The sequence below is a fragment of the Cyprinus carpio genome, chromosome A21 (genome assembly GCF_018340385.1).
Source record: "Cyprinus carpio isolate SPL01 chromosome A21, ASM1834038v1, whole genome shotgun sequence".
NCBI classification, from domain to species: Eukaryota; Metazoa; Chordata; class Actinopteri; order Cypriniformes; family Cyprinidae; genus Cyprinus; species Cyprinus carpio.
In genome coordinates this window covers 5,549,743-5,814,617 of record NC_056592.1, presented here as the reverse complement: position 1 = coordinate 5,814,617, position 264,875 = coordinate 5,549,743, and the positions used below count along the sequence as shown (strand labels likewise).

The window sequence follows — 264,875 nt, the reverse complement described above, 5'->3', positions numbered from 1 at the left end:
GAAATATTTTGTAAGCATGCCAGTGCAGTATGCTTTATTTTGTCAATGCTTGAATGAATGTTTCATTTTCAGATTAGATACTCTTGTAAATGCATTTCAGAGATTGATGTGGAAGTAAAGAAAATCTTTATGAATTAATTCATTTATTTGTTAATTTATTTATTATATTTAAAACATTACTGTGACCTAAGAAAATTAAGGTTGAACCAATGGAGTCACATGGACCTCTGTACTTCAATGATGTCTTTACTTTTCTGGGACTTGACAGTGGTAGTTGTGTAGGCTGTCAATGGAGGAACAGAAACCGCTCAGATTTCATTATAAATATCTTCATTTGTGTTCCAAAGATGAACAAAAGTCGTACAGGTTTGGAACAACATGAGAGTGAGTAATTTTTGGGTGAACTACCCCTTTAAATTTATTACTCTCTGCAATGTAAAGAAAACATATTTGCTTATCATTTCACTTTCAAATATATATGAACATGTTTGAATTTATGACTGTATTTTTCTCTCTGTATCTCTGTGTTTCTCTCTCTTTTGTGTTGCCTTAATTGTTCCTTAAATGTCACATCTCAAAATAACAGAGGCTCTGATTGGCCCCGGAGCAAACGTCCTGCCCAGCCTCTCAGCCTGAAGCTGACATCTTCATCTCAGGGATGAGTACATTCACTGAGAAAGATGTCTTGAAGTACATTGACTGCCTGCATTCTTACATCTGTTTAATTAAGTGCAGTAACAGTGTACACCACACGCCTGCAGCTTAATGAATCAGTGACACTGAACTGAGATTGATTCCTTCAGGACAGCTGCAACACCACAGTGTCAGCTCATGTCAGTGGCTTCAGTACATCACATAATTTGGCTGTGGTCATATCATAGATTTTTTTTTATATTATTATCATTTTATTAATTGATATTCAAGGTTGTAACTGAGTTTCACATAAGCATTTTCCATATTTGCTTTCACACTTTGAATTAAGCAGGCTTTGAATGTAAAATGAGTAATACTGTAGCTCTAACTTGCAGGTTGTAAGTTTTCTGCCAGCTCTAAAATGGGTGTTATGTTGTATACATTACCATTTGCAAATGTAACATGAATTAAATTAAATTACGTATCATAAATTAATTATTTGTTATTCATCTTGGTTAATTTATAAATATTTTTCCAATTATTAGATCATGTTAGTTTCTTGCAATTGCACGTTCATATGTCAGAATTTATTGTAAGTTTATATCTCACAATTGCGAGTTCAAATTTTACAATTGAGAGTTAACATCTTGCAATTCAGACACTTTCTATATTACAATTGGGATTTTTTCCTTGCAATTCTGCATTTGCATCTCACGATTGTGACTTTTTTTTCCCCTTAGGGGAAAATAAAGGGGTTAAGTGTTGCTGCTACCCTGTGACAGCTGTCTGTCTCCCTGACTGAACATTTCTACCTTACGCAACACAAAATTGAAAGCCAGTTCTTCTGTTTTGTCCTCCGGAAATTTAACAGCTCCCGGAGAGAAAATGAAACACCTTGAAGTTACATCCTAACCAGACTAGAGCGACAGAAAAACAGAAGCTTTTGTACCCACATCTTCCACGTTCTTATCACAAAGGCTTCCTGCAGGACAGCTACGCTTCTGCTAGCTGTAAGAATGGGCATATGACAGCTCACCTATCAGACAAAGGACATATACACTTGAGATATCCCATAATCCCCTTCAGACAAGGCTGTACTGTTGCAACAGGAACTCAGCGCATCAATGGCCTGAGCTTTCAGTCTTTCCAGCCCTTGGAGATCTTAGTTAGCCATGCATTTCTGCACACACAGATCAGCCTTGGAGGTCACCGCATTAGCCACACACAATAGTGGCACTTCAACGTGACATATGTTCGCAAGATTGTGTTGTGGACATTTTATAAAACATATATTTTGCTGTGCAGAAAAATTATGAACTTATGAAAAAATATGAATTAAACTTTTTATTGTGTGCAGTACAAGTCATCTGAAAAGAATAAACCAATAAATCATTGCAGCAATGCATTTTTTCCATCAGCTTTATGTAAAACTGCTCTTCAGAGACATTCAGCTAGCGACATCAGTGCTGTGAAAACCTCTTGTTTTCTGAAGTACAGTACATGCAGTTTTTGATTCTGTAACAAAAAGGACAGAACTATGTTATAATATTGCCTTATGCAATAACAACAAATCAATTAACTTCCAAACAACACAGATCAACATAAATGACAAACGTCATCATTGATTTTATGGGTCTATAACATATGAGGTGTGAGTACTTGTATTATTTGCATGTTTTTTTTCTGTCACAACAAATAGTCATAATAAGCTATAAATGAATGAATCAATAAATAACAGAATGATAATACTATTAATTATACAATATTATCAAATAAAATATTATTATTCAAATAAATAAATAAATAGGGTTAGTACTTGCATTATTTGTATTTTTTGTTTGTAAAAATAAATAATAATAACAATAAAGTTATAAACAACAAATAAACAAACACATTTAGAACAACATGTCTCAATGCAATGCTGGTTGATTCATTTGATCATTTACCACAAAACAAGCAATTATTAAAAGTTATTCGCTCAATAAATACCAAAAATGTATTGAGAATACATTGGATAATACAAATAATAACAATAATTATAAAAAAATATTTAGAACAACATGCTTAACATGCTTTTCTGTACACTGATGGAAATAAGTTTAGCCTTTAAAAAATCTTTAGAATAATTACATAATTCATTACAAAATCAGCAATTATTAAAAAAAGTTTTTTTTCTCAATAAATGCTAAAGATTTACTGAGAATAAATTGGGTCAATACTTGTCTTATTAGTTTGTTTTGTCTCTAATAACAACAAATAATTAGAAAATCAATCAATCAATCAATCAATCAATCAATCAATCAATCAAATTTTTTATATAAATTTTGAATTAATACTTTTAAAAAAATTTTTATGAATCTTTTTATTAATTTATTTAATAATTTTTTAAAAATATTTTTTAGATTAGGTTATAGCAAGGGTATAATTTTCTCCTAATAAATGCTAAAAATGTCCTTTCTCTCCGTTTCTCTCTGTGTGTTTTTACATCGCTGCTTGGACACAACCGTTTGGAAAATGTCAGAGGTGTTGGTTTCGTAAGATGGAAGAGCATGTCCTCTGCGTATTTTCTCTGATGTGTCCTCTCTCAGGCCCCATTGCACTGGAATAAGTGACTGCTCACACCATTCTGAATTTTTCATTGGCCCCTGCAGTCCAAGACTCACGTAGTCTCACAGGTGTCTGCTACTAGAATGTGTGTGTAAGAGAGAGACAGGTCACCTGATCTCAACCCAAATCAGTTAGACAGTCATTCTAGACTTTAATCGGATCAGGTCAAGAAGTTTTGACCGACAAGAGCAAGTGTGGGAACCAGAGACAGAGTATTTGTGTGAGTGACTCTTGTGTCTTTATATCCATCCATCCATCCATCCATCCATCCATCTATCTATCTATCTATCTATCTATCTATCTATCTATCTATCTATCTATCTATCTATCTATCTATCTATCTATCTATCTATCTATCTATTCCTTTTCTACTAAATGAGTGGTTAAGTGTATGTCTCTTTTCTGTATTTCATGTTATGAGTTTATGTGTTTGAGAAAGTAATTTGTTTGAACAGCGTGATGTCTTCTAGTGTTTCAGAGCCGGATGTTGTGGCTGTAGGTGACTGTCAATCATGTGTCTCTTTCACATCAATGTGACTTCTGTTTCTTTTTGTGACTGTCAATCATGTGTCTCTTTCACATCAATGTGACTTCCTCGACTGGAAGACCAGACAACATATCGTTGTCAATGTTTATATCGTTGTCATTGGTAAATGTTGTTTTTTTGTGTATGGTTGTTTGTCGGTATGTGACTTCCTCGACTGGAAGACCAGACAACATATCGTTGTCAATGTTTGTGTATTTGTGTCGGTTTTGTTATATTGTAGGTCTGTAAAGGCTATGAGCAGTCAGTCTAATCACATAAGGGCTGATCCATGAATTGGTAAGTATGGTTTCTCTTGAGCCCTACAGCTGGTTTTTGCACTGATGCCAGATGTATCACTAATTTCTTATCAATTATTATTTTGGTTTGCATCCATCAAGTTACAAATAGAAATAAAAAATAATTAAATAAAAAGTAATTCCTTTTATTTGTAAAGTATTTAAAATCAACTACATAATAACTTCTGTTCAAAGGTTATGTGGTGTCTCTTAAGCTCACAGAGGCTGCATTTATTTGACCAAAAATACAGAAAAACAGTAATATTGTGAAATATTACTACAATTCAAAATAACTGGTTTCTATTTGAATAGATTTTAAAATGCAATTTATTCCTGTGATGCAAAGCTGAATTCTCAGCATCATACCCCAGTCTTCAGTGTCACATGATCTTTCAGAAATAATTCTAATATGCTGATTTTCTGCTAAAAAAAAAACAAACAACAAAAAAAAACAATCCTATTATTATCAATGTTGAAAATATTAGGTGGAAACTGTGATACTTCTATTTTTTCAGGATTCTTTGATTAGTAGAAAATGTAAAAAATGTGAAATGTAAAATGTTATTAGAATAGAAATCTTTATTTTTTTTGTTTCTTTTGTTTGTTGGAAATTTTAAAAATTTTGAATTTTAAATTTTTTTTGGATTGAATAACACACAGGATGCTTTGTCTCATCCTTTGTCTTCCTGATCGATTTGCGTCATTAAAATGGAACTGTACCTCAGTGAATTTCAACGAAGAGTGAAAGAATATATGAAAGCCTGACATGGTTTTTACTAAACAAATGCCGAAAACAAAGATTCTGGTTGATAAAAGTATGAAAAAAAGCGATGTCGTTTTTTCACGTCGGTTCACTTCATTATCCTTCTAAAAGACGCCCCCGCTCCGATCGCGCTTTTGAATTCAAATGTTTGTGTGTGTGGGCTGTAAATGAACATGCCACCACAATAGAAACACGTGTTTGTGTCTTCAAGGTGATGAGTTTACTGTTTGCTTGTGTGTGGTGTGTGTGATGTGTGTGTGTGTGTGTGGTATCCAGAATTTTTATTTCACATGATCAAAAGTAACTTTTAATGATTTATGTACAGTTTTCTTCACATAAGATCTAGTTTAACTTTTGTAAACGGGTAGAAGTGGTTTGGTAGGTGTTAAAGGATAGTTTACCCAAACATTTTGTGTTGTTAGGTCCAATTGAACCCTGTACCAAATGTACAAATCCATGCATGTTCAGAGAGCAAACCATCAACCTCAAAGCATATTCTGGAACTAATAAAAAATACATAATATAATAAGTAAGCAAATAAACTGGATGCAAAAAAGACCACGTGTTAGCAGCAAAAGACACTTTTCTATATGAAATCATCTGCTACATGACTAATCTCTGTCATAAAGAATTTCCAAATCAACATAAAAAGAGACTTTTCTATATGAAAGCATTTGCTACATGACTAATCTCTGTTATTTATAATTTCCGAATCAACATAAATCATTTCATTTATTAAACATGATAGTTTGGCCTCCTGTTGAAACAACAACAACTTAGACAACAAACAATATATATGCTGGATAAACACTATGATTTGAAGCAGGTACTTCAAGCAATGCCAAAGCCAAGTCCTCAAAATATCTGTGGAACCAAGTTTCATGTGTTTTTTTGGGTTCCACAAAGATTTAACCATTCAGTCAAGGTTCTTTAAACAAAACCATGTTACATACCTGCTGCTCACTTTCTTACCTAGTTTTTGCTAATTCAGTGAAGAATTTTAGATATTTTTCTGCAAGCACAAAGAACATGACAAAACTTGTGAAACAGACTCCAAGGTTCATGTTAGATGTTGAAACAACAAAACAACACAACAGCATAATGGTTCTTGAAAGGTACTTTATGGAACCATTTTGGACAACTTTAAAGGTTACCTTCAATGGCATCGTGAAGCAACCTTTATTTAACGAAAGTTTAGGTATGTTGATGGAAGCATGGCAGCTGTTTTCGTAGCACCTTTATAATAATTCTGGTTTAGGTATGTTTTGGAAGCAACTTTTTTCCTAGTTGGTCATGAGCTGGTTTAAGATGGACCTGAGCTGGTCCTGAGCAGGACCAGCACATGACCAGCTTAAACCAGCTCAAACCAGCTGCCATATTTCCAAACATACCTAACCAGCATATGCCGTTTTTTTTTTGTTTTTATTTATTTATTTTTATTTTTAACAGGGCTATCCTATAATAATAATAAAAAAAATGTTTCAAAAGAAAAACTGTATTCAAAGCATGCTTCACAGTGAAAAAACTTTGGCATTAAGGGTTCAAGAGCAGTTTTAAGCTCTAAAGATGAAGGTCTTATTCTAACCACTTAAATCTGAGGGGTTTTACACAGCCAAAGCACTAGTAATTTTACACAGAGAGCTCCTGTAGCCATATACAGTATGACTGCAAAGGAGTCTTTCATCTACTGCCCTCAGGTTAGTTATGGAAAAGTTTTTAGACTAGCAAATAGATTTCTTTTACATATCTTGATAGATTTTTGACCTCAGTCTGAAGGTGCATTATTCAGACAAACACATACATATTTTATGGTCTGTCCATCTGCCACTCTCTCTGACTCTCTTGTTTCTGGCTTTCAACCCGTTTCTTCCAGGTATTGACCAATCATAGATAAAATTGCCCACTTCTTTAGTCTAGCCACAGGAAACCGCATCACTCTGTCCCTCTGTCCAGTCCAGCTTTATGCAACATCTGCTGAACAGTGGTTTGATTTCTCTATATAATCATCTGTGATTAAACGACAACCAAACATGAAGGGCATCCGTGTCTGTTTTATAGTGCCCACTCTCTTTTTATCCGGAATCATTTTCCATTCTTGGTAACCGTGAACATCTGGTGATTCCCATCTGCTGCAATGATGTGTGGATGGGACACAGGGATTATAAGACTAAAAAAAATTAATTAATGTCGAGGTTCAGGCTGGCAGGGTTATTTAGAGACAGCAGAAGGTCAGAGTTTTTGTATAAATACAAACATTTACAAATATGCATATTCTGTATAAGCAAAACAACAATCCACATAAGCCTATTCAAGCTTACGCACTTTTACTGAATACTTTTATTCAGCAAGGATGCATTAAATTGATTAAAAGTGACTTTAAAGACATTTGTAATTTTTTTTGTTTAAATCTGTTTCAAATAAATGCAGTAACTTTATATTCATTACAAAAAACGGTCATGGTTTCCACAGAATTATTAATCAGCATTGTTTTCAATATTGAAAATAATAATGATAAATGTTTCTTGAGCAGCAAATCAGCACATTAGAATGATTTCTGAAGGATCATATAGAGTAATGATGCTGAAAATTCAGCTTTGCATCACGGGAATAAGTTATATTTGAAAATATATTACAATAGAAAACAGTTATTTTAAATTGTATTAATATTTCACAATATATTACTGTTTTACAATAATTGGTGAGCATAAAACACTTCTTTCAAATATATAAAATCTTACAGACCCCATCTTTTCATGATCAAATTTTATTGATCTGACTGATAAAAAGGAATAGTGACCATGAATATATTCTCCCATAGAAAGACAGAGAGAGCTGCAAGTACCAGGATGAAAGGATGCTTCTGCTGACTGAGAATTATGATCATAAAATCATAAGAGGCATTTCATAGAGCGCTGAGAAACACACAGGAAAATTAAAACTCCTCTCTGACTGACTGCAATGCAGAGAGACAAATAAAGAGAGAAATATCACTTCAAGCACTATTGATAAACGGTTCAATTAGTTTAAAGGTGAAGCAGGTCTTTTTGTTCCAAAACCACCTTTTGGAATCTGTTTAACAAAAAGCTTTGTTAATTTGTTCTGTTTGTATTCTATAGGTTACAATATCACACATGGGGATTTACAAGTGCATGGAATTGAATCAGAAAGATTCAGGGGAGGAAAAAAATCTAATGAATAAAAAAGTTCAGTATAAAAACAATTGAACTTTATAGAAAGCCCTGATAGAAAAAACACATGTGTGTCTGTGTTTGCTCTGGTCTCTGTAAGAAACTTAAGAGGATGACACTGTATTCTGTAAAAATATCTGATAATGACACATAATCTCTAGCGGGATAGTGGACATTGACTCCCTGTTGCTTAGGGCAAGAAAAAGCAGACAGAACAGTCAATGAAAGAGAAACAAACAAATAGCTACAGTTTCTTCAAATGTCCAGGAGTCTATGGCCATAATATCTGCGACCACAAATCTTCTGGAACATATTACTCATTCACAGAAACTTCAGATTTGTGTATTGTCATTAAAAGTATTATTTGTGAAGTTTAGGGTGGGAGGGGTTGAAAGTGATATCTCAGAATTGATTCTATGACTCTTTTTTACCAAAGACTATGATGTAAGATTCACAAAGCTGGAATTTATAGCTGGGCTGCTGTTTATCTTGTCCAAGGCCAAAAGCATGTCAAATATGGAGCCCTGAGCATTGGAAGGAAATAATGAGTCATCTTTCATATTTTCCAACATCCCGATGTCTTTATAATTGGAAAAAGTCAAAGTAAGCTTTCAAACATGGTGTTAAAGGTGCAGTGTAGCAGTATGTAATATTGAGAGCTAGCAGTTGAAATGAGTACTGAAGTCCAAATTCAAAATATTGTTTCTCACTTTCCCTCCTCCTTAGACTCGATGCTCACACTGGAGAGGATTCATGGACTGGAGTGGGCTCTGGAGCGGACTCGTGGACAGGAGCACATTCTGGAACAGATCTATGGACTGGAAAGAGCTCAGGAGTGGATTCACAGACTGAAACAAGCTCTGGAGGAGTAGCTGAACAGTGTGTAGCCCAAACACACAAGATGACTACCGCCATTACAGGAAGGGCAGTGGAAGGTGGGAGAACCTCGGAGAATGCAGAGCACTGAGGCCGTGGAGGTGGGGATGCTGGCCGCCCACAAAGAAATATCATCAAGCATATCTTATTTCAACAAGTCACGTGTGTCAGATCAAGCAAATCCATAACAGTGGAACAATAAAAAACATTCCACGGTGGAACGTTCACCTTGGCGGAGTAGCATCATATTTACTGCTGGAGCCATTATTGGCGAAGTCTTCTGTCTTCTGTTTTCCTGTTGTTTGATTACTGCCCATGTCCTGCATTTCTCTTTCTTGTCTTGCCCCCTGGATTACTGTTGTTTGATTTATTGGCGAAGTCTTCTGTCTTCTGTTTTATTACCTGCGCTCTGACCTACTGCCTGTTTCATGGACTGAGACTTTGGATTGTGCTATCAGTGAACTGCATTTGGATCCTCAATCTCCATGTCCTTGGTTTTTCTGAGAAAATATTTTTTGATGTTTTATTGTTTATTTTTATACTTTGTTACAGTCAAAAAATGATATACAGCTCTTTTGTTCATAACTGACTTGGGGCCTGTTTTTATATTTTGTTATTTTGTTAAAATGATATACAGCTCTTTTGTTCATAACTGACTTGGGGCCTGTTTAGGGCCTGGTATTAAGCTTATCCCATTTTCAACCACTTCATAGGTAGTCGAAAAGCCCCCCCCCAAACTTTCTCCCAGAGTGTGTGGTCAAGTGTATTTGAACAGCCAGTTAAAGACCGCCTCCTCATAGTTTGGACAAATTCCTTAAACAATAATGTGAAAAAATTACCTTCTTTTTTCCTCTTACCAGCCATTTTAACACAAAAACCCACAGCATTTGCGTAGTTTTGCAGCTGTCAAAGACAAAACAAAAGCTGCTGCTCTCCGGATAACTTTACGTGCTCCTTTCGAATTCGATGTAAGCAGCTGAGCTTATTATGCAATACTGATTGAATGATGTGCTATACATACATAGGTACACCCACCTGCAAACCCTCCCCCTCAAAAATTTGTATCAGTTCAAGTGGTAGCAAGTGGACAAAAGGAGATGGATTCATAGCGTACATTAATGTGTCTCCCTCGTCTTCTTGTGATCCGATTGATCAAAAACACATCTGTAAACAGGACCTTAATCATAGTGTTTACACAGTTTTGTTGAACAAAATCAAAGAAAATCTGCACTATCAGACTACAACCAATGCCAAAACCAGCTTTGAAGGTTGGTTGTCTTATGAGAATAGAGTGCTTGCAGCTATGACGTATTGTTGTTGGCCAAAACCTGAAACAAGTTAGCATCTTTTGAACAAAGCCAATTGGACTTCTTTTTTTCTTCAGGTATTTTATACAGAATAATCTAACTTGTTTTAAAAAATACAGGGCCTGGTAACTACAGAGGTGGTCCGGTGCATTAAACATCATGCAAATAGGTAAACTCTCTGTTCGTCAATATCTTTGAATATGTCATAACTGACTTGGGGCCTGTTTAGGGCCTGGTATTAAGATGCATTTTCGTCAAATCTAGTTGTGTAGTTATTAAGTTGTGAACAAAATGTGTAAAAATCATAAACTATGGTAGCCACAGAGCTTATTTTCTGCAATAATCAAAAAGCTAATGGGAAAAACAGGACAGAATGCTTGAGAGAGCAACAAATTCTTTGCATGTTGTCTTATAGCTTATACAGTGTTGTATTAAGTCTTTTCATAGTCGGCTCATTTGTTTTCCCTGGCCCATATATGTTGTCTTGCCCGATTTTTGTCGTCATAAGCTGTAAGGCCATAATTCAGCGAATGATGTATCCACCAGAGCCTAGATAACTACATCATCAATCATATAGAGGCTTCATGCCGTTTGTGCGTAGTTTGGAAATCTGCACATTCAACAAAACCAACTTTACCAGCTAATCTGCTGTACCCCCGATGCCCCAATTTCTGTCTCTCCACAGGAAGTCATAATTGTGTAAGGATTTATTCTCATCTCCATGGCAACAGTTTTTTTTTTGATGGTGTATGTTTGATTTAGTGGAGAGCGTATTTATTAGTTAATGTGATTGCCTCTTGTAGTTCAGACAGAAGTCATTATGCTTATTCAGATCCACCCTGGTGGTAGATTCAGCCTTGCTGATTGACGCTGTTGTTTCCCCCAACAAGCTCATCTCCACAGTTGTTTGACTGCTCAGAGAATGAATGTGAAAATGAAATAATGGACCATCTCAAGAAAATCTTAATCACACTTAAACACAGGAAGCAGAACGCTGTTGTTTGCAGAGACGGGACCCTGGTAAGTCAAACCCTGTGGTTGTATGTGAGAGGCAGGTGAGGTGGCTTGTGTTTCAGTTGCGTGTAAACACATCCCAGGTTGGTAACAATGAAACCGGGCACATGGTAATCCAAGCAGGCCAGCCCATGCCAGGGTCTGCCCTCACACTCACCTTAGTAAACATGATCAAATAATACGCCTGAATTACTGTATGATAATATCACAATTGCAGCATGTAGATCTGATGAAGCAGCATAAACAAATAGAAAAGGCATATACAAATTCGCTAATGTGTCCTAACCAGTTTCTAACGGCTGTCCATATCAAGTTTAAATGCTATGGTACAAAGTGAATTTACGTATATTTGAAGATTATTTTGGAATTTGGACTCCTGGTCACCATATAATATAAAATCAATTTAATTTCAAGGATGCAGCATCTAAAATGAGCCAAATTCTTCAATAACTCTGTCCAAATCCAGAATAAACTAAAAAAATAAGATTTGGTGAATATGTCAGTCAATGCAATTAGGATTCCTGCTCAAAAAGTTCTATCATACCTGACGAAAGTTTACTGTAAAAGTTAGCATTCAAATTCACCTCAATATTCAACTGAAAATGCCATATGGATTACTGCTAAAAAATTGTGGGACTGGTAAGAAAACTAGGCTTGATTTGTTTGATCAAAAGTACAGTAAAAACAGTAATAATGTGAAATATTTCTAAAATTTTAAATAACTGTTTTCTATTTTAATACATTATGCCTGTGATGCAAAGCTACATTTTCAGCATCTTTACTCCAGTCTTCAGTGTCACATGATCCTTCAGAAATCATTCTAATATGCTGATCAAGAAAAAAATAATCTTATTATCAGTACTGAAAACAGCTGTACTGCTGGTTGGTAACAATGATTTTTTTTTTTTTTTTTTTTTTTTTTTTTTTCTTCATAATTTATAGTTAATCAGGCTTGGATATATATATTACATACATTATACCATAAATGTATTCAATATGCCAATTAGTGTGTATTTTTGTGGAAACATTCATACATTTTTTTCATGATTCTTTGATGAATAGAAAGTGCAAAGGAATTACTATTTGAAATAGAAAGCTTTCTAAAAGATTCTTTTTTTCAATGCATTCTTCCTGATTTTTTTTTTTTCAAAATTAAAAAAAAAAAAAAAAATCTCCTCACCCCATATTTTTGAACTGCACTGTATATAAATCTTTGTATATCTATCTGTATATCTATTCTTTGCATTGGGCTGTTTAGTTTTAACATTTCCCTGTATCTAAAATGAGAATTGAGGATGTTATTCTTAAAAAAAGAAACAAAAAAAGACAATGATTTACTCTCAAAAATGCTTTACAAAAATGTATTTATTTATTTCAAAGTTGTAAATAAGACAAAGATTATCGTTTTACAAGAAAATACTATTTCAGTCTTTCTACTTTAAAATTGTATGCTTATTTTAATTTGCTACTTGCCATTTATTTGTAATTATTTGTGAAAAGTACTGTAAAACTGTAAGTAAAACCTACACCATTTTTCCCCAGTACAGGTTAAAGTAATTAATATTAGTTAAGGCATTAAGTATCATATTGAACAACAAATTTTAAAGCATTTATTATTTATGATTAATGTCAGTTTATAAATATTATTATTAATTGTAATTCATATTCTGTCAAAATACATTTAATAATGTTAATTTAAACATAACTTGATTTTCGTACTATAAGTATATGTAGAAATGAACATTGCTATTTTAAAACATAGACAAACATACTTATTTTGTTAGTATTCCAAACTAATGTTAGTGTATTCAACCTTGTTATAGTATTATTCAACCTCTATGGAAATGCATAGGTCCGCGTGACATAAGCCACGCCTCTTTTGTTCCACCCTAATGAAACTGGCACTGCCAAGCAAACATATTATTAGAAAACATTACAGATCAAAAGAGAATCATTATGTAATGAATGAGGCAAAAATAATTTAGCTGACCTTGAGAAACATGGTGAGAAACATTTCAGCGGATCATCGCAACCAGCTGTTCCCTTAAGTGCAGATGAGTCTTAAATGCATTATTAGCGTGATGTGATTTTTATTGTTGCATAAGAGAATTTTGAAAAAATAAGCTCCGGAAAGCTAATAGACAGACAGAGAGAGAGATACTCACACATCTGGGAGTCATTCCTGACATGGGTGACTGCTTCTTTCACTTCACTAATGGCGATGTGAAGAATTATCAATCATGATACACCTCATTCCTTTTATGGCTGAGTGTCACATTTCTGGGACAGCTGCTGCTGTGTCTCACGTACCTATTCTTGTGAGTTATGGCAAGTTGCACTTGGAAACAGGGAACTGCATGCCTGCAAACGCACACACAAGCATAAATCTATACACTCAACCGTAATGAAGAAAGCACACTAGAAGTTCACACTCAGAGGTCCATTTCTCGTATTACTATTCAGAATAGTTCACCCAAAACTGACAATGTACACATCCTCACATGTACACATCCTCAAACAATCCAAGATGTAGATGATTGATTTTATTTCTTCATTGGAACAGATTTGAGAAATGCAGCATTACATCACTTATACACCAGTGGATCCTCTGTAGTGAATGGGTGCTCTCAGAATGAGAGTTCAAACAGCTGATAAAAACATCACAATAATCCACAAGTAATCCACACCACTCCAGTCCATCAGTTAGCACCTTATGAAGTGAAAACCTAAGTGAATATTTTCAGCAAATTTTCATTTATGGGTGTACTATTCCCATTAAATTTCCATAATGGTTGTTGTTGTTGTTGTTGTAATTATTATTCCATTAAAAAAGTGTGATATGCCTCCTTTAATTTTTATCTTACTAAACTTTACCATATTTAAAAATGTATCACACTACATGAAAAAGTCACACAGGTTTAATAAAAGATAACAATGCAAATACAATTTAAAAATTGCCATCTTCTTGTTTAGCTATTTTCTCCGAAGTCGCTCTCAAATGGCACTTTAAATTTTGAACGTGTTTTGGAGTATTGAAATTTGGGATCTGAGTAGCAGACAGTCATGATGGATTTGTTCTGGGGTTGAAGGTCATGTAAACGGCTTGGGTTACTTGTGTGCAAGACGTCGAGTTTAATTTCAGGCGATGCCAGAGAATGCAACAAATGATTTGAACATGATTTCTTGAGGACCGTAGTCTCTTGCTAAGAGGTCCACTGGTGACAGGTGTGCATGTGTCTGGAGAGGTTTCTTTAACCTGTAAAGCAGCCACAGGGATAAATCACTCCACAAACCATCAAGAATCAAAGGAATGATTGTTTTTAATGTAATGTGTAAAATTAAAAGTTATAATTCAGTAAAAATCTCAAAATTAGATTGAAAGTAATTTCTATTTAGATGGATGTTCACCCAAAAATTTAAATTCTGCCATCTTTTTCTCACCATCATGTCGTTACAAACACGTAAGAATCCATAACCCAATATACTAAAATCTTATTGATATGGGATGATAGGATAGATTACATAATATAATATAATATTATTTTTTTGGGATGACATGAGGGTTTAGTTTTTTCTATTTATAGATTCCTTTTATATAATATTTTATTTATTATAATATTATTGATATGGGATGACATGAGGGTGACTAAAAGATGGCAGAATTTAATAGTTTTTTTATGCAAGAATCCAAGAATGAACCAACGTTCTCATTCACCTCTGCAAATGTGATCACAGCAATTATCCGGTAATTAGCATTGGCGCACCACAACAAACTGCTAATTGCAGAAAGCTTTTAAGAAGGAACCACAAACACTGGACTGATCTAAATTAGAGGCGGCGAGGCGATTCACACCCTTAATTTATTTGTAATTTGATGTTCACATACTAAACTGAAGGATCATTACATGGTAACCATTAAACACGTAGCTTTTGGGAAGGGCAATATCATATTCACAGCACTTGGGGTGACAATTTTCAGAAAAGAGACTGGGAATATAATGTAGTGGATATTTAAGTCAAGTTCAGTTTTTTATACTCGACTGTCAACTTTTTAAATGAACTGAAATTACTTCTGCAGATTAGGAAAGGTTGTTGTATTTCTCTACTAGGCCATTCCATTCACATTTGCATTTAGCCTATTCAAATTCAATTTGGTACGGGGATGATTCAGAGTGAAATATCCTCTGATAGTCTAACGCAGCTGCTGTTTTCAGCAAACGTGACGAGAGACCACATAATCACCGATTTTTAAGACTGAGATGAAATAGGGGGCCTGAAGCCCTCCTAATTAGCGTCTAGCAACACCTATGTATTTTTATGTGTCTATAAATGCATCTAATGAGTACAAATTTGCCAACTTAGTATCAAAACCAGCAAGTTACCATCTGAGCATTTGATTGGCAGTTATTGAAATAAACTGTCCTTAAATGCTGGGCTCAGACTCATGTAAAGGTCACTGTGTGTTATGCATCTGTCAAAACTGCCGCTATTCCTAAAAAAAAACAAGAACATCAGAGATTAATTATCAAATAGCCAGAGCTTTAGGGAGGGGAACAAAAGGTTACTGAAGCTCCATAACAGATGCAAACTGGGACATTGACCACCAGCTAAGTTAGGCTCCCTGAATATGACATTCCAATTACAGGGACATGTCACGAGGAAAGCTATGGATGTAACGGTAGAGGACCTGCCCTCCTGTAGAGGCATTTATACAGGGCCGAGAAGTGTGAAGTGTTCACAGATGTGTGGGTTTACCTCTGAAGAGCCTCTGCGATGTTGAGTGCTGATTCATATGATTTGAGATGAGTCATATCTGTGACTAATAGGGGAACTGAAATAACAGGCCTCAGGATAGAGAAACACATAGAGATTTACATAAAATCAGCATCAAATGTAAAGTGACCAATCACAGTTCACGTATGATCAAGAAAATATTATTTATTAAAGTATGACTGTACAGTCAACTGGAATTTCACTGTGAAACATTATCATTTAAAAAATAAATTGAAATTATGCGAACTGAGGGCTTCAACAAAAGCAAAGGTTTATAAGTTCTTGTTAAATATCAATTTCTATATGGTGAAAATGAATGAGGGTTTTTTACTTCCAGAGCCTGACTGTTGCACTCTATTATAATTCCAGCACACAAACATTTACAGATACAGATACAGATACAATAAGGCTATTTTACTATATTAAAATTGGTTGATTTTCACTCCTCTGTGTGTTTGTGGTGTGTTCACACGAGGCAGAGATGATCATTAAGGCTCTCATTAAGGTTGTATGTGACAGTGGTTAAATCTCTTGCTATGACACAACTGCTTACAGTTTGTTTCTCAGATCTCTGTAAGTGCTGTCAGACCGTGAGAAGTGTGAGAGGAGCAGGACTCATTGGTCCAGTTATCTGTAACAAGCCTCTGGAAAAATGCCAGACACCAAACATGTGCTCTGATAGATGATTACATGCGTGGATGAATATAAAATGTATAAAGTGTAAATGTATGCTAATGTAAGCAGCCTACTATAGCTTATTTATTTGTGTTTTTTTTTTATTTATTATGTTAGTTAATGTATATTTTCAGTGGTCCTATTAGGGTGAATCTGTCAAAAACATGTCAAAAACATAAGTTATGTTTCACCTCACAATGTATAGAAAGAAATAAGAAATTATATTTTAATGAAGAAAATCATTGGACTATTAAGATTTTTAAACATTGATATAAATTTCATAAAAATAAGGTACTTTGGAATAGTTTCAAGTATAAATTAATTCAAAAGTAACATGGTACTGAGAATTTTTGGGGGAAATGTGTGATGAAAATAACATCACATTGCAAATAATGAAAATAATCTTAATCATTTTAAATTATGACTCATTTCCTTCATGCAAATATTTTACAGTTTTGAAATATATATTATAAGGAAGATTTTAGGACTATTAAGATTTGCATATAATTTTCTTAATAATTCCCTGCCCCCCCCCCCTCCCCATATTTTGGTACACCATAATATTTATCATAATAATATTTATTTTTTCAATTTGGGCGGATTCAGTTTTGGTCTGAATAAATTCAAAAAGTAACAGGTTAATGAGAATTTTGCGGGAAATGTGTCATGAAAATAAATTCACGATGCAAATAATCTTCATATTCTAAATGCAAATATTATTTCATATTTTTCTTTTGATTTCAGTGTGAAATGTAACCTATAAATGTTTTCGTGAGATTCTCCAAGGCATCTTTTTAAAAAAAGAAAATTGTAGTTAATAACTAATTTCAGTCCTAAACAAAACTGTTTCAAATAGCGAGTGTGGAGAGTTAACATGAAGTCTCAGATGACTCGTGGGAGCAACTCAACATCTCTGATTAGTTTTGGATCTTAGCCAGACAAACAGGCATCTCTGAGGATTCACCACAACTTGACAAACATCTCTCCCTCACTTTCTCTTACCCCTCTCTTACACACACACACACACACACACACACACACACACACACACTGTATGAGCCCACAATTCTGCACATGTACAACCCTGCATTATTATGTAAATCTTTCTTTACATTTGGATGTGCCTGTCTGTCTGAGTTGTTCAGCGTGGGACCACATGATCTGGGTATCTGACCTGGTGAGGCATGACACCAGCTGGTTTTACAAACGTGTTAGCATCCCTGGCTTACAATACTAGCTCATTAGCTAGAATCAGATGTTGTTCTGCAGGGCAAGAACAAATGTCATCAGGGTATTCAGCTCTGAAGGACTGAGCAAGCACCTTGGCTCTGTCTCAATTTACATACAATTATACATGATACTAGACTGTTGTAGTACTTAGGGCTGGGGAATGGACTAAAAGGTCTCCAGATTTAGCCAAAAAAATAGCTTATATTATTGAAATTAAATGGATGAATCTAATGAGAAATGTCTGTGTCAGATTTCACTGTAAAATATAAATGAATGAATGAATGAATACATACATAGAGAGACAGGGGTGAAATGTGACCTAAATTTGAATATGGGGTTTAAGATTTCCATAAATAAGCAAATGAATTAATAAAATGCAATAAATAAATAAACAAATTAATGAAGGACATCAACAGTTAGTTAGACAGATGTCCATTGTGGCAGACCCACCGCTGATGTTGGCGCGAGCGGCAGGCATCCTGGTGGTCTCAGCGCTGTCAAGCTCGGCAAGGTTCTCCCACCTTCCACTGCCCTTCCAGTACTGATGCTCACCATTTTGTTTGTCTGGGCTATACACACTTCTGAGGCGGCGGTGTCCACTCTAGGGGTTAAACGACTTCTGATTTTTTAAAGTCGACTTTTATGTGATGAAAGTCAAGTCGAAGTCGACTAGTCGCTGATGACGTCATTAATGAGCAAATAATTCTGGAGCTGAGACTCAAATATTTTGTGCAGAATGTGCACAGCTATGGCATATGACACAGTGGCTATTGCTCCTATAACAGGTCATTTTTATCTTTTCTTTTGTCTTTGGGTCGTTATATTTCTAACAGATTTCTGCTTGTTCTAAATCAGATATAGATAAAGTAGCACAGTAAAGATCACATTCATATGAATGCATTAGTGAGAGCGATTGCGTGTGTGAATTAATTCCACGCTCCAGTCAATGAGTCCGCTCCCGAGCCCACTCCAACCCATGAGTCTGCTCCAGAACCCACTACAGTCTATAAGCCTGCTCCAGACAATGAGTCCGCTCCCGATCCCAATTCAACCCACGAGTCCGCTCCAGAACCTGCAGCCTGTCCTGGCACAGCCACAGAAGCCATCTTTGAACTCACAGTCTGCTGTGTCATGGCCAAGGAGGCCGTCTCTGAGTTCTGCCCCTTACCTGTCATGGCCAAGGAGGCCATTCCTGAACTCTCTGCTTGACCTTTCGTGGCCTAAGATGCCGCCTCTGAACTGTCTTCCTGTCCTGAAACGGCTGCAGAGCCGACCTCTCTGTGCTCTCAGTTGCAGTCCCACCAGATCCACCTTAGTGTTTCCTGTCTGCTCCACTTTGGTGGACATCTGCTCAGCCCTGAGACATCTTGGTGGTCCCCTGTGCCATCAGTTCCTCTGAAGTGGTCCTCAGCTCCCTTAGCCCACCCTGGTGGTCATCTGCTCCACCATGGGGATCTTTGGTCCCATCTGCTCCACAGTGGGGTTCTTTGGTCCAAACTGCTCTGCTGTGGTGGTCTTCTGCTCCAGCTCTGCCAGCTCCAGGTCTTCCACTCCATGGACCTGGCCCCCCATCACTCCCCCTGGTCCTTCTCTGCTCCTCCTCCCTCCTGAACTTCTCTGACCCTTTGAGGAGCATCTGGAAGTCGCTCCTTAGGAGGGGGGCTATGTCACAATCACTGGCCGTGCCCCAGTTGTCCACTAGAGGGAAAGTAAATAAATAAGTAATAAATAAATACATATTTTAAATTCATAGTTAAAGTCATTATTTTTGCAATTAGCAGTCTTTCCTGTCTTGTTACACAAAAATATAAGGTTAACTCGGTTGTTGTTTTACCTTTCAGTCGCATCAAGATTCACAGTCTCTCAATTTACAAGACAGGTAGAGAGGCCTTGACTTCCTGGAATAATCCTGTTTTTTCCCCAGACTCTTGTTGTCCAATAGCTTGATTTATACCAGGTAATGAGGCGTCGGCTAAAAAAAATGTTGTGTAGCATTGTGGGTCAAGAGGGTGGCCTGCAGCTTTCTTGAGGGGCTGAAAAGATGACTTCTTGAACTTAAAGAAGAGCTTCAAAACTTTAGTGTGTCACAAAAGTTATATGTAAAAAGCTCTTAATGTTTAAGGTGAAGTGTGTCATACTTATGTACCGCTAGCAGCACTAGCATTAGGCTACTTATGTCTCTGCATATTGAGCTGGGATAGAAAAATCTCTTTATCATTCAAAATGCAGCTTTAATGACCTGGTTCTGATTCTAAAAAAAGGTACCGAGGTTAATATATGTGTGCTAACAGTAAGTGCATTGATCTTGGACAGTGTTTGTGAATTAAAGGTGGTCTCCTTCCCAAGAAGGACTTTGTAAGCAGTTTGATTGAGGGCCACCTGGTGGTAAGACCACTGGAGGTCACCTTACTCAGCCCTACACCACAGGACACCAAACAGCTTCTGACAGGCATTTTGCAGTGGATGGGATTTGTCCATCGACCCCTCTGGAGACAGAGCTGTGTATCCATCAACCGGCTCAGGAAGGAGCGGTGAAAGAGCAAAAGAAAAGACAACTGATGAACCTCTCTTCAGAATTCAATAATTAAGTTGTTGTCAGGTGTAAATACCCTGAGGGATATAAAAACGGGCTGGTGCATGGGAGGAAAAAAGAAGATAAAAGCACATTGTGTACAGAGAAGCGCTGATGGAGTGAACTGGACCGAAACAGGTTGAGGAGAGACGGCATGTGTGAATGGATTGTTTTAGGGAGGAAGTCATGCATGGCCTGCAAGATGATGAGAAGATCAGATAATTAAACCTGATGACAGAGAGCCTAACTATCCTGTATGTGCCAATGGATGGAAGCATTGCAAATATAAATGTACACAATACTGGTTGAAACTTTGGAATAATTTGCTTTTTTTCATGCATGTTAACCAAGGAATATTGTGAAACACCTGTTTTCTATTTAATATATTTTAGTTTTTGCTGCTTAATGTTTTGTGGAAATTGTGATATTTTTTTTCAGGATTTATATATATATATTAACATAACATTATAAATGTCTTTACTGTCTTTTCTGATCAATTGAATGTGTCCTTGCTGAATCATTTAAATAATTTTCAACAGTGTTATTTAATAAACTAAATGATGTGGATCATGTGACACTGAAGACTGGAGTATGGCTGCTGAAAATTCAGCTTTGCATCACAGGAAAAAATAACCAATTTTAAAATAATATAAGGTGCATATGGTTTGTGGTTTGAGTTTGGCAAGGGAACACTAAGGAAATTATTTTTCCAGGCCTGCTTCATCAAAATATCAAGATTACCTAAAGAAAGTTGACAATTATGTTGAGATTAGTTGGTGAGTTGGAACTAGGTGCAAGTATAAACAAATGTCTGTGACAGTCAAAGTTGGCCTATGGCTAGAGTGCATTAAATTCACAGCCTGCAGTAATGAAACATGACATCTGATCATTAAATTTGTCCTACAAAGTTAGCTAGAGCTGAAGTACAATAATGAGAGGGGAAGTTTTATAGAAATATGTTTTATTGCCTCGAACAAGTTCAGAGTTCAAGAGTAAGAGATCGTTATAGTCGGCTTGTGCTTGCAAAACTTGCTAACATATGCCATTTAAAGGGATAGATCACCAAAAAAATAAAAAAATAAAATTCTAACTCACTCTCAGGTTAACGCAGTACACATTGCAAGGGCTTTTAAATAATATAATAAATAAAAAGAAAACAGATAGAATAGAAAAAGAATAGAGCAAGTTAGTGTTAGAGGTCTTTTTTTGCTTTTGTTAATTGTATAATAAATGAAAAACAAAACAGATAGAATACAAAAAGATTAGAAAGCTAGTTAGATTTTTTTTTTTTTTTTTAATAATAGAATTAGAATAGTGAGTGCTAAAGTTAGAGGGTCAAATAAAGATGCAAGAGATGTGTTTTAAGACGATTCTTGAAGATGGTTGAGGACTCAGCTGCTTGGATTGAGTTGGGCAGGTCATTCCACCATGAGGGAACATTTAATTTAAAAGTGTGTAAAAGTGACTTTGTGCTTCTTTGGGATGGCACAATCAAGCGACGTTCACTTGCAGAACACAAGCTTCTAGAGGGCATATAAGTCTGAAGTAATGAATTTATGTAAAGGGTGGTTTTGTAGGCAAACATCAATGCCTTGAATTTTATGTGAGCAGCTATTGGTAGCCAGTGCAAATTGATAAACAGAGGTGTGATGTGCATTCTTTTTGGCTCATTAAAAATTAATCTTGCTGCTGCGTTCTGAATTAATTGTAAAGGTTTGATAGAACTGGCTGGAAAACCTGCCAAGACAGCATTGCAATATTCCAGCCTGGACAGAACAAGAGCTTGAACAAGGATTTATTCAGCATGTTCCGAAAGAAAGGGCCTGATTTTCTTGATGTTGAATAAAGCAAATCTGCAGGAACGGACAGTTTTAGAAATGTTGTCTGAGAAAGTCAGCTGATCATCAATCATAACGCCAAGGTTTCTGGCTGTTTTTGAAGGAGTTATGGTTGATGTGCCTAACTGGATGTTGAAATTGTGGTGAAACGATGGGTTTGCTGGAACCACAAGCAGTTCTGTCTTGGCAAGGTTGAGTTGAAGGTGATGGTCCTTCATCCAGCAAGAAATGTCTGTTAGACAAGCGTAGATGTGAGCAGCTACCGTCGGATCATCAGGTTGGAATGAGAGGTAGAGTTGAGTGTCATCAGCATAGCAGTGGTATGAAAAGCCATGTTTCTGAATGACAGAACCTAATGATGCCATGTAGACAGAGAAGAGAAGTGGTCCAAGAACTGAGCCCTGAGGCACCCCAGTAGTTAGATGTTGCGACTTGGACACCTCACCTCTCCATTGAAGGACCTGATCAAAAGTATATAGATACAGGTATACAGGATACAGATCAGGTCATTGGAAAGGGTTTGGATTTTACATTTTTAACTTCAGATAATTCCTCTATCCACAATATTGCTTTTTTTCAATACGGGATTTACTTTATCACTTGAGGATGCATTATTATGGTTTACTCGTATTTTGGAAAGAAATTCTGATTTAAAGTTAAGATGCCTTAATGATGGATTTGTTTCATACAAAAACTCAGCTTTTCACTTCACAACATTTTTACTTTATCAGCAGTTTGGACTCTCATTCTGACGGCATCCATTCACTGCAGAGGATCCGTTGGTTATTAATGTAGTTTCTTCCACATCACTTCTGATGAAAAACAATATGACTGAGTTCTCAACTGGATTATGATAACTGCAACAGAAAAAGTATAAAGGGATTGATTTGCACCTTTTACACATCAATTTCAAGCACAGCTCAAACAAGCAAGCCCCTGGAGAGACTTCTATAATTATCAACCTCCAAAGCTGAGAAAACTGCAGGTTTTGAGATTCTGTGTATGTCTTGAGCATGAATCCTTGAGGTTTTTATCCAAACAAGGTTTCATCTTTTTCCACAAACAAAGGGCAGGATATAATCATAGATAATTGCAGTCAGGTGTAATAAATACATTACAACCTCCTTTGCTGCCCTCCAAGGTCCACATCACGTGATCTCCCCTTGCCCACACAGAAAATGATTTGTTTCCGTGCAGATAATTGCATGGTGCTAATAAATTAAATACTGATGAACTAGCATTTAAATTGGTGCTTTTGTCTATGCTTTTATAGGAAGAGGAAACTACCTGCTGTTTATCCTCATGGAAGTTTTATTTTTTAAGAGCAGGGTGTAAGAAATGTCTGTAGCCGTGACCGTGCTATCTCTAGGGTCTGCCGTAATGATGGCAACTGACATAGATTCATGCTTATCATTACTCTGTGCTGTTTGCAACAACACCTTGGCCAGCTTGAAAGTGTCAGCGGGGAAGCGGTATTAAGAAAAATACCCAGCATTACATTTTCGTCTGCAGTGTAAAAATGCCTATCCATCTCTCATTCTGGTTGACTAACTGATGGATATCAGAATATTGCAATAACTTGGGCAACATGGCAAATTGTCTGTATGCTCCGCACTTTGTTGGACAGTGTCAGCCTGTCAGAAGACTGCCTAATCTTGAGTCACATGCATTAAGACTGCAATCTTATCTTTTACACTGGTGGTTCTGGTGGAAAGAAATCATGTCAGTGATTGTGGGTCCAAAGGCATCAAACTCTTTCATATTTTGCTGCAAATTCAACCATCAGTTGGTAGAAAGTAAATAGTCAGATGACAAAATGGACAGTTTGCTTGACATCCCTGAAAAACATCATGTCATGTCAAATCTATAAAGTAAAAGAAAATCCAACTCGGGCTACATTAAATATAGGTTTCTTGTGCTGTCTGGTGAGAACAAAATTTTCTAAATGTACTACAATTACTGTTATTGTGGATAAGTGAAACGTTTTTTTTTTTTTTTGCATTTTAATCAAGGACTCATTCAAGATGAAATATGTTCATGTCTGTCAGTGATGGAGCACTTCAAAATCAATGTTTGACACTTGAGAATGAGACTACAGCTTCATCATCATAAGCACTAAATTCACTTTGAACATGAGGTCAGTTTTATTGCTAGCCAAATCAAGGGGCAGTGTGCTGATAGACTGATGTCAACAGATGGCTGTTGACCAGAGAAATGGTGAGTGTGAATCATTTTGATTTCTTGCAAGAATTTAAAGTAGAGATCATGAGATAACATGTGTGAAGGTCAAAATCTCAAATCAAGTCATGAACACACACACAAAAAAGAACGGTTCTTAAGTTTCCATAATGTTCAACATTACCTACTTCATAATATATATATATATATATATATATATATATATATATATATATATATATATATATATATATATATATATATATATATATTATATATATATAAATATTATTGCAATTTTAAAATGACGGTTTTCTATTTTAATATACTTTAAAATATGATATTAGATAGATATTCAATATACATGAATGAGTTTAAATTTTATAAAATAAATAACATACCACTGTTTTACATACTAATATAAGAATATTGCAGATCATAAACATACAGTACTTATCAAGGATATGTTCAAAGCTAAAACATCAAGGAATACCAAATCCGACAACTGTCTAGAGATCCACTAAAAGCTTCTGCTTCCGCTTTACAAATTTATCTGGACACACATAAAGAATCTCTATTTACTACCCCTCACTTGCCTTTATGGACCTTAATGGGTCTTTGCGCCACATTAATCCACCACTGATGCCTTCACAAAATAATAAAAAAAAAAAAAAAAAATCCACTAGCTACAGTATTTCTGTCTCTTAAAAACAGACATTTCATTTTTCCTACATCAAAAAACCTTAAAGTCCATAAACTCGCTTACATCTGGGCTGCAGTTAAATTGTTAACAAGACTAATGTGGAGGTGGTTTCAAATTTGAGAGTGTCTTTCCAACTGAAGAGTCATTATTGACACAGATGCCATGGTCTAATATACACAGTGATGCTATTTCTGTGATGATTTCATTAGCTCATGACAGCCCCATCAACACCTCTGATACCACATTCAACACGTGTGGGGATTCTGCCAGGCCCCTCACACATGTAGAAATGATGAGCATATGTTAAAACAGTAAAATTAGGCATCTGTTAGGAAATTACTGAAGTGCAGCACCAGTAATGAATATATCTGATATGCGGAGGCGAATCCACAACACAAACTTGGGGCTTGACAAATGGATGTGGTGATTAAATTCACAGACTTGATTGGGTAAAAATGGGACATCTGTGATGGTAGAAAACATTAGCAGCTGAGAGTCGGCTCTCTGCAATCAGTTTAGAGAGGGAGCACATATATCTTTTCAATCAAAAGCAATCAGTACTTAACCTGTTAAGGTACCTGCTTCCTGGCCACACAGAGCTCACGCATATCTACACTTGACGTGAACAGCGGGACTGTCCAAATTTCAGAATTGTAGAACTGCCTCCCTTTCAATTCATGAGTGTGAATTGCAGTTGAATTGGAATTTAATCGAAATGACAGGAAGATGAATTTACTGAACTGAAATCCATCCATCCATCTGTAGTTCTGTTTCCTTTCAAATTGAAATTGCAGTTCTGCAAAAAATCTGTTTGCTTCCGCAATTCAAATTCAGAAACTGAAATGGAATTTAAAAGTCCTTCTACGTGTATATCTGATCTTTTTTTTTTTTTTTTTTTTTCACTGGTTTATATTAAAACTATTTTAGCTAATAATAATGTTATTTTACTCGCTCATTTGAAATCTGTATTACTTTCTTTTATCTATGGAATACAAAAAGAGAAATGTTAAATAATTGTAATTTGTCATGATTTTCTGTACAGAAATGGGGCTTCAAAAAAGACATCAGACCTTGGCCTACAAGACTAAAGTTGAAATCCTTCCAGCAATGACCAGGAGGAACTTCCTTGTTTTTAGTGTTGGCTTACTTCATCCCAGCCTTTACAGTACATTAACAGACTCTCATCAGCATCACCTCTGAGTAAATGGACCTGAATAAACTGGGGCCTGAGTGATTGATTCATTAGTCTGATCTTGAGCACCTTGGTTCAGGGACAGTTAATGTTTAATGAGGTGGTTTGGCCCAATGGCCTTAACCTGGATTTGGAGTTCAGACTCGGCTGATTCCATCAATCATGATTACCTGTGAAGAGAACATCCATGGAGGTCAATAATACATGGAGAAATTTCTCTGTTAGCATTCCCATTCATGTCAGTGGTACTTAATATAGTGCAGGACTCATTTATTAACAAAAAATGGTTAGTCTGCTAATCTCATAATACATACAACATGCAACATTAATGATACAATATGCAAAATATATACCTCTTACTTTAATCTTAAAATACAATATATAACATCAAGTAACATTTTTTTCTGTTTTCTGTTTTTCAATCAATCATCAATCAATTAAATAAAATATCTGAGTAACTGACAGAGATAAAATTATATGTTCAGCCAGAAGATGTAGCTAGTATGTCTATCAGCAGAAGCTGTATGGTGCTAAACAGCAAAACCTTGACCTCTTAAGACCATCAAGATCAAAACGACATTATTTTTCAAGACGTCATAGATTTCTATTGGCTTTATGAATGAGGTGAACTGAACTGTGTATGATCCAAAGACAATGTGAACTCCTCTGAGAGCTGATTGTTTGTTCTGTGCCGTAACAAGCTAAAAGGAAGGCAGAGCCTTGTTGTTTTATTCAGGGGTATATTTGGGTCAGTGGAACATGAGTCCAGACATTGCTGAGATCTATGATGTCATTTCATGATTTCAGGTTGTGAGAAGAAGATATATTGCAAAATTTGCTTGAATTTACAGGTAAAAAATAATTAAAAGATGTCATCACACTGACAAAGTGGGTCAAAGAGAGTGACTGTCTTGTACTGTCACATAAATCAAACATGCATGCTTCTCACCTCTGATGTGTGAGTGTACAGTTCCGATATCAGATGCATGCGCATGTCCTTTAATAACGGATGTGATAGCATCTCACCACCACATGGTGACATCATCGATGACATCATTGAGAGACATGAGGGCACAGGTTAATGATCTCTGGCACCGTGCCATATGGCCTGTCTGTTTCACATGCAGCCGAGTGCAGAGAGGACATGGCACGCCCAATTCGTCGCTATTAGGCCCCAGTTAAGAGGCGTAACTTTACACAGACTATTAATGAATAATAGGCTGGAGATTTCATTACTTTGCCACACAACCTCATGTTTCGCCGAAGCCTGTTACAGGTATGTTTAAACATTCCATTCAGGTGTACAGTAACGCTCAGTTGGATGACCAAACCAACTGCTGTTGTATCTTGGCACAGATCGGATAAAAAAGTAAACAGTGCTATTTAATAAATAAACGATGCCAGGACAAGACAAAAGTTATATGCTAGCTTTAAAATTATTATTCTAGTGTGGCTGATTAGATTATTAACTGACATTGTAAAGTAGTGTAAAATACTTAGGATTAAGAGTTTTCTTAGATTCCTTTTCCTTCTCCCCCTTAAGTAGCCTCAAAGCCCATTATTCACCAGACTTGAATTATGTTTACTTTCATACTTTTTGTTAAATTGGATCTACATTTTTTTTGTAGATCCAATTTTTTTTGTAGATCCAAATATGCATTATGTAAATGCATATTTAAATAAATAAGAAAAAAAAGAGAATAAATTAATAAACAAACTGAGAATAAACAAACCTGAAATGTGCTCCTTTTCATACTTTTTATTAAATTGGATATAGCTTACTTAAAAAGGGAAAAGTGTTAATGCATGTGTAAATAAATAAATAACTAAATAAGGAATTAACAAACAAAGAAACCTTAAATGTGTTCCTTTTCATACTTTTCAGTAATTTGGATAAAGTCTACTTAATAAGGGAAAAGTATCAATACATGTGTAAGTAAGTAAATAAGTAAATAAATAAATAAATAAGGAGAATTAATGACTTTTTAAAATAATCTTTAATAATCTTTTAGAAACAATGGATATATATATATATATATATATATATATATATATATATATATATTATATATATATATATATATATATATATATACACTATAACTATATATTCCATTGTTTTTAATAGATTATTAAAGATTATTTTAAAAAGTCATTAATAAGTTGTTATTTCTGTTTTATAGGTTTAACATTGCAAGACCGAATTTCTGAATTGGATTAGCAATTAACAACCTAGCAAGGCCATAGCAACCACTCAGAACACACAGAATCCACTTAGCAATGACATAGCAACCACCTACTGTATATCATCCTAACATTATTGCAGCAAGGTTTAAATGGGAAAGAAATACTTTTTCTTTAGAAAATGTTAATTTACTATAAAATTATAATTTATACTGTACACACATGTAGTTATCCTAAAATTAAACTGAATTGTAGGGCTAAAACAGCAATAATACTCTTTAAAATTATTATAATAAACTAATTAGGTTTTGTAGTGTGCTTTTTATAATGTAATACAGTTTAAGTTCTTAGGTTCTTATCAGATTCCAGCTTAAACCCATTTAGTGCGACTCTACAGTAATGTGGAATGATCTGATTAGACTAACGTGGAATGAGTTAATCCATCACAATCAGACAGAATCCCGAACCCGGACCGCTGGGCTCTTCACCCCCTTCAGTCATCACACGGATCATTTTCTGCGATACATTTCAACCCAAAACTTGATTCCCATTGGCCACTGAAATATTCAGTCCGGCCGGTATGTCTGTGACCCAAAGATTCTTATCTTTTCGTCTTTATACTGACAAGACGAGGCTTTCAATGAATATTTCATTTGGCACAGAGTGAATGGACAACCAAGGAATGACATAAAGGTAACAGTGAGTGGTTGTTGAGCGTTACACCTTCTGTCGTGTCATCTCCATGTTTCTCAGCTTTCCATTGAAAGCTCATGTGCTGAGATACCAAAACATATCCAAGACATCTGAGAGCACTGAAAACCACGCAGAATTACACATTTATTTAAGATTTAGATGGACTGTTTTGCCTGAAAGCCCTGCAGTCATGATTACATTCACAAATGACTGATTCAGTTGCTATTATAAAACAGTCTGGGGACATAGCAATCAATATAATGGGGGCATATATTTCTCCACAGAGAGACTTTTTATCCAATAATCATTATGTTTTAAGAGTTTTGTTTTCTTTTTTTTTTCCTGAAATTTCTGTTAAACCTAAAACACGACGCAAAAAAGTATAATATTCAAAATACAGGTAAAACGCCTGTAAAAAAGAAACAATACAGAAAGTTCCTTCATATTAATACAGTACATTGTGCCCTATTTATACAGATTTGTTTTTACAGTGTAGTAGACATGCAAACTATAGCCTCAATTTATTTTAAAAATATTCTGTTGTAAATAACATTTTTTTATATATAATAAAAACACAGATTTTTAAATATTTTATTTACACATTCAGATGTCAAAATATATCACAAAATATACTTTAAGGGACAAGAAAATAAATTTCCAAATTGAATGCTTGGGTGAATGCAAAATGTATTTTAATTAATGTTTTGATAATATAAAAAATTTTACATATAATACAAATAGCCAAAATTATGAGGCAATATAAGTAACTAAAACATATCTCAAACACACACACAATATTGCAAACACACACACACACACACACACACACACACACACACACACACACACACACACACACACACACACACACACACACACACATATATATATATAAATATATGTGTGTGTGTGATTTATTCTATTTATTCTATTTATATAAATAGAAAAAAATACATGTATCATTTTTTCCCCCAGTTCAGTTCATGCATTCTTGTGAAATTTTGCATCACAGCTGTTACTATGTTGTATATTTTAACAGAGCTGGAACGCTGAATCAGCATCCAGGAATGAAATTCTACATTTGTTTTTCAAACAGGGCACTTTGTACAAACTTGACACAGTAGTAGGCTTTACTCATAGTGAAAAATCCACACAAATACTCGTTATTCAGCACCAAACGTACACGTGGGTTAACTGTTCTCCTCATTACGCTTGGTAAATGCTCCTCCACAGTACACATGCTTCCTTTTGCCTTGAGATGACAGCCTGGCAAAGGAACAAAGGAGAGGAGAGGACAGGGGAAAGAAGAAAGAAAACTAGGTCAAGAAAAGCCCTGGTTTTGCAACACGTTTATGTACGTGTGCATGTGCATATGTATTCGTGGCATACATGACTATTAATATTGCCTGTACTTAGAATTAGGGGTTGGTTTAACTCTTTAACCTTAAGTAGCCTATAAAAACTTCTGCGCATAACCTCACCCATTACATTCAAATAGACTGACTTGTGTACAGTTATTAACATTATAAATCTAGCAGTTCTTAAGATGTCCCAATTTTCACCTGGTGGAAAATAAAACTGGGAAAAATTCTAGTTAAATGTTTGTGGCGCAGATATCCACATACAAACGGCTTTATCTAAAGAGTTATGGACTGCATTTTAACCACAAAAGACATCTGCATCTTGTTTTCATCCTATATAATAAAAATACATATTCTAATTATAGTTACAAAACATTTAGATTGTGTGTGAATTATGTATTTTGGTGCAACACATTGAGTCCATATAGTATTGCATGAAAACTCACATGATAGTACACCGAAAAAAACATTTTCACTGTCCTTTTCCGGTCCAGTTGGTACCGCTATCTTTCCATCCTCGCTCCTAATGTTGTGTGAAGATGATGGATCAGCCTCCACACCTGGATAACCCTGCTCTCCTCTCCTCTCCTCCCTTCAGCCCAGCTGTGTCTTCCTTCCCATCAGCCATTCCCTTTCATCTGCCTTTTCAGAAATCCTCATGACTCACACTCACAGGACATTGTTTGAAAATAGATTGTTTTATTTTTTTTCTGAAAAGTTGTCTCAGTGGTCAGCCCCATAACCCCACTGGAAGTTCTGAGAGCTGATCAAAGCAGGGAGAGGCTGGGAAAATGCACAGTGTGTACCAGAAAAACGATTACTATTGTCTGCTTAAGAATAATGACTAATTATTGAGCGTCAGCAATCAAAATTTTTTAAAAATCAAAGTTTTATTTTCTTTCTCCCTCCTGCAAACAGAAACACTTAAATGTTGCTTCAACTATAGGAACTTTTATGCCCTCTAGGATGATTTAAAAAAAAAAAAAGAAAAAAAAAAGATTTCAAAGTTTTTTCTTTTTGTCATATGAAGTTCAAATTAAAACAAACTGTGAAACATTTTATTATGATTTCATTGTTTAGCTAAATTTTTTTCATTGTTTAGCTAAATTGTTAAAAATATTTTAAAGGTCTCAGGGTTTTTTTATTTAAAATATAATATTTAAGGTAAAAAAACATTCATCATATATGTCCCCACAGATTTCTGCAATAAATAATAATTCTCCGTCACAATACACTAATTTACAACCCAGCCTGTCTGAATAGGTGCACAGATTGAAGTGGATGAGACTTTTATATTTGAAGAGTTGTTAACATTATAAGCAACATTATATTGACATTGTATTTGATTCTGGAGATTTAAACAATCGTTTAAATTGCAACATAAGCAACATAGAAAATAAACCTTATGAAATTGCAGTCTGACACGAATGTGAAGTAAAACAAATCTGTTATGAACAATTACTCAAAAGGTAATAAAGGTCCTCATTTCTCATCATCGATATTTTAAGATAATTGGTGTGCATATTCTACAGTATTCTTCAGTTTTGTGTTATTCTATCCTCAGCATTTGTTCTTCATATTTTCACTGCTGTCTCTGAACAAAACTGGTCTAATTCATTGCTTTTCAAGGTCCACTGAGATCTATTAAAATTTAAATTAGCGCCTCCAGCTCTGACAATGGTAAAATATTAAAATCAGTTGAGTAGAAATTGTTTTTTTTAGACCCTTATTTCACAGTTAGAGTAGATGGAAAACAACAAATAATAACCACAGCAAATAAAATAAGATCTTAATGAGGTTTGCATTCTTTTGAGGTGAATTCCTGTTGTGTTTGTCATCAATACACATGTACAACAATGTTAAACAGAACAAAAACAGAGCATCTCCGATTTATGTAATGAGACTGTTGGTTACTATAAATATTTCCACATTTAGTCTGCTCTACAAGGACATCCAGGTTGTTCTGCCCCTCAGCGTTTTTTTTCTTTCCTTCTATTTTTACATTTAATGTATAATCAAGCCTGATTCTCTCGCTTGTGTTTGTGTGCTCTGGCTTGTATGCAGAAGATTTTATATCTAAGCGGCCACTGTATGTGCTAATGAGAGACGCGACATGGAACAACCTGAATTTCTCACATATTCATCCTCCTATATCTGCTGAGACAGCAAGGCCTGGCCCCGGGGGTCCGGAGAGAGAAAGAGAGAGAGAGAGCATAAGAAAGGTGAAAGGAAATGAGGACAAAAGGAAAGGAAGTAGAGAAAAACAAAGAGGTGAGAAGATGTAAAGGAAATGTTGTGGCAACAAGTGCAAGTCCTCATTAAAAACTCTTATGAAATAAACATGTCTCTTTATATACAAAGGTTTGTGTTTTTCCCATGTGAGATTTAGAAGAGTGTCTGGATTTGCCTTTAAATCATCATAATTAAGATAAATGTGATTAACCTGCATACCAAAAGTAACTTGCATGCGTTACTTCACTGGTCACTTACTGAAAAAATAATAGCTAATCTGTGACATATTACAGTTTATTTGATATATTTACTGAATGTTTATTCTAGTTTTAAAGGTGCACTCAATTTTTTTTTATAAGTATGACACAAATAAATAAATACATAATACTTTTGGAATTATTAAATTAATAATAATAATAATAACAATAAGTAGTAGTAGTTGTAGTAGTTGTAGTAGTATTAAGAATTGTATTTAAACTTTTTTTTAGAAACTTTTATTAAATTATAGTTATTAATACAATTTAATAAAATGAATTCGATAATTATTAAATTATTCAGCAGCAGCATAAAAATACTAACAAATTCTATAATAATCATAATTACATGAAATATATCATTGCATAATTTAATAAAATTGTAAGAAACTAAAATAATTATTATTATAAACACATCACAAATATTAAACATTCTATACAATAAAGATCAAATTTAACATGATGTACAGTACATTGACATGAGATGAAAGGTCATATCAATGACCTAATAAAAGCTGTTCAGACCATTGGTTCAGCCACTTTCTACAAGAGGGTGGTTCATGGTCAAAATAAAGTGCACCAGGAAGCAAAAAAAAAAAATTCCTGATTTCCAGTAACAGAATGCTTTCCAGAATTCAGGAAGAACACGGGAGGCACAAAGGAACATTTAGCAGACTTTAATCAAGGAAACACTGGGACTCATCACAACAGGCACTTGAGAAACACACATCATACACAAGTAGATCCAACAAACACAACTGAACAGACTGGGGCTTATAAAGACAGGATAACGAGGGACAGACAGGTGCGGGGAATCAACTAATAATCAAACTAAACAAGGACAGGAACAAGACCAAATAAGGCAAAACAGGAACTGAAACACATGACAAAACATGTCCAATAGGAACAAGACCAAATAAGGCAAAGAAGGAAATGAAAAAAATGAATTATAATTGTAATAAACAAGAGCAATACAGTGAGTTTTCAGCATTGAATAGTTTTCAGCATTGAATATCTGTCAGTCAGGTTCAGAAGGAATTGCAGGAGCTTATTTTGAAAGGAGTTGTAAAGCAGAGCTGCAGACAGGACTAGATTTCTGATCTTTGTCTCAACGGATGGATGGCAGTGAGTCTTTTTAACACTGATAGTGCAGGTGAAGAGAGACAACACAATGGCCAAGGCATTTAATTAGTGTTTACTAACTCTAAATGAAGCTGAGCTGAGTCACAGATCCCTTCAAAGACAGACGAGCCCTTACTCTCAGAGTTAAAGTGACCATGAAGAATTGACCAAGGTTGTGTCTTAATCTGACTTTCTCCTATTTTACCTCTCCTTATCTTTCTTTTTTCTTTTTCAATTTTTGATGTCTGCATTTCTCTCTTCCTTTACTTTATCCAAGCAGTCTTCTAGTAACAACCTAGAAACACAACCATCTTAGTAACACCCAGGCAACCACCTACTGTGAGTCTCCACCTTATTTTCCACTTGCTTCTCTCTCTCTAATGTCCTCCCATTAGAGGTAATGCCTCATGGCCGCTGGAAGGACAATTTTATTTTCGATGCCCTGATGCTTCTTCTTCTTCTGTCAAGGTGGATAAATCCACACTGCAATGAACCCACTTGATTGCTTTTGTCCACAGCATTTACAGTATTTTCGTGGAACATATATGACTTGCAGAAAAGAGTTTGAGTTCACAAGGAGAGACCTGGCCCTGAAATGACCTTCAGTTTCATCTGAAGTAAAGTCATCAATCATCAGAAAACCAGAACTAGCAGAAGACAAGGGGGAATAAACAAGATCACAAACCAGGCTTATTCAGATAAATCTTTGTGTGTTATTTATCTATTTCCTTGCTTATGTAAAATCCAAGCAAGCACAAAATATTTCATAACAATGTATTACAATATATTACATTTAATGTATTTTACATGCAGTTACATAGGCCTTTTTGGTTGAAACGAAAATGACCAAGACCAGACAAGAATTTAAGAAAAGCTACAATTTAGTCAGAAATACATATAAAACATTTTGAAAATACCTAATAAGTATAGGTTTCGTTAAGTAGACTAGGAACATATTTTAGCTACAAAAACTGTGATTGATGTCTATATCTAGAATACTATATAATATTTATATAACAACACAGTATGGTATTAAGTTATACTTTAAAAATGTCCGTGGCTAAATCATTTTGGCAAAGCAAAATTTATATAGAAATTAAATTAAATGTTTTCTGCTATGTTTTGAAAATATGTTTTTTTTACATACAAACAACAACATCTGCCACATTAAAAGAATAATTCACACACACACACACACACACACACACACACACACACACACACACACACACACACACACACACACACAAAATGAATCTTTTTTCAATATTTCCTCATCCAAAAGTCAATGGAATATAGTTGGAATATTGGCAAGTACTTTGACGTTCTTTTTGTCTTTCTTTTTTCCCCTGTCATTTAGGATTTATTTTCATTATGAAAAGAGTGGCCAGGATATTCAAATAAAATCAGTTCAAATGAAATATACAGCTACGGTATATGTGGAGACATACAATGGAACGATAATGGCCGCAGGACCATAGTTACATATGTACATATAAATATATAAACTCATAATATTAGATGTATTATCATATAAATCAAAATTGTGTCTTTCCTCAAGCAGCTTTTCAGTCCTGTAACTAATCAGAGGACAACAGTGAGGGAGAGATGTTATAAACTTCATGAGAGCTCAACTGTAATTCTCTTAATACATATAACAGATTCATATTCAGCTCAGTTAAGGTGAAACCACCCTGACGAGCCCCCAAAACATTGAACGTGAACTAGCACAAGGTCGAATGGAAACTAAAACAGGATCGACCTCCGTTTGCTGTTCATTTTCTGCTGCTCTGAAATGGCAAGACAGAATCAGAGTAATAGTACTTTATTTCCCCAGAGGCCATAATGCAGACACAACGGCCCATGATACAAGGCAGACCTGAGACAGGATTACAGTTAAAGAATGTGAGCGAGAAAATGTTGTTGCTATTTAGAACAACACAAAGAGCTCTATCTGTGTGCAGAGTAATCACAACCTCACTTGCTCATGAAAATACATACTGAACACCTTAGTAATCTGCAATGGTCTATTAACAACCCAGAACACAGCCAAAACCCTAGCAACCACACAGCATATCAGCATCGTAGCAACTGCATAGCAACATGCTAAAAAACAACTGCATTTTGCAGTTTGTTAATGGCCTATTAACAAACCGAAACAATTTAACAACTACATAGGAACACCCTAACAACTACTCAGCAATATTCTAAAAATGATTCAGAACACCTTAAGTGAATAGCAATGGCCCATCAATAACCCAAAACACCATCGCAACCACATAGCAACATGCATAGCAATTGTCTATCAACACACCAGAACAGTCTAGTAACTGCCTTAAACAAAAAAAAACAACAACAACAACTGAAAACCATTCTGAATATGTTGTATTTAATGCATTTTAATGTAAAGCAAAATTTTGAATAACATAATCTAATTACAGTACATATACTTATTTTTTTTTAAACCTGATTATGTAATCCAGATTACATGTAATCAGTTACTATCCAGCACTGTATATGAGCAAGCGGAAAGAGTCAGTCATTTTGAAACACAATGCTTCATTTTTTTTTCGCTCTATATTTGTTGCGTGAGGAATAGCTGGCGTGAATAGCATGTAATATTTCACATCTGTGCCAAATTCAGATTTTTGAATTAGCTCAAGAGCATCAAATCACATTTTCGGATATAAAAACATACAGCAGTGATTTGAAATGCCCTTCATTTGTCTTATCTGTTGCAGTTGCGTCCAGCGAGACCTTTGCATATGGCAGAGTTTCTTTTGGCCCCCACACACACGTGATCCAGCAGTGCTTAAAGTAATCAGTCTGTAATCAGTCTCTGTGAGTTATTACCTTGTGTTCATAAATTGCGCAACGCTTTGCCCAAAAACTAAAGTTACACAAGCAATCTGGACTGCCCTGTAATGGAACAGTTGGTATGCCAACTAATCCAGGCAAAACTCTGGCTTAAAGCAAAACGGAGGAAATAAAAGGAATGTCAGCTTTAATTTGGTTAACTTATATAATGACCTCACTGCGAAATGTGCTACGCTGTATAGTCTTCATATGAATGCTGCCCATTAGCAGGAAGTTCCCTGTGCACAGATTTTCCAGTTGTGAATCATCAGTTTTGTTGTAAAATAGTCCACAACCATCTGATTCTGAATTTTCCCTTGAATTTGGTGAGACCAGATTTAAAATCATCATGTGCAACATGGGAAATTTTGGGGATTTAAGCCTCACACACACACATACACACACCATCACAGTAGGATGGCAGGGTAGCAGGTGGATGTGGTCTGGATTTCATTAATTCACAGTTTTCATTGATTGTGCATATCGTCTTATGTCCACGATGAACACACAACTGTCCGGCATGCACAAATCTTCATCGCCATCATCATTAACTTTATTTTCCTCTCTAAATCAGTTCTCTGCAGCTGAGAAAAACCTGAAAGGACTGTAAAGAGAATGAAATCTGATTTGACATGCCCATATTGAAAGAAAAATATTGCTTAATTATTGTGTTTTATCACTTTAAGTGACGTCACTTAAACCATAAAGTTTAGACAGGGTCTATAAAGTTGACTTTTTTACATTTCTCGCAGATGATATCAGAGCACTCACAAGAAAAGCTTTATTTTGAGAAAACGATCAGTTCAGGGCCAGTGCTTCCAGTGTTAATAGGGAGCGGTTCTCTCATGGTTGAAAGAACCAGATGAAAGCAGGTTTTTAAAGACCTGAAAAGATTAGTTAGCCATATCTCAAGCTGTTTTATCAACATTTCTTACTTCAGATTCAAAATGCCCCTGTTTTGGCAGTGGATTTAGAGCCTGCAACCAGATTTACAGGTTGACAGTCTTGAATTTAAAATAGCTATTTGAGTCTTGCTATAGGGCTGACAGTATAATGTAGGCCACCATGTGACTGCAGAAATTTGTCAGCTGGCAGAGATTTGGCTATACTGTTTATACTGTGGTCACTTACCTTCAATCTGTTGTCATCTCCTACACCACAGTTAAAATTACAGCACTTTCTCTTAAGACACATTTTAAAAATCTCTCCCCAATATACTGCTTGCTTGATTATATCCTGTCTATACCTTAAGTGTTGGTACTGGTATGATAAAATTAAATAATAATAAAAAATAAATAATATTATAAATAAATAAATAAATAAATAAATATCCAAATAAATAAATAAATAAATAAAGAGGCATTACCACAGTCAATAAAATGTAGCTTATTTTTACTAAATTTGCAGGAAAATAACTATAATAGGGCTTTTGGTTACCATAATACAAAATATATATATACAGTTTTGTCATAAAACTCCCATTTATCATGAGATTTTAACCACAGAGAAGTTAGTCTTTCGTAATATAATTATGATTGTCAGTCCAGTCAGAACTGTTTTATAATATTAGTTATATTGTTTAGAGACTTTTCTTTTTAATCTGTTACATAATGAGAACTTTTGTTCAAATAATCATCTTTTGGTTTGCAGACATCAAGTAAAAAGAGAAAAGAGTCAAATGAGATTAAACACCCTTGAAAAAAAAAATAATAATAATAAAAAAAAAAAAAAAAATAAGAAATGCGTAACCCACTTGGCTATTAAAATATAAAAAAATTTTTTTGTTAAATTTCCAGGAAAATATCTAATATAATACAAAATGTGTGTGTGTGTGTGTGTGTGTGTGTGTGTGTGTGTAATGATGCACGATTTTGTCATACCACAAACCCCTATTATACATGATATTTTATAGACAGTCTTAATAACCACAGGGATGTTAGTCTTCCATAATATAATTGCCATTTCAGTTCACCTCATAATAAAACATGCCCTTCCCAAATGCTTTACATAACCCTGATTTGCATCTACAACATCATGTTCAATGGTATTCCTTTGGCACGCTTTCAGTCTGGAGGCATATCGGAGCAGCGCATTATGGCAGTGCGTCCGCGTCCGCGACACGCTTGGAGAGCCACGGGGACGCGGGCCGCGCTCAATCCCGACAGTAGATGGCAGCAGCCCAAGAAAGCTGATCCTGTCCGGTTCACCACTGCTCTGCCTCTCAGTTGTGCAGCAGCACTCGGACTGGAGGCAGCGGTGGTTTGAGGGACGTCCAATGAAACAGAAGAGCCGCAAGCTGCTCCTTTCGACTTTTACGCGTAGCCTGTCCTCCGCACCCGGAGACAGCACGTTCTGAAACCGCCATGGAAGACAAATCCAATTCGTTCTCGAGCAACAAAGAGGAGAAAGCGGATGGGAATAATGTGATCCAGAGGCAAGACTCGATCTTGAAGAACAGCATGGGGAGCCAGAACATGAAAGACCACGGCAACTCAGTGGGTGCAAAGGGGGACCGGGAAGAAACCATGGTCGGGTTTGACGATATAGACGCCGCGTCCAGGCAATACGGGTTTATGCAGCGGCAATTTGGAGCCATGATGCAGCCCGGGGTGAATAAGTTCTCCTTGCGGATGTTCGGGAGTCAGAAAGCTGTGGAGAAAGAGCAGGAGAGAGTGCAGACGGCTGGATATTGGATCATTCACCCCTATAGTGATTTTAGGTAAGGAGTGTGGAAAGTCACCTTCCCACGCACACTCACAGTAAATTTGGCTTCGTGCGCTGCGCGCCGCGTTTGCAGTCATTTAGCGTGGCGTTTCGGAGAACCTGAACGCACGCAATGCCCTTGGCACGAGTAGGGGTGAATGTCATCTCGGTGAATAAACGGCACAGCAGTCATCATGGGACGTCTCCGATCTGCCATCATTGGGCATTTCTTTCTGCTGTTGTGTAAGACGTGTGTGCTGGTGCGCGCAGGGAATGATGCACCACTCTTGTAAACACATAGCTGTTAGTGTCTGCCGTGAGATGAAAAGGAACGAGGGTGGATGCAAGATCACGTCTTGTTTTGAGGCAGAAACACGCGGATTATTCTATTGTGTTATCTCGTGGCTCTGTATGATCCCGTGTGGCTCTCACCAGGTAACAGCCCATGCCAATTTTAGCGCTGGGACAGTTGATCTAAAGCAGTTTAACGCTAATCGCGTTAGTCAGGTAAATGGAGGGGATTTTCAAACCCAATGCCCCCCACGAGAACGTTTCATGCACAACTTGACTAGCAGATCCTCTTCAAATTAGACTACTACGAACAAAAAAAATTGACAATGTAACACTAGGTTATTGTTAAATAGCTTGTTAGGAAAGGCATTATTACACAAGCAACAGCATAATTTCATACTTTTGTTCATCATTTGGAGTTTGTTTGGCCACTTGGAGGTTAGAAGTCTCAAGTTAGTTTCTTACCCCATTGCACCAATGTAGACAGCAAACAGACAGACAGACAGACAGACAGACAGACAGACAGACAGATAGATAGATAGATAGATAGATAGGTTGACAGATGGATGGATAAATGAATATATACCGCAAAAATGTCAGGTTTATAGCAGTGGGTTATCTCACCATATATGATGAAACATTATATATTAATTTTTTTTACAGTATAAATATTTTCTGTAAAAAAATAAATAATGTTTTTAATTTGTAAAAAATATACACTGCCTTATATATGGTAAACCGGACTTTCACAGAATCCTTTTTGTGCATAAACCACCATGTTTCTTTCTTATTTTTATTTATTATAGTTGTTGGAGAGGCTAATTTTGATGAACTTTGAGTCATCATTTCAATTGAACAACCTGAGTCATTTTCTGTACACTTTACAGTATCAAACTTTTCACTTAGAAAGTAACAAAAGATATTAATAGCTCAAATAGGTTAGAAACATTATCAAGTCTGATCATTAGTTTCAGCCCATAACGCTCTCCATGGTGCTGAAAGCAGCTTCACACTGTTCATGATTGTGGAGAACTCTATCCCATACAGGGTCATTAACTGGACTCCCACGTCTCACAGTTTTATTTATCCCATGTACTTGATTGACTTTGCTTTGATAAAAATCAACTCAGATGTTGTACTCCCAAGGCACCACCTAACTATTATATATATATATATATATTATATATATATATATATATATATAATATATATATATATATATATAATATATATATATATAATAAATATATAGAACCCATACTTTTTTACATGTCAATATACTGCTTAAAAACTGCTTAAAATATTATTATAATTATTACAGTAAACACATAATATTATAATGTTATTATGATTAACTAAAACTAAAACCTTAAAAAAAAAATTCATTGCATGAAATAAAATGTAACTGAAATATAATAAGATTTTAAAAAACTTCTAATTTAATTTAGTTTAACTATATGTACTAAAATAACAAAAAGAAAAAAATTATAAAAACAGTAGAGACATAAAAAAAATGACATGCACACAACAAAATTACTAAAACTTGAAATAAAACAGAAAAGAAAATTTAAAAACAAAAACTATTTAGAAATAATAATACTATAACTATAACCATATCTCGATGATACTAAAATAACACTATTAGAATAACTAAATTTCTTTTCTTGTTTAAACTAAATACTAAATAAAGTCAACACCATGTAAAAACAAACAAACAACAACAACAAAAAAAAAACACTTTTATATTTCTTAATAAATTGCCAGTTTCCCATGCTTGATGGAGAATGCAAAATGGAAACGTCTGTTCAATAGTGAAATTGGGTTCCACCGTGTTACTTTGTGCAATCAGTCAAGTCATAATTAATAAACATTAATTGCCTGAGCAAGTCCAAAGCTAATTTCTCAAGTACACAAACATATCCATTATTTTTGAAGTTACAGAGGTCAGCCAATACTGTACAATATGAATGACCCATTATGTCTGCTGGAAGTCCATTTCTACTGCAACTACTATTTGACATTTAGCTGATGTTTTTATGCGATGCTCACAGTACACAGATTGTGTACGTGAAGTACTCACATAGTTCACGGATTTAATCCTACAACCTTTCAGGTCTTTAACCACTAGGCTGCGCCACTCCTAAAACAGATCAAAACTGTTTGTGTAAAGCCCTCCAACATCAGAGCAGGGATGAGAGAAGGTGAGATCGGATTAGATGTTCAACACACACTGAACGAGATTAACATTGCTCTGAACCCTGTGATGTAACGCGGTTGACCTTTCTGCCATAATGTACAAAGGACGCCGCTGCTTAGCAATCATATGCATATTGTACAATATAAAAACGTATTAAGGGGGTAAACTTAAAAACTTAAGTGAAAATTAGAAATGTTCCCTTGGCAACTAACTGAAATAAAATAAGTTAAAGTATTATAATTACAAAAACAGAAAAAAACTAAAACGAAACATTGATAATTTATATAAAAAGTTATAAAAATTAAAAAGTGCATACCAAAATGACAAACTAAAACTTAAACAAATTAAAAAATGTTCACAAAAATAAGAAATTTCACCTTGGAAACTGAAATAAAATAAGTTAAAGCTTAAGTTAAAGTTTAAACAAAAACGAATAAAAATCACAAAAGCACGTAACAAACGACTAAAATTTAAACTAAAATTTGCATTAAAACTTAAACTTAAAAAGCTTAAATGAAAATTAGAAATGTTGCCTTGGAAACTAACACAAACAAATAAGTTTAAGCACTAAAATTAAAATTAAACAAATCAAAATTAAGCAAAACAGTAATAATTCAAACAAAAACTAATAAAAATGACGAAGCACATCACTACTTAAACTAAAATTTACATAAAAGCTGAAAATATTAAAATAAAAGCTAATTCTTTACATATAACAGCATATAAATAATACTACAATATATAAGCAATGCTAAAATAACATAGTCTCTATTTTATTAAATTAATTTGGTGCTAGCTACTTCATAGCATTCTTAGATGGCCATGCTTCAATTCTGCACACAATATTGAGCCTTTGATCACACTTGCCAAATAGGCTTTACATCAAAGGGAAAACCAGAAAAGGAGAAAACAGGTGAGAAAGAGAAAATAGAAGATACGAAGAGGGGGACGGTGGACGGAAAGTAAAATAGAGTCAATAGGAGGATGACAGTGGTTATTGCTTCTAAAGGACAAAAGCCTGAACCGTGTGATTCCAGCAACACTTGGCAGACTTCGGTATCGTCTGCTCATTTACAATGGCTTTCCTTTCTCACCCACACAGGGAACTGCTCTTTTGTTTCTAAGCTTTTTACCAGTTAATTTTGTGAAATTGGCTAATTTTCTTCCAATAACGTCCCAGCCGTGAACTGAAAATGCTAGAATCAGAAACACCACACGAGTGACAACAGCATTCACATGTGCTGTTTTGGTTCTGAAGCATTAGGAAACTCAATATCTCAATGTGGTCCTTTAAAGATTAATAGGAGGTTAGTAAGATTCATTATTCATTGTTTTTAGAAAGGGCTCATGCTTGACTTGATGTGGCCTGAGATCTTTTGTCATCGGCTTTTATCATGCGTGACTCAGTCGAATGTTTCTTTCATCGGTCCTCCATATTGCATGTCATCTGTCTCTTGCTTTCCCTGTTTGTCCAGCCTATTGCTGTGGTCACAATTCTTCACTGGAGAAAGGAAAATCTATTGAAAATCTTCAGACGTGACTGACGTCACCTTCCCAGAATTCCTTCACCATTTTCCTTCACTTTTTTTTTTTTTTTTTTTTTTTTTTTTTTTTTTTTTTTTTTTTAGTGGCAGGATTTATCAGGTAACGGATAAGCTCGGGTCAAATCTCTGGCTTATAAATTAATCACACAGGTTGTGGAAAAGCAGGATTTGTATGTGAGCAGATTCCTTCTCCCTATCAAACGGCCTCTGATTTCTAAACCCAGATTAACCTCTATTTTTAGGGGCATGCAAGTTTGTCTTGCATTATTGATGCATTTTGCTGTTGCTTTTTGGAGGCTTGTTTCAAAGACATGTCCCAAAGTCTAATGAAGGTCTTTGCAAGTGCATGTCTCACTTCTTCCAAATTGACGCCCCTTGGTACTCTTTAAATAGCCAAAGTCTGTATTTTTTTTTCTCGCATACAATGCTGAAGAACGCCCAATTTATGAATGCAGTGTGACTGCAGAGCTCTGCAAACAGGCCACAGTTAAGAGAAATCTGTCTCTTTATAAATAATTATGTGATCTATCTATCTATCTATCTATCTATCTATCTATCTATCTATCTATCTATCTATCTATCTATCTATCTATCTATCTATCTATCTATCTATCTATCTATCTATCTATCTATCTATCTATCTATCTATCTATCTATCTATCTAAGTTTTCAGACAGGAGTAGCAATATTCCAAATTGTTCATTTGAGTCAGATCTTTTCAGTGACTCAGTTGATTGAGTTCATAAAACCAGTGATTAGTGGAGTGATTAGTTCACAGTCCAGACTGATTCAGTTCTTAATTTCAACTCACTGATTCAGTTGTTAAGTTAACAGCTCACCGTTAGGAAGATGATCAATGAAAAAAAACCTTAATGTTTTTAAATTTCTCATACACAGCTATCAAATGACTTCAGAACAAAAAAAAATTATTTTGGAGCTTGACAGCCTGATGAAATGACATGAGGATAATAAATAAAAGAATTTTAATTTTTGTGCATATTATTCCTTTAAAACCCCCCATTCCACACTGAGGTGAAGTTGCAGCTGCTGTAGAGAGACAGAAAAGTGCTTTTGAGCATATAGAAGCATTGTGTCTGGGTCATGTCCCCTATGCTTGTCTTTAGTATTCACCAGCAGGACAGATGGTCACATGGCAACCATCCCACCTCTGACAATACAGCCTGTCTGTCATTCGGTTGTCAAGGCTACAGTTACAAAAGCAAAACGGCCTGTCAAACCTCTCTCAATATGAGTACTCAATATACCTTCACATGCAATTCATGCACAATCCCAGCTATTCTACAACCAACAGCAGAAGCAAACAAATAATTAATTCTTTCATCTTTTTACAGCTCCCAAAAGTAAAAATAACCAAGGTGGATATTATTAACCAAAGATGCCTGTTTGGACCGAAGCACAGAAAATTATTTAATATTGGATCGGTAGATATTTATAAAGCAAGGCCGTTCTCAGCTTTTCTCATTCGCTCAGATCCATTACAGCCAAGTGCATCGGCCTCATCTGAGGCACCAGTCAGGGGTTTTTAGCATGAGATAGGATTCTTGAAAGCATCTATTTTAGTTCATGGATGTATGCCGTTATCAGCAGCCAGGACATTTTGTATGGTTCTCTAGGCCAGCCCGGCGCCTATCAAAATACGTCTGCCTTTGGTTTTTACAAGACACAGGCGCTACATTAATGCAATTATAGTATGTGTGCATGTGTATATACAATACACTGACCTCTGAACATTTCAGCGTTGCAAAAAAAATCTCTTCTGTTGTCTGCTGGACTCCTATCAGAGAGCTGACTCATGTCTGCTCAAGGCAGATATAAAACCGGTCTATTTTTCACTTTTGTGCTGAGGAAGATTTCTTCACATTAGGTGGCATGAGTAATACCACCAATGTAGCAGTGTTCACTAATTACTTGACTTGTGTTTGGTTTGGCTTGTTGTCAAACATGCTTGTGAACGACAATGGAAGTCTGTAACCTGTGCTAAATAGACATTGAGAAGAAGATTGAATGACTAAAAATAATATAATTAAGGAATACTTACAAAAACAAACAGGGTTATTTTGACAATCGAATAAGTATACAAAAACATTTTTCTGTTTTTTCCCCTTATATTGGGAATTAGTTAAATAAGCAGACAGTCCAAATTCTACTGTTTTGTCCTTCATTTCTTTGCATGTCTATTCAACACTGGGTGTCTTGTTATGTAACACTGAAGGTTCGAAATCATAATGCGATTCTTCTCACTGTACGAGCTGTGCGCTGCATCTTCTGCCAAGCAACTGAAAACCTCTCTCGAGTATAGTGCTCTGGTGAAGAGAGAGAATGAAGGACATACTGAGACTGCAGAGTATCACAAATCACATTTTATAATAATTTTGTGAGCTTTTCAACATGTAAATTGAAAGTTTCACATAATGTTTATATAACATCAGCTAAGCAATAAGAATATGGTCTAGTGTTTTACTGTAGGCTGACAAACAAAACGTTGGTGTAGCAGTCAAGTGATAAATGATCATAATTGATAATGCTGATATTTTTTATAATATTTTAGATGTCTATATCACTCAAAAGTTTGTGATTGGCAAGATTTTTAAATGTCTCTTATACGCACCAAGTCTGCATTTATTTGCCCAATACAGTACACGAATACAGTAAAAACAGTAAAATATTAACACAATTTAAGAGAACCATTTTAAATGTATTTATATTTATATTACATTTATTTACTCTTGTGATCCAGCTTGTGGATATTGGTTTCAGCTAGCTAGCTGCCAATGCACATTAATAAAGTGCACATTGTGTAATTGCTGGGCCCATCAGTCTGCTAGTTGTACTAAAGCAACAAACACCTCCCAACAGCCGCCGCGATTCCATTCACCCCTATGGTGGCTCCATTCACATATTTTCAAAACACAAGCTAATTCCTGAGGGTTCAAGTGCTGCTGGCTCAGCAATAACAGCCCTGTACCTTTAATTACCTTTCTGCGGATTGAACAAGCAAAGCAGAATGTCGCACACAGACAGTTGTAAACACATACAATTCTCACATAAGAAAGGGAAACCCTCTCATGTTACAATCTCCCTCTTGCCTTTTTGGTCCTGTGGCTCTTTGCCTCCTCATCCAGAGAGCAAAGCGCGAGCTGTGCTGTGCTGTCACAGGGTGGCAATCCTGCAGGAAGTGTTGGTGGTGATATCAAAAGCGACAGGGAAATGAGCTGTAGTGCATCATGTGTGGACTGCAGGCGCGAGCTGTACTGATCGCTGAAGGAAGTCTGTTAGACAGGACCCAGAGAAACATCACATATATCTGAGGGCTGTCGCAATGAGGGCATTCCAGCAGAAAAGAGCAGGAATTTAATCTTGCCAGTACTGCTACATCATCTTCATACTGAACAGGGCTAGCATTTTTTTGCTGTTGGGAACAGAATCAAGATAGGAGAGAACGTGAAAGTGCTTTTGAAGTAGTTGTAAAGTCAATTCATGGGTAAAACTTTGATAGATCAGGTAATGGAAATGAGTCATAAGATTGACCGGAAATACACTCATATCTGCTGAAAAAACTTGTAAATGTTGTGTTTTGGATGCTGGTCTTCAGAATGAGATGCTGATTTAATAAATGACCTTTTGTGGATCAGAATACAGTAACACTTCATTTCCTATAATGCATTTTACTGTGTTAAATTGACGTTCAGTAAACTCCACTTCCTGTCATTCTAATTCATATTTCAACTCAACTTCTTGTGCGGTGTGGCCAAATCAATTTAAATCTGCACTCACGAACTGAAAGGGAACCCTTTTTTCAATTCTAATTTTGCTCAATGCTGTTAAGCTGGGAGAAAAAACGGTTTTGCCTTCAAGTGGTCCCACTTTAACACGTCATTTTCTGTCTCCACTGCAGGTTCTACTGGGACTTGATAATGCTCATCATGATGATGGGGAATCTAATTATCATTCCTGTGGGAATTACCTTCTTTTCTGAGCAAACTACCACCAGCTGGCTCATCTTCAACGTGGCCTCGGACACCATCTTCCTGGTGGACCTGGTCATGAACTTCAGAACTGGAATTGTGAACGAGGAGAGCTCAGAGATCATCCTGGACCCAAAGGTCATTAAGATGAACTACCTGAAGAGTTGGTTCGTGGTAGACTTCCTGTCCTCCATCCCGGTGGATTATATCTTTCTAATAGTAGAGAAAGGCTTTGATTCTGAGGTCTACAAGACGGCCAGAGCACTGCGTATCGTACGCTTCACCAAAATCCTCAGCTTGCTTCGTCTTCTCAGGCTTTCACGGCTCATCAGATACATCCACCAGTGGGAGGAGGTGAGGGGACAGTGTGTGTGTGAGTGTGTGAGTGAACAAACTATGACACAGATGGCCTTTAGTAACAGGTATTGGATTTGTTAGCTTCCAGTATGAACAAGAAGAGATGTTGTGCATGTTTAGGTGTGTGTTCATGACACAATCGACCCAAGGTGCTTTGAGCTCAGGTGTTGTTCTGCTGCACGCACCCCTCTCCAAGACCTCTGACACACACTCTTTAGAGGTGGAGAGACTTATTTGGGGGTTAAGGTTAGCATATCTGCTGCTAGCCCTCGGCGACACCTCAAAAGCCGCATTAGGGAGCGAGAGCAGATAGAGCAACTGACCTCTTCAGTGCTGCGAGAGCAGTTGAGAAAAACTATTAACTGCCTCGGCATTCATGCTAGAGCACTTCACTCCCACCCCCGTCTCAGACACCCTAAGCTAAAATACAAAGCATTAATCTTCTCATGACACATGCGGTTTGCAAGCCCTCCCCAACTGGCCATTTTCACAAGAGCGTTGTTGCACTTTAAGGTCATTTTCGTCAGAAAAACATTGCATGTTTCTGCTTCCCACCTGCTATTATACCCAGCCAATTGTACAGTAAATTACAGCTTATGTTATAAAAGTTAACCCAACTCAGAAAACCCTTTCTCGTTGTTCCATAATAAAACAGATATGGTTAGCATATGTTTCCAAGGTTAAAAATGCAACATCAGGGGTTTTGAGGAGGTTTGGAAGCTATGTACAATGGAGAAGGAAGAGATTGCTCTTTGTTTTGGTGCCCTGCAGTCATTAAACTCTTAAAGCCAGTTTGTCTTCCTCTTCAGCTGGCAGACACCCAAGTCTGGACTGGTAGAGAGCAGAGTCTACATTTTCTGATCTTACCTAATTGAAATACAGATGTAGCTCTCAGGAAGAGTAAAACAAATGAATGTGGCTGACAGTAATCACGGGTGATTCATTACTATTGTTTTCTGTGATCTACCATTGGATTAGTTAAGACAGGAACTCCATTAACATTTTTCTTTACGCTTGTGCAGAGAGAAAACAAATCCATTGCCAAAAACAGCTACTGCTAAAAACATAGTCCAAAACTCACCATCATGATGCTAAGATGTTGTGTGATTGCCAGACTGTTGCTATGTGGCTTATAAGGTGTTCTAAGTGTTTTTTAGTATGTTGCTATGTGGTTTCTAGCATTTCAAGGGTATTTAAAAGAGCCCACTGAAATCAATGTAAACCTAGGGGATTTCCACATTGTAAAAACGCGCAGCTGGCGACATCTCTGCAAAATGATAATATGTTGATTCTTGCATGTTACATTGCCTGCACGTACTACTACTACGAGTGGAAGTTCGGAAAGGAAGTGTCCGGTGAGAGACACTGAAAGGTTAAGTGAAGTAAAGTGACATGACGTGTAGCTGAGTATGGTGTCCCATACTTGGAATTTGTGCTCTGCATTTAACACATGTGAACACTCCTGGAGCAGCGGTGTCCTTGGAGCAGTTGGGGGTTCAGTGCTTTGCTTAGTGCCTCACCTAGTTGGTACCAGCAATCCTTGCCGGTACTCAAACCTGAGACCTTTGGGTTACAAGTCTGACATCAAGTCTTTAACCATTAGGCCACAAATGACCCTTAATGCTCTGTCGCTCTGATAATGTTAAGAAAACCAAACATGAGCTAAAAACATATTTGCTAAAGCAACAATACTGTTTTAGCTTTTTACAAATCTTTGAGCTCTTCTATAAAGTGTCGTCACAGGACTCGTACTCGAGTTTTACATCGCAAGTGCAATGCTGTACCAGGTGGACTAACAAGCAAGTTTCCCACATTAGAAAAGCCTAATATATGGAGCTAGTCATGTGACGCCACTGTCAAAATGTGTTCGTTTACAAATCATGCACAATGGTAACAGTTTTGAGGTGATGACATGGTATCATGCAAGGCACTGCGCAAAAATAAGTCTTTATTAAGAATATGAATAGCACATCTCTCCTCAAAGAGCCATGGGGTATCATTCATATCTAAATGCTAATGGTTTGGGGCGACATGCAAAAGTTTAGGGTTAAGTGTGGATTTGAACATTTAACCTGAAATATGACCTAAGTATGACTAAATAATGCAGTAAAATGTACATTTTAAAGTAGTAATCCAGAACCACAGGCTAAAACAGGCCAGAAGCTTTACTAAGCACTTATTTACGGCATCCCCGGAAGCATCCACATTATACACCCCATTTCCCCTCTCATGCTGCACTGATGCATTCTGGAAAATGACAATCAGCCCTGTCTCTCCCTGTCTTCCTTTCTGACATCTCATGCTGTTTCTTTATTGCAAAGCAATATATAAATAACAAGGTGCTACTTGCATATTTATCTATATATATAACGCATGTTGAATGCATTATTGCATATTATTTCCACACTCAGTTAGCCTTAAGCTTCCCCCCTCTTCTCAGAGAGATATTTTGATTGTCAGGAATAAGCACGTGTTTATTCCCGACCTCGGGTTGCGCTCCTGGCACATGCTGTGATTCCGAGGTTTGCCATCGCTGTCCAAATCCTGCCTTGAGCAGGTCTATGTGCTATATACCGCAGTGTATATGCCTCTGTGGATTTACCGCCATGTTGAATGAAGTCACGGTATCCTGATCCGCTCAAACAGAGCTGTGGCATGAGTTAGCGCATGGATCACGATGCCGCAGTGTGACATGGTGCTTTAATGAAACCTGGAGTGTGAATCAAGAGGTTGACGCAGAGCAGATGTGATGTTCGGTAGAGCTCGAAAGGTTTACAGAAAATGTAGATTATTTTGGGTTGCTCATGCACATGCAATCTCACATCTGTTTCTTACTGTATGCACATGCATATCTCTGATTTCCGGTTTGCTTCCCTTTCTCCATTTCTCTGTCTCATTTCCTTACCTACTGTACTCCATTTTCTTTACATTATCTAGCATTGCTTCTATTTGTTTTCACTTAACCCTGCTTTATCACTCTTTTACTTCTTCTTTCTCTCATGCTTGCACTGAACTGAATGTGGCAATTTACATAACAATGGTTTTATGTACAATTCATTCTCCTTGTGTTTCCTGACTAAGGTCTATTGAACAGAATTCCTTATATCCCTTGGTATAATTTTTCAGGGTTTCAACACTGTAGAAACGATAGGCTACTACTTTCTGGTTTGATTCAGAATAGTGATAGACCAATGTATGGGCCAGGCTAATTATTTTGAGAATATCACATAAAACCCCCTAAAAACATAAAACAGTAATTTTAATGCAACTTAAATAAACAAGAAGTTAACCAATAGCACTTAATTCACAAACTTTAGGAATCTCCTTAAAGACTATCATAGCTGACATGGATAACACAACCACTGAGACAAAATGACATGTTATAGAAGCTTCTCTTTTCTCTTCATGGGGATCATCATCCTTGTTTTATATTCTGTCCCTGAAATGCTCTTAAAAGCTATTCTAATGCTATTTGGATTGGGACAGAGAGGAACAAGCATGTATGGGTGGTATATTAAAAAGAAAGAATAGAAAGAAAAGAGGAAATGAAAAAAAAAAAAAAGGAGGTATTGGATATTCGGTGTGATTTTGGAAAAACAGAGGCAAAATAAACAGACAAGGAAGGGGGAGACAATCGAGCGCTCGAATCCCCAAGTCAATGAGGGTCACATCTGTCCATTTTCTCTCAAACCAGCATTTTGTCTGCTCTGGAGCCCTGATGGTGTGTGTGTGTGTGTGTATCAGTGTAGAACCCACAACAAAACACAGCTGTTCCCTCTCATTGCCCAGCACAGATAACTCCACCAGCTAAACCAGCCATCCACCTATTTTGCAAAGCAGAAATAGTTTTCTTTGTCACAATCTGACTTTATATCTATATTTTATAAACTTTCTCACGATTACCTTTTTATTTTATTTTATTTTTTTATTTTATTTTTTTTGGAACATTAACATACTTCTAATAATGGAACATTAAAATACTGCTAACTGTGTCGTATATAATTTATTCTGCTTAGTATTTTATAAACATACACACACACACACACACGCACACACACACGCACACACACACGCACACGCACATATAATTACGCACACACAGATATATATATAGATAGATAGATAGATAGATAGATAGATAGATAGATAGATGATAGATAGATAGATAGATAGATAGATAGATAGATAGATAGATAGATAGATAGATAGATAGATAGATAGATAGATAGATAGTTAGATAGATAGATATACTGCATATACTTGTCATAATCGTATAAAAATTCCATTATTTTTTTTTTTTTTTTGGATTTGCATTTGTAATCCAAAATTAATATAAAACATCTTAACTATTGGCAGCAGGAACAAAAATTAATATTGTTAATACATAATTATGAACATCCATACTTCATCCATATTTACAGTTCACAACACAAATCTCCCTCCCCAAACTAAGATGCAAAAACAGCTTTCTCAGAAGTTATGATTTCACAACCATAAGCATGTTAATATTCGACTTGCAATATTTGCATATCAATGCATATTCAGTATTTACATGCTTGGCCTGATAAATGACAGTGTTAAGTATGCCAGTATACAGAGGTTTGCCAAGCATTACAGAGCAATTTACATATAGAAGTCTTAAAGGTAAAGTAGGAAAAACAGCCCGTGGAAAGAGGGTGAAAAATTTACATGTAAAGAAAAATTGCAACAGTTTTGGTGTCAGATTTCTTAAACAACATTGTGAGAGGACTTTATAATAAATACTTTAAAAGTGCAGAATATGTCAGAAATAGCTGAAGTGATTAAACCAAAATTTAAATTTTGCTACTAAATGTTGTTATTCAAATGCTAATGACATCATCTGGGTAAGGACAACATGCTTGTTGCTAAAACTTTGGGAATTGACCATATGCTTGTTGTTTAATCTTTTCAGGTACTGCAATAAATGGGCACGCAGCTCTTCTCAGTCGCTTATTAATGAAGAGCACCCCTTTGTTGCAACTCTCGTCCTGTAAGAGGCATGCTGCCACAGCCTCTATTTCAGAAGGACATGCTTCTCCTTTAAGATTAGCTTTCTAATATTCCTTGCTGAATCTGACTTCTTTTATCTTTAATAATGTTGCTAAAATTAAGAACATTAATGATATCTGCATTCGGTTCTGTCCTGTTTACCCTAGTGGGTTATTGCTTCTCTCCCTGCTCATTCATGACAGGCTGCATGGATGAGCAGAGAGTTTTTACCCAGAACAGAATCATATCGCCAATCCAAACTATATGCAAACTGCAAAGTGTCAATCATTTTGATGATAGTGGTCCTGACAGAATTTATTTATTGGGGGTTGCACATAAACCACATCATCCATCCAAACCAAACAGGTCACAGAAGATGGTGAACATCAGTCAGATGATGCTGTCTCTTTAAGCATGCCTCAACCTGGGAGAAATTCAAGCAGAATGATTCATCAGTGAGCTGGTAAATTGATCTAAAAGGGGAAAATCAATCCCACATGCTGAGCTCACGTAAGAGCATAAAGTAAACTGGCAATGTGGCGAAAGACAAGACAGAGTAGGTAACTTTTGGAATGAAACAAAGTCTCAGCTTTCAATTTTGGTCTTTTTTTAAAGAAATTCAAACAATAAACACTGTATTGTGGCTCTTTAATGTGTCGTGACAGATCATTGTAGCACCTCAGTTCAAGCAGCACTTGAACCAATCATCTCTCCCTCTTTACTAGTTATGGCGCAAAATAAACATGAATGAACATCAGGAGGTATCTTGTTTCAACCACAGAAAGACATCAATACACACCATTTTTCAAGTCTACAGACGTTAATCTACTCTTTTGAGCAAAATGGCAAATTCGGGGCTATGATTGGTTGCTTGTCAATTGAACTCCTCAACGAAGGGTCAATTATCAGTCTATTGATTAAAAAAGAAAAATTTTAATAAATATTTTCTAATAGAAATTTAAATCTGTTTAATTAATTTTTAAATGCATAGTTAAAAAACAATAAAATATAAGTAAATAAATCACTTTTTCATGTAAAATAAATGCTAAAAATAATTAAAAATATATATATAATTTAATGATTAAGAAATTAAAATAATACATGAACAACTAAGTTAATAAATAAATAAATAAATAAATTGATTCAGTTTAAAAGCATGCTTGTTTGACAACCGTCTTGGTGCTCTGCATCTCAGAAATACACATTGCATTTAAATGTCACATTCGACGGGTCAATAGCGTCCTTTCTTAAACAAAAGGTCACCAAATCCCAGAGTAAATGTTGCTCCTGAGAAGCGACTACATCACGGTTGGAAACAATGGGCTGGTTCCTGTGTTGTTAGTCAGACTGTTTTGTCATCCACCTGTGTGTTTTTCAAAGCACCTGTGTCTGTTTCTGGTAACTCATACCTTCTCCACAAACGTCCCGCCCCTGCGTGGCACACAGGTGTCAGGAGGCTATGTTAATGCTAGGTGAGGGCAGGTGAGGATATTGCGTGTTTGCCTCCTCAGTGAGATCTTGCATCTGTGCCAAGTATTAGAAGCCAAAGAACAAACAGTTCAGTCACACCTTTAAGACGCAAGAACAGGATGGCTTCTATCACCATCCGATCCCTGAAAGCAGAACACAGCTGAGTCAGCTTGAGCTGGTTATCTTGACAGCAGGAATCCAGTGATTTATGCAGAGTTATTTCCTCTGATTTGGAGGAAGTGTATTTACTTATTTGGTGTGTGCTAAAATAAAATAAAATAAAATAAAATAAAATAAAATAAAATAAAATAAAATAAAATATATAAAATAAAATAAAATAAAATAAAATAAAATAAAATAAATAAAATAAAATAAAATAAAATAAAATAAAATAAAATAAAATAAATATAAATAAATAAAAAAAAATTTTAAAAATAAAATATAATATAATATAATATAATATAAAATAAAATAATATAATAAAATAAAATAAAATAAAAAAATAAAATAAACTTTCTCAGTGGGTGTGTTGAGTATTTGTCTACTGTATTTATTTATTTATCAATGAAAGAATTAATGAAAAAATATGTTTAACTGTGAATTGTTTGTTAAAGTCAAAATGAAAAGATATTCCTGACCCATTTTACTTCCATTTACAATCTTTTATATATATAGTATATATATATATATATATCTATATATATATATATATATATATATATATATATACATACATACACTACTGGTACAATATATACATACACTACTGGTAAAAAGTGTGTAGTAATATTTTTTTTTTTTTTTTTTCATGTTTTCAAAAACAACTTTTATGTCTCTTATGCTCACCAAGGCTACATTTATTTGCTATATTATTTTAGCGTCACATGATCCTTCATTCTAATATGCTGATTTGGTATTAAGTTATTTTCAGTGCTCAAACATTAATAATTGTTCTTATTATCAATGCTAAAAACCGTTTTTTGCTGCTTAACATTTTTGTGTAAAATGTTTCAGGATTATTTGATAAATAGAAAGTTCAAAGTAACAGCATTTATTTGAAATATAAAATATTTACCCCAACCTTTTGAATGGTAATCTATCTAGGTTTCTACAAAAACGAAGCTTTTTACATAAAATAATAATAATAATTATAAAACATTAATTAAATCTTTTAAAAGTATTAAATTCTTCTGTGCTATAACATGAACAAATTAATATAGTTAATAAATATATATTACTAAATATATATTACTAAATATAGTTATTTTAAATTATATATATATATATATATATATATTATATATATATATATATATATATATATATATCAGAAATTGTAATAATTTAATATATATATATATATATATATATAACGATATATATATATATATATATATATATATATATATATAATAATTATTACAATTTCTGATTTATTTTTAATCAAAGGCAGCCTTGATTATTATTATTATTATTAATATTATTATTTTCAATCTTTAGACCAGTAGTGAACATCCAAAAAGCCTCAAGAAAGTCTAAGTCTAAAAGTATTGTTTCCGTTGATGCTAACTTACACAAGCCTCTTGAGCCACCGAATATCCTCATCACTCTGCATGCGTATGCGTGTGTGTGTGTGTGTGTGTGTGTGAAAGCTGTCTGCCTTCCTCGGCAGGCTAAATGCTCTCATCACGCCGCGAGTGTATGTGAGTGGCTGTTTTGGACACATCAGTTCTTTTTAGCAGGAAGTCCGCTTTAATGGTTTGTAAGTCCAATGCAGTCCAGAGAATCTAATCAATGTCTGTAGATGAGATTCATTCTCAAACAACAATGAACACTTATGGTATTGGTAACATGGTATTAGGTATTAGGTATGGTATGATAGGATTTTTTACTATTATAAAGCTTTATATTTATTCATGTTGTACAGACCTCTTAATGCCAGTATCCGCTGAATCTGGTGAATCCCGGAAGGATATGTACAGATCATATTTGATCTCTAAATCAAAGATTATTAAGCTGCAATAAGAGAGAATGAGAAGATCTTATCAGGAAAAAAATTAGATTCAAGATTTTGTGTTTGGAACTATTTACATAACAAATTGGCTCATTTTCACAATATATTTTCTATTATTTTTTTCTTCCAATAAATAAATAAAACAATTAGTAATTAATAAAAATGAATAATCAAAATTTTAAACCACATTTTTTAATACTTTTTTTATGATTTTGACAGACATTTCTTCACAGTTTGGTGTTATTGACTTTTTTTTTATAATTTATTATATTTTATGATATTATAAGATTTTATTTACATATTATCTTGTTAAGAAATTTCAGCAGTCCTTTGGACTCATTAATTATGAAACCTGTTGGCTAATAAATATTTCCTGTTCAAATTCTGCTAATCTCCATTACATGTGCCGAACAGCAGTCATACTTGGAGAAGATAAATTCCAAGTCCAGGTTGTTTTTTTGTTTCTTCCTCTTTAAACTCATGTGTCTTTGCATAATTAGATTTCTCAAGGGGCTCCCTTTGCCCAGGCATGCTAATGCAATTTCTCCTCTCTTTCTCTCAATTAACAATTAATCTTTGCCCAAAACTGGCCCGTGCTGCACCATACACAGAACAGAGGATGCTGGGAAAACCATATGCAGAGAGCGATGCTGAATCAATCTTTTACCCCAAGCAAATGATTACACTGCTGCTTCATTCTCCAGTGACTGGCAGATTAAAACAATTAGCACAAACATGGGTTTGCCTTCAGTGCCTTCTCACGCTCTGTCTCTTTCAGTCTCTTTGCCTGTCTGTCCTGCGTTTTCTGTATGTTTGCGCTCGTATGTATATCTAATAGTGCCTGGCACACTCTAATTACTCAGATGCTTATGCATCATGGTCTTACACACTGCGGATCAGCGTAGATGTTAATGCACAGCTTAGATGTACAGTAACATCTGTTCACTGAGTGTTACACATACAGTGAACCTCTAGTAGAAAACCATCATTTTGATATACATCTGTAATGAGTGGACACACTGTTTTATATACAATTTCGAAAAACAGTTTTTAGAAAGATTGCTGAAGTACGTTTACAAGAAAATACTATTTTAGTCTTTTGGCTTCAAATTTCATGTTTAATTCAATGTGCCACTTACCAGTTCTTTTTTAATTATTTCTGAAATTTAACAAAAGTGGTTTCTGAGTGAATATTTTTTCTATACCAAAATTTTATTTCAGTGTATGATCAGACCATCACTGGGAAATTGCATAAACTTAAAAAAGCATACAATCTTCTTATAATTAATTTATTAAGCACATATTAATTACTTATTGATTATTAACAGTATTGCACAACTAGATTGTCAGTAGTTTTTCTTGTGAAAAAAATTCTTACTGCTCCAAATGAGCCTAATGTAAAAACCTACATGTAAATTTAGATTTAAATATAAAAAATAAAAAAACCTAAAAATGTAACTGTGTGTGTGTGTGTATGTACGCACACACACACACACACACACACACACACACATACACACACACACACACACACACACATACATATATATATATATATATATATTATATATATATATATATATATATATATATATATATATATATATCCACACACATACATGCATATATACATATATACACACACACACACACACACAAAAGTTTGGAATCAGTAAGATTTTTGATGTTTTTTTTTTTCTTTTCTTTTGCTCATTAAGGCTGTATTTATTTAATCAAAAATACAGTAATAATAGTAATATTGTAAAATATTACTAAAATTTAAAATAAAAAATGTATATTTTAATATAATTTCAAATATAATTTATTCCAGTAGTGGCAAAGCTGCATTTTCATCAGTTATTGCTATAGTCTTCAGTGTCACAACATCCTTCAGAAATCATTGTAACATGCTAATTTATTATTAATGTTAGAAACAGTTGTGCTGCTTACTATTTTTTTATTATTATTATAATTTTTTTTTGGAACCTGTGATATTTCTTCAGTATTTTTTAATGAATAAAAAAATGGTTATGCAAAATCGAAATACATTTTTGTCTGATTACTAAAAGTAATAGTACACCTCTCCTCCACAAACTTTATTTTATACACAACTAATAATAAAAACAAAGAAAAGACCACAGCAGTCTTTTTTTCTATGGCACTGGTTAAATCACTATCAGCGGCAGATGTGGGATCTGATCCAATAATTCATTATCTGCCTCCTTGGCAAGAAGGTTTTTCGTGAAGATGCTCCTTTTCTAGACCCAATTATTAGAGAATATCCCCTGCAACATGAGATTTGTCTGTTTTCCATGACGTGAAGAACAGCCTGCTTGGCTTTAAGTCTTTAGTTATACTTCACTACCTTAAAGCACTTACCCACTTGGTAAGAAACATATGGTATGGAAATGCTGAATCACCCAATAGCCCATTTTTCCAAGCGCTAAAGCTGAAACTGCAGCAGTAAAAGTTCAATAAGGTTACTGCATTTGTTAATGACGAGTGTAGGACACAGTGTGACTAATGCAGACTTGGATTGACAGTGGGATAAACTTTGTCATCAATAAAGCAGATTAATATTGCTAAATCAGATTAATTAAAATGAAAAATAAAGAGTTGCTGTGCACTGACATTGAGATTCTTTTAAGCTGTTTACACAGAGCAGCTATAAAACATGTTGGCGTTCCATCTGCAAGACCACTATGGATAATGAAGGAGAAACATGGACTATTTAAGACTAACTGTTTTATTTTCTATTGCTGTAGATGTGAACCGGTGGGTAGACATGCATGCAAGTCCGAATTTTAAGTTTAAATATTATTTCACAACATAGCTGTTTTTTCAGTATTTTGATCAAATAAATGCGGCTTGGTAGCTTTGGTGAGCAACAACAAAGCAGAAAAAATAATCAGGAATTGATTGGATGATAAAAATTGGAGAATAAAAAGGTTGTAGTTCATCATAGGAGGCCCCTCCCCTCCTGAAATATGGCAAACACTGATTGGTTGAAACTTATGTGGGCTTGATAATGTCACCTGAAGAAGAAAGTCATTTCAAAAGCAGAGCTGGTTATTTTGATGAAAGATGAAAATTTTTGTAGTAATATGCATCGATCAATCATACACAAAAACACCAAAAATGTTTATGTGTAAATGTGATGTGTATATTGTTAAAAAAGTGTCAATACAAACTCTTCTTATAGCTGTCTATTTACTGCTATAAATGTCAGGTAGTCTGTACTGTACATTTTATGTGTGATATTTCCTCCAAAATTGCTTACAAGCACTAAAAGTAATGGATTCATTGATCAGCGGTCTTGATCTGGCAATACATGTAAAGAAGCAAATTTGATTGGGTCTCAGATTCTTGAGGAGTGACATCACAGCGCGAAGGTCGATTCATTATAATGTTTTGGTGCAATAATGTCGTGTCTTTTGATGCGAAGGAATGAGTTACATTTGTCACAGATTTTTTGCCCATCTGTATTATGTTCCCGTGGTGAACTTCCAATTACAGATATGTACTGTAGCTGAAAGCTATCTTAAAAAAAAGTTGGTCATTTATACATTTATACAACTAATATTAATGTGCTAAATGTGCTAATGTGCTAATAGTTCCTTTTAAAATTAAATGGATCGTCACACTAGTGGTGTGATTAGTTGGAACTGAGCCAAAACAAAATGAGCTTCTGCAATATAACAGCGCTAGTTCTTTCCATGCATGTAAAAAATTACACAATCGTCAGTGAAAATCCATTCAAATGAAGATGTAACAATGAGTGAAGGAGGTTTTATGGAATAGCTTATTTTCATACCTCGCGTGCTGAAGCTGAATCGATCACACTTTCATTTCAATTGGGAGGGTAATGGGTTGGTGATGATGACATGGATGGAAGCATTAGAAAAAGAAGCCCAAGGGGAAATGATTCTTATGCATGGTTATGAAAATGCCCGAGCTTAAATTCTCTGCTGGATTTTTGCACTGAGACCAAGAGCTGTTAAGTAATACAGCAAGACATGTGATAGAGCGAGACAGCGACACTAAAAACAGGACAGATGCTCTTCAGAGAAAGAGGGTAGAAAATTCAAATCCTCCTTTAAGAAGTCTTTCTCTCTCAGGAGAAATTAAGCCTCTTTATTCACCCTCTTTCATGTTTGTGCATTTCTCTTTCATGGCTCAGCTGTGCATCAGTGTCGTCCAGACATGAATTCACAGATCTTGGGAAGTTGTAATAATCATTTGCTTCTCTGTTCCGCTTCCACTCTGAAACAATTAACCAAAACCAGACACCATAAACACAAGTAAACACAAGATAAACAAGTTAAGTCTTAATAACGATTCTTTAAGTCCTTGAGTATATTTTTAATAAGTTAACTTGTAAGTCTTAACTATACTAAACAAAAATGTATATATTCAATTCCACTTTCACTCTGAAATGATTATTTATTTATTTATTTATTTATAAAAAGAAAAGCCAAAATTAATTAAATAAAATTAAATAAAATTAAAATACATTTAAATAAATAAATAAATAGGCTGTTCAGTGAGTATAATTGCTTCTACTGATTTAGTGATTTAAATAACAGTTAAAGACTGAATCATTTGTGACTGATTTGTTATAAAGAATCAGCTCTTAAGAGTCATTCAGTTCTTCATTCAGTTTCACTAACGATTCTTTTAGTATTTGAGTACATCCTCAATAACTGATCTTAACTATATACTAAGCAAAAGTAAAATACTTATAAATAAATAAATAATATATAAATAATAATATATATATATATATATATATATATATATATATATATATATACATATACATATACATATACATAGCATATATATATATATATATATATATATATATATATATTATTTATAAAGATAAAAGTACCAAAATTTAAAAAAGAAAAAAATAGTAAGTGCTCTTAAATAACATGAGTTCAGGCTGAATCATTAATGAATCATTTGTGACTGATAAAGAGCACTAAAGAGTTGTTCATAGTTTGTCCTAGACTGCAATGAAATGGAAAGCAAATAAGACTTTTGCTAAAGTTTTCTGCTTCTCATCTTTCTCTCTGAGAAAAAAAGGCTCCAGGAATCTTACATGAATGTTTGGAGTTTCAGAAGAGATCACAATGTCTCAAACTGTGCTCAAGTTTGCCAAAACACTAAATTCACCAACCAGAAGTCAGATCCCAATAGGAATATATTTCTCATCAAATCAGTTCCGATCTATGTAACCTCACCACTGCAGATCCTCTTCCATGATCTTCCTGCATCTCTCTTTCTTCTTCTCTCTCTCTCTTTCTATTATGCCCTAATCCATCCAGACTGCAGTCTCAGTACACATGAGCGTTGCCAAATTGCTGCCAAGTCTCTCTAACCACCCTCTTTTTTTCTCTATCTGTTCCCATCGCTCTATATTTCATTTTCTCATTTGGCAGATGACCTTCAACAGTGGACAAAAGCATACAGGACTACTTCCTAATGAACTGACATTCTCTTCAGAACACACTATCCCTGTAGTCATTGCTGCAACTCCTTTTTTTCATCAGCGCTCTCTCTCTCTCTCTATCTATTGCTCCACTGACTGCTTGCATTCCTCTCTCAACCCACCAATGGCACATAGACATCATGCTCAGTCAGTAGAGTGAATGAACCAAGATCTGTTTAAGCTCCACTCCATGGTGTATAGATCCACAGTTGAGTTCAGTCGGAAAGTGAGAGAGAGATGGGGATGAATGGACTTCACTCCATCCTCCCACTCCTGTTCCCTTCACACAACAGACTTCCTTCTTCCTTTCCAGTGCTATGCTATTTATGACAACTATGCAGTGACTGATCTTTTTAACCATTTTGAGCAAAGGGTATAACATCTTCCAAAATGTTTGTGCTTTTTTTTTTCATCTGGAACAACATGTTACACCATGACAACTTACAAAAAAAAAAAGAAGAAAAAAAAAGCCAGCTTATAAATCTCTCATTATGCTATATTATCACCAAATATTAGATTCAATCTTTTCGTCAACTTATTTTCTTTCACTTAGGATAGGCTTTGCATTTTTTTTATACTGATTGATTGTAGGAATCATTGATCTAACCTCGGTTTTTAAATGTACAAAAAAAAAGATAGTTGTATCTCGGCCAAATATTGTCCTATCCTAACAAATCATACATCAATGGAAAGCTTATTTAAGACTGATTTTGTGGTCCAGGGTCACATATATTCAAACAGAAAACAGCTATTTTAAATTGTAATAATATATTCAGCAATACTGTTTTTACTATGTGATCAAATAAATTCAGCCTTGATGAGCATAAAACAATCTGACATACCTGTAAGTGAAAAAGAATGTTCAAGGGGGACATCATGTAGGGCAAGGCTTGCTCTGATTATATGAGAACATCTGAGGGTGCAATGTTATTACCCACATGGCTTTTGGATTCTGAAAGAACATATATTTACAAGATGAGCGCATAAAAGATTACCAGTAGAGTATGTAATTTATTTTGCACACATGTCTGCATGTTTGAAATTCTGAAGACACAGACGTCACTTGGGAGCAGAAATCCTTTTAAAAATGGAAGCGGGAACAGTACTGGCCCAGAGACACCAGAGAGAACAAGAGAGATGTCAGCCATTTTTAAATCAATGTGCTTTTAGGCTCTCTGCTGGTATTACACTGCGACCAATCTGTCGTTGGAACAGTACAGCATGTATGTGTGTGAGATATCTGCATGCATTTCTGTGTGTGTGCAGCGCAGCGCTCCCACTGGAATGAATAAGCCAGCATGGCTAAATATGGTCCTTCAGATTAAAGACAGTGTTAGAGGTTAATGAAGTAGCTTCTTCATTTAAACCTCAGAATGGATTAGTTAGTTGTAAAACTACACTGACCACCCAAGACCTAACTAATCGAAATGTCAGTCTTTGAATGTTGCAGCTGTAATTTTATCGTCTTGCATTGAGAGTTGCTGTGATTTGACGTGATTACATCGGAAGCCTTTGAGCCTGGATGCTCTGCGTCTATTGTGCTGCAAGGCCAAGAAAAAAAAAGTTTCTTGATCATAGACTTGATTATACTAAGAGATCAGACAGCTCTGGCAGTCTCAGATGCTTTTTTTAGCTATGAAGACAGTCGAACAACCCCCCCACCCCAGCCCCCCCAAACATCAGAACAGAGCCGAGCAACATTTTTAGTCACTTACAGAAGTCTGTTTGAGATAGAGACATCACGGAAACATTAGACAGTCACTCAGATCTCACAGCAGCTGAAGGATTTATTTGTGAATTCAGCCCATATGTTCTGACTATTGTTACATTATATGTCACTAACATGAAAATGTCACTATATGATGGTTCTGATAAATTTAAATTTGTTTAGGCTTCTAAAAGTTTTTTAAAACCTCCTTTTAACTTACCATCAAGTTTATTGTCTTCATCTAACATTTTATTTTTATGATACCATATAGTCTTACAATGCCAGAATTGTATGGTATCCAAAATTATTATTTAAGTATTTTACAGGCAATCATAAATATTTGCAATGAATAAATACATTTTATATATATATATATATATATATATATATATATATATATATATATATATATATACACACACACACACACACATATGTGTGACTATTTTATTTTAAATAGTGTATAAAATATATATATATATATATATATATTATAATATTATTATTTTTTTATTTTCATATTTTGTCATGTATATATGTGAATATATTACAAAAAAATAAAATATTATATAGAAACAATTTTTAGAATGTAAAATTATATATACATATATGTATATACATGTATAAATATATATGAACATATATACAGAGAGAGAGTACAAATAAAAAAATATATAAAATTGAGTTAATATAATAAATTAGTTAATATATTAAATATAAACAATTAGAGATAGTGTGAGAGAGAGGGTACCAAAAATATTAAATACTTATAAAATACTTAATAAAACTTATAATTATAATAATTATGGTATATTATAGCATAGTATAATTTAAGTACACACATTGTTTAGATTATATATATATATATATATATATATATATATATATATATATATATATATATATATATATATATATATATATATATATATATATAATGAAAATATTAATGGTTTTGATAATGAAAATAGTTTTTAACTTATAAGTTCCTGCTTCTTCCTTTAAGACAACATCCTGTGGTTAACCTGTATTTATCTCATGTTTTCAAATGTCCGATGATATAAATAATTTAATATTTGTACTTACTGAAATGTCAAACCTGTAAGATGATCGTGCCAGGTCAGCATTTTACATCAAACATCGCACACTGTTATATTTGCCTGAAGGCGCTGTTTTACAGGAACTATATAAGGTTCCCTGAGTGCCGAAGGGAATAAAAAAATTTCCCATTCCGACCCACATGAGAATGTTCATTTGTGTGAATGATCACAGACGTGCTGAGTGATGTTGTCTGGGATCAGGAGTTTGGCATTTGAATCATGGGAGATCAACTATCTGACACAACCATTAACTGTGGCCTTGATCAATAATTTAACTCTGGTAATTTAGGCTCTATAATTAGGGATAGTGGATGGTGTCTTGGCCGCTTTATAGGTTGTGGCTATCGTAGTGAAGATGCCAGATGGAAATAACAGGCAATAAGTGTAGTCTCTCCGTCTAATATAGGCCAAGCCAAACATATCCACTTCTCAACTCTCTGAAATCAAGCAATATCTTACACAAAGTTAATTTAACTAGTTTTCAAAGATATTTCACTGGTAAACAAGAAAAAAACAAAAACTGTTTATTAAATACATTGTTCAAACCAATAGTCCAATATGAACAATGAACTTGTTAACATTTGTCTTTTACCATATTTTTTGTTTCCAGCGTGCAACTATTTTTCTTTCAATTCAATTCAAATATTGGCAACTAAATATTTCATGCATTATATTGAGGCCACTACATTGGACTTGCAGTATATGAAAGAATATAATCGATCCAGCTTTCCCGTAGCTGCATTTTTAATGACTCTTATTGTTCATATTGAGGACATACGGAATGCTCCATCAATGAAAACGGGTAACTTGAATAAGATCTATAGTTTAATGTTACCCATATAACAAATGAACTGAGCAGAACCCAGAGAAATCGAATAAATAAATAATATATACAAAAGGAAAGCTATGCACGGAATTTAGGCCCTTTAAGGCTTTTTAAATGAAAGGTTTATCGCTGCTCGCTGTTAATGAATGTACATAGAGAAATGCTGTTTTAACAGAAGCTAGCTCGTTTGTGTTTTTGTTTTGTTCCACGTTCTTGTGTTACATCCAAGGATCGATTGCCTCTACCCTCAGCCCATAAATAAGTTCTCTTTAGCATTGAAATATGAGGCCTTGGGCATGATAGGTTTGAGTGTTTGCTTAAGAATCCTTCCACACAAGGATGATTTTAAAATAACACACAATGCAAGCTGCTAATGTAACATAGGCCTTTTGTCTCATGTTTTTATTATCAGGTTCCTAAAGTATCTGTTCTAATTGTCTCCTTCCAAACTCAAAATCAAAAATTGCCAATATATACTTTCTTAAAACAATAAACGAAACAAAACAAAATAAAAAAATAAGTAAATGAAATAAAATTTAATTAAATGTATATGTACTGTTTACAATAAATTATTTGTTATACATACACAAATTGTTTCTATGGTATAAATTCTGTGAATCTGTATCAGATATAACACACACAATTTGTACTTTTTGTCAGTGTTGTGCACCATTTTGATTGACAGATGAGACGGTAAGGAGCGAGAGAAGTGAGAGCTGAGAGCTGTTCTGTCTTGGAAGCTCTGTGTCTCGTTCAGGCCTCAGTGTGCCACAGCTCAGATTAAAAGAGCAGAGGAGATGAGGTTATCACGCTTCTGAGACTAAAACAGACCCACTGCAGCCCAGACCGAGCTGTGACATGCAGGGAGGATGTGCCACTTAGGGCACATAAGATGGAGAGATCAGGCAGCAAAAAACATAACTCATTTCTTTTCCACATCACCACTCATTCCAGACCACAACACCAGACCCACGGCACGGGAATTTTTACACCTCTCATGAGAGCCCGTGTTCCTCTGCAGTACTGAAACATGGTGTTCTGGTTGCTAAGGCATTGCTACATAGGGTCATAGGTTTTCTAGGTGGTTCTGGCACATTACTAGTTGCTAGGGACGTCATGGTGGATGTTAGAGTAGTGCTATATGGTTGCTAGTTTATTCCGGTTGGTTACATTGATGGTTGCTAGAGCAGAGCTATGCAGGTGCTAGGGTGGTCCAAGTGGTTGCTATGGTGTTCTGGTAGGTTTTTACAGGATTACTCTGCAGTTGCTAGGGAGTTTAGGGTGGCTGTAATGGGACTGCTATGTTGTTGCTAGGGTGGTCCATGTGGTTGCTAAGGCATTGCTACATGTTTTCTTATGTGTTACTGGTGGTTCAAACGCATTAACATGCAGTTGCTAGTAAGTTCAGGATGGTTGTTAAGGCATTGTTATACAGTTGCTAGATTATACCGGTTGGTTACATTGCTAGGTGCATTGCTACATTGCTAGAGCATAGCTATGCAGTTACTTGGGTGTTACTTAAGTTGTTGCTATGGCCCTTAGGGTGGTTGATAAGGCATTGCTACATGGTTTCTTCAGTGGTCCAAGTGCATTACTAAGCAGTTGCTTGGGAGTTCAGGGAGGTTGCTAAGGCATCGCTATGCTGTTGCTAGGGCATTCACTGTGGTTGCTATGCTATTGTGGTAGCTAAGGCATTGCATAGTTTCTTAAGTGTTACGGATGGTTTTAGTGCCTTACTATGCAGTAGCTAAGGTGTTCCAGGTGGTTGCTAGGGCATTGCTTCATGTTTTTTAGGTGTTTTCAGCTGGTTCCAGGGCATTGTTATGCAGTTGCTTGGGTGTTCTAGGTGGTTGCTAAGTATTAACACCACTAATAATGGTTTCCAAGAAATTATATATAATATAAAAGAATAACAGTTACAGAAGATCTTTTCCCAAAGGCCATAAATCACCACCGATGCTGTGGCTTACAGGACAAGCCACTAATGGATAGAAGATTAAAGAATGAAGTTTGCCCATGTGATTTACTCTCATTAGAGTTGAAAAGGATAAAGATATTTGATCCAATTCCAAGTAACAAACATCAGAATGCCACAACAGTGATAAGACAAGCTGAAATGCTCGACAGATGGACAGACACGTGAGGGAACACGTTTGTTGTTTGTTCTTAAATTCGTAACTGAACGCGGAAGCCAGATTATGGTGAAATGCAATGTTTACAAGAAGGCTTTCTAAATATCCCAAATCTTATCAAAGATAATAAATCGCTCTGGCCTCTTCCCCTCACACACAACTGATACATTATAATTCAGCAGGATGTCCCAGATTTCAGTTCACTGAATCGTGATGTGCTGACAACCCCTGAACTTTCGCAGACATTTTCTGTGTTTCTGAAGATAGAAAATGCATTTATTCTGTTGGTGAAAGACGCTGCCGCAAGATGACCTTTGGATCAGCTGCCTTCTCTCTTCACAAAGCTTTTGAACTTCAGTAATCGAAGTGTCAGATGTTTTTGTGCTCTGAGGTAAAACATAGCCGACAGGGTTGAGTTGCCAAATTCACTACACACACATACACAAACACATGCAGCAGGGACCAAAGGAATGTTTTTATTGATCGTTACCTTAGCTTGAATTAATAATGTCTCTAGTCACTAAATAACATCAGGGACTCATCAGAGAGAACTGCCTCTATTAGGTCACACAGTTTGGACAGTTATAAGACATTTCTACTAGGGCTGAGTTTAGTGAACTGCACAGTTTGTTTTTATTCATTCCCTTTGTATGTTCATGCTTAATAAATTGAAGTTGCATTTCCCTGAAAGGAACATTTTAGCCAAATTATGCATCATTTACTTACCGTAATATTATTCCACAGCGTATGATTTTTCTTTTTCTGTGGAGTACACAAAGGATATAAAAATATGCACTATTTTTGACAAAATAAATTTTAAAAAGAGCTAAAAAAACCAGTAAAAACTAAACTCAATAGCTTTAAATACATTGAGTGAATTTAGTGTTATTTTAATGTCATTGGGATACTATTATGGTTTTTGGTTTAAATTTTATTTTAATATTTTCTACTTACATTTTTATTAGTTCTTTTTTTTTTTTACATGTCTAGATTTTTTTTTTTGTCATTTCTGTTTTACTTTCTTAAAGTTTTTAATGTTTAATTTCAGTTAACATATATTTTAATTAACAAAAATGTTTTTCAATAAACTGAAATTTAGTTTTAGTTTACTACAATAAACCTGCATCAAAATATTATAATGTACTGTATGAAAAATAGCTATTCATTTTAAGATTTGCTAAAGATTACATAACAGTGTAAATTAGTTTTTAGCATTTTGAAAGTATAAATTATATGCAATACAAATGTATAAATAGAGGAAATGAGTATGCACAATTAAATATCCTATATCTAACAATGTATATATACAAAATCAGCTGATACATTACATGGTAGCAAAATATTGTCCATCCCTACAGTTTCATTGTATTCATGCTTAACATTTTGTGCTGTCTTACTGTTCTTTTATTCTGTTCATCTCACCTAATTTGAATTTAGACTTTTATCACTATTCTCCCTCCCTCCAATAAATCCCTCATCTTTTTTTTCACATATATTTCTCTAACAGCAGGCCACCCATCGGCCCTCGTCTCTTTTAGACTGTCAGGTCAGTGTGGGTAGGATGTGAAAGTGCGAAATGGATCTGTAATGGGCTGAATCAGAAGGTTTAATGACAGCCGGTGAGGCTGTGCTCAAAGTTCTGGCCCATTCTCTGTCACCCCATGGGGGTCCGGTTTACAGGCCCTCACTGAGTGCAGAGAAGCTGATGTCATTTCCATGTGGCTGTTTGCCAGGCACACTGTAAAATGCCCTCTTCCTCTGGAACAGTGAAAACCCCTCAAAGCAAATGCAGTGAGTCACATTTCCTCTTCTGTGCAAAGCCCTTCCACTTCATTTAGCTTGTTAGGGTGTGTGAAGATTCTTAAACAAGATGCATCTTAGCCTGAAATCGGTAAGGAAAACAAGGCTGCAAAATGTCGAATACATCAACATGATGTTATACCACTAATACAGCTCTGTGTAGTACTATTTCAAGATTCCCATTCCCTAATTAAAGATTAGCATTAATACAAATACATATAATCAGTGTCAGCATATTCCTGAAGGATCATGTGACACTGAAGGGTGAACTGAAGAAATACATTTAATTTTAAAATATGATCAAATAGAAAATAGTTTTTTTTATTATTATTATTGTAATAATATTTCACAGTATTACTGTTTATATATATGCGTGCGTCTGCGTGTGTGTAATTAAAAAAAAAAAAATAATTACCTGGCACTATTCTCTTTCTTTGTCATTGTATTGAGTTCAATTGTGGATTTTAATCCCAGCAAATTAGTCCATGCTAATCCTTGATAACCTTTAATAGAGGTTATGCACATGCACAATATGAAATTAGAGTGACAGAAGCCATGTCAGCATGCAGTCAGCATGTAGTACTGGATTAGATTGTTCAAAATGTTCAAAACTATGCATGTCTCTTCCAGAGCTGTTATAATAATAAAGCTAATTCTGTCAGCACACTGTGAACCCCACACAGGAACTGACTAATAAACTCTTTAATGAGGATTAGAGATTCACATACGCAAATCTGATTGAGACAATCTGAATGTGTCTTTATCTTTAACACCTACAAATCTCTCTCTATCTCTCCTTGTCCCATGATATTTATATTGCAACCCAGGCTCACTGGAAAAAACATGCCTGTGTTGACATTTATGCAAAATGATATTGCCCCAGCACTCCGCATTGCAAGTATAATGCTGTACCAGGTGAGCTACTGAGCAAGTTTACTACGTCGACCCCTTTAACTAGTTTTCTCAGCAAGATTTTCTTCAAAATTTTGCTCCACTATGACAGTAGCTGGCCATAGAAAAAGAATGCTTATACTTATTATGACTATAGTGCCCCTTGTGGCAATACTAATAATGCAATGCATACTTGCCCTATATTATGACACATTTTTAAAAAAGCTGACATTTCCATCGGCCATCTTAAATAAAAATGATCACTCACCTTGTCTCAATGCATTCTGGGAATGCAGCCTCATAGACAGGGTTTATGTATCTCAGTCAAACTGCTCCTATAATAAAAACATTTTAAAAAACATGTTAAATTGTTGTTACAGACCATTTTTACTCACATTTGGTACTTAGAAAGTGTAATTTTTTGTCCTCTATATGTCCATCTGTGTGAGTGTGATTCTTTATGTTAGTACAGATACAGTCTGTGTTTTTGCGGTGTGTGAGTGTACTAAGCATGCATGCATGTGAGATAGTGCTGGAATGATGATGGGTCAGGGTGCTGTGAAACATCAGGCCTCACAGCCGTGGGCTAATTTTAGCCCTGGTGCACTGTACACTGCTACAGTATCTCTCACATAGGCAGATTAATAGAGTTACAGAAGCCTCTACTGTATCACTGCTGTTGCCCGAGCCATTCCAAGAGACAGTGGTGGGAGGAGAGAAAGAAGGAGTGTGGAGATACAGAAGGAGGTCGAGAAGACGAATAGAGAGGAAAACAAGAGAAAGTATTTAGTTTGAGCAGAGTTTGCTGCAGAATTCTTAAGGTTTGCATAGGAATGAATGAGAGATTGCTGCGGTCAGCAAGATTTTCAGTAGAATGTGCAAACCAGGCTCTTTTGGAAAACAGTATATCATGGTGCTTCTTGCATGTTTTGTGACACTTTCAGAGTTCAGTTGAGTTCAGTTCAGTTTTCATGTTAAATTTGATCCCAAACAATTGAACAGTCTGATCGTTTTTTTATCGTCGTTGTACATGTCGCAGCATTTCGGAAATTAAATGTCCAGTTAGTGGTGTTAAAAGGTCAAATCATGCACTGTTGTAAAATTGTTTTGAGAACATAACATAGTATTGTGCAAGGAACCACATGAAAATAAGTCTTTGTTGATTGATAATCTGCCCCATAATTATAATTTGCATGAAAAGGAATACACATTTTTGATCTTTTACTCCCACTAGTGTTCAGCTAGAAACTGCAGTGAATTGTATGTATAGGAACATGGACTTTTTTGTTAGGCACATTTTTCACATTCATAAACTGAATAGATTTTATTCTTATCTGGACTAGAATAAATTGTAACCTTGCAAAGCTTTTTTATGTGCTTTTACTTTATATAAAGTGTTAAATTACACAGTAACCAGATTAAACACTGCACAAATGGCAATTCAAAATCCAACACTTATCACAGTTACTGAATAAGAAAAAAAAAAAAAAAAAAAACCTAATCTGAAAGCAATTACAAATGAAATTATCAGTGTAAGTGAACACAAATGTTCCTAATGCTTCTACAACACATTCGCTATGCACTGTAAGTTAGATGACATTACATTAATATTAATTTATCATGGAGCGAATGCAGATGTTCCTTCTGCTGTTCTAGTTTAATCCACAGCATGAACCTCTCATAATTATGTTGTATTACTATTATAAGTGACACAGCAACAATGTTTTACCATATTTTTGGATAATTTACTGAAGTATGAGTGCATCTGGCCTTAGTTCTATAATTTTTTTTTTCTTTTGCACTACTAATGGTTAGTACATACTGTACATATGTAATCAAAAGAAAGAAAATAAAAGATAAATAATATATGTGGGTGTGTATATTAGGGTTGTGCCGATAGACAATAGTATTGTGTATCGACAATATTGAGAGATATCGTTGATAACAGATGTCTCTGTCTATAAGATGATATTTGGCTCATTCTCCTATTAATGTATTAAATTATAATAATAATAATTATTTTTATTTTTATTAGGCGGCCTATTATAATTCGGCTATCAAACTGCCCAGCTATTTCACTTCAGGACCGCATTTCACACACATGCGCGCAAATGAGGATTAGAGTCTGTTGCCGGTGAAGAAGTCTCCATCCACAAACAGACGTACATCGTCTGCAGATATAAGGTATTTCATTGGACTTTAAAAAGTAATCTGAACGACCTATATATGTGCAATATTTTAAACGAGCCCTTACTAACTGAGTTTAATGCCACAATTATGTTAGAATGCATCTCATTCTTGTTTCTGTGGCTGTCCGGAGCGCTGTATGACTGATGTATCCATTTAATTTAACTTTACTCCAAATATATGAACTTACCTGTTTTGAATACTTTAATATTGGACATAAACGAACACGTCAAATAAAGTGTTAAACTGTTGGACTTTAAATGAAATCTACTATTGATTTTCACCGTTGACAGATTTTGCAGAACATTTAGATAACTTCCGTGTGCAGATGCAGCAAATTTGTCACAGGATGCGTGATATGACAGTTGTGTCCATCTATAGATGAACTAGCTGTTTTAAATACAGTATTTTTATATTTAACGTTAGTTTATCAGTATGTTTGAAAGTATATTTTTTTGATTATTGGTGATTCCATAGGCTCTCTCTCGTGCACCTGCGTGGTTTAAAACACCAAATAGTTATGCTGTGACAAGAACAAAGAGTCTCTCTCTTGCTCCACCCATGCACGATAATATCGTGTATCGATGATCTCACGGGCTGACGATATGACGATTTAAAAAATGACCATATCGCCACTAGTGTATATACATGCATAAGTTTGTATTCCTCTGAGAGACCTTTGCCTTGGGATGCACGGCTCTCATAAGCCTGATCATATTTCCCTTGAGGCACTGGGCACAATGGAACACAACTTACATACCCACTGAGGTTTATAAAAATGGAACAGACAACACCATCGGGGAGGAAGGCAACTGATACAAAATCAAATCACTAACTAGAGGAATCTGCCTCCAAACCCCACTGAGCTGAGATAAGAAAGATAAACAAACTAGCTTGAGATGGAGAATGAGTTGGGAAACAATTGAAAGTGCCTGAGGCTTGCTCTGGCATTCATGATCTTTCCGCTTGACTCTGGTCTTTCTATTGCCTACTTATTAGCATTATAAACCGTTTTCTTATTTTATGTCTATTCCTCCTACTCAGTTTGGTTTGTTCATCTGCTCCTCTACAGTTTATCACCAAGCTCTTTTGAAAGAAACATTGATCACATTTTACGTTTATAATTATATTTGTAAATACAAAGCTATTTTAACTAGAAAATGGTGTCATCAGGAGGCATGTGGCCTAAATAAGGAGTTGTCAAACTGTGTTTTCAACCCCTGGTCAAAACAACTTAATGTGTAATAATTCTGTATTCTTTCTTTTAATATTTGTAAGGAAATAATCACTATTACTATTGCTCATACTTAGGTAGGGATTTAAACACCCCTCAGAATAATACCCCAAATCATGCAATTTGTTGAGGAGACAATACTAACACCTTTATAAGTGATCAGACGTATGATTTTCCCCGGTGGACAGTGATGCAGACTGTCTTGTGCTGTGCCTGGTAGGGGTTATCTGACGCTGGTGGTCTGATCTTTTAAGTGCTGTGTGCCCTTCCACCAGTGACCTTCAGCATCAACTGAGTGTTGTTGGTTAGCATTCCCGTAGTGCTTCACTTCACTGTTTAAATTTCAAAAGACCTGAAGGAAAACATGTAACACATTGTATGAAAACTCCAAAATAATGTCTCAAGCTATTATTTAATTATTCTGTATGGTGAAATCACTAATACAATTTAGCTAACTCTTTTATCCAGTGTGACTTACAGGAAAACAATCACGGAAATGGTCCCTTTGCAGCAACCTTGGGTTAATTACTTTGTTCATGGGTAGAATGGGGATAAAATGGGTTTGGGATCTCAGAAACTCTCCAATGGTGAATCACCTCCAACCACTGTGTGACTCAAACTTGGACATAGACATACAAAATGTTAACTGTTAAGTCTTGAAGAATACATAAGCATATGAACACAGACACTTTTGTCTCCCAAGCTGGAATTTGCTTTCCAAAATGTGTCAGAAAGCAATTCTTAAGTGAACAAGTATGGGTTGTATCGCCAGGGTTGCAACAAAGGGACGCTACTACAGACAGTTGAATAAACAGCCTCCTTCAATAGCCAGTTTTCTATTTCAGGTAAGATAATGGCATGACAGAGCAATAATTTGATAAGCTTGCAGAGAAAGTTGACGTTAGCTACAGTACATCACCAAGATGTTTATGGCTAGGTACCAAAATAACAAAATTTTTGCTTCTCTATTTTGCAACTCTATCCCACCTTTGAGTATTGAGTCTTGTTACCGCTAGAGCAATGCAAGAATTGTTTAACAAGACACTTGCAATGCATTGGCTAAACATCAGTGTCTGTTTTGCATACTTGTTTAAGGCATGTTTAGTTACCCATAAACCTAGCCAGAGAAACCTTAGTGTCTAATCACCTTAGCCATGATTAGGCCATAATTCAATTAGGACATTGAAGTAATTTTTCATTAAAAAATCCCATAGAAAACACATAACTGGTATGCATCTTGAGACAAAACAAAGGCACTGATATATTTTAAGATCAGTCAGTGCAAGTTTCTTTCAGTTAACACAGCTCAGACTTAAATTTTAGTCGGGGACTAGGCTTAAGCTTTTTCTGTGAAACCGGGGGTAGTTCCGTTTGTGGATATTGACTTCAGATTGGATCGATTCATTCAGATTGGTTTGGTCTTTAACCTGTCAGCACTTTCTGATATTGTGTGACAGTCCCATGAGGTGTATTTACAAGACTAGGAAAACCATTATTGATAAAATGCTGCTCATGATACAGCCATTACCTTAGGCCAATTTAAAGGTTTAATGTATTTTGACAATATTTCCAGTGACTGTTACAGCTTAGAATCAAGATGGGTTTTAAGATTTGTTCAGAAGCCAAATTCTGTGTAATTTTTCCCCCTCAAAAACTAAAAGGTAAGAGGTGAAAGGCCATTGTTAAATAAAGAGATAGCCACACCTCAAACTCAAGCCATTGGCTGAGACACTGTTGCTATGCTGAGCTGGTCAGAAATGCTTAAAGCAATGTTTTGAAAGCAACTCCAAGCTACACTCACAACACATTTAACTGCCATAATGTAGTGTATGTCACATAAAACAACAAGAAATTATGTAGAGCAGGATTTTCCCCACCCAAATGACCTTATTTACTAGACAAGAAATGGAGATGGATAAAGTTATATTTTGATTGAACTATTCACAGTAAGGGACATTTGAGAAACTTAATACGGTCCATTTTAATGTTGTATGATTTACATAGATTTAAAACATCTGTTCTCATTACAGCAAATGCATCTGTGACGAAAGAAATTCAACAGCCTCAGTATTTCATAAAGAAATGCTTCTGTATCGCATTACAAGCATCAAAATCTGAGAGAAATTTGCAGAGACAGTTTCGGCAGTCTGTTCTGTTAGCTCACAATGATGCCTCGGCTTCTTTGCAGTAACTCAAAAATAGTGTGAGACTACAAAAGGTCACCTCATCTCACTGTGGGTTTTGTGGAGCATAAAATGAACTTAACCCATCACCACAGCGTTCAGGCCCATACCATAAGCAGCCATTAAAACGGCATCAAATTCACACCTTAGTAATTCCAGCCATATGTGGAGTGCAAGTGCAATCCCATCGACTTAAAAATAGATAACAATTACCTTCAGCTTCAAATCCTGCTTTAATTTGGCAGGGGAAATATCCACCGCAATTCTAGGTTTATCATGCAAATTCAGTGACCACTGGAGCTGGGAAAAACATTAGTAGAAATCTTTTTTTGGGATGGGGGTAAGTATGGTAAGTATTGAGTTTCTCCGGCCAGGGCTGTATAATGAAATAACTGTCCCGGATAGAAAAGAAACTGAGTGATGTGTGGAGTTAATGGGCTTTTCATGCAAATGAGGGATGGCTAAATTAGTGAGGGTGCCCATGGAGGCATTCAGGAGAGAACATCGGCTTTGTTCGGAGCCAGTGCCGTTGAAACCTTTTATCCCGTGCCGTTCGCTAACAGTGGACGAGTGCGCTGTGCTATAACATTAACCAAAGGGATCTGTCTCTTTATTCATGTTGAATGAAACTGACCAATTCAAATTATCAAGCTGTAGGAGGTGATGTTAGAAGTGTTTGGAGTTTCAGCCTGAATTGTAATGTTGGAATATTTCATAGTAATGATATAGCATGCTCTTAAAAAGTCAATATAAGAGTCAAATTCAATTTAGGCTTATTGGGAAAACATGCCTCTGTCTACATTTTTGCAAAACTCAAAAAAATTACATTTTCATACAACTCACTGTACTTTCCAGCTGAAATTAACACTACTGGCAGTAAAACACCAAAAATATTTCACACAAATTATGTTTTCAGGGCAGATTATCGATTTATAAAGACTTATTTTCATGCAGTTCCTTGCTCAATTCTATGTTATGTTGTAACTATGCTATGTTATGTTAAGCAAATGTATTTTATCTCACATTTGCTTTCTTTAACACCATGAGTTAGGTTTAGGGTAGTTGGTGTATTATTTTCAAATGGAATAGAGCATAAACATTTCATTTCTGAGCTGCCGTGATACATACAACAACCAAAGCAATAAAATGTCGCCAGATTCATATTAGTGTTTCAGAAAAAAACTAACCAAAGCATCACTCATTGGACATTACACTTCATTTTGCAAAAATGTCGCCACATGCACGAGCCTGGGTTGATTAAAATCAAGCTAATGAGCCTGGGTTGATTAAAATCGCTCCTTAGTGCTTGTTTAATATACATCTCTGGCTTTTGTGTTCATCAGTTCATGTTATTCCAAAATGAAAAAAAAACAAAAACAAATGTTTATCTTTAACAATGACCAATTCCTCTTATTTTCCAACCCCTAAAATTACCTGTCATATACAGTGGAGACCACTTTTACAATTAATTCAATTCCCAATGGATAAAATCAAGTCTTGCCATACATTTTTATCCATTGAAAATCCTGTTTCACCAAGCAGTGTGTAACATTATAGGAGTAAAATGCAATTATGTTGTTGTAAATAGTCTGAGAAGTTGTGTATAAGTCTAAATGTAAAAAATAGACAATGTGAATTATATAACAACAATAGTCTCTTTCAGCTGACTACACTGACTAAACAGCAAAACAAAAAGAAGAAATATGTATCTCTTTCGCGCACACACACCCTTATCTAGCTATTTCTCTGCATTATTACACTCCATTTAAAATTGCCACCGGTTCCGTCTTACCAAGCCTGAAATGATTTTTTAGGAATTCAAAGTCTTTCACCCCGTCTCTGTCGTGCCAGCACATAATGTAGTTTGCATATGACTAATCATCTGCTGTGTTTATATGTAATCTCATATCATTTCAGGCCATGTCCCCTGTTTTGTATCTCCCTCTCTCCTTTCCTCTCTCATTTCTTTGCTCCTGACAGTATTGCTCTTGTGAAACATAAACCAAATCTACCTTTGCTCAAAATACATGCAAATATCCCAGGCATTCGCTAAGACAGATGAGGACTCTTGCAATCGTGTGTAAGAGTACCTAATGTTTCACGTAAGAGCCTGTGGGTGGCATTCTCAATGAAACCTCTAACAAAGTGCTTCTCAACGGGTGGGTCGTGACCAAAACAAGTAACAGGTCTGCTCTGACAAAGCCAAATGCAAATGATGAAAAACAACTTACCATAAAATTGTGCATATTTAGGATAGCACAATAAGTATGCTTTTAAAAGGGAGAAGAATATCTTTTTTGATGTCAAAGGTACACGCTTAAAAATAAAAGTTCCAAAAGGGATTTATTTCAGTGATGCCACTGAAGAACCATTTTTGGTTCCCAAAAACCTTTTAGTTCCAAAAGGGATTTATTTCAGTGATGCCACTGAAGAAAAGTTCTTAAAAGAACCATTATTTTCTTAGTGTAAAGAATATTTAAATAATCTAAAGAACCATTTCCCACTATTAAGAACCTTTTGTGTAATGTAAGGTTACGTGAATGTTTATAGTTCTTCATGGAACCATCAATACTAATAAAGAACCTTTATTTTCAAGAGTGAATTCCATAGAAGAACCATTTTTGGGTTCCCCAAAGAAACTTTCAGTGAACACTTCTTAAAAAAACATTAAATAATTTAATAATCTAAAGATAGTTTAAGTGTTTTCTTGTTTGAAAAAGATAAATTAATTTAATAATGTTATGTATTGTTTAGTTTTGTGTTTAACCTTTTGCACAAATGCTGGTTTTAGTTGACTTAAGATGGTCTCCCAGCCTGGTCAAGCTCAAAACCCCTCTAGCCAACAGACGAACTAAGGCCAGCTTAGCTAGTTTAAAAGATTTGCTTTTCAGCAGGACAAACAGCTCAGGATTTGACTTTTATATGATGTGGCAATGTGGCATCACGGTTCCCACTCAATGTCTAATGTAAATTCTGGAAACTAAAGCAAAACCAGTTTAGAACTGCTGCGGACTCTAGAACAGCCCTTTATTGCAGTTTTATTGATGCATAGCTATTAAGTATCACACCTTTTAGCAGGCGAAGATAAGATGGATAACACACCTTCTCTTCTCATGTTGACTGTTGTCTTTGGGATCGAGCGTAATTGTTTTGAATCCTCCGGGGCAGTGGCTCATCATTCTGTGAAATGCAGAGCTCCCCTGATGTTAGCTTTATTCTCAATGCATTATTATCTACAAAGAGGTGAAAAGGCATAACATTCTATAACATTTCATAACATTTTATTTTCTCACAATTTTTTTTTTTTTTTTGAAAAAAAATATGAGATTGAAGAGAATGTGTCATTTTATTAGGCTATTGCTGAATGTTTCTTTGTGAAATTGAAATATAACAAAACTAAATTGAAATTTTAAAACAAACCCCAAATCAAACAAGTTAGTTATACAAATAAAATAAATTTCTGAATATGAACAACCTAAGGCTTTCTCTGTGCTTTTTCCATTTAAATTAGAGGCAACCATTGGATTTTAATCTTGATCCAAACAAAGATGCAGCATACATGCAGCATGGGTAGTTTTAATCTAAATTAGACTGTTTAATTTTGAAACTTGAAGCAAAAACAGAATGGTCTGACTTGAGTTTTGTGAAACTATAATTTATAAAACATCTGAATGAAAGAGCAGACGAGCTGAATGAGACACAGATTCACTCTCTGACAGCAGGTGGTGGTTATAAACAGCAATGATACAGTGTTTCCTGGGTTACTAGCATATCTTGTAGGGGAGCCGGTAACACCCAGTGCCACCCCTTTAAGCTCCTGTCCTGTGAAATATTCATTAATGAAACCACTGACCTTTTTCTCCTTGTCTTCCTCCTTCAGATTTTTCATATGACATATGACCTGGCGAGTGCAGTGGTAAGAATCTTTAACCTGATTGGCATGATGTTGTTGCTGTGTCACTGGGACGGATGCCTGCAGTTTCTGGTGCCTCTCCTGCAAGACTTCCCTCCTGATTGCTGGGTGTCACTAAATGGTATGGTTGTAAGTATACAAAACTTTTTATTACTCCTTCAGAACTATTTTCAGATTTTATTTTGAACTACACATTGGTTCAGGTCAAAATGACCATAAAATGATTTCGTGAAAAAGTTCTCTCAATGTTTAACTGTTCTTCATTAAGAAACTTAATTATATGACAGTAAATATATGCCGTGTCAGAATTACCGTAATTACGAGATGACAACTCAGATCCTACTCTGAATCGTTTACATCGCAGAACTCAGAAATGACTCGTTTATATGGCAACTCTTATGGATCCAAGAGTGACTTTGTTGGTTATAACAGCAAAATACTTAGTCACTACATAAATTCACCTCTTGCAAAATACAGAAGAACAAAGAAAGCACCTGCTAACACTTGTAATAATAAAATGGCATATCAAACTGAAGTATGTGTAGAGGTCGTTAGCTAACTAGTCTTCGCTGTTCATCTGACTATCTGATGCATACTGCATACAAAACTGGGAAACACTTGTGAAAACTGTAAGCTCCAATCTCTGCAACGCAGCTTCTAAGGGTCAGGGATGTTTTATATCATTCTGCTAGGAACCAAAATTATGTCTAAACATGTTGAAATTATGAGTGCTTGTGAGGAAAATCTAATCGTTAAATTTGTTTGCCAGTTCATTTATTTATTATTATTATTATTATTATTATTATTTTGTTGATGTTGTTGAGGCAATTAGTAACAATTATTATTGTTATTATTATTATTAAATAATAAACAATAATATTTCACTGACTAAATTATACACACTACGTTAATTCTTTTTTTTTTTCAAGAAATTCATATTTTATTCTGTAAAAATGCATTCAATTCATTAAATTATTACAAAAAAGTCTCAAATAAATTCTATTAATTTAGAATAGATTTTAGATTTTAGAATAAATTTTCTATTTATCAAACAATCCTATAAATAATAATAATAATAATAATAATAAGTTTCTAGAATGATTTCTGAAGGATCATGTGACACTGAAGACTGGAGTAATTAATTACATTTTAAAAATATTAAAATAGAAAAATGTTCTTTTAAATTGTAATGATATTTTATAATATTACTATTTTTTTGTATTTTGATCAAATAAAGGCAGCCTTCCATTTTCTTTTCCATGTGTGAAACATGTCTGCCTAATTTTAAATTAAAACACAAGGTCCATTTGCGATTACATTTCCAATGTATTACAAGTTATGATTCTGTCATTTTGGAATAGCTATAGAAAAATCACCAATTGCTATTTCAGTTTCTCCGCATCCTGCTCCAACCCTCACAAAATTCAAGTGGAATCTCAATCCCCTCTGCACTTGCATATCCATTGCCTAAAACAGTGTATATACATTCAGAGTGGGGTTTATTGATATAGTCCAGGTTTCCTCAAATCTTACCCTGGAGGTCCAATGTGCTGCAGGGTTTAGCTCCAACCCTGATCAAAGTCACCTGCCCGTGATTTTCTAATGATCCCAAAAACATTGATTGACATTGATTGGCATGCTCAGGTGTGTTTGATTAGGGTTAGAGCTAAACTCTGCAGGAAAGTGGATCTCAAGGTCCAGATTTGAGTATCCCTGATATAGTCGGAAAGTACGCCACACCCACTACTGGTGGAAAACCAAGAACAGTCCACAAATTGAAAAACGCAAATGCAAATAAAATTTTCATATCCTTTTTAATATTGTCCGGAACATCATTCCATACAGACAGTCTGTTCCTGTCTAAGTGGGCAATTTTTGGCCAGAATAAGCTGCAGTGTGTAATCCAAAAACTGTTAATTGTCAATAGCAATTTTTGTAAAATTCACTGCAGGTTTGGTGGTTTTACATGACGTCATAACAGACAAGTGGGAAAATTAAGAGAATTTCAGAGGTCAGAGTTTCAAACTTCAGGATGTTTGACAAAATCATGAACGGACATCTAAAACTACTTACACAACCTGATTGCAGCAATAATCCAAACAGTTAGTCAGAATAATATAAAATCAAAAAGAAAACAAAAGTAAACTAGCATATGAATATTTGGACTTGCACGTCCCATTACTGCTCAAATCCGAGAGTCACTGGGCAGAACATTTTACACTTGACCTTTATCAAACGAGAGCTGTTCAGCTAATCAGGACAGATGGCTCGCTGTAGTTTTTCACCGCACATCATGTTGGTGCTAAATGGATGTTTAAATGCCAAGATACTTTTTTTTTCTTCTCCCGGCATTTTCGAATGAGTTCAACTCAAATTCCAGGTCAAATTGCAGTGCTGGTAAAAGCATTGGGCTTTTTTAGTTCAAGGCCAACTGTGTCACACTGTTTTAGGAAGTCATATTTCTCTGATTTTCCGCTAACAAAAATTATTCATTCACTTTGAAAGCATCCACAGAGATCAGCAGACAGCCTGTAATGGGCATGTGCAAATCTCTTTGCATATTCGTCTGAGTCTGTGAGCTTGACATAACGTTAGATAACAGTCTTGGGTGGTGGTGGTGGTGGTGGGGTGATAAGGCTGTTTGCAGTTACACAACCATATCCCCTCAAGTGCTGTGGGGTTCAATCTACCTTGAGGAGCTCTATGTTATACTGCAGACCCCTCGGCTCTGGAGGGACTTACCAGGAATCAATGATACATAATTTTAAACGTTGCGAAACCTCTGGCTATGTTGAACGTGACATTTCTGACAAATTAAAGTCGCTCTGTGATGGGCGTTTAGAAGCCTTAGCTGTGTCTGTTTTATCTCAGAATCATTTTACATCATGCACACTATTTGCCTCTTCATCTCAGATGAAATAAATGGAAAGTATACATACAACATACAACAACATTCAAGAAAACAAAGCTAAGCTAAGTCCTTTGTTATTGCTGTAATGCTTACAGGAAGTAACATAACTGCTCTCCAAATATGTATTTTTCAAATTCTAAGCATTTAAATGCACTTAAAAAAAAATCATCTCTATCATGTCTTTCTAAAGCGAAAGAAGAGGTCAAACGCTTGTGGTGTTTCACTGCAGTTTGATGCAATAGGAAGTTGATATTGCCCCTTGTGGCTCTGATTTAAAATTCTAGCCTCAGGTTCCTTATTATTTTTTATTATTTCAACAGAGAATGAGAACTTATTGCAGTACATAAACACTTGAGATCAGTTACAAAACCTAGTTCGCATTTTAAAAGATCATATTAAGGCTATTTAAAAATCAGAATGTTCCAAATCAGTAAACAGTTTTAAAACGATAGATGTTTTATCACTAATGCAACTAAAAGAAAAGCAAATGATGCACACTGAGTGTGTAATTGATGCTTATCTTCATGTTTTATAGCCACAGACGATGTTGGGAAATGTAATGTAAATTGGGGTCTGTATAACATTTTTTTATTTTTTTTTACATTTTAAAAAGGAAGCTTCATTTGCACAGAAATGCTGCATTTATTTAATCAAAAATACTGTTTAGAAATTTGAAATAGTTATTTTCTTATGTAATATATTTTAAAATATAATTTATTCCTGTGATGCAAAGCTGAATTTACAACATCATTACTCCAGTCTTCAGTGTCACATGATCCTACAGAAATTATTCTAATATGCTGCTCAAAAAGCTTTTCTTATTATGATCAATTTTCAATATTTTTTTCAGGATTCTTTGATGAATAGTAAGTTTCATTTATTTAAAATATATATTTTTGCAACAATGTAAATGTTTTTGGTGTCTTTTTTGATCAGTTTATTGCATCCTTGATTAATAAAAGTATTTAACAAAAAGAAAATCTTACTGATCCCAAACTTGGTTGTGTACAGTATAATGACAATTCTGTAATCAATATTTACAATGAAAACATTCCAATTTCTATGCCACTAGTGTCAACAAATGTAAAATAACAACAGTGAAACTTGTTTTCAAACTTTCTGCGTTCATCTTGTAAATATGATCATTCTGACATAACTTTAAATTGTCTCTTGAAATGCCAGTCACCTACAAATATGCACATCAACCATGACTACAGAATGCAGATCGCTTATTGTCAACCAGTCAATTGTGCCGGGGTTTATTCTCTTAAAATGAGCTTGTGTTATTGAGTCATCAATTCTACAGGTGTTTTGATGCAATATTTCCTCAGCAAGGGGTTTCTAAACTGAATAAGATGCACCACCTCCTCCTTTCTGTAAATTATATCAAGACTGCATCCTTATTTTCCATCTGTCTCATTCCCCTGGGCTTGGTTCAGATAAATGCCACAAACAGAAAATCATAAAAGAAACAAACAGAAAATCAAAAGCCACGGAAAATGTTTTGTTTCACTTTTCTGTACCGTACATATTTTTTTATGTACCTTCTTAGTCTAGGTACATTTTTCTGCCACTGTCATTCCTTCAGCGTCTTTGTGTGACTTTGAATCAATGACCTCCCTGTTTACCTCTGCACCACTTTCTCCTCCCCAAAAAAATCAATGCAGATGAAAAATGATTCCTGGTCTTTTCCCCGTGCAAAGATGGTGGTCCCAGAGGGAGGTGGTAGCCCTGCTGCTCAGTAATTCAGGGTTTAGGCAGGCGAAGTGAAGACGGCGATATAATACCCTGGCGGGGGAGTGCTAATTGGGACATTGAGTCTGAGCTGACAGGAGGCGACACCGACTGTGTTACTGGACAGGCTGTCGGGTTAATTTAGCCATCAGAGAGGTTAGCGTTTGGAGGAATGTCTGGGGATATCGACATGCCTCCCTCAGCAGGATCCAAACCAAGTGACTGTAACTTTAAAGCACCATGTAACTCATTATTTGAAAGAGATAGCACATGTGTCACATTCCACACTTGTAGCTTCATTTTTTCCTAAAGTGCATTTTTAATGTTATTTATCCTTACTGAAGCATTCTGAAATGGTATAGTATTTTCATATTCTAGGTCTGTTTGGACCCGAAGAATCCTTTTTTTTTTTTTTTTTTTGTAAAAATATTTTTTTTATTTTTATATTTACAAATATATTTAATATTTTTCAGTAAAAACCAAAATCATATTGTATTTGATCAGTATTTATTTTTTTCAATATTGATGAGAAATTTTATTAGAATATATAATTAAATGAAATTTATAGGAACATATACAGTAATCTGAGAATTGACAGTATTAACCCTGTTGGAATGAATAGAATTAATTTATAACTCATGATTGCTCAATAAGAGTTCAAATTTATGAAACATACATATTTATTTCAAAAACGACAAAACAGCACCAAAACAACAAATATTACTCTGAAAAATTTTCAAAGTAAATTAATTTAATTTTACTTGCATAAACTTTCACTTTCAGATGAAAAAGTGATACAATTTTCATACTGCATTGGTTCAGCAAAACATGTTTGTTTGTTTGTTTTTTAAACAACATTCATTTCAAAAGTGTGTGAGACACTAATATAACTTAATAGATCATTTTATGTACTATTAGGTATATTTGAAACCTAGTAGTACTCCATGCATAGTCAGTTTTTTTTTTTTTTTTTTTATAAAAATGCGTTATGAGGGTTGAGGTTTCCTTTGCTAAACACAGACATAATTCATGTCAGAAATTACCAAATTAAGATTGGTAAAAATTTTCAAATCTTGATAGAGATTGCATACAAAATTAACCCCTCTATTGTTACTGTGTATATCTATAATGTTAAGCATCATTAAATGTGGATAAAAGAATATCATGCATTATAGAATAATATTAAATTAATTTGAATCCTTTTATAGTTGATTAAGTATACTGTATTAGACAAACTTGTGACCTACTTTTTAGTAAAATAGAGCTTTAGTGGATAAACAACAGCAAGCATTGTCCCTCTGAGAAGTTGTGGAGTGCTTGACGCACAATGATAGTTGTAGAACCTACAGGCTAGACATGGACCACAGAGAGATGATTCGAGATTACTTTTACTAGTGGTTATTTCTTCAAAACTTTTTTGTAGATGGTAAAAGACACTAGGAAACTTTACCAGCACAAGAACACACAGACCATAAAAAAGAAATGACTGATGTAGCCAATTCAGACAGGATCAAAATAATTAAAAACAGTAAAATAAATTTAAATCACACAGAATTTTATCATCTGAATAGGACTTTTGTTAAACATAATTTTAGAATTAGGAAAGCTTATTTAAAGTAAGAAAATAGTAAAATATTAATATAAATAAATACATAAAATATTAAAAACATTTTTGAATGTAAATATGAGATTTTTATTTATATTTAATATTTATTTATTTATTTAATCAAGGATGCATTAAAAAACAAAAATATCAAGCAGCACAATTTTTGATATATATATATATATATATATATATATATATATATATATATATATATATATATATGGATTATTTCACATTATGTCTATCCAAATATATATGGCAAATATAAAATGGCAGTGGCTTTAACAGTTTAAAGTTGTTAACACTAACATTAACACATTTTACTGCTTTATGTATCATTTTAAAACCTTAAGACTCTGTTTCTGGCCACCTAATAATGTTTTCAATGTTAAAATGTGTCTAAAAAGGACATGATTTTTTTTTTTTTTTCAAGAGCAAAACACAATTTTTTTTTTTTTTTGAGGAGCAATGTACATTGTTCACGTTTCTAACACGAGCCCTCTGTGAAAACACACTGTGAAGAGGAAACATCAATAACTATAATTGTTCTCCACATAATAAACAATAAATGACTTTTTAATTGAATGATGGGTTGCACGCAAAGTTCCTCTGTACATGTGATTTGATTATGAATTTTGCATTATTGTCCGCACTATTGCCGCCAAACATTAACAAGATGCTTTATTTGATCTTCTGTACATAAAATGATCCACATCTTCCCTATGGATACCTGTAGTAAATAATTTGAATATAGCTCATGCATGCAAAGGAGGTGGTTGGAGTGTTTGGAAAATCCAGTTGAAATTGCAATTTAATTTGATGACACAAGTCATGCAGAAATGATACTTTTCACATTTAAAGATTTTGTCCAAATAATAAGAGTCCTATCTAGTTATATCTACATCGGGACAGTAAAGCACCTCAAAAAAGGTCCTAAACGCTTCTTGGTCCCAAGGAACATTAATACTGACATTAATCTCTCTACTCATTTGCATAAAACTGCTGAATAGTTGCCTCAAAACACCAAATCTCATTGTAAATTTAAATCCTGTTGCTGTAAAAGTCAACACTTTCATATTTAAACTCTCTATTCAAAATATAAAATCAAATCAAATCACAAAGAACTTCACTTTTAAATATAATGCTTTTATATTTAAACTTTCTAATCTAAATGCATAAGGGATCATATTTAAAAACACATATTATATAATGATGTTATATTATCATGTATTATATTTAATTTTAATGTATTACTTTATATATTATTAAATTACATTATTTACAATTACATGTGTGCACGTGTGTGTGTGTGTGTGTGTGTGTGTGTGTGTGTGTGTGTGTGTGAGAGAGAGTGAGAGAGAGAGAGAGTGTGTGTGTGTGTGTGTGTGTGAGAGATTTGTTTGTTTGTTTGTTTTTTTCCTGGATGTATTTAGTAATTTATGTGTGTGTAGTTTTACATGCAGAGATGGTCTGCATGTGATCTTATACCACTCTCCCAGCATACACTGTCTGCTGTCACCCGATTGGTTCACTCTTGAATAGCTGGATAGTAACCAGGCTTGTGGGGGTGAGAGAGAGAGAGAGAGAAAGAGAGAGAGAGAGAGGAAAAACATTTTCTACACACCTTTAGACAACACTCACCTCATGTTAAGACAAAAGATTGGTGTACTAGTGACAATAGAAGCCCGCTGACCTCTCCAAGCACAATTTCAATCAGTTCTTATTTTGTATTTTTAATCTTCAGTTTCATTGGCCACGATCATATTTCTCTCGTTTAAACCATTACTTCAAATGCCTGTCTAAACTGTAAGGACATCTTGTGTGTTACCGTGACTATTGCATCTGCTGTAAATAACCTATAACAACACACACATGAGTGTTCTCTGTGTGTCTGTGGATTGGATGGTTTGTTTTGGTATTAAAGGTGATGTGTTGGCATGCTGACATATAGCGCCTTTGCGCTTCGGGTGTCCCGAGTTCGAGTCCCGGCTCATGGACCTTTCCCGATCCCATCCCCCTCTCTCTCGCTCTCCCTCTCTCCCACTTCGCTTCCTGTCTAAATACTGTATAGAGAAATTGATTTTTAGCAATAATGCATATACCTTTCAAGACAGACCTACCATGAGCTCCAAGCAATTACAATAATTCCTCCTCCTTCTTTTTTTTCAAATTCCCAATGCAGAATTAAACCACCCACAATCCTTATAAGAGACCAATCCACCAATCAAATAAGTTCTTGTTACCATGGAAACGATAATAGCAGCTCAGTAACAGCTGCCCACGCCCAAGGTTACCCTCCCAACATTGAATAAATCAATCTGCATTTTTTTTTTAAATAGTCTGAATAACAGTAATTTTCAAACCAAACCGTTTTCTATTGGTCAAAGCAACAAATCAGTATTACTGACTTGAAGCCGTTGCGAAATCTGCATGGGGAAATCTTTCTCCCTCACATGAAATTCCCAGTCACACGGATTCCTATTAAAATTATAAGACTTTGCAAGGGAAAATTCACCAAACAATTAAAAATGTGATCGCAGTTTAAGTCACTCGTTTGGGTCATTTAGTCATTTAAAAGATTCTAAGTAAATGACTCATTGAATCACTCATTATAAAGACAATTACTTGTTATGGTCGTGAATGAATTAGTGTTTTTGAATGAAAAAGTTGAGTAACTGATTCAATGAATCATTCATTAAGTTGGTCCCTTGTGTTGGTCATGAATGAATCAGTGTACTGAACGAGTTAGGAGAACAAATGATTCAGTGACTCATTAAAATAAGACAACAGTCACTTACTGGTGTAACAAAGTAACATCAAAGTCAACAAAAATCATATCGTCCACACAATGTCCTGTTATTTCAGATTTGAGTTTTTCCTTCACATTGCTTCATGCAATGACTAGTTCAGTCCTTCATAATGAATTTAAGCACATAATCTCATACCTTCTGTCTTTTTATTCGTTTTTTCATGTCAATGAAATGCGGTTATGATCTGATTCCTCTTGAAGCCTACAGAGAAAATAAATGGAAAAAAATGTTACTGGAACAAAGGCTAAAAAGTGGACAGTCATGCTTACAGCCATGAAATATAAAAAAATTTAAAAATACATATATATGTACGCATTGATATACAGTATATTATTCTGTATGCACAAGCACACAGAAAGAAACTCATCTGACCCATCCGAAGAGAGCAAACCCTATAATATGCATTAAATCCAGTAATGTCATGCAGCTCACAACTTCATTAAGCCCTCTTTATCTACCGCATATGGCTTTTGATCGTCTGTAATGCTGAATTAGGAAGAATATCATTACTGGACTCTCTAAATGACCTGTTTTCTGGAAACGTTTTGAAACTTGTGGCTAGTTAGAGCGATAAGACGGAGAGAAGCAGAAATATGGATGTGTGTGGCCTTTTTGTAAGTGTGTGTGTGTGTGGGTGTTGGGAAAAGACTGAGCCTCATTTGAATTTTTATTGCATAGTAGCTCATCAGAGGAGAAAAGCCCAGTAGAACAAAGGTGATTTCCAGCTTATTTATAATAAGAAGCGCTACTACCTGACTCATTATCTTCCTGCTTAAACTTCTCACCCACAATGCATGGCATAATGTACACTGTAAGCTCCGATGGTATCCTCCCTTATTCTCAGTCACATTTTTGTCCTAAATGCAAGTAAAAGACCCCTCGTCCATCTGGAATAAAGAGATTACTTTTCTCTGCAGGTGGGCTTGCGCTGTTTTTCCACTTGCATTTTTATGGTTGAGATAACCACAAAGCTATGTTTGAATAACATACTACTTACTCTTTTAACAAAATGCATACTGTGCTCAGTATGCCAGCGCTAATTTAGTATCATTGAGGTACTATTATACTTTTTATTAGTAGCCTGTATTTTTTAGCAAATTTTATTATTTTTATTTCATTTTTAGTTTTTTAGTTATTTTAGTACATCAAGTTATTTATTTCAATATACAAAAATGTTTTTACTTAAAAAATAATAATAGGCTGTAATCAGTGTGTACTGCACAGTATCTGCATACTGTAAGCAATGTGCTAGTATTCCATTATGAACAAAAGACGACATTTCCCAAGGCAATTATAAAGAGACTATCATAATGAGAAGTCATTTTGTGAGAGATTATGAGAGTAGATAGCATTGCAGAAAGACAAATTAGAAGGAGTAAGATATCATTAATCCTCTCAGGTTTATGAAAAATAAATAATCCTAAATAAAAGGAAAAACGTAGCTTTGTCTTTTTGGCAAATACTCAAGGCACAAAGGCGGACCAAAATATGAAGTGCCAGATCTTTCTTTTCTTTTTCATGATAATTAAACCTTTTTTGAGAGTTTAGCGACTACCTGACTGGATTACAGCAATAGAAACTGCAATTTGGTTTGTAAAAGTTGATTTCAAATTGATTTACATTAAGTTGAAATTAAGGTAGTTTAGTCAACTTGTAAAAACCAGCAAAAAAAATGCTTTGACAGAAATACAGAATTTCAAACTGCAAACCTGTTTATGATTTACAGGTTTGTGTTTTGAAATGCTGTACGTTTCCATGAGATAAACTATTTTCTGTGGTAATCGACTGCCTGCCTGCCTCAGATGCTGTTGATAAAGCTTCACTTGTGTGTAATGTGCAATGCTCCTTTAACTTTGATTTCCATCAGATTTGCTGTGTCTCCTCCTGAGATGTTGGCAAATCTATAGCTCACACTTTTATTTAATAAAGTCTCCTTGTTGTAGTAATTAATTACCAGATGTAAGGGATAAAACAAGGATCTGTTTGGGAGACGAGAAAAGATTGCTTTTAATTCTCAAGAGGCCTGTTGAGACGATTGCTTGGCCTTTCGTTTTATCTCACACGTCACTTTAGATAGCTCAGCTGACATCCATCAGGAGAATACAGAGGAGAGAGAAGAGAAAAGGTAAGAGATGAAGAAAAACACATTCACAAAGGTAGAAGGAGATAGATAGAAAAAGAGAATTGAGAAACCAGAAGATAAAAAGAGAGCAAGAGCTGCTAGCTGACAGTGAGCCCAGAAAAACAATCCAGTGTTCACTCTCAGAAAAGAAATGTACAAAAGCTGTCACTGGGGCGGTACCTTTTCAAAAGGTATACTTTTGTACCTTTTTATGCAGGGCCGCATTAAGACTATAAGGGGCCCCTGGGCTTTACCTCTTGAGGGGCCCTTCCAGGGCTCAACAATAAGTACTGCCCGATTGCCTGAGGCTAGTGTGAATGACGCTCGGGACAGTAGACGGAACTGTCACTTGCCCGATCGGGCCAGTGCTGTAGGGTGTGCGTTATATGTAGTCTATGATATCGTAATTGTTAATTTAACGATCTGATATTATCGAGTAGCCTATGCATCTCACTTTACAAAAAAACAAACAAACACAACCCATTCTCTGTGCATGCATGCACTACATGATGTAGTCTAGTAGGTTAGACTTGTGCACGTGATTTAGTCTTAATGCCTTCAAATATGCCCCTGTATATATTTCATCTGGGCCGCATTAATGCACGGATAATTTAATATCTATGTTAACCAATATTACACAAAGAGTGCCGTTTTTTCTCCAAATATAAGCATGATTACAAATGTGATGATTTTATTCGGCGTAAAGTTTAATAAACAAGAACTTAATATGAAGTGACTTACATTTTAGACACCAAATCGTCTGTTTCGCTGTATTTCGCCAACGAAAATGGTTTCAAAGTCCACAGAATTGTTTTGCGTCTCTGAGCAACACTTCCTGATTGAATCAGCCGCTTGAATGAATGGTTGAATCTCAATGATTTGCTCATTGACAGTGATTCGCTGCCCACCTACTGGCGGGTTTAATTTCAGGTTTAAAGTGTCTTGATTTTTTTAATAATTCCACAGTATTTAACGTTTTATATTTTCAACATTAAAAACTTTTTTATGCATCTGTAACTGCTCTTGACTGATAAATTTTTAATAAAGTTTAATCTATTCTATAGTTATACATTAGATTACAATGTCTGTACCTCAAAATCTCCTGTTTAAAACCTACATGAAAAACTTGAAAAGCACTATTATTTCATTTATATGTTTGTTCTGTTGTATTTATTTATGCTTTTACTCGTAATTTTGATTATTTTTAACTATTTTATTACTTACTGTTTATGTTGTCTAACAATATTTAAAATATAAGTTAATCTAGTAGCTTACTGTCATTAACCTATTATTGAGGTGAAATGTAACAAAGACAATGAAAACAATATCTATGCTTATTTTATAGGGCCATTTTCTTGTCTTTTACTTTTATAAAATTTTTTTGTTGTGGGCAAGTAAAAATTTGAATCACTGGCCCCGACCGGGGTTGAGCCCTGCCCTTCCTTCATCCATTGGAACTGCATAATATCGTTTAAAAGTGTGTCCACCCCTTTTACTATTAGGCCGTTTGTATCTATTACACGTTACCCCACCAGGTGGCAACAAGTGACTGTTAAAAATGCATTTGTCATGGAATCATTCTCAATTTAATTCAGTATTGCATGATGTCTGTGAGGGTTTTCTGCACACGAGCTTAGGGTGTGTCAGTCAACACGAGTACAGAGATCTTTTTTATGACTTATTATTGCGATTAAAAGGTAGTTTTAACATCAAGCACGTCCTACACGATTTTCTCATTCATGCATTTTCTTTTAGTAAAAAAACGAAATGTGCCCAAATATCTTGCTTTAAAGAAGTGATACGAACATCAAGCGCAATTAAGCGTTTGCTTCTGAAGGCATACGCAACTTTAATAGTAACAAGAGTGCTTTATTTAAATCATTATGTTAGTATGATAAGGCCTATTTAATTACATGTATGCAGAATCTTCATCTTTCCCTAGGCCTGCGTTAAAATATGATGTTAGTTTGTTAGTTTTTTTAGGAATCTGTTCTGACGTTCTACTTTATCTTGGTCTGTTTTTCTTTTTTGCGAACCACTTTCATATTTACGAGACATTGCTGTCACATTAGATTAGCTATTAGATTAGTTATTGTCATCAATTAGAATAGGCGGCAATTATCTTATAAAGAATTCAACGTAAGTATGCACGTGAGTTCGATACAGGCCAATAACTGAATGCTTTAAGACAATGATGAATTTTATTGGATTTCAGAAATTAAAATAATGCCCACTGTGACTGATTATTGCAGGGTTCATTGAGTGAGAGGGTTTGACTGACCCTTCTCGCACAGGACGTGCAACGCCTGCACTTGCATTCAAAGCAATGTGATAAAGCATAATTTTAAAGGGACACAGCCAACGAATATAAATCCGATTACAATATTTTCCGGCATCATCGGGGCCCTCCCCCAGCCCGGGGCCCTGGGCCTTGGCTTAAGCCCAGGTAAGCCCGTGCATTAATGCGGCCCAGAAGGTATACTTTTGTACGGTACTAATATGTACCTTTAAGGTACCAGTATTGACTCTTTAGGTACAAAGGTGTGCCTTTTGAAAAGATACTGCCCTAGTGACAAGTTTTGTACCTTTTTTTCTGAGAGTGTTGAAAAGACATACAAGCGTCATATTTCTCATAAATTGTGGTCCTCTACGAAAGAAAAATCTTTTCTAAATAAAATAAAATGAAGTAAAAGAAAAGAAAAGAGAAAGGAAAAACAGAAATTCTAATTCTGTCTTATTTAAAAACCTAAGCGTGCACTGCTGGACTGGATATACTTTTTATTTAAAAAACAATAATAACAATAATAATAATAAATATACTAAAAATAATATAATAAAGTAACAATTTCAAACAAATATATAAAAAAATATTATAAATATTATTATAATAATAAATATACTAAAAATAATATAATAATTTTATACATTTTTAAATTTTAAATCATTATCATTGCATGTTTTCTCAACCATAAAAAAACAATAATAACAATAATGTTATTTATTAATATTTTATTATTAATTTAATTTTTTATATGTTTATGAAATATTTAATTAAAAGGAAATGTGCTCTGAAGGTTTTTTTTTTTACTTTCTCCACTTAATTATTGTGTCTTTTCCAACATCATTATTTTAGAAGCACATACGTTAAAATGTTATAATAGGGTTCAGCGACCAATCAAACCTCTCAGTTCTGTCACTGATCTACACTTTCCTTGTATAAATGAACATTATGAAGATTAAGAAAATGACACTGCATGTTCAGACCCAAACGCCTCTTCAGGGGGAGGTGGTTTATTCAAGCCCCTTATTACCCTTTTCTGACATACTGGGCTTGGTAACGTAGTGTGTGATTAGCAGGAATGGCTGAATTGGATTGAATTTCAATTACTGCATGTCTGATCACGTCTGAGAGAGTAAGACCTGGATGAGGAGAGTGGCTGCACATTCACGGTCACACGAGGGCCATGGCTCTGATACGCTGGAGAAAGAACTTCACTGGTTTGGGACAGCACTTTGATTGCCATTGTTGAACAGGCAAATGAATTTTCCACACAAAGAAGTGTACAAAGAAGTGTTTATGTTGGATTATTCACATGTGCGCACAAGAGTGTCTCGTGTGGCTATTATGCAGATGAGCCGAGCATTACATGGACACACGTAAACACCTGGTATGCACTTTGCATTCGCTCTCTTTCTGGGAAGCTCTACGTGGTGCTGTCTTTCTATGACACCTAATGTAACACACACACACATATAACATACACACATACACACAGATTATCAGCCAATCAACACATTTCCCAAGTGGGCTTCTCTAATCAGCAGCAGACCACTTAAGGACCCACAGCTATCAAATACGCCGGTACTTTGAAGTGTTAGTTAAAACAGTGTCTGAGTGCAGAGGATGAGAGATTAGGTGTTTATGGAGTGAGACTGATTGGGACGGATCCCTTCTCTTGACATCTGGTCATCAGAAACTACAGAGGAAGATCCTTTGGCTTTTACACACACAAACCCACATTTACAAAGCAGATTCTCTTTAGGAAAGATTTAAAGGGATACTTCACCCCAAAATGAAAATTTCAAACAACCACATAGTAACACAACAGAAAATACGTTAGTTACAGTCTCACCCTGGGAACCACTGACATTAATTTTTTTCAGCAAATGTAGTATGATGTGAAATGACAACATTGTTCCTGATGTCATTCCAGCACAGAATGGAATGGAATATCTAATATGATGCAGTCGTAATATGATGCCCCCCAAACTCTGTGTGCAATTATCCCTTAATTTTTCCATCAGTCTTTGAAGGAAATCACCATTAGCATGGAGATTAAATTTGGCAGTAATAGGTAACTCAGTACTGGAGTTAATACAGTCATAGAGAGAGAAAGCGAGCACATCAGGAGCATTTTCCTGAAGTTATTCTGACAGGCGCACACACTCAGCAGAACTTGTGTGATGCTAGTGTCCCAACTAGCGTTTGAGAGCCATGTGGGTTGGCAGGCAGCACTACCCAGGTTTAAGAGCAGCTTCAATGAGCATTTGTTGGCTTCCTCAGCACTTTTTCTTCTTCAAAAAGAGCAGGAAGAGATTCAAATAGTCAGCAATTCCATTCCAGACTCCATCCATGAACACAGAACTGTCACATCCCTCCAGTGAGCTTCACATAAACACGAGGAGCTGAGGCCATCGAGAAGTCATATGGGTCTTGTTTTAATTCATGTTCTCGGTTAACTAATATCTGTGAGTAATGCTGACATTGAGGAGTGACAGAGCAAACTGAAAATAGCTTCTGGGTATAAAATAAGTCAGAGAAGGAAATTCATCTGACCTAAACAGAGCACTGCTACATTTGGTACGGCCTTCCAAAAATATCCAATGCTGATTCAACAGGGATTTTACAAACAAATGGAATAGGAAATAGCTTTTTTTTTTATAAAAATAAAATAGTATTAAAGCACATTATATTTCAAGCCTTACAAGATGCTTTTAATGAAGTATTAACTAATTCTCTAATACTATAGTATTATTTATTATAGTATTATACACTAATATTTAAAGACAACATTAACTTATGATATGATATGATATGAGATATGATTTATGATATGATACATGATATGATACATGATACATAATATGATACATGATATGATACGATATGATACGATACGATACGATACAATATGATATGATATGATATGATATGATATATGTATTGATTGTGAGCAGGGTCAGACATGCTGCTGTACATCTGCAGTACAGTTTGTCTCTTTCTATTCGCACAGTTCTCCATTAAAATCAGCTGCGCTAATAGCCTGTGAGAGGACTGAAAGTGTCCTTCCTTTTCTTCTCCCATCCAGCATGAGGGATCCAGAGAGCCGTACATCAACTGACAGCAGTTAATGGAATAATCCAAGTTGATTAGCAGACACCAAAGCCATCACTTGTTTTAATACCCAGCTGCAAATGACACGGAGACTAAAAAAAATGGTGTAGAGATGGGATACTTTCTCTACATAGTGTCTGTGGGTGCATATGTGTGTTAGTGTGTGTATAAAAAAGCTTCTTTTTTTTTTAGTAGTAGTAATATATACTATTTACTAATAGGCCTATATATTTCCCCCCATAAATAAAACATTCACATTTAAGAATCATTATAACAAATGTACAAATAAATAATAATTTATAAACATTAATTAGGGTGAGAGAGAGAGAAATGTAATAATCATAATAAAGTTATATTTATAAAAATATATTTATAAAATATATTTGTTTACATAATATTATTTGTTTGTTGCTTACTCCCAGTTGTAAGGCAAATAGTGTTCCATAAAACTTCAACCATGTAAAATCAATTGGAACATTACACTGGACAAAAGAATAAATAAATAATAAAAATTACAATAGAAAAACAGAGAGAGAAGGAAGGAAGGAAAGATACATGGAGAGAGATAGTTTGCCATGCATGAAGGTTAAGTTGGCAGGACGCTCTATGGAGACTCACTGATACACTGATAGTTTTTGCCTGCAAGCGTACATGTGTTAAATTCACTCCACCTGCTTTTCTATTGCTGACTGTCTTTTTTTTATGTCATCATCTCATCTCTGTCTCTTTCGCTCTCTTAGAACGACTCCTGGGGAAAGCAGTACTCTTACGCCCTATTTAAGGCCATGAGTCACATGTTGTGTATTGGGTATGGAGCCAGAGCGCCCGTCAGCATGTCGGACCTTTGGATCACCATGCTAAGTATGATTGTGGGTGCCACCTGTTATGCAATGTTCGTGGGTCACGCCACAGCCCTCATCCAGTCTCTGGACTCGTCTCGACGACAGTATCAAGAGAAGGTAAGCGCAGCCTCATTGGTTTCATCCACCTAGCTGTTTGTTTGCATATATTCACACGGTATTTTGATATGTACACCACCATGCCTTCGCTGGACCTGCATTTGATGTTACAACATCTCAATAGCGTAGTAATCTGTGTCATCATCATGTATCACATTATGAGCTCATTGCTCATCAATCATTCAAGAATGACATCAATATTGATCTCACGTCAAAGAAATTCTAGCTACATGGGTTGCACGCTTCAGACAACATGTACAGGTTCAGGGCTGGAATCTACATCTACAGGGTTATTGGATGAGTGGTATGACTAAAATGAGCAATTTTGTATCATTGAAACTTTATATATATTACAAAAAGATAATAATCATTGATGTAATAGTAATTGAAAATGATCATTAAAAATTTTTGATAATATTTTTGAATAACCAACCATATTAATCTGTTAATATTTAATTTTCTTGTTTATAGAAAATTATTAATATCGTTATTTTGATAATTATGAAAATTCCTTCTTTTGTTATATTATTGTTATTGCTGTAATTATTATTATTATTATTCACTAATCAAGGAAATTCATTCTTATTAGTAATTAATATTCTTTATTATTCAAAAATATAACGATTAAGTCGTATTATTGTTATAATAATAATAATAATAATAATAATAATAATAATTATTATTATTATTATTATTATTAATTAATCAAAAGAACAATTACTATTATTATTAACTAATATTCTTTATCAAAAATATTGTACTTAAGTACTATTATTATTATTATTATTATTATTATTATTATTATTATTATTATTATTATTATTATTATTATTAAAATTAAGGAATTTTCTCAATTATTAAAAAAAAAAGACAAAACAACAACAACAACAATAATAATAATATAAACAAGGAAATTCAATATTAATTAGCAATTCATGTTCTTGGTTACTATAATTATTATATAATTATATAATTATTATATTATTATGTTTCAATTATAGTAATAAATTATTAAAAATACTTTAAAAATAATTGCTTTTACTATAAAATTATTATTATTATTAATATTATTATTAAATCAATTTTAATGAAGTAAAATTGTTTTACAAATAAAGTCTTGCATAATTTCAATAGCAACCAACTAAACTTGCCTCCTAGTTTCTCCCACACATTCTGCTCTTTATTTTCTAATAGTACGTTTCTTTGTCACTTTCACTTGTAAACAGCATATAGCATTAGCAGCACAGACACGTGTAATTCTCACCTGCACCTGTTTCTGAACCAGTGCAATCGCTGCTTGACACATTCCTGCAGTTCTCTGACCTCAACTGTATAGTTCATTACTAAGCTTAATTGAGGACTGTGATGCTTAAGTCATCAACTCAGAGATGCCACAGCATATCGATTTCACTTCCTCTAAACAGCATGCAACTTCCTCCCAGAGAAACAAATGAGAGAGGGATTGGCAGATTATCCCTCATTCAAGCGTCTTGTCTTTGAGGGCTTGTTGTACCGTTAGTGGATCATTATATCCCTGTGCTTTCAAAGAGGATTTATCCCAAGTGAACGATATAAACACTCTCTCCGGGCCAAAGCATGTGCAAGAGCTGCTTTGTCCCATGAGAGAAGGGGGCTTATGTCATCTGGGCTTTGTTTGGGTGGCAAACCCGACCTCAATGAGCCGGGTTAACATCACAACACACACACAACGTCATGCCAACATGAGCCATCAGGTTCTCTGTTTAATGCCATTACAGTGGATGAGTGGAAAGACGAGATTGAAATGGAGAGAATGGGATTGTGGTCCAGGGAGTTGGCACAGACTAAATGAAAAAGAAAACATATACAACACTGTCAGAAAAATATTGTACCATTTAGTAAGCTTGTCACAGAAAAATACATATATCTACCATTAAAAGGTGCATATTAGTACTGACCCAGTGAGATGATGTTGCTCTAAAAGTAAAAATAATTTCTGACAGTGTACCAGTGAAAAGTATGAATATACACTTAAAAGAAACTTAAAGAAATATCCCAAATGAGACCTTTTTAAAGCTTTTGCTCTCTTAGAGAGCAAATTTAGACTTTTTTTCTCAGATGTTCCTGTAGAAAAAGAGCCTAGTAACTATGAGTCTTTCTTCTAGAGGTTTTGAAGAGATCTCAACAATGTCTCAAACTGTGCTCAGACTTGACAAGGTAAATTCTGAAATCACAAGTTAGAGAGCAAATGAAGGCTTTTGCTGATATTTCATGAAAAAAAAAAAAAAAAAATCAGTAACTTCACTTAAAGTATGTCTTTTCAAGAGATCTGAAGCTAAGCTCAGATTTGATAAGTCTGCAATCAAAATAAACTCAAACATTCCTTATCACATTCTTCCAAGACCAAGATCTGGGCTACCTATACTATCCATATACATACCATTCAAAAGTCAGTATATATTGGGTCAGTATATTTTTATGTTTATTTTTTAAATAAACACCTTTATTTAGGATGGATGTATTACATTTATAAAAAATAAAAGACTTTTACATTGTTACAAAAATATATATTTCAAATAAATGAAAACACATTAACACACCTTTAAAAAGAATAAATGTTTTTTTTTGTTTGTTTGCAGCAAAACACTGAAAACTGGAGTAATGATGGTGCAGAAAATTCAGCATTAAAATCACAGAAATAAATGTCATTCAAAAATATTTAAAAATAGAAGACAGTTCTTTTAAATTGTAATAATATTGCAGAATATTTCTGTTTTTATTTTTGATCAGATAATGGTAGTGGAGTTTTGATCATTTGAATGGTAGTGTAGCTTTCAATTTTAAACTCCTACTGTATATCAAATAATGTCTCTTTTGTTTCCATTTCTATTTCTCCTAAGAAACACCAGAGACAAAGTTGATACTTAAAAGAGACACTGACTGAGTTATAAAATTCCTAAGAAACACCAGAGACAAAGTTGATACTTAAACTTTTAATTTTTTTTTTTTTTTTGCATTTCTTTATCAAGTGTACTGTAAGTTGTAGCTTATACAAATTCCAACATACGATCCAATCAATATCCAGAGACGAACACAGGCTAATTTTCACTGTAACTCATTCATCACCCTGTTATGGGTTTTAAAATACCATCTAGGAGTTTACTCAAGAGACACTGACTGAGTTATAAAATAAAAGCCCGCCCTTACATCATCTTGATTGGCAAAGCCATTTAGCTGAAACCCTTTAGCGGAAAAAAGTGTGGGATTTCAAAGCTAATGAGATTCCTTTACTCTGAAAAACAGGGTGCTGCACACATCCATAGCTCATGCGTACCATCAGTTTCCCTGTCATGGCCGGTGTGCACAGGCTTATCGGAGTTGCACACGTAGCTGGTGTCACCTTCACCGCCACAATGACACAGCGGTCTAAAACGGACAATAGGCTTCTATTAGTTTACATCTCTCCACCTGTCCCAGCACAGACTCTTATCTTCCATTTAAATATGATTTTTGACCTTGCAGTGGCAGTCAAGCGTTCGACACAAATGAGCTGTGTGACACAAGTTCCACTTCCATTTAGGATTGCAATATCACCGCTGTGGTTTCATCCCAACATAATGCCAATTAAAATCCATTGCAAATGGATATTAGATACGGCTCCCCTGCCCAGAGATCTGCAAATGGCATTCATATTGAACAGGCCTCTTAGTGGTCACTATATGTAAACAGCAGAGGTCAGATGACAAAGCCAATGTCACAGGCCCATACTGCCGAGAAGAACAGCATCACTGGACACCAGCATACGGTATGTCTTATTTTGGATACCAGTGTTCTGGTGTCCCAACCAGCCTGTTTAACTAGCTTAACTACCATGTTACAGGCACTCTAATTATAGTTCTACAGCTAAAAATATCATAAAAAAAAATAAAATCTAGATACTAGTTAAACACCTTGAATTATTCTTCACCAAAACAGTACTAACAACCACCGGGCTAACTAGCATACTAAATTTTCCAAAACCTAGTGAATTGCCATGCTATGTATTGCCTGCCCTATAAGATACAACTTAAATAATATTTTAAATTATATTAAGTTTTTTAATCAATACTGTTTACAGTTTAAAGAAATATAAAATTTTAATCACAGCTCTCACAATATTAATTAATTAATGAATTTATTTATTTATTTTGGTCAAACTGTAACTCAGTATTGCATGACTTTCTACAGATAGTAATTTTAATAATAACATTATTATTATTATTATTATTATTATAAAAATAATTGATACATTAATAAAAAAGAATAATTATTGCAATTGATGTTTTGTTGTTGTTAATGTAATAATAATAATAGAATGTATTATTTTTGTTGTCAATGTAATTACCATTTTTTATAATACTAATAATGATAATAGAATGTATTATTATTATTATTATTATTATTATTATTATTATTATTATTATTATTATTTCCAGAAAGGAATGCAATACTGCCTTAGAGTTTGGCCAGTATGATATAACAAGATCAACAACAACAATAATAATAATCACAACAACAACAACAATAAATGCTGTGATAAGTGGTTTTATAAGAGATCTGATGAAGAATTTCCTGAATCAGCTCTTGCACTGTCTGACTCATTGCTGATCCTATTTGCTGTTCCATTTACAAAGACATGCATAAGAAAGCCGATCAGTCCACTTATCTGTAGCTTTGCAGTTGGAGATCTCTTATGATCAGCAGATCAAGCCAGCACATGGATGAGATCAGACCCAGAGAGGAGCCACAACACGTGGTTGTGTGCTGAGCAGGGAGCTGCATAGGAGTGGAAGAGTTCTTTTAAAGTGCAAGATAAAAGAAGATCGGCAGGAGAGCGTTTCGAGGAGAAGTTTCTCTAATGTGAGGTCAACGTTCACCTTATTCACCTGATGTCATTTCTGATATCAGTTTAGGAATAAACCCAGCCTTTTTTCCTGGCATTTACAGAGCATTTCACAGCAGGAGCGCAAGGCGAGGATCTTCTTCAAAATGGCATAAAGAGCTAGAATCCTTTGTCAGATCAGCAGTCCTGTTTTGTAATGCTTTACGGATGTTGTTGTGTGAATGAATACAAAGGTTAAACAGGTGGATTGTTTGTTGGAAGCTACAAGACATCTAAAGCCAGGTGCACAGCTGTTTTTCTGTCCTTCCTTATGATTGTTGCTTGTTAGATTCTTTGGTGTCCCCGTTAAGAGCTTGAAATTCAAACCAGACTGTGACATCAACAGCCTTTTATGTCAGTTTGTGTGATATATATCTTAGGACTTTGGTAATGACTGACAGATGTTGACTAGAAGATAATTCACAGCATTAATGTTGTCAAAAAAAAGAAAAAAAAGAATTGCAAGGCGGGAAAGGAAATGTCATTTTGTATGATCATGACGTGAGGGGAATGGAAGCTGTGGCAAAATCATAAAGTATGCAACAGATGGTTTATTTTGTGATTTTTGTTACTTCAGCAGGATCCAAAAATATAGGGACAGAACAATAAAAAGCATTATGACCTCAAATCATTTAGCCTATTCTCATCTTCCCTTGTAGCAAATTAGGAGATATGTATTATCGCCTGCATCACAGTCTATCCTCCCCAACCAGGTGACTTTGCAATTTGGTGGAACAAAGCACCTTTTGGGTAGCTGTATTGTCCCTTCCCTTTGAGGGGCAGCCTCAAACACCTGAGACGCAGGAGAGATGCAGACAGATTAAGCGGATTGTTTCTGACATCTAATATAACCCTGCCAGAGCCCTGCACATATTTAATGTGATGACTGCTTCTGCAAGAAGAAAGGGGGTGGGGGGGGGATCGTGATAAACAAACCTAATCTTGACAAAGCATTTCTGTTCCCACGCTGATAATAAACCCCAACATGGATTAGCTTTCTGTGCTTTTGCACAAGATATAGTAGAGAGGAAAAATCTGAACATGCCTAGTATTAACACAAAGGGAAGGAAATTGAATGAAGGAAGGAAGGAAGGAAGACTGGAAGAGGAAATGTTAAAATGAAAAGGACAAGAAATGGTAAGAAAAGGGGCAAAACAGGGAGGAAACAAGGAAAGGAAAGGAAAGGAAAGGAAAGGAAAGGAAAGGAAAGGAAAGGAAAGGAAAGGAAAGGAAAGGAAAGGAAAGGAAAGGAAAATATGCATATAAAAGGCAGGAAAAGGAAAAGATCAGAAGAGGAAAGGGAAGTAAGGAAGGAGGACAAGAAAGAAAGAAATGGAAAGAGTAATGAAAAAGAAAGGAAGGAACGAAGAAAGGAAATAGAAAAATGACTGGTATTGGAAGAGTCAGGTAACAGAAAACTGGTCAGGAAACTGAAAGAAAAGTATGGGAAAAAGAAAAAGATGGAACAGGAAGAGAAGAAGGAAGGAAGATGAAAAGAAATTGGAAATGAAAAGGGCAGAAAAAGGAGGTGACAAAAATGGAAAGAAAAGAAAAGAAGGGGATAATATAGGAATTAAGGAAGGAAATGGAAAAGAAAAGCAAATGTAATGAAAAAAGCAGGAAAGAAGAAGAGGGAGGCAAGGAAAATGGGCAAGAAAATAAAGGGCGACAGGGAAGAAAGGAATGCAGGAAGAAAGAAAAAGAAAAAGGACTGTGCAACAAATTTCAAATTCATAAACAATGGCACATATCTGCAGGAATAGGCTGGTAAATCATGTCAGTGGTCCTTTTGAAGCAGATACTGTATATAAACATGCTGCAGACACAGAGGACGCCAGCTGTCATTCACACAGACGCCTGAAACATTTTAGCATTACCTCAGTGGGAATCATGAAGTCCATGTAAGCAAGCTTTATGAAATCCCCTCAAGATGAAGTGAATTTATCTGCTCAGGCAGTACCAATGATATTTGTGCTTTAAGCCACATGCCCAAAACAGCTTGACTCCTCTGTGGCATCTCACCACCTCAAGACTACTCTTTTAAAAGCCTCTGCACTAACCAAAAAGTTTCCCTCTTTGTGAGTTCAGCATAAATCAATGCACTCCAAACACAGGCCTTATCATGCTCTGACAGACGCGCCGTAATCAATGTAGAACAAGAAGTGACATTGTTTTCTGTTTTTGCCCTCATTTTCGTCGTCACCCTCCATTTTACCGCAGCTTCACTGGCCTGCAGTGTGCAAGACGATGTTTATTCACAGGTGCTGTCGTCACCAGGCTGTGACAATCCGTTAAACCAAACCGGCTGATCCCCTGATTCTGCTTCCTGAATATGTGTGTGTGTCTGTGTAAGCAGACTCTGATTAAAATGGATTGAGTTTCTGGGGTTTCTGGAGTTTTTGATCTCCAGATCGTGTTTTTCCATATGCGTTTGTGTAAGAGTAGGGTGGCCATCTGTCCGGTTTTAGGTTGGACAGTTTTTTAAATACGCTCTCCATCTACAGGCGTAACCTTGAGCCAGATGCTCATTTGTCCTCCTTTTTACATTCATTACTATTTCATACTTTATCCTTACATACGGTTTACATACATCCTGTTTTTCACGTACCTATATGTAGGGAAGTAGGCGTTTTTGGATGCAGCAAATTACTTGCTTTTTTAGTAAAAGAATTTTGAATGAATTGTTTGAATTAATGAATGAACTAATGAATCAATGGCTCACTCATTATAGCAGTGACTTGTTGTCACCTACTGGCAGTTTTGGTTTTATATTTAAAGTATAACTGCATTTTTTTTTATCACCCCATAAATGGAAAAGTTTCTGTCACTGCATATAGGTTTTGGAGTATTTTTCAGTTGTTATCCTACAAAGAGTCCTCTTTTTTGGTGTTAAAGAAATGGCCACCCTATGTAAGAGTCTTCCTCCCGGTCCGTCTAAGCTGCTGAAGTTTCTTAAAGTACACTATGAAGGATTTCTTATGCACACTAGTCTACAGTACATGTATATGTGTGTGAGAATAAACACAGTGACAGTGTCTCAGTAAGGAAGCCCATATCAGTGCTTTGCTTTTGCCCTGATGCCCAGTGACTCATTGTATCTCTACAAGAAGCTGATGGCACTTGCACTGACCACAGGCCACTCTTACTCATATTATGAATATTCAGCACTGGCTTTGACTCATCCAGATTAGAAACATAATGTGGGGAATTCATTAGGAATGAATTGTGTCCGCACCATTTTTTATTTTTTATTTTTTTGCATTGTTTTAGCATTCAATTCCATTGCCAGAATTATGCAAAAAATGGCACAGCGTTAACTAGTCCAGCCAAACAGCCTGGAGGTGTGATGAATAAGGCATAATCTATAGTAGGCCTAATTAGCATGCTCAAGCTATAGCTGCTGGTACCATCTTAGCATCCCACAGCCTGAAGACATCAGCTCTTAAATTTTCAAGGCCTCTGTCTAAGAGACAAGGATAAAGACTTCCTGTCTGGACTCTAAGTAGCTGTGGGTGTAGCCGTCTCCCTGTCGCAGATGCAGCAGAGAGAGACAGGGAGGTTTTGGAACATTAGTCTAATTGCTTGGTGCTTGAATTGTCATTTTAAACCATTTCACCCGCACTGATAAAAGACCATGCGGTCCACCATCAGAATGATGTTTCTGTGCTGTTGCATTTCCTACACACTGCCATCACATAAAACACATACTGTATAGCTTTTGTAAAACAATCTGTTTACGGAAATAAACATTTAAAAGTGCTGTATCCTACACGTTTACAGTACTTACGGTCACAAACTTAGGAACAAGCGTGTTGTTTTTGTCACTGTACTGTTCAGATTTCTAAGGAAATTAATTGTTATGATTGGCTAAAATGAATAGTACTGCTTAACTTGCATTTGCCAAATCATGCACTGTTAATTGGTCCCACAATGCAATGCATTCAATCTGTTCTTCCATTTCCAATGTGATAAATGAATTGAAAGTGATATCAGTGATTTTTAATGTCAACTTTTGGCAGTTTGACCCTAACCTAACCTAACCCTAACCCAAATTGAGATTAAAAATAACCTTTTTAATTTCTGAGGAAAAAAAAACTACCATCATTAAAAGATTTATTTATTTTTTATTTTTTATTTTTATTATTTATTTATTTTTGAAATAATTTAACACTTCAGCATGGATGCATTAAATTGATTAAAAATATATAGTATTGAAGACATTAAAGAATTAATGTAAAAAGTAACAGTATAGAACTTTATAAAGTGCGTGTGTGTGTGTGTGTGTGTGTGTGTGTGTGTGTATGTATGTATATGTACAGTACGTACTGGTATATATGGTTTATGAGGACACTTCCTGTGTCCCCATAAAACAAAAGGCTTAAAAAAAACATATAAAACAGTGTTTTATGAAATTTAAAAATTGCCAGTAGTTTTCTGTAAGGGGTAGATTTATGGTTGGTGTAGGGAGATAGAAAATACAGTTTGTACAGAATAAAAACCATTATGCCTGGAGAGTCCCCGTAAACCACAAATACAAGTATGTGTGTGTGTGTGTGTGTGTGTGTGTGTGTGTGTGTGTGTGTGTGTGTGTGTGTGTGTGTGTGTGTGTGTGTGTGTGTGTGTGTGTTTTAAATTAATAATATTTCAGAATGTTACAGTTTTACTGTCGTTGCATAAAAACCACAACATGCATATTTTTACAACTAGAGAATATAGCATGTGCTTTTCTGCACTGTATGTCAAAATGTGATCTTATTAAAGCAAGGAAAATCATAATACAGTCAGTTTGAATCTGTGGAACAGTTTCTTTAATGGCTCTAAAAGGTACACTAATAGAGAATAAACAACCCACACAGAGTTCATGTTCCTAACATCATCTATTGATTAATCATGAACAGAAGAACTGATATAGATATGCAAGTCAATCCATGCAAAAGAATAAAATAGACTGTTCTGGGACAGATATAGACTGTCTTGGTATAATTTCCTGTGACGGTATAGAGTGGGCAGCCTGCATAGAAAGCATACGTAATTGAATTGAATCGTAACCAGAGATAGGTAACAGGGAGCAGGTGTTGCATTAGAAATTCCTGCTCTGATGTCATCAGCTGAGTTGGCAGACAGGAAGTGTTCATCCGCGTGCACCACCTGCCCACAGACAATGACCCAGCACATTTCTCTGTGTGTGTGTGTAGATGTGTTTACGCAGGATTCATCTGAATGGTTTATCACTAAAATATGTGTGAATTAAAAAAGATAATTTCATCAAACACCTACACAGAAGGGTGTTTCATTGCTCTTTCATAGATCAGGTAAATGTTCTGAGTTTTGTTTCATTTAAGGAACAATTCCTTGGGGGACATAAAAATAGAAGCAACTGAGACAATAATAGCCAAGGTAATTTATTCTCGAATGAATATGATGAAATATCACTTTTGAAATCTCTGACTTTTGATTGCAGACTTCGATTGCAAATCTGAAGACATGAAATCATGAAATACAAATGTAAACCTCTTACATTTCTACTTCACAAACTAAAAACATTTTTTTTATGTTTTTTTTATGGTTTTGAAAAAAGTCTTATGCGTAATTTTTTTTTTTTGTTCCTGTGATACTTTTTCAGGATTATTTGATGAATAAAGATAAAAAGTGCTCTGACCTCTTTGACACTCAAATTTGCAAATTCATAGCCAAAATTATTGCACACTACACTTTAGTCTCCTGCTTCTTAATAAAATAAGATAATAATAAAAAATAATGGTTTTTATTTTAATTATTTTTTGATTTATTCCTGTGATGCAAAGCAAAGCTGAATTTTCAGCATCATTACTCCAGTCTTTGTCACATGATCCTTCAGAAATCATTCTAATATGCTGATGTATTATCAATATGGGAAAACTTTTTGCGGCTTAATATTTTTTTGGAAACAGGATTCTTTGATGAAAAAAAAAAGTTAAAAAGAACAGCATTTATTTAAAATAGAAATGTTTTCTAACAATATAAGTTTTTGTTATCACTTTTTATTAATTTAACACCTCCTTGCTAAATAAAAGCATTAATTTCTTTGAAGAAAGAAAGAAAGAAAGTAAATTAGTGAACTTTTGAACAGTAGTTTATATTGTTAAAAACCTTTCTATTTTGAATAAATGCTGTTCTTTTTAACTTTTTTTTTTCATCAAAGAATCCTGTTTCCAAAAAAATATTAAGCCGCAAAACTGTTTTCCAATATTGATAATACATCAGCATATTAGAATGATTTCTGAAGGATCATGTGACACTGAGACTGGAGTAATGATGCTGAAAATTCAGCTTTGCTTTGCATCACAGGAATAAATAAAATTTTAAAGTACTGTAGATTAAAATAGAAAACCATTATATTTTATTATTATCTTATTTTATTAAGAAGCAGGAGACTAAAGTGTAGTGTGCAATAATTTTGGCTATGAATTTGCAAATTTGAGTGTCAAAGAGGTCAGAGCACCCAGTCCTGTCAAATGTAACCAAAGTCCTAAGATATCTATTGTACAGTACATGTTGCATATTCTGCCCAAAATCTGACCAGGCTCATCATAATGTACAATCTGACAAGAAACAACAGCTAAGGACAGAAAAAAAGACACGCTTTAAGCATGGTTTCAATTTGCCCTCCATTTAATCATATTACAATCTAGGAGAAACAACTGGGAGTTTACTTCCAAGTCTCGCTTACTTGTTTGGCTCCAGCTTTTTTACTGAAAACTCTTTCTCTCATTCTCTCTCACAGTACAAGCAAGTGGAGCAGTACATGTCCTTTCACAAGCTGCCGGCTGATATGCGGCGGAATGTGTGAGATTACTATGAACATCGCTACCAGGGAAAGATCTTTGATGAGGACAGCATCCTTAATGAGCTCAACGACCCGCTCAAAGAGGTGAGATACAAATATCTCATAGTAGTACTGATCTAGGGTAATATATATAAATATATATATATATATATATATATATATATATATATATATATATATATATATATATATATATATATATATATAATGTGGTATTGTAATTGCAAATAATAATATCCACCTGTAATATTACAGTTTACTTGGCGTATTGAAATATGAAACTAAGGTATTAAAATGACCATTTATTTAAACACCTTTTTTTAATGAAAAATAATCAGAATTGTGATAAAAATGATGCCAATTCAGATATAAATATTGAGATACATATTAAATATTGTTAGAAGGCAAACAAGCAAACAAAACAAATAAATAAATAAATACAAACCTTTGTAGGTATGTGATTAAAAAAGACCATTTTAGAAATAAACATTGAGATACATACTGTATTCAATATTGTCAGAAGGCAAAACCTTGAATGATTGGATTGATGTTTTTCTTTTTCTTTTTTTCCTTTGAATTTCTTTACCATTTAAAAATGCTTAGGGAAAAAATGCAACATGATTGAAAAGAAAAAGATCTGCCATAATATTACAATAGAAATGGAAAGGTCAAGCACATTGCATTATGGGATACAGTACCCAGCACAATGTACTCTATTGTAAACTCCACATTTTGTAGGTCATCCAGATATTCTACACATACTAGAGAGAAAATTAGCATAGAGTAGACAGTATACAGTATGTGCAATGGGACTGTATCAAAATGACTCAGAATGCAGCACCCATGTCATCGTGATTGAGCAGACAGAGCGAGTGTCTATTATGACACAGCTAAAGTGAAAGACAACACTGACGACTTCATCCCCAAATCACCTTTAACTCCCGGCAGCTCCTCCCTCCCTCCCTCCCTCCCCCATCTCTCTTTTCTCTCAGTTGGTCTCTGTTGTTAAGCTTTTATATGCACCGCCTTGTGACAAACCAGCTTTAAATAGATAAAGTCTCCAGCTTGTCTCCCTAGTGGAGGTAAAGGGTAGGACGTGGCTATCAAACTCATTATTTCTCCTGTGTGATTGCTGTCAGAACCTTCCTGACACTTTTCTTCATACCCAACCCACACTAAACAAACACATCCTTCATCCCGGCAGCGTGGAGACGAGAAAGACTGAATATTATGTGCATTAGGCTTTCAGTTAATGGCTGAAGTGTGCTTGCCACTGACTGTATGGGTACCATAAAATAAGCTCACTGAAGAAAGTCTTTAGAGGCTTGTGATCATTGCAGAGGAGTGCTAAGCAAAAAGTAATATATATAGGAGTGCTAATATCTATATAGTATATATATATATATATATATATATAGCCTTTAGAGGCTTGTGATCATTGCAGAGGAGTGCTAAGCAAAAAAAAGACATTTTGAATCTTCGTCGGACACATTGTCCAGCCCTACTAAATAACATATTAAATAATCTCAATATATTTCTATGTTTTTGCTGACATTTAAAAAAATATGATGTAATTTCAGACAAATAACAAGATGCATATCAAATGTTGTCAGAAGGCAAAAAACTTTCAAATAAATAAATTAATACATAATAAATGTTTTATTTATATGACACCTTTTTAGGGTTTTTTACTAAAAACACAAAATATCAAAAATGTTGTATTAAATGCATTGCTTGTTTGCATTACAGTTCAACTGTTGATTGAATATTGAAAAACATTCAGATAAATAACCAAGCAAACATATAAATAAAATAAAATGTTTTGTTTATATTACATCTTCACATTACATAAAACGTTCTTTTCTTTTTTTTTTTTTCATTACTGTTCGATGTGTGTTGAGTGTGTTTTCTTCCTTTTTTGTCCCACAGGAAATTGTGAATGCAAAATTAAGCAACATAGTGAAAATAAATAAATAAATAAACTTTTACATGATTTCATTTATAGATATACATGCATATCAAATGTTTTCACAAATCAAAAACACAATAAATGTTGTGCTTATATTACACATTTTAAGGTTGTTCTACAGAAGCACAAAACAAAATCAAAAGTAACAATCAAAATACTATAATACTGTAAATAATAATAATAATAATAATAATAATAATAAATCAAATGCATTTTTTTTTTTTTTACTGTTTCACGTCTGTTGATTGTGTTTTCTTTTTTTTTGTCCCACAGGAAATTGTGAACTTTAACTGTCGTAAGCTGGTGGCCACTATGCCGCTGTTTGCAAACGCAGACCCTAACTTTGTGACGGGAATGCTGAGTAAGCTAAAGTTTGAGGTCTTTCAGCCTAACGATTACATCATTCGTGAGGGGACCGTGGGTAAAAAGATGTACTTCATACAGCATGGAGTGGCCAGCGTCATTACCAAATTCAGCAAAGAGCTGAAACTCACAGACGGATCCTACTTTGGAGGTCAGTTCAAAACTCACAAACAGATTGCACAAAGTTTTAAAAATTTACAGTCTTACTGAACAAACAGCACACATGGACACAAGGACATTGTTTCCTCTGTTTTTGTCAGATTCATTCATGGTTTAATGCAAACAAAACTGTAGCACAATCAAATAAAAATACCTTGTGTTTTATACATGTATTCATAAGCGAAGTTTGATTTAAATCCTACGCGGCGCCTCATAACTGACATGCAATGTACAGTACAAACCACAAGCTTTTAACTCCGAGAACACAGTGTTTTTATAATTCAGAAATTATGTCACGAATGACCTTGACGTCACATGTTCTTCAGTGTTACCTAAGCTGCACGAGTGTGGGAACAAAAATTGAATAATTTTTTCTCAGGATTCATGAAGGTTGTGCCTGCTCTAGCATGTGTGCACTGCGATGCCAGCCACCTGCTCCAGTGGAAAACCATCTGCTACTGGTATTTTGGTCCATAGCGGGAATGCTGCTGGCATGTGTGTGTTTGTACACGGGGCCGAACGTGTGTCGAAGCTGCTGGCAGTGTCAGAAAATCTCTTCCTCCTCACTGCGTTCTGATAGAAGCTCAACACGCATTGACCTTGACCTACTTTTTTGACTGGCATTGGTTTCTCAGTTACCAATACCAAAGTTGACACTGAAAAGTCAGAAAAAAAAAATGGTATTTATTTATTTATTTATTTATTTATTGGTTAATCAATAAACCATTGATAGATTGATTGAACATTGCTGAATAGCAATTTTTATTTAAACATTGACACTCAGATTTTAATTAATGAATAAATGAAAAAAAAAGCATTCTTTGCGAATTATTTACTGAATAATATATTATAAATATATTAGTGGTATTTATTATTGTTATTCTAATAATAATAATAATAATAAATAAGAATATTATACTAAATTTTAATAATACAAATTTATTATTAATAATAATTTCAATAATAAAAACTAGTACAATATTTTTGACTATGATGATTAGGATGATGATGATTAATTAGAAAAGCAAGTAATTAATAAATACAGAGAAATAATAAATAAAAATAATTCATATTAATTTTAACAATAATAAATCAATAATAATAACAAATAACAAAAAAGAAAATTACGCTAATAACCATTATTAGGTTGTTGTTATAATTATTTTATTATTATTAAAATTAATAATAATAATAGTAATAATAATTTAAAAAATATTTTTGTGATAAAATTAATACATTTATTGTTGTTGTTATAGTTTATTAGCAATTATTACAAAAAAAATTACATTATTATATTGATAACAATAATGATGACGACATTGATTGATCACTAAAATTAAAACTGGCCAGGTGAAATTAGAAAAGCAGGTATTTGGGTCAGTAATCCAAAGACCTTTACACTAATTTTTGCATTTTAAAACAATGTTTAATTTTAATAATAAAAATAAATACAATTATTATTATTATTATTATTATTATTATTATTATTATTATTATTATTATTATTATTATTATTATTATTATTATAATAATAATAATAATAATAATAATAATAATAATAATAGTGATAATAATAATAATCATTAGTTGTGGGTGAAATGTGTTGTAAGTAAACTGTAAGCTGTGGCATGTGCCGTGAGGTGAGGGCCAGTTAAGGTGAAGTGTTGATCACGATGTATTAGGCAAACCCCGTCCGTTAGCTCACAGCTGGGATACGTGCTAAACCGATGGGCCTCCAAGGCTATGAGGTCAAGTGTCATTTCCATTTGCAGAGGCCCGAGATGAGGGCAGGTTGATTGGACGCTCTTTTGTCAGGGTGAGAGAGACACACCTTCACACATTTGCTAGCTTAGGTGCTAACCCGTTCAGGCACTCATCCACTCCTGGCATCCGGCCACAGACATGCAAAGTAAGACAATTACTACAGGAATCAGAAATTTCATGACGTTTCATCATGGTGTTGCTTTCTACTCTCTTGACTTTTCTGTTGCCATTATTGGCCTGTACAAATGTACATTACAGTGACATTTCAGCCTAATGAACCAATTAGAAATAGAACAGCAAGCGCAAAGTACTTTTGCCGTCCTCACCTTTATACTGCACCATATGACGCAAGAGAGATGGCACTTTTCCATTAAAATACTCCAACACCTTGTTCCCACTCCCAGCTGGAGAGTGTTGTTGGCATGTCCCGCAGGCTACACAAGACTTTTTCCTGTCCAGGACAAAATGTCAAGGGTATCTCTAGACTGTAAATAATGCTACAAATCTGTAATTTTGAAGTGTAGGATGTACAGTCCTACATTTACAGCAAATATATTCAAAAGTGTAGCTCTAGCTTACAGACATTACACAGAGTAAACCCATGCATGCACATCTCAAGGTGAAAGATCCATGAAAGGACCATCTGCACAAGATGTTCTCTAAGCACTAAGGACTTTAGATTAAACTGTCAGTGACGACTCAACAACAAGGTTCATTACAAATCTATATTATGTCTCTCTGTGATTGATTTTATTCAAACATTTACTTAGTTATGTTCTTTAGATTTATCTGTGTGTGACGATTTATTAAATGGGTTAATTACTTCTCAACCATTAATGGGATGCAGTTTTAGGTTAAAAATATAACATTTTTTCTCGTTATTTAACGAAAGTTTGTTTTCTCGTTATAAAAAAAAAAATGTCAGGCAGTTTTAAAATATTTACATATTTAAAAAAAATGTCTTTGTTTTATTAGAATTAGTATTTTTGTTTTTTTTTTTTTTGTTTCAAAAAAAGTGTAAAAGTTTTTTTTGTTATTTTTTCTTTTTTTTAATATAAATAGTAGTAGTCAAAAATATTTTCTTAATTTTTATAAGAACAACAAATTTAATAATAAATAAATTTATAAATATAAATTATTATTGTTATTGGAAAAAAAAAAAAAAAAAAAAAAAAAAAAAAAAAAAAAAAAAAAAAAAAAAAAAAAAAAAAAAAAAACAGCTATACCCTGATATTAGATTGCTTTTTTACTGTCATGAGCCTAAAAAAGCACCATGATGCAAACAGAATACCATCGTGATGTCGTGAATAACTGATGAAGCAATGAAACTCAAAAAAGAAACTTAATTACTTATCATCATTTAACATTTACAAGTGATATAGATGTCGTTAACTGTCAGCAATAATCTCAATCAAAAAGAAACTTAATTCCTTATCATGAGAGAAAACATTAAATAAGGGTGTTCTTCTTTTCATTTTATTAATGTATTGTGTGTTGTTTATAAGATGCTCCTGCTGCATGGATGGTAAAGATAGATTATTTATGTATGATTGAATTCACTCCCTCGTGCTGCGTTTATATGCTTTTTATCTTTTCTTCTACTCAAGGTTGCTTTTCTGCTAATCCAGCTAGCCTTGAAGATGCTCAGCTGGCCTTCTTGTCCAACGAGTGACCTTATATAAAACGTGTGATATGTTTAATTCATCTGTTTCCCACAGAGATCTGCCTGTTGACGAAAGGTCGTCGTACAGCTAGCGTCCGCGCTGACACCTACTGCCGACTTTTCTCTCTGTCCGTGGACCATTTCAATGAAGTCTTGGAGGAATATCCCATGATGCGCCGTGCTTTCGAAACCGTGGCTATCGACCGCTTGGACCGCATCGGTAAGACCAGAATCCCAACCCTCGCCTTCTCTTCTTGTCTAATGCCTGAACCTTGTGTGTGTTTATTGCGTGTTTGTCCTGTCCTCCATCGCACCTCAATCATCTATCATTGTGTTGCATGATGTGTCTATATGCTACCTTATTTTCTCTCTTTTTTTCTTTCTCCAAATGTCTCGTATGGATTATAGCCATTAAAAATCGTTAGAACAAACTGTAAATGCTAGCCTTAAGTAATTGGTCTGTCGGTAAGCGACAGTGCATGCAGCCGTCCTGCCCGGAGCCGGTCGCCCTGCTGGTTTTGGTTCAATGTCATCCCCAAATGGACGCATGGAGGGTGGACAGAGACAAACCCTCACCTGCATGAGCCTCCGTTCCACTCCCCCACCTCGCACACCTGGGTATGAGCACCACCCCGCCCTCCCTTGACCCCTAGCAGCAGCAGTGCACCCTTTAGAGGGGGTTTGAGCTGGTGCACTAAAGGGCAAGGCAAAAATAATTACCTATCAATCAGAACCAGTTCTTCACATGTTAGTATAGTCCCTGCTCGTTTCAAATGCTTACTTTATTATATTTATTTACTTATTTTTTCTTAAAACAAAGAAATAATTATAACAGGGTTATTAATTCAATTTATTGTAACACTTATGTATAATTTTATAATAAGGATCCATTTTTACACACTAGTTAATAGATTGGGGAGTACTTTTACAGCATTTATTAATCTCTGTTAATGTTAATTTCTACATTTTTAACATTTAGAGTGTAAAAACAGTTTCCACTCAGATACTGTTTGTAAATTTCACAATTAATTCAAAAGAAACACACACTGAAACATACTCAAATAAACAATATTTTATTTATTTTACTTCAAAAACATAATTTTTTTACAGTGTATGAAGTCATATAAATTTAATTTAAACCAACATGTTAGCAATAGAATGTTTATAAATTAACATTAATTAATTGATAAATGCTACAAAAAAGTTCATGATACCCAATGTATTAACTAATGTTAATGAATTGAGCCTTATTCTAAAGTGTTTAGAATTTATTTGCATTATTTTAACAATTCTGCTTAAAAAAAAAACATATTGTTCCAAAGCAGCATTTAATGTTTTTTTTTCAAATGTGTTATTTTTTGTAGTTTATTTGTGCAAAATTTGCATGAATCACCTTAACATTCATTAAATTACAACACTAACATCTGAAATATAACATTTAAATTTAAGAAAATCAGTAACACCTTATACACCCACCTCATTTCTCACATTTACTACTTTACTGAATGTTCTTTTCCATAAAAACATAACCTAAAATTATCATTATTTTTGTACTATGCTTAAAAAGAAGTCTTATTTTTAAATTCTTTAAATATTTTTACATTTAAATTCATTATCACTTCATAGAAAGACTGAAAAGAAGGATTTCTCTTTCAACCAGTTTCAAAGGAAGAATGGAAAATAAAAAAGGGATTTTTGATATTTGAGCTGTCGTAAGACACATCTGGTTCTGTAATGCTGCATATTATAGTCTTTGTCTCATTGTTAAGACACAGGCCACCGTTCATCATGAATTTGAATTGTGTGGAATTCAAATGTGAATTAATGCATTCTGAACATTCGTAGAACATCGGTTTTATGTTCTGCACCATTCAGTGGGTTCGTTCTTTGACCTTGTCATCACTTTTTTGTGCTATTCAATTGAATTCTCTGTCGCGGTTTACAGTAGGATCTAGAGCATGAGCCTTGTTACTTTTCACCCAACATTTCCATTAATCTTTTACAGACCAGATTTGAAGTGAAGCACAAATGCGGCTTAAATTCAGTGGTCACATCCAAGCATACAGTAGCTCCAAAATATGCATTTCTTTTAAAAAGGGGTTGATATGATTATATAATACATCCATATAAAAATGTGTCTTGTTTCTTTCTTTGCACCTTTTGATTTCACAGTTTATGAGATAAAACCAGAAGATAATTTAAGATGTGACCTGAAAACGCAAAGTAAATATTTCTCCTTTAAGGTTATGACATATACTAATATAGCATGAAGCCCTGCATAATTTCACAACTTGAGTGCATGCTAGAAATATAACACAGAATATCCCTTTTTAAATTCCATTATACAGTCATTTGGATCAAAAAAATAGAGCACCTGCTTGCCTGCATCCAAAAAAAAAAAGGATTTAATTTTAGTTAGATTATGTGTTGTTTTTTTTTTTTTTTTTTTTTTTTTTTTTTTTGTTTTTTTTTTTTTACATTTTCTCTTGGTTCTTTTTATTTTTGTGTTTATTTGCTTAATTCTGGCATGTTGCTATTGACTTGCCTTGCACTAAAAGTTGGATTGGATTGGTTTGGATCAATATGCCCACACCATTGTGACATGCACGTCACAACTAATCAATAACAGATAAGAATTGATGTAATAGGGCCAATCAAATCTAATTCAATTCAATTAAATGAAACCCTAAGACGACAGTATGCATTACGCTGTCCGAATTCAAAACTAGGATTCTATCTGCACCCATCTCTGTTTGTGGCATTGACGTTTTCACCCTTTAAATGTCAGTCACAACGGTGTAAACAAAGCCAAGACGTGCATTTGTCCTTTCATGTGGAGAACGGGCTTGTACTAGATTGCCACTGCAAGTTGCCAGCACTTACAAAACACTTTTGATTTGACATTAGTCTAAAACAAGGGGTCTTGTCTCATACAAGGGAAAAATACGGACCGTGACATGATTGGTGCTCCATGTACTGTTTTTTGGACTGCAAATGCTTGTCTCGTCCTAAGCAAAATAATTTGACAAAAAAAAAAGAAAACAAAAGTTACCATGCATTAACCAGAATGACATGTTGTACAATTGATGTATCTATCTTTATTTAAAAATTATTTGACCAGGAGCCCCTCTTGAGATGAGCTCATCTCGTTTTCAAGAGTGTCCTGGCCGACCAGTAGGCAGCAGGTAAATTCCTCATGACGATCCAGATTTTCCCCCCTCACATCTGAAACGATCCACAGGCTTAAGGTGCACCCAGTGGACCTCAAAACGAAGGTTAAATCAAACAAATAAAAGGCCATTGTAAGTAAAAATGAGGTTGCATGCTATTGTTAAAGTCAAGGCAAGTAATTTTTATGTCATGTTTGGGCATTTATCGTATATCTGTCTTTAAAGCAATCAATGCATGCATACTATCTGATTGGTTTTAGAAATTCCAAAAGATGTGCTTCACTTAAGGTTTTTACTGCAAGGAAATAATCATATTGATAACAATGCTGCTGCTTGTTATGATGATGTTGCAAAACAAAAATGTTAATATGTGTCTGTCTCTTTAATAGTGGGGGGAAAGATACTTTAAAATGATCTTCCTAAGCCTATTTAAAGTAGTTAATTTACAATCAAGCTACTTTACATGTTTAGTTATACATAAAGATACTTAAAGGGGTAATATATTAATACATACATTAAATATATAAGATTATATTAGCAATTTTGAAACCGAATAAGACTACATAATCAGAAAAAGACTAAAAACAACAGAAAACAGGTGAATATTAATCTTAAACAGATAACAATCAAACTAGATAAAAATTAGAAACACCCTAATATAACGGATTAAAAGAAGAAGAAAAAAGCAAATAACAGTTTATTGGTTAAAAGTTTACTCAGTAAGTGAATTTTGCTAAAAAATAATTTGGACTTTCAATATTTTAATACACTACATACAGTATGAAAGAGAAAGAAAGGACAGTTTAGAAGAGCAGACCACAAAAAAAGTGACTTTTTAAACTTTTAAAAACTAAATTCAATAAAAAGTTACACAATAAAAAAGGTAACTTGTTAACTTGTATATAAGAAAAAGTCGTTTTAAAGTTAAAAAGTCTTAAAAAGATCTTGTTGCAAATAGCATTGTCAATCATTTTAGGTCATTTTAACACAGGTTTGCCACACCTTTAGACAATGAATTTCAGTCAGTTACTGGATAAGGATTTTTATTACTATTTTGCACTCAAAAAGAGTCAATTAAACATTTAAAGCTATTCTGAAAACTACCATTTTAAAATCTGCAGATATTTCAAGGTTGACAGTGGGAACCTATATTTACACTGCAGCCACCTGGTGAGATGTTTGAACTCAATGGTGTGCCACATTCACGGCTCACTGTGTTCCATTCATTAATTAGAGAATGGGAGGCAGACTCCAGGTTATTAGGCATCTTTAGTGGCACAGGAATACAAAGAAACGAAGTCCAATATCCATTCAGCCCCAGAAGAATGCAGCAGAGGGCTAATGTGTCTCAGCGGAGGCCATCAAGCTTAGAGGTGAAATAGAATGTTCCGTTCTGCTGAATGTCTAAGAACATTCAGTGGAGATGTGTGTTTCTCCGTACAAGCCCCATGTAATAGGTTTTGTTCTGAAAGAGACTGTGGGTTACTGTGAAATCAGTGCTAAAGCAATGTTCAGAATGTCTTTTTTATGAGTCTTCTTGCTCACAATCAAATGTTGTGGCACTCTCAAATTATATGTTTGCCAAAAGTCCCCACAAGAAAGAAAAATTACTCCATTATTTCTTCTAAACAATGAGACGGACAAAAAATTGAGTTTTACCAAAGTCTGCCATCAAATTATTAAATGAATAAAATGTCTCATCAAATTCTTCCAAGACTTTTGCTTACTGTTATTGCTGTATGTCAACCATTGTCTAATTAGACATACAGTACAGACCAAAAGTTTGGAAACATTACTATTTTTAATGTTTTTGAAAGAAGTTTCTTCTGCTCATCAAGCCTGCATTTATTTGATCAAAAATACAGAAAAAAATGTAATATTGTGATATATTATTACAATTTAAAATAATTGTTTTTAAATTTATTATACTTTAAATGATCATTTATTTCTGTGATGCAAAGCTGAATTTTTAGGATCATTATCACATGATCCTTTAGAAATCATTCTAATATGATGATTCATTATCAAAGTTGGAAACAGTTCTGCTGCTTAATATTTTTTCAGAACATTCGATACTTTTTTAGGATACTTTGATGAATAAAAAGTAAAAAAAAAAAAAAAAAAAAAAAAAAAGCAGCTATGTTTTTAAAATATAAATATTTTGTAATAACAATATAGACTACTGGTCAGTAATTTGGGGTCAGTAATTTTTCTTTTTTTTTCTTTTTTTTTTAAATAAAATCAATACTTTTATTCAGCAAGGATGTGTTAAATTGATAAAAAGTGATAGTAAAGAAAATATATTATTAGATATATATTATTAGATTTTTTTTTTTTTTTTGATTTATTGTTGTTTTTTTTAACCTTTTATTCATCAAATATATTAGACAGCAGAACTGTTTCCAACACTCATAATAAATCAGAATATTAGAATGATTTCTAAATGATCATGTGATAGACTGGATGTTACATGTGACACTGAAGGCTGGAGTAATGATGCTGAAAATTCAGCTTTGCATCACAGGAATAATTTTTTTTTTTTAAGTATATTCAAATAGAAAACTATTATTTTAAGTTGTAATAATATTTCACAATATTACTGTTTTTTCTGTATTTATGATCAAATAAATGCAGGCTTGATGAGCAGAAGAAACCTCTTTCAAAAACATTAAAAATAGTAATGTTTCCAAACTTTTGACCTGTACCTGTACTATATGTATATATATATATATATATATATATATATATATATATATATATATATATATATATATATATATATATATACATACATACAGTATACTTGTTATGCAGTGTTGGGCGCTTCTTTCCGAGATACGTCCCAAAAATGAATAAAAATATTTGACACTCAGATGTGTCTACTTTTTTAATGAACCAAATCAAATCGAAAACAAATATTCTCTGATTATGTAATCTGCATGAAACCAACGTGAGGTACAGTCTTGTCTGTCTCAGAGCGCGCAAACACCCTCATCACCTACATATAAAAAAACAGAAAGCAAAAAATATCAAGATTCATCTAGGACTACTTTTTGTCATTTTTGGAAGAAGACCTGCTATGACACTGCAGCATGATGAATGTTACAGTCTAGGAATGATTAGATCAGTGTTTACCGATCTACTATCAGATGTCAAATGTTTAGAATGTGCTAAGCAATAAGAATTTAGTTTATAGTATATCAGAATGTTGTTTATGAACTGTGCTTAGACAGACAAAGCATATGTGCTTGTGCTAATCATGTTGTTGTTTTTGTTAGGAGTGGGCAAAATTAGTATTAGTGACTGCTAATGTGTACATGTGTATGAAATATGGTACTTGTTGCTTTGATAAGTTTAATGCATACCGCTTGATACATGTACCCCTGGTTTCAAGGACAAGGCTTAAGCCTAGTCCCAGACTAAAATGCATGTCTGAGCTGTTTTAACTGAAAGAAACTTGCACATAACCGACATACCTTAAAATATGTCAGTGCCATTGTTTCAAGATGCACGCCAGTAATGTTTTCTTCTTAGGCACATTTATAAAAGTTGCTTAAATGCCCTAATTGAACTATGGCCTAATCCTGGCTTAATCTAAGCCCAGTCTGTGAAACCAGGCCGTAATGTTTAACTTCTCTTAAGCTTTTTTTGTTATTCAGATATTTAGCAAAGTTATTCTCTTTGTTAACCAAAGGAGGTTACATTTTTTATTAAAATAAGTATTACAGTTGTTTTAAAGCTAAAAGGCTAAACTATTCCATGTTTAACTCAAACTGAAAGAGTTAAGTTTCATTTCCATTGTCTATGCATCAAGGTTTATAGGGATTTTAAAAAGTAATTAACGATTCGAGTAATTAAGTTACTAATTGAGTAATTAAATTACTTTTCAGACAGAGTAATTAGAAAAGTAATTCAAATACAACACTGACAATGTAATTAGTAATTAATTACTTTTTTAAAGTAACTTACCCAACACTGAGTATATGTAATGACGCTCACATTTATATTGAGTATTATAAAGAATTTTTATGATAACATTGTTTTCATCTATCTATCTGTCTATCTATCTATCTATCTATCTATCTATCTATCTATCTATCTATCTATCTATCTATCTATCTATCTATCTATCTATCTATCTATCTAATCATATTTCACACTATTATATTTTACATACAGTGCATTAAACTGAACATATATATAGTTAATGCCATTAATTAAATGCTATAAAATGTATATATAAATATAATTAACAAATTATATACGCTTAAAAGGATTCATAAACAGTTCTCTAGTACATCAAATGTATTTTATACTTAAAATGCTTATGTTTTAGATGCTGATTAGACTACTAATTAGATCACTTTAGTTTGAAATTACATTCTTTCCATTTAATGACTGATTGATCTGGAAGGACCTTGTCTAGATCCTCTTCTCCACTGGCACTTTAGAGTCCTGTGAATAACATGTTTCTGATCAACTCCTCATTCACAGAATTCACGATACCTCCAAACCTCTTTTCAGACATCACGTAAGTCTATAGACATACAGTGCGTCTTAATTTAGAAGTAGACTGTAGTCTCTTCAATGTTCATCTGGATTCATTTCACTGTGGCTGCCAGTAGATTACACATCATGGCCTTTGCCTTCCGAGAACAAATGCACAAAGGCCATATCTCTCAGGGTGGGTTGTAAACATAAGGGGCAATCAGTCACTATTTCTATGTAAAGAAATTGTGTATATTTGGATATGCAAGGACATGGCAGGCCTGTAAAACCTCAGAGACGTCTCCAGGGAGACCTTTGTCCTTGCCGCGATTATGTATACGTTATTCCTGTCCCCTGAATAACTGTTCCTGTCGAGACCAGACTTGTTCATCCTCAAGAGCCCCTTTCTTTCTCCAGTGACATGATCTCTCACATTTTCTGCCTCAGCTAATAACAAATGACATAGTGCTGAAACTCTGTATTATTAGTTATTGATCGCTTCCCCCCGTGGGAATGGTCTGAAATAAAATGCACATATTACAGTAAGTTATTAGGAGACAGTGTTGAAATTCCTTCTTCCTGACAGTTACTGTCATGCGCTACCACATTAAGTTCTTAATAGCAGGTCATATTGTTCTTATTTTAATTTAAACCTTCATCCATCTGGCAATGATGGCTAATGTCCACATACTTCTGGCTAGTAGTAGCAGGCTATGTAGTGTATGTTTATACAAAAAAAGTATTATTTTCATATCACATTATATCTTATGTGCCCATCCATTTTTAAGCCATCTTGGTTTATCAAGTCTTTTCCCCATTCTTTTTTCTATAGGGATTTGAACAATTCAGTAAAAACTTAAGGCATTCTCCAAAAAAAAGGGGAAAAAATTATATATATATATATATATATATATATATATATATATATATATATTATATATATATATATATATAAATGATACAACACTTAAGGCATTCTCCAAAAAAAAGGGGAAAAAATTATATATAAATTTCAAAATTTTATTTAAATATTTATTGAGGGGTTATGAAAAGTTCCATGGCTGAAGCATTGCAAATTAAGTACTTAATTAAAAAAAAAAAAATAATAATAATAATAATAATTAAACATTTTCCATCAAAGTTTTTGATTATAAGTAAAAAAAAACAAAAAAAAAAAAAAACAATACAATTTACAATATTTATTGTAAAATATTCTGAATTCAGTAGGCCTGTATTAAAAAACTTTATAAAATACCTGCATTGTCACAAAGACAATGATTTCTGAAATAAACTAATACTTCAGTAATGCCTGACAGGTATTCGTGACAATTTACTTGTGCTTTTCCAAATATAAAAAACATTTTAAAAAAATGCTATGGCATTGTTCATGGAACTTTTCCAAAGTTTAAAGAATATTATTCATGATGCAACAATGATTAAATATTTATCACAAAATGTTTTTAAGAATTGCTATGGCATTGTTATTGGAACTTTTTGAAATAGTCTCACAATAATAAATTGATCTGTCTAAACATGTCTTTGATTCAAACTAAAATTATTTTTTTTCTCTAATCACAAAATGGTGTAATAGTCCTTCCTTAATGATTAAATATATAACAACTCTGCGCTCAACACTGCAGAGAGCTTGATTGTAAAACTTTATATGTCCCATAGAGCAGCTGGGTCATGAAACTGTGCTTTCACCTTGAATTTTAAAAACCTCAGGATTCCTTCTGCCTGATTCTGTCATACTGCTATGGCTGAGAGATTGATAGCCTATTGCTTGATGCCTTCAGCTCATAAGAGCCTTACTCAGTCATCTTATGTAACAATAGAGCTACGCTCAGCTATTGTGTACAAAAGGGCAGTAATAGTAGAGTTTCATGAAAAAATCGATACATCCCTCATTTATGATAGCAGCAAAACTGTGACTTGAGTAAAAGAAACAGATCTAAATCCATTTGGAGTGAAGTTAAATTCATATTTGAAAACCCTTATATCCTTCTAGAATCTTTTACAAACATTAGTCAATCAATCAGTTGATTTTCCTTATTTCAGCTTCCAATTTCTAGAATATGGCATTTATTTCACAGTAACCCACAAACAGAGGACTATTAATTGCACTGATCAATGATTATACCTACATGTAGACTATGAAGACTATAAAAAAAGTAAAAAAAAAAAAAAAAAACAATCTGTATAAATAAAAATGTAAATAACTTTCCAATATGGCAAATAAATAGGTATTTAAATGTAAAAAAAAAAAATAATAATAATGATAAATTGACGTTAAAAATGTTACTAAATTATATTTCATATTTATATTTGATCAAAAAATGCAAATGGATTTTCTTTATTCATTTTCCAGTGCTAAATCAATTTTATTTTACTGTTACATTTAACTAATTTTAAACTTTTTGAATTTATTTTGTCTTTTGGAAAATTATTTTTAAAGTGACACTCCCAGTCCTACATTTTAAAACACCAACACAAAACCTTAGTTTAACCTAGCTATCAGGGTAGATGGACAAAAAAAAAAAACTATTTAAGAGAAGAGATAATAAAAGTCATGAATACAAGAACTCCAACTGAGTTTATACCCAAAAATATCCTAGAAAAGGCTTATAGGATCGTTAGCTGATGAGGAAGAGATAATTTTTTTAATAAAAAAAATTAAAGGCGTACTATTACTCTGTGTAGTGCAATAAAACTTTGTGTTTGTTCTCTTAAAGTAGATAGATACCCCACTGGAAAACAAACAGCTTAGACATACCTGATCTCGTGTCCTAGCCTGGCCGAGCTTGTCCACAGCTAAGATCAGCTGGTTGTGGTCTCAGAGACTTATCAAGTGCTCAAAACCCCTCTAAAACCAGCAAACATACCAGCCTGACCAGACTAGGAGACCAGCTAAGACAAGCAAACCAGTTTAGAAAAAGGCTTGATGCTTGTTTTTCAGCAGGGTAATGAAACTCGTAATTTATCTGTGATGTGCTTGGAGATTGTTATGTTTTAGACTCCAAAATGTGTGTATTTGCTCCAGCAAAAGTGAAAAACAAATGTGAATTGAGATTGAGTGCATAACCATATGAGGTAAGCACCTCCAGATGTTGAATCCAACATCAGTCCTACTACAAAATCTATATTATGAGTGACTAGCCTCCCCTTTCTACATTTGTGATACCTTTGTGCTTCTCCTCTCACTGTTCAACACCCTTTGTTGCCCCATATGGTCTAGACTAGGAGTGTCCAAACTCGGTCCTGGAGGGCCGGTGTCCTGCAGAGTTTAGCTCCAACTTGCCTCAACACACCTGCCTGGAAGTTTCTAGTATGCCTAGAAAGACCTTGATTAGCTGGTTCAAGTGTGTTTAATGTGGGTTGGAGCTAAACTCTGCAGGACACCGGCCCTCCAGGACCGAGTTAGGGCACCCCTAGTCTAAATGTTTCCCACTCAGCCCTAACTAAAAACTGACTCTCTTTCGGTTTCACCTCCAAACAGGGAAGAAGAACTCACTCCTGCTCCAGAAATTCCAGAAGGATCTGAACGCTGGCGTCTTCAACACTCAGGAGAACGAGCTGCTGAAGCAGATCATTCGGCAGGACCGAGAGATGGTGATGATGGTGGACCGGAAGCAATCGGTCACGGGGATGAACTCCACGCCGATGTCTGGAAACTCCATCATTAACTCTCCCGCCCAGCCACCGTTCAGTACAGCAACTGCCATTCTTGGGAACAACCAATTACAGCAGCAGGCCGCCCCACTAAGCTACAGCACCTCCGCTACTATAACCCCATCAGGCCGCGTGCCGCCCTCACAGGGCGTCACGTTTTCGGCACCAAGTGTTTCTCACGGCAACTTGAGCACCTCTTCCGCAAATCCCCCTACGCCCTTGCAGCAGCCAGCAGGGGCGATCATGTCTCCTTGTTCGTTCACCACATCCATTTGCAGTCCCCCAGTGCAAACCCCTATAGCCAGCCGAACATTCCAGTACGGATCGCCGACAGCCTCCCAACTGTCCCTTGTACAGCAACCCTTACCCCAGCAGCCCTCCCCTGCATCCATACCACAACAACCACTGCAACAACAACAGCCGCAGCAATCACAAGGGGCGTCCCCTCAGAGGAGCGATGTCCATAAGAGTGCACAGGCACTCCAGTCAGGCAGCCTGAGCAAGGACATACGCCACCTCTCTGCCTCGCAGCCGTCACTGCCCCACGAGACCTCATTGGCTGCCCGGGCACATCCAACATCGGGCGAATCAATCGCTTCCATTCAGCCAACCATTGGATCCGTGGCAGGCATCCAGGCCCCAGGCTCCGTCGTGCAAAGCGGCATCCGCACCAACGTTCCACAGAGGGTTGCCCTTTTCCGGCAGATGTCATCGGGTGCATTACCGCCGGTGCGCACGGCGCCCTCTAGTGCTCAGCACAGGGATTCCACAGGCTCCAGGAGAGAGTCGGCAGTCTTAAGCAGTACAGAGACGGAACAAGACAAGATGCGGTTCGCATCGAATTTATGATCCCGTTTTATGTTTTTTCATGTTAATTTTTTTAAAAGATATTTTGATTGATTTTTATGGAGAGACTAAAGAATGGGGAAAAGTTTTGTTTTTTTACTAAAATAACCTCATAGCTATCCTGTACAGAATTTCCTTATACTATATTTTAGACACACTTCCCCTTCAACATAAGAATGTATATTATACAAACATATATGAGCAAATCCAACTAGAATATTTGGCATTGACCATATGAAATAAAAAAAAACAAAAAAAAAAAACTCTAGTATAAACACAAGTCTTCCTCTCTAACATATGTGACTATAATGTGTCTGAAGATGTTCTTTTCTGTTGATGTTTTCCTTACAGTTTGGATTTTTTTCGTTATTGTTTTTGTTACTGGAATGCTTTTGAACGTGTTTTATTTACCATTTTTGTTCTCAACGAGATGACAAAACAAGTCCAGCATTCAGCAGCTTTTGGCATCACTGTGGAAAATGTTTGCGCAAATCGAACCTGGGAAATACTGAATTGTTTAAAAAGCACATCTTAAACTTTTAGCGGCTGGAAAAAAATAATAATATCAGAAAATGCTCAGAGCATCAAATCAAGGTGCAGTTTCAATCTCTGCAATACTTTGTGTTGTGCAGTAATTGCGTTGTGTTTCAAGACAGCATTTGTCCATTAAAGGGAATTAATTTTTTATTTTATTTTTTTTCAAAGGATGTGTGGTCAAATTGGCTGGTTTTATTTTCTATATCTGATTTAAGAACAAGGCGAACATTATGAAATGTCACTTAAAGACTGTACATTTACTGTACAATATTTATAAAACTAAAGATTATCACCATTATGCAATAGACTGTGATATAAAGATTACCTATATGTGTGTTGTACATAGTTTTGTAGAACTAGTATTTACAAAAGTAATGTGTGGTGCATTTCTCAAACATGGCAATGTCTTATCTCTGTCAGCCGCCTAGGTGTATATATATATATATATATATATATATATATATATTATATATATATATATATATATATATATATATATATATATATATAATACACACACACACACACACACACACACACACACACACGGCAATATGTGGCAACAAACATCAGAAACATTCATTAGAGATAAGAAAACCTTAATGCAAATAGTAGCATTTCACAGTAGGTATACTAAAGACAATATCTGTATACAAAAATATCATGCTGGTCAAATATAAAGGTATATGAGTGATTACAGTGGCATGAAACCACTGCAGTGGGGGGAAGGAAGTTATGCATCTTCATCATCATCAGTAAAGCTTAATGCATTTAGCCTATGTTACATCATCATTTATGTTTTACAATCCCTAAATGGGAATCAAATGATTTAGTTGATCATTTCCTCTGCTGATCTAACACAAGGAAGCCATAGGCTGCCTGCATACCTCGATAAATGCTTTGTTTTATAATAGTTTCATATTAATAGTGTTTTTCTCATTGATCAGTATTAACAGATGTACACACTACTCCAACTTTATAATATTACATAGACGTAGATGTTCTGGTTATGCTTCTTCCATTATTTTCGCATTTAAAGACTGTGAAAAACATTTAAACTTAACATTTATGTTTTTATTTGCTCTGCTAGTTTTACAAAAACACATCAACCTTTAAGTCTAAGTTATGGAACATAAATATCCATAAACCGGAGGCACATCTGACACAACTATGTTGCAGAACCATTCTGTATGTTTTCAAGAGCAACTATGTGAATCCAACAAAGGATAGATGAACAAATATAGGCCTTCAAAGAAAGAAAAACAGAAGCTGCTTTGCATTAAGGTCTTTATCTCTTCCATATGTTGATTCATCCAGTTTGGGGCTGAAGACTTAGCATGTCAGTCATCTATATTGGAGGTAAAACAGATTTACTTAGGGGTAACTAGCAGCAGTGACCCCATCTACTTTTAATTTATTAATTCAAAATTGCTACTGAAAGTCAGTAGAACAATGCAAAAACTCATCTGACCTGTGCAAAGTCTCCAAGCCCCCTTGCACAATGTTTAAAAGATGACAATACTCCAAAAAAAAACAAAAAAAAAAAAAAACACTTGTGTCAGTACTGTACCAGTGCAAATCCCATACAGCGACCATAAACGCATGCATTGTCATGAATAGGCTACTTAAAAGAGAAACTATTTAAAAAACGTTGACGTTTAAATGTATTGTGAGATTATGTTTTTTTGTTCATTGTCTGCTTAGACGTTCTCTGTGCGTTTCAGAAACAATGAATTTTCATGAAAAGGACATTCTTAAGTATTTGTGCCTAAACTATAGCCATGTTTCATCCTGTTAATTTTATGAGTGTGACTCATGTGTGAGCGTGCGTTTGCGCACACGTTTATGTAAACAAGTGTATATGTCTATGTTCAATGTTTTCCGACAAGAACAAAAAGTAATGGGAATGGCCAAACATATCGGAGCAAAGGGTTGAGATTTGCTCGGCGTGTGCGATTAACATCCTAGTGAAAATACCAAGTATATCTATTTGCAAACAAATCAGTATCGGCTGGAATCACGACCGATCATTGGTTAAAAGTGTGTGGAAGTTAACCTTTTAGCCAATGATTTTGGGTTTGATGTTGTGTGGAATGAAACTGGCCAAAGTGAAACAATTCAAAACAAACTTTCATTGTGAATTGCACTTTCTGTTTAAAGAGAGAGAGAAACTTAGATGCAGAAACTCATATATTAGTTGGTTAACTAAAGGGGTTGCTAATTCATCCAGAATCGCATCCTCTGCCCCTGGCCGACGGGACGATCTTTGTGTTCAAAAACAACAAAAAGCGCTTAACTCCTGCTATGCCATAGTGTATAGAAACTAGTGTACAGATAGGATGGTCAGCGATATTCTGGGTATCTGCTATTTTTTGATACTGTACTTGCCTTCGGAGGGGAATGCTTCCTGTGTTAATGTGCTTTTTCCTCTCAGCTTTAAACACTGTTAGAATTCCGGATTGGGAAGGAGAGGCATTCATTCAACAATACACTAAAAAAGAGAATGCTGTCACTTTCTGAGGAGGCGTTTAAGAAAACCAGCACATATCTTTGTGTTTGTTTGTTTGTTTTTATTTGTTTTTATCATATGTGTTTATGTGATGGGAAATGAACAATGCAAAAGAAAAAGGAGGAGTGATGTTTAAATAAAGGAAAAAACCAAAACGGTTGGTTTGCAGCCTCCACGATTCAGGTCAAATCATTCTGTTTGATATGTTCAATGACGTGATGCAAATGAAGGAAGGTTTTAGAACAGGCCTCAAGCTCTTCTTTATCTCAGCTATATATTTTTTTCATTATGCTTGTTCATGTACACCAATGCTTGGTTTAAAAAATACAAAAAGAATAAAAAAAAGTGGGGGAAAATCATTCAATAAATATACATGAACAGTTAGTTACTTGATCCTGAATAAAGAAAGGTAAATGTATACTTTCTTACACCTATATGCAGACAAACGGTGTTTGTCAAAAAATTCTTTTGATTTTCATTATTTTTTGGTTTTATTTTGTTTCTTTGTAAATAACAAACCTTTAAAATATAGAGAAAAAAAATAAAAGAACTATTGCCATTTACCACCAAGCTTCAGTGTGTTTTTGTGATGAGTTGCCATTTAATCTTCAACTTTTGCTTGTGTTATTTATTATTAGATTTACCAAATACAGACATGAATGAGGTGTGCAATTACATTTTGAAGTTATGAATGAGTTCAGATTTTAATATTGCCCTCATGTAAAATGGTAAACATTCTTTGCTATAATCTCAGGCATGGTTACAAAAGTTTGCGCTGTTATTATGATGGCAGTGTAGACATGCACTCTTAAAAATAAAGTTTTTCAAAAAGGAATTTCCTCAAGAATTGATAGAAGTAACATTTTTGATTCCCCAAAGAACCTTTTCAATGTACAGTTCTTATAAGAACATTTTTTGTAAGTGTAAAGACCAATTTAATAAGCTGAAGAACCTTTTAAATAACCTTTTGTCCAATGGAAAGGTTGCATGTTAAAGGTTCTTCATGGAACCATCAGTGCCAATAAAGGGGAAAAAAAACAAAAACATGGGGATCTTCAACAGCCTTGCAAACACCCAGAACCCCCTAGTAACATACAAAGTCACTCAGAACCACATTGCAGTGCTTTGGAAACACTTATGATAACACATATAAAGACACTGAATTCACTCATCGTTATTAGATGTTCATCAATGAATCAGACAGATATTTGTTGGTTTACACAAACAGCTAACAACAACAACACAGAAGAAATCCATCCACTCCCTGTGAACACAAAATAGCCCAGTCTCTAAAGCAAAGCTCTTCACAGCCAAAAGTAAATGGAAAGATTGATCTTACCAAATCCTTTTGTTCCCTTGTTCTAGAACCCTCCACTGTGTGTCCAAAAGCTGAATCCATACCTGATTACTCCACATATAATGACTGTAAATTTCAGGTCACAGTAGAAAAGTCATAACCATTTTGTCTGTTTGGAGAAAACTGAGTAAATGTATAATGTAGGACCCAAAAAACCTGCAAGGAGGGAATACAGGGGGAAGAAGGTCTAGAAACCAACTTAAAAGTCCCCTTTACTTCCTGGTGTGTCCAGAATATTTATGGAACTGAAATTAAATTAAATGTCGTACTGAAACTGTTTGAATGTGTTGCAGAAATATAGATGAACTCTTTAACAGTTTCTTAGCATTAAGGTCATCTTGCTTCAGCTTTTCTCCTCTTTCTGTGCTGTATAAGTACAGAGATAAAAAGAAAGTTTGAAAGAATGAAATATAAATCTGGAGAAATGAACAGAGAAGGAATGCCAGTGACTCCTGTGGTGAAATTCAAAAAATGATTTCTTTTGGATGGTCAGGATTTCCATTCATGACCCTCGGATGCAGTTATCAGTCATGAAGTATTCATACATTGAGACAGAACCCTCTCACAGTTGATGCTGATTAACAGGACCCCTTACACACATTTTGGATTCATAATTCACAATCCACACAATAGGGATTATTAGACTTCTGCATTCCTAATAAGTCTGAGATAGAATGAAACATTTGCATCTCTTCATATGTAAATCCTCTTCAGGGTTTGATTAATGACCAAACCGTCCAGAATGGCTCTTAATGGAATTCATTCAAAGCAGAATGCACATGGAGATGAGCAGGATAATTCACACACATACTGTACACATATATAAAGCAGGTTAAAGTTCAGAAAATAAACTTGCCTTGCATTAATGTCCAGTTTTTTAAATGTAAAAAAAAAAAAAAAAAAAATCCAACATCCATCTAAAACAACACATTTTTTGTGTGTGTTAATGATTTAAGAATGTAATTAAAGACCAGATGGCTTTGAATGAATGTTCTATTAACATTGTTCTATTACTGGGAGAAAGTTTTTTGTTTATAGCTTTGAGAGAATCTTGCCAGAACATCAGCTAAAGTTCTGAGAATGTTCCCTGTTACAGTAGCTGGAACAAGACAGATGCAAAATTGCATAAAGTTTGAAAGTCTTTTACTCATTAGTGTATTGCATCAATGCATCAATTTTTCTGTCAGTGAAGGAGATAAGAAAGTCATGGGGTGAATTCAGGTTGATTGATTGCTATTAAAATGACTGGAGAAAAATGTCCCAATCATCATGAATTAATCCCTACAGGTTTGGAATAACATGCGGGGGATTAAATGATGACAGAGTTTTCAGTTTTGGGTTAACTGTACTAAATTTTACAGTGCTTGTATTATGATACAACTTCAGTTTAATTTATTCTCATCCGTTCAGGCAACCAAACCTTCTGAATGTCCACAATAACAGCAGGGTCTCACATGACAATAGTTCAGCTAGAATTTCTATCAGTTGTAAATGTCAATTCAGCATATATATATATATATATTCCAAAAGTAATTTAAGAAACCAAGCTGTGGGTTTTGAAAAGGTCAAAAGAACAAGGCAAGTCTTCATAAGTATATACCAGTCAGTGGTTATGAAACAATGTTTTCATATTAGTATAGCCTACACGTATATACAGAACTCTATATAGCATTTTATATTTATATATATATATATATATATATATATATATAAATCCTCTTAGGATTTAACTCCGACCCAAAGCCCAACATTTCTATCGTGTACTTTTTGTTTCACTTACAATATGTTTTACTCAAAAACACGTCACATTAATGAAGTAAAAACGGTTGCGAAAGTTTCACACAGATAGATTTATTATCTTCAGAATATATATTCAGGAATGCTAAAGCATCTCATCAAAATTTGTGTCAATGTAACTGACCGCTGGCAGAAAGTGAATTAGTGTAAAACTTGATTTATTAGTTTCCCGCACAGCTGAAGGTTACCTTTGGGTAATGGAGGATGCCGCTTCTCAGTAATCTTCTGTCTTCTGTAATTGCATTATTTCATAATGGCTGTGTATCTTAGGTGGCATTGATAACGGGAGTTAAAAAAAAAAAAAAAAAAAAGATTCATATCTCTAGGTGGATTTGTGCTGTATGGATTTATTATCTGATTACGTATACATCGGAATTTCATTACGGCACTATCAAGACCTTGAGATCTATTTATGCTGCTTCCTCCAGCCAAATATATTATTGAAGTTTATTGAACTGGCAGAGGTTATTGAGGCAATTGTTTGAGGTTAAAATGTTAAGCATGATACTATATGAAACAACAATTTTTTCTAGATAACACTACCCCACACTTCTAATTTACTTCATTGGAATTTTCTAATAGATTTCCATTTTATATACCTTTACAGTAATCAGAGACAGGTGTCATGGACTTATTGTGGTAAAGATGCACATTTGAGAGAATAATGCTTAGTTGTCCCACAAGCAACTTTATTTGTATAGCACATTTTGCATAAAATAAAGATCATATAAAGAAAAAAGAAAAAAAAAGATTTAGATAATTTCAGTGGTCCTGTGTAAAAGCAAAAATTATTCAATGCACCCTCTTAATGATAATAGTAGAACATTTTTAAAATACTAAAATTTTAAAATGTTTTCCAGAATAGTTTTAGATGGAGCTTAAAACTGCAGCCATGCCACTTTTATTTGGGCAGTTGTTTTATAGCTATAAAGCTAACAATTTGTTTTATTTACAAAAATTCAAAACAGTAAATGTAAACAAATATTTGAATCAATAAAATCACAGTGCATCACAGTGCAATACAGTAAAAATGTAGGGAAGTACATTCAAATGCAGCCATCATCCCTGGACTTTCAGGCTTTGTAGGCATTCTATTCAAGGTGACTTTAGAGACAATTTTACAAATTTACTTCTTTTTTAATGCCTGATGCTTTTGTATTTGATTTCAACAAAATAATTATGATGGGTTATGCAACACTGGAGACATACTAAAGAAAACACAGAATTTCTCTCTCCCTCTTTTTTTTTTGTGATGCATGTTGAATAAAGTACACATCATTCTTTATCACAAAATTCCAGATGTACTTTTATTTTATTTTTTTGTAATTATTTTTTCTCTCTTAATTTTTTTTACATGTATTAGGTTCTAAAATTAATCCAAAAAAGATAAATACAGTAGATCTCAGATATCTGATATCTCCATTTAGGCCGGGATACAAGTACAGTATGAAAGCAGAACTCTTGCAGCCTTCAAGGTGACATTCTGGCTGTGAACACCAGTTTGCTCACTGACTGAGGCTGTTTTTTCCGCTGCCCCTCTGGGAGGCTCTGGTCCGGGCAGTTGTTGAGGTTTTTTTATGTGTAAATGAAATCCTGTATCCAACTCAGTTTGCTGTTACAATGGTACAGCATCCATGCAATGCAAATTACAATGCAGCTGTCTTTCCTCCATGAAAAAGTTAGATACAGTAGACAGTTTAATAAATGTATGAAAGAAACAACCAATTCAATATGCAAATGAACGCAAGAAAGAGGACCAACTGCAAATCACGATGTGAAGGATGCTGAATATTCAATGTAAATCTGAATTTAAAAATATATATATATATATTTAAAAGATAACATGAAAACTTTATTCAAGCTAAATTAATTGCTTGTTTCTGTTTTTTGTTTTTGTTTGCCATATTAAAAACAATCTACTGAAGAAGAAAACAAATTGCGAAATTGCGATCATGAAAAGGCTCATATCTTAACAGCGTTATTTTGTTATCATTGAGATAATATTATCATAGTTTTTAATAATATTTTGAATTAGTTTTTATTTTTATATTTTCTGTTTTTATTTTATTTTAGTTTATATTGTAGCATTTTTGCTATGTTTTTATTTTCATTTTTTAAAGTAAGTGTATATAGTTGTTAATTTTATTTTAGTATATTTTAGTTATGCATCAAGTTTAAATGACAAATGTTGCTTTGGCAACTAACTGAAATAAAATAAGTTTAAGCATTTTTATATTTTATTTACTTTACTTTTTTTTATTTACTTTACAAACTTTTTGGTAACTTTTTAGTTAAACAATAATGAGCAATATGTTTTATACAGCAGTTATTAACCTATTAAATAACCTAATCAACCAATAAAAATGTGTTAATATTAACATTAAGATTAATTAATGTTTTTGCAATATTTTTCATCATTAGTTCATGCTAATGTAGTTAACTAATTTTACAAATGGAACCTAAGTGTGAAGTGTTACCAGTTTTTTTTTTTTTAATAGTTTTAATTATAACCATAACAACCCATGTTCCTCTGGAGCATTCAGACGTCCCATATGAACAGGTCTGGTTTATAACCATAACAACCCATGTTCCTCTGGAGTGATCTCAATCATCCTGACCTGATCTCAGACGTCCTGCTATGAACACAGCATCTGACTGTGATCACCGCAAGATTAGCATCTTTAGTTCGTCATCTGAAAGAGACAAAAAAATCTGGGCTGATCACTAAATGACCTGTAGCAACATGCCAGGGCTGCACGTTTAGTCATCTCCTAGATTGCTATAGTGCTTTATCCTCCTCTCCAACAGCAGTCAAAAATCAGTGCACACTGCATACATGACCTGTGCCCTAGCCAGGGCTGCAGCCATCACGAAGCCTGCATCAAGATAGGCATAGTGCTTGTATCCTATGGGAGCATTTCTAGTTTTGTTGCATTGTGTTTGCAATCTCAGTTTAAACGAGAAACGAGAGCCATCAAAGGAGATCCAGGGCATTCAATGGCAGGTGATTTTTAATGGGAAAAGCTTCAAGCAGTAAGACCTCTGCACCTGGTTTCAATCTCAGCTTCTTCAAAAAGCAAGGCTGTTCTGAGTTAAAAGGATACACTGAGCTTTCTCTCATAAGCGCTGTTCTTACTGCATTGGCTCAGCAGGTAAAGAAGGCGTTCATTTCATACTGGCTCTCTTCAAAAAGCAAGGCTGTTCTGATCTCCCACGATGTGAGCTTCTGTTATCAGCATTGCTTTGATTTTTTAATATGCTCAACTCTTAGCTCTTCACTCTGTACTGGCTCTTTAATTCTGCTTATGAAACCGCATGGTTACACCCTGATCATATCTCTGTGATTGTTTTATATGTCAGACCTGATGAAACAGAGCTTCGGATATGCAATTATGCTTATGGAAACGCCATGTACACTTTTCGTATCTCTGTGTTTTACTGAGAAAAACATTGCCAGAAATGGAAATATGTTACATTAGTTTGAGATGCATGTATACAGCCTCAGTGGCTCACTTAAGATTCGATTATGCAAGGATGCCAGGTGGCTAATTACTGAATCCTAAGTCTGTTTATAAGTTGTGCATTTTTTTACATGACTGAAAATGGAATATTATGGGTCTAATGCCTGTTGGGCAGCAAAAGTTTGTCTTTAGACTGAACCCTAAGTAGGGCATCTAATGCTCTGATTCCTGTAAAATTAATGACAAAGCCTTATGTAGGGACATTCATTTATTTTTCATACAAAACCATGCGATTAGTTTCTTTCACTTTTTGTTGTCTTATGCTACCTGCCTGATCTACCTTTGCTTGAAGTAAAGGGCGTGACGTAAGTGGAGCCTTCATGATGTAGCCAATTCATTTATTGATTTATAAAAGAAAATATTCCATATTTTACTTTCACCGTGATTTTGTGTTTATGCAGCTTTCTACCCTTCAGTTGAAACGGAGGCAGCCTACAGTAGCCAATTGAATGTGAAGAAGATGGATGTTGTTTTCATGTAGCCAATAATATCCATGAATCAAAATGTGTCCGTTAATAGAGCCACTTTAATGCAGCTTGCAACCAACAGTTAGTACGTGGAAAAGCAGTCTCGGGGTGATGATGTGGCTTTAGGTCGAAATGCCATGCGCTGACGGTTGAGTCTCTTGAAAACATCTTGTTTGTTGTACTTTTGTAGCGAATTCGTGACCATTGTTTTGTTTGATCTTTAGCCATGTGCATCACTTCTGAGCAGTCTCCGTGCCACGCCGACCTCATATTATCATCCCGCCATCACTGCTTCCATTGCCAACTTTTGTACTAACTAGATCTTACCAAGTGTTTTGTTTTGATCTCTCAAATAGGCTTTTCCATTGTGCATACACTTCTGAGCAGTGCATGGCAACAGGAGGACCTTTTCAGAAATCATCCGCCCAGAGCTTGCTTCCGGTTAGCAACATGTGAGAGAAGTAGATTACCAGTGAGGGGATTACGTTTTAAATATGGTTATTTTTCTTGTCAAAAAACGCACTGATTCGCTACAGGAATTGACTGTGTTCACCCACCCAGGGTGATGTGAAGCATTCAACAGCGTTGAAAGACATGGACAATTTTAATATTAACTGTCTGACTGCATTCGTGTTAAAGAAGAAAGATCCTATACACCCTATGATGAACTTAGGGGTGAGTAATTAGCATGCGTGCTTTGAATTATTTATTTTTCAAAGATTACATACATTTTATATAAATCAGTTACAATTTTTATTATTATTATTTCCATGTCTTTATGTGAATTTAGGATGACTGAGGGTGAGTAATTATGGCTAAATCTGTTCAAGGTTCTGGGTGAACTTTGAAAACCAATTACAGCCTAGGTATGTTGGTACTAGTTATTATTTTAGACTCATTTTGGAAGCAATCTGCTGACGATAGAGTGTGCAAAAGCTCAACCTCCTGGATGCCCACTCTGAGTAATCTCTGCGAAACATGTCCTCCACATTTTGAAGAGTCATGTGGATTAAAAAGGCCACACCCATTTCCAGATCTCCAAATCATGATTCCGAAACCCTTTTTTCATTATTTATTATTATTATTTCCATGTTTTTGTGTGATTTCTAAAAGCTAAATCTGTTCAAGGTCTTCTTTGAATGCCATTCAGCCATAGGTAGGGTTTAGGACACTTTCTAAAAGCTAAATCTGTTCAAGGTCTTCTTTGAATGCCATTCAGCCATAGGTAGGGTATATATTGAGAATTTCTGCAACAAGGTTAATCCACAAATTGAAGAGGTCCACGTGGATACACTTTCAGATCTCCAAAATGGATCCAAAACATTTTTCAGCCTGTGATTTGTCGTTCTATTGTTGTTGCAAAACGGATTTCGCGTAAAAACAAAGAACATTGTCTGTCCCCAGAGCGTGTGCAGGCTCCTCCATCACATCTCCATTTTTCTTTTTTTAACTTAATTATTTTTGCTGTTTTTTTGTTTTTATTTTTCTGTTGATTTGTTTTGTCATTTTCAGAGTCCTGGAGGCAAACATGTTGTGAACATTTTTTGTTGTTATGAAAAGTTGTGACCATTCAAAGCAGCACAATAAAGCCCAAGGGAAATTCATAGGAATGCTGCAGGGTGTCTATTGTTTTTTGGGTGAACTAACCCTTAATTGAGGTTTAGCTTTTTATTAGAAACGCAACTCAACAAAATCAAACAAATAGTCACTGTTCTGTCCAATTAATTATTTTAAAAAAAAAATAAAACTATATATTTAAATCAGTTAAATTTTTAATACCTATTAGGAATTTAGGACTTCTTAAAAGCTATATTGTCAGCTTTGCCAAACAAAGGGTTCATACTTGTTTTTTTAAACTGCATTGCTACTAACTCCTCTCCAATAGATGTGCAAAAGCTCAACCTCCTCTCCCACTCTGAAATCTCTGAAACAAGGTTACTCCACAATGAATGGGTTACGTGGATATTTTTCAGTGATTTGTAGTTATATTGTTGCAAAGCCGGACTTCTGTAAACAAAAGAACATGTCTGTCCCCAGAGCGTCATGCAGTGCTCCTCATCCATCTCACCCTTTTCTCACTTCACCAAGTTCTGCTTTTTGGTGCATTTCTGTTCATAGATCTTGGTGTTTTGTTACTTATCCATATTATGCTTTTCTTGGTTTTTATCTTGCAATTCTCTGCGGAGTAAGCAGCACAAATAAAAGCCACAAAAATCTGCTATGTCTTGTGATGTTTATATTAGGAAATCTTCTGTTTTTTCTTATGTTTTTTTTATTAGAGAAGCTAATCAAAATAATAAAAATAGTATGTTCTCCAAAAAAAATATAAATAAATACCCCAAAACTTTGTTTTTTAACTGCAGTGCTAACATATACTGTACTGTGCTACATTGCTTATGAGCAAAGATGCCTTTTAGACTGTCAAACTGACAAAAACAGAGAAAACACATTGTTGGAAATACAAAGTGTATAATTATACATCTTATACATAATAATCTACTGTATGTGTGTGTGTACAGAAAAAAAAATACCACTGCATACACTGTACAAAGTGAAAATGAGCATTTTGGGAGCAATTTAGGAGTATTGGTTGCAAAAGGAGATATTTCTACCTCATCTGCCCTATAAAAATGACTTCTGTTGCAGTCAGGTTGGATCATTCAAATAACATTATCGTATATAATAATAAAACCACTTGAATTAGATTAACACATTTTTTAGGTTTTACAGTCACTACAATACACATTCTGCAACCTGGATTCAAGGAAACTGAGTGTTCTTAAATGAACCAAGACTATTATTAAGTCTCCCACCAAGGTAAAAACCAACTCAGCAGATACGTATGTGCTTTACTGACTTCAGCAGTAAAACGTAGCTCTCCAGGCTGCGGAAGCATCAGGTTCAACAGCTTCTGCATAGGTCGTGTAGAGTGTCCTGGCCCCCTGATCTCCATCTGATAATGAATTCTGTGGAGAGAGATAAGTCAATCAAGACCAGCGTCGTGAGACTCTCAGCGCCTCCAGCCAAGAGCAGATCTCAGGCCGAAGAGCACAGGAGGAACCAGAGGTTTGGACGTGATTTTTTATTATTTTCTTGTAATATTTTCAACATTTTAGTACAATTATAAATGTCTTTATTTTTACTGGTACTTATACTTTTCATCAATTAAATGCATTCTTGGTTAATAAAACCATTGATTTATATGTTTTTTTGTTTGTTTGTTTTTTTATTATTATTATAATATTTTTTTTTTATCTTACTTACCCCAAACATTTATATCACAGTTTTCACAAAAACATTAAGCAGTACAAAAAATCTTTTCAACATTGACAATAATAAGAAATGTTTCTTGAGCAGCAAATTTTTGATTAGTAAAAAATATTAAAGTTATATTAATAAAGTTACAATAATAAAGTTGCATCAAAAACAACAACAACATAAAAGTGGCATAACTTGTAACATGACATATATATCCACTGCAATAAATAAAAAATAAAAAAAGTGTAAATGAGAAAAATGTATAAATAAAAATTGTGTTATTGTTATAGTAATGTTATTTTTAAGCATCTAATCAAAAGCCTTTAGATCAAAACTTTTTGGACTGGTAGTTTATGTTAAAAAGCTTTTCAACCTTTTACCTTGTTGGGTACTTAATAAACAAAAAAAAAAAAAAAAAAAAAAACACCTTTAACACTCTAACGAGGTTCCAATTAACTTCAAAGAGCAGGGAGCGTTTTCATCTCTGTAGAGTAAACATTTTTATTCACATGATAAATGGGTAACGTGCTGCAAGGTTAACTAAAGGTGTAATGATTTAGACAGACGAACAGAGATTTCATTTATATTACCACAGTGATAATCAATTTCTCTTCTGTAGTGGTACTGTCACCTTTATTAAAGTGACCAGGTTTACCCCACAAGAAGCTCTAACAGTAACAAAGGAGGCACTTTTAGTGACCAGAGACACATTTACTCCAGTTTGACGCGACAATAACAAGATGGCTAGTTGACAGACAGACAGACAGACAGACAGTCAGACATAGATAGATAGATAGATAGATAGATAGATAGATAGATGGATAGATAGATAGATAGATAGATAGATAGATAGATAGATAGATAGATAGATAGATAGATAGATAGATAGATACCTAAGTGTACATATTAGTACCTAAAAGGTACAAAGGTGTACCTTTTGAAAAGGTACTGCCCCAGTGACAGCTTTTGTACCTTTTTTTCTGAGAGTGTGAAGCTATTTTCTGTAAAAATAGCAATCAGCAAAAACAAAGGAGTCTATCATTAATAAGCTTGTCAGGCTACTGAAATCATCTGGGCTAATGTAAAATAGGTTGGATTAAGATGTTCCAGAGAGGCAGGCAGGACTCAGGAGGGAGAAATTGAAAGAGAGAGTAATCAGCAGGAGAACACAGCGTCTGTAGCTGAGATGTTCCACTAGCTAGTTGCTTAAAATACACACAAATATATTACTAGCATCTTGCATTCAAAACACACCTCGTTTCTCTGATTCACAGGATTAGAGACTTATTTTAATCAGCGGTAGCCATTATCTCCTCTTTGCTGCGTAATTATGTTTGTATCAAAATTGTGTGGCAATCAGCGCATGTTGCCTAAACTGAAGTGCTCATGGCTGAGAAAGAGCACACAATGTTTTAGATTTTAAAATTTTAAGTAAATATCAACTAAATTGCTGTCGGTTTTCTGCACAAAGCTATCATAAAAACCATGTGGGCTTCATTTTTATTATTTGATTTGATTTGACATACAATGGAATGAAATGTTATGCCTCATAGGACCAAGGTGGTACAGTACATATGTAAACATACATGAACAAACATAAAACATGAAGAAATATATAAACACATAACTTATATAAACATACTTACAAACATACATATGCTTATATAACATAAACATCTAACCTACATATACACATAGCTAACATATACTTCATACACATAAATATTTTCCATAATTTTATTTACAATTTATCATATATATTATTAAATTGTTAATTTTATTTTTATACTTTTATTTTAGATATTATTTTATATTGCATTTTAATTTATATATTACATTTTAGATCTTTATTCTATTTTATGTTTCATTGAATATGTTTATTTGTTTTCTTTTGTTTTATATTGCATTTAAAGGCATTCCTCAGACATACAGTAATGACAAAGACTGAATTAGAATTTTTTAGTGAGCTAAACCTTTAAAAAAAAAGTAGAGAAACTTCTAGTTTTGCATAAGATGCATATTTTCTTTTCCCGTACCATCTGCCAAGTCTGTGCACCTTTCAAGTAGTTTTTAGGCATTTTTGACATTTATATGCTTAATTGCTCTGCCATCTGGATATGCAATAGCAATAATTCACAGCATTCTATAGGGCTGTAGCTGTAGATGTACTGTATGCAGCATCATGTGCGGCTGCAGAGCTAGCAGCCGACTGAGCGGAGGAGCATGGAGGTACAGTGCTAACTGTGCTGAATACCTTCTGGGCTAACCGGGCCATTTTGCCTGGTATTGATTTGTTTTTCAGTCCATTCAGAGCAAAACGCAACTAGAAGGGCTGCATAACAGCACAGCTCCTGTTTGTGGCAGTGACAGATGCTCAGGAAAACAATGAGTAACACCAGGATCTGTGGCCCGTCTTTTCCTCTACATGAAATATCAAGCCTATTTTGCTCCTTAAAGTACAACAAATCAAAGAAAAAATTGAATCTTAGCCAGTAAATCACTATAAAGAAAATACAATAAAATAAATACAATGAGAAAGGGTTATAGAGTTACTATAAATCTATCTATCTATCTATCTATCTATCTATCTATCTATCTATCTATCTATCTATCTATCTATCTATCTATCTATCTATTTTAGGAAAATGCAATGAAATAAAAAACAATGAACCAATCATAGAGACAAATCACAATGCCACTATCTAAAAATTAAATGTTATTATTTATTGCTCAATTGCCATTTAATTTAATTTTGTAGATCACTTTCGGCAGGCTATGTGACATCATGAAACCCAGCTGCATAACAGTGAATAATCCAGAGTTTTAAGTGCCCTGAGATTATAGCTTTATGAGCACACGGACTTCATGGGGTTTGTTTTGGTTTCTTTGACCACATTGGTGATCCTATAATTTGGATGCTTCCTAACAGAGCTTCCACACAGCTGGCGATTTTATTTTTTGTGAAATATCATGATGATTATTATTAATTTCCCTCGTGTGTCTGAGCTATACAGAGGATTACACATCTGCTCAAGACCGCAAATCAATCCCTAGGGACCTAATCTCAAAAAACATGAGTCAAATTTAAAGCTTTATACACTCACATAAGGGCCTTTCAGTTAAACAAAGACATTCAAAATATTTTAAATATTTCAAACTCACGAGAATCCAAAACATTGACAAATTAGGCTACCAAATAAAGTGGTGTCTGAGACCTGAAAATCTGTATTTTAATTAATACAGCTACTGTAGGCATTGCATGTAAAAGCATGTGGAGACAAAATAAATAAATATCTTCCACTATTAAAAATAATATAATTAGTATAAATGAGTATAAGTAAAGTAAAATGTATATAATGTAAATGTATATAAGTAAAATGTAAATGTGAAAACTTTTTGTTTTCTATTTTCTAATGTGATCTCCAGAAAACACATTTCTTGCACAATTCTTACTCACAGTACTGACAACTGCATGCTGAACAAAATCAGCAAGTGTCCATTTAGAAACCAGCGTGAAGCAGAACTTTACCAGAACTCAACCGAAAAAACAGGGACGAGCGACTCTGCTTTTGAAAATTAAATGTAATGAAAAAGACAAAGGATGAACACTACAAATTAAATAATAATTAGACACTTGCACATAATGATTAAAGCAATTAAAGAGCTGTAGGTTAGAATTAAACGCTGAGTCAGTAATGAGCTGTGTTGTGTGTTGCGTGTCGAAGACTTCAGCTGCAGCATCTGTCTGGATTTAGCTGGCATCAGTACAAAGCTAAAGGAACTGCTTGTTCAGTGTGACCTAAACTGCACTATTAAATACATGTTCAGGGTTTCCAGGTCTGTGCCAAGCCAACCTCAATGGCATGCCAACATCTGCAATACTGCTTTTTTCTTTTTTTTCAAAAAGAGTTGCACGCCCAAGACAACGTGCAGCTCTGAAAATACAAACTGTGTGTGTGGTGGGGGGGCATGGGCTGCAGAAAAGTATAATGGACAATTCATTAATAACTACTTATTAATTTCTTAAATAGGTAAATATATAAATGTTTATTAATTTAAATAAATAAATATAGGACTTGGAAAGTAAGGATAATTAATTAGTAAGCACTTATTTCCTTATTTTTATTATACTTTTATTTTTAAAAAATTAATACATATTAACTATTTTTTTATTCAAATAAGTAAGTAACAAAGTATATAAATAAATATTTACTTATTCAAATAAATAAATACATAAATAAAGGACTTCGAAAGAAAGTATAATTAATTAAGGACTTATTTACTTTTTTATTACACTTTTATTTTAAATAAATAAATTTTAACCGTTTGTTCAAGTAAATAAATAAATAATCACATGTTTACTTAAAGAAAGGAAGTACTTAAAAAATAAGGATAATTGATTAATATATATTCATTCACTTATTTTTATTACATTTTTAATTGTATTTTATTTTATGTAAATAAATAAACAAATAATTTTTTTTAAATAGAATGAAAATACATAAATACATAAGTAAATGAGTGAATACATAAGTAAATAAATAAATAAATAAGCAAATAAAGTAAATAAACGATTTCTTATGTATTTAAATAAGTGAACAAACTAACAAACAAACAGACATGTGTATAAATGTTTTTACTTCTCCATGTTGAGATCACATGACTAGGTGAATACAGATTCAATTACTGGACACTTGTGCTCAAGGAATAAATTAAATTAATTAGGGCTGACTATGAACAACATATTTTTTTTCAAAGCCAATGGTAAAAACATCAGTAAACTTTTGTGCTCAGTCCAATACAGCTGTCATATTGACCTGCAAGCACCTTTAATGTTGTAGAACAACAGTATGTTCTATAATCTTTGTCATGACTGAATTTGCACTATGTTATTTAACATGAGCTGAAGGTTTAAGAGTTTGTTTTTAGTGACCTAAGAGCATTGCATAATGGGGGCGGTCTCCCGTCCCTCCTGCTTTGATTGTGATGATCTGTAGTGGTTTGATTACAGTTTAGCTCGGTAGAGGATTGAGCTGGAAGCCGCAGAGTCTGGCTCTTGTTTAGACAAGGATTAAAGGCTAACGCTTACATGGGCTAGAATAATATAATATAAAAAACTGAGAGGAGGGGGATGAATAAATGCATTCAATGAAGATTAAAAAGATGACCCGAGCATTAAGCCTGTAAATTAGCCTGTAGGCCTACTACTGTCTTTTGCAGCCGGTGCTGCCCACCGACCTTGCGACTGTGTTGGAACGTGGCAAATTCACATAAAGTGTTTAGTATATTGCTTTCTCTCGCTCGCAGAGAACCATTACATCATGATGAAATCCTTGTTAAGGAATGGCTGAAAATCTGCCATTTTAATCAGCCAATGGCAGACGTCGCTCTGAGGCAATATTAAACCTTGCATAAATGCCAGGATGCTCCGCACTGGCTTGAGCAGCACTAGAGATATTAATCATGTAAGTGAGCAGTAATGTTTATATGCCGTTTTTAAGCTGTTTCATGACTCCTGATTATGATTACATATATTACCCCTGTGATGCATGAATGATTAAATCACAGAGGAAAGAAAATGATCCAGTTATTTAATAAGACCAATTAATCCGAATGTCTTTTTTCTTTTTTTGCAAATTGTATGAATGATTAAATAAATGAATAAATAAAATAAAAAAATAATTAGTTAGAAAAATAAACATTCACATAAATTATTATATCAAAAAGTAAAATGTGTATATTTCCTGACACTTCAGTAATATGGTGAAATTATTAAAGAAATAAAATATTTCCGGTTACTATTACCACTGTTATTTACCATTTTGAACATATGATGCCATAAAAATATAAATTCCGAATTTAAAATTCTACATATTTTTATTACAGTATTATTTAAAAAATATAATTAAATTGTAAGTAAAATCTGGGGTGGTTTTGATGTCACATCACACCCAGCGCTTATAATAAACAACATTAGTGTGCACTGGTGTGGATGCTAGTTATAGTTATACAGTAGTTATCATTATAGTTATTGTGCTTTGTATGAACAAGCTTTCACCAATTTGGAAAAATGAAAAATAGTCAAAAAATTGCCATGAAATTGTGTTGGGTTGAAACAGCCTTTGTTTTACAAACAAATACTGTAGCCCATCTCAGTAACCCTTGACTCAATATGGTTCCTTTATATCCTATTCTAAAACAGATGTTAGGAGTAAAGGTGCGTTCACACTGACATGAAATAAATTGCTGGAGGTCACAGAGTCTCTGTATTACAACTGTATTACTCTCATTTGCATAAAGTTAAACTGTGTATAATTTGTCCCCTTGCTAACAGTTGCTACTCCTCTGGAAACTTGTTGAAAATGGACTTTTGGTTGTTGCAAATCGCTGTCTGCACAAATGCCTCTTAATTCTGATGAACAGTGCTTGCATGCACTAAACAATTCAAACAAAAAAAGCAAGTAAATCACATGAAGTCAGTAACATAATCTGGATTACACATATTAGGTAACTGCTTTCTGATTATGTTTAGATTACTTTGACCTAACGCATTTATCACATAGACTTGAATGGAATTATTGTGTACCGTGATAATAAGTAAACAACAACAAAACAAAGAGAAAGAAAACATTTCATTATTTGTTAACAATATCATGACATCCATTACCTGTTATCATTATCATAAACGCATTAAAATGCATTACCTTAAATTAGAGTTTCACAAAATGGGATTCGTGAAAAAACTGTAGGATGTTGGTGAAAGGCTAATGAATTCAAAAAAATGTCAAGTAAATATTTTAGGTCAAAGGGGCTCGGCTCACAAAAAAAGCTTGTGAACTTCTACATTACATGAACAAACATTAATAAATATGAAAACATGATATTACATGGCCAAAGTTTTCCAGGTTCTAAATATTTTGTCCAGACGTCTTATGAGCATTTTAAAATGTAAGATAATTGAATTACAAGTATTTATTTTTGGAATCTGATTACGTAATTCAGGTTACATGTAATCAGTTACTTTCCAGCACTACTAACACACTTAACAAAGCACCATTATAATGAAGAGTGTCCTGTGCTGGTCAGCAAACCCCTGAGCGTTCATTTCCAGTCCAAGCACGCTCAAAACCCCTCTGATCAAGTTCAAGCTCAGCCCTCCAGAGTAAACCTGCAGGTGCTCGCAGGTTTGTGCGCATGCATGTATTCATGTGATGCTGTGCTGATTTATGCAGCCCTTGCAGGAGGTTCATTGTTCAAACAGTTGTGAGCAGGCAGCTGCCTGGTCAGATAAGCCATTAGAGATGAGAGCTCAGTCCAGGACTACACGGACACTTTTCTAACTAATGCATTAATAACTCATTCTCATTGCACTGATGTATTCAAAGCCAGACCTGAGAAAGAGCTGCAATGCTTTCCTTATTTTCTCCCATCTCGATTGCTTTTCTTTCATGACATTCTTAGGGAACAGAAATTAGTAATGTTCGTAGGAACTGACCCATGTTTTTCAGATGTCTCAAAGCCCTCTGGCGACCACCAACGTCATCATACTCCTGTGTGGTTTGATACAGCAGCTGGTCAAACGGCTGAGTCAGCTGAGCTTCCCCAAATAAACTGCAAGAGAAAGAGCTGGTTGGGACATTTCAGAATTGCAGTAATTGGCTTTGTCTCATTACAAATAAATAAATGGAAAACAGAGATGCAAGAACATTAGCCAAAAAAGCCTAATCTATTTCAGTCAGGTTTAATTTTATTTGCCCTACTGCATTATTTAACGTTATATTAGATATAACGTACAGCCATTAAATAAATTTAAAAAATAACTTAAGTACTAAAATACTTTAAGTAAAACAATAACTTAGTGTAAAAATGCAATTGACTATATATACAAAAATAATAAAAAAGAAAATTAAGAGAAACATAAAACATTAAATTAGAAATGAACAACAAGTTAAACAATACCTTACTGTCTGGACATTATCCATTCATTTAACATACATTTCCATTAACAGTAAAACACTAATAAAAGATGAATAAAACAAATTATACATTTAAATGAATAATTGCAAAGAAAATAATAATAATAATAAAAAAATAAAAATAAAACCTATTATGGTTTAATTATTTTCATGAGAAGCAGTGTGGGACACCCCTATAAACATTTGCAGGATCTGTGGTGAGAAAGGTTATTAATATCCAGTGAGATCTCGTTCAGAATATGAGTCCCCATTTACCAGTTGCCTCTAAACAACTCAGAGACAACCCACCCTGAGACAGGGCTTCTCCAGACAAAACATTACATTTATCAAAGACTCTGCTTCCAAACATCATAAACTCACAGCTGAGAAACATGTTTCAGAACAAAAACAAATCAATGCACTGATAATAACAGCAAGCAAAGAAACAAGAAGAGTGAAAGCGAAAGTGGAGATTGGAGATTCATGCTGGCACTGACTCCGGTAGTTTGTCACTTGGGTGTTCCAGTCTACGTTTTTCCTCTGGGATGGATGGGATGAGTCATTTTCTATTGTATTTATAGCACTGCTGTTCAACTTACTCAGCAAGGTATTCTCTCGGCTTTGCTGAGTTGGTTACAAACCGAAGTCAAATAACAAATGTGATTTTGTGTTTAAGTACGTAAGTCACCAGCCTCCCACTGTTTAGATGCACACACGACCCCCAGCAAAAGGCTGTGAGTCCCTCTTATAAGATAACTTAAGAAAATTCCCCAATAAACCACTCAATGATTTCTATTATATTGAGCTGGCTCACCATACTGAATTCTACTGAGTAACTAAAGCAGCCCAGTTCAGCTGACTGAATTATTTAAACCCAAGCAACCCAGTTTGAATACAAGAGACTCATTGTTCAGCTTTGTCTTTTCAAAATGAAAATGTAACCTTAAAATAACAAACATGAAGATACAGAAACACTGTTTCTAGCCTCCTGTTAGTTGCAAAAATAACTCTACAATCACTGTTTTATAATGGATGGCTGCCTTCAGTGAATATTATAAAAAATAAAACTAAATAATAAGAATTTGTAAGAGACATGAAATCTAAAGAATTTGTATGAAATAGTGAGAGACCTGAAAAATTTGCACGAGATGACCAAAGTTTAAGAATTTCTATAAGATATAAGAATTTGTAAAAATCCCATATCCCAATAGCGAACCACGTCACATCTAAAGACGAGAATATCATAAACACTTTTTGCTTTTTCAGTTATGTTTGCTGCATCTTGTTGTGCAGAAAACACACTGCAGTCTCAACATAAAATCATTTTAATAAGGCAGTCAATGCTCTGGAGTACAAAAGTGAAGGTATTCACAAACAACAACATTAAAAATATTTCTCCCACACTGACACGCTCTCACTTCTAATGGCTGCAGATGTAATATGCATTTCGGACTGTCTGGCCTTTCTGTGGTAAATTTAGAGACATGTCAGAGTGTGGTGTGAAGTTTCAGCAGGGCCGCCTTACGGATTAGCCTCAGAGAGACACATTAAAAAATGATAACACAGGGTTTGGCAAAAACGTCAGCATTATATAATCAGAGGAAGAGAGAGAGAGAGAGAGAGAGAGAGAGAGAGAGCTGAGGATGAGAGGAAAGAGTGAAAGCCCAGCGGCTCGAAACTTCACCTCTCTCTCCAACCACCTCCAAACATCAAAGGATTCACTTTATTACTTTAGCTTTGATTAAATCGGAGTGTTTTTCAAAATTTCACAAGGAAACTTTAAGCATGTGTAAGTATATGTATGAACACATAAGGGAATTTCATGGATTTTTTTTAAAAGACATTAAACATGAAATTAAAATTGAAGTAATAATCCATGTTGCCATGGCAACATAGATGCATAAACCATAAAATTACTGTAATTTTTTTTAAACAACTTTGCAGTTCAAACTGTACAAAAGTGTTAATCAGTGTGTTTTTAATTGCGCTTAACTTGAATCAGGGATATCTCTTTAATACAGTTCTGGCCTTACTGTAAAAAAATAATAAATTATTTCTAAAGAAAGCCTGTTAATCTTTAATATTTATTGTGTATATTTAATTAATTGTTTTTTTAAGTATATCTGTTAATCACGAAACCCCATGGTAGGGAACATATGATCACTCCATAGGGTGCATTAATACAAAGCCATGCACACATAAAAATAAAGCTAAAGAAAGGTGTGACTTCCCGTGTTTTTCTGTTGGCTTTGCAGTCTGTTATTTTCTTGAATCAAATCTGGTTTGCTGTGCTTGTCCTGTTTCTCATTCAGAGGTTATTTATGAAAATATCCTTATAAAGTATGATGATAATGTCATTTCTTTTGAACTGTAAGTATTGGCTAGGTACATAAATAATCCCAGTTCATAGAGGGTAGGTACATGTTTTATTTTTTTTGTGTTGTTTGTTTTGGATTGTTACATAAATAATCCCAGTTATGTTTATCTACACATCTCTCTTGTTCAATCTGGTTTTATTCCTTTGCTTCTTGATTTGAGAGTGCTCTTCCAAAGAGATTTTCGGCTCTATATGAGCCACTTCCTTTGGCAGAGAACTTTATACAATCTCACTGGAGCAGCATGATTCATATAATGGCACTGTTGAAAACACAAACACTTCCACACACACACAAAAGACCAACATTAGTTTTGGTCATGTAATCATAAAGACACAGAGATTATAATATTTTTATAATTATAAATAAAATTATATTTATATTTAATAAATAAAGTACAATGTGACTGTATGCAAATAATATTTTTCATAATAAAAAAAAATGTAAAATATAATAATGCATTTGTGTGTGTGTGTGTGTGTGTGTGGGTGGTGTGTGTGTGTGTGTGTGTGTGTGAGAGAGAGAGAGAGAGATACATCTTTCACTGACTTCTTTTCGCACTTGGGCTTCAGTCTTTCCCCAGTTTGAAACCCAAATAAAATGTTTCTCATCAGACCCAATTAAATTAAACTTGTTCTCATCACTAAAGTAACCTTTGGACCAGTTCTCCTCTGTCCATATTTCCTCATCAAAGATGAGCCTAGCCTTTTGATTATTTCTGCTGATGAGAGGCTTGGTCACTGCAGAGTGCGTTTTCAGATCCTCACCCTGTTCAGCGCTGAACTGGCAAGCAATTCCATCTGCAGTGTTGAACCGATTCCTCATTGAGAATCTCCGCATTGTGCTGTCTTCTCATTCATTTGTCTTACGTGGACGCCCCGCCGTTTGAGGAGACTTGAATGAATAAGTGTCATTGTAAACCTACAATATTGGAGAAATCACAGATTTTGAATGACCAACCTCTCTTGCAATGGTTGAAAGGGTCATCCCTTTGGCCTTCTGTCACAAGGTTTTAGTCTTCTTAAAGTGGCCTGCAATCTTACAATCACAGTGATAATTGGAGGAATGTTTCCAGTTAAATAGGGTTTGTCATATAATTAAGGAAATTAGCACCAGGTGCCAGATTAACACCAATAATTTGGATGTATCTGTAAGTGTTATTTTTCAAATATCTCATTCATGTTTTTTTTAATACCCTGTGCTTTAGAATACAATTAATATATGAAAAATGCTTTAGAATTTTGATCTCCACTGTGTGTGTGTGTGTGTGTGTGTGTTTTTGTTTTTTTTTTTGTGTGTTGTTTTTTAGGTAACATTTCTAATCTAAAATACTGTAATATATTAAAAACATATATATATATATATATATATATATATATATATATATATATATATATATATATATATATTATATTAGCAGTTAAATGAAATAAATAAAAACAAACATTTTGTCAATTATAACTTATGAGGACAATCTCTGCTGCTAAACTAACACACACACACACAAACAGATTTTAGTGAGTGTGTGGCTAAAAAAAATGAATGTAATGTGCTTCAGAACATTCAGAGCTGTAAAGTGTTTGTGTTTCAGACACTAGGGCTGTAATAAGTTCAAACTGTTCTTTCCTTCAATCAATGTATTTTCCCTGTCTCACACAACATCTACACCTCCACACACACTTATATAAATAAGAGCACACTGCAGTCTAGTATAACGCTGACTCAGACCACTTTTCAAGTTGATGGATTTGATAAAGCACAAGAACTACAGAGTTTCTCCAATATACTTGTAAAACGGCAGAGGAAAAGTCAGACGGGGTGACTGGGGATGTGTGGAGGAAAAATACTACCAAACAGAACAACAAAGACAAAATGTGTGAGAGGAAAATAAAGAAATCAATAAAGCTTTCATGGCAGATATTCAAATAAAACTCAACGGTGAAGAAATTAGGGAGCAATCTCAACCCTCCCACTTAACAGTAAAGCAAGAACAGCAGCAGCAGGAATCCTCCTCGCACCACTTAAGAACCAACACTGAAAAACAATTTAGGATGAAGCATATCTGCAGCAGAGACCTGCCTCGGCACAAAGCACATCAAAAAGGAAATATCTCATGGAGGGGACCGTTAACGCTGCGTCCTCCATCCCTGGTAATTTCATCATGCTGAGAGAGAAATATTCAAAGCATTTCCAATCAGTCTGCAAGTACAATGACAACTGTGGAAAGTGCTGACTGTGATTGAGAAGCAATTTTACTTTAACAAACTTTTATCAAGAGAGGCTGAGGGTTGAGGGTGAATCTGGAATTACTTATGACCAAACAGAGGGGTCATTCTGAGGTTACAGGTCGAGATGAAAGGTGATAGGTCATGACAGCCCTGAAACAAACCATCCATCTCACATTACAATATTTCACTTAAGAGAGAGATTGCGTGTTTAAAAGAGACTAAATAAACTTTGGGGTCGGTAAGATTTTTTAAAGTTATTGAAATAAGTCTCTTTTGCTCACCAAGCCTGAATTTATTTGATAAAAAAATGCATTTAAAAAAGTATTTTTTTTTAAAATATGATCCAGAAATCATTCTTATATGCTGATTTGCTGCTCAAGAAGAAGTATTTTTTATTATCAATGTTAAAAAGAGTTGTGCTGGTTAATATTTTGGTAAAAAACACTTAATATTTTGGATTTTTTTTATGAAATTTATTTTAAATATTATCTTTTTTGTAACATTATATATGTCATTACAGTCACTTTGGTCGATTAAATGGATCTGCGAAATAAAAATAATAATTAGAAAAAAAAAAAATCGATCAATGTAACCAAATGTTCAAAAAGGGAGAGCAAAGGAAAATAAAGAAGGTCAATTGAAAATATTAAAATCAGGGTTGAAAAATATCTGTGGCTTGTGGCAAAAATGTCGCCAAAAATGAACAACATGCCTCACAAATTCAAGATAATGCAAATGTCTCTGAAATGAAACGTCTCTGCATAATTAAACTAAATTAGGGATGTCACGATTAAAATAAAATGTTGAAATTAATGAAAACATCCGCTTACCTTGCATCACATTTCCTTTTACGTGTTGTTTTTTGCAGCACTGAGAATTGTAACCAATTACACATGTTTCTGGTGAGCTTATAAATGCATTGACCAATCAGAGGCATTCAGATCAGTCAGTGCTGAAAACACCAGAGTTCACGCTGCACTCACTGAATGAATTTTGTTAACTCTGGAAGCCTTCTTTAATCTCAAATTCATCTAACATTATAAATAACAAACTGCAGAGATACGATGTAAGTAAGAGATTCGTTTCGCCTTGTAGACAGCTTGAGTGTATACTTTCAAAGATGTGATGATAAAATAAAAATGTTGAAATTATTTATGTCTTCTATGGTTTTTGACTTGGCGATCACATAAGCTCCTCAGGAAGCTGTAGGCTATATCAGATGGACCAGAGTCAAAGGCACAAACACTCATGTGTTTGAGCAGGACTGATGTGTCCAATTTCCAGTCAGTCAGAGCGAAGGTTATCATCGGAGCAGCATCAGACCCACGGGATCAGAAGTCTGTCACCCGGGTACCGACAGCACCGTCACACTCCAGAAAGTCCTAGACAACAAATCCTCACAACTCATACTCTGTCTATGACTGTGCAGTGTGCCGTATGATGATGGATGGAACTTTAGCACAGGATCAAACTCCAGAACCACCGCAGAGCAGCTTTCAGGGTAGTTGTACCTCATGCTGCAGCACTCACAAACTGATGCATACACTGCACGCATATACTGAACAAAACTCTCCAGAAATCACATTGAAATCTCAATGGCAACATCCAGGAGTGAGTACAGAAACACACACACACACGCACAGGGTTTAAAGTCACATTTACATATTTAAGGTACTAGATTGATACAGCTAACACTTTGAGAAGAAACTAGGCTTAATTGTGGGTTTTGGTAAAGTTAGTCAGGTCAACAAATCAAAACTTAAAAAGATTAAGTGTTTTGTCTGAGGGATAAAAAAGTAGGAATTTACAATAAAAAAATGTTGTATGTAAGTATACATTAATATTTTACTGTGAAATAAACAGACTCATGTACTGTGTGGGGAAAATAATAATTAAAAAAATCTAAAATAAATAATAAATACATAAAAATATTCCCATAAAATGAAGTAGTTTAAACTATTTTATATTTGATAAACATTAACATATTACACTTTTATTTATGTTATAATATAAAAGAAAAACATATGACACACAGCATGTACAGTAGATAACATAGTACTTATTACACACACACACACACACACACACACACGCAAAATCATTCTTACGATAAAATAATTATATATATTAGGAATCATTAATATTTCAATATTTGATTTAACTAATATATATATATATATAATATATATATATATATATATATATATATATATATATATATATATATATATATATATATATAAATCTCAACAATTCAGTGAGCAGAATTTTTTTTATTTATAGTATAATACAAATTAAATATAAAATCATTTTACAATAGAATAATTTGATATATATTAGTATGCATTAATATATATTTTTGTGAATTAAATAGATATTAAATTAGATAAAAACCTAAAAAAATTTAATTCTGCGCATCACAAAATTCGTCTATACATTTACTACTAATAATAATTGTGGCAATTGATGTCAGATAAATGGCACCTAAAAACAAAGCCAACTGTGTTTGGTCATTTTACATTTGACACTTTTGCTTCTTATGTAGGATCTTTTTGAGTTTGTTACTAGTTTTAGGGTGACAGAGAAAGAGATAAAGAGTACTGGGAATAGAAGTAGTCCCCCTCTTCCCCTTATTCCATCTTTTTAACATCTTTCTTTTCCTCTTTTATTTAGATAAAAGAGTAGTAGGTGATAAATCAAGTTCACATTTAAAACAGCAAGACTTGCAGCCTCAATGCATGAGCTGCACACCTATATACATGCCGATATATAACAACTCCAGATAACAGCCACACACTTGTCTCTCTCACACACACAACATTGTAATTCAACTCAATTCAGTATTCGAAGCTCAGCCAATTCATTTCCACACTCAAACAGAAAACAATGCTGTTGGTCAAAGTCATGCCAACTGAGCTAGTGCTGGAAATGAAGTCTCACACAGCTGTGTGATCTGTGCCTGACGCTGGTGTTTGCTGAGGTCACACTCATGCAGCGTATGACACAGGAAACTATCAAGGAATTCTAATGACATCACAGGAAGTGGCATGAACACAGACAATAAAGGGTAAAAAAGGCTATTCTATATTAAAGTAAAATGTATTTATTCATTATGAAGGAATAATATTATATAATGATATAATATACGAAAATAAATATATGTAAATTGTAAATGTACATTTTAATGTAAATTGCAGTCTTAACAGACTATCAGAGGGGGGTGATTAAAAGTTGTTCCTCATAATGCTGCAAATATTTTAGTGATCTAAAACTTTCTGCTGTGCTCCACTGGGAAATTCAGGCATGCTACGGCTTTGGGAATTAATTAGTCTAAAAGTATCACATCAGAGATTCGGGAAACCCAAATAAAACAATCTTTACAACCTTCCCCTACTGGGAACTCATAAAAAAAACTGACTTTACCACAAAAAAATCAGAGCAGAGGGTGGAACGTAAGCAAAAACGGATCAGGGTACAGGCTTATGGTGTCCGGTTAATCAAATGCATGTAGATACTAATTTATGAATGCACAGTCTGTTTAGTTTAGATTGAGCATTTCTGTTTGCATTATACTTGGAGTGAAAACCTGGCCAGATGGATTTCAGGAAATACGAACAAGGAGTTAAATAGCCACTAAACAAATCTAGATGCTAAAATCAATTTGACCAGAACATTCACTGGCAATGTTCAACAGATTATTGTCAGTTTTTCCATAGTTTGATATGCTCCACCTACAATTTTCACCCATATTAAGACAGCATTAACCTTCTGGAGTCAACAGAGGCATCGGCATGATCACAAGGATTTTAAAGAGCTTATAATCACTATTTTGTTATTGAAAATAAACAAGTATAAAGACTCACATGCCTGTAACAGACTAGAATAATAAAATAGAATTTCATTATACAATATAGCAACACAATAAGTGTGAATTTATGTAAAATATATTATTATTATTATTTAAAGTAATATAGAAAGCATGGTAATAATAATAAGAAGAATATATTACAAAATATACTGTAAATAATTAATAATTACCAAACTTTTGATATTGTTTTAAATATAATACTTAAAAAGTAAAAAAAAAAAAAAATGTAAATAATAATAATAATAATAATTGACATAACATTTCACATGGGCGCATAATAATATAATTTAATAATTTATTTAAACTGTGATGTAACAAAATAACATAACATCCATGTGAATATATAATTTTTTTTTATTATATTCTAAGTAATATTTAAAAAGTATGGCAATAATATTCATTTCACTATATCTTAAAATATACTTTATTTTTTTTAAATCATACTTAAGACATTGTTTTAAATGTTAATTATAAATAAAATGAATAATTTTATAATTAAATCTTTTTATATAAATTCCATTGAATGTTATTTGTTATAGTATACTCATTTTAATACACTTTAATGTACATTTTTTCATAATTGAGATATTGTTTTAAATATTAATTATAAATATAACAAATAAATATAATTTTATTTAAATTCACATTGTTATTTGTTATAGTATAGTTGATTTTTGTATATATTCAAACTTAAAACCCCTAACCTAAGGGACTAGAAATAGTTTTTCAAGCCACACTTACTACCTTCTTAAGAAATCAGCACATCCAAATGCCATTACTGACAGTTTAACTAAGATTATTGTCCATCGCTTTGCTGTTAAACCTAAGCAGGTGTACATGTAGACTCAATGCAGAGCAAATGAGGTAAAAGCCCACATGGGGCTGCTGGCAGCTGTCACCAGGTAACAGGAGATGGAAGAGTCATTTGTCAACATCAGAAAGAATGACAAAAGGAGACACAGAGCCGGGAGAGGTCAGTGCAGCTGTCAGTCACTACTCTAATGATCCTGGTGGCTAGTGAAGAGTGGGCGGGGTTGAATATACCTTGAGAAATTTCTCCTATTGCTCTCATTTCTTGCTCACAAAGCTTTTTAACATCACCTGCTTCATGTTACCTAATCCATGTCTTTTCATTCTCTGGGTACAGCAGATCCAGCAGGGATTAGGTGAGCCAGACCCTATCTAGCCAATGAGAGCGAGAGACGGGGCTGTGCGAACAGGCCGTGGCCTCGTGCTGGGAAGAAACACTGAGAACCGCAGCTCAATCTCAATCAAAACACTGGCCCCTACTGGACAGGAGAGGTCCTGCAGTGTTAACTGCCACAAAAGTTCATTATTCATGCTGCAAGATGTTCAAATCAAAGCAACAAGGCCTGCATTACAGAACAAGGAAACACTAATAGTGGAAACATTAACACAACAGCAGAATATAGATGGCAATCCATAGTAAATATATGGGGGCGGATACAACTTTACAATATTCTATAATCACTTTACTTCTTTAAATATACAGGATGTATGAGATTTTTAAAATGTTTTTGCTCATCAAGGCTGGAATTATTAGATCAATAATAAATGCAGTAAAAACATTAAAACTGTGAAATATTACAATTTAAAAGAACTGTTCTCTATTTTAATATATATTAAAATGTAATTTATTACTCTGATGTAAAGCTGAATTTTCAGCATCATTACTCCAGTCTTCAGTGTTACAAGATTCTTCAGAAATTATTCTAATATGCTGAAACATTTCTTATTACTATCAATATTGAAGTGTTTTTGCTACTTAATATTTTGTGAACCAGTGATACAGTTTTCTGTATCCTTTAATGAATATAAAGTTCAAAAGAAAAGTGTTTATTTTATTATATTATAACAAGTCTTTACTGTCAGCCCTCCTTTTCTTCTTTCATTTTTTATTTTTCTGTCACTTTTAATCAATTTAATTAATATTTGTTGAATAGAATAAATATAATAATAATAATAATAAATAAATATTATTTTAAAAAATCTTACTGATTCTAAACTTCAGCACAGTAGTGTACTATTTTAAACATTAGAATATTTTTTAAATATTATGTGATGATTTTTCAAGGCTGAATTGACTGCTTGCTACCTTTGCAACGTCACCACTTATGACATATCACGGTCACAAAACGTAAAAGTAATTGCATATATACTGCATATTCCACAAGTTAACTGTAAGGTGACATACAGCACAGATGCATAATTATCACTGTAGTAGGTGATATTCTGATAAGCAGAATGAAATATGATTCTAAACAAATAAATCATCAAGTACCACATTAATACATACATACACAATGTCTATTTCTGGCCCTCTGTGCATTCTTGCCCCCACGGCTCTATAAATAAAATAAGGAGTTCATTATGCATTCTATGGGAATATCTCACTGGGAGAGACAGCAGGAGTCATAAATCTGGTCAGATCTCAGACACACTCACACACACATATACTGGCACATAGTGGACACAAAATTACATAAGTGAAAGCGGCGTTACATGACGTGTAGCAAAGTATGGTGTCCCATACTCAGAATTTGTGCTCTGCATTTAACCCATCTGAACACACATACCGTGAACACACACCTGGAGCAGTCAAAAAAAGGGGAAATATAGGGCAAATACCAACCAGGTCCACTATGGTTCTGAACTGGAGTGGAAGCAATTAGGATTGCATTAGGGATGACAACCACTTTTGATAACTTTTATATAAATAAATCTATAGTGTGGAATCAGTGGTTCTCAACTGGTTTTGTTTCAGGTCCCAGATTATACATGTTTAAATCGGTTTCAATTATCAAATTCAAGTCAAATCAACCAAAAACACTACTGCCATTGTCTAGCAGTAGTTTGATGTTTTAATGCTCTCTGCAGCTTCTATTATTAGTTTGAATATAGATCATTGTAGGCTAAACATTTTTATTCTCATTACAAAATGATCTGGCTCATATTTTCAGTTTCTGAAGAAATTTAGCATTACATCATCAATGGATCTTCTGCAGTGAATGGGTGCCGACAGAGTGAGAGTCCAAACAGCTGATAAAAACATCACACTAATCCACACCACTCCAGTATGAAACAAATCCATCAAGACATTTTAACTCTAAACTATCGCTTCTGGCCAAAATATGAGTCCATAATCTATAATAACGTTTCATCCAATGCAAAAGTCTGCTGTTGTCCTCTCACATCATAATCCACCGACATATTTGTTTAGAACCGTTTTGGACTGTTTTGGCTTGTAAAAAGTGTTTGATTTGTGCATATTTCTCTCCTGATTCAGATGAGAAGACCTTTTTCACTGGAGTAAGCAATAGCATGGAATATACAGTAGGACTTGTATTTTAGCCAGAAACAGTGGTTTGATGTTAAAAAAGTCTAAATGATGGCTTTGTTTATTACAAAAATGCAGCTTTTTGTTTCACTTGAGTCAATACTTGAGGATTATTGTGATGTTTTTATCAGACTCTCATTCTGACGGCACCCATTCACTTCAGAGGATCCATTGGGGAGCAGGTAATGCAATGCTACATTTCTCCAAATATGTTCTGTTGAAGAAACAAACTTATTTATATCTTGGATAGCCTGAGGTTTAGAAAATTATCAGCAAATTTTCATTTTTGGGTAAACTATTCCTTTAAATGATTTATTTAACTATGCTCAATTATATGGGTAATTGCATTTTATTACCTATATTTGCTCTTTACAACCTTCAGATCAGACCAGTTGAGAGACACTGCCTTGAATATCTGATCTGATCCGTCATTAGGTAATTTATATAGCAATTGCTGCTGTGCTCAGACAACCACAAGCTTCATGGTGCACAGTATCAAGAGCAGCCATCATCACATTCCCACAGATGAAGAGTGACACGCATGCACACATGCAGTTGACTCCTTGTGTACGGGTCAGTTATGATGCGGCATCTTACAGTGCATGTAGCCGAGCAATGCTGTCTATTGTAATACTGATGCATTTGTATGTTTACTATGCAAATGCATGCTATCTGAGCGCTCTTGAACATGCTGCAGTGGTGAGCATGTTTGTCACTACATGAGGCAGAGATGACGACGCATCTAACATTTCAAAGCTTCTTCTGCAGTGAGTAAACGTTAGCTTATATGACCGCAGACAGTATTAAATCACCTGCGTCACAGCTGGCCGTGTTGCCTTGGAAACAATGAGAGTGATGATGTCACGAAGACATCACATAGTGACCGTAGCTCATAGCACCATCCAGTTGTGGCCTGTTTTTTCAATCACAAGTTCAGGATGCACAGAACAGACTTACAAACAAACAGACAGAATTCTCTTCAGCTGTGCAAATGAAATACACCGTAATTACAACTTAAAAGTAGTTTTATGTAGAGGAGATAAAAGAAAACCAAACACTAGATGTTCAGCAGTACAGAAAGCATTGCAAATGTAACCAAGAGCTCTTCTGCATTACTTCTGGACTCAAATTTACTGATGTAGCTGCAATTTCATTTTCCTCTATGCCTCTAAGATTTCACACAACCTTTACAAAGAGTACTGTGGCAGTACCATGGTATTAGATAGGAATACAATGACACTTTATGAATTTAAAAATAAATGTATGAACATAAAAAAAAAAAAAAAAAAAAATTTAAATGTTTAAATGTATAAATTTTTAGCATTTAATTTCAGTTTTTTGAGTTTTATGAATTTTTTTAAAAATTTATTTTAGCTAACAGCAATTTACAAAATAATAAATAATTCACACACACACACACACAAACACATATACATATATTGATTTGATTTTGTTGTTTTATTTTAAGTGGGTAACTATAGATTGTTATAGTTTTTTTTATTTTAGATTTTTTTTTTTTTTTTATTTTTTTTTTTTTTTTTGTTTTTGTTATTTTTGTTTTAAATGTTTACATAATTTGTTAATTTTTTTATTTCTGTTTATTTTTAGTTTTACTACATCAAGATGAACTAAATAGTTGAACTAAAAATACCAGAAATTATTTTTCTTTTGTATTTTATTTTATTTGATGTTTATTTTAAAGTAATTTTTTTTTTTTTTTTTTAGTTTACTGTATTAAATCTGCCCTGTGTCATACAAACATACATACATTAATTAATTCTATCAATTTATTCATAAATAAATAAAAATCACATTTGCATCTCACAATCACAGACAGCTATGATGAGCTCAGTAAAAATACTGTATATGGTCACATGACATATATTGACTGTGCAGCAGAGCTTACCACTGACAGATCTTACCCCACTCTCCCTTAAGCAATACTGTATTTGCTTTCATGCACTATTAAAACTACAAAAATGGTGCCTTTTTTGTACTCTACATAAAACTCATATCCTATAGTTTGAATGGATTACAGATGACTCGGATATGCTGGAGGGAGTTCATTTGTCTCATACGTATATAAATGGGAACTCACCCACCTCTGTTTCCCCATGTGATTTCAAAGTTTCATATACCTCAGCATTATACAGTACACATCTTTACGTTTCATGACCTCTTTCGGTCAAAGACATGGGGCTGACTGCCGAGTGGGTTAGCCTACATCACATATTTGATTCAGACACACACTAATAAAACACACTTCTTATTTAGAATCTTTTCTTTCATTCTCATTCTTGGTCTTTGCATGCAGTTCTTGCTCAGCAGTAACAATCTCCAATGCCCTTTCTAAATTTGTGCACTGTGCCCGGGATAGATGAATGACCCTATAAAAACAGCCGCGAGCTGACGACTCCACCGTCCCTGGACCAGCTGCAAGGCTGCTGACTGCAGCAGGAATCTCATACAGGTACGTGCATAAAACAGATGCCTAATAAGGTCAGCCAGCAGCATGCTTTCCCCAGGCAAACAAACATTCTGAGGAATGAACATTTCTTCCCAAGCAGTGATCCTTTAGGAACACAGAAACACTATTATAGTTTGTGTTATTATTGTGAGTTATATATATTTTTTTTTTATATTGTCACTTTAATTTTAGTTAAAGTTTTAGCAAAAACTGAATATAAAAGCGTGCACATCACTAAAAAAAAAGCAAGGGTGCTTGACAAAAAATACTGATAATGAAAAACAGAAGAAAAAAAGGCCTAGGTGTGCTGAGTTTTGTCATTTTAATAAAGTGTAATACTAATGTTAAATTTGTTTTAATGTAGTTTTTATTCATTTTTATTTATTAATTAGTTTATTTGGTTTTAATTATTTTACTTCAAGGTAAACTAAACCTACATATTTGTACGTGCATGTGTGTGTGTGTGCGAATTATAAAAAAAATTGGGTCCGAGTTGGTGCTTCTCGGTGATAATAAAGGTTAATTCACATTGTGTCTCCAAGAAACACCAACTTTCAATGGTTGTTGGAGATTGTTGGGACATTGTGAACTAGTATTAAGATGCAAACTGATTCAGATTGTATGCTGTTACTGAAAAGTCTGGCTAACTCCAAATTTGTTGATCTGAACACTGAAGAGCTTCACATTGCATAACAGCAAGTTAAACTCTCAAGTCCATGTCATCAGCAGCAGCCTGAGATGATGATTGCGGCTCTTCAGGATGGTTCTCCAGACCTGCATGAATACAAGCTCTCTAATACATCAAAGCAGCTGAGATCAGTATTTCCTCTCCTCTTTTCTCACTCTCTTTGATCCCCTCAGTCATCAGTGGCGAGTTTAACTTCCTCCCATAATTCATTGGAGCAAGTCAAGGATGCTCATTATCACAATTGCTTTCCTCTTGTCTCAGAGGACGGGTGGCATGCACAATTTAACAAAACGATAGCATCTCTGGAAGGGAACGAAACACCCCTCTTTGTGCTAACGGTGGTCTGCGATTTTAAACCGGTTTGGCCCTTTCTGCCGGTGTTTTCCACCACATTTAGCTTGATTGTACAACTTCAACACTTAGCATAATCTGACTAGCTTTTGTTATGGGATTCCTATGAAGCAAGATGAAAATAAATGATTTGTTTGACTGAAAACAGTATTGTAATTGAGTAAAGAAACTAAAAATACGCTTGTGCTCAGCTGAATTATCACAGCATGATAAGAGAGTGCTCAGTTTGATTATGTGAGGTCATCTGATAGACCCTGCTGCTAATTGAATAAAGAGTACAGTTGATGGCTTAGTGGTGGGGGGCTTTTTTACAACCATATTTGTCCAACCATTTGTGTTTCAGTACTTGTGTAGATAGTGTTTTAAGCACATCTGTTCTATATATATTATGTACTGCATATGTACTGAATCACAACCAACTTCCCAGCGTGCAACTTCCAATTCTTCGGATGAGTTGATCGATTTTCCCTTTTCTGGGCTTTGGAAACGTGAGACTCTGATTGCACTAGAATAGCTGGAATAGAAACACAAAAATATGGCAGAAATAAAAACTTTTCATAATCAGAAAAACATTTACAATCAAATTAAAATGACTTACCAAGCTGACACAAAAGTCTGTACACAAAATTTAATTTACAGTACAGTGTATCTTCCATTTGAGAGGTCATCGCCATAAAATATCATACAGTTTAAGGAGACTTCTTGAATTGTTTTTGTTTTATGGCTTAATCTGAAATTTGAGCATCAACAAATACCACCATATCGTAGCCTAACAAATCAGCCTTTAAGTAATCTTTAATGTTAAAGTTAGTTCAGGATACTTCCATAAAGAAATCAGCCAAGAAGTTTATTTCATTAGTGGCTCGGGTTAGGAGAATCTCTATTAGATAAATTAGTCAGAAATCTGTAAATATTTTAGTGAATACGATGTTCCTCTTATGCTAAAGCGCAATGCATAAAGATCTAAAGTGCAAAACAGCGCAAGAGCCGTATTAGTCCTCATTAGTCGTCTTTCCAACACATAGAACTCACTCAGATAAATATTATAGGAAAACAACAAATAATAATAATTTACCAGTACTGTAAACCACCGCATACAGAAGGTTCGAGAGTAAAGAGGGACTCTCCTCTATCAAACACACCAGTAAAAACAGTCAAAACATGTTTACATCCAGCCCGAAGCACATAATAACACTGGTGACCAATCAGCATAGCGTGACAAACCTGCACTCTCGCTCTGTGAGAATGCACAGAGGAACACAAAAATCACCAAACGCCTCCACGCGCTGTTTCACAGTTGCAAAAAAAAAGGCTAAAATTCATTAAATCCTATGTAATGTACAGCATCAGTACAGTATTTGGCAAATAAAAGAGTGCACACGTGCATGGCATTTGCAAGTATACATTCATTTAAGATACAAGCTAGTTTGATACAAATGCCCAAACGACGACTGCTCTGGGACTTGTTTCTCAGACTCACAGTACTTTTTTTTTTTTTTTTTTTCACTGAGTCAGAAGGTATCATGTACAGTACAGAATAGTAGTTTAATAGCCTTTGGCATAAACTGGGACAGGAAGCTAGCTGCCAAGTGCTCACCTACGAACCGTCCCCAGTTTCTGTCGCTAACGCCAAGAGAAGAAACCTTGCGACCATTCCAGGCACGGCGCTTGTAACGGTATTGTAATATTTTTTAGTTTTAAGAATTTTCACCCAACATTCAGAGACACGAAGATGATACAAACATGAATAAATAAAGAATTTAATTGCTTAAATATTCTCTTTTTGACCTTGTGGAAGAACAGGCATCTGCCGTGCACTCTGGGTACCGCAGAGAGTACGTACGTGAGGTTTAGTGACTGAGAATTGTATTGCATGTTTGAGGAAGAAGTGCAACCGGAGGCATTTATGAGATTATTTTGTGCTTTGTAGTGTAATAGCATTTGTTTTTGCAGGCGTCGTGTCAGTACTCGGTATCAGAGCCGTCCGCTGGGTCAGTGTTGCGCGACAGCATGTAGTTGTCCATGTCTATGGAGGGGCAGTTGTGAATGGAATAGCGTAGGCGCTCGGCTAGTATGGCCTGGCTCGTGTAGGGAGGAAGGCGCAACTGAAAGAAGCACGTCTGGGCCGTAGGAAGGCCGTTCACAGGCTGTTGAGAGAACAAAGAGAGAGTGAAGACCTTGGCTTCATCCCAATTCACATACTGCTGTTGAGCATGGAAAGTATGTACAGTATGTACTATAGTAAGCCAACTCCGCAATCTAGCCACCTCTGATCGGACGATATTTGCCAATATTGTTAATACTGGATATATATAAAATCTAAAATGTTTTTCTGTGTCCCTTTCAGTTAAAAAAAATCTACTGACAACCTTTTCACATAAATAAAAATACATATTTTTTTGTTTGTTTTTATTTTTATTTATTTTTTGGGGTGAATTGTAGTAAATAATTAGAAGTTTTATACTCAGATGTTAATTTTAATATATGTAGGTATACAGTACACACACACACACACACACACACACACACACATATATATACATACCTACATATAGAAATAGAATTGGGTGGATTTTGGTAAAATAATCAAAATTCTATATTCAAAATGTAGTTTCATTTTATATATATACTGTATATATATATATATATATATATATAGTACTGTATACCTACATATATATATATATATACATATATATATATATATATATACATATATATACATATACATATATATACATATATATATATATATATATATTTTCTTTACATATACCTATATAGTTATATATATAATATCTACTGACCATACAACATTATATATATCATAAATAAAAATTTAGGATTACACCTTTCAGTTTCAAAATCTACTGACCGGTGAATTTTTAGCAAAATCTACTGACCACCAACATTAATAATCATAAATAAAAACGTAGGATTAAATTTTTTTCGTTTTGAGGTGAATTTTAGTCAAATGATCTCATTTGTTGATAAAATTGAAAATACATTTTATTTAATAATAATAATAATTTCTTAATTTTTTTTGTAGATTTATGTACAGTTAAATACAAAAGAGTAAAACTCATGGCAAACTTTTATATATTACTTAAGATATAAATATTCTTACTCGATCAACTTTGATGATTTGAAATTTCTGTGTGATGTCTGCCAGATTAGATGGCAGTCTGGAACGTCCGGACACGAAGCGCAGGAACAGGACTCTCTCCTCATTGGTAAATTCCTCAAGGCTCTGCCACAGCCAGCCAATGAGCTGGTGGCTGTCGGTAATGTCACGGTATCGTACCACCTTCTTCAGCATCTCCACGGAGACCTCGGGGAGGCCACACACCAGCTGTTCCAGCTGTCGAGCCGTGAGCAGAGAAAGCAACGGGACTGGGATGATTGAGGACATGCCCTCCCTCACTGCTGCCACCTACATAAACACGCATACTGCATTACCACTGCGTATGCACTATCAGCATGCAAGATCAGTCTACATGCATTATTATAAACCGCAGGTACAATAACAGTGCTTGCTGATGGAGATGAACTATTCCTTTAAATTAAGTGTTTAGTTAACATAATTTTGATTCTGTAATTCCAATGTGTCTGGAGGAGAGGCAGATACCTGTCTGTCCATCTCATGAAGTCTGTAGTGCAGAGCTCTCTCCACATAATCATTCCTGTTGGAGAATGTCAGAGGGACATTATGCCCACCAGGAATCATTGGAACCAATGTGCCATCAGCACTGTGCGCCACAAACGAGTCCAGAGGGATCATCTAAAAATCCAGAATAAAACAGACAGTGAGAAAGTCATGTCTGAATGAATGATCTCTGCTGGTCTCTTGTGGCTATGTGCCTCACCACTGTGAAGTTCTCTTCATTGATCACGCTATTATTGTCCAGGTGTAAGATGCCCTGAAGTGAGCGGTATGTGAGCAGGTCCACCTCCTCCAGGTCGGCGACTCCCAGAGGAATACAGCACATCTGTTTCCACACCCATGGTGCCAGGTGCAGATCCAAGGGCTTTTTGGTTCGTATGGCCACTGCCATTAGGATCCCCAAGAAGCGAAACTGCACCATGTGATCATCTGAGACTGCTGCTGGGTTCAGCAAGAACCTGTCCAGACAAAGGAGGTTAGTAGAAAAACAATATTTCTATTTAGAGCCATTAGACTGCTGCAGGGATGACATATTTTTGTAGACCAAAACCAGGAAACAAGTTAGCATTTCAGCATTTCCTGTTACAATGTCCCATGATATGATTCGACACGATTTTTTTAACAATGAGACTGAAGACATTATACAGTAAATGAAAATGTGTCGTTTTATTAGGCTATTGCTGCACGTTTCTTTGTAAAATTGAAATATAACAAAAATAAGTTAAGAAATAGTAATTTATTTGTAAGGGTGTAGTTTTGTTTTGTTTTTGCTGTTTGTTTTTTAAATTAGAGGCAACTACTGGATTTTAATCATGAAAAATACATCATTACTACAGCACTCTATTACATTCTGTTTGTATATCTCAGCATCTACAACGTACCTGTCCGTGTTGCTACCAACATCTGCAGTGCTGTTAGGAGTGTGAATGAGAAGCTCGACCACACCAGACTGCAACTCCTGGGAAAAGATCATTCAATGTTGGATGCCTGAATATGAAGGTGACCCTCCCTTAGTACTAAGAGTTTGAGAACATGGACTTACCTGGCACATCTCAGTGATGGTGTCGTCAAACACACCACCGGCGTCATCTGCCCCCTCTCCGACCAGTTTCACCTTCCATGCTCTGGAGGGGAGACGCAGCTCAGTAGGGTTCAGGTTCACCACCTGCTTGGCGATCTGCACAAAAATGGGCTTGCTAGAGCGCCCCCTGTGGATTGGAGGACAAGGTTAGGTGCTTGATAAAGTAAATAGTTTAAATCTTGGCAAAAACAAGTCTGTAGCTCAAACAGGAAGTTTCCAAACACTGTCTATCAACTATCCATCTATATTTTTAGGTTTAAATGTTGGTTTAAAAAAGTTTTTTGTTAAATATGGATGTTTATAAATTATGTGCAATCACTGGTTAATCGATGTGTGGACAACACCAGTAATACCGGTATCACTGTTTTTGTGGGGGGGGGGGGTTATTTAGTTTGAGTTTCCCTCTTTTCTTCGCTTTCAAATGGCTTGTAAAAGCGCCATGTGCATTTTACTTTCACTTTCAAATTAGCGGTAATTCTGCGTTGATTCAATTCAAGCAACAACAACGTCAAACTCATAGAATTTTTATTAACAAAATTAATAATAAAATATGCCTAATAAAAGAACAAATTACTTAGGCTACACAAAGTTTAAATGGGTATATAAAACTGAAAATCAGCAAACACTGTGGAACCAAATAAACAATAAACATAGAACGTTTTTTGCAAAACAAATAAGAAAGCTTGGAGGCACGGCATATGCACCTTTATGTAAAATAAAATAAATAAAATGCACAAAGTTTAAATAAAGTAATCAGCAATAATTGTGGAACCAAATAAATAAGAAACAAATGTTATAAAAAAAAACAGTCAATAGGCTTATCAAAAACTAAAATATTGCCAAACAGGTGCCTTTGCATTTCCTTTCTAAGCAATCTTCTTCCATCGTCTTGTCTTTCTCACCTCACTCTTGTCAGTCAGCTCGACTCACTCTCCTCACGTGATAAATAAAATCTGACTCCTGCTCCGTGGTGCACTGTCATTCACGCACGGTTCAGCACGCTGCATTGAGCGTTTAGTTTTTAAAAGTGTCTGTCCTCTAACTGAACTAGGCTAAATTATTTTTGTAACTAAAAAGAAAAAAATATCAAATTGACGGTGGAGGGCGGTAAGCAAATGACGTAACTGGTGTTGCGGCTTAACACTGGTATAACTGAAAACACAGTCTATCACTGCAAGCCTATTCTCAACCCAACATGTCTACGTCACAATGTGGAAAGATTTGCATAACGCCGCCCAAATGTTCACGCAAAGAAAGAAGGCGTAACTTTTATTCTCGCTGTAGTATTGTGGTTGCCGCCATGTTGTGGAGAAGCTGTGTGTTTCGTTTTGAATGCGAAACTACTTTGTTTGGTCTTCCACAAGAGGACGATATCTGCTTCGTCATGTCTAGAGCTGATCCATGCTGGTCGCTGAGGAAATACATCAACTTCGAGCTGTGGATCGCCGGATCAGCTTTCACCATGGACGGGGTCAGCCCGGGGTTGTCACATGTGGTTGCCGCAAGCCCACCTGCCGCTCCTTCGTCGAATCTGCCAGCCGCACCGTTCTCAAGCCCGCTGCTGCTCATTCAAGCTGGCCTCCGCTCACTCTAGAAGCCCGCTGCTGCTCATTCAACTGCATCTAAACCAACAACATGTTTATTAGATCCTGTACCCACTAAATTACTGAAAGAGTTGTTACCTGTAGAAGAAAAACCGGTTCTCAATATTATTAACTCGTCGTTATCTTTAGGTCACGTCCCAAAACCATTCAAGCTGGCGGTTATTAAGCCTCTTATTAAGAAACCACAACTAGATCCTAGTGAACTGGCAAATTACAGACCCATTTCAAATCTTCCATTTATGTCTAAAATTTTAGAAAAAGTTGTGTCTGCTCAAGTGTGCTCCTACCTGCAAAAAAATGATCTCTATGAAGAATTTCAGTCAGGTTTCAGGCCCCATGCACTTGTTAAAATTACAAATGACTTGCTTCTTGCTTCAGATCAAGGCTGCATCTCATTGCTAGTTTTACTTGATCTTAGTGCTGCATTCGACACCATAGATCACAACATACTCATAGATAGATTACAAAACTATACAGGTATCCAAGGGCAGGCTTTAAGATGGTTTAGATCCTACCTGTCCGATCGCTACCACTTTGTTTCTTTAAATGGGGAGTCATCTCATTTATCACCAGTAAAATATGGAGTGCCACAAGGATCTGTCCTAGGTCCTCTGCTATTTTCAATATACATGTTGCCCCTTGGTAATATCATTAGAAAATACGGGATTAGTTTCCACTGTTATGCTGATGATACTCAACTATATATCTCAACAAGACCAGGTGAAACTTCAAAATTATCTAAGCTAACAGAGTGTGTTAAAAATGTAAAAGATTGGATGACCAATAATGTTTCTCATATTAAATTCAGATAAGACAGAGATATTACTTATTGGACCAGAAAACATTACACAGAATCTCGTAGATTACAATTTGCCAATTAGACGTATGTACTGTTACTTCCTCTACTGTCAAAAATCTGGGTGTTATATTAGACAGTAACTTGTCTTTTGAAAATCATATTTCCCATGTTACAAAAAACAGCATTCTTCCATCTTAGAAACATTGCCAAGCTACGAAACATGTTAACCTGTTTCTGATGCAGAAAAGCTAGTTCATGCATTCATGACCTCTAGACTGGACTATTGTAATGCACTGCTAGGTGGTTGTCCTGCATCCTCAATAAACAAGCTACAGGTAGTCCAAAATGCAGCGGCTAGAGTCCTTACCAGGTCAAGAAAATATGATCATATTACCCCAATACTACAGTCTCTGCACTGGCTACCTATTAAGTCCCGTATCAGTTACAAAATATTATTACTTACTTATAAGGCCCTTAATGGCTTAGCTCCTGCGTACCTAACTAGCCTTATACCACGCTACAACAAATCACCGGTCCCTAAGGTCACAAAATGCTGGACTTTTGATAGTACCTAGGATAGCGAAGTCCACTAAAGGAGGTAGAGCTTTTTCGCACTTTGCTCCCAAACTCTGGAATAGCCTTCCTAATAATGTTCGGGGTTCAGACACACTCTCTCTGTTTAAATCTAGATTAAAAAACACACCTCTTTGGCCTAGCATTCAAATAATGCATCTCATAATTTTGGACTGCAGTTATATCTGATCAAATGTGCATTATTATTCTTTAGCTTGGGTTAATCTAATTAATTTTTACTTGGCTGGAACAGCAGCTACGCTAATTATGTTTCTATTTGTTTCTCTGCTTTGCCTAGGATTTACACAAGCTCCAGTCTGGATCCAGAACACCTGAGAAGAGATGATGTCAACCCCTCAGAGGACCTCAGATGATGCTAACCCAGAGACAACATACAGAACTACCACATTTTTGCTATAAGTTTGATTGCATAATTGCTGTTAATAGTGTTAATCGCTCTGTTTGTTTACGTCTTTTTATTGATTTTTCTGAACATTTCTGCCATATGCACATGAACTGACAGTTACCAATGATAATTTTCTACTAAATATCGTAGAAACTTAATTTTCTGTAAAGTTGCTTTGCAATGATTTGTATCGTAAAAAGCGCTATACAAATAAACTTGAATTGAATTGAATTGAAATGCCCGCTGCTGCTCATTCAAGCTGGCCTCCGCTCACTCTAGCCCTGGCCTTCCAAAACAGGAAACGACTAGAAATCAGTGGTCAAGTTGTATTTACAACACTGTTGCAGAACAGTTCAACCCAAGTATTCAGATGTGTGCAATGCATTTTATGTTGGACTGTTTCCTAATCCTGGGAGATAAGACTACAATGCCAGCTGTTCTGACTCAAAGACTGTAAGTAATCTTTTTATATATAAAGAATTTGCCACTGATTATTCAAACGCGAGTTTTGAACAGTGTAGAGTAGCGCTTGTTGTTTGTCATTTCTCCAATCACAAATGCAGACATGGTTTGAGGTATTCGGCCAATCACAACGCACTGGATAACTGGCCAATCACAGCACACCTCGCTTTTCAGACGATGAGCTTTGTAAAAATCGACGCGTTTCAAAAAGGCGGGGCATAGAGGAGAAATAATAATGTACAGTATGTGGAAAATAATGTGTTTCTTGCATGAACACATTTCATTACACCAAATACACAAAATAATGTTCTTTTTAGCAACCTCATATGACCCCTTTAAAAGCTCATACTCGTACCTGGTGGAGATCCGTTTGACTGTAATCTGGGGGCCGTAGGTCTTTCCCTGCGTCATGGTTCTGCCGATAGTGCGAACAAGAGGAAGGGTGTTGACTTTCGGGGACAGCAGGCCTCTGAGTTGGCCCTGCACTATGGCAGCAGTACCTGAGCTGTAGCGGGAAGCATTTACCTGGAAACCAGCCAGAGAGTGACATTGTCAGACAAAACTTCTGCTTGGATATCAACCGACACAGACCTGTTAGTCTGGAGGTAAAAAACAGGAACCGTAACAAGGATTCTGCTTGGATATAAAATTAAAAATTATGAAAGGTTCTTGGCAGGGAGTCAGAGTTTTCCCGGTGAAACATCAGCAGCGAATGCTGTGATTCATGTGAATGTGTGTGTGTGTGTTTGTTTGTTTTAATGATTGAGTACCTGACTGCGGGGGTCAAGGTTCAGAAGCCTCCAGGACTTGTACATAAGATCAGAGAAGTGGTACAGCACTCTGAGACGGGTGTTTAACACTTCAGGGCTGAAGTCTTTGAGGGCATTATACTGCGGAGGCACAGATTGAGGTAGACCCAGCTGTATCCCTGAACAACCTGCAAAATACACAGTCATAGTTGATGACACAACATGCAAAAACAAATCTCACATCCAGCCACTGAGGAACTGATTCTAGTACAGACGGTACACTGATGAGGTCAGAGTCTGTGGAGATGTGAATTTTTTTTGCTGAGATACCAAGCTGAATATGCCAGCATACAGTGAAAAAAATAGCATGTATGAATTGTGTGTTTAGACAATAGCTTTAGACCAATATGCGAAGCTGAATTTTCAACATCATTACTCCAGTCTTCAGTATCACACGATGCTTCAGAAATCATTCTAATATGCTGATTTGCTACTGAAGAAACAATTTATTATTATTATTAATGTTGAAATAAGCTGTGCTGCTTTTTTTGTGGCAACAATGATACTTTTCAGGATTTTCAGAAAGTTTACAAGAATGGCATTTATCTGAAACAGAAGTCTTTTGTAACATGTTTGTTTTACTAACACTTGGTTAAGTTAATGCATCCTTACTGAATAAAAACATGAATTTCTTAAAATAAAAATAGAATGAAATAAAATATTTGTATATTTACTGTACAAATTCCATGACATTTTTAGGATTTTGTTGATTTCTACGACCTTCCCAGGAATTAATGTTAATAATAATAATAATAATAATAAATTCAATTTTAAAAGTTAAAATTTCTTTAAAGAATTTATGTAGCACTCCTGTCTTAGCTACCCCTGACTTCTCAAAACCTTTTAAACTTGAGGTTGATGCTAGCAGTACTAGTGCAGGTGCTGTTACAAGAAGATGAAAATGGAATTGATCACCCATCGTGTTTCTTTTCTAAAAATTCAGTCGCCATCAATGTAATTACAGTACCATTGAGAAAAAAGCCCTCGCCCTCTTGTTAGATTTGCAACAATTTGAAGTTTATGTTGGTTCACAACCTGTTGAAGATCACAATCTTTGCGTATTTTTGCAAAAGTTCTGTAATAAAAATCAAAGACTCATGCATTGGGCCTAAATCTGTCAAGATTTTAACTTATACATCAAGTATAAGAATTACAGAGTATCTTTGCGTGTTCATTTGAGTGTATAACTGAGAGAGAGATTGCTTGTTTGTTAGTTTGCTTAGCCATCTTATTTGTAAAACCGACTACCGAATGTTATTGAATAGTGTTAGCTGTAACATTATTGTAGCTGCTGCCCATGTAGAGCATTCCAAACAGTTTGCTTATGAGGTTCCAAGAAAGTTTACTAGGATTTGTGTACCTGAAGCTCTGGTTGACAGAGCTGGTGTGGTCCAGGCCGAGGTATGACAGCGTCCAGCCGAGATCTGCCTGATGTTCTTGCCCTGTAGAGCAGTAACCAGAGTGGGTTCTTTGACGGGATTGGAATGGCCCAGACCCAGCTGCAATGCACACAAAGAAGACACAAGCTCAACTAAATATTCACTCATTCTCAAATATCCATAGAAAACATCATTAAACATGATGGTAATAGGTCGGTGTGCTGTTTCAGCTGACTGTACCTGGGCCTCACAGTTGCAGCCCCATGCGTACACGTCTCCGGTGTTGGATAAAGCAAGGATGTGCTCGCACCCAACAGCAATGTCCTCAATGAAGACGCCTTCCAAAGCCGGAATGATCTGTGGCCGGTTGTGATTCTTCAGCATGGAGTCCGGCAGACCTATCAGACGCTCTGTGAAAACATACACGCATATAGGGGCTGTCTCAACATCACAAAGGTGCTTTGAAAAACACAGTCAGCCTTATATTCAAAGTATCTCGTTCTTTGTGAATGAAAATAGAATACATGTAAATGATGCCACATTTACACACAAACACATTTGGATGATGATGATGATTTCTGGAGGGTCTACCTTGGCCGAATGTGTAGACGTGTCCATCTTTGGCCAGAACCACTGAGAAATGTGTTCCACATCCAACCTTTTTAATGCCTTTATTGCAAAGAGCCTCCACTTTCTAACAACGAATAGAAACACAGGACTATCAGCAAATGAAAAAAACATGCACAGGTTTTCAGAAGTTTAGGGTCAGTAAGACTTTTATTTATTTATTTATTGAAAGAAATTGATCATTTTTTAGGGTCAGTAAGACTTTTATTTATTCAGTTTGATTGTTTTTTTAAGTCAATTGTTACTGTATTTTACATTGTTTTAAAATTTTTGTTTAGGTTTAATGTTGTTTTGAACTTTGAACTTTTGAACTTTCTATTCATCAAGAAAGGTTTTGTCAACATTGATAATAATAAGAACGTTTCTTGAGCACCAAATTAGCATATTAGAATGATTTCTGGAGGATCATGTGACACTGAAGACTGGAGTAATGATGCTGAAAATTCAGCTTTGCATCACCAAAATAATTTAGATTTTTAAAAACGTATTCAAATAGAAAACAGTTTATTTTAAATTGTAAAAATATTTCACATTATTACTGTTTTTACAGTATTTTTGGTCGAATAAATGGGCCCTTGGAGACCATAATATTCATCTTTTAAAAACATGAACAAATCTTACTGAATCCAAACTTTTGAATGATAATGTACCTGATGATCAGCCAGTGAGAAGATTAATCGGTAAGACTGTACCTGTGGGTAGCACTTCACTGTACATGGTCCGATACCCAGTTTACCATAATCTCCGTCTCCAAAAGCCCACACGGTCAGGCCGTCTGATGACAGGACCAAAGTATGATTGATACCACATGACACCTAAACAGAACAGAAAAGGTCATCTTCACTCATCACGGACTGCTCAAAGGTCATATACACACATTAGAATGATAGTCCAAAAAAGAAGCACCTGTCCAATGTGGTATCCATCTAGTGCTGTAACTCTCTCCGGGACCATCTTGTTCGAAGTTGACCTTTGACCCAAGCGTCCAGAATCTCCACTGCCAAAGGTGAAGAGTTTTCCGTCCGCTGTGACGGCGGCCGAGTGTTTGAACCCACACGCCAGCTGAAAGAAGGAAATTATGTTGAAATGAAAGCTGATCATGAGATGGTTTTGGCGATTATCTTGGACAGCAATTTTCTTTACCTGCACCACTTCCTCTCCCTGCAGAGCCTCGATCTGTTTGGGTCGCCTTTGCCTTTCACTGTTCCCATGGCCGAGTTTCCCATAATCCCCATCACCCCAACTAAACACCTCTCCAGTCTCGGTGAGAGCCAATGAGTGGCCATCAGACCCATATGATGTCACCAGCTGTGTCACTACATAACCTATTAGGAGGAAAAATTCCATGTAATAAATGCAATATATGTTTCATACATTTATATATTGAGTTAAATTTATATTAAAAAAATAAAATAATAATCTATACTATACATATATATATACATATATATATATATATATATATATATATATATATATATATATATATATATATATATATATATATATATATATATAAATATATATACACACACACACACACACACAAACATATATATTTAAAAAATCTTATTCCCAGCACAAGTTCAATACATTGTGTTAAATATATATATATTTATAAATTTTTATTCACAGAAAAAGTTAAATACATTTTGTTAAAGATATTATTTTTTAATTAATTTATTTCTCTTCATACAGTTATTATATGTTTATATAATAATAATAAAATCTAAGATTCACAAAATTAACTAGTTTTTTTTTTAATAGGTTATTATTGTAATTAATAATTATGTAATAATTATATAATAATAATACATAATTATAGTTACAAGTACAATAAGATTAGAAAAATACTTGCAGAGATATAAATTTTAATGTTGTTTTTTTATAGGTAATATTATTATTAGTATTATTATTCAAAAGATTAACATAAATAAATAGTTTTTGTTAACATGATATATGTGTGTGTACTGTGTTTTATTTATTTTGTATATTAAATAGTAAACATGCATACTGTTTATATTTTGAAAATATTGACATATAATAAAGATATATCATATTTATATTATTTACACACTATATATATTATATATAATACATATAATATATAAATATAACATCTTTCTTAAATATAAACATGCATGTGTTTGTATTTATATATGCGATAATATATCGTGTGACAGCACTATATACATTATTACTTTTATATTGATGCGATATTGTTGCGATTAATCGTGTGACAGCACTAATACAATTATTATTGTCATTATTGTTGTTTGTTATTAAGTTATTTATATTGTTTGTTGTATGTTATTATTGTTGTTATTTTACTAACAAAATAATATAATTATTTTATTTAACTGACAGTCACAGTTACGTTTATCTTCAAACAACTCTAAAATGAGATGAAACTTTCATGTATTCATTAAATGTAAAATTCCCATTTCAATATTTTCGACCCTTTTCCCCCAAATTCCATGAGTGTTGGAATATCAGTAAATTACATCTGTGTACTACACATATTACTGGCACTGGCCTGAACAAGAGTTGCTGTGGTTTGCATTACCTTGTAAAGCTGAGATGACAGTTGGGGTGTAGAGGTCGTCTGAGTTACCCTGTCCGAGTCGTCCGTAACTGCCCTCCCCTACAGCCAGGACCGTACCGTTAGCCTGAACCAGGAACGTGCAGTTCTGGCCACACACCACCTGAGAGAAACACACAGCAGAGATGAATGGAGAGGATAACTATTTCTTTAAATGTACATGCCAACTTGTGGTAGTTTTGCATGTGTGTGGTGTTGACACTCTACCTGCTGAGTCTGAGAGAGCGAGGGAGCGAGGGTGGGCACAGACGCGCTGGTCCCGGCATCTGCCAGCTGCCCGTGACGTCCGTTACCCCACAAATACACCTCACTTTTACCACCCTGCTGCCAGTCCTGTCAAATATACAAACATGATTTTATTAGAATAAAAAAGATGTTTAAAACACTGTTCATTCAATATTATTTCCTTTATACAAACATTATTCTTTTAACGCAATCTAAATATACTGATGCTAAAAAAGGCCATGTCCATTAAATGGCCAATTCAGCAAGCTGTAAAGGTAAAATTGGCACAGAGATGTGCTTTAAATGAAGAGAAAGGGAGTTTTTGTCTGGCACTAGCTGCTAGGGTTTGTGGGGGGTGATATATAAAAGCTGAATGAATAAAAACACGTGAAGAGTGATAAAAATCGGCCTGAAAGAACAATGCTGAACACAGGGTCTATACTGACAGAGACGAATGAGGGTGATGAAGGAAGATCCGGATGTCTTAACACACACATTCAGGAACACACAGACTTACTTCAGGTCTGCTGGTCGCCCAGGACATGAGCTGTTCATCCATCATGAAGGTCCATTTGCTGTTGTCCTGGAAGGAGAACAAAAGACACTTTGCATAAATCAAAATAACCTTTAAGGGGCATACTGTGGAAAACAGGATTTTCTTTGCTCAGCTGAAATAAGGAATTTTGGTATCATTGAGATACTATTATAGTTTTTATTAATATTTTGAATTTTGAGTTTTTATTTTAATATTTTCTGTTTTCATTTTAGAATTAAATGTTAAGTAATTGTGTTGCATTTTTTTATTTTATAAATTAGTCGTCTATATATTTTTATTACTTTTTATTTCAGTTTTAGTTAATTTTAGTACATCAATTTTGATCCTTGCTATGTATTTCTCCTTAGCAGCAAAAACAGCTCATTTAATATTCCAAGTGCCAAAACCATAGTCAAAAAAGGTCATAGATAAATTATGTTGTTTTTTGTGCAAAAAAACTTCACTAACATTATAAGCAGATTATAGGGGGGGGGGTGTATAAATATCGTTCCTTTAAATATTTCTCAAGGATTAACTCCTCTGCATCTTACCAGTGGTTTGGTTAACTCTGTGGATCCAGAATGATTGAACTCAGGTGCGATGAAGGATTCTGGGAACGAGGTGCCACGAGCAAACGCCTCTGCGCTCTTCACTGTGGTTGAATAAATGGAAAGCCAGTTCCACTCTGAGGGGCAGAAGGATCCAGGTGCCCCGTCCTGATCTGGCCCTGTCCCGCTGTGGTGAGGCGGTCTGGGCTGACGGCACAGTAACTGATCCAAGAAGAGACCCACGGCCAGTGTGGCCAGACTCTGAAGAAAAGGGCTGTGAGTCAGCTGATCGCCTGCCATCACATGACTCTGAGGAGCGAGACACACATGAAAGGATATGATGTGATATAATATCTATAATGCACTGAGAATACCTTCATAATTTTGGAATAATTAAGGTTTTATGTTTTTTGAAAGATGCAATTAGGTGGTGCTGAGGTGATGTTGACCCAGAGAGCTGCATTTCATTAATCAGAGCAGAAGTTGCAATGAACTCCTCAGAAGACTGAGCACAGGTTTATACATAGTATTTATAATTTATTGGAAACAACACAAAGACAGCAAAAAATAAAAAGTCTCAGATTTGATGAAAAACTTTATGTACCTTCTCATAGCTGTACTGCTCCTGAAGCAGTGTGGGAAGGCGTTCAAGAAAGACGGCCATGCAGGGGGCACGATTCAATCCCAGAATGCCCTGACTTCGTAGAACGGAACGGCAGGAGGCCAGAACGTGATTCTGAGAAATCCAGTCTGGGGTACAGCGAATTAGCAAAGCATCCTGAGATAGGAGAAACAGAATTAAACATACATTAAACATACTTACATACACATTTTACAATTAAACATTAATTGAATAAAACACTTTTTCAGAGAGTGTTCGGTACCTTTGATCTTCCAGAACAAGCGGTCACCCCTATGTGTGGTATCCAGGTGGTACAAACCACAGAGCCCATTCCTGTAACCACAGTCTGCAGGACCGAACCATCCTAGAGCAGAGGGGAGTGTTTACAATCAAAAACAGGAGTTTTTTAAAGCTAATAAAAGAAATGGATATAAGAAGCGTTTAGCTCACTCTGAGAGACCAGATGTTGAGCACCCCTCCGATTCCTCCAGACACCAGTGCAAGTCCACTGGGACAAAAAGACAGGGTTTTTACTGCGGTAATGTGTCCACTCAGGCGGAACACACATTTAGCATTGCCCCGCTGAAACACAAAACACACACAGAGAGAGAGAGAGAGAGAGCGTGAGAGAGAGAGCTTCCTTAAACTCTGTTAACAAACTCCAAAAAAAAAAAAAAAATTTAGTGACAATTAATCTTGTTATAGTTGAATTGAATTGTGAGGTTAGGTTGGTAATAGTAATAGAAGGATTAGTTTTCTCCACGTAAATTATCTAACCAAAAAAATAGATAAATGAATAAATCTGACCTTGATGGCGCTGCTCTTGTCTTGGCTGGTAGATGGGGTGAGGAAATTGGGCACTAAGACATTAGCGCCCCCTTGAGGAAGAGTCCACACATACAGGAGGCCATTTTGACATCCACTGAGGAAATAAAGGACAATCTTAACATTTGGATGATGGATTAGACACCTGTGCATCCTTGACTACTAATATAACAGTTGATGTCTATATATCCTAAAAATACTTCATGAAGTACTCATTAAAGCTCTCAAAAAAGCTCCTCTGAGATATCTTGTATCCATTCTTCATGTAAATGGTGTGGAAAATAATAATAGTGCCATATAGTCCACATACAATGTTTGATTCTTCTCACTTATAATGTTAATATTTCTTCCACCCAAGTCATAATTTTCCTCTATTTTCCACACTTTCTATGACCTTTCATTTTTAGGTTTTACTTCTATTTTATATATTTTCTAAATGAATGGTATAGCTCTTATTATGAACAATTTCCCAGTGCATTTATAATTTTTAATACATATTGAAATTTAAATGTTCAATTAAAATGTCATAACTGGATCTTTCAGTGAAAATGAGAATCCTCCACATCTCAAAATCCATTCAATAATCAACAAACGATGGAGAGATCCAAATCCCCACCCTTCGTTACTTCAATAAAATAAAATAAAATATAAAAACCGTGTTTTATTTCAGCTAGTTTCCAAGGCAACATTTCTCATTTTCTTTTAGTTTAACTTGATGTGCAGTACTAAAATAAATAAAACTAAAACTGAAATAAAAATTATTAAAAACTATATTGACACATTTTAAGAATTCTATATGTAAATAGCTTTTTTATGAGTGATATGAGTAGTAACACCCCCCAAAAATCTGTAAAAAATACTACAGTAGGTGGGCATCTGGTTCTGAAAATCACTGTAATGATTATTAAGCATATGGCACACTTACACTGCCATCACGAGACGAGGCTCCGGCCCTCTCCCGGGCAGAGGGCACCACTCGGCGGTGTTGACGGTGCCCGCGTGGAACAGAGAGTGGAGGGTGACCCACGCACCGCTGGCACGACCCCAGATCTTCACCACCTCAGAGCGGCCCACAGACAGCAGCAGATGTCCGGTCGGGTCCCACCTGAGTGCACTTACACTCTCCTGTCAACATAAAGACAAATACGGGTTCATTTGTGTCATAATTATGTGTTCGGTTTCACACACTGTATCCCAATCTGTGTAAGGTGTGTGAAGAAATTAAATTCATTTTATTGATTCATTTAATTTGGTTAAAGTCATCATTTAAAAGTTTTCCCAAAAGACCTCATGTTGCATTTTATTGAATGAATAAAATGTATTTTTCTAAGGAAATGCACTACAGTTTAAAAGCTTATGGCTGGTAAGAGTTTTAATGCTTTTGAAAGAAGTCTCATATTCACCAAGATTGTGAAAAAATAATACAGTTTAAAATAACTTTTTCTATTTTAATATATATTAAAATGTGATTTATTCCTGTGATGCAAAGTTAAATTTTCAGCCATTACTCAAGACTTTGGAGTCACATGATTGTTCAGAAATAATTCTAAACTGCTGATTTGGACCTACAAAAACATTATTTGTTTTTGTTATAATAATTAATAATTATTATTATTATTATTATTATTATTATTATTATTTTTTTAAGAGTTTTGTTGATTGTTGTTTTTGTTTTTATTTTTGTATTTATTTGAGATTTTATTTGAATTAGAATAATTAAGTTTAGAAAAATAAAATATTTAAAGAAGCTAACTGAAGAAAACATTTTCTAAAATGTTGCTTATGCTTCATGTAACTTCCACGCAGCGTTTTGCAAACATTTACAAATAAACCATTTCAACTGGTCCAAAGAAATACATTTTTTCATCAACTAGACAAAAACCAGAATCATTATTGTAGGATGAAGTGTTTGTCTTCAGTTTGAGGACTCACAGGAAATGCTGTTAACAGAATGGGCGGGTCAGTTTCGTAGCTTTCTGCTGTTGCTAGGAGAATTTTGCCATCGGGATAGCCCACAGCAAAGGGTTTATCAACACTGTACCAGGCCAGACACTGAGGTGCTGAACACAAGGAGGACAAAGACAGTGATAGTTCATTCACTACTGAATTTTTAAAACACATTAAAACAGAGATCTTCAGCACATTTGTGGACCAACCTTCTTTCCTATAGCAGTGAGTGAGCTCTGTTCGCTCCACACTCAAGTCATCTGTGACCTCCAGCCAGCAGAGGGAGCCGTCCAGCCGGCCCACCAGCAAACTCTCAGGAGGGCTGACCTGACTGCAGGCTTCCTGACTGAGGAACGGAGTGGAGGTCTGAACCCACGAGAGCGCAGTGACCCAGGAGGGCTGAGCCTCGATGTGCGCCTGAGTACCTACAGGAAAGAAGACAAACACTAACGCTTTCAAGGTGCTTTGTCCAGTATAATTTAAAATGCAACAAATTATACTGTAGTTTTTATATAGTTTTTGAATTGTGAATTATTAGTCAAGACAACAACTACTAATAAAGTTGATAAAATGAGTGAAAAACATCCCATAGAACACCCTAGAAACTGCATACCAACTTCCAAAGCATCTTACTGGCAACTTTTGCACAGGCAAGCGTCACGCATATATTTGGAAAAGTAGTCAAAATCATGGTAATTAATATTTTGTTTTTAATAGTATAATAATATAATTAATTTTTTTTTTTTTAAATAAATGTTTCATAAATATTTTCCCCCTAACCACACTACATTCAGTGTTGTTAATGTTACCTGAAACTAAACCTAAATTAAAAACAGTTTTTGGTTTTTTTTTACAGTTAATTCGTAGCTTTTTTTTTTTTAGTTTAGAAATCTTGTCTTGACAACTGAAGTAATTTTAAAGTACTACAATTACTAAAAATATATTTAAAGCAAAATGTTATAAAATTTTGTGTTGTAAAATTAATTAATTTTTATTTAAAACAATATGTTATATTATATTTTATACTAAATTATCTCTGGTTACATCTGCAGAAATATTGTTTCAGAAGCAAATAAAGTTATTTTGATGCAAGATTACGGTTACAAACTTTTTTCTTCAGAATAACATGCACTATAAGACACTATATTGTGCACAATAAGACCAGGAACAATGAATAAGTAAATATAGATAATTTTGCTTTCATATTGTCTTTTTAATATTGCAAGTTAACTTGCTCTAACAATCAATTATACATTACTGTATACCCATTCGATTACATATAGGATTTGGCAGCAGTAGTGCTGTGTGTGTGTGTGTGTGTGTGTGTGTGTGTGTGTGTGTATGTGTGCGCAGTATGCTGGTCTGACCATGAATGGTCCAGATGTTGAGGACTTTGTTCTGGAAGGCAGCCAGTAGAGATCCCCCTGTGCTCCACGATACAGCCGACAGCAGATGAGATCCCATTGAACCGTCTGAGCTCTGAGCATCCTCACTGCAGAGACCACACACACATATTCCCCAAAACATTCATTTGCATCAATGTCCCACCAAACCTATGAAACATTTGGATTTCTCCCTTTCCTAATCAAAGAGATGAAAAAACCCCCAAAAAACAAGCAGTCTCACCTGACGCTGCAGGTGTGTGTGTGCTGTAGTTCTGCTGTGTTTGGCGTTATGGCCCACAGTCGAACGGTCCCGTCCTGTGAGCCGGTGGCTAACAGCCCTTGTTCTGCATTCCAGCTGCAGCTGCTCACCTACAAACACAACAGCCAATCAGAAACATGTCAAGACATTTGGTAATGCCCTGGAGAAACATATTGGCCAGGTTGATTAATTTAGCCACTTTGAAAAATTACTAGCTTAGTTTTATACGTTCATTCATACATGCATACATACATTTATGTGTGTGTGTGTGTGTGTGTGTGTGTGTGTGGCAAAAATGACAAAAGTGTGTGTTGAAAATGTGATGTGTGTGTATGTAATGATGAAATTATATTTATAATTTTTATTATTTTTGTAATATTTAATATTGTTGAAATCATAAAAATTGTTGAACAAAAAGTATATAAAATTGTAAATGTAAAAATTGTGTACCAATAATTAACTTAAAGTATATATCTGCATGTTTACTTCAGTGGAAACCATGATTCTGATTTTTTCAGGACTTCTTGATGGAAGACTTGAGAAGAAAGGCCAGATTTTAAATGAAACAAATCTTTTGAACCATTATAAAAGACTGCCAGGTACTGGACCAGCTGTTGTGCCGCCCATGTCGATTTAATGCATCAGCCTTTCCGACATAAAATAATTATAATGAGCGCATTAGCCAGCTCCAGCGGCCCGACCCGCATCCCCGTTGAACAGTGGGGGAATATTAAATACATAATTTTATTAAAATATTGTAAATATTAGTTTGGCATTTTCTGATTGTGTATTTTAAATATTTGTTTTTATTTTTATGTTTTTGTTTTTTGTTTGTTGTTTTCTGATGAATTAACAAGCTTCTTGACTGGGACTTTTGCGCAGATCTCCAGTCATTCATGATCACTGTTATGTAATTGGGGTCTGCGGTGTATTTATTTCTCAGAGACTGCATTCTCCTGGACCAACTTCTAACCCGACCCATTGTCGACTGTAAGCTGGTCACCATATTTACATTCCCTACAGACCAGCATGATTTCAGATTTTTTTAGACCAGCTCCAGAGCGGTAATCATACCCGCATTCCCTGATACTTCTTGAAAGAGTGGGAAAAAAAATCCTGATACCTACCAGGGTGTATGATTGTTGATTTATTTATTTTTTAATATTAAGTTTAAGATGTAAAATGAAAATATTATTAATGTTACTTAGAGTTTTAGGTTTCAGTGATATTGTGTTTTTTTTTTTAATTTATGATAGTGTGTTTTATGAAACCTAAGTGTATATAGATATAAAATCAGCATATATTTATATATAACCTTATATACCATATAATGTCCATGATATATATATATATATATATATATATAATATATATATATGTATGTATATATATATATATATATATATATATAGTATATATATATATATATATATATATATATATATATAATATATCATATATATGTTATATATACCATATTTGCGTAATGTATTGTTATATATATGTATAAGGATAATTATATATATATATTAATATATATTAATAATATTATATATACAGTGACATTTACATACAGTACATACATATATATACATATATATATATATATATATAATATATATATATATATATATATATATACATAGCATAATTAAATAATACAATGTAAACACTTAAATAATTTGAAAAATCATTAAAATAAATTGTATTAATATATTTTATTTGTTTATATATATTGTTTTAATATTTTTTTTTTGTTTTGTTGAATGTTAATTTGAAATTAACTATTAATTATAAATAATAAAAAAAAAATAAAAATAAAAAAAACCCATAAAATTGTGTTGTTCAGTTTTTGAAATATTAACTTAACATGTCAGGAGGTACTTGGTTTACAATAAACTAAATGTTTATGTACATATGTACTTTTTTTAGTCTAGAAAATATAATTATTTTTACCCTTTGATTCATTGGATTCACTTCTTTCCACATTATAACGGTATCGGACACCCTTTTCTGTCAGGAGAGACACCAGACTCTGTGTGACCAGGAAGGTGGGCGGGGTTAGTTCTCTTGGCTCCTGTGACGCCCCCTTGAGGGCGAAGCTATGCCTCACCCTCTGCTGCGGATCGGTGATAGCGCTGATGTTCATCCCTGTAGCTGCTGCCATGAGATCCTGAGAGGAAGGACATGCAGGTGAGACAGCATGATTAGGCAGAAGACAGGATGATTAAATGAGCTGAAAGTAGAGAATGATGAAGAGCGTAGCAAGGATAATGAGGTGGGAAACATTAACAGAGGAGACAAGAAAGATTGTCGGGAGGGAAGAGAGAGAGAGAGAGAGAGAGTATGTGTACCTGAGTGCAGATGTCCACTAACTCTCTGTAGGCAGCAGGACTGTGGGACACTAAACTGCCGATAGCTGAGCTGAGGAAGGACAGGAAGGCGGAGCCTGTGCGATCGCTCACAAAGCCACGGCCCACTCCCTGCTGGTGCACAGTTGTGTGGACACGCCCCCCTGCTGCCAGACACATCAGCCGCACCAGGATACGGATGTCAGCCAGACCCAGAGCCTCCAGACCACTGGACTGATTACACACCGAACTACTGGAACACACAGTGACAGACAGAGTTTTGAAGAGATATATCATATTACACAGTAACAGTGTATATATTCATATACACAAGCATATATGACCTTAAAAATGTTGTAATGTAATAAAAGTAATGACAGATTATTTCTTCTGTATTATGTACATCTGAAACAGATTATTGAAATAGAATAAAAAAAAATGAAGAGCTCATCATAAAGATTTTGAATAGACAAATTAGTCAAATAAAATGAATTGACCAAGGGAAGAGTAACACATTTGTGATTAATGAGTATGATGTTGAGGAGTGAATGATGGAAACTCTGCAAGGCTCAGATTCCGAGCAGGTCAGACAGAAATTGATAGAGCCTTCACAGTATGAAATGTCAGATTCGGTGTGAAGGAGTTCACAGAGCAGATGATATATTTTGTGCCGAGGGAAGTCAGGAATGAGTGGTTGTTACCTAGTGGAGGTCTGTGAGAGAGCTCTCATCACCATACTGTAGGCCAGCAGGATCTGAGCGGTGGAGGTGACTCTCCTTAGAGCCAACAGTCTCTCCTGGGACTCCCGCAGGGATGCTGCCTGCTCCCCGAGACTCAGAGGAACCGAGGAGCTCTTCAGCTCGGTGCTGACAACACCTACACACAGAAACAAATGACAACCTGCTCTAATTTACTGAGACTTTAGAAAGCTCTTGTAGGAAATATGAAACTAAATGAGAACATTACCTTTGTAAAGCAGGTTGTTGTTGCCGCTGACCGAGCCACTGACGAGGGCTCCGAGCGGGTCGTGTTCAGTGAAGGGGATTGGGTCGGGCACGGGCTTCTTCTCACTCAGACCCAAAGGTCTCAGAAGAATCCCAAAGTCCTCCAAACCTGTAAGCCGGTCTGAGTCCGAGTCTTCCTGGTTACCTAGATCCCACTCATCTAATACAGACACATTTAAATCATTACGCATTCATTTAATAAACTTCAGTTTTTTTTTTATTTAAAAGTTTGCACAATTACCTTCTGATGTACCATCTAACTGACCAATTAGATCAGACACCAAACCTCTTGCCCTGAAAATAAAAAAAAACATCTGGGTTATTATAAAGCAAAAGTCAATGGCTATAACATGTTTACTGTTTCCTCATCTTCACCTGTCCTGTTTGGAGCTCATAACACCCAGGTTGGAGGCCAGGTACCTTTCCCTGCATGCGTTGCACAGGAGGTAGTATGGGCTGCCCGATCCGCATTCCCCTCCGAACCAGCCGTCCACGTAGGCCCCGTTGCTGCGGTAACCACAGCGACCAGCGCTCTGACCGCAGCCTGGGTGGTGACGCTTCATGTGGTTGTTGAACTGCAGGGTGAGAGTGTTACACAGCTCACACTCCACCATCTCATTGGGCTCTGGGTGCTCTTCTCTTCCCTGAGACAAAAAGAGACGCGTGTTCACTCAACACTGAGATACAGCGAGAGAGAAATGAAAAACACATTCATAAACGGACAAATAATATTAAAAGAAAAACAGACAGATAAAATAATAAAACAAACAGAAGGATTCACACAGAATGATAAAATAAATAATAAATAGGTTGGAAAAACAATAATAATCACAAAATGATAATCAACAGAATAATATGATAGATAGAACAATAGATACAACCCCGATTCCCAAAATTTTGTAAAATGCAATAAAAAAAAAAATCTGTGATTTGTTAATTCTCTTTAACCTTAATTTAATTGACAAAAGTACAAAGAAAAGATCTTAAAAGTTTTCACTGACCAACTGAATTATATTTTGTAAGCATAAACACATTTTGATTTTGATGGCACTCCAAAAATGTTGGGACAGAGGCATGTATAGCACTTTGTCACATCAACTTTCCCTTTAATTACAATGTTTAATCGTTTGAGAATTGAGGATATTGTTAAAGATTTGCATGCAAAAAATTTTATCCAATCTTGCTTGATACAAGATTTCAGCTGCTCATCAGTCTGTAGTCAATACTGTCTGATTCTCCTTTTCATGATGGGCAACACATTTTCAACAGGAGACAGATCTGCTGGCCAGTCAGTCACATTCCCTCTGTGTCCACAAACCCACGCTGTTGTAGCACATGCAGAACGAGACCTGCTATTGTCTTGATCTAATAACCATGGACTTCCCATTAAAAAGACGTCATCTTGATGGCAGTATATGTCGCTGTACAATTCCAATATATGTTTCCATGTGAATGGGACAGTCGTACATATTCCAGTCACCCATGCCGTTTGCTCTGCTGCACCCCCATACCATGACAGACGTTTGCTTTTGCATCTGTCGCTGATGAAAGTCTGGATGGTCCCTTTGGTCTTTGGGACGGAGAACTCGACATCCATTTTTCCCAGAAACAAGTTGAAACAAGGACTCATCTGACAGCACTCATTTCCACTGTCTTTTTGACTATCTGAGATGAGCTCTGGCCCAGAAAACCCTGTGGCATCACTGCATAGAACTGATGTATAGCTTTATCCTAGAGTAACAGAGATTCAAGTTGCATTTATTGATGCAGCGGCAGCATATTGATGCATGTGGTAAATGACAGCAGTTTTCTGAAGTACTCCTGAGCCCATGTGGCTATATTTAACACCGCAGCATGACAGTTTCTTATGCAATGCTATCTGAGGACTCAAAAGGTCATTCGAATTCACCTGAGGTTTCCTGCCTTGCCCAACACAGACTGAGATTTCTCTGGATTCTCTGAATCTTTTGACAATATTATGTATGGTATTTGGGGAAAGACCGAAATTCTTTGCTACTTTGCATTGAGAAATGTGATTTTTGTTTTATTTGACACTTATCTCATGAAATTTGGCACAGTGTGGCTTCGCTGGCAAAGACTCAGATGCTCCTTTAATACCCAAACACGATCCCCTCACCTATAACTAATTCACTGGCTTATTGTAGACTGTTTCAAAACAGTTTAATTGGTTTAGTTTTATTTAGCCTCTGTCCCAACTTTTTAGGAGTGTGTTGCAGCCATAGACAAATTTATATTTTAATTTTATATTTCATATTTACAAAACATATTTAAGCTGGTCAGTAAAATACTGGAAATCTTTTTTACAGTGTCCTTGTTTCACATGTTACACGTATTTACTATAGTAATAACAATAAATTATACGTAATTACATGCAACTAACCCAAAACCAAACCCTCATCCTAACCCTAAACATACAGTAGGTACATGTTAATATTACTCCGTATTTAAATACAGTGTAACAAAGACACTGTAAAATAAAGTGTAACCATATTTTCTTTGTACTTTTGTCAATTAAATAGAATTAACAAATCACACATTCTTGATTTCATTGCATTTTACACAACGTCCCGACTTTTTTGGAATTGGAAGGAATGATAGAATGATAGAAAAACAGAACAGTGGTAGATAAAACCATAGATAGAAAAACCAACAGATAAAACAAACGACAGATAGACAGAAAGACAGATAGAGTCTCCAGTACCTCTACCATCCACAGCGTGTCCCTCTCAGAGGTGATGAACTCTGGGGTGAGCAACTCCTCATACGGTTCTTCCTGGTACGGATCATCCATGTAGCCCAGCTCTGAGTCGTCTTCAGCAGCAAACGGGTGCGTTTCAGCCCGCTCTGGCCACTCTGGCACTCCCACGTCCTGTCTGTACAGCGATGGGACAGGACTGGGTGAAGGGGAGTCTGAAACAAACCAGATAGATGAGCTAACTCGTCCTTGCTGAATTAAAAAAAGACACCAGACTTTGTAATGTTATTGTATGTGACTCTGACCTGCTCTCCTGAAGGAAGTTCTCTGACTTACTCCGGACCGCTGCCTCCGCGCAGGTGGAGGTCTGTTTCTGGTGAGGTGAACATCTAAGAAGTTCTCTCTCTCCACCAAGTCCAAACCTGCCAACAGACTGGAAAACGCATCAGGAATACATACAATGAATAAATGGAAATTGTGATATTCAATATTCCATGTGGTGTGTTTGGTAAATTACTAGGTCAGTGTGATCTTGCAAACATGAAATTTGTATACTGTGTTACTACACATACTGTGAACTAGAAATAGAAAGAGTAGTATGGTACTGAAAGCCAAATGGCCGTCAAGGTTGGTCAGGACTCAAATTAATATGCAAGAGATCAGCTATCACTGGTAGATGAATTCACCTCTCGTTGGGTTCTCTGCTCTCCTGTAGGGTCAGAGGAGCTGGAGACTCAGGGCACTGGACCGTCTCTGGCCCTTCAGATGAGGGCGTATCAGTGGCTCCCCCTGCAAACGAGCCCTCTCCTGCCTGCTGCTCCTCTGTGATGGGATGTTCCAGCATCCAGCTCGCCAACACCTCGATGGTGCGTGAGTCCACCTCTCCAGTGACCCCTGAGAGAGGTCACAAAGAGGTCAGGGAGAATACTCAAAAAACTGTTTAGATACACTTGCCTGAATTAATGTTTCTCGTGATCCTAAAAACCATTTGGCCTGAAGGTGTATGATTAATGCTTGCAATGTGTCAAATATAAACCATCTCTATTAATGAATTTCTTTAGAAATATTTCATTTTATTTTAAAAACGAATATAATGGAAGAAGACTTGTTGGACTTGAAATCTATGGAAGCTTCTTTCTACCACGGGATAATAATTGCAACATTTTATGATACAATTCAGACTTTTTTTCCCTCACAATTCTGTTGATATCTCACACTTACGAGAAAAAAGTATGAATTTTGAGATAAAACGTCACAATTACCTTTTATTTTTATATTCTGTTTATATTCTGTCTTTATATTCTTTTTTTCTAACATAATATATATATTAAATTTTTGTGTAAGTATGCATTAAAAATAATTATTACAAATACATACAAAACATTTATACAAATAAGCTGAATTTTGTTAAACTGTGAACAAAGCATTCATAACACAAAATAAGACTTCATGCAGTGCTCCACTAATATTTCCCATGATTCAGCTGAGTGTTTCAGCAGGGAAGAACGGTGAGGGGTGAACTGAAGCAGTATCTCATAGGGAAGTGTAATGAGTGTATCTACAGCATCATTAGCAATCACCAGTAAATAATTAGAGGCTAAAAAAAATTAATAAATACAATAATAATAAAAAACAAAATCAAAAGTACAAAACATAATTATCCATCTCTTCTACTTGTCTTCTAGTTCTGCTTTCTTAATCTTTGAAAATTCAAAATAATATTATTGTCTTTGTTGTTTGTTGATTTAGCAGGTAAGAATGAGTCTGGCTAGATGTTGCAAGCACTCGCTGGTACCTGCTGCCTCCATGGCCCTGTAGATGTGTCTCATTGAGAAGCCCATTTCAAGCAAGCGCACTGGGACAAACATTTGGGGTTGTTCTGAAGGACAGAATGAAAATATTCAGTGATGCATCAGAACGTATCTGGACTGGGCTGACTGATGCAGTCAGTCAGGTAAATACTATTATATATTTTTTAGAAAATATCTGCATTTAAAAAAAATAAAGCACTGTGCTAGAGAAGGTAATTGAACTTATTGGCCAACAAAATGACACATGGACTACAAATTCCATTACTTATTAATTATTATTTTTATTTTTTTACACTTAATAAAGTTCAATATCTGAGGCCACTTTGAAAACCAGGATTGATTTATTTATTTACATTAAATAGTTTAATATGAAATGTAATATAAACAATTACAAATATTCAGAAAATGTTAAGTAAATAATTAGGGCTATATTTCTAAGTCACTAATCAAATTTGTGTTATATAAAAGACATTCTGAAATTTCACTTTAATTATATTATTTTTAATGTATTAACTTTAAGTATTTTTCAATTTACCTTTCACACAGACTGATACACTGATAATATAATTAAATATATTAAGTGTAATATAAAAATACAATTTAAGTCTTAATTAAAAAAAAGAAAAGAAAAAAGAAAAGCAATATTTTTCAGAAGTAGTCTCAGAGTTTTGAACCCCAGTGCATAAAAAAAACTAAATATATTTATAAAAGAAATTGGTAATTTATTTTGATTCAAGGTGCCATTCAATAGGGTGTAAAGATGCACAAAAAAACTGCACTGTTTGCAATCAGTGAGTACAGTATGTAACAAACCAAAAAATCGTTCCGAAGCAAGACTCAAGTGTAAAACATGCACAGGCATCAGGGCTAAGTTAAAGGGTTAAATTTCTCAAGCTCTCCCATCTGGTGCTACATAAACCAATCGTGACACAAGTTTCTAAAAACGAATTAAATAAATCGCTGGAACATCATCCGCTGACCAGATGAACTGTGTCCATGGATGCCACATGCAGGACATCCTCTTACTACGCCCTTGTATTCCAGAGTTTGTCTGGACGTCTTACCCACGGGGGTCCTGGTCTGACGGAGGGGTTCAGGGAGGTTGTTTTTGTTCTGTGTGGAGCTCTCAGGGGGGTGTGATCTTGTGGGTGTGAGCGGGAGGCAGAACCGGACTGTGGACGAGACCTGCCAATGTGGGAAAACGCGCCAGCACCATCCGCCTAGAGGAGCCCAGCCACACACACATGCACACACAGACACAGGAGAACCGCTAGCACCTGCTCTTGAGCAAACGTTCAGCTTGAGCATGTGTTATGTTGAGGTGTAAATCACCCTAGTGTCACTAAGCCATGCTCAGACACTTGAAGTTAAGAGGAGCATGTGTTTATGAGGTTACAACACACACAGTCACGGCTTTACACACACACACTCACCTGTATTCTCACTCACACTTTCAGTAACCTGTGTGTGAGTGTGTGTCTCAGTTGATGGCGATCTGGAGTGAGAACAGCCAGACATGTGAGAGAGTTTACTGAGCGTGTGTTTGTGTGTGTGTGTGTGTGTGTGTGTGTGTGTGTGTTTGAGACAGTCTGAAACACTGTCTCATATCCCTTTCTTTCAAATTGAGTGGCACAGTTATAAAAAAAACAAAAAAAAAAAACATACACAAATTACATGCCAGAACAATTAAATTTCTGATGTTACACAAAGTTCATCAAAAAAATTGCCATTACTTTAAAGTACTTTATATTTACTTTTTACTATTTATAATACAGTTTTTGCATTTTAATAATTGGGCTTGGATGAAAGAGAAACTCACTGTAGCAGGTTGATGGGCAGAAAAGGGTTAAAGTTCTCCAGGCCGTCAGCCTGCAGGGCGGTGAGGAGCGAGGCTGTGAGGTCATTGGTGGAGGGTGAAGCTGATTGGCCGAAGATGGCGGTGCCTTCAGAGCCGTTACTGTAAAGCGACACTGAACTGGAGGATTTGGACACGGGCTGTGAGGACGAGTGCCCTCCTGAATCTACGTACACAGACACAAATCAAGACGTGGTCAAATTAATTAATACATAAAAAACAAATGTTAAATTAAAAATCTATGTTATTATTAGTAGTAGTAGCTTTTATATAGACTTTTGCCATTCTAAGCTATATGAAATAATATTACTAATATTAAATTTTTATATTAAAGTTACTAAATAACATTTACAAAATATTTTAATTAGTAAGTAATTAAAAAATAATAAAACTAATGATGATGATGATTTTGTATATTTTGTTTTTTTTTATTATTTTTTTAATTTTATTTTTTTATTTGTATATTTATATTAATAAAAAGAAGAATAGTAGTAATAATTTTTTATTATTATTTATTTTTTTTTACTTTTTTTTTTCTTTGTATTTTTGTATTACTACTACTTCTATTAATAACAAATTACATTATTGTATAAAAATTATGAAATTATTAAATTAAAAGAATTAAAAAAATAATAGTAAGAATAAAAAAAAACGATAATGATGATTATTATTATTGTATTAAATATTATTTATTACCAACCTTTGCCTTTTCTATATTATAAATAATTAATAATTAAAAAATCTGTAGTAATATTAATAATTGAATATTTTTATTATTGTTATCTACTTTTACAGACCTTTGCCTATTAATAACAATCAAAACACGTTAAATGATTTTATTTAAAGTATTAAATTATATTAATAATTAAAAACAAATAAATAAACAACAGTAATAATAAATAAATTATTTTAAATTAATTTAATTATTGATTTATTATAAACAAATAAATGTACATTTATGTATTTATTTATTTATAATTCTTACATGTCAAGTTAAACGAGTTAAAAAGTTTAAAGGGGTCATGAACTGGGAAATCAAATTTCCCTTGATCTTTTGACATATAAGAGGTTAATGTACTATTAAAACATTCTGTAAGTTTCTGTTAGTTAAACAGCTTTTATTGAAACCAAGCTCAGAAAACAATTTTGGAATGTGCCACTTTATGAAGTAATAGTGTGGCTAAGCACCACCTCCGCATGCGAAGATCAATGCCTACAGTACTTCTACATCACTGTCTGTTTAGCCCCGCCCACTGGTAGGTGCTTAGGCCTCAAAAACAGGAAATAAAATAGCCTATTACTTATAAATTATGTTTTTTTTTTATGTAAATTCACACTAACATTATAAGTGAACTTCACTGAACATTATAAAATTAAAAAAAATGCAGTTTATGACCCCTTTAATTATTATTATTCAACAGAAAAGGTATTAAAACACTGAATAAACCGAATTGTTCACATGTTGTTGCAAAAGCTCCAAACCTTTACATTCTTTGCTTCCATCCTCATGCAGTCTGCTCATCACTCCTTTAAAGATGATGATCTGGGCCCTCTCGAGGTCTGATAAAGCCATGGCCTGTTTGATCGGACAGGGTCTGACGGCCCACTTCACCATGCTCCGCACCACAAATTGCAGCACAGAGCGTAGCTCAGCATTCTCCTCCCCTCCAGCAGAGGTCCTCGCTGGGTCGGGGCTACTTACATTGACCTCTGCATCTGATTTGGGAACCAGGAGAAGATCAGTAAACTTCCCGCAGCTCAGAATGACAGTCAGAGATTTTAGCGCCCCCAAGAGGAGGTAGGAAATGCGGACTGCGCGTAGTTCCAAAGCAAAAAAGTCCACCCTGGGTTGTGGTGCGAGTATTGGTGGACAGGGGGGGCCAGCACGCTCCTCATTTGACTGTATGAGGGATCTGAACATGTCTTCTTGGTTCTCATCTCTCCTCACTTCCTCTTTATTTCTCTCCGCATCCATTGGACAGCTCATTCCCTCTTCGTCCATCATAATACGAGCAATGTCCTCATCCAAACGTCTCTCCAGCTCGTTACGCGGGCCGCCCTCAGAGCTGATTCGGTTCCGTGGCAATCCAGATGTTTCGGATGATCCTGATGGAGGCTCCTGCTCTTCCAAGATGCCGGTCATCAGGATGAGGTCGAACAACACGGACGGCTTGATGCCATGGCAGCGGGACAGGTCCAGCTGGGGGACATCGCACGGCTCCAGGGAGGAGAGAGGCGTGTCGCTGGGTGACCAAGAATTCAGGAAGCTTTGGGTTAGTGAGACCACAGCAGGTCACAAGCAGTATGAAGATGAGGAGAGGAGTGAGACGGAAAGGGCAAGACAGAAATAAAAAAGTGGAAAGGAAAGGATACCATGATTAGAAAAAAAATGAAGGGGAAAAAAGACAATACAAGAAAAGGGAAGTGAAGAAATCGAAAAGGAAAAAAAAGACACATGCAACTGGCAAAAAGAATAGGACAGGTATAACATACAAAATATACAAAAATTACAATGGCATCTGAACATAGAAATTAATGACAGTGCTGGAGAGCATTAAGTCATAAGGTACTACAATATTACACTCAAAAACAAGATTTTGAAAATATTTCGATGACAAGGACAAAAAAATATGAGGAACCTCCTTCCTAATATATATAAATATGTATAAATACATTTATAATGTGTGACAAAAAATGTAAGTGCCATATTACAACGGCAACACATTTTTTTAAACTGGTCTTTTATATGGCCCTTGCACTTACATAAAACTAAATCAATGCAATATTAATGGGACAACATTTACTTCCAAGTTCCAACCACTAATAAAATATTGTTAGTTGTATTTGTGTTGCATATAAAAAAATATAAAAAAGAATATATAATAATAAATGATGTAAATGTTTACATTATAAGTAATAAATTAGAATAAAATAAACATTTAAAAAAGTTTCCAATTTAAACAGCCAAATAATATCAAATTCAGTAAATGCATTAAAAGTTAGCATTAATTATAATTTATTAATATCTAACCAACATGTGAACTTAAATGTTGACAACATATAAAATGGATTTTGCAAAGTTTTTTTTCTCTCAGTTTTTTTTGCAGACCCTCAAACACCGCAATTTGAACCATTTGCTATATTAGAAACATTGAGCGTTTTTACTATGAACTGCATGACAACATTTAAAATGAAATAGGTGGGATTTTATCATTTTATTTTCAATCATTATATTTTATTTAAAGCACTTTATTTTAATTTTTTTTTTAATAAAAAAAGAGATTAAAATATTAAATTTATAAAAATATTTAAATTTATACGACTGTCTGTAAGAGTACTGTATACTGTATATGTGCATTTGTGTACATACCTCACAGTAAAATCTGTCTCCTCCCACTGAAGCTTAGCCAGGGGGCTTCCCTCTTTCAAGACCCCGAGCAGAGTCGCCCGTCGACCACTGGGTTTGTGCAGGCAGGTCCCTCCAGCACGGAGGCCGCTGTCCACCCCTCCGATGAGGGCCATGACAGGCCAGACTTCAGTGCACAGCATACTGAGCTGGGCGTCAGAGAGCCCGGCTGGGCCAGAGAGGTGGTCTGTCGACGTCCCGACATCTACCCAAGCAGAGCCCCTCTCTCTGTTCACCCCACATTTCTCATCGAACTCCTTACTAGCATGACCTGCTGCCAGAGGACAAAATACATTAACCTTTCAAACACAATTGGCAAACTGACCTATTACAAAAGGCCTTTTCTAAAAAGTAATTAAAGGGAAAAATTCTAAATTGCATATGCTCCTGAAAACAAGTAATCAGACAAGTTAACTGACCTATCTTGCCTTGTCCCTCCCTCATGAGAGGGTTGATGAGCTGTAGCCTGTTCAGCATGTGCTGGTTGATATGTTGAACCCAGTCATCGTTCATGTACAGTCGTCTCAGCAGCTGAATGGTGGACTCCAGCAGAACCGTGGCCCTCGGGCTGCACAAGGGCTCCCCTGGGAGAAGATCACTAGGCATGCCACGCATCTGCAGGTCACACAGCGTCACCTAAAGGCCAGTCGAAGAACAGGAGGGTTTTGAAAGTTGAATTATAATATATTATATAATTGTATAAATTGAATAAAATGGACCCAATGGTGTAGAGCTTTAAGAGGCTGACCTTTTCTCCTGGGTTGCTGCTGTAGAAAAGAACACATGGGTAGAGCTCTGTGGCATCCACTCCTTCAAACGCTAGTTTGGGCTCCTACACATGCATTAAAACAACACAACATTTTTTCAGTTTATTCCATATTTCTATTTTAGGTTCATTACCGTTTTTAACATTATTATTTTATTGTTAGAAAAAAAAATTCAATGCGAATAGAGCTTAACTTGCATTTAGCCTAATATATTTTTGAAGTTTGTTTGGAAATGCATTTCACATTGTCACATAAAAAAAAAAAAAATGGTTTGTTTGGAAATGCATTTCACATTGTCACATAAAAAAAAACGTAATACTTCAAAGTTAAACAGAATATTCAGCGAGAAATAATGTACTATATGTACTAATCTGTTGGGATTATACTGAGTATTATTTTTCTTAGTATTACACACACAAAATATATATATATATTAAAACAAAAAAAAAATATATATTATAATATATATATATAGTATATATAGAAAAACATTTTTCCAACCAATGCAAAAACATTTTCCTTCAAAATTATGTGCACATTTATTAAAATGTCTATTAAAATGATCAAACTCTTTTAATTTTCTTTTCATTCCAACTTTAAACGTTCTACTAGCTTATAAATAAGCAGTTCATTATTTGACAATAATCATTATCAAAATTTTATGTTAAACACAGAAGCTCTGAAGCTTAAAGTCAAAAGAACACCATTTCCAATGTAAAAATAAAATAAAATAAAATAAAATAAAATAAAATAAATCATTTGAAGAACCAACGGTGAAACCAGCGGATGTAACAAGAAAAGAGTTTAATCTAAGGTCATGAACACACACTGACCCTGTTGTTTTTGGCAAAGGAAATTGTTCTGGCCTCCATATCTAGGATGCAGGTGATGGTGTCGCCCTGGGTGAAGGAGGGCAGAGCTCGGCCCAGCTCTCCTCCATGATACAGGCTACCGCTATAGGCCCGGTACAGCCACATGTCTGTGGTGGTGCGATGGTTGTAGTCCCGGATGGGCCACCGGGACACTCCAATACATGTCCCTTCATTTCCCCTGTTCTCCTTAGTAATATAAAACTAAGATATGGAGACAAATAAAACATCAGAATGCAGACCCTGTAAAAGACCAGGGATACTAGTGACTTTATTTGTATCGTTACCTTCCAGATGAAGCATCCAGATGTGATGGCGGTGGTTGCCAAACCATACCCTTTTCCTCCCGATCCATGAGAGAGTACATTCCCGCTCTCCAGAGAACAACAGATCAGTTTATGTGGGTCAAAAGAGAAATCACCAATAGGAATACATTCATCTTCACTTCCACTGTCCTGGAAGACACATAAGCACATATAAAACATGCATCTAAAATGCACAGACAAATACAGTTGGGTAAAATATGTACAATGGCAGACAGAGATGAGTTTAAATACCCTATTTGAGTTCTCAGAAGTTCTCTCTTTTTCTAAGTTTTTCCTCAGGGCCAGATCTTCCCACATGTATGTGGACAAAAGGCTAAATAATTGATCGACAATCTGAAATAAAACAAAAATTACATGGTAAATGCTTATTAAGTCTGAATCAGTCAACCACCAATCATTTAGGTGAACAGCACTGAAAAAAACAAAAAAAAAAAACACTTATTTTCTCACTTGTTTCATGACAACAGGGTCTGAACAGGCAGGAAGAAGAGCTTCCAGGATATGGAAGGCCAGCAGCTTCGTCCGCAGGTTGTGAAAGCGTGGATTTCCAGAGCTGCATTTGTATGATATAATTGTCATCAGTGGATCAATCCACTTGACAGATGCAGAGACTCTTTTGGCGACCCTTAGTGACAAAATGCGTCTTAGGAAGACTAGAAAGTCAGCGAGCTGGGACTCCACAAGCCTGCTGCTACGAACTGCATCTGCACCTAAAATAAAACAAAAAATAGTATAGTATAATATAAAATAATTCATAATAGAATAGAATACATAATATAGCAGTATAAAAAAAACTAAAATTTTCAAACATTACTACCATTTTTTATATTTTTTTTTTTTTTTGTTATTTTTTTTTTATTGTTTTTTTAAGACAAATACACCTCGCCAGTTTGAACATTCAAGAGATTTTAAAGCATTTAAGCACAAGAGGATGTGAATAATAACTCCATTCAGTGTGCACAGCGCGCACACATAGAGCTTCGTCTCACGCAACGTACAAGCCTTGTATTGCGTATTTTTCTGAGTCTTCTTGCGCTTGAACAGATAAATACATACAAAAATTTTGTCTAAATACCTGGCTTGGTGAGTATCTTTGAAAATGGTTATGTCTTTAAGTGAACTTAAACAGTTGAGAAAGAAATCGGATGTGTATCATTGTATTCATGCATTGTCTCTTAAAGGGACCGCACCTAATATACCAACTGCTGTTGGTGTCCTTAATGTTAATCCCCCCAAAAAAGAATAAAGAAAATCACTCTCTGCTCTTGACTGAAAAACGTTTGTAGCTTTTAACTATTTTATTTTTTGTGTCCGTAGTGTATAACAAATTATAATTATTAAAAAAAAATTGCAGACTCATATTATTAAGAATAAAATAAAAAATAAATAAAAATATTGTAAAAATTAAAGTAATTAGTAAAAAATAGCAATGACAAAATATTTTACATTTAATATTTACGACTAGTGTGTATGTTTATACATATAAAAATGCTGACTCTTGTGTTGTAATGACTGACTTTCTTGTTTGGATGTTTCTTCCTGGATGTTCTCTGTGGAATCCCTCTCTAGCACCTCCTGCTGGTGGACTGCATGTAACAATCCCTGCAGCTGCTCACTCATTACATCCATGAGAGCCTGGGACACTTCCAATGGCAAGGCTTCTTCACAGGAACTGGAAAAACACACAGTTTTATTTAACTGCAGTTGTACAACCTTGATGTTCTGCAGCCAGGTACTGTTACTCTTATTGGGGACAGAGGGGACGTTTGTTGATACCAAAACATCCATATGAAATTAATTTTGTTTGTTTGTTTATTTTGTATGCTGTTTGTTCAAATCAATATTATGATGTAGCAAGAAGAATGCTTTGAAAGCGATTATCTAAGGCATCAGTTTTCAAAATGTGAGGTTTTCAGAGCATACCATGGGAGGCTTTCTCTCGTTTGCTATTTAATTAACAATTTTATACTCTCACCTGGCCGCTATGGCAAATATCTGCAGGAGTCTGGCAGCGGCCAGCTTCACCGCCCCACCGAGCTGCATGTGACCGGACATGGAGGCGGCCAGCCAGCGCTGGTTCACCAGCACACAGGTGTTATCAGTCAGTGTGGACAAGATCTCCAGGACGCCACATTTAATAATCACCACGAGATCCACCGGCTGATAGTGGAAGTTCAGAGTGAAGACTGTAGCTAACAGCAGGTGCTGATAAGAGCCTGAAATGAGACAAATCTATGTTAATCCACTACTTAATTAAACTGGCATATTATTAGAGTACTTAGACTCTGCCAAATATTAAAATACTGTCAAAGTAAAATTGAACCACAAAGCAATATGACAAATGAATGTCTATTTGAATCAGTGGGTAATTATAACATTACAAAAAATCTGTTTAAAATTGTAAACCTAAATAAAAGATAAATAAAAAATTAAACATCACTATTATTACTATTTGCCCTTGTTTATCCAACTAAGATATGAAAAGTGCATGTGCATAGTAGAGTAGGTACCGTATAAATTGTTTATTATTTTTTATAACATTAAGATGCATTGTAAAGTACAAAATGGTTATTTTAAATTTACTTAACATTATTTACCCTGGTTTATATTATCAACTATTTATAAATAAGATTAAAAATTAAATTAAATTAGTAAAACTTTCAACTGCAAAATATTTAGTTTAAATGTAAATGTCAATACCATTTATATATTTTTTATTATGCATTTACACAATTAATATGAAAAGTAATTTAAAAAAAATAAGTATTTATATAAACCTAAAAAAAAAGTTAGACTGGTTTATGATTTATTTTTCTTCTCTTTTTGCATTAAGACAAATGCTAAGAAGCTTTACCCACCAGACTGTTCTCTCTCTAATGCCACCTTCTGTCTGAGCACACGCACCAGTTGCTGGTACAGTGTGTGAGCTGCAGACTGTAACTCCCTCTGAACACTGATAGGAGCAGACTGAGTCCCAGCCTAGACACAAATTCAACATTTCAAAAACACTTCAATAAGAATATAGGCCTAAACTATATATACATATGGAGATTTTAAGTCAAGATAAAAAAAATTAAAAATTAATCTTATAACACAAGAACACACAAAAAAAATTCCATGCATATGTTGGGAAAAAATCTGTGCTTTGTATTTGAGGAAATGTCATTTTCAGCATGTCTTACAGTGTAATGGTGAATCTTGTTGTTGGGTGCCGCTTGACTGCCGGTGATCGGGGCACCCAGACCAAAGCAGCCAGAGAGGAACTGCAGCTGCACTGACTGCAGGAGGCCTGGAAAACGAGGAGGCGCCAGTGAGCTGACATTCTTTTCCTCCATCTCTGACAGAAAGGAGGAAATCTGACACAAGGCCTCCAGACGCACCTGGATGAAGTTGATGAAAACAATTGAAGTCTCTACATCTTCATTAGTACTATGTGAAAATATTACATGTTTATACATTTAATATAGCCAACTTTATTAGTTGTTTAGTTATTTAAAGTACAATGGATCTGCAATGAATTTCCCACCTGAGCTCTTTGGTGTTGCTGTGCCATGGCTACGGTGATGGCTTTGGGATCCACAAGTGCACCTCCATCTTTGTCCATCAGAGAAGATGTTCGAAGGAGGCTCCCACAGAGGAAATGGAAGACCTGGCCTAGGACGGGTGTGCCACTTCCGCCTGGGCACAGCACGGTAGTGGGACTGATGCACTGCCGCAGACGCTCCCAGGCATCTTTCATGATGCCCAAAGAAAGGAGAGGGAGGAATGGCTAGAAAGAAGAATGAGTTGTTTGTTATGATTAATAATGTTTTTTATTGTTTTTTTTGTGGTAGAGGGGGGGGGGGAAAGATGCAATGCGAGACATCAGACATGCAAGATCAGATTAGATGTGTGGGATCAGATGTCCAATATACAGTAAGACTTTAGAAATCAGATCAGACATGAGATATCGTGTGAGATTAGGCAAGCAAGATATCAAACAGCTGTGAGATCAGACATGAAAGAGATCAGATATGTGAGATCATGCATCACATCAGGCATGTCAAAGATCTGACATGAAAGATAAGACTTTTAAAAGATCAAACACGAAAAAAACCTAATATGTGTGGGATCAGATATGAGAAATCATACATGTGAGAACAGATATGTCAGAGATCAGTTACGTTAGATGAGACATGTGAGAGGAAACACATGATAAGTTAGAAACAGAAGATCAGACACTGGATATCAGGCATGAAAAATCTGAACTGTGAGATCAGACAAGTAAAAAAAAATCAAAGATCAGATATATAAGGTATAAGACGTGAGATCAGATGTATATCTTTTAAGTGAGATCAGATATGTAAGAGATCAGTTACTTTAGATGAGACATGTGAGATGACACATTAGAAATTATAAACGTGGAGATCAGACATTTGATATCAGACGTAAAAAAATCAGATATGTCAAAGATCTGACATGCAATATCAGACAGGTTAAAGATGAAAGATGCAACGATTCCAGTATGTGTGAGATCAGGTATGTAAGATATCTGAGATCAGATGTGAGAAATCATACATGTGAGATCAGATATGTGCCTGATCAGTTATGTTAGATTTTTTTAGGTTTATGCGAGTTGTGAATTATGAAAAAGACGAGTGAGATCAGACAGGTGACATCAGTCATGTTAGGGATGGAACCTGCAATAGATCCAATATGTGTGCGATCAGACACGTGAGATCAGATACATAATAAAGTAATGTGCTATTTCATATACCACTTACCAATTTTATTCTTGAATGTCCCTGAGGAGCTTTTAGACTGATCTGGTGTCTTTAAAAGAAAGACAAAACAGATTACAAATGTCAAAATCAAACAAGACCCAAACGAATGAGGGTTTATTTTATTGTTGTTATTAAAGGGGGGGGGATGAATGAAATAAATTAATTCTTCTCTCTCTGTGAATTCTCTCAGAAGAGGACTGTATCTCCATCTTTGTTCCTAATGCTTCATTGTAGAGTGGAGATCTATGTAGTGGGAGAGATTTATCACCTTTACATTTTTTCACATCTGCACATGCAAATGTTTTGTAATTGCACGCAACACAAACCTGGCCAAGCTGCTCTCATTGGGTGTCTGTGACAACACACTCTCCTCCTGCCAAGCAGCTCGGACCCCCAGCAACAGGAAGAGGCAGCGTGAAACCAGCAGGTGGCAGGCTGCTGGGAAGGACAGGCCCTGGTCAGTGGTGGTTTTGTTTGTTGGTGGGAGGGTCGGTGGGGGGTGCTTGTTTTGTGTCCGTGGGAGTGTTGTTGGTGCTGGTGGGATGTGTTGTTGTGAGACGACTCATACACAGTCTCGTTCTGTTGAAGCTGCATGGCCTCACGGGTGGCCAGGAAACATTGCAGCACCTCTGCAAGGAGGAGGACACACACAAATAGTTCACAATTACACAACACCAAAGGGAGTATTTTAAAGCCAATAATGTCACATTAATCCCAAACATGATCAGGGTTATTACTGTTAATTAAAACTAAAACCATAAAAACATTTTCATTACTTGAAATAAAATATTAAAATAATAAATACAGGTGCATCTCAATAAATTAGAATGTCGTGGAAAAGTTCATTTATTTCAGTAATTCAACTCAAATTGTGATAAAAACATTTTCATTACTTGTCAGTGCACACAGACTGAAGTAGTTTAAGTCTTTGGTTCTTTTAATTGTGATGATTTTGGGTCACATTTACCAAAAACCCACCAATTCACTATCTCAACAAATTAGAATATGGTGACCTGCCAATCAGCTAATCAACTCAAAACACCTTAAAAGGTTTCCTGAGCCTTCAAAATGGACTCTCAGTTTGGTTCACTGGGCTATACAATCATGGGGAAGACTGCTGATCTGACAGTTGTCAAGAAGACAATCACTGACACCCTTCACAAGGAGGGTAAGCCACAAACATTTCATTGCCAAAGAAGCTGGCTGTTCACAGAGTGCTGTATCCAAGCATGTTAACAGAAAATTGAGTGGAAGGAAAAAGTGTGGAAGAAAAAGATGCACAACCAACCGAGAGAAACGCAGCCTTATGAGGATTGTCAAGCAAAATTGATTCAAGAATTTGAGTGAAATTTTTTTGAAAACCAAGGTCACTGCACCCGTTTACCAAGAAATTTTGGAGCACTTTATGCTTCCTTCTGCTGACCAGCTTTTTGAATTTCATTTTCCAGCAGGATTTGGCAAAATTGATTCAAACGCCAAAAGCACCAAAAGTTGGTTAAATGACCATGGTGCTGGTGTGCTTGACTGGCCAGCAAACTCACCAGACCTGAACCCCAGAGAAAATCTATGGGGTATTGTCAAGAGCGAAAATGACGAAACAAGAGACCAAAAAATGCAAGTAAGATGAGCTGAAAGGCCACGGTCCAAAGAAACCTGGGTACCATACCACCTCAGAAGTGCCACAAACTGATCACATACATGACCACGCCGAAATACTGAGGCAGTAATTAAGCAAAAGGAGCCCCTTCAAGTATTGAGTACATGTATAAAAAATGACACCATACTTTCCAGAAGGCCAACAAATCACTAAAAATTTTTTTTTTTTTATTGGTCTTATGAAGAATTCTAATTGGTTGAGATAGTGAATTGGTGGGTTTTTTGTTTAAATGTGAGCCATAAATCATCACAATTAAAAGAACCAAAGACTCTTAAACTACTTCAGTCTGTGTGCACTGAATTTATTTAATACACGAGTTTCACAATTTGAGTTGAATTACTGAAATAAATGAACTTTTCCATGACATTCTAATTTATTGAGATGCATCTGTAATAAAATGTTATTAATATAATAATGTTGAAAAATGTTGCCTGTCTGTAATATAATATTAATTATTTAAAATGTTGAATGGGGAAAATAATAATGTAATATATAATTAAAAATATCAACAAAACCCATAATAGTATATTAATGATACTGAAATTTCACTGGCCATGATCTATTGATAACATACAATCTTAAATGTTTATATATAAGAAAATAAGAAAATAGGTGTCTCAAGATGTCTATTTAAAAGTTGAATTATTTAGAAACAAAACAAAACAGGAGAGACATCAGCAAAAAACAACCTGTGTGACAATGTTTATACATATATTTGAATACAAGTGAAGAGGAAGTGAATGAATCAACTGAAGGATATATATGACTAAGTATTAAATTCCAGAACTGTGGCTGAAAAAAGGTGGGTTGAACACCACAACAATAAGACTGTTGAACAGACCTCATTCTGAGACAGAGAATCCATTGGTATATGGTTCAACAGAAGCACACACTCGCTCTGTAAGGGAAGAACACAGAAAGCAGCATGTTTACCCGGCAGGTACATACTGCTGATGCTGGGTGTTTCCTCCTCTAAGGGATCGTCCTGGTTGTGTTCAGCAGTGTGTGGTGTCTGGCTGCTGGGATCTGTGTCTCTTCCTGTCTGATCTCCTGAGCTGCCCGCTTCCTGCCTCTCCTCACTGGGGCTCTGAGAGCACAATGAAGCCTGGACAGGGCGAAACAATTTTTACGAAAATGTTACTTTGTCCCTGGTTACAGTACATCAGCATAAAGAAATTGTTTCAGAAGTAGGGGAGGTTATTTTATTATATTATGTTTTATTACACTACATTTCGTCTTTAAGGTTCATTAGCGTGTTTCTAAAGAAGTGCATTAGATTCAGGCCATGATGGAGTAAATAAAGCAAGGAGTCTCTTATGCTCACCAAGGCAATTTTTTTTAAAATCAAAAATACAGTTAAAACAGTAATATTGTGAAAGATTATTACCATTTAAAATAACTGCTATCTATTTAAATATATTTTAAAATGTAATTTATCCGTGATGACAAAGCTGACTTTTCACCAGATATTATTTCAGTCTTCAGTGTCACATGATACTTTAGAAATTGAAAGAAAAAAAAAAAAGGCTGATTTGTAGCCCATGAAATATTAGAATGACATTATAATGAGGATCATGTGACACTGAAGACTGGAGTAATGGCTGATGAAAATTCAGCTTTGCACCACAGGAATAAATAATATTTTAAAGGTATATTAAAAATAGCGCACATTATTTTCAATTGTAGTAATACTTTACAATATTACTGTTTTTACTATATTTTTGATAAAATAAATGCACCCTTGGAGAGAATAAGAGACTAAGAAAAAAGAAAAAAAAAAAAACTTATAAGTATTTAAGATTCAATATAGTTTGTTTAGTATTCAAATCATTTGAACTGATGTGTTTTACCTCTTTGGTGGTAGTTGCTGTTTGGACGCTGGTTGTGTTTCCTATGCTCTCTTTATAGGACAGCAGAGTGCTACGGATTTTATACACCACCTGATATATTTCAATCAGCACCTCACAGGGCTCATATCTGCAGTCAAACACACACACACACACACACACACATAAAGGGGCTCATATCTGTAGTCACGCACATTAATGGACTGTTTAAACTATCGGTTCATTCCTGCTGCTGCAGAAGGCTGATCTGGATATTCATGACTGTCAAATCATATTCACTAAACTCTCACTCTCACACATGAGTCTTTAGGGGTGAGGAATTTATCATGTGAGATTTCTCACAGCACAGAGAGAGACAGGCACTGACAATTTAATATACACATATAGAATCATTCTTTAAATAGAGCATGTATTCATTAAATCTGGGTCAACTAATTAAAGAGTTCATTACACTATGGCAGAAAGGAGACGTGGGAAGACAAAGGTGTTCAAGAGATCTAAGTAAAAAGAGAGAATGCGGGTGAGGTGTGGATCTCACTCACTTATCCTGCCAGTAGGCTTCATGAAGGCCGGCATGTTTGAGTAGAGCGGCCAAACTACAGCGACACACCGTCTCTAACACAGAGTCTCCCACTGATCCACTATTATCCCAGTCTGCATAAAAACACACAAAGGTTAATTTTAGACAAGTACATGAGCTTATTATGCTGCTTTCTGCAATACTTAATTGTTTTTTCATTTTCGTGGAGTTTGTGGAGAAAGTATATGTAAACCGTGTGTTTATACAGCTTTTTAAAAATGACGGGCGCAGTGATTCATATGACATGCATTCAACCAATTAACATACAAATATGTCACTTGTATTTCCTATTGTGCTGGGTTACACTCTACATTTACATTCACATTTATGCATTTAGCAGATGCTTTTATCCAAAGCGACTTACAGTGAATTCAGGCTATACATTTTTTTTTTAATCAGTAAATGTTTTTAACTCTACTCTGAAGTAGGAGCTAATTTAGAACCCCAAAAGGCTTCCAATAACTGAAATTGTTCCCGGTTCCTGTGTATAGTTCCCAGTCCCAGGCATAGATATGTATAGGTAGATATACATTCCAGCCGCGAATGAGGCATCTATGTATTTATATCAATGGTTAATTCAAATGAACTATGAAAACGTTCCTCTGTTGCAAAAGCCACTTTTGTAAGTGTTTGGTGTAACTAGAGGTGCAGAAATGTTGATAAAAAGAGTATGTAAATAAATGTCTTGAAATATTTTTTATCTTCTTTTCATATTCGATACACTTAACAAAACCTGCCTCCCTCTTACCTCGACTCGCCGCAAACTCCTTCATTTTCCTCCAGAGGGCGCTGGCAGGTTCTCGTGGAGAGCCAAGAGCGAGTTCCACTAGCGTTGTGTTATCTTCCGACAGCCGCAGCTCAGCTAGTCTCACGTCTCCGCAACCCATGAACACGGCCTCAGTCAGCCAACCCATTGCCCAGTCTATAGGAAAACACAGATGAGTATTTATGTGTGCGTTCACACCACACAGCATAAACAATAAGCTGCTGCCACCTGGTGGCAAGTCTTTACCCAGTTGTTCAAAGTCTATCTCCAGCCCATTTCTCAGGAGTGGGTTACACAGCCAGAACTCTGCTGTCTTCTCCTGGATGGAAGGGGGCAGGCCCTGAAGCATACCTCCCAGGCATCGGCCAATGGCAAGAGCTACAGACCTCTCCAGGTCTAGTAGCCATGCCCAGTCTTCTGAATCTGACGCTGTGATTGGCTCAGAGGTTTCAGACGCTTCTGCAATAGGAAGTAAGTACTGTGTCCATCTATGAATTATCTATGTCACACTGTGATGATCTGTCATTTGTTATTGAATCTGTCAGGTGTTTTTGCATCGTTCAGATGTCAAACAACGCATTAAGGTATCCCAAACATTTTCCAAGAATTAAATATATAATTCTGGACCTTACCCTGTGAGGTTCCTTCCAGCTCCATGTCCTCCAGGTGCGCAGTGTTGGGCAGGTAACAGTTGAGTTCGTTGAGATGTTCAAGCAGAGTGAGCAGGTGAGGAAGGAGGGGTCTGACCACAGCCAATGGCAGCAGGAGCAGAGAGTACATCACCTGACACAGGAGACTGCCCGCCACCGAAACAAACAGCACAGCTACAAAGAAACACATAAATAACTCAATACTCAATACTGGGTCTGGTTGGATTATGGGATGGCTACCATGGATGGAGGAACGGAAGGCAAGATAAATGGAGGGAAAACAGATGAATGGAGAGATGGTCTGACAGATGGATAGATGGATGGCTACATAAACAGATGAAGGGATGGATGGACAGATGAGATGGGTTGACAAATGGATGGATGGATGGCTAGATAAAGAGCCAAAGGATGGACTAATGGATGGATGGATGAATGGGAGACTACATAAATGGATTGAAGGGAAAGATGAACAGAAGGATGGATGGGTGGAGGGCTACATAAATAGATAGAGGATGGAGGGATGGATAATTGGATTTAATGTTTATGAATGGCTACAGGGATGGATGGATGGATGGATGGAAGATTGACGGATGGGGGATGGAGGGAGGAACAGATGGATTGATGGATAAATGGATGGATGGTTAGATATACAGACAAAGATACAGATGGAGAGATGGACGGATGGCTGGCTACATAAATAGATGGAGAGATGGATGGATTGATGACTACATAAATGGAGGAATGGATGAACTGACTGATTATGAATGGCTTCATGCAAGGATGGATGGATAGACTGATGGATTAATAGATTGACGGATGGAGGAATTTATAGAGGGAAGTCTACAGAAATGGTTACATAAATTGACAAATGGATGGATGGATAAACAGACAAAGGGATAGATGGATGGATGGATGGATGGAAAGGTACTGAATTAAGGGATGGATGGATGGATGGATGGATGGACGGATGGACGGATCAACAAATATACAGAAAATGGACAACTCCATAAATGGATGGATGGCTTGGTACATGAATGGACGAATGGTTGCATGGAAAAAGGATGGATGGACACATGGATGGCTACATACATGGACGTGTGAGTGGAAAGATGAACTGCTACTCCAGATGAATGGATGAATGAATAAAGGGAGTGACAGACAGATGGCTGGATGCATGGATGGTTAGATGGACGGATGAATGATGCATAATGTGTGTTCTTACTGTGTAGTTTCTTGATGACGTGTTTGTCCAGTGTGCTCTCCTCCAGAAGAATGGTGGATCTCCTGAAGGTCTCGGCTGCGTAAGGCAGCAGCAGGCACAGGTGCTTATGTAGCAGCAGTACGCTACTGTCATCCTACAAAAAACACAAAATCTGTTCTTTAAAAACACTTATTATGCAGACCGCCTCCACCTCTGGGTTCTGGAACATGAATTAAGAATCGTTGACTAAACATGCTCACACAACAGTATTTCATTTCTTAAAACTACAATCCGTAACCACTGCAACTGGCAGGAGCTATCATATGGAGTGGGTTTTAACAGGAAATGTGCCAGTGTTGTACCTCATCGCCTATGTGGATGTAGCAGTGGGCCAGCAGGTGTCTGTGAAGGGCTGACAGCAGGTGGTGGAAGTGTGATGGAGCCTCCGTCTGTTTCTGGGACTGACTGAACCTCTGTTTATCACTGTTCTTCTCCAGTTCACCAAACGCACGTTCCTGCATGAACAAACAGAATTCAAAAGGGAACAGAGTTAACAGAAAGGAAAGAAACAGAAAGTTAACAGAAAGTTAAAAGAAATATATATACACACACACACACACATTTAAATTGTGTATAATTAAATATACTGTATATCAAAACATCTCAGTTGATTGGTTGTTCCTACAAGCAACTCCTGTGTAGGAAGTGGGTAGAGAGAATCAGAGACAGGTTTAAATATTTGCATATATAAATTATTATTTTAAATTATTATTATATACTGGGGTAAGTAAGATTTTTTTTAAATTAACACTTTTATTCAGCAAAAGGGACTGTAAAAACATTTATAATGTTACAAAATATTTATATTTCAAATAAATGTTGTTATTTTAAACTTTAAACCTATACATAAAAGAATCATAAAAAAGTAACATTGTTTCCACAAAAAAAAAAAAAAAAAAAAAAACATTAAAGACTAAAGACTGGAGTAATGGCTGTTGAAAATTAAGCTTTGCCATCACAGGAACAAAATATGTTTGAAAAAATATTTAAACAGAAAAAGACATTTTAAATTGTAATAATATTTCACAATATTACGTTTTTTTTTTTTTTTTTTTTTTTATTTAATTTTTGATCAAATATATGCAGCCTTTTTTAGCATAAGATACAGTGTAAATAAGTATTACATATACACACACACATATATATTATAAATGACTTAAAATTATAATATATATATATATATATATATATATATTTAATATATATATATAATATATACACATATATATATATAGATATATATATTATAATATGATATCATATACATATATATATATCTATATATATATATATATATAATATATATATATATATATATATATATATATAGATATATACGTAAAATTATATATATATAGATATATATATATATATATATATGATATATATATCTATATATAAGATATATATATATATATCAAATATTAATATTATTTATATATATATATATATATATATATATAATATATATATATATATATATATATATATATATATATATATATATATATATGTACTATAAATGACTTTATATTATATTTTAATATATTAGTTCTTAATTACATATTCAAAATTATTTGTAATCAGCAAAATAAAAAAAAAATAAATAAAAAAACAATAAAAAAAGAACAAAAACGAAAGGTTTCCAAAAGAGGTCCAAGATTTTTTAAATTTAGATTGGGGTCCAGTGCCAAATTTCTGAATGCCAGTTTTTAAAATGCCAGTTTCCTTTCCTAAACCAGTACAGGAAAAAATGGAATGATGAAGTATTTGTGAAAGACACAAATGAATATGCTTATTAAAATTCAAATCAACTGAGGCTTGAAAATGGAAAACATCTTTTGTGTCGGTCTATCTGACAACTGTTGAACCAGTGGACTGACCGTATAGAATCCAATGCTGAGCAGCAAGGTCTTCAGGAGCACTTCAGCCAGGTGGAGTTGGTCTGGAGGTTCTGAGCCTGAGCTGACACTTCCTGTGGGGCGGTCAGGGGTGGGCGGCAGTGCCAGTCCTGCACTCAACTCCCCAGGTGAGCTGTATCCCAGCAGGGATGCCACATGACTCTGTTCCTGCAGGCTGTTTAGCACCATGTCCAGCTGTAGACGCTGTAATAGTAATGTAACAATATCAAAAACAGGAGGGGTTTCTCAGCAAATATTGATAAATGTGCCAGACTTGAATATTGTTGTGTTTGCGTACCTGTCCTTTAGAGAGGCTTTCCCAGCTCTCTGGACCTTGTGGTAACAGCGAGTGCAGCAGCTCCGTTCTCTCCCTGAGAGGAGGCAGCAACAGAGATGCTCCGATGGACAGCGTGCTCATTACCGCCTCAACACACAAACAAAAATTCATTACTATGGTGTAGGAATGACTCATATGCTGGCATTCTGGCAGATGATTCAGTTGAAAGAGTTACACTGAACTCTTGAAGGTTGTGAAAGTCACGTCCCCTTCAAACACCCTCAAAGAGAAAACAGAGCCAACAGATTCCATCCTCTAAAGAGTTTTTAACATGTAGGCAGAACTCCAGCAGCATATGAAAGCATTCTGATTGGCTGAAGTTGTTTACGGTTTTGTACTGTTGCCAGAAATTATAGATTGTACAGTTACAGCTTGTTTTTTATAGAATTTTGAACACAAAATAACTATTTTGAGCATTAAAACAATTGCTACAATTTCTATTTGTATTTTGCACCAGTTCCCCTCAAAATAAGGGGTTTTCTATCTTTATTCACAAAAACTTAAGCTCACTAAGGCTGCATTTGTTTGAGCAAAATACAGTAAAAATACAGTCTTTACTATTTTTGTTATACATTTAAAAATGTAATTTATTCCTGTGATAGCAAAGCTAAATTTTGGGGTCAAAAAAACACTTCCTTATTATCAATGTTGAAAACAGTTCTGCATTACAATGATGTGAAAACTGTAAAAACATTTTTTGGATTCTTTGATGAATGGAAAGTTTCAAAACACACTAAAGCCTACTGTTTCATAGCAGACCTGTTGTATGGAGTCTGGTACGTTAGAGTCAATGAGTCTGAAGAGCAGGTTCCTGAGGGGCCGACCCTGAGCGCCCAGCACTGTGGCCCCCGTTCCCCCTGCGTGGGCCAGCGACAGGTGGATGGACAACAGTTTCATACACAACAGCACAAACTGGTGATGTTCCCTGGAGAAGGAACAGAGAGTGCAACAGTGAGAAGTTGAAGTCTAGAGTGAAATGAGAAGTCTAGAGTGACCTTTACCGAGTGCCAGGCCATATGCTGCTTTGACCCCATCCCTGTGGGCACGGAGACGGATATGGGCTTGTGCCAGTAAACCCTGCGGCTGTGTGTGTGACATTCCAGCTATATGAGTGTCTGCAGCTGACATTGACACAGATAAACCAGAATTCTTGTTTGCCTATGTAAAACTCTCTGCCACAATGCTCTGGTGTGCTAGGTGGTTGCTAGGGCATTATTATGCAGTTGTTTAGCTGATATGGTGGTTGCTATGTAGTGACTTGAGAGAAAATGTAAAACCTGAAGCAGAAACATGGAGACTAGAGTTAGAGGTTCATAAGTATGAGCAATAGTAACCCCAATCACTAGAGGCACAAATAATAAAATAAAACAGAACAAAACAAAATAGTTATGGATGGGGATGTTCTGTTAAATCAAAGATTTAAAAAAAAAAAAATTAAATAAAATGTTAGGTTTGGGGATGTTCTAAAAAATAAAATAAAATAAAATAAATTAAAATAAAATAAAACAAAACAAAAACAAAACAAAACAAAACAAAAAAACAAAACAAAACAAAAACAAAACAAAAAAACAAAACAAAACAAAAACAAAAAAAAAACAAAAAACCAAAAAAACAAAACACTAAAATAAAATAAAATAAAATAAAATAAAATAAAATAAAATAAAATAAAATAAAATAGTTAGGGTATTCTGGAAGCCTCCACATAATGGGAACAAGACACACTCTCTCTTTCTTTCTTTGGAGATACTGGCGCAGAATAAAATGTTCTGACCTCAAGGTCAACATACATTACTTAACATCTTGAGGCCTCAGCGGGAAAATATCTGCAATATTATATAATCTGTATGACAGCTCTTAAATAATCTTAAAGCTTGTAGTCGACAGATGTAAACTACTGACATCTGACATTGCAAATGTCTATGAATCAGATTGGCATGTTTCAAGCATCCATCCTTAATATGAAATTATATTTTATTCCCCATTTTATAAAGTATAACAAACATTTGTAATATTCTAATTGAAAAAAAATAAATAAATAAATAAATATATAAAAATAAAAATAAAAAACGTAATTATATAAAATTTATTGTGTATTAAAATAAAAATAAAAAATGTAACAAAAAATGTCTACCTATCAAAGAATGAGATTTGTTGCATGATTTGCTTTTAAAACAACAATATATGACACTCTGTGCCTCTATACATACATTACACTGTACATATTTTGGAATAATTGTTTGTGGTTCAAATCACAATCCATCATTTGTAAATCTGGGTGGGTTGGTGCTGGGTTTTTACCTCTTAGAGGGGAAAGGTGCAGGTGGTGTGTCCCCACTGATACCATCACAGTAACGCTCCAGGAAACTGCGCAGGTATGTAAACGTGCTCTCCTCGAGATCCACACAAAATGGCCTGTGCCAAGCCACCAGTTGCCTGCCAGGCGCACAAACACACATTGATAATTCACACTCAGTCCTGTCAGGAAAACAATGCAACTGAACAGCTGTGAATAATGGAAAATTAAAAAATGTAAATGCTAATGTATTAACACATTAGTGGTGAAACTCGTGCCAGATTTTTGATTACGTTTTTGACTTGTGAAAATGAGAAAGGTGCTGTTTCCTGTAGGCTCAAACTCATTTAAGAACAAACTGCTTTTGGTTTGGGTTTAGATCAGGAAGAGACGGCTTTTTATTCCATTTGCATTATCCACAAGCAATGAGATACATAAGTCTTGAAATACCGAACATGCATTGTGAAAAAGCCATCAAATATTTACTAATGAAACACAGCTTCCTCTTTCTCCTCACCTGTCAGTAGGAACCGCTGTCCAGGCCAGGCTGTGGGACGTGCCTGCAGTAATCTGCTGTATTGAAACCCCTTCTAAACCAATCACTTTCTTGGGTTTGGTGACTGGCGTTGATGTATGACCCTGCCCGCACTGCCCCATGGCATTGTTGCCCCAAGCAAATACCTCATTTTCTGCAACACAAACCAATGAAATTACTCATTACTCATGACTCAGGGTGAGTAAATAATGCTTTTTTTTTTTTTTATTCCTTTAATCCTCAACAGTAGTATTGTTAACTAAAGCAATATATATGACATATATATTAATTTATATATTAATATATGACATATCTATTAATTAATTGAAAAAAAAAATTTATAATATCAAATATCAAATGAAAATTGTTTTATTTAATTAATTTTATTTTAATGTATTTTATAATTAATTTAATGTTGATATATAATTTTTTTTTATTCTCTGTAGATTTTAGAATAAAAATATTTACGGCCAGCAGAGAACAGAAATTATACATTTCAACTTTTTTAAAACAAATCTTATTTAATAATATTTTCTCATTCCCTCTTGCTATTTTGTTTCTCCATCTCTCTTACCGTGAGACAGAGCGAGACAATGGCTGTCTCCACAGGAAATGTCTATGATTTTAGTAATACTGAGCTCCTCTATTAATCGTGGTCTGAGTGAGGTGGTCTCAGACGAGCCGCAGCCGAGACACGAGCCACAGCCCCATGCAAACACCTGTATCACACACACACAGGAGAACACAGAGACACAAGAATTTATATGGGTGTATAACGCTACATGTTTACTCAGCGATATATGTGAGGTTGTGTATACCTGGCCAGCAGATGTCAAAGCCAATGACGACTGGCTCCCAGCACAGACTTTTCTGATAATGAAGCCATGCAGGGCTTCAATCACTTTAGGCCTGTACACACGGTTTGTGTCCCCATGTCCCAGTTTACCTGTAACACAAACACAGAATTTACTTGTACAGAACTGCCTCTGACATAGACAACAGTAATTAAAGGTGCGTCACATTCAGAGACCATGTCTGCACTTGTTTCACAACTGGCTCTATATTTTGCCTTATAAAACATTTTGCGACAGCTTTATTTCAAATAGGTTTGAGCCTGTCTGCGGATGTCATGTCTGATAGTGCTACAATACAGAACAGAGCACTCTGAAGGGTACACAGCTTGGCTGTTTCATATGTACACACTGATTTTGATCCAGAGTGATGACAAGCTTGAAAACTCATGAGTATAGTTTCTATATAAAATTCTTATGTCAAATAAAACTTGACTCAAATTTTGTGTCTTTGTGTGTTGTTCAATTCAAATTGTTAATGAAAATATTGATTCACAGATAGCCATCGAGTGAACAAAAGAAACTGAGTTTTGCAGTTAGAGACTGGCCGATAGTTCTTTTTTGTGATAGATAGATAGATAGATAGATAGATAGATAGATAGATAGATAGATAGATGGATAGATGGATAGATGGATAGATGGATAGATAGATAGCAATTAAATTACAACCGATTTTGGTGTAAAATGTGGAGTCTATAAAGAAAAAAATTCAAATACTACAGAAGTATATAGTATGGCCACTTTATATGACTCATCTGCATACCGTTGTCTCCTCCTCCAAAGGACCAGACGATTCGTCCATCTTGAGCCACAGCGATGGTATGAGAGCTGCCACAGGCTACTTGCCCGACCCCACTGATGTCCTTCACCAGAGTGGGCATGTTACGGCTGTGACTGTCGCTGTGACCTACACGACAGGCAGACAGAGTGAAAATGAGAGTGAGACAGACAGGCAGAAGTTCTGACACAACAGTCTGAATCACTGTCTGACAAATATTTCACTGTGGATTCGAGAAAGGTCTGTGTGGTGTGTACTGTGCACAGCAGTCATTCAAACCATAAAAACCGCCTCACAGAAATCAGTAGTGAACTGTATTTCACTGACAACACCACATTTGAAAACAGGTCCTCAGGCCTCATGTGTTTAGTAATGTTGAGAGTCTGTAAGAGCAGAGTGATGTACCGAGTCGACCGAAGTCACCTTCCCCCCAGGTGTACAGCTCTCCGTCATTAGTCACTGCAGCGCTGTGTCTGTATCCAGCAGACACACACACCACCACCTACAATACACACATAGGGAAAACACACACTTTGACAAATGCAATATGACAAACTAGTTTGTTACATTTTTTAAGAAATATTAGTGGATGTTAGAGTGTTGTTGTTACTGTGGCATTGCTATGAGTTTGCTAGGGTGTTATGACTGATTTCAGCATGTTGTGTTGTTGACTGGGAATTCGGGGTTGCTAAGGCACAGCTATGAGGTCATTAGGGTGTTTTGGTTAATTTTACAATGACGCTATGCAGTTGCTAGTGTTCTGTGGTTACTAGGGCATTGCTACTGTATGTGGTCGTTCAGGTGTTATTATTGATTTTTAACATGTTTCTTTGCAGTTGCTAGGGTGTTCTGTGATTGGTAGGGCATTGCTATGTGGTTGCTAAGGTGTTCTGAGTGATTTTACAATGTTGCAGTTGCTTAAGTGTTCTGGGGTTTGCTAATGCATTGCCTTGTGGTCGCTAGGGTAATTTTTTAGCATGTTGTTATATTGTTGTTAGGGCATTAAGGGGTTGCTAGGACATCACTATGTGGTTGCTAGGGTAGATTCTATTGTGTTCTGGGATTGTCATTGAGGATGTTACTATGGTGTTGTCAGGGTGTTGGTATATGCTTTCTAGGGTCTTCGAAGTGATTGTGTTCTGTGTTTGTTAAGGCATTGGTAGATATTCTAGGTTTGCTAGGGCATTGCTATGCACTTGCTAGGGTGCTGTGGTTGCTAAGGCATTGTTGTGCAGGTTCTAGATTGTTCCGGGTGATTGCCAAAACATAGCTATGCGGTTTCGATTGTGTTGTTGGATTGCTAGAATGCTACAGTAGCGTTAAAATTGTTTGTATATTCTATATTCCAAGTGATTTTAGCATGTTGCACTACAGTTGCCAGGATGTTCTGGATTTGCTAGGACTTTTTTATGTGGTTTCCAGGGTGTTGCTATATGGTTCCTAGGGTCCTCTTAATGATTCCAGCATGTTGCTATGCAGTTTATATGGTGTTCTGGGTTCTAGACTAAGGTGTATCTTGTTTCTAGGGTGTTCTAAGGTGGCTAGGATGTTGTTATGGTGTTGCTAGGTGGGTGTTAAGATGGTGATATACGGGGCAACTTTTTTGAACAATGTTGTTTGGGCACTTTTCCATTGAGAATGGGCAATAAATTTCTATCTGTATACTTTAGATCAGTCGAGGGCCCTGTGTCTCACCTGGTTGCCCATTGACGGCAACATTGCCCAGCAACATTGCTCAAAAAGTTGCCCCGTGTATCATCACCTTTAGAGTGATCTGGAATGTTGTCCACTGGTCCAAGTCAGAAGATATGCCCAGAGATATGATTTCAATTAGAGAGTCACATCCGAACATCCAAATAATAATAATTTCTGCATGTAGAAAACACACTCTCACCTTTCCTAAAAGAGGGCCTTGTATAATCTTGGGGTATTTCTGTGTGGCACTGTTCCCATGGCCCAGTTTGCCGTAATCTCCGTCTCCCCAGCTGAACACCTCTCCCTCCGCTGTGACGGCCAGCGTGTGTCCATCTGATCCCTTGGAAGACGACACCTTCCTCATGGTGCGAGGCGGTTCCAGAACCAGCTTTTTGGGCATGGACTGGTTATTAGAGTCTCCCAGTCCCAAACGACCATAACTACCCTTCCCACAAGCCTTCACTGCACCATCAGCAGATACAGAGAACGTGCAGTACTGGCCCGCCTCAATCTGCAGGTGGAAAGAGAAGAGCACCATTTAGAGCCAAGTGAATTGAATCAACTGTGATGGAGATAGTCTAAACTGCATTAGTGAAAGGGCACACTTTATTAAGATGTGGCTGCTGTTTTCTAAATTGCATTTCTCAATAATAATGAAAAGACGTGTGTTTTTAAAATCAGAGACTTCAGATTAGGTAACCAGTCTTGGCACAATACACACTCTGATAGTTAGAGAGGAAACAAAGAAATTTAGTTTAATAAGCTGGTCTATTATTAGTTATAATGCAGTCAGTAACCAATATGAAACTGAAGGCATAATAAAGTATATACTATTTAAATAAATAAATATGTATTTAACTTGTTGTGGGATATTAAAGCTGTAACAAAAGGCACAAAAATCTTCAATTAAATAAAGTAGAAAAATAATATAAATATAAAAAAATATATTCAATCATTTTACAAAAAATTTAAAAAAAAAACTAATTTGGCCCTATATGATGGATCTGTTGACATGCAGCTAACAATTTAATTTATAGTACATTTTCTATTTATTTCTGTCATACAGGAAAGTGGAATGAAAGGACCTTTTAAAAGTTATTTTGTAAAACTGTCATTACTCATTAAATTTTTCTTCCATTGGTCGGTCTCCTCCTCCAGATGCTGTCTCTGTTGGAATTAATGTTAGCTTCACGACGGCTTCCAGTTATTTGGATTTTCAATACACTTGAGGAACATAAACCCACACAAACCATTTGCGCATCGCTGAAGCCCTGAGCTAGTTTGGGCTGTAAAATCTTCTCCAGCGTTCCCTCAGCGAGTTGATGGCTGCTGTTGCTGCCCCATACGTACACCATGACGGCATCAATCTCGGAGCCGGAGGAAGAGGAAGAGCCCGCACTGCATGAGCACAGACAGTTAGATGCCAGGGAGCAGATCTACAACACAAACACACATAAACAGATTAAAAATGTACTTATCAGAATAAACAGTGGCCAAAGTTTCTCATACTCAGAATTTTTTTTATAAAATATTATACTACAGTCTGAGAAGGCTTGTAGGTTTATTCACACAAACACACCTCTTCAAAGAGGCAAAGAGCAACATGCGAGAGGCTACAGAGTCCATCTGCATCTTTCTTCAGCACCTGAGTATTGATGGATTCACCACGAACAGCCTGTAACAACAAACAATAATATTAGTAAGTACAATATATATAGCTTATATGAAATACTTTAGAACCACAAAACCTGATAACATACTTAATGTATGTCACTGATACATCTATGTGATCAAGTTTTGTTTTAACAATGTTCTTGCAACAGCCTTTAGCTCTGACAAAATAAAATGGTGGCGTATTGCTTGAAGTTGCAATGAAATAGAAGTAGTGACAGATCCTTTCTCCCATTTTATGATGTAAGGCTGAGTAAAATGGATTATCAGAAAGAAAAAAATGTAGGGTAGGGGCTAGGTTCTATCCATTTGTTGTTGTTTGAATGATTAAGAATTATGAGGTCAAAACAAATTGGAAAAAAATTAAACACATAGGCTACACCCTTCACAACTGTTCACAATAAGATCAATGCATTTAAAAATAGATGGGGCAAATGTTTTATTTCATGCCAAATTTAAATAAAATGCTTAAAATAGGACACAATGTGTTCCAGTTGATGGACTCTTTCCAAGACATCTTGATAATGGCTGGTCAATATGACTCGAAAATAAAAGCATGCATTTACGTTTTCAAATTCACTAACACCACCCATTCAAATGGTCGATTAAATGATAGGAACACAAAGTGAAACCGCAATCACAACCCAGGTCACTTCTGTAATGGATTAAATCTAAATATTCATAGAGAAAACTAAATACAGAGTAGGAGTAGGTGAAATCATCTAAATCACTTTTTGACTATTGGTTAGCATTATCAAGTGGCCCAGGCAACATAGGTCGACATTAGCATGAAAGGAAATTCGTTTACTATGTTTTGATTGAAAATTGAGAAGATAGTCTCTGGCTCCACCTCACCAAAGTACTGAACTTTGTACTCAGGAGTAGGAGAATCTTTAAACAAACAGCTCCTTTAGTACAAGGAACAACTTCTGCTGAACTTCAAGCACAAAAGCCTTGAAGTAGACATATTTCCCATTGATTAAGAGATGAATAAATTAGAGCACGGCACATGGCAGGTCTGGTGTGGCTCAGGCGGCTTTCAGAGCTGGGAAGACAGCCAAGAGCTCCCGGTCAAATGAAAGCCACAATCTTATTTAGAGCAAAGAGAATTGTTTAAACCATTCCTGCCCTCAATGAGAGGAATATAGAATAATGGTGAACTACTATATGGTGCTAATGTATTAGCAGTAATAATTAGCAACAACGATTTCCTTTAAGTGCTGAGGGAGAGATGGACAAATGGAGGAAAGTGTTAGCCTAGCCTCAGCGTAACTCTATACTCTCTCTGCATTTGAAAGAGGCACAGCTTTCTATATTAGAGCCCATTAGCCAGTGGTATTACTGTATATTACTTCACTCATGCTATTAGCATGACCGCTAGGTCAACCGCATGGTGAAGGAACACACCGTGTGCTGGCGCATCTGTTGCAGGGTTTGATGGATCAGGTCGTAGCCCACTCCAACTGTTTCAGTCGTGGCAGAGGAAGCGGAGGCAGCCAACGCCACCTCCACCCACTCCAGAAGGAAGCGCAAGGATCCTCTTTGTAAAGCTAACGAGAGAAGGAGCTCCAGGGATAGCTTGCGACCCGCCTGATCCGCCCCGGACCCGCTGACTGCCGTCTTCTTTAGGAAGTCTCCAACTTGCGTAAGACAGTCAAGCCCCACGGTTGGGATCTTGTTCTCGTTGGCCAAGGAAAGAGGAGGCAGGGCGGCCAGGACTGAAGACGCGGTGGCCAGTACCTCGTTGCACAGAGCAACGTCCGGTGGGTTCTCAAGACACCCCCTCTGCCAACTCTGCCTCAGTAGGGCAAAAAGGAGACTCAACCCAGTCCGGACTCCCATTTCAATGAGAACATCTGTGCCCGACTTTGAACGGGAACTGCCTGTTTGCCAAGGCTCAGATACTGACTCCAGAGCGCCCCCTTCTGCACTGGAGGATGAAGGTTGGGGAGGCAGCGGTGCTCGGAAACGGTCGTGATACTTGCTATGGAGGGCGTAGAACACCCTCTGGAGGATCACCAGTCTGTGGTGCAGGGATAGAGCAAAGGGCGTCCTCGCCAGCATGCGGTGGGCCAGGCATCGCTGACTGTGGAGCAGTGCAGACAGATATTCCTCCTTCTCCTCCTCAGCGCTGGATTCATACTGGAAGTCGGGCAATCGTGGACCCATCAGGTCCTGCACTGGCTGAGCCAAGCCCACAACCTCCTTGTTGTAGACCAGTTTAGCATAGAGAGCAGCCGCTCCATGCCGTGTAGCGGTCTGAACGCTGTCCTCCGCCGCCCAGGAGCTGTTCAGGTGCTCCTGCCACTTGAGCATCACGTGGGTCTGAGAAGGCACCATCACTGTACATTATTCACACACAAGAGGCACAAAGCTGGAAGAGAGAAAAGAGAGAGAAAATTAAAAACACTGTTCAAGACTTAGCAAAGATTTTCGATGCGAGTTCGAAGGTTTCCGGTACAAACCCTACATGGTATGAGACACCGCAATTAGCAAAGATTTTAGATGGGAGTTATAAGGTTTCAGGTAAATTAAGGTAATGCCAGTCATGACAGTAGGAATCTGACTGGGAGTTTTAAGTGAAGGTTAAATTTTTTTGCTCGTGTTCAAGTTGCTCATACGAATTCACCATGTTGTCCAACAAAAAGCCAAAGTGACTTATGTGTGAGAGGTGCTTCATGCATCACTATGCTGTTGACATTATTTTTGTCTATGAAATTAACATCTTTTTGCACTTTGCTACTGGGAGAATCACATATTCCAAGTTCACATTGCTCTTCTTAGTCGAAAGGATGTTAACGTTGAAGAATTAATAAATACATTTAGTCTAAATAAAATTTTAATAAATATTAATAAATACATTTAAATAGAAAATCTAATCTAAATGTATAAATATAAATACAAAATAAAAATAAATAAATATTCTAAAACATTACATAACTTTGAATTCCAGAGGCTGTTTTAAACAACAGGCACCACAACTGCTGACCTCCGTGATGCCTCATCGTTACTAAATAACAAGGAAGCATGACATTTATCCAGTCAAGTTTCTAGACAGCTCAGTAGGTTTTGGAACAGAGCTTGTGTCTGGCATCTTCACAGTTTTGTTTGTTATGGTGCATCTTGCATTTCCATTCATAATGCAAACCATGGACATTTTACCTATACTATTCAAATTATTTGTCGACCAATGTGTGTATTACAATGGTTCGTTCTTAAATTATATTTGGTCCCCCTCAATCCAGAATATGTGGTTACATTCTTGTAAGAAACAGGCTGCAAACTGGTCTCCTCCAATAACAGATGTACGTGTCTCTCCTCAAGGCACTTGTTTTCCCCATCAGAGAACATATGTAGAAGTGAATCAAGGTCATTTTCCTGAGGCATGGTTTGATTAAACATTAGGAACACATTGACTTATGCACAGCTTACTTAAGCCGATGACAACAATAGTCATGCATCATCACAGATAACGCGAATCACGGGGCCCCACTTATTTGTGACTCATTACTCAGAAGGTTTAGACTTCACCATAATATAGTTAGCATGTGTAAAACTGATTACAGACACTAGCGGCTATAACTAGCCTACAAATAACCTAATGAGAGATGATGTGAAGATGAAAACAGCATAACACACAGGGTTCACCTTTCTGGGTCTCTTTCCAAACTGAGAGATAGCTTTCATCTGAAGATGTAATAACGAATATCTCTACTTGCTTTGTGAGTTGTGACATTTCAAAAAACAGTTAGAGTATGTGATGTATTAGTTCAAACTATAACCTGTAAGCTCCAAAGAAGATGGAGGCATTTTATTATCCCAGCACTGACTTTTTATGGCTATCCCCTTAAATGTAGCTACATATCAGGAACATACACAAAGTACAAATAGATAGATTTCTATACATATCTGCCTATTACCAGTAACATAACCAACGCTGAAGACTGGAGTAATTGCTGTTGAAAATTCAGCTTTGTCATCACAAGAATAAATACATTTTAAAACATTGGAATAGGATTTAGTTATTTTTAAATTGTAATAATATTTCACAATATTACTGATTTTACTGTAATTTTGATTAAATATAGTCACCTTGGGGAGCATTTCAAAAATAAAAAATAAAAAAAACTACTGACACCAAACTTTTAAACAGTAGCCTGACTATACATTATCTTTTATTTATCATACACAATATCAACTTTCACAACTTTTCCAATCCTCTAAAGATTGGTTATTTCCATTTTTGAGTATAAAAAGAGGAAATGAGGAAACTCCAGTGGTTAAGATAAGATACATACTCATGATGTTTTATTTCAGTCTCGGAAAACATGATCAGCTCTAGGGCTGGGCGGTATATCGAGTTTGTACGATAAATCAGTATTTTCTTTATAAGCGATACTCCATCTGCCATCAGACGTATTGCGTATGCTCTTCTGTATCATCCTCGCCACAAGGCTGCACCGTTTCTACGTGTATTTAGCTTTGATTTGAAAGAAAACAGCGCATCCTGGTGGCGTGGATGATACAGAAATGCATATGCAATACGGTGATATGGACAGACACAGAGGAGACTGTTGACAAAGGAATTGTTGAATAAAGTCGTTATGGCAGATGAAGTATTCTGAAGACGACTTTCACACCTTTTATGGACCTTGACACTGTTATTTACTTGGCAGTCTATGGGACAGTCACAGGCCTTCCGGTTTTCATCCAAAATATCTTAAAATGTGTTCCGAAGACGATCTGAGCTTTTACGGGTTTGGAACAACATGGGGATAAGTGATTAATGTCAAAATTTTAATTTTGGGGAGGAGTATCCCTTTAACTTTCGCTTTAAAAGATTTATTTTTGTTTTTATATTGCAATGTTAGAATGATATGTGATTTTAACCCTTTTTTGCACATAATAAAATAACTTTAATATGTATTGTTTTGTTGGACAACATTGGGCGGTAAGTGAATTTTTATATTTTTTTGTTAGAATGATATGTGATTTTAACCTATATATATATATATATATATATATATATATATATATATATATATATATATATAAAATACAGATTTTTTTAATCCAAATACAAAAACGAAAATATCAAGATATATACCGTATATCGCAAATCAGCCAAAAAACACAGAGATATGAATTTTTGCCCATATCTCCCAGCCCTACAGCTAACATATGAATATGAAACCTTCCTCAATTATATTTGGAAATCAGTAGCCATTCAATCAGTAAGGACTGACATGATGAATCCAACACTTGCACAGCAGTGATCTAAAATGGAAATCCAGGACTAAAACCTTTAATAAACCAGACACCATCAGCCTGGGAATTGAGCAACCTGGGCGGTTAGCTCAGTTTCTCTCACATCAGTGAAACCGGTGGCCTTCTCGTCACTTCGAACAAGTTACCACCACCTCCCGCTGGACAGTGTCCATGAGCAACATGACCCAGCACTTCCGCGTCTGCCCTGAGTCTTACACCCCAGGATTTATTACACTCGACAGCCTCTACGGTTTCAGTATGTATAAAAATAAAAAGGATGCTTCTCAAAGCTGCTTCACAGTTATGTGGGAGGTGGTGTGGGACCGAGTGTCACATTCCCCGGGACTCTGACTAATCCTACGAAAACCATGACAATAACAAGTCCTTAATGTCTCTATGTAAAGAGAAGCTGAGCTTATACTCTGAGGTGTTTACCACTTTGTAGACATATTGGCGTGAGTACAATGCGCTGGGTGTAAATATAGACAGTCCTCAGTTACATGTTACTATTATTAATCAGAAAGAGGTACAGTAGTTATGCACCCAAACAGTAATTTTAGAGCATGTTTAAAAATAGATCAGAGAACATACAGTTTTAAACCAGTGTTGATCTGATAGCTGTTGGGTATGCTTTACACATTAAACTAGATGACAAAATAACAGCTGGGATATTCCCGCTAGGAAGTTCAGATGTGTTGGATATGATATTAAACTCAGATTAAAAAAAAAGAAATAATAAAATTAATCATATTAGTTAGTTTTCATACACTACTGTTTAAAGTTTTGTGGCCGGTGAGATTTTTTGAAGTTTGTGTAAAGTAGGGTGACCAAACGTGCCATTTTCCCAGGACACGTCCTGGCCAGGATTTCTATATTGCCTAAAAGATCCAGGTTTTGGCTTTGGTTTCCTGTTTTCATACTTAATGAAGGTAATGATCATTTAACCAATAACATGCAGACATTGTACGTAATCGACCAATCGTGGTGCCTGAGAAGGTGGGATCTACAGAGAACGTCAAAGCGATGCAAATACGTGTACATATTAGTGTTCGACTTGAAGCAGCACTGAGCATACCGATCGGTGTATGACATCAAAGTACCATGAGAGTGATTCAAAAGTGCAAGAAGCAGTCTGCTCTCTAGAGTTCTCACGGTACTTTCATACAACAATTGGTCTGTGCAGCGCAAACAAAGCCAAAACGTGGATATTTTAGCCAATATAGAAATCCTGGACAGGATGTGTCCTGGGAAAATGGCACGTTTGGTCACCCTATGTAAAGCAATTCAGAGAATTGTAACACTATAATAACTATAGCGCATAAACGTCAGTGGTTCGTCCACTCAATCGCGAGTTACTTTTATTACTGTTAGTTGCTACAGTACAGCCTACAGTTTGCTAGCTAGCTATGCCTTCGTCCCGTAAATGCATATTACCTGGTTGTGATAACTTACAGAATACCGCTTGGTCTCCTTATTTAAATGTATTTGTATATGCCATAGGGCTGCATGATTAATTGAAATTAAATTGCAAAGGAGATAAATCGTGATTAGGCAGAAGCTGAGATTGTCATGCGTATCTTTCAGGGAAGCACGGTTCTGTGATCAGCAGTAAATCTCCATCCGAATGCCAGAGGGCACTCTCGCGCTGAAACTCCAAACACGCCTCGCAGAAGAAACTCAGGAAATGCCTATAGCGGTTGCTGAATAAACAGAATTTTTAACTGCTTTCATTAATTCATTTTTTTGTTCAGTGTTTTATATTGTGCATTTGTCATGCGTGTCTCATCAGTAAAGCCGGTTCCGTGATTAGCGGTAAATATCCGTCACCTGTTTTCAAATGCACTGGGAGTTCATACACAGAGCCGTAGTTCACTGACAAGCTACGCAATATCGTGTTCATAATCGAATGCGATTAATCTCAATTATGAACAGAATATTGCGTAGCTTGTCAGTGTACTACGGCTCTGTGTATTAACTGCCGCTCCCGTTTGAAAACAGGTGAGAGACATTTACCGCTAATCACGGAACCGGCTTTACTGATGAGACACGCATGACAAATGCATGCGATTAATCGTGGAGCCCTAATTCAATGTGACTAATAAACACATGAGTCATGACTACGACAATATATGATTTACTTGAGTTTGTCTAATAATTTTTATTATAATAAAACATATAATAATGCAATGCTAATCAACATAGCATTTATTACTGCTTAGAATACTATAAAATATGTTGCGTGCCTTATTCTGTGTGAGAAGCCACATCTTCTCACAGATGGATTTATTTCAATCACTCGACTGACTTTATGAAGTGAGTATGGAGTAAAAAAATGTTAGTAAATGTAGTATTTTCACATGCTTTCAGATGGAACAGCATTTACTACACAGAGCCATAGTTCACTGACAAGCTACGCAAACATCTCTCATAATCACAGAACGATTTCTTCAATTTCATAATTGCACGATTAAATCAGCTGCGATTATGACCGCGATTTTGTGTAGCTTGTCAGTGAACTACGGCTCTGTATAGTAAATGCTACTCCATCTGAAAGCATGTGCTGGAGATTTACTACTAGTCACAGAACCGGCTTTACTGACAAGATACGCATGACAATCACATTGGATTAATCAAGCAGCTCTAATTTGACAGTTGTGAGAGGCGGCAGCTTCCCGCAAATGGGCGTGGTTTCAGGGCCGACAGTAGGGTTGTGCTGATAGACGATAGTATTGTGTATCGACGATAGTCAGAGATATCGACGATAGCAGATGTCTCTGTCGATAGTCAAGACAATATTAGGCTCATTCTCCTATTAATGTATTAAATTATAATAATAATAATAATAATAATAATAATAATAATTATTATTATTATTATTATTATTATTATTAGGCGGCCTATTATAATTCGTCTATCAAACTGCCCAGCTATTTCACTTCAGCACGCATTTCACACACATGCGTGCAAATGAGGATTAGAGCCTTTAGCCGGTGAAGAAGTCTCCATCCACAAACAGACGCACATCGTCTGCAGATATAAGGTATTTCATTGCACTTTAACAAGTAATCTGAACGGCCTATATATGTGCAATATTTTAAACGAGCCCTTACTAACTGAGTTTAATGCCACTGTTATGTTAGAATGCATCTCATTCTTGTTTCTGTGGCGGTGCATCGGGCTCTTCATGGGGCACGTGGTCCAGAGCGCTGTATGACTGATTGATGCATCAGTTCAGTTGAACTTTACTCCAAATATATGAACTTACCTGTTTTAAATACTTTATATTTAACGTGTTCGTTTATGTCCAATATTAGTGTTAAACTGTTGGAATTTATATGAAACTATTGATTTTCACCGTTGACTGATTTTGCAGAACATTTAGGTAAATTCCATGCACAAATGCGGCAAATTTGTCACAGGACACGCGATATGACAGTTGCGTCTGACTATATATGAACTAGCTGTTTTAAATACAGTATTTTTATATTTAACGTTAGTTTATCAGTATGTTTGAAAGGAATATTTTTTCAATTATTGGTGATTCCATAGGCTCTCTCTCTGTTTTAAACACCAAATAGTTATGCTATGACAAAAATAAAGAGTCTCTCTCTTGACCCTGCACAATATAATATCGTGTATCATCGATCTCATGGGCTGACAATATGACGATTAAAAAGAAAATGACCATATCGCCCAACACTAGGCAGCTTCCCACAAATGGGCGTGGTTTCAGGGCCAACAGCAGACATAACAACTAGTCCTATCATTTATACTTTATGTTTTTTTTTTTTGCTTTTTTTTATGCTTTTTCTACAGTCTTCAGTGTCATACAATCCTTCAGAAATCATTCTAGTATGCTGATTCACTGAAACATTTCTCATTATTATAAATGTTGAAAACAGTTGTGATTCTTTTTATTTATTTATTTATTTTTTATTTTATAAAGGTTTAAAAAATTATTTTTATCTTATTTTTGTGGAAACAAAGATACATTATTTTCAGGATTATTTGATGACTAGAACGTTCAGCGGAACAGCATTTATTGGAAACAGAAATATTTTGCAATATTAGAACTCTTTACTGTCACTTATGATCCATTAAATGCATCCTTGCTGAATAATTTCTTTCCATTAAAAAAATAAAAGACTTAAATACTAGGTGTATATGCCAATGATACTTAATTACTTTGGGTTGGGAAAAAATGTGTGAAAAACTGGCAATTTAATAAAATATTTATTTTGACAAGATCAAGGATCTTTTTTTCCTCTCTAATCAAAACAAACCACTGCCCATCCTATTAGACTTTTGTAAAATCCCTTTAACAAAAAGCCAGCTTCTTAATAACATTATCCTACAGCAAGGCACATCATTTTGGTGGGAAAGCAACAGCACAGACATCAATATACACTAGCAACAGATTTTATGATGTATGTGCTGTTACTATGTTTCTTTAACTTTAAAACAACCCAGTTTGATAAAGTTACAAGCATCAGTATAATAGAATAAAAAACATCAAAAGATGGTTACAAATATACATATTAACTATTAAAAATGTGAAAATTAAATATTAAAATGGTCATCCTCATGCAAGCCAACTCTCGGTGCCTTACTAATTTTAGCATCCTGTTAATTTTCTAAGTCTTTGTGTAAATAATCACATCTGACCAAAGCATTATAAAAGCATGAAAGTCTGCTACATCATTTTATGCAAATATTTTCTTAAATTACAACACAAGCAAATTATTTTTTAAAAATCTTTTAACAGAGATCATAAGAGTGCTGCATAACAAGAATGCCCTATTAAAAATTGGGATTATAATAACATATCAATCTACTGTCTCTTGTGTCTTCATTCCTAAAAAGTATATTTCTTGGAAACCCAGATGCAAGTGAGTCCACAGTCAAATGATGGAACGCACAAAAGATGTTAACCAAAAACAGAGAGCACAGGGTTATTCCCAGTAACAGAGGTGTAGGACTGAGCTTGAATCAATCAGACAAACATAAAGCTGTCCAGCCAAGATTTTCCATTGCCTATTACTGTTGACCTTCTGTTGAAGTGAGACTGAAGTGGATTCAATTCAGCCAATCAGAATGGTCTGGGGGGCTGATAGACTGAACACCTGACTGATCCAGGACAACTGTGACAACTAAAACATCCATCCAGTCTGATCACATTTCAGACAGAGTCCTTCAAAACATAGGGCATGTCAAGGTTTCAATGCATAAGAGGAGAACTGAGTCAAAGGAGATATTATAAGCACAACTACCAATCTGAGCTTTGAGGTCTGTGTTGAATATGATTGCAAAATATCTCCTGAACACTGTATAAACATTAAAGGTTTATTTTTTTTATATCAGAAGTGCCTGGCACCTGTTATGTGCTCTGGATCAACTTGTTTGGTCCTCAAAGCAAACAATAAAGACACACACACGCACACACACATATATGAAATACAAACTTATATTTTGCAGAAGCCAATATAATGAATGGCAATGAGGACTGAAGTGGTCAAGCTCAGAAACGACATATAAAGGACCAAAAAACCATATGACTTGTAAACTATATTCCAAATCTACTGAAAGCATATCATTGTTTTGTTTGGAAACAGGACAAAATTAGAATTTTATGTACTGAAAAATTCCATTGTGGCTCTTAAATGTCATTTGCACTTATGTAGAGTGACCATACCTCCTCTTTATTTCTGGACATGTCCTGGCCGGGATTTCTAAATTGCCTAAAATATCTAAAATTTGCATTGGTTTGACTCCTAGCATTTTGCATACCACGATTGTTTGATTATGTATAATGCCTGCACTCTATTGGCCATTACTTTCAGCAAGTATGAAAACAATAGGTAAACAAAGCCAAAACCTGGACAATGTAAGCAATTCAGGAATCCTGCCCTGGACAAGAGGTCGAATAGTCACCCTAGCTTATGCACATTCATAAAATCCCAGCACGTTTGATTTTACAAAATCAACTTAGGCAGGCCAGCATGAATTTCTATGGTTTGGTGCTTGTCTAGCTGGTAGACATGTAAAACCATTTTGTTAAGCAAAAAAAACTAAGGGAGGCTTTGTTAAGGTTAAAAACTGTTACAACCAGTACATCAGCATCTAAAACTACACGTCCTTGTCTTGTTTTAGGGTTTGAACCTACCGTCTATAACCACTACACCACATCACCCCCAAGAAACCATGATCTTTGCCAAAATACGGCACACTATACAAAATGTGACCATAATCAGATCAGTTACCACAGCAACATGCATGAACTGTCACTTGGGAAAGACTTACATTGTTGCATCAGCTGGGACTCAACAACAGTGATAGATACAAAAATAGCTGACACATGACGAGCTCAACTGTTTAAAGAACTAATAATCCACACACAGACACGACAATCCACCATTCATCCGATCAGATACTGTCGAATAATATATAAAAGACAGTGTATATAATGCTTACCAAACGACACGATCTCCTTTCTTCCTTCTGTCATTCACATTCACGCCCAGCAGATCAACCCACTGCCCCCTGCAAGGCTCTTTAATAAACCTGCTGCCTAGCAGAAAGGACGTGAATCCTTCGCTTTATTATGAACCATACCCTGTGTTTACCTTCACAAATACACACTTTTGAATTAAATATAACTAAACGGCACCCGGTAAAGAGGAGTTACGCAATACGAGGACGAAATGCCGGTTAATCTCGCGCTGAGGGTGTTTATAGTAGAGAAGGTTGCCGCTCCGCAAGCTGTTGCCATGAAAGATAGCGGCGTACGTCTTCGGGAATGCGCGTACAGCGGTAGATTTTACGCATACGGCGCAGTGTCGTGACGTCATTACGTTTATATCATATGAGTCCATTATGTCTAGCATTTTGTTTATGCGATGTTATTTGCATTTAGTTCATTATTATTTTATTATTTAATTAATAACACTTTTTTATTTTAAATTGTATATGTCGTTTTAAATTTGAGCTTTGCGAACCAAATTATCACAAAAATAGAATTACTCTGTAAATACATAAATAGGCTGTGGCCTTTTAGAAGTCGAGAAAAGTGACATAAAACTTTTCCATTTCTTCTGACAACACTTTTCCAACCTCTTTTACCATTTAGCTTGACATTAATAAATAAAAGCATAATTTTAATAAATAATTTAATGTTTAAGGACAAAATCCCAAACAAATTGAATCAGTGAGTTAAAGGGGTCTTTTTTTGTTGTTATGTAGGGGTTTGTTTTGTGTTTTTGTAGGAGTACATTGTGTTTATGCAGTTTAAGGTTAAAAAAACATTATTTTCCACATACTGTACATTATTGTTACTCCTCTGTGCCCAGCCTTCTGAAACGCGTCGATTTTTAACCATAGACTGTATAAACACATGGACGTAGTGTCCGTGACGTCACCCGTAGATTCCTGAAGAGCGTTTTTGAAGTGCAAAGTGGGCGGAGCAGGCCGTCGCCATCTTGGCAGCTCGTCACAATGCGTCTTTCCCGGATAACCGAAAATGGGCAAAAAGGCTGGAGCTGGTTGCTGAAGCCACGCCCACCTTACTCGACGGCACTGTCAGCAGCTATGGTCAGCAGGGGCAATCCTCCTGTCACTCAAGTGGCCACTCCCTTAATTATGCAGAACTTTAGGGCTTAATATAATTTAAACGGATTAGTTATAAAAAAAATTTTTACTCCCCTCACAGTTGTCATGAAGGGCAAAATTAGCTATATAGACCAAAATCATTTTTTGTACCAGGTTATAAACGTTTTTTTTCTGCTGAAAAGTTGGGCATTTTAACATGGGGAGTCTATGGGATTGACTCCCTTTTGGAGCCAGCCTCAAGCAGCCGTTTTAATCACTTCCTTGTATGCTTCATGAGAGAGAGCGGGAGGTTGCCACTTGATTTTCACAAGGCTCATCTCTCTGAAAAGTGAGGTGTGCTCTGATTGGCCAGCTATCCAGCGCGTTGTGATTGACCGAATGCCTCAAGCGTGAGACGGAAATGATAATGAACACACCCGGAGCAGTGGCCGCCATTTATGCTGCAGCACCCAGGGAGCAGTTGGGGGTTCGGTACCTTGCTCAAGGGCACCTCAGTCGTGGTATTGCCGGCCAGAGACTCGAACCCACAACCTTAGGGTTAGGAGTCAAACTCTCTAACCATTAAGCCACGACTTCCCCTTTTATAAAGAATATCTCTTTGAATTACATATATATATATATATATATATATATATATATATGTATATATGTGTGGTGTGTGTGTGTGTGTGTGTGTGTGTGTGTGTGTGTGTGTGTGTGTGTGTGTGTGTGTGTGTGTGTGTGTGTTTTCGTCCTTTTTATTATTTTTTTAAATGTCTATAATGTTGCCTTGTTAACTAGCTGAAATGAAAGAAGTTGAAGTTTTTATACATATATATATATATATATATATATATATATATATATATATATATTATATATATATATTAATCAGTTAATGTTTATTTTATTTTAAGTAATTTTTTTATGGTATTAGTTTTAGTTAACACTATTAACCCTGCTTGAGAAGACTTTTAATATAGTACATGATAGGTATAGACCACTTTAGAGAAGATTTAATGATTTTATGGTGTTTTTGTCATTTGGAGCCCCATTACATTAATGTTACTTAACTGCGAAACCCACCAAAGGCATTCATGAGACATGAAAAAAAAAAAAATACAATTAGCCTAAGTGAAATGAAAGTTTTTTCTCTTGTCTTAATTCTGAAAGGATTGAGTACAAAGAAGTCACTTTTTTCTTCTTCAGCCTTCTAAATGTAGTGCTCTGCAGTTTCAGCTGTTTCCTGTAAGCTTGCCCTAGTCCAAGTGTGAATTGTTCTTCAGTGTCTCTGGTGTTTTGGTCATGTATGTGTGATCCATGGAATGACAAACAGTGTCTGATGACACAGAAGTTTGACAGGGTTCATGTCTATGAAATGCTACATCATCCATTGGGATGAATCTCTGTGGCTCAATTGCTTTCATGCACTTCAGGAACAACAACAACTCCCAGAATCTCTTCCACAGCTGCAGTGTTTCTTAATATGTCATCCCCACTCCTCTGCCTGGTGTGTTATGATCATTTCTGCACGCAGTCAGGGAAAGGCACACTTGGCTCAGACAGTTATCTTTAAAATGGACAGAACATAGATGAAAAAAGGGAGTTAGCTTCCACTTGTCCCATCTGAGGTATACCAACCACTGCTGCAGCCCACAGTTATACCTAAAGAGAAACTGTGAGAATGAGAGAAAAAAGATAAATATGTCAAATATAAAACAAACCCCATAGATAGGCTAAGGGGATTCCTTTTTTTTTTTTTTTTTTTTAAAGAAGGAATGGGTTTTCCGGCTATCATTTGTACCCTATATAAATTGTAGGGTTTATTTATTTATTATTATTTTTTTATTAAATCGTCAGTTAATGCCATAAAAGATATGTTATAAAGAAAAGTGAAATCATTCATAGTGAGATAAGATAAGATCTACATAACGATAAAATATAGATCCTCGACGACATATGAAGATTCAAGTTCAACAGAGTCACGAACAAAAATATGAAACTCCAGAAAAATAGGTTGTGTTTACAACCAATGCTTGATCGAGACAGTCACAGTAAAGTTTGTTCTGGCGTTTGGCAAACCAATTTGTGGTGCATTTCCGCCAACTAAGTTACTGGACTAGAGTCTGGGGAGCATAAGGGTGTTTGGATGTGGTTAAACGCAAAAAAAAAAAAAGCACCATGAGAGAATCAAAAGTCATTTATACGACTACGCTCTATCAAAAGTCATCTATTACTTTACGTGAGTAGTTCGTTAACGCTCAGTCAAAACCTTCACTTGACTCTCCTGCCGTTGTTTTATGTAACAGCGTCATCTAGTGATGAATATCCTGCATTGCAGCCCCTGAGCGTATTCTTTTCCAAAGTATATATTTAATATAGGCCTTTATACAAGGGTGTACCTTTGGTTTGAGAAGTGGGGGGGGGACACAAAATGGGGAAAAATTTTTTCGATTTGAATCCCATTTCCTCCATTTACATACAGTTAGGGACTATGGTGATCCAGGAAATAATTAAGTTGTTTATAATGATAAATTCTGCTGCACTGCAATGAGCTTTGGGTTAGCATGGTTGGGTTCAGAATCCTGCCTGCCTACCTGCACTTCTTCGCTTGCGCCTGTTCCCTGTCTCACCTATGAAATATGAAAATGTGCTAGCCTGTTTCTAACATGACATAATTAAAATTAATTACCTGACCCTTTACACAGCACATACCTGCAACTCTGAGCTACTTCTCCCTGTCTCACCCTCCCTGTCTTTAAGCAGCTTCACCTCATCTGTTCTCTGATATGAAAGCATGGCATAAAAAAAATAAACAAAAGTTCATCACAACTGAAACTATATTATAACAGTCAACAGAAAAATATCAGGGCCTGATTCTGTTTCTCTCCCACCACACAAGTGAGCAGGTAAATAATATGAAACCACACCCATGTGATGATGTGACCATGTTAAAAAAATATTCTAAACAAATAACAACATGCAATTTGGCTCCTACAAGAAGAACATTTAATTTGATAATATTCAAACTGTATTCACTATTTATCATGTACACTTCTTCCCTTTTATCACCAACAAATCAAAATCACCTGGCCTTTCATACAGCACATAACCTACCTGTAACGTTTGTGTGCTGCTGCTGCTTTTCCCTATCTCACCCTCTCTGTCTGAAGCAGCTCCACCTCATCTGTGCTCTGATACGAAAACAACTGAGTTATGATCATATTGAGTCCACATAGCCAGAAAAGAGTCTCTGGATGTACATTTTAAAAACTGGGTATGCCACATTCATTTTCAGATTAATGTGTAAAAAAAAAACCCGACTGCGTATCAATAACTTTACAGACTAGACTGGGCTGATGTGTAAAACTATACTCAGGCTCACCACATAACCATAACACTATATAAAATATAGGCTAACTCAGGCTAGCTCCACATTAAGCCTTTTCTTTGAACAAGTAAATCAATTTTTACAAATTAACTTCTATTTTAAATGAACAAATATTGTAAGTGAACAACAATAGCTCAAGTTCAGAAAAAACATTTGTTATTAAGACTTATTTTTATTTCTGCATCTGAGTATAATGAGTTGAGTAGCCTATAACAGCAGCCAGAGTCTGCTTGTCATACATTGCTGACAGAAAACGCTGCTGTTTAAAGTGGACACAGAATGTTCTAGGCAACATTAAATGTTTAGGTGGTTAGCTAGCTAACGGTCTGAAGTTACCTAGCAACAGTGTATGTTAACGTTAGCTCATCAACAGGTGTAGACCATAGACTAGTGTTGTCACGGTACCAAAATTTCAGTATTCGGTACCGATACCAGTGAAAATCCACGGTTTCTCGGTACCAGTTTCGGTACCAAAGCAAAACACAAAAATATGCTAATTAAAAAAAAAAAAAAAAAACTTTTTATCACTAAAAATAAAACCAATGCCATACTTTAAACTTATTTACAATTGTGTTTAAAGTTTTTCTACAAGTAATATAATTATGGAAAACAGTAAACAAGTTTCACCCAAATTTAATTTGTCTTTTAATTAATGAAATTTAAACATATTTTTTATTTTTTGTTAAATAAAGGGGATTTGCTATTAAAATTAAAACATGGAAGAAATATTGTGTGATTTATTTCTTTAAAAAATTAAGTTTTATTAATTTTTTCAACAGTAGTAGCAGTATCACATACATTCTACTAAATAATAGTAATATTTCTAGCACAATGCCTTTATGTAAAAATGAACATTTATTATTTATTTTGACGGGTTGCAGTGTTTCCCACAGCCTTGCACTCCCCCGCCCCCATATATACATATATATGCGAATTCATTTTCTGCCAGCAGGAGGCGCTTTAAGAGCGGGGAGAGATACAGGATTCTCCGGTAACGGCTGCAAAAGCAGCGCTGAGCTCACAAACGCTGCCTTATCAAGCATTACATGCTAAATGAAATGAAATCGAAAATGTTCTAAATACAGTCGGTTTCCTTCTGAAATACAGTGATATTAAAAACACCCGCATCGGTTTTTGATTTTGAAATGTGCAGTGCTCATGTTTATTCAACGAAGTCAAAGCCTTTTGAAAAAATCTATTTGTGGCGGTCAGTTTTGATATTGTAATAAATCATTGTGTGGGAAACCCTGGGTTGCCGTGAATACCTTTAAATTGACACTGGTTTTACTCAAATGAAACGGTAAAATGCTTGTGAAGTGACTCAGAACAGTTTTGGTAATGTTGTTTATGTATTTATGTCCTCATTGAGACGCAGATGCTGAAGTTACTGCAAGCGTCACGCGCTTCAGTCTGTAGTAAACAAACCCGCACGTCTCTGCCATTCATTCATTCACACAGACACGCGCAGAACATGCACGATTCATATTTCAACCGATTTTTGTGGCTTAACATTTACAGATACTGGTCCATATGGAGATTTGATTTGATTAATTTATGCTAACTTTGACAAATTCCGTGACTGTCCATATTAAAATGTAAGTTTCATTTTCATGACTGGATTTTGAGATTCCGTCCGCGTTTTCTGCTTCACGGAGATCATAGCACTGTATGCGTCAAGAACCGGGTTGACCGGGTACTCCTTACCACCGGTACTTAAAGAAACCAGGTACCGTGACATTTTCATTTTTTCAGTACCGACTTGGTACTGAAGTACCGTGTCTTTTGAACACAATACCATAGACTGTAAAAAATAAGTAGACAGACATTTTGATTACCCTGACCTGAGCTAATATACCCTGAAACCGGCTACTCAGTAGAACGTTCAGTGCGCTTACACTAGAGTGTGCACGAGACGTCCCTGCCTGTACGCGGACGCGCGCATCGACACAGACAGGCAGGATGTCTGTTCTGCTCGGTCCTGCTCGCACGTGACGATTACGGCGCGCGGGTTAAAAAAATAATAACATACTAATTTGAAAGTGGGGGGGACACGAACGGGATTTTGAAAAGTGGGGGGACATGTCCCCCCTGTCCCCATAGGAAATTACGCCCGTGTATTTATATTTAATACATTATAAGAGTTTGACTTTCAACATATATGGTTTACATACAGATGTCTCATTAATATTCAACGGAATTCTAATTTGTAAACTTAATAAAATGAGACTATTTCAAGACGACTTTTTCTATCAGGTCAATGTTTTAATAGTATTTACATTTCTGAAAGCATCATAAATGGTATCTAGATGTCAGATTAAGAAACAATGGCAGAGAATTGCAGATTATTTTATGAAGTTTGGCCCGTTTTATCTATAACATTAACTAAAATGGGTCGTGATTATGACTTTCAAGACATATTTCAGTATTTTCATGGGCCTCTTCTTTTAATTGTTCAGATAATGTTAAAATAATTCAAGTTGAAGCTTGGACATCATATATTTACATTGTATGAATCTATTAATGTGTACAAAGACACTCTTTTTGTTATTAAATGATAGGCCTATATAAAATTATTGTTATATATATATATATATATATATATATATATATATATATATATATATATATATATATGATGTTAATAAATTAAATGTTAATAATTAATTAATTAATTAATGTTTTTTTTAAAGAAGTCTCTTATATATATATATATATATATATATATATATATATATATATATATATATATATTTATATATATGTAATGTAATGTAATGTTTTTTTTTTTTAAAGAAGTCTCTTATGCTCATCAAGGCTGCATTTATTTATATGTAATATATGTAATATATATGTAATATATATATATAAATTTGTGAAATTTATAATATTATCATTTATAATATTATTATTATTATCATTATAAAGCTTTTTATAATGTAAATCACGTCTCAGAAGATACTTAAATTAACTCTCCAAGGAAAATTTTAACACTACCAAAAACATCTAGTCATGCACGTTCACGTTAGGAACAAGGAGCCGTGGGGGTCACTAGGGTCATCTTGAAAAACCTTCAAACAAACAACTTCAGTGATGACATCAATTCCTGGATGGCAGCAAGGCTCTAATTCCACTTCCACGCCGGATTTCTAAAACAGGGAAGGGGGAGGCTGGCAAATAGACAACAACACCGGATTGAGGAAACTGACGAGGGCATACTATGTGCAAAACAAACTTGTTTAAAGCTGACAGCCATGCAGCCCGAGCTGTTTCATTCACTATCACATCTAAGAAGAGGACAGCTCCTCCCTAGTGCACTAGACCCTAGGACCGCATCCAGCGTGGTGTTCGCTAGCACTTCAAATCATGCGTCTGTACGCGATCCCGGTGTTGTTGCTGATGGTGCTCGGAGATGCTGACGCGTGGGGTCCCGGTGGTAAATACGCCGTCAACTGTCCGGACAAATGCAACCCCGCGCTGTGCGGCTCGACGCAGCGCTGCAGGCGCACGGTGCTGGATGACTGCGGATGCTGCCAGGTCTGCGCGGCGGGACGGGGAGAGCACTGCTACCGGACCGTGTCCGGGATGCACGGCGTCAAGTGCGGACCGGGACTCTTCTGCGACTTCTACAAAGATGAGGATGATTATGGAGATGAATATGGCATCTGTAAAGGTACGGGCTGATGTGTGCACCTGCTCAGGCAGATGGGATTGTTGGGGATTGGCACATATTCAAAGGATTGAGCAAAAGAGAACTTAAAATAAATCAGAAATAGTGACATAGTTACTAAAGAGACGAATTTCTTTATATTTCGATTACAAGTCTTCTCAATAATTGTGTGTGTGTGTGTGTGTTTGTTAAAGAGACGAATTTCTTTATATTTCTATTACAAGTCATTAATGGATTTCCAAATGTAAAATATTTAGAATTATGTAAAATGTAATTGTAATTATATTATTATATAAAATATAATTATAATGTAGTGTAAATTTAATACAATATTTAATAGGTATATATATCATATAATTATAAATTAAAAAGTATAGCTTTCCACTTAAGTTTAATAAGACATATACATATATCTTGGAAATCAAACCTTTGATATTCTGTCTCCTATCATCAATATAGTCTTTATTAAAAAAAAAAAATGGATTTCAAAACATTTTGTGTAGAAGAAAATGTGTATGCAAGAAAACAAAAATAACAAAGATTTTACGTTTGTGATGCCCTATACAAATAAATAATTTTGTATAGCCTATTTCCAATTCAGATTAAAAAAAAGTGAAATAAGTATTTTAACTATAATCATAATATGTACATTTGTTTTATATAGTCTCTGTATACATGTTAAAGACTGTCCTGATGAATTCACATCTCTTCAAGGCAGATCAATTTTTATTTTTATTTTTTATTTTTTGTAGAATATTTAATCCTCAAGATTAGCTGAAGTTTTTGAGGTGATCTCAGGTTACAGGTTAAAGAACAGTTCGGCCTACAAAAGAAAACTCGCCTCCAAGTCTCTTTTCTGTGGAGTCCTTCTAGGGCCCCTAAATTATTACTTAAAGTATTATGTAAGAACAACGTGAGTTGGTGAATGAACACTCATTGCTTTGTACTAGGGGAACACACACCTTCCACACCAATTACTCACACTCAGCCTTTTAATTAAGTCTTAACCCGAGTCTTAGACATAAGTGAGCCTTCTGATCCTATTCCACAAACACTGGATCAGCAATGAGCAAATATCCTCAGAAAAGAGACTTTGTTAATAAGTGTTTATGATATTTTTTCAGAAAAGTGGATTTCCATCTAACTGCCAGAACCCGCAGAGGAAACTGATTCCCCCCAAAATGTGAGTTCGAGTCTCGGGCCGGCAGGAATTGTGGGTGGGGGGAGTGCATGTACAGTTCTCTCTCCACCTTCAATACCATGACTTAGGTGCCCTTGAGCAAGGCATCGAACCCCCAACTGCTCCCCGGGCGCCGCAGCTTAAAATGGCTGCCCACTGCTCCGGGTGTGTGTTCACAGTGTTGTGTGTGTGTTCACTGCTCTGTGTGTGTGCACTTCGGATGGGTTAAATGCAGAGCACGAATTCTGAGTATGGGTCACCATACTTGGCTGAATGTCACGTCACTTTCACTTTCACTTTCACTTTCACTTTTGTTTGTGTGTGCATACTTCTATAGTAGATCATCATAATGCCTACAGATCCTGTAATGGTTAAATTGGCTGAAACATGTTTGTGTTTCTCTTATCAGACTGCATGTATGGAACTTATGGCATGGATTGTCGGAAAACATGCAACTGTAAATCAGGTGGATTGTGTGACAGGGAAACAGGTGCTTGTCTGTCCTTTAAATTCTTGGCTAAAATGGCAATGCTGAAATCTCATTCAAGTGAAGGTGAGTAAAAATATAAATGTAATGTGAAATGTAAAAATATATTTAAAGAGTGTCCTTTGATATAAAGTGACATTATGACATTATTTATTCTTATTTTTGTATTATTATTGTATGACAGGTAATGAAGTGGGCTCAGGCGATGGCAACACTGAAACCAGCAGAAATCAATCTTCCGCTCGCAATTTTCTCACCCCTCGCTGACAGCAACTCTCAATCTTCTGTTTAGTCAGTGTACATGTAGCATAATAAATTAAAGGACCAAACGGATATATTTTAATATGTTTAAAAGGGTCAAAGAAAAAGATATGCTTTTATTCTGTATATTTTACAGATGTGTATGCCAGTTATGTCTTTGTTCCAATGCATGTCTACATGCATTCACATGCACACAAATAAACATGCAAGTAGGCTTATACAGCAGAGTTTGATATCACAATAATATGTTCCCACAGGGCTAAATATGCTGAAATACATAACTGAGATGTCAACATTGTGGTTGAACTGAATGAACACACACAAACACTTTTACATAATGTATTACAATTATATCATATTTAATGAAATACATATTATACCAGACTCAGTTCTAATTCTGATCAGCATTTACGTCAAAGTTCACTGATATGACATCTGTAATGCTTAACAGTGATGTTTTAACATGTGGTATATGTGGAAGACCAAGGAGATTATTATAAATTCTGGACTGTATGTATATCCTTCTAATCTGTGTGTAAATTATTCTGTGAATCTTCGCTTTAAAACCCTCTTGACAGAGATAATATGAATTCTTCTTATTCTGCTTTATGTATGAGATTTAAATTAAAACAGTGTAATTCTATGAGAAATCTCTTGTTGTTTTTATTTTGCCATTTTTTATTTAGTCACATTTTTAATGTGGAAACTCTGATTAAAACATTTTAAAACTTGCAACTTTTTAACTAATGTTCATTTTTTAAATATGTAAGTTACCTGATAAGTTTTACAGTATTTATTGCCTCATGATATAGGAGAGACAATGGAGCAAAATGTCATACTTTTAACTTCACGGAATATTTTTGAAAGCCAATTATATTTATAAGCACATATTAAAGTCTTGAATACAAAAATATGCTGAACATTGCAACAGTTATTGTCCAGGAGGAACATTCATATACTAAATATAAATGATATACTGAATTGAGGCAATTTAATGGATTTTTACCTAATATTAAACAGGGGGTGGGGGGAATTGTGCAATTAGACAACCAAAAAAAAAAAAAAAAAAAAAACGTATTTGCTGAAATATAGATCTTGTGACAACTTAACCTTGTGACAACTAGCCCCAAATACAAATACGTAGGCCTTCTGTTTAATACAATTCGAAATATATATATATATTTGGTTTTGTATAAGTTAAGATATTTTGAATTGTATTAAACAGAAGGCCTACGTATTTGTATTTGGGGCTAGTTGTCACAAGGTTAAGTTGAAAATGTATTTAATGTTCATGCAGACCTCTTTTCTAGCGGTTTCTGTATGAAAACACCACGTCCTCATCCTGAGCAGTACAGCAGATGCTCTTCAACGCGAGCTCTGAAAATACCAAAATACCCACCGCGGACTATTAATAACCATCAGATCCCTCACCTCGCCGAGTTCTCAAATGAGGCTGTTTCCCAACATCCCACTTGTTTATTTCCTGTGTTTCCTGACACCTGTGAAAATGGTCTTACTTCCTGTTGTTGTTGTGTCTGCCTCTGGGACAGAATTCAAAAACGGCTGGAATTTATCAACTGCCACACGTCACCACAGGACAGGACGCGGGAAAAGAGGAATGTCTCGCTTCCGTCACCGCAGCAAGTTAACAAAATGTCTTCCCTGTGGTAAACTTCACGTCACTGGAACATAAACACGTTTATTGACACGTTTCTGAATGAACTATACTGTAGTTTTGTGGTTGTTCGATTAAAAGTGTTTAAGTGTACATAGTGTTCATAAATACTTACTCCACGATGAATCCAACTGTTTCAACATTGATAGTAATTTAAATGTTTCTTGAGAAGCAAATATCAGAATGATTTCTGAAGGATCATATAACACTAAAGACTGAAAAAATTATGCTGTAAATTCAGAATAAATTGTGTTTTAAAATGCATTAAAACTAAATTCTGTGACGTAATTAGTCTAAATGTGTACATTTGGGTCATACAAGGAAATAAAACAGCATGCACATTCAAGGCATTTCCATCTAGGATTTTATGGTCAGAAAAGACACCTTGCTCACCTTCCTGCTGAAGCTTATTTTTAGAGACCTATTCGGGAGCTTTTCTTGAGGATTTTCCTTCTTTTCATGCATTGTTTCCTCAACAGGCACAGCAGTTCTTTCCTCAATAAGCCACAACGAGCTTTAGTATGAGACACCTTTGACTCTCATTAAAACATGCACCAATAGGCTACACATACGTTGAGTTTCCATGTTTTATGAGGATATTCCATAGGCATAATGATTTTTATACTATACAAACTGTATTTTCTATCCCCTTACCCTAAAAACTTGATTCTGTGTGATTTATAAGCTTGTTTCCTCATGGGGACCAAAAACTATGTCCCCACAAGGTCAAAATTTACTCTTATTACTATCCTTGTGGGGACATTTGGTCCCCATAATGTAGGGAATGCTAGGTACACACACACACACAATTAATAAACAGTACAGTATTTGCTCTTTGCATCTTTAACTGTCAAGGTTTAGAGCAGATCTTACAAAGCTAAAACAGGATTTTTCAATAAAATTCGACTGAATATACATCACTTTTATTATATAAAAACATAATTTACTGCAATATATTTCAATAAAAAGTATCTGTTGTACCATTCAAAAGATTTTTAATGCTTAAAGAAGTATCTTGTGCTCACTAAGGCTGCATTTATTTGATCAAAAATCCAGTAATATTGTGAAATATTATTACAATTTAAAATGACCATTTTCTATTTTAATGTATTTTGAAATGTAATTTATTCCTTTAGATGAAAAGCTGAATTTTCAGCATCATTACTCCAGTTTTCAGTGTCAAATGATCCTTCAAAAATCATTCTAATATGTTTATTTGCTCATTTGTAAAAATTTTTTATTATTATCAACGTTACTGTTTTTCGGGATTATTTGATGAATGGTCAGTTCAAAAATAAATATATATTTTTATAACATTATAAATGATTTTACTGCCATTTTTGATCAATTTTATTATGTTCTTGCTGAATATAAGTGTGGAAAAATAAAGCTATTCCATTTTACATTATACATCCATCAATAAATATTGTTTCAATCAAAATAACAAATGCTTTCATTCATTTGTTTAACAAAAAAAATGGATTCAATCTCTTAAAGAGTTTGAAATTATGACAAATTAAATGGATGAGAAGATAGATAGATAGATACTCCAGTCTTCACGTATTACTTTTGACAAATTTAATGCATGCATGATGAATAAAAATGTATTTTAAAAAAGAAATTACCATTAATCTTACTGACCTCAAACTTTTGAAAAATAGCGATAAAAAAACAAAAACACTGATTCATAAAACAAGATAATTCACAAAATACTGTACATCACATACATGCACGCAAAAAGATAAACTGATGTCATTTACACTTAATAATAATAACAACAATTCATTATACTCTTCCTAATATGTGTGACCATGACCCGGCCAAGACCCAAAGCATGCTGACGGAGAGACAGACAACAAGAGGGCGAGTTGAAGAGGTCTCTGATAACACAGATCTGCTCTGTGCTTCTCTCAGGCACGAATGCAGCGGTTCATCATTCCCCTGAGAACTGAGGAGCAGGAGTCCCGCTGCCAAACAAAGGCCTCGTTCGGAAAAACAGGAAGGAGTTGGTGAGAAAAACCCTTTATCTGACTCCCCAAACACGTCAACATCGCCCTTCAGAAACAAAGGTGTACAAAGCACCTTGTAAATACGCCTGATTTACAGCAATGGACCGTGCTGATATTCCGACGGCAACAGGTTGTTTATTAGCCTGGGCGAAGTGTATAATGGTAACCCGAACAAGTGTTGGGTCGCAACCTTTACAGAAATGAAGCGATGTCTGGGTCGTCCACTTCAACAACAATGAATCGGATGTCTAAATTTAGGAATAAATACATAGACGAGAAATTGATTAGATGTTTAGAATTCCACAGGCCTACAGAGTCAAGAAAACACTCTAATAATGTCTTGAAGTGGTTTTGAAGCTGACAGACACCTTTTCTGCACACAGACTTGTTATGACTGATCACTTTGTGGAGACTTTTTGAAGGTGTTTAGGGTCACAATGTGGTCTGTTCACACTTGAATGACATTTAAACCATTTCCCACAATCCTCTGGTGTCGCCCTATAATGTTAGGACTGATAGGTTAAAGGGATACTCCACAGCAAAATGAAAATTTTGTCATTAATCACTTATCCCCAAGTCGCTCCAAACCCGTAAAAGCTTCGTTCATCTTTGGAACACAATTTAAGATATTTTGGATGAAAACCGGGAGGCTTGAGACTGTCCCATAGACTGCCAAATAAATAACAGTGTCAAGGTCCATAAAAGTATGAAAGACATCGTCAGAAAAGTCCATCTGCCATCAGTGATTCAACCGTAACGTTATGAAGCGACGAGAATACTTTTTGTACACAAAGAAAACAAAAATTAACAACTTTATTCAACAATTCCTCTCCTCTGTGTCTCTCCAAATCAGCGTAGCTTCATTTTGGATTGAATCAGTAATGGCAGATGGACTATTCTGACGATGCTTTTCATATTTTCCTGGACTTTCATCCAAAATATCTTAAATTGTGTTCCGAAGACGAAGAAAGCTTTTACGGGTTTGGAACAACATGAGGGTAAGTGATTAATGAGAAAATTTACATTTTGTGGTGGAGTAACCCTTTAAGGTTATCATGGCTCTGTTAGCCGCCTACTGGTAGATTCTGTTACTACACCACATGGATGCAAAAGATTAAAATTAAGATTAAAAGTTTGGGGTCTGTATTTTTTTAATGTTTCCAATAGAAGATTTTTTAATGTTTCTGATAGAAGTTTCTTACGCTTCTACACTTGCATTTATTTAATCAAAAATACTGTAAAAACAGTAATGTTAATGGTAGATTCATCAAAAAAAAAAAAAAAAACATTTATTGATTGAATAAATAAATAAATGACAACTTAAATACAGTTCCCGTACTTAATGTAATACTGTTATTTTTATTATGCTATTAATTACATGGCAATTCTATTTTAAAAATAATATTGGAAATATTCTTTAATAAAAAAATAAATAAAAAAATTAAATGTATAATAAAACATTTTTATATAGATATATATTTAAAAAAAATAACTACAAAAAATGTCCTTGCAGAATAAAAGTATTCAATTCTTTAAAAAAAAATTAAAAAATCTTACTGAACTCAAAGTTTTGAATGGTAATGTACATTTTTCCAATCTACTGTACATGAAATGGGTTAAATTATTTTTAATGGTAGATTCTTTACAAAAAACGATACAAAAATGAATAAATAAAATTGCAGATGAAATACTATTTACCATACTTAAAGTCATAATGTTGTTTCATTATCTGGCGACTCTATTCAAAAATAAATAATAATATTAAACAAAAATATATTTTTAAAATATATATTTATTATTAAAAAAATACTTAAAAATCAATAGGAAAAATTGTTAAAATATATTTATTTTTCTGTATGTTTTTTATGTCAAACTGAACTGTTAATCTTTCAGATTTTTAATTAAAAAAAAAAGCCTCACACATGTTTTTAATTAGAAATATTTTGGGTTATTTTAACCTGAAGAGTTCAGTTGATATGAACACTTGCAACATGTACTTTAGTATAGAGACCTAGAAGGTCAGTCTATATGATGATCGTATACTTTTTCTTACTAATTTCTGCCATTCTGTCACCAAAAAAAAAAAAAAAAAAAAAATGCAGCAAATATTGATGTTTCCAATGCAATGTTCATCATGTAGCTCTTTGTTTTTATAAAAGACACACTTCTTATCACTGTTTGGGCAGAACAACATATCGCATCATAATGTAAATGTCAGTGTTGTTCTTGTTTTAGCGCTGGGTGTGTGTGTGAGTGAGTGAGTGAGTGGGAGATGAGCGTGTGAGCTGTTTTTCTCACCATTGACTGTTATCTGTCCGGAAAGATAACAAAATCATTTCACAAACAAGATGAAACACAAACAGCTCATTATGTCTGAGGAAATAGTTTACAGTTATATCAGATATATGCCATCTAAAACTATTTTAAACAGTGTTTTGCTTATTATTTTATAATATTAATCATAAGACATGCAGCTTTTATGAGATTACTGTATATAAACATTTCTACTTAAAAATAAAATCTTTAAAAATAAATTGTGCCAGTGCAAGATCATTAAAAAGAACTAATGAAGGCAAAATGATTATTAAAATCACTAAATAATTAAGACATAAGAAATGGAAACCATTTGCAGGACCTAAAACATACAGTTTCATCTAAATGTTAACATAAAATCTTGAAAAAATGAACTCCATTGACCTTTATATAAACAGTGAGGTAGTACAGAAAAAATTAAAACAACAATTACACACTTCTACACATGTAATGTATGCACTGTATCAGTTTTTTTAGAAGTGTTATGAGGTGTTTTTAATTTCTTTAAAAACAACAACAACAAAAAAAACTCTTTTGAGCAGTGTTATACATAATGTGGACAGTTGCGTTTAGAAAGTGAATCGTTTAAAGCGTAATTTCACTTCTCGTCACTGGGGGGCACTAATGTCCAAGAAATATGATTTATAATTTCATTCCTCACTTTAACTTTTTCCCTAAAGAGTTCAGACAAATGGTAGGCCTACAGAACCAACATTATTATTTATAATGATTAATAATTATTTGTTTAATGCTAGCGAGAGAAGTAAAGAAATGGGGTGAAGTTAATTCAATAAATGATTAGGAAGCCTGGCGTGACAATTTTCTGCTAATGTACAATTTCATATTGCAGCCATTTTTTTTAAGTATGTAAAATCATTGCACAATTTCCATGAAGGAGGATGTTTTTGTTTGTTTGTTTGTTTATTTGCATTTTATTTATTTTTTTGCATTTTTGCATTTTTTTTTTTTTTTTGGGGGGGGGGGGGGGGTGGGTCTGCTAAACAGAAACTGCTACTAAATAGTGTTTTTGATCAGCAACACTTTTGAAACACTCAAAATAAGGCAGTCATAAAACCAACAGAGTGTGATGACCCCTGACAGCACCTGTCAGTGTGAGCAAACCCCTTGGCTTTAATACTTAAGCTCCATTCTTGTCCCAACATGCCTGGCCTGTCAGTGGATCACTTTAAACTGACTCCAGACCAGATCCTTTCTTAAGACACCTCAAAACCCCTGTAAATCCTGATTGGTTGAATTATTCATTGTACATTAACTCTAAACTTTGATGTTAGAGCCCTTATGCCAAGCCAGGTTCAATTTTCACACTTATAGTCTGAAAATAAATGTCAGAAACTGATTAGATTAAATGTTCAACTGATTAGAGTCACACAGACGGTTCATATTGGTCAAGAAGCAGCCCTCTGCTTATTCACTATGGTAAAATAAATGAATAATGAACAACTGCATATAAACACACAAAACAAATGACTGCAAATATGTCTGAAATAAAAACATAGTAAGCTTTCTTGGGCTAATCAGTGTAAAAAAAATTGACCATAATTAGCCTATTCATAACCCATTTTACAGAATTTTTTTTTAATGAATGACATTTTAGTGGAACAATATTGGTAAATTTTACTTATTCTTGACTACTCTCATGATTTTGATTAGATTATACCTACTGTTGCATGAACACATCCTATAATGAATTAGTCTGCCAGTCACATATGGTCTTAAATCAGAGCAAGATTAATAAACATATAAGTTCATCTAGTTATCCTGTGATGTTGTTCTAGGGTGTGAAACACTGGTGACCCTCAAGGTTCTGTATTGAGACCTTTTTATTTATTTTTTTTTAACCTTAAAAAGCTACCTCACTTCATGTTAAATGAATGAGACACATTTATTTTGCCCTTTATAAAACTTTACCATTTAAAACCCAAGCAGAGATGGAGTCTATGTTCTACTTCATGTGTTAGGGCATTAGAGAGCTCAGGAACTGTGGAATGTGTCAACACTGAAACTATCACCACACAAGCAGATTCCTCTCTACTCCCAGCTTGAGTAAACATGGAGATTCATCTCGCAGGGACAAACATCAGGAGTTCCGTTCTCAGCAGTCTGTTCCCTAGCGTTACCCAGAACAAATTATAAGGATCTGTTGTGACCCCTGACCTGACATGACATTAACTCTGTGCGCATCGGTGACCGTCCCATCGCAATGACAGTAAGGTTACTGCCCTGGGGCTCAGAGTCTGTGAGAAATGGAGGACAAATCTTCGGATAGACATGCACATGCAGCAAGACATTTGCACTTGGGAATAGCAATGCGATTTGTGATGTTTACAGACGGTGGGACAGATGCTTATGGATGTACGTCAACAAGGTCTCATATTTGTCATTTTATAAGGAAATTTTTTTTTTTTTTTGAGGAAAAAATGATTTTTGGGTTTTATAGTCTGTGTTGTGGATTTTTTCTTTTTATATTTATTTTTTCTATTTTATGTTTTTTTTAAAGTTGTGTGTTTATTTAATAGTTTAGTATTTTATTAAATGTAGAATGTTAAATGACCATTTGAATTGGAATAAAAGAAGGAGAGATTCAATGAATTAAAAAAAAATCAACAATCACAACAGAGGGATTTCATTATGCACACAAATGCTTGCTAACACAAGTTTTGAAATAAAACAAAATGTAACTAATTTTATTTGATCAATATTTTAACTAATTATGGCTATATATTTATTTGCTGATATGTGGAATACTGTTAAATACTGCCACAATATATTTTACTTTATATGTATATGTATATGTATATATATATATATATATATATATATATATATATATATATATATATATATATATATATATACACACACACACACACACACACACACATACAATTTTAATTTTACGAATTAAAGTATATCTACATTTTTCTATACACCTACATAAATTGTCAACCACAATGTTAAAATAAATAAGTAAAATAATAAATTAGTCAACTGAAATTCAGCAAATGAACTGGAATTTAAAAGGGATTCTTTAATTCCAAATGGTGAACAACCCTGCTTACGTCAGCCCAGCTGTTGGTCTTTTATGCCTGACTACCAGCAGGAAAGCATCTATTATTTTAGAGTCCAATTACAAAGACACATGCTCTGAACAAACATGCCATGCATTTACCTGCCTTCCCCCATCCGTCCACAAACATAGAGAGGAGAGTGAACCTGACTAACTGTTCTGGACACATATCACCCACCTCAAATGAGCCTGGTGAAGTTCTCTCTCTGCAGGTCTGTTTATATATATATATATATATATGTATATATAGGGCCGGTGTGCTGGATAAATATACAGCTCAGAGGGTAGAAGAGACCCATGGGATATCTTTTTGAGCACAAAGGGAGAACAAACTTATTAATGGCTTGATAGATGAATTCAAAGAAAATCTAAGTTCTTTAGCTCACTTATTTGTTGCCAAGAGGCTCATTTTTGGGCTATTTTTCTTTCATATCATAGTAACTAGTGGAAACAAAAGTGTTTGTTTTATAACACTCTATTATTTGCTTCCTTAGACTCATTCTGACGCCACCCATTCACTGCAGAGGATGAATATATATATATATATATATATATATATATATATATATATATATATATATATATATATATATATATATATATATACCATAAATATATATATTTATATATACCATAAATATTTATGGAATCATGTTTTTCATAACACTAGAGGGCACCCCAGAGACTCAATGTCAAAATTGGGTTGCTCTTAATATATCCAAAAGTCTAATGAGTACAAATGGTGTTCAATAAATAATGAATCTTTGTGCTTTGAAAGTTCAAAAATGCAAACCTTCCATCATGAGTCAGACTTTCCAATGGGTCGGTCACCACGGCAACAGTTTGATGATCCCAGTAAGCGCTGTGACCTCTGTCTCTCCTTGTGCATTGTGGGAAATAGAATATCAGCAGCTGTTGCACAGTGGGTGACTTCTGCACTCCATCTAGCATGGTTGCCCAATGTAACCGCAGTGATTAATTATAACACAGAGATCTGGAACCTCTTGAGTGGACAGCACACGGCGCCAATGAAACGGGGCAGATCTCCATCTGGATACAGAAAAAGGTTAATATTTTTAATTGCTGCAATCATAATATGGATATTTATACTTTTTATTGTACATTAAGGTCATTGTAACATAAACTGACTCAACCAGTGAGTTTTACAGTTTCATACTGCATTACCATTTGAGGCATCAGCCCAGAATAAACAGCTCCAAAATAATTTAAAGTTAGTTTTTAATAGGTTAGAGTTGATGTTGTTAGATGTTCATACCCAATGGGCCATAAAAGCAGGCCAGAGTGATAATTGCAACCAAATGTTTGTGAGGTAGAGTATTCATAAAGGGAAAGTTTATCAAACCCACAAGTGTATGTTTAGCTATTTTTACTACTTTTTACTGATGGAATAAATAAGGCGCCTAAATTTTTAATATGCTGTTTAACTTTTAAAGTAGCACAGCAATCTATAGTCTTATGTAAACAACACTAATAAAAAAAAGGAAAATAATAGGAACTGTGCATCATTACATATCCAAAACCAGATTAAAAGCCATATCTAAATCTACACCCAGATCCAAAACTATATTCAAAAGCCTGACATCAATCAGATTTTATTCAGATCCAGATTCAAACTCAAAGACATATCCACATTATATCTAGATCCAGTTTCAGACCCCAAACCAAATATAAATCTGTGTTCATATCCAAATTCAAATCCACATTTGAATATACAACCAGACCCAGGTCCAAAACTATATTCAGATCCAGATTCAAATCCATATTTAAATCTACTCCCAGATCCGGATCCAAAACTGCATTCAAAGGCCTGTCATGAGTTAGATTTTATTCAGATCCAAATCCTTATTCAAATCTAGACCCAGATCCAGACCCCCCAAAAGATCCAAATATATGTTCAGATCCAAATTCAGATTTAAATACACTTCTAAACCTACACCCAGATCAGTCAAAAACCCAATCCAAAACTATGTTCAGATCCAGATTTACTTTCAAATTAACACATTTTAATCTAAACTCAGCTCCACACCCAAAACTATATTCAGTTACAAATTCAGATCAAGTCTGAGATCCAGATTCAGATCCTGATGGTTGATAATTATTAAGTTCTTGACATTTTGTTTTATATAAAGACTTGAGTTAAGGTATATATATTCTGTTGCAAATTTCATATTGAATTTTTTTCTATGCATATTCATGTTTGTGTTTTATTGATTTTTGGTGTATTGTGTATGGAAGTTGTGTTTAGTGACGATGTTATGAGTTTACTTCTTATGCAGTCATCAATCTCAAAGCTGTAAAAACTCAACAACTCACACCAGCAGTAATAATGTCTGCAACAGTCATCAAACCCTCCCACTCCTTCACACACATCTCCCTCCTCCTTCCCGACTCTATCCACTTGAAACTTTAATTTTGTCAAAGCAATTTTGTCGAAAGTAACAACAAGAAAACACTACAAGTTTAAACAACAAGATCAAGCTAAAGAAAAGCATCCTGTCCTGATCAACCAAAGCATTTAAAGTTTTTAGAATCAAAGAATGTTCACTTTTACATGCTTGTAATATACAGAAAACTGATCAAAATCAGACAAGAGCATCACCCAACATTCAATTTCCAGTTGACCACATCATATAATTTCACTTTCATATTCCCTCCGATCTTACATACATACATACACTCTCTGTCCACACAATATTTGGCCACTGGGTTTAATTTAAAGATAGTCTTTTTTCTTACATGGCACTTGATTTAATCTCACTTTGATGTCATTTTCAGCACTGACATTGTTTTCCCACCTTGAATTACATTTAATTTTGCATACATGTTCTTATCACAAAGACATGCTTTAGTTTTAATCATTGTAGAGCTCCACCCTGTTGCCACAATATGTTTGATGGTTTGATAAGGAAGTCATGAAAAGCGATGCTCAGGAATGCAGTTGGGTGTCTGATGTTAGACGTCTGTTTGAAGTGCCACTATATGACAGACAGATCAAGCCCTGATTCAGCTGGATTACTACAGAAGTCTCGTTTAGTCATAGACTGCAGGGACTTTTCTGGGAAATTTCTATACTTTAATTGAACCAAAGCAATTTAGAGTCAGCTTTGATCAGATTCAGTCAAAATAAAATCTGACTGAGCCCAAATACTTTTTAAATTAAAGAACTGTTTGCATCTTAAAGGGCGAACCGTATAAATAAATAAATTCCCAGTTCAAATTTTAACCTCAATTATTATTTTTTTCCTGAACACTGTTATTATTTTCATGATGCTAAATCACACTTAAGATGCACATTTTAGTTAGTTTGTTAGTTTTAATTACCATTATTATGGTGGTTCTCATTAGATTCCAGACATTATAAACATTACATAGTAATGATATAGTAAGTATAAGCAATATACATACATATAGTTTTACATTATTCATATAAAACTTAAAATAGTAACATTTTAGCAATATGTCATATATATATATATATATATATATATATATATATATATATATATATATATATATATATATATATATGACATACATATTAGATAATTTGCATTAGATAAGTTAAAGAGGATTTGTTGTTGTTGTTGAATTGTTCTAAAAAATGCCAAGAAAACAGTCTTTTCACCGTTTCGGCCAAAAGTCAGGGAGACGTCGATTTAGAACAGTTCACTTTACACGCTTCAAATTTTATAACACACAGAGGGAAAAGGTTTGCTGGCTTAAGTGGATATTTACTTACAATCCATAAAAAAATAAATAAAATAAATAATAATAATAATAATAATAATAATAATAATAATAATAATAAATAAAAAAAAATCCATCCATCATTTGCCAGCGATGAAGAAAGTCTATTATGCAAGGTTTAACACCTGCGTGAGCTGCACGTGAACGACTCTGTAATGCATATGCAGATATTTCCTGACCAAAAGCGTATGAAAACACTTACAATACAATAGAGAACTTAAAGTCCAAAGAAGACACTACCATTTAGCGTTTTAGCTGCCAAACGGGGCAGTGAGGACTGTAACTGCGAGTGTGTGTGCAGTCTACACCGATCAGGGAGTTTGTGCGTGCGTGAGGTGTTCGGATCTCTCCTCCTCTCGAAACACTTCCTCAAACACGCTCACGCGCTCTCTCTCGCTCTCCCTCCCTCTGAGGTCGCAGTCTTTGTCCGTGTGTGTATCTGTAGGGCTCATGTAGTGTGTGAGGACTGTTCCAAAAGTGTGTACGCCCCCCGTGGCCGTCCTGAAAGCAAACGGAGGCTGTCGTTTCCCCCCCAGAGACCCCAATGCAGATGGTGTGAGCAGTGAGGGGAAAAGTTTATGACAGCTCTGCTGCTGTCGGTTGGCGGCTGCCCCATGGAGGTTTTTGATTTTACGGTTGCAGCTATAGACTTTTTTACCGGGCTGTTTGACTCAGTAATGCACTTGTATTGGACGGAGTCACAGTGAATCCTGTACCGGTCTGAGTCACGCACTGGATGTGTTTTGGGTTTTATTGGATTTTTTTTCTTTCTGTGGACGTTCTCTGGATAGCAGGTTTTAAGGTAATAATAGTCTGTTTACAGTCATTTGGATGTCGCTAATGACAAGTTGGCTGCGTGTATGTGGTAATTGTGCTGTTGTGAGACGCGCGCGCGTGCTTTGCCTTTTTCCTAGGCTGTAATGTAAAAGTCATCCAGCGCCAGAGATTTTGTCTATGTGTGTGTCATAGCCACAGAAACACATAATGAGCCATAATTATTGTGTATGAAGCTGTTTCCTCTTTTTATTTATTTATCTATCTGGGTTTCAAGCAGCATCTTGCTGTCTCTAAAAGTCTAAAATCTAAATTTTAAACACTTAAATAATATTTGATTATTTAAAAAAGATACTTATTGAATGATCTTATTGAAAGATACCTATTGAATGATTATTAACATGTAAAAATTATACATTTTAATAATCATTCAATAAGTAAAATATTCAAATATTAATTTATATATATATATATATGTATATATATATTTATATTATATATATATATATATATATATGTATATATATATAACTTGTCTTACATCTTGAGATGGAAAAGTTTGTCATTTTATCACTTGTCAACTACCTATACACAGTATTTAAACAAGCCTTTCTAATAAGTTCCACAGACCTCACTGTTCGACAAAGCTAGTTTCATATTTCTACAGCTGTTGTCTACTTGATTTGACCATTTGAAGAAGGATAAGAGTTAAAAATAGCTCAGATGTTCTCCTTTTCCATTCAAAATTTCATCATTTTTAATTTTAGCTTTGTGGTGGACACATAGAGGTTGTAGGCAGAGTTTAGGCAGAGTTTGTGTTAGATGTTTCTCCTTATATTCTCAAGGAGAAATAAAAATATACATAGATTGTTGACATAAAATAAGAGCATAGAGTCATAAATAAATGTGACTATTTAAGCTTGGGATATTTAGATGAAAATTTTTGAGTTCATATTGAAATCTTTTGTTTGCAGACTGGCAAATCTGAGCACAGTTTGAGATTAAGGTCTATGAAACTCTAAAGGAGACACAAATGAGATTACAGGAGCCTTTTTCCTCAGGAGGCATTTAAAAACCAGGGCATCTGAGCCATTTGCTCTTCTTTTATTCTCATTCCTATCTACAACAATTGAGATTATAAAGAGCTCTAATTTGTTATATTTCTTCTCTATGGGCAGAGAAGCATTTTGTTAGCTAATAAACTCTGCTCACACTGAATGAACCTAGCAGTTTCTGGAGTCAATTTGAGGTTTATGTTGAGTTAAAGGAGGTGTGGAGGAGAGCGGCATAGGGGGAGATGTAGATGGAGATGCAGATAGAAACTAATGAAAGGAAGAGGCAGGAATGAACAACAATCTGTCAGCTCACTGACGCTGTAAGAAAATGATGCTATCTGGAAAAGAAGGGAACGCAGTGTTCTACAATAACTCACAAACAGAATGGGTTATGCTGAATTTCAGTGTGTTTTTAAATATTTAATTTTGTTATCTAGGAGAAACAGTTCAGATTTTAAAGGCGTCTCACTTGTGATTTGTCTTTTTTAAGGGTAACATCATATTCAAAACATTATGGAGGTTCTAACCCTCGTCCAATCTCCTAACCTCATTACCACATGTTACGGTGCTTTAACATAAATGGAGGAACGTTATTTGCCAGTATGGAGAGAGCGACATAACTGTGGCTATTAAAAGGACTGATCTCTTTTCATTTTTCCCCATCAAACCCTTCGTGACCCAGTGCTGTGATTGTGTTTGTGATGCGGGCATGTCTGTCTCTGTCTCGTTCAAACATTGTGTGCAGCTCGCTGACTGCAAACCGTCTCATCTGGTGTTTGGGAGAAACCAAAGTTAGAGCAAAACAGTTGCATCGCTTTTGTAGCTATACAGTCTTAAAAATAAGGTTCTTTATTGCCATCTGTGGTTCCAACATGAATCTTTAACATCCATGATACTTTTTCATCGGACAAAAGGTTCTTTACAGTGGATAATAGTTCTTTAGATTATTCAAATATTCTTCACACTTCAAAAAAAAGGGTTCTTTTAAGAACTATTCACTGAAAGGCTCTTTGGAGAATAGGCTGGGGTGATGTCTACCAAATTGGCATCGGACAATGTCTACAGTTGATCGGCTGAACATCATGATGTCTGTCAGCCATCAGCGATGGACATTGGCATAATCCATCAGCCTAATCCTATTGAAGAACCCAAAATGGTTCTTCTATGGCATGTGGAAACACCCTTTTGGAGCCTTTGTTTTGGAGTGTATTTTAGCTTTTTTGCCTGTCATGTTCACTAAAAATATTTATTAAAATAGATATTTGTGTAGATTTGAAAGCAATTATGGCAGCAGTAATTCATCAATTGATAAAGACGTGATGGAGAAGAGTATTGTGGTCAATCGCACATTCGCCATTTTATAAGAGTCAAGGTTAGTTTCAAATATCTGCAGCTATATTGATTTAACAAACTGAAGAAGGAAAAGTGTTAAAATAGCTCAGTAGTACTCCTTTTCCATTTAAGAGTAGACCATTTTAGGTTTTAGCTTGGTGTGTGGTGGACATCCAAACTTTGGAGTTCCCAGTTTGAAGTACTTTATCTCAGATGTTTCTCCTAACATTCTTAATGAGAAATAAAAATAGACATACAAGATGAGTATGCAGTAATAAATAAATGTGAATTGCATGGCATGGGCCATTTCAGCTTGGAAGAAATTGATAATGAAATCGTATTCTTTTGGTTGCCCTGTCTTATTCACTAACAATATTTATAAAAATACATGTTTGGGTTATTCAACTTAATCATGCAATGATGAGGAACAGTGTTGTTGTCAAGCGCATATTCTGTGCCATCATTTCTTCAAGGAGGCACTACGGAAGGCAGCTATCTTGAATTATGGTCTGCAAAGTCCTAGGTTTGGCAAAAGTTTCTCACCTATTTGTGAAGGTACAGTATGGAGTCTAACTTGTCTAAACAGTCCAAACCTCAAACAAAGAGGCAGTCAGGTGGTTCATTGAAGTGGAGTCAGTCATTCTGCCAAATAAGAGAAAGGACACAGCCAAAGCCGTGCCAATCTAAAGGTGGCTGCAGTCTTACCATTATCATCATGATCCTTAAATTAACAATTGGCTTCCAGACTTTCTGTTTTTAGTTACTTTTGTTTCCCTTATTCACACGAAAAAAGCCAGTGAGGTGCCTCGAGGTCAACGCCCATTGACTTACAAGCCACTTCTGCTAAAATTTCCCCAACTGAGTCAGACAGTCATATGCCTACTTGGATGGTTTTGCACAGATGTAAGAAGGATTCCGCAAGAGTATTTAAAAAACTTGAGAACCTTACATGATCGTGTTTTTGTAGTTTACATGAAGACAATAAAAATGGGATTTTTTTCAAAACCTTGCACATTGAAAACTGTTATCGAATGTTTGCGTTTTCAGGCTCCCAAAAAAATCTGTTGTTGTGGAAAAAGGAATGTATGCATTTATTTGAAAAATGGGAATATTGTAAATTTAGCTATTTCTCCAGTCACATGATGCTTCAGAAATCATACTGGTTTGCTGCTCAAGAAGCAGCATTTTCTTTTCGTTTTTTCCCCCCAGCAAATCTTTTGTAACATTCTAAATGTCTTTACTGTCACTTTTGATCATTTGAATGCTTTCTTGCTGAAACAACAAAACAAAAAAATTAAACAAAACTTACTGACCTCAAACTTTTTGAATTTCTGACACATTTAAGCTGAGAAGTCGAAAATAGAACTAGGAAGTGGAACCATTTCTACTTTTGCTAATTCTTTTGAAACATCTAAAGTTGAAAGCAAACAGAAAGCCAGCCCTTATGACAATTCCATATGAATTAATTATGATGTCATAAGGGCTTTCTGTTGCTTTTAACCTTTAGATCTTTTGAAATTACTGAAATGAAACAATGTAAATGGCTGAGTTGAGAACAGAAATAGGAAGTGGAACCATTTCTACTTTTGGTAATTCTTCTAAAACATCTAAAGATGAAAGAAAAGCCCTTATGACATCATTCTCATGTAATTTCCATGCCACATGTGTCAATCAAACAGCAGTGCCTGTCAAACCTTGACCTTTACCTGACTGTGTACATCCACATTGGCAGAAAGACGTCTCTCATACCCTTTTGTGATTTTGGCAGGTTCTCTCCAGAACAACACATTGATATGTGCCTGCTGAAGAATCCTGATTTTTAGTTTTGCAGAATTTAACTTTTTTTTTTTTTCTACTAAACACTCATTTGCAATGCATTCTGGAATTGCTTAATCCATAAAGGATATGAACTTCATTACTTTTATTTTCTGTGCTACAATCTTTGTATGCAACCTGGCACGCAAGGTCATGAAATACATAATTCCCTTTCCTCTCTACTGTCTGTATGTCTTTTCAAACATCAATATCTCTAATGCTCTCTGGTCTGGTACAGGAGCATTGTGTTTCATGGTCAGTTGGGTTGAAAGTGGCCACCAGCATTAGCAGACAGCATTAGCTGTCAGGAGCCGTAGACAGAAGTGACCAGCAGCTGTCAGACTGAAGCGCAGACAGACAGACAGATGGCTGGGGTAAAGCCTGCAGTGTGCCTGCTTTAATTCACTCACTCACAGTCACACAAAAAACTGGCCGATATAAAGAATGCATGACCACTCAAGGGATTTACTGCCCTTTGGGTTGACTGAAAATGCCAGATTAATGCAACTTTTCCATCTTTTAATGCTCCTTTAATAATCAATGTTTTGTGGGGTTTCTCTGTAGTTCTGGTTTAGCAAAACAATGGCTGTTATTTAGTTTAGAAGCTCTGTTCACCAGGGATCAGATTGCTAGTTGATGAATCTGGTGCAGGTGCACTGAACTTTAAGCTAAGACCAGTGGGTCTTGGGGCCTAAGGTGGTGCTAGGAGGTTTCTAGGTGGTTTCTTAGACCATTTTCAAGTTTCCTTTACACACTATTATTCAAAAGTTTGGGGTCGTTAAGATTTTTTTATGCTTTTAAAAGAACACTTTATGCTCATCAAGGCTGCATTTATTTGATTAAATACAGTAAAATTGTAGAATATATTTTACAATATAATTTATTCCTGCAGAAAAGTTGAACATTCAGCAGTCATGATCCTGCAGAAATCATTCTATTATGCTGATTTGCGGCTCAAGAAACATTTCTTCTTATTATTAATGTTGAAAACAGTTATTATTTTTTGTGAAAACCATGATACATTTTTAGGATTCTTTGATGAAAGTAAAAAAGAACAGTATTTATTATTTAAAAAAAATAAATTAATACTTTTATTCACAAGGATGCATTAAAATCGACTTTTACATAGTTACAAAAAACAAACAAACAAACATAAATAAAAATTAATATGAAAATTTTGTATAATATTTTGTATAACCCCTAACACTCTTTCAGTGTTTAATAGCGATGCTAAAATTATACAACTTAAATAAGTATTGGATAAAATTGGGTGCCATTTAAACTTGATCTTTCATTGATAGTTTTTAGGACCTAATTAAATGTTCATTTGGCATCCATCCAACATGTGCTATTAATGCCTAAAATTGTTTCCTAGGTGCCCAGAACTCTTTTTTTTTTTTTTGCACTGGAGAAAGGGGTTCCCAGTAATAAAAGGGCCAAACAAAGCCATGTCAAACACTAAGGCAGGCTCTATGTGCTCAGCTCTGTCACATTCCCATGTGCAGAGTAAACATGCTTAGCAAGCAAAGAGTGTTAAGCGTGAGCAGATGCTAAACTCAGCTAACAGGTACAGGAGAGAGATCTCCAATTACACCATTTAAGGTCTTTTTCCGGTTCCAAAATGTATCAGACCACAATTCATGTTGCATAGGATACACTAGCATAAACTTTGTCATTGCAGTGTTTTTAAGAAAATCGGCTTCATCAGTTTCTTGCGTGAGTAAAACAGGTCATGCTCAATTTCAGATGGGATTGAAATCACAAATCGCCTGCGTCTCCAAGTCCTTGCAGGGAAAGTCTTTTTGTCAAGTAATCCATTATATCTGATTGAGATGTCTGTTACAGAAAATTGCACAGGATGTTTTCTTCATCCGTGTGCCAGGGAACACTAGCCAAGCATTGACATACATTTCTGAACATAATACTGGGATCTTTCTGTTTTTCGTTGATCAATGTTGGCAGACATACATGAACTTTTCTGTCCATTGTAATGAAAGCCAGTGGTCTTTGCGCTAAGTAAACCATCCATTGTTTACTCATTCCAAATGGGCGCTTTAAAACGTTTATTTATTCTCTAAGATTGATCAGGAGCGATTAATAAAGTGTGTGAGTCATTGGCTGAGGTTTCACTGCAGTGAATGACTGGATCTGCATGTTAATGTTAGAAAAAAATTTCACAGCAGTTTCAGCAGAGAACAGTCAGGAGCTTTTACTTGTTAGCAGAAGCATGATGTTCTGGTTATAGAACTTCATTGATCTGTGAATATAAAAGAAGTTATAATTTAGCAGATGCTTTTATCTGAAGCACATTATTTGCAGCAGATCTCAATCATAATTGATTTTCTACATGGGTTATTTAACAAAAGTCAATCTAAGATGAAAAAGGAGCTTCAGTGTCTCTGAAAAAGTAATCCAAGCTCAAATTGCTGATGGAGATGAGAACAGACTTGTGGGATTTCAGAAGTGTGGTCTTAGAATTGTCTGGAAGTGTTTTGGAAGGAGTACATGGTAATCTTGGACCTTGCAGATGGTTCACAAATTTTGAGCAAAGCATAGCGAGAAACAAATAAACAAACAAACAAACAAAAAACCTCTAGAAGAATTTCAGAATATTTTTGCATTGCATTTTTGCATGCATATCACTCACATTATAATAAAATGCCACTAAAAAACAAAAAGAAAATTGTATTCTTGCTAAACCTATGTTTTTCAGTAGCAATTTTTAACTATATTTTCACTACTGTTTTTATTAAAAATACCATAGTTTGTTGTAGTTACCATACATTTACATTGATGTAATCATGATAATGAGGAAGTGCTGGTTTTTACATATAGACCTTAGTCAGGTTAGACATCATATTGAATTTAACGTGAATGAAAACGAGGATGTGAGGCATAAACTTACAGTCTTAACAATGGGATACACTGTATAAATGTCAAAGATCATGTAATTTTCACCAAATCAAATTTAAAAACTTTCTATTGAAAGTTATTGCCAGAAAGATGTTTCATCGCCTGAACAATCTGTATGTTATTAAACAACAGCACAGTCCATTGAACATCTCCGTTTTCATTCCTGTAAAAAATTTTTTACAGTAAATATGGCACTGTTCTGACTAAGGTCTATTGTTTGCCATATAGCCTACTTACAGATAGTAAAGTTTAAGATTTATGGTGAATTTTCATTAGGTTGGAGATCAGTGTGTTCCGATCAGAGCCGCAGTCCTGTGAGAGATTGCTTAACCATCTTCTCGCCATAAACATGGGATTTTGTTCCCTCTGGAGATTTTCTTGTATGCTTGTTCCTGTTAATGGACATTGTTCTCATATTCCCACAGACAAACACACATTCACAGTCCCAAGGTCAAAGAGTGTGAGATATTCAGCATAGGATTCCAGGATTCCAGTGATATACTAAGAAATAAACAAATATACAGCTGCAGACTGCTGTAGTATAGTCAGTATCAGAGAGCGGAAACTGAACACTGACATTTTTGATAGTTTGTTTACTCATCATGCATGATTTTTTTTTTTTATAAATTAAGCTTAAAAAGCAAAATGCGTGATGACATAACATTGTTTTCAGATTTTATTGCTGTATTGGTCAATATATTTGCTGATAATGATAAATTAAAAAAAAAAAAAAAAAAAAAAAAAAATATATATATATATATATATATATATATATATATATATATATATATATATATATATCATGCATCGCTATAGATATGTTGTCTTGACCTGACCAAGATGGCCTTTAATTTTATATATGTATACATATTTATATATTCCTTATTAATTCATATCTGTTTTTGCTTATTTAAATTTTTACACTACCAAAAAAAAAAACTTCAGATCTGATAAAAAATTAAAGAAGAATAAGTAAAAAATAAGTTGTAGACACTTGAATCTTGGAGGGATGGTAGTACTCACACCGTCTACAATGTCATATAAGAT

General features: G+C 35.2%; 4 protein-coding genes and 2 long non-coding RNA genes across 6 annotated transcripts in view; 3 read left to right on the top strand and 3 right to left on the bottom strand.

Annotated features, from left to right (window-relative positions):
- Positions 1-39,265: 39,265 nt before the first annotated feature.
- Positions 39,266-128,458, top strand: LOC109055574 (potassium/sodium hyperpolarization-activated cyclic nucleotide-gated channel 1-like). The gene is given in 8 exon segments (XM_042778705.1): positions 39,266-39,792; positions 47,725-48,148; positions 80,084-80,245; positions 97,435-97,653; positions 109,317-109,463; positions 111,622-111,862; positions 115,353-115,517; positions 126,452-128,458. Coding segments are annotated over 8 exon segments (2,736 nt in total). The 5' UTR covers positions 39,266-39,436; the 3' UTR covers positions 127,474-128,458.
- Positions 69,200-132,058, bottom strand: LOC122149274. Its single transcript, XR_006162905.1, has 8 exons — positions 131,856-132,058; positions 89,313-89,378; positions 80,057-80,230; positions 79,306-79,436; positions 74,168-74,372; positions 70,868-70,934; positions 70,124-70,211; positions 69,200-69,790 (listed from the first exon to the last, which is right to left on the bottom strand). It is a non-coding gene; the product is annotated as an uncharacterized LOC122149274 (long non-coding RNA).
- Positions 132,059-140,233: 8,175 nt separating this feature from the next.
- LOC122134783 lies at positions 140,234-152,407 on the bottom strand. The gene is made up of 3 exons (XR_006153080.1): positions 152,207-152,407; positions 148,412-148,527; positions 140,234-140,624 (listed from the first exon to the last, which is right to left on the bottom strand). It is a non-coding gene; the product is annotated as an uncharacterized LOC122134783 (long non-coding RNA).
- A 12,412-nt stretch (positions 152,408-164,819) lies between these two features.
- LOC109045558 (probable E3 ubiquitin-protein ligase HERC1) lies at positions 164,820-233,324 on the bottom strand. Its single transcript, XM_042711431.1, is given in 79 exon segments — positions 164,820-166,353; positions 167,334-167,639; positions 167,835-167,987; positions 168,073-168,328; positions 168,752-168,828; positions 168,913-169,078; positions 173,151-173,320; positions 173,566-173,732; positions 174,965-175,103; positions 175,224-175,393; positions 175,575-175,677; positions 176,303-176,425; positions 176,517-176,672; positions 176,754-176,935; positions 178,177-178,315; positions 178,420-178,545; positions 178,955-179,020; positions 179,524-179,829; positions 180,125-180,298; positions 180,405-180,506; positions 180,593-180,724; positions 180,950-181,064; positions 181,893-182,092; positions 182,900-183,027; positions 183,124-183,339; positions 184,282-184,406; positions 184,541-184,668; positions 186,498-186,731; positions 186,913-187,162; positions 187,611-187,785; positions 187,876-188,073; positions 188,155-188,207; positions 188,289-188,557; positions 190,636-190,844; positions 190,935-191,062; positions 191,316-191,523; positions 192,425-192,508; positions 193,505-193,545; positions 193,547-193,660; positions 194,260-194,461; positions 195,778-196,562; positions 197,666-197,975; positions 198,121-198,337; positions 198,450-198,533; positions 199,302-199,541; positions 199,625-199,792; positions 199,895-199,996; positions 200,114-200,373; positions 201,181-201,335; positions 201,639-201,879; positions 202,522-202,642; positions 202,846-203,043; positions 203,190-203,432; positions 204,427-204,475; positions 204,595-204,669; positions 204,753-204,964; positions 204,967-205,055; positions 207,017-207,188; positions 207,934-208,060; positions 208,473-208,584; positions 209,259-209,432; positions 209,523-209,735; positions 209,909-210,100; positions 211,149-211,281; positions 211,490-211,642; positions 213,071-213,292; positions 213,387-213,512; positions 214,185-214,350; positions 215,724-215,858; positions 216,236-216,407; positions 216,828-216,972; positions 217,072-217,199; positions 217,868-218,011; positions 218,288-218,384; positions 219,777-220,088; positions 220,828-221,013; positions 221,157-221,252; positions 222,656-223,622; positions 232,988-233,324. Coding segments are annotated over 78 exon segments (14,163 nt in total). The 5' UTR covers positions 223,589-223,622; positions 232,988-233,324; the 3' UTR covers positions 164,820-166,167.
- Positions 233,325-240,602: 7,278 nt separating this feature from the next.
- Positions 240,603-243,782, top strand: esm1 (endothelial cell-specific molecule 1). The gene is made up of 3 exons (XM_019063115.2): positions 240,603-241,161; positions 242,748-242,891; positions 243,010-243,782. The coding sequence occupies exons 1-3, from the start codon at positions 240,855-240,857 to the stop codon at positions 243,090-243,092; spliced, it is 534 nt and encodes a 177-aa protein (XP_018918660.1). The 5' UTR covers positions 240,603-240,854; the 3' UTR covers positions 243,093-243,782.
- Positions 243,783-256,307: 12,525 nt separating this feature from the next.
- LOC109046263 (rho GTPase-activating protein 24-like) overlaps positions 256,308-264,875 on the top strand; it is a 91,594-nt gene continuing 83,026 nt past the window's right edge. The window contains exon 1 of the mRNA XM_042778700.1: positions 256,308-256,741. The gene's annotated coding sequence lies outside the window, so the exon portion shown is untranslated. The remainder of the gene's footprint in view (positions 256,742-264,875) is intronic.

What these genes read in the sequence shown, in the direction of transcription:
- esm1 (XM_019063115.2), top strand. Translation starts at nt 240,855, where the DNA reads ATGCGTCTGTACGCGATCCCGGTGTTGTTGCTGATGGTGCTCGGAGAT. An exon ending in TGAATATGGCATCTGTAAAG is followed by an intron (nt 241,162 to 242,747) that starts GTACGGGCTGAT and finishes TTCTCTTATCAG; the next exon opens with ACTGCATGTATGGAACTTAT. An exon ending in GAAATCTCATTCAAGTGAAG is followed by an intron (nt 242,892 to 243,009) that starts GTGAGTAAAAAT and finishes ATTGTATGACAG; the next exon opens with GTAATGAAGTGGGCTCAGGC.